Below are 271780 nucleotides of genomic sequence, written 5' to 3' on the forward strand. Positions count from 1 at the left end.
GCCATGTGTCAATGATATATGCGGGGTGCAGTGCTGGGGGGACTCTCAGGGACTTGGCTAACGGAGTCTTCTCTTGGACACTGCTCACAGTTGTCAGAGAAGTAGCCCTGGCTCCATCAGCAAACATCTGTGCCCCTTCCATGCAGGGCTTTGCACTGGCCACTGGGGGTATCATGGACTCAGTGATGACTCTGCCCTGGCTTGTCCTTTGGGAGTCCCAGTCTAATGGAGAAGGCAGTTCTTTTTTTTTTTTTTTTTGAGGAAGATTAGCCCTGAGCTAACTGCTGTCAATCCTCCTCTTTTTGCTGAGGAAGACCGGCCCTGAGCTAACATCCGTGCCTATCTTCCTCTACTTTATATGTGGGACGCCTACCACAGTATGGCTTGCCAAGTGGTGCCATGTCCGCACCCAGCATCCGAACTGGCTAACCCCGGGCTGCTGAAACAGAACGTGTGCACTTAACCACCGAGCCACCGGGCCAACCCCCCGAGAAGGCAGTTCTTGACCCAGCCACATGCAGCATGATGAGTTTGATGTGGATACCTGGGCAAAGGCCAGGGCAGAGTAGCTCTCTGAGTATAAGGACCTCCAGCCCACCAATGGGCAAACTGAGGTCAGGAATGGGTGAGGTAGGTCCTGGGTCACACAGGGACTTGGGGATGAGCAAGTCCAGAGCCACCTTCCCGCCTCCAGGCCAGGGCTTCTCACACCACACCCTAGCTCTTCATTCTGAGCTCTATTTTTGCTGGAAGGCACAGATGAAGATTTAAAAAAAAAAAAAAATTCCTCCATTTTGTTTTTGCTGAATCGGCACTTCTGTCATCCCAATCTGAGGGGCTTGGCTTGTCTGCTACGAGGGGGGGAAATGCCTCCATTTAAAAGCAGAACTAAAAGAAAAACATCCACAGGCCCCATTTCGCTGCAGCAGACATGATGAGCAAACCATGGTCGTTAACATGATAAAAGTCACTTTGTCTGGGTGTAAAATTCATTTTTCCCCATTTAGCACATGGTGCATTTGCGTCGTGCTGAGGTTCCTAGGCTGCAGTCTCCTCCCAAGGATGCCCTGAAATTGTTCCCATTCCCTAGGTAGTGTCCCCAAGATCTGGGCCCAGTGAGGCTGGGGCCATGGCGCTGGGAGGGGCCCGTCATGTGGGTGTTCCCTTGGCCCACAGAAGGCCACCCTGCCAGCAGCTTCCCACAGTGCCCCGTCACTCCTGCAGCTCTAGAAGTCCTGACCTCAGAGGCAAGGCCTCACGGGGCCCCTGACTCTCAGAGAGGGAAGGGAGTTTCCTATGATCACCTGAGCAACAGAGGCAGGGCTCATTCCATCCCACCACACCAGGGCCAAGAGTTCAAATCACATCATCACCTGTGCCAGGGCCCACAAAGGTCAAATGCCAAGGCTGATACAGACAGCTGATCCTGCCTCCCATCCTGTCTTAGAATTCAGCCTTGGAGCTTCCTCTCAGTTGGATTCTGTTTCCCCAACCACACAGTGACAGGTTCCATGGACCAGACTCTGAGGTCCCTTCTAAGTCTATCCTTCCCTGAAGAGTGTTCCAACATCTGCTGTTCAGCCTGAGCCTTGAGGGGGCCAGTGCCATGGGGCATCATCACTGTCGGATGAGGGGCAAGCAGACAGAGAAGGCAGGAAGGCAGAGCCTTCTGACCCTCTGCCCAGCAGGCCAAAGAGGACACAAGGCTTCCCCCAAAGCCCTGCCCCCAGCTCCTCCCCACAGAGACAGCGCTGGCCCCAGGGAGGAGGTGGCATTGGGCTGTTGCCCAAAGTGGTCCAGGTGAGGCTGACTGCTGATGCAGGGGGCTATGGAAAAGATATAGCCCCAGAGCTTTGGGAGGCAGGAGCTGAGAACCCCTTTCTACAGAGCGCTGCCAGCAAACATGGGAAGGGGGAGAAAGGACAGGATCCCCAGGAGATAACGGACAGGACCCCTGCCCTCAGCTCTGAGGTCTTAGACATTGTTACTGATAAAGCTGCCAGCTGTGATAAGCAAGGAAACAGAGAGAAGTTTCCTTCTAGAGAGAAGAAATGCAGGGGCCTGTGAGTGGGAGTGGAGGAAGCTCCAAAGAAGGGGTAGCAACTGGCCCCAAGAAGGAGGAAGGTGGAGCCCTTAGGTAAAATGCTCACTTGGCCCTGGGGCAGGCCTGGGCAGAGTGGACTCAGACACGGTAGTCATAACCAGGGCTGCAGTAACTCTGCCCTGCCCCCTTGACTGGAGAGACAGAGAGGCTGGGAAAGCCTGAGCAGTGGATGGGAGTCCTGTCAGTGGGGGATATGTCTGGGTCACAGGGCAACAACGGGGCTGGAGGCCCTTTAGAGATGACATTGGAGCGCCCACATAGGCTTTCCTGGGAAAGGCAGGACTCCAGCAAGGTCATGGTCCAGCTGCAGGGGGAGGTCTAAGCTGCCCCTCACCTCCAGCCTGGACAAGGGCGCTCTGTGCCCCACACCCCGCAGCTTACATCTTGTGCCGGAAGAGGGGTCCCTGACTGCCAGCCAGAATAGAGTTCTCAGGGACTCTGGGGTGCCTGGGGAGGGGAGAGAGGCCCCCACCTGGTGAGAGGGTGTGGGAGGCGCAGTGCGCATGGCGGGTGGAGCCCGGCAACAGCTGTTCACTTACTGAAGCTATTTTATAATATTGCCAGAGCTTTTAAAATAATCCCATTTCTGCAGAATATTCCCAGCTAATTGGAGCTGTCTCTTTCTTATTAAACAGAAAGGTTATAAAAATGTGTGTTGAGGGTTTAAGAGCAATACCTCTCGGCTGCTCTGATTGTTATGACAAGGATAACGTACCGGAAGCCTGTGCTTGGCGGGCTAGGCAGCAGGCTCTGGTGGCTGGGCAGGGGTGGAGCAGGAGCCAGGCCAGGCCAGGGCAGGGCTGGGCTCTCTCTCCCCCTGGCTCCTTGCACAGCACAGGCTTGAGGAATGGCAGCCTTCCCCAGAACAATTGCTCTCTAAACACTTAGGCTGCTGTGACAGGGCTGTCCATCACCCAGGCCTCTGACTGGGGGAATTCGCATAATTTACTGAGAGACAGAGGAGAAGGGGGGAAGAGATTCCAATTAGCTGGGCCAGGAGGCAAATGAGTTCGCCAAGACCTCAGCGCTTCAGGAGGATGAATAAATACCCCCATTCCTTGATGGGGGGCAGCCCAGGAGAGAAAAGTCTCTGCCCCTCTTCCAGCAACTGAGGGGCAAGCTGATCTGGGGTACCAAGAGCTCCCCATTCTGCAGATGTGGACATGAGTCCCACGGCTGTAAAAGGCCTTTCCCAAGGTCATCCAAGGAGGTCAGAAATGACAGTCGGACCCTGTTTGGAGCTGAGGTCTTGTGCCCAGCACCTGTTCCTCCCTGTGTCCACCTCTGGCATGGGGTGTGCACCCTAACTCTGTTCTGGGAGCCTCTGGACACCCCCGCCATCCTCCATCAGAGCAGCCTCCACTTAAATCTGTCATATATTGGGGATCTGCATCAAATTTGGTCTAAAGCGAACTCCCTGTTGCTTAAAAAGATAATTGGGGTTGGGGGCCAGCCCCGTGGCCGAGTGGTTAAGTTCACGTGCTCTGCTTCGGCGGCCCAGGCTTTCACTGGTTCAGATCCTAGGCACAGACATGGCACCACTCATCAAGCCATGCTGAGGCGGCATCCCACATGCCCCAACTAGAATAACCCAACTAAAAATACACAACTATGTACTGGGGGGCTTTGGGGAGAAAAAGGAAAAATAAAATCTTAAAAAAAAAAAAAAGACAGTTGGAAATCCAGTGTCCTGGACAAGGCTGACAGGACTTCCATGGACCCTCTCTGCTTGGTGGTTGCCCCCATCTCACCAATTTAATGGGCAAATCTGTTTAGTCCCTGGGATCCTTCCTGGGACCTCTCTAACAGAAGGTAAAATTTCAGATTGACCTGGGCCACCCACCTCCTGTCCTTACCTGTCACATTGCTCAGTGCCACCCCCGTGCACCTCAGCAGCTGCAAGGAGGCCTCTGCATGTTGCCCCAACCTCAGTGACCCATCACTCTGAAATGTGCTCCAGTCCCAGTCCTACCCCTGGCTTGGGGCTCAGTTCCAAGCTGTCTGCGGCAGTCCTGGTATGTGTTGGGCCTGGCTCATTGCCTCAGCTGGGTGGTGTGTAGGGGCAAGGGGGGCACTCTTGCCCCACCTCCCTCCATGGGCCTGGAGGGTACCACAGGTGCCCTTCAGCGAAGGCTTATGACTCAGCAATGGATCAAGCCCCCAGTGGCTTCCCAGCAGCTCTGAAAGGAAGACGAAGGGGCTTGTTGGACCCATTTTACCTTCAAGAAGACTGAGGTACAGTGACATTAGATAATGAACTCAATGTCACCTGGGCCCAGTGGATGTCTGCTGCCTCCCCAGCCGTGAATCAGGCTAAGGAGCTGGGATGACTGTCCTTTCCACCCTGTGCTCATGGGACATTTCTCCCATGATTTGTGGGCACAGCTTTATCTAGCCCTGCCGCCCGCCTCCTGGCCTCCTGGCCTGCCTACTCCAGTGCAGAACTAGGCTCTTCTATCATGGATAAGCCTCACTTCTCGCAAGAGAACAGACCTTAAATGCTTCACTGGCTTTCCCTGGAGCAGATCCTACCTTGACACCTTTTACTGGTTTTCCAATGTTTGCTTCGTCTGGAATGTCCTTTCCTCTACCTCTAGAAAGTCTTCCCATAATCACGCAGCAGAAAGCAGTCCCTGTCCTGGTGCATCCCAAAGGACCTCTGCTGGGCCTGGAGTCCATGGAGGGAATGGGAGAGGGTGGGGCAGGGAGCCCTTGCCTCACCTCTGAGATCTGAGGCCTGCTCACTGGCCACGGGGAGACAGATCTCCAACTGCTGCCTGCAAAGCCCTGCCTGGAGGTACCTTGGGTGGAGCAGGCAGAGCAGAGAGGTTCAGTCCAAGCAAGAGAGAGGAGGTCTGACTATTGGATGTTAGTCAAACCCAAACGCTGCACTGCCATCCTGGGAGCAGGCAGGAAGGGCTAATTTGCATTCCATGTGCATAGTTTTGCATATTGAGATAAGATGGGCTTATTAAATTTTTTTAAAAGATGACAATATGCTCCTCATGCCTCAACCCAGGAGGAGCTGGATTGAGAGTTGGATCCTATCTTCACTGCTTTCCACCCAATCGAACAACTCACTCGGAACTACTGGAGCCTCAGTTTCCTCATCCACCTAGTAGGGCTAATGCTATTTATTTGGAAGGCTACTGTGAGAAGTAGGCATCCTTCTGGCCCCTTGCCTGGCATGTAGAAGGGAAGGAGGGACTAGAGGGGAAGGGGAATGATGATGGGGGTTATGATTCTCACTCACTTTCAGGAGGAAACATCAAGAATTCTCGCTTGGAAATCACGGGGAGCAAGCCCTTTTCCTCTGGACAGTGAACATAATGTTCTGAGTCCCAGGGGAGGTTGGGATAGGGCCACTCCTGCGGGGAGGTCGAGCACCCTCAGAGCCCAGGGGGCATTTTACCTGCAGTTTACCAGGAAGCTGCAGCAAACTCTCAGTGAGGTCAAAATGTGGTCCCCAGGCTCTGCCAAGAGCAGGTATAGAGGGCTACGGGGTCACCAGAGCCTTGGGTGAGGAGATCCCAGACCTGTCCAGTTTTCTATAAGAGCAGCTAGGCTAAGCTTCTGCAGCGTGAATGAAGAGCAGCTGTCCTAGAGTGTCCAGCAGAATCACCACAATGTGTGTATAGGGAGGCGGTGAGTGGCTGGGGTTTATAGGGAGCCCTCAGTCCAATCAGAGCATGTGGCTGGCACAGAAGAGCACAGGAATCCCGGAGAAGGGGTTCTGAGGGCAGGGTCCATCTCACTCCCAGGGGTCTGACCTGCAGGACTGGCAGGTTCACATGGAGGCCCAACCACAGACCCCAGCATGATGGAGGTGGTATACCATTATACAGTCATTTCGTTATTCATCGACACTTGATAATGCCCTTCCCTCCGAGGGGCCTGAGCATGCCTGGCATACCTACTACCCCTGGGTTTGAGCACCATCCCCTCTCCTACCCCATGCCTGACTCACTGCCAGTCTTTCCTGTCCATGGCCTGCTCCCAGCCACTCGATGGCAGCTGGCTTGGATTTTAGGCAAGACCTGAGTGGCTTGTTGCAAACTGCTGAGTCCTCATCCTCCCCGAGATCTTTCTCTGTCTCTGTGTGTCTCTCCCTCCGCCTCTGCCTCTCCAAAGCTCCTCCTCACTCATTTAGAAATTAAGACCTCAGCAAGATGGTGCTCTGGAGCTGCCAGACCAGGCTCTGGGAGGCCTTGGTGTAGGTGTTGGGGAGAGCCCTTCCAGCTGGTAGGAACATAAGCAGAAGCCTCCTCACCCTCCTCCGGACTCTCATTGGCCTATCCAGATGCAGCTTCCCAAGCATCCCCTTCCGCCTGCCTTGAGCCCAGTGAAGCTCTCCAATGGCTCTACTCTACAGGGAGAGGGCTTGACTCTGCCTTGGGGGGTCCCCAGACCTCCAGGGTCTGTTTCTAGGCCACCGAGGGGTCCCCTGCTCTTTGCATTTGTCCTGGCACCTGCCTTGCTCTGCCAGCCACAGTACTGGCCCTTAATCAGCAAGTGGAAAACAGACACCCAAGATGAGGACATGGGCCAGTTCTGACCACAAGAGAGTGCCATGGATGGCCCCAAGCCAGGATCCAGAGGGCCTGGATTCTGGTCTCAGAGGTGCCACTGTTAATTAGGTGACTTTGGACCTGGCCCAGAGCATCTCTGAGGCTCAGTTTGCCATTTATGGAATAGAGTAATGGTCCACAGAGGTCCTGCTGTCTTTTGAAAGGGGCTCTGGGGCTCAATCATCTCCAGAACAACCAGGTTGTTTCCTACTTGCCTAGACCCTGGGCCCAGCTGGGAAGGGATCCAGAATCCCTGCCAGCCATGGTCAGCCGTGGCATTGGTTCTCTGGACAAAGGGGAAGCCTCCTCTTCCCACTCCACACCTTCTAGGCAGTGATGCCCCTCCCTTAGCTAGCCCCTCTGAGGGACAATGGTCCCAGGCCAGCCTCTGCCATGCCTGTCTCCCTGCCCTTGTGTCCTGCACACAGCACAGGTTGTGCCCTCCATCAAGACCAGATGCTCCCTTCATTTGCCTAGCCCAGTATGACTTCATGCTGGCAGAGGAGAAAGAGGAGCATGTTTCCACCCAGGCTAGGGAGAGAGACAACACTACCTGCTTTGCCCCTTTGTGTGGCCTGAGGAGCTGGAGCTCCCAGCCCTGCTGCCTGCCCACCTGGGCCCATCCCTAACATCCATTGTGCTCCCAGGCAGCAGAGTAGCCTCCAATCCAGCATGACCTTCCTTAGCAGATCCTAAGAGCTCACCCATTCCCCCTTGGTCAGTGCCATTGAAGATTTCATAGGGGACTTGTGGGGGGACATACCCTTCTCCCTCAAGGGCCTGGGTAGTGCTGAATCCTAAGTGCACTTGAATTAGGTTTGAGGCTAATAGCCTGGCATCTGGGACAACAGATCCAGGCTGAAAGGGGCTCCTCTGTGGTCTACATCCCCAGTCCACTCTATTCAGCGGGAAGGAGTCTATGCACCTTCCTCCAAGCTACCTGCCCCATCTTACCTCAGGCCCAGGAACAGGCAGAGACCTCCAAGGCCCTATACCAGGGAGAGTGGCAGGGTCACAGATGGGGCTGTGATTCAGGGAGTGAGAGATCTGAAAGCTGATTGGTTCTTGGCAGAAAGCCTCCCTTCCCTTCCCTGCCTGGTGTCCAAGGAACTTAGAGGGAGGGTCCCGGGTGCAAGCACCACCCCTCAGAAGGCAGAGGCCTCATGAAATGGGGCAGGGCAGCCTCTCTGGAGCTTTCCAGCCTCTCACCACACGGTGCTCCTACTGGCCCTGCTGCCACCTCACACAGCATCAACCTCTCAGTAATCGAAGAAGGCATAGTCTCATCCATCTTCCAGGCTCAACAAATGAAGTGCTAACTGCCCCTCAAAGGAATAGCAGCCATCAGTTAAATTAAGTGATGGTGGAGCCAGGTTCTGCTCTCCCCTCAACTGCTTAGCGGAGGCTAATCCACTAAAGGGTTGATGGGCAAAAGCCAAGAGATGCTTTTAGGAGAAACAGAAGAATATTCTAGCATGTTTCTACCCAGGCCGGGGAGAGGGACAGCCTGGGTGGAAACTCCTCTGGGAGTTTCCCCAGCCCATTGCTCAAGGAGGTGCTTCCTGGAGTCTAGCCTTGATCTCTCCCGTTACTAGAGCCGTCATTTAAGGGCCTTCTGCTGTTGCAGAGGGGAAGGTAGATGGCATGAGGTGGGGACAAGCCCTCTGAGGGCTTGCTCTCAGGAAAGGGATCTCTCACACCGCCCTTACATTGAACAGAGCTAACTCATTCAGGAGACACATCCCTGGCCTGCTAGTTTCATTCACCAAACAGCCAAAGCTCTCTGTGCCTCAGTTTCCTCCTTTGCAAAATGAGCAAGTTAGAGACAGGTTGTTTCCAGAATTACCGACAACTGGGTCCCAGCAATGGCAGAGAAGGGAACTGCCCTGGAAGCTCTCTGGTGGGGGAGGCCAGCACCGCGCCTCTCTCCTCTCTGAAGGCCTGGAGGGCGGCTATCAGGGGAAGCAATTTGCCGTGGCCATTCCGCGAGGTGCTGATGGGGCGTTAGGCAGTGATGGAAGGCCGCCTCCATCAGAGCCTGACTTAGCCCACCGCTGACACTCTTCACTTCCACCTGGAGGCAGAAAAACATGTCTCGTGGAGAGTTAGAGCCGCCGTCATGCTGGCTGGGGGCTCTGGGGAGACTTTTATTTATTTGGAAGGCATTCAGACACCTAATGCTCTTCTGAGGGGAGAATTTCTCTCTTTTACTTGTCCTCATTTTCTCTTGCCGCAGTGGGATGAAGGCTTCTGGGGAGGGGGCAAACCCAGCGTCTGGGACAATGTGCCACACACACCACTGTGCGTAGGACACAGCAGTGGCACCAAGGGGCTTCTCACTCCCCTGGGGCAGATGTTCAGGTCAGGATCCTCCCAACGTTCTGAGGACTCTGAAGGCCCCAGTGCCTGGGAGGGGGCACAGGGGGCACAGAGGACAGAACCTAGACCTTAGCCTGAAGCCTGAGTCTCTTCGTTCACCATAACCCTGAGACAAGCCCTGCCCCACCCTGGGTCTCCATTTCCTCATCTGTAAAATGAGCAGGTGGACCAGACCTCCCTGAGGAAACCTCCAGAATGTCCAGGACAGTTACTGGTGGGAATGGGGACCACCAAGACAGGGGCTACTGGTGGGAGAAGGCCCTCTGGTGGGGCATTCATGCCTGAGCTAGGAGGACTCGAGCTTTGTAGGGGCAGCCAAAGCAGGGAAGGTCATGCTGTGCTTCCCTGTACTCACACAACCGACGGTCCTTCTCCAGGGATGAGGCCACATGGGCTCCTAGAATCCTGGGTACAGGGGCAAACAGACTGTCCTGACATCCTGGCTCTTCATCACCTCTGAGCTGAGGTGCCTCATGCTGGCTGTGAGGCCACACCACCCATCTCCCTGCCTCTGCCAGGAGCTCCCCCAGGGGGCTGCGTTCCTCCTCTCCCGCCTAGTGAAGAGGTCCAGCGAGTAAGAGGCTGGGGCCTGGGCAGACAGTCTCCCACCGTTCCCTGCACAAATCCAGCTCAGGCTTGCCTCAGGCCTTTGCTCAGACCCTCTGCCAGAGACGACCTTTCCCCCTCCTCCTGCCATTCACTCATCTAAGCCTTCCCTGTCCTTCTGTGTCAGTTTCAAGGCCCTTTCCTCCAGCAGGCGTTCCCTGACCACCTAGGCCTCACAGCGCTGAGCGACCACCTGCTTTCTTTCACCCACACAATGTGATTATGCATGGTTTGAGGTATTCACTGTGCTTTTCCTGTGTGTCATATTCCCCCACTAAGTGGAGAATTCCCAGGAGCCAAGTATTGAGTCTCTTACACCTGCCAGAACCTACCAGATTAAACCAATGTCCTCACTCAGTCAAATAATCTGAGTTCACTGACCCTCATGGTGATGGAGGTCTAACCAGGAAGTTGCCACTGCAGTACAAGGAGGCCTGGTTTCCCCCAGAAGCCCCATGCTGAATTTTCGGCTTCTCTGATGTTGGAGGCCAGGATGGGGACACCAAGGCCCAAGGTCTGGGGGCTCTGACTAGCCTCAGTCTTGGTCATGGAGAGGCAGATCTGGGATAACAACCCAGGTCTCCAGACTCAAAGCTTCATGTCCTGCTCTGCACTGACCACTGGATGGCCTCGGGAAAGTCTCCTCCCCTCCCTGGGCCTCAGTTTCCCCTTCTAACTAACAAGGGGGTTCAACAGACCCCAACAGTCTATAGCCTAGGACTTGGCCTTAACTTTGGTGTGCCGGCAGTGACGACTTACCACCTGCCTGAAAGGGTTAAACTCCAGCTCCTCCAGTTTTTACAATAAATGGCACTAAACTGACTGTGGGTCAATTATTATGTGGAGGATCCTTGAAGGGTTCTTGATGCATTTGGAGGTGGGTTTCCTATCTGACTGTACCTGGACCCCATGCCTGGATCTGTGCCATTCTCAGACAGAGGCATTCGTAGGACTATCAGATCCCTGGATGTCCCCAAGAAACTAGTGGGTGAGCTGCAGGAGCCACTGGCAGGTGCAAGCACTGGCAGTCAGCCCATACCAGAGTGTGTCCTGGCTGGGGACCCTGGGGGACCACTGAGTCCAGCCTGAAAGGGGGAGAGAATAGGTACATCAGAGGGGGCTGGATGAGGCAGGGATGGCCCCCTGTTATAGAAGGACACTAGCCAAGGCTAGGGCCAGCTCGACTGACCCAAGTGGAGGCAGAGCTGGGTCAATGGGGCTTGGAAGGGCAGGTCCTAGCTCAGCTCGACACTTCCTGTGCCCTCCCAATGGCCAGGCTCTGTGTGGGGCCCTGAGGGGGTGACAGGGACAAGAAAGACTTGGGTTCCAGCTTGACAAGAGTCCAGGGTGCAGGCATTTTCCTGAACCAAAGGTAGAGTCTTGTGTGCATGGCAGGGGAGAGGGGGCAGGAGAGTGGGGACTGGGATGGGGACCTGTATAGTTGAGGGGGGATCCAAGAAGGTTTCCTGGCATAAGTGATATTTATGGATCCATAAATATCCTGGGTTCAAGTGGTTGAGATAAGAGAGGGTGATCCAGGCGGAAGGAACTACATGGGTAAAGCCCTAAGTAGACAGGGGACTGTCCAGCCCACTGAGCAGGCTGGAGTGAGGATCTTGCTTCCCAAGGTGTCCCAGATGTTCTTGATGTACTTCCTCTCTCGAGTGGCATAACTGAACTCAGGACTTGCTTGGCACATAATAGGTTTTCCATAAAGACCTCTCAGTCTTGTCTGATCTGCTCAGCTGACCTCCCCTTGGGTGACATGCAGAACTGGCACCTGCCACTCCCCCTACTAAGACAGGCCCCTCTCTGTGGGCTGCAGCTTGACTTGCCCCTGCCCAACCCCCATGAAGTCCAGTACAGGCACCTCTGGCCAGGTGGGTAGCCAGAGGCCTTTGCTGCCAAACCTGTCAATGTGCCTGCTGTGGAAGGCCCCTGCTCCCTGGGAAGGCTTGATTTTTTTCTCCCATAATCTTAACCTGTGGCTGGAGCCAGCCGTCAGAGATGGAGGATGTCGTTAGCCTATGAAGTTGGAATGCGTAAACTCTTACTACCCGTTTACTCTTAATTACCTCCCCTCCTTATTTGTCTTTCTTTAACAGCCTGTCAACCAAAATCTCCAGCCTTTCCCTCAGCGCCAGCGGCCTCAGTTCGGTGCACATCTGTGAAAGAAGGCTGGAACTGAAATGCCCAACTACCAATGTCCAATCGCTGCAGCCAGCCTGGACACAGGGGCCTGATGGCCCAGGGATTCTTCTGGGACAGTACTGCCATCCTGGTGTCCAAGGGCACGGAGGATGCTCCTGACATTTCTCACTCTGCCACTGTAGAGTCTGCCTTGGGAAGGTGCCCACCTAACCCCAGAGGGAACCCAGGAGGCGACACCCTATGTGCTGGTTCCCTGGGGCCATGAGCACAGACATTTGTTCAGCAAACAGATGGGAGAGAATACTGCCTGCCAGCCCTGCCCTGGGCATAGGGGAGACAAAGACGCTAGAGACAGGTGTCAGCAGGAGGGGCTGGGAGGCAACTGGTTAGCTCAGGCTTATTGACTCTTCTGTGCAGCAGCCCCCTCCATTCTGTCCTGCCTGGAGGGACTGCCCTGCTCAGGGGTGGGGGTGGGGACATCTGGACAGTCAGGTATCTGGCCCTGCTTGTCCCCCATAGAGCTGGCCTGGCTTGGCCTCCCAGAGTTCACCAGATTCCTTCTGGTTACCAGGCTCCAGGCCTGTCAGGTATTTGGGGCCCAGGGCACTGCCTTCCTCTGATAATGTTTTTGGGGTCTTATAGTTTGGGCCTATTGGCAAACCTCAGTCTGGCCCCTGAAGACTCGCTCAGGTCAGGGGAGGAGGAAGCTCGAGAGCTGTCCCCTTGTCAAGCCTTGGCTTATGAGGGTGGGGCAGGGGTGAGGACAGCCCAGGCAGGACTAAAGAGCAAGTGAAGGTTGTTCTGAGTCCTACTTCCAGCCCGTGACCTCTGCCCTTCTCACTCCAGGGGCCCCCACTCTTCCCTCCTCAACTGTAAATCCTCCTCCGGCTGACTTGTGAGTAGGTGATGGAAGATTCACTCAGACGTCATAAGGTGAGGGCTCTTGCCCAGGTGGTAACTGTCTCTTACTCCTCACATTAAGCACAGAGTCTGTGGGCAGTTACTGCTAAGGGAGGCCTGCATTCTTCCATCCTATCTGCACCAGGGGAAGAGCAGGGTTCCAGGGCAACTTCAGGAGAATCTCAGGGATGCTCTCCCCCAACCATGAATGGTTTGGTTTACCAAGCAATTCACTGCCCTTCTCACCTCAACCTGGAAATGGCAGTGGACATCCATATAAGTATCCACACAGGAGGAAACTGAGGCTCTGAGAGGCCCACAAGCTACAGAGTCAGAGTTGACATCAGCCCAGCCTTCTCCTGGCAGCAGAGGAGACTCAGGGGCCTCCAAGACAGAAAAGATTGGATTGTGCAGGAGTGAGTTTCCTGGCACTGGAGGAGTCTAAATAGATGCTGTGCAAGCCTTGGGAGCTGGGGCTTGGGGCTGGTCTGCACACAGTGCCTGCTTAGCCTAGGGAAGCGAAATGAATGGTTGCAGAGGGCTGCATCCTGCCCTTCTCTGCCCCTCACAACTGTACAACTGGATCCAGGTTCCTGCTCAGGGAGCTGGGAGACCCAAGCCCTTTCTTTCTGTCAGGGGCTGGGAATCCAAGTCCCCCCAGAGATAACTCTTGAAGGTAGCTGGAGCCACTGGAGATGTGAGTTCAGCACCGTTGCCCTCTACTGCGGTCTTGGCTGAAGCCTGCCATTCCACCATTAAACCTGTGACTCCAGTCTTAAGCCTGTTGAAGGTCGAGCCCCCAGAAGGGTCACATATGTGCCTGCCCTGGGCCTCGGGGCGGGACACTCTTCCCGCGCGCGCTGCAGAGAGGAGCATCAGGGTCTCAGGGTATGGGCAAGGGCGCACATTGGCAGCTCGGACCGCGACTGGGGCGCAGGACGAGCGCGCCCGGGCAGGCTCCGGGCTGCGCGGGGAGCTGGGGCGCGCAGGCACGAGCGGGCGCGTGGCCGTGGCGGGGGCGCGCGGGGGCGGGCCGGACAAGGAGGGAGGGAGGAGGGAGGAGGGCGGCGCCGGCAGGTTAGCGGCGGCCGCTATTTGAGCGCCGGTCCCGGGCCAGGCGCTCAGAGCGCTTCGAGCCAGCGCGGCGGAGAGATCGTAACGCGCAACCCGCAGAGGCGCTGCGGTCGGTGCAGCCCCGGAGGCCCCGTGCGAAAAAGGCGGCGGCGGAAGAGAGGCCGGATTGCCGCCCGCCGCCCGCGCCCCCCCCAACCCCCCCCCCCCCCCCCCCCCCCCCCCCCCCCCCCCCCCTCCCCGCGGCGCCGCATCTTGAATGGAAACATGGCGGTGCCGGCTCAGACCTGCGGCGCCTCTCGGCCCGGCCCGGCGCGGACCGCTCTCCCTTGGCCCGGCCGCAGCCCCCGGCCCGGCCCCGGCACCCGGCGCCCGGCGGCCCGGCCCCCGCGCCCACTGTTGCTGCTATTGCCGCCGCTGCTGCTTCTACCGCTGCTCGCCGCCCCCGGCGCCTCTGCCTACAGCTTCCCCCAGCAGCACACGTAAGTGGCCTCTGCCGGCTGCGGGACCCCGGCGGAGCCCTGCGCCCCCTTTTCGCCTCCAGCCTGCGCCGGTCCCTTCCCGCGCCCCGCACCAGTGAGGGGGCGCTGGGTCCCTCTGCCCGCTGCTCCCGGGGGCGACGGCCCCAAGCCCAGAAGGCGAGCAGACGTGGTCCCGGCGCTTCTGGCTGCGTCGCGAAACTTCCCCGCGGTGCCCCTTCTCTCCCCAACCCCTCAAACAGGGCAGAGCAAGATCTTCAATTCTCTGGGTGGGATGGGGTGGGGTGGGGGGTCCAAGCTTGCCAGCTGATTCCCTTGCCGCTCTCCCGGTGAGAGAGGGACCTGGGGTTCGGTGAGGGGGGCGGCCAGCGACCCCTTCCCGACGGAGTTGGAGCCGCGCCTCTGCCCCACGTTTCCTCCCTGGTGGGAACCTGGCGCTTTCCAGCCAGAGGTGGGGGGCACCTCCACCCTGTCTTCATTGGCCTTTTCCTTTGAGGGGGAGTGCTGGATGCAGAGGATGCTAGCACCTTCTTGTTGTGGCCAGTGCCACAGAGGGGATCATTGTCCCCTGTTCTTGCCCGCCCCCTCCATCTGGGAGGAGTCTGAGCCTTCTCTCCCTCTCCAGGAGCCCACAGACTCGGGCATCCTCCTCAGGGTGAGCTCGGCCAGATGTGTCTTGGGCTGAAAGTGCATGTGGCCTTTAGGATAGCAGCTATTTCTCTGGGCACCATGCCCCAGCTTTATGTCAGTGCCCAGAAACCCCTCCCCACTGTGGCTTTGGGGCATGGGGACCACCTTGCTCTCTGTTACCTGTCTCTGGGTCTGAGGAACCACCTGTCCCTGGACTCCTTCATCAGTGACCAAGCCAGGGATCTGGGAAATGAGTAGCTGGGCTGCTAGTGGCCAAGGGGAAGGGTCTGGTCTCAGGGAATGGGAGGGGCTGGCTCTGCGTCCTTAGACCAGTCCTGCTCAAGGGTAGGAGCCCCTGGTTCTGCCTCAAAACCTGCCAGCTCCAGCTTGTAGGTTCTCCCCGATGAGGGAAAAACAAACTCTGAACGGCACTGCTCTGAGTCTCTCTCCGTCTCGTCATCTCTCTCCTCTCACAGCCTGGCTGTGCTCAGGCGGGTGATCAGTTGGCAAATTACAGGTGCCGCACGGACGTGTCCTCTGTCAGCCGTCTGGATTTTTCGTGTGTGTATGTGAGGGGTGCGCAGGGAGAAGAGAGTCATATGGAAGTTCAGGGCTTGTGGGTGTGTTTTTTTTTTTTATTTGCTTTGGTGAAAATGGACTTAAGTCACAATGTTTAAAAAGAGCAAAAGCATTATTTTTTTGTTGTTCTTTTTTCCTCAAAGCCAAGCCACAGTTATTCTTGCCCTAGCCGTTTCATAGCTCCTTGAGTGCAGCTGTAAGGAACCGTTTCTTTTCACCACTTCCCACCGCACTACCTCTCCTTGCAGCCTGCAGGGGGTCAGATGGCTGTTGGGTCTACATGGGTCTCCTTTGAAAGGCCATTGTGAGACCCTGACCAGAGTGGACACCTGTCCCTCTGTCCCCAGCCAGAAGATAGTGAGGCGGGTGTGATGACAGCGGCACATTTCCAGCTGGACGCGCTTCTCTTGTCGATATAGTTGGAGCTAATTTGAGGGTTTGGGACATGTCTTGCAAACCGTAATTAGAGAATGAGAGTGGGGGCGGGGTGGGGGCTGCGCAGCTCTCAGGGTCTAGGGGGAGGTGACTAATGGTGCGACGACACGCAGGGTTTGCCATGACAGCCAGCGCCCTTCAGCTGCCCTGGTCCCGCAGATGCGGATGCCCGTTGATCCTTGGAGGGAGGAAGAGGAGGGAATCGACGGAGGGTCCCCTTGCAGGACCATGGCTAGTTGGGGTTTGGCTTTTGTTGAGCTGACATGAAAGGCTGAGGCTGCTGCCGCGGGGCTGCTCCGGGGTGAGCAGCCTCTCTGAACTCTCCTGGGTCAGCGTGGCCAGGCTAGCATGAGGCTTTGATACAGGTGGCTTTTTGAAGTGGGAAGTGGCACCCTCAGCCTCATGACACTGGCGTGACGACCCCTCGGTGGAGAGAGCCCTTGATGAGAAAGTCATTTCCTCGTTAGCGTCTAGCAGTGTGACAGGGCCCGGCTTTGCAAGCTGCTGGGTTTTAAGCAAGTGTGGGGTTGGGGTCCAGTGGCTGTTGTTTCTGTCATTGCTCTGGCAGCGTGGCTGTCTGTCCACCAGGTGAAGTGGACCAAGGCTGCCGCTGGATGGAGGAGGGCAGAGGAGTTACGGTTGGAGGGAGGACAGGGCTGTGGTTTGGGGGTGGGGGGCTCTCTCACCCCACCTGGACCTGGATCAGGGTTTCAAACAAGGAGGAGGCCACGTGTGTGCAAACGCATGTCTGTGCATACGTGTACTCATGTGTCTGGGGGTGAGTGGGGGAGATGGAGTCAGAGCATACACACTCCCTTTCACCTGCTTCCTCCTGTTCCTATTTCTGCTCATCTCAGGTTCCTGCTGCTGCTGGCTGAGGGGCAGCCCTCACTGCTTTGCCTGCTTGGTGTCTTTTCCTCTCTCAATCCTGTCATCTCCTTCCTCTCCTGCCCTCTTTCTCGGGTCTCTCATCTGTTCTCCCCCCATCACCTCCCCCACGCTTCCTCGCCCATCCCTCTCATCTCTCTGTGCCTACCCTGCCTGCCTCTTTTGTCATCTCTTGGACCTCTGTCCCCTGTTCTCTGGCATCCCTGGGTTTCTCTGTCCTCTGCTCTGGGGGTTCCTGGCTGAGTGCTGGGGGAGTGCCTGGCTGGCTGGACCTTCTTAGCCCGACTCTGCCCCAGTGATGATGCTGGCCAGCACCTCTCTTCCTCTGGGGGTGGGTGGGTAGGTGGAAAGCAGAGAGGGGCCTGAGGGGTCTGGAACCCCCAGCAGATTAATGACAGCCAGAGTACGTGCTCCTTTTCCTGAGTGCCCATGACAGGGCATGCATCAGTCTAGCTACGGTTAATGGTGGGTGACGTGTGTCTGTCTGGGCCTCCGAGCCTGCGTCTTCTCCTCTCTGTGACTCTCTCTGTTAGAGGGAGGCAACATCACACATCTGGGTCCCCCATCTCCCCAAGAACCTGCCGCAGCTTTTGCAGGAGGGAGGAGGGGTGAGACTTCTCAGCCTGCTGCTGCTGCTGGTGGCATATAGAGCTGCCAGGTGCCCCCATCCCTCCTAATGTTGAGGATTCGGGAGTGTGACCCTTGGCTGCTCTCCCCCTCAGGATCCACCATTATTGGGCCAGCTCTGTCAGGCTAGCCCTTGAGAAGAGTGGGAGCCTGTTTTAAGATGAGTCCCCTCACAGTCTGCTGGTGGGTCTTACTCTGGATTCTCAGTCACACTTGTGTCCCCAAAGGAGAAACTGACTCATGAGTGGAGCAAGCACTTCTGTACTCAGCGCCTCCTTCTCCCCTCTGCTGGTGTGCAGGTGGGCACAGCCAACTCTTGGCACCTCAGATGTGTATGGGTGGACCCTGCCATCTCCTGGGAGGAGGCAGTTTGGGGACATGCTGAGTGTCAGGTATAGGCCCTGCCAGCTCAAGCTTTGGTCTCCAGAGCTGATCCTCTCCATTGGGATGACCTTGCCTAAGTTTCCCTAACTAAGATAATAGAATCTGCTTAAGAGCCTGGTGGTGAAAATTAATGGGAGAGGGTGTACCTCTGGTGGGCAGGGAGGGTTCCATGGGTGGATGCCATGGCAGCTGTTATTAACATTAGCATCAGACCCTGATGGTGCAGCCTGATGGGCCCCCACTCCCATGGGCTGAGCACCTCCCTATCTCTCTGCTTTGTTTATGCTGTCCCCTCATCAATGCATACATTTCTCCAGGGTTTAGATCCTCTGTAAAGGTCTCATACCCTCACCGCCTGGAGGCCTCTGGGTTGTGCTGCTGGTTTAGGATGTACTCAACCACGTGGGATATCAGCTTCTTAAGGACAGACACTGGGCCACCTCCCTCCCTCACTTCCCGAGGCCCCACTTGACCATGGAGGGGAACATCACGAGGCTAATGATGGCCTCCCCTCACAGAGCTCAGGCCAGGCCTCTTACCCACATTACCGCCTTGACCTCAGAACCCATGGCCATGCCCATACCACAGATGGGGACACTGAGACTCAGAAAGATGAAGGGACCTGCCCAAAGCCCCACTACTGGAGGCAGGGCTGGGAGAGGACTGATCTGTCAGGTACTTAGCTGCCCTGCCAGGGGGCTGGCACATCTGGGCAGTGGGCCCAGGAAGTTGGGGGTGGGAACTCAAAACCTGGGTCTTTGGAAGAAAATGAAGAGGCCTAAGACATGTGAGGCACACCTGGGCCTCCTGGCTGTCACCTTTCCTGCTCTGTCCCTCTGTTTTCTTCTGGGTCTCAGGTAACCCTGAGAGGGCCTTTGTTGGCCCAAGGCTGTCCTGCCAGCCTCACTGCTCATGGCCCCCATGCCCACCTCCACCCCCTCCCACATGTACACAGGCCATCACAGAGCTCCTCTGCCCCCAGCCCCTGTTTTTCCTTTCTCTGAGGCTTTGAATCTTGGGTCAGGCCTGCCTGGAATGGAGGAATGGGTGGGAGGGACTGCATCTTGAGATGCCGAGATGCCGTCTCCCCCTCCAGATTCCAGTATGATTCCGGAGAGAAAGGTCATGGAGGTGGGGGTGAGTGTTGTTAATGGAAACCTGAGGCTGGATCCTATAGTCCCTCGGCAGCTGTGTCAGGCCAGAGAGGACTTCAGAGAACTCGGACGTTATGGATGCTTGGGTTTTCATGCTGTCTGGACAGGTGGGGCCTGGGGTGGGGGGTGGCAAATCAGGGCTCACATTCCTAGGGAGCTATTCAGGGAACAGCTAGAGGTTTGGAAGTCAACGCAGGTAGGAATGTGGCATGGGCCTATCTGGCAGTGTGGTGTTGTCTGTGGGTGGGGGATGGTCTCTTTCTTTCTCCTCCCCCTTCTTGTACCCCACCCCCTGCTGCTGTCCTCACAGGCTTCCAGATTTGAGATCTGCCTAGGGCACTGGGGACCCGTGTCTTTGAGTGAGTGGGCTCAGGGCCTCAGGCCTGGGGAGGGAGCCCCAGACCTAGGGTACTCTAAAGGCAAGGGTGGGGGGCTTCCCCATGCTGGCTGCATCCCTCCAGCCAACTGGGGAGCTTCTCTTCGTGTCAGGTTGGTTTTTTCCCCTTTCTTCTGGTGCTTACTGTCTAAACAAGCAGCTACAGAATCAATATTCGTATTCCCAGAGGGAGGTGTATGTGTGGTTTTTGCTTTTTTTCCTTTCCCTTCCTCTCTTGTCCTGCGTAACCTGAAGAGCCTCCTGAGCTGCCTGTGGCTGAGGGCGGGGGGAGTTGGCAGTACAGGTGACCACACAAATTGAGATGCCCCTGGGGGGCTTGCAAAGTCCCCACAGGGATCTCTTGGAGCCACCCTAAAGGAGTCAAGATGCTGTCATTCAGGCCTGCAGAGTCTGACACTGACCTTATGTGGGCAGGTCCCGGGGGCAACACTCAGCCAGGCCCTGCCCTGCCACCATGGGGCTTAGGCTATTGGTTTGGTGTCCCTGGACCTGGTCCTGTTCATGGACCACCTAGTGCCCCTCCCACCTTACCTGGGCCCCATCCCTCTGGGGCTGGTCTGGGCGGCTGGGCCCCTGGCCGCTGGGCTCCTGTCTAGCTGGGATTAAGTGGGGGAGAGTCTTCATCATGCCTCTGTCAAAGGCAGTCCCAGCCCAATTCTCTTAGCTGGGTAGCTTGCATGGTTGTGACCTTGGACAAGGCCCCTCTTCCCCCTGGGCCTCAGTTTCCTCTCTTCCAGGGCCCTTCTGACTCTGACATTGTGGTGTCCTAAGAAGACAGGTCCTGGGTCTTCCTGCTCCTCTCCACACTCTGCTCTAGCCGTAGGGGTGACTCCTGACCCCCAGCCCAGCTGGGCCTCATCCCCTACAGTGTGCAGAGTCTGCAGCCCCTGCTCTGGCCTCTGGCCTCTGGCCACACCTTGGGCTTCCCAAAGCTGCTTCTCAGACTGACCCACTTTGAGCTCTGATCAACCTAATTGTTTAGCAGACAGGGAGGGGCGTAGGAAGTCTTTCCTGCTGATCCTTAACCATCTCTCCCCACTCTGGACACAATTCTCGTTAAATGAAGGAGAAAGGAGTGGGTGAGAAGGTGAAGTGGCCCTCTCTACCCCTCTTCCCTGCCCCTCTTAGACCCTGGGCCCCTTGCTCCCACCTTGATGTCTTCCTTCCTGCTCGCCAGTCTTTCTGAATGAGTCCCCCGTCTTGATGCACACTGAGGCTCTGCTACACCTCTCACCAGCTGTGTGACCTTGGGAACTTCCTCAGCCTCTCTGGGTCTTGAGGCCTCATCTGTAAAACAGGGTTCCCTTGATTGTACTACCTCATAGGGTTGGGGTGTAAAAGATCAGGAGGCATGGGCCTGGCCCACAGGAATGCATGATAAGGGTCTGTGGATCGTAACTGGACCCATGATGGTTCTCAGCCCAGTGGGACCTGCACTCCAAGTGCCAAGCACCTGTCCCGTCATACATAGCACCCACTGCCCAGCCAGGCTGTACAAGCACCTGTGACTCAATGGTGGTTTCTGGGTCTTTCCTCTAATGCTTGGCCTTTGCCTTGGCCTGTGTGCACATGTAAGCTTGTGTGTGGAAGTGTCTACATGTGTGCTCTTATGTGTGTTTGTGCACATGTGTTGGGTATGTTCATGTGAGTGCACTATCGTATGAATGTCCATCTGTATATGAAGACACTTGCTTGTGTGGGTGTGTATGAATCTGTGTTCCCGTGTGTGTGCATGCTTGCATGTTGCTTGCATTCGCATGTGTGTACGTGTATGCTCATATGTATACATGAGTGTAGGTTGTGCAAGTGTGTACATATGAATGTGAATGTAGGTGTGTGTGCTTGTGCGTGTGTGCGCATATGTATGTGCAGACATGTCTATGGTTTATCTCTCTGCGCCCAGAATGCACTCCGGGTGCCCACCTTCTGCACCCGCCTTTGAGGTTAATGCCAGGGCTCCACTGGGAAAATGCTGGCAGTGGGAAATAAAGCCGCCTGGTTGTTAGGACCCGTGTTTTGCAAACTTTTATGTCGGCAACAGCCTGAGTTAAGGCTGAGCTGGAAAGTTTGATCATCTACCAATTGGCTCGATGACAGCCTGCAAAGGAAACACACAGAGGCTGCGTCCTTGTAATTCAAATTTTTGCAAATTGGATGGTATGTAGATGCACTGGAGGACTTGCGACTCAGAGAAGCTTGGTAAGTCCTTTGTAAAGCGAAGCATCTTCGCAAACAGCCCTTCCTGTGTGGAGAGTCCTAGGGTAGGTGTGGGGGTTGAGGCTCAGGCAAAGTGGAAACTCTTGCTGTGTGACCTTGGGCTGGCGTTTTCCCTTCTTGGAGTGAGTGCTTTTCATTTGCACACTGCAGGGAGGGAGACTGGCATCCCCTGAAGTGTCTGCTGTAGGTTTGGGGTTCTCGCTCCCAGCAAGACATTCATGCAGTCAGCTGTAGGCACGATTTGGGGTAAAAAAATCTTGGGTCGATGGTCCCCACAGGTTCCTCTGTTTGCGGCACCTCCAGCAAAGCCTTTTCTTTTCAAGGATGAATTTTTGTTTCCTGGGTCTTTATAAACAAAGCTATCTAGGTGCACAGTGCTGGCTGCCGGCCCCTTGGGGCTGTGTGGGCCCTGATCTGGTGGGTTCTGATGTCTGAGAGAACTGTAAATTTTGCTTTCCTGGCATTCTCTGGGCCTATGTGTTGTCAGTGCTGGGATGGCCTACATCCTCGGCGTTTCAGGAGGGGGCTTCTGCAAAGGGCAGAAATGTCTTCCTGTTGGGAACCTATAAGGCCGGTGAGGGTTCCTTTGGGGCAGAAAACCTGGGCAAGACCATCTCCTTGGGCAGTGTGGGCTTTGCATGGTTCCCAGACTTGCGAAGGACGCATCCTAGCCACAGAAGCCCCTGCGGACCCAGATACCTCCATTGTACAGACAGGGAAACTGATGCCTGAGGTGACGGAAAGGAGCCTCGGGCCCCACATTTCTACTGGCCGCACGCACTCTGTGGGCAAGGCCCAGTCCCCAGGGCTCAGTGCAGGCTGCTTGAAGAGTGCTCCCTGTTCGGCCATCCTTGCACTAGGACTTACAACAGGTTCTCATAAATAAACACATTCCTGACACGGGAAGCAAGAATGGTTTGAGGCCTCCTGTGGCAAACCCTGCAGAGCAAGATGCCTGTGAGGTGTGAGGCCAGCTCCTGGTGTTTCTCTGGGGCAGACGTCGATGCCCTGTGCCATTTTGGAGTCAGCGAGGCTTTCAGGGTGCCCTGAGAAAGGACAGCTCTGTCACCAGGTGGGCATGAAAGTGAATGGGCTGGCGTGTTCCTGAGATGGGTAGAATTTCCAGGCTGACGTGGCATTTTAGCCTTGATCACTTCCCTCGGCAGCCCGTGCTCTCCTCCTGCCGGTGCTGCCTGAAATGCTGCGTTTGAAGCCTTAAAGGTCAGGCCTGGTGCTGCCACCAGTTCCAACAAACAAACAGCAAAACAACCCACCTCAGCCCTGCCCCCCACTTCATTTCTTAGAAAAGAGAGATGAGTTGGTGCAACAGGCCTCTGCGCTGAGGGCTCTCACAGACGGATGTTTCTCCTTTCTCCCTGTGAGCTGAGGCTGGGGTGGGTGTGGTGAGAAGGTGGGAGTCTTCCTTTCCTTTCCTGGACCCCCAGGCGTGCTACACTGTCTCCCATTGAGGGTTAGCTATGACCTTGCACCCCAGAAGCCTGTTGTGAGCAGAGCCCCACTTGTCAGCCTAGCATTCAAGGCCCTGTCTGGGCTGGCTTTGGTCTCTGGCCACTAGCTCTGTGAGTATCCAGGCTCCATCCAGCCAGGGCAAGCCACTTGCAGGTCCTAGTAGGAGCTCTGGCCTCCCCACCTTCTGGCGTTTGCTCACTGTGTCTCTCTACCAGGCTGCCCTGCTGGGCCTGAGTACTGGGACAAAGAGCCTTCCCAACAGATGCCCTCCTCTGACTCCCTACCCCCTTTGGGCCTCTCCTTCAACCCTGTGTCCCCTCCCCCAGCTCTGTGCCCAGTTTGCAGGAGCCTTCTAGGAGTGGGCATTGACCTGACTACTGCCCCCTCCAAAGCTGAGTCCAAGGAGTATACTTGGCTACGAGGAAAAGATGTTGCTTCTGGTACATCTTGGCAACCCTGACATCATGATTTTTTTCTTCATGGTTAGGCCCTTTATTCTCTGACAGGGAGCCTAGAGGTGAGTGAGTGTAGGCTGTCATCGAGGACCAAGTCCTCACCTGCACTCTACCTGGCTGGCCTCACTTTTGGTGTGGCTAAATGTCCTTGGCTGACTTCCCTCATTGCAACAAGATGGCTGCCACAGCTCCAGGCATCACATGTACCAGACATTAGGAGTAAAAGAGATGTTTCCTCTGGGTTCGTCTTAAGAGGCTAGGAAACCTCTCCGAGAAGCCCCTAGCCAACTTCCCCTCATACCTCATTGGCTAGCACTGGGTCACATGGCCACTCTAAACCAATCACTGGTAATTGGAAAGGTGCATTGTGATTGGCTCAGGCTAATCAGTATTTACCCTTGAGCTGAGGATAGGGTCACCTTGAGGCTAGAGGTGGAAGAGATTCTTGCAGACTTGGGTTTTGTTAGCAAGGAGGCAGGGAGTGATGGAGAATGGAGAGGCAGTATCTGCTGCAGGCTCAAACAAGAGGCTTGAACGTAGTGGGGGGGGCTGAGGAAGAAAGTGGGAGAGAAGGCATGGGAGGGTGTCCATACTGGAGGAAACATTTGTAAAGGAAGTGTAGTTATTTTAACCACATCATCAGTCACTATGAGCTGGGCCCTGGGTTGCATATTTCACATATGCTGTCCGATGAGATCAGTCCATTTTCATTCCCGTTTCACAGACAAGAAAAATTGAGGCTCAGCACAGCTTAGTGATGCTGAAATCACAGAGATGGTGAGTGTTTGAGGCAGAATTCCCACCCTGGTGCTTGGGTCAGAGCACTCAGCTGTTGCCTCACGCAGCCCTTCTGCAGCTCCCCTCCTCCAGCCAGCTCCCTGACCACAGGACCCTTGGGGTGCCCCCATACTCCCACACTCTTGCATCATACCTGTCCCTCTGCAAGGGCTGCCTCTCTCATCAGGCTGAGGTCCTTGGAGCATGATTTCATGGGGGCCACTGGCTTTGTCACTGGGCCTGTCCACCGCCCCCTCCCCCCCCAGGGTTCTTTGGAGGGCATGGGTGGATTAAGAGGATGCTGGCAGAGAGGCATGTCCTGCTGCTGCAGAGCAGTGCAGCTGACTTGGCCTTCATGACCCACAGCTGGGGAAGTGACCCATGGACATGGCCAAGGGGAGGGCCTGAACTTGGCTGGGTGCTGCCTGTGAGGCTTCACTCTCATCTTGGGCAAGGGTGGCTGCAGAGTGGGTGTACTTGCGTCCACTCACTACAGAGAGGACTGGGGTGTCATTGGTTGGCTCCCCTGTAAGCTGGTACTATAGAGACCACAGCCAAGGGGGCTGCTTCTGGTGGGCACAGGGGTAGGCACAGGAAGGGATCTCTGCCATTAGGACTGAGGACCCACTGGGGCAGCACCCATCTCCTTCCAAGGGGGTATAACAAGCACATACTCTGCACTGACCATAGAGTAAGCAGGGGAGGCATTGGGCGGGTTGCAAAGGCCCTGCCAACCCCGAGCAGGACCTGCCTGTGGTCCAGCTGACCTCTGCCTGTCCCTTAGTTCTTGGCTGGGAGTTACTGTTCCCTGAAGCCTCCCCTCACTTCCCCATGTGGGTCAGGGCCTTCCTAGGCTCCCTGAAGTCTCCCCTATTCTTTTTTTTTCTTTTTCTTCTTCTCCCCAAAGCCTCCCAGTACATTGTTGTAGATACTAGTTGTAGGTCCTTCTAGTTCTGCTAAGTGGGACGCCACCTCAGCGTGGCCTGATGAGCAGTGCTAGGTCCGCGTCCAGAATCCGAACCTGTGAAACCCTGGGCCGCCCAAGCAGAGCATGCGAGCTTAACCACTCGGCCACGGGGCCGGCCCCAGCTCCCCGTTCTTGTCCTGCAATAAACCTTGCAGCCTCCCCTTCAGGGGTGTGTGCCTGGAAGGGTCAGGGGCAGTGGCCACTTGTCCTTGGCTGGAGCTCCAGGCTAGTGCACACCAAGTGCTCAAAAAAGTGTTTGCTGAGCAGAGAGTCTGCGCAGGTGTCTGCAGGCCAAGCTGGTTGCGCCTGTGGAAGCTAGAGCAGCTTTTCCATGGTCTTGTACAGGGCCCCATAGGGGCCTGGCTTCGCTGGTGCTGCAGGGCAAAGGCCCCCCACGTACCCTCCTGTAGCTCTCTTTTAAGGAGTGTAGCTCTCTGCCTTAAGGGCTGCCCCGGGGAGAGAGGTGAAGGTGGGGTCTAGGGCCCCTTAGGCTGTGTTATTTAATTGGGTGGGGGCAGGCCTGGGCATCAGCATTTTTCCAGAGCCACCCAGGTGAACTAAGGTAGAGAACCATGGCTGTTGGGAATAGGAAGTTAAACACAGGACTGTCCCCTCCCCTCGCTCTGCCAGCAAGAAGGACTGAGGCTCCTAGGGAAAGGGGGTGGGGGCCAGAGTACTGGTTCTGGGGAGTCTCCTGGCTGTGGTCCCTGTGGGAGCCAGCTGTTCCCAGATGCCTGTGCATGTGGCCAGTGGCCAGAGTCTACAGCCTGTCCCAAGGAGATCACCAGGCCTCCTTAGCTGCTTACCTGACCCCTTCCTGACTGCCCCTCCTCTTTGACATTTGCTCATGCCCTGTCCACCCTGCTGACTGCTCCGCAGCCTGCCCATGTTTCAGGACCAGCCTCCTGACTACCCCTTCCCTGACCGGGTCCACCCCACACCTTAGCTGTGTGCCAGGCCTGCTCTCAGGGAGCTCACAGTATGTGGAGGAGATGTCAGTGAAGAAGAAATGAAAGCAAGGCAGAAGAAATAATAACCATGCATGGTCAGTGCTCCAAGTGTCATCTGATGGGTGATAAGACGCTGCCCTGGTCAGGGTGGGGAAGATGGGGCAGGGTTCATACTCAGAGTTCTGACAGGCCCTCTCAGGGACCCGGCCATTCCCATGGCCCTGGGCCTGCCCCAGTTAGGGCTATGAAGGCCCTGGGGAGAGCACTGGACCCACCTTCCTCTGAGGGTAAGCCACTGATGGGGGGGGGACAAGGACAAGGGGCGAGGGTGGGGTTGGGGAGAGGCTCACTGATATCAGTCCAGCCCTAGTTCCCAAAGCTCCAGGTAGGCCCTATCCGCTTCCTGCTGACATGCTCCCCGAGGCCACTGCAGCTCTGGGCAGTGCCTCTAGCAACTGGGTTGCCTTGGGCTGCCCACAGCTCATGACGCGCCCCGCCTGCCTGGTGCCCCACAGCCCCAAGTTCCCTGGCACTGAGCAGCTGGGGAGGGTGGCGGGGAACAATCCCAGAGGCCATTAAGCTGGGTGATTTACATGGCTCCTGAGCCAGCGCCGGGGGAAATATATTTCACAGGTGATTTCCAGACTGGTGGCGTATGGAGGAGGCCATTACTCTAAAAGGGAGAGAGGTGGGGACTTAACGGGGCCGTCTAGAGGGACCTGGAACTGTGGGCTTTGTTGGCCTTGCTGTGTCTGCCTGCTGTCTGCCAGAAACCCTGGTCCAGGGGACAGAGGTGGAGGAGGGAGGAGCTGGGCGTCATAAAGAGAGCCCCAGAGGTGACCTTGTTTGAGTCATTTTGTACCTGTTTCCTAATCTTTAAAATGGGATTATATTTCCTATATTTTGTGATTGTGAGGATGGAGCACCAATCATTTTTGAACCCCTGCTGTGTGCCGGGCCCTGTGCTCAGGAGATGATGTTTTAGTGACAATATCTGTGTCAAAAAATACCAGGAGGGGCCGGCCCGGTGGCCCAGCACTTAAGTTCGCATGTTCTGCTTCGGCAGCCTGGGGTTTGCCACTTTGGATCCCGGGTGCCTACCTACGCACCGCTTGGCAAGCCATGCTGTGGCAGGTGTCCTACATATAAAGTTGAGGAAGATGGGCACGGATGTTAGCTCAGGGCCAGTCTTCCTCAGCAAAAAAGAGGAGGATTGGCAGTAGATGTTAGCTCAGGGCTAATCTTCCTAATAAATAAATAAATAAATAACCAGGAAAATGGTGAGTGCTTTGCACTTGCAGGTACCTCTGGCTCAAGCAGCAGCAGGAGGGTCTTCCTGCTGAAACCTGCATCTAGCTGGGGGGAATAATAGTAGTATCCTCAACCTCTGTTTTTGAGCTGAGGCTCAGTGTTCTCTGCTGCCGCCAGCCTTGGGGGTCAAGATCACAAGTTACAAACCACGGGGCAATGTCAGGATGCCCAGGCCAGGAGGCTCTGCACCAGGGCTCGGTTGGAATGGGCACCAATTAATGACTGTGGAGTGAATGAATGAGTGAATGAATGGAATCAGTTCCCAAGAGACTGAGCACCTCCCTGCCTGTCTGATTCCCCTTTCCCTCAGGTGGAGGGCCTACCTTCCCTGGGTGCTCCCACACTCTTGCAGCCCGGGGCCTCCTCTCCCCAGGTGGAGAGCTCCTGGAGCTAGGAGCCATGTGTTAAATTCATTTCCCAGCAAGACGAGCAGTTGGCAACCTTGTGTTATATAAAGTTTACAAAGTTGATGGCCAGCCATTCACAGCCTTGCTTTCCCCATCTGAGGAACTGGGAGAGGCAGCCTGTCCCATCGCCTTTCTCACAGACAGGGCTTGAGGACATGTGAGCTGGTCTGGTAAAGATAGGTCACATGCCATGGCAGGGGTGGCCTGCAGGTCATTGCAAGGCAGACAGAAGGGCCTGGAGAGGGCTGTCCTTGGGTGTCAGGCAGGGCTGTGGGGCAGCCCATGGGTTCGACCACAAAGGCTGTGCCCAGAGAAATCCTGGTACAGCCTGAGGCGCCCACCTAGTTCATCCTTTTCCAGTCGATGCCTCCCCCAGTGTGGACACATTCATTCCATCCATGGACACTCCCACAACCTGCTGCTCCTTCATTCTCTCAACACTCATGAGCATCTGCAGTGTGCCAGGTACTTGCAGGGGATAGGCAGACAGCAGTCCAGAGAGGCGACACTGACAGAGGACATGCTGTGTTGGAAGGTGATAAGTGCCATGAAGAAGAGACAGGATAAATTAGGGAAAGCGATTAGCTGGGGCTGGGGGGGATCAGAGTGGGCCTCACTAAAAAGGAGACATTTGCACAAAACCTGGAAGGAGGGGAGGGTGGGAACCATGTGGGTATCTGGGAGAAGAGTGTTCCAAGCAGAGGAATAGCCAGTGCCAAGGCCCTGAGATGGGATGTGGTTAGAACAGGAGAAGGAGAGAGTGGGAGAAGAGGAGATTAGAGGGCAGTGGGGGCCAGGTCAGGCAGGGCCATTAAGTTAGTGTGAGCCTGTGGCCATCACTTTGAGTGAGGTGGGAGCCGTGGGAGGGGTGTGAGCAGAATAGGATAAGGGTGGTGGCCATTGTAGTGGTGAGACATGCTGATGGTCTGGGTGTGAGAAAGGGAAAGATATTCTAGGTGACCCCAGGGTTTTGGCTTGAGCAGCTAGAAGGACTGAGTTGTCACCAGCTGAGCTGGAGGAGGCTGGGGAAAAGGGGGTCCAGGACACGATCAGGTGTGAGACACTTTGAGTTTGAGGTGCGGACTGGACATCTGAGTGGAGAACTGTCAGAGCTGGATGTGTGCCTCTGGAGAGGCGCTGGCTGAGCTGTGCCTGCCCAGGCTGGGGGCCGAGGGCTGAGCAGAGCACTCTGCTCTTCCAACCTTAGTTTACCATCCACTGCCTGTGCCCACTCTCATCTCCCCACTGTCGGGAGCCTACCACCCTCCACCAGCCAGTACATGGAGGTCCTTGCTTACTGTGTCCCTGAGGTTGGAACTCCACAGGCCTCAGTGTGGGAGCAGCATGCTTTGGTGCCCATGGTCTGTCTGTGGGTGCTCATAGGGCATCGCCGTGTGCAGAGCTCACTGCTGGGCCTTGCAAATGCTGTACCCTTTGTCTGGACTCCCTCCAGCTCTGCAGTGCCGCCTTCACCTGGCCAGACACCTAGGCTGGGTCAGTCCCCTTGCCATGCATCCTACCCCTGGGCTCGCTGGCCTCCTCTTCCCTCCACTCCTGGAGTCTGGATCAGATCAGATGTCTACTCTGGTTGAATTCCAAGCTCCCGAGGGCAAGCCTGCATCTGCGCTGCTCACTGCTGTATCCCTGCCCAGTGCCAGCCTGGAGCCTGGCTCAGTAACCGTCTGAATGAATGAATGAGTGAAGGAATGAGGGGTGAGTGGGCTCGTAGGGGATTTGCAGAAGGCTGGAAACATCTGTAGAGTGTTTTGTCTGCGATAAGCGCTGCTGGGTTTGGCAGACCTGCCTCTCCTCAGGCTAGCCCTGAGGGCAACACAGGCTCCCCAGGTGGTGGCTCTTCTTGGCCTGGCCACCACCTTGGGGCTCCTCAGAAGGAGGTGGGGCCACTGGGGTGGCACCTGAAGCCCCTCCTCGCTGCATAGCCTGCAGAGGGGATTTGCATTGCTAAAGGATTCGCCACAGAGCACCCAGAGTCAGCAGCCCACGGTGCATGTCGAGGCGGGCTGAGCACTCACATTCGATTTACATGCAGCTTTGGCTTGCTCTGAGGAGGCGGGCACTAGCTAGGAGCAAATCCCCGAGGAAGTGGGCATCTCCCCCTACCTGGGCCAGGCTCCCTAGTGGGAGGGATTCGAGGGAGCTCTGCATTGCTGAGACAACATTCTCACAGTAGGGCAGCTCTGGTCAGGTAGAAGGAAGGACTTCCTGATTGTAACTGGCTTTGCCTTGTCTGGGGAGGTACTGGGGGCCCTGACGTAGGGGTGGACCCCTCCTCAAACCGGGAAAAGGTCATAAATGAGGGATGGCCCTTATCTGCACCTTATTTTCTAAATCTTGGCCATCAGAGTCCACCTTGGGATTAAGGAGGCTTTATGGCCCGGGAGACAGGGCCTGGGCTCCGGAGCCATAGTTGTCTGAGTTCAAATTCTGGTTCAGCACACACTGGCTCTGTGGCCTTGGGTGCATTGCTTCACCTCCTAGGCCTCAGAGTCTTCATCCATGAAGTGGGCCTGAGTTGGTCCACACCTAACCAAGGGTGCTGTGTGACTTTGGTGGGATTCGCACAGAGTACCCAGCACACAGTAGGTGCTCTGAGTCATCGGTCCCTTTCGTTGGTGCTCTGCTGCCCGCTGAGGTTGGAGGCCCTTTCCCAGCCCTGTCCTCCAGCCCTCTCCCACTGCAGAGGGAGGTGGGCAGGGCAGGCACCAGTCTGATGAGGGGAGACTGTTCTGGTAAATCAATCCTCAGGTGTTTCCAGAAGACTTTTCTTTGCCGAGCTGCAAGCCAAATTCTGCAGGGAGCTTGGTGATGAGACCCTGCTGCAGCCCCAACCTAAGGCAAGGGTCAGTAAAGTGGGGTGAAGACCATGGGTTTGAGAGGGAGCATGGGGGAAATCCAGGAAGACTTCCTGGCAGAGTTGACTTGGTCAGGTAGAGGAGGAACAAGTCCAGAGAACAAAGCTGGCCTTGATGTGTTGAGTTCTTTTCTGGTCTTTGCTCCACCTCTCCTCTGTACCTGGGTGTCCTCTGGGGGCCTGCCAGATCCCATGGTGGGGGGGGTCTCTGCTCTGAGGAGGAATAGAGGACCCTGAGGGGGTCTCTATCCTCCTCAAAGCAGGAGGCCATAGTCAAGGACACACACAGAGGACAGCTATTTGTGGCTCAGCAAGGATTTGACTCATGCTGGGGGGTGGGGAGGATGAGTGGGAGGGGAGATGGGGACGTGTGAATCACAGTATCTGACCGGAATGGTTGGTGACACGTGGACAGGGTCTATCTTGCCACCTCCAGTCAGGCTTCAGCTACTGATGTGGGGCTGGAACAGGTGGCTGGAGCTTCTGGTTTCCTCCTGACACACCTGGTGACCTCTATGGTGCCTCAGCCCTGCCGTGCACTTCCTGAGACCAGGTTTGGACGTGACTTCCCCATCGCAGCACCTGGCTAGGTGCACAGGGGCTAGGTCAATATATCTACCTCCTGAGAGCCAGCCTTGCTGAACCTCAGTTTACCTGTTTGTTATTTAATGGGCCTGGGCAGGAGTTACGTTTGCATTGTGCCTGACTACCTGGGGAACATGCTGGGGGGAGAAGGAGGTGCTGCAGACCCCAAAATGCCCACGATCTATGTCAGTGACTGGGGCAGGTGGCTCTGGACCTGGGGATCAGATGGTGGATCCTGGGCATAGTGGCTGCAGATACCCTGTGTCCCTGGCCTGGACCTTTTGCTTTGCTCTGGGGAGGCCTCAGCTGGTTCATGAGCTCCTCTTGCTCATTGCAAAGTCTCAGTTCTGGATTGCTGGGAAGTTTACAAATAGTGACACATGGGTGTTGGCACCTTGGAGATCCATGAGCCTCAGTTACCAAGGGAGTGGAATAGGTGATTCTGCTGCCACTGCAGTTTGAAAACCAGCAACTCCATCAGTTCACAGACGGGAAACTGAGGCACAGAGAGGGAAGTGGGTGAGCCTGCACGAAGCCCATGTCCTCTGGCCCTGGGAACCAGAATCCCAGTGTGCAGGAGAAGGCATCATGGGGCAGGGGTGGGTGGAAGTGCTGTACTGTCTGAGATGGAGACAGGGTGACAGAGAGGGTGGAGGACAGCCTAGGTGTGGGTCACTCCTTCCCCGCACTTTCTTCTTGCTTCCTGGAAGAAGTGGCTGCTCCAGCACTCGGCTTTTCTGGGAGAGCCATGAATTATGCACGGAAGCCACAGGCCTGGGCAGGCCCATCATAAATGAGCTTTAATAATTCATACGGAGAAGAGCCAGGGAAAGGGAGGGCCTCCTGGGTTGGCCCTGGGGCAGCCACTGCACTTCCAGCCTGTCCGCAGACTTCCACTGCACACCCCACCTGCCTGTTCCTGTGGCTGGCCACAAGCAGGGTAGGGCAGGATGGTGGGGACATCAGCCTCCACTCTGGGGAGGTGCATTCACTCAGCAAAGGGCCTGCTCTTGCAGGCTGGAGAGAGGAGCCCCCCAGGGCAGAGGCAAACAGTAAATAGTAAAGAAGAATTCTAACGGATACCAGCTAAAACAACAACCCCCAGGGGGCACCTGGAGATTAGTTGCTGCTGTGGGGGTGCAACTTAAAATGGGGGGGGCAAGGTGGACTTCACTGAAGGAGGTGGGGGAGGGGCCCCGTGGACTCTGGAGGAGAGGCTGATCCAGGCAGAAGGAACGGCATGTGCAAAGGCTTATGCAGGGAGTGCAGTGGTGTGTTCAAGCCACAGTGAGGAGGCCAGTGTGGCCTGAGGAGCGAGGTCAAGGAGGCCATTGGGAGTACAGCCACTGGGCAGATTTTGCCTTTCCTCTGGTGCCATGGAGCTGCAGCGTGACTTTGACAGAGGAGGGACACGATTCCAACAGGATGCTTTGGCTGCATGTGGAGGTGAATAGGCCATGGGAGGTGGGTGCAAGGGCAGAAGCTAACAACCAGTGAGCTGGCGACTGCACTTGTCCTGGAGAGAGCTGGTGGTGGCCCAGGCCAGGCTGGGGGCCAGGGAAGTGGTAGGCAGTGGGCAGATTTGGGCACATTGTACAGGTGGAGCCAACAGGACTTACTGAGAGCTTGGATGTGGGTGTGAGAGAAAGCGGGTTCCAGGTCATCCTGAGGCTTTTGCCTGAAGAGAAGGAGCTGCCGTCAGCTGAGGTAGGGGAGACAAGGCGTCGGGTAGAGAAGGGGAGTGAGGATCCAGAGGGAGGTCAAGGTCTGGGTTTTGGATACATTCAGTTTAAGAGGCCTGTTGGACATCCAAGTGGCCATGCCACCCTGGCAGCTGGGCATTCAAGACTGGCATCCTGAGGAGAGGTGTGTGTCATCCTGATTGGTGTTCATTAGCTGTGTGACCTTGGGCACATCACTCAATTGCACTGTGCCTCAGTTTTCCCTTTGAGGACTGGGGATGATGATCTGACTGCTGTGAGGATGAATTAAGGCAGTACAGTGAGAGCCTTGGCCTGTCACTGCTATGATGCAGGCCCCAGGCAAGAAGGCCCCAATCAGACCCCTTGGGAAATAGACCCCCAAATGGTCTGTAGAGGCTTCAGGCCACCCTTCCTTGTGCAGAGAGGGAAACTGAGACCTGGAGAGACCAAACCACAGAGTTGGGTGTGGGCCACAGAGCAGGGCTGGGTATGTGGCAGGCACTGGAGGAGAGACAGCCCTGGGGCGCCTCCCCGCCCAGGGCGTCACCCTGGCCCAGCCCTCCAACCTGGGTCTGGGGTCTCCATCCTGACCTCTCCCACAGACCGGCGTTTTCCATCCTGCTCCACACCTCATTCTGTCTCCCTTGCCCCTTGGTGTCTTCTCTAGCCACTCTCCTAGTCCCACACAGGCTGCTGGGGCAGAATTCACTCCCACGGAAGAGCAGTCTCCCAGAGGGGCTTCTCCCTGCTGCTGGAGAACCCCAGGCCAGGCTCGGTGAGGAGGGTCGTGCTGAGGGGCTGCGCAGGAACCCTGTGGCTGTGGGTGTGACGTACCGACATACAGTCACCTTGTACTGCTTCGGTTCACTTTCTAGACAAGTTTCCTGAGGCCTACAAAGCTAACCATGGCAGAAACAGAAGTCAGGCTTAGGTGAGCCTTCCAAGCTGTCCTCCTAACCACCACTGGGAGACCTCCTTCCCCTTCTCAGCCCACGTGTCCCTGGCTTGCCTCATCTACGTCGTCCTCCCTGACTGCTGGTGCCTCTGTGCGCCTTCGATCCTGCCCTGATGGTGGTGAGTGAGGCAGAGTGCTGTGGCCTTTTCCTGTGTGAGCCTGGACACTCTCCATCCCTCTCTCGGCCAAATGGGCTGCCTGGCTCTCCCAGACCTGCGTGATGCAGCTCTCTGGCTCCAGGCCTTCTCCTCCCCTCCCCGCATCAGGCTATTAGGAGTAAATACTGGGCTGGACCTGGCGCCCTAATTAAAGCTGGATGACTGTTCACTGTTAGTCTGATGGGGGAGGCGCAGATTTGCTGCCTCCCAGCCGAAAGCCAACTAGAAGGAAAATCTTTTTCCCCGGCAAAGAAAGGGAAGAGACAGTCCCATCATTAATAACCTCATTAAGGAGCAGTATTTGGGCAGGGTCCCAAGACACACGGAGTCGAGGCTGATGGATTTGGACTAATTCAAGCTTCAGCAGCACCAGCCCCTCCCCAGCTCTGAGGATCCCCTGTGAAAAGTGGGCTGCCTTCATCCCTGTGTGCATGGGATGAGCGGGCAGGGGTGGGGACGGTGCTCCTGGGGGCACCATGTTGCTCACACTAGGAGTCCTTTTAGCTGAATCACAAATCCACTGAAGGTGAGCCAATCCCTCTGAGTCCTGCACCTCAGTATACGGCTTGTGAAGTGCTGGATCACCATGGATCACCATGAATCAGCTGAGCCAGCATGCTCCCCTCGCACCCTGGCCTCAGTTTTCCCTTTGTGGTTTATGCAGTGCGAGGCCAGTGCCGACTGGTCTCCACGCCTCCAGGCGCTCTATCTCCACAGCATGAAGTGGCTTGGCCAAGTTGGCCTCATGGGAGTAAGTGACCTTGGCTAGACTTGCCCTCTGCCAGGCCTGTTGTTCTTAGAAGGCTGTGATCAAATTGGGGTCGGGGGCCCTACCCTGGACTTTGAGCCCTGGAGGATGCTGGGGCCCAAGAGTTCGTCTCTCCTGAGTGGACAACCAGGAAGGATGCTTTGATTATGGGAGGTCCTGCCCTTCCTAAGGGGTCTCCCCTGTGTCGGGGTCTCTGAAGCACTGCATGGCGGGGCTGCAGCCCACCTCGAGGCCCCAGTCTAAGGAGGAGGCACAGACATCTCCTGCTTAGTGAGCTGCAGGTCTGAGGAAGGAGATGAGACTGTGGGGAGAGCAGCCCTGCTGTCTGGAAGGGTCTGTGTGCACACGAGTGTGTGGGGCAGTCATGATTGCTAGGACCCCTTCCGTGGAGCAGTGGTTTCCACCTGCCTCCTCTTTGGGTCCTGGGGGGTGGACAAGTGGTGAGCTTTATCTCTATTTTCCAGATTGGAAAACTGAGGCCTAAGAGGGTACATCTGGTACAAGGTCTCAGAAGAACCAGGGCTGTGTCTAGGCACTCAGTCTAGGTAGAGAGGGACATCCACCTGAGTGGTCAGGGTGGACCCCCCCGGGGGAGATGCCATGATCCTGGGTGCAGACTTCAGCTTCCTGCCATTTGCAATAGGGCTGTGGCCTAGGGGAGGGGCGGGCTATGTCCCAAACCCTGCTTCAGCAGAGGCCACAGCTGCTCTCTGAGCTTCCAGTGGCTGTTGGGGGAGGCACACCCTCTCCAGACTGGGATGGGGGAGTGGCCCCCTGGCCCACCCACCAGTTATGCTCCCTTGGGACAGGGTCAGCCTAACCTGGAGGCCCTCTAGCAGGGCTCTCTCGGGCTCTCTTCATGTCTGTGTCTCTCCACCTGTCTCTCCCATATCTGCCCCCTCCTGCCCTATCTTTTTTTCTTTCCTTTTCCGTAGACTGCGAAGGTACCAAGGTGGGAGGTGGCAGGCCAGCTGAAATATAATCAGAATAATTAAATAGCACTTTATTTTAAATTGTTGCCTCCCCCAGAGCTGGGAGAATAATTGGCCAGCCTGTCACGAGAGAAGCAGGAGACCCATGGGCTCCCACTATTGTCAAGTTTGGTTCACAGTGCCCTTGGCAGCAAGTGGCCTCTGCTGTGCCCGCTCTCCTACTCCCCTCACCTGCCCTAGCATAGTCCTGTCCTGCCATCCACCCCTCCTGCTTCACCTGCTGTTCCCCCCTCAGCATCCACCCCCCGACAATGGCTGCCTTGCTGAGCTGTGGGGAGGGCTGTAGACTGTGTGTAGGCCCCCAGTGGGATGAATGGGGTTTATCCAGGCAGTCTGCCTGGTGGAGGCAGCCTGCAGCAGGGCTTTGATGGCCAAAAATGCCTCCTTGGGAGTGGCGAGAAGGCCTGCAGAGGCAGAGTTTGGGGGTCCCGAGGCCCTCCCCACTCCTAGGCCTTGGCCTCCCCTGGGCCTGCCCCTTCTGCTCTTGAACAAAGCCCTCTCCTCCCCTTCCTGCCCCTCTGCAGAGTCCGGCTGCCCACAGCCACTCGTGCCCTCTGAGAGTGAACCTGCAGTGTCACCTGTCTCTGGTTTTTTGATTTGTTTAATTATAGATGAGTTTTCTGCATAATTTATTCCAAAAGCCTGGATTATACTGTACAATTAAATCACATTCTGATCAACAACTTCACGTATAAAATTAACAACTGGCAGCAGTTTAATCTATGCTGCTGCATCTGCACACAGGCTTTCTCCCTCCCCCACCCTTTCCCCTCCTCCTCTCTCCTATGCTGTCCTCCTGGTCCTGCCCCTCCCCTCCGGGGGAGCCTGTGCTGCTGACCTCAGAGCTGGAGGCCTCCACTTGAGTGCTCTGTAGTTTGACATGGGGCCGCCCCAGCCTTCTAGCTGGGGTCTCAATGGTTCTGTCTGCTAAAGGGGGTCCTCAGCCCCGGCTTCTCACCCCACACATGAATGGCTTTGCTCTCTTCCCTGATGGTGACAACCCTTCTTCCCTCACGTATACTGCTTGATTCTGAAACGTGCCCTGAAGACTAAGGCTGGCATCCCACAGCACCAGGTGGTCTTCTTCCTGCAGGGCTGCCCTCAGCCCGCCGGTCCTGGGACGCATGCATCTTTGCCCTGTGCCCAGTTCTGGCCTTTCTCAGCCTGGGGAGCAGGGGGTTGAAGAGAGCCATTAGGGGAATCCTTTCCCACAGCACCCTCCCTCCATATTTCCTCCCCCCAAGTGCCGGCATTCATAGGAGATTTCCTGAGTAGTGAGGGGCTTGATTGGATGTGCTTCTTGCACTCAGGGGACTGCTCAATAGTAATACTGCCCATCAAGGTTGCTACGCAGATTTGGCCATGAAAAATCTTTAGCCAGTGATCATTACCCCTGTTTACAGATGGGAAAGCTAAGGTTCTGAGGGGAACCTCTGAGGTCAGAACTCTCCGAGGTCACACAGCTGGCAGAGGTAGCCTCTCCCTGAGGCTTCCCAGAGGCTGTGTTGCCCTGGAAGGGTGGGATGCTGGAGCTGATGGAGCCAAGAGGGCAGGTCTGGCTTCTCTCTGTGGTATGTGGCCCCACACCCATCCTTGCCAGGGGCCTCAGTTTTCTTGTTTGTGAAGTTGGGGCACAGTGCCTGTACCCCCTACATTCGGGCACATTGGAGGACATGGTAGTGCGAGGCTCTCTCTGCCAGTCATCATCCCGGCTGCAGCCCCCGGCTGCACGTGCCTCCTCCCAGACACTCTCTCCTCACTGTCTTGCTAATTTGGCACTTAGAGACACTTGGAGATAAGCAGTGTCTTCTCAATGAAGAGCATGGAAAATCACAGGGATGTGGGGAGCCAGCAGGTGGATCTACTCCATTGGGAAGTTGACCTGTGGATCACACTATCTGACCAGGGAGGCACTGGCAGAGCCGGGCATATGGGCTCAGGCTGGTGGGAACCCAGGCAGGACTTGGTCGGTTTTCCTTTGACCCTTCAGGGCTGGGGATCCTGATGTGTAGCCATGTCCTTTCTCCCCATGCCCTTCTGCTGGAGTGATGATGACCGTGCCTGGCCAGGGTTATTCTTGGTTTAGTGGGTGGTTTCTCTGGCCTCGGGGCGGGAATGCTGCAGGTGCATAGTTGACTCCTGGCCTCCTCGGTCCCACGTGTCAACCCTGGGACTCAGCACTGGGACACCAGGCAAACCATGGAACCCACAACTTATGTGTCTGTGATGATGAAATGAATCATCTATCATGTTCTTTTAGACTCTCGGACACACATATTGCCTTCCTAATTGGGTTTGCTTTAGGTGAATAATCAGAATAACTTGTTTTCCAAGCGCTGTGCTGATGGGCGGTGCAGCTGGGGTCTACCCTCAGGCCCAGCGTGCCAGACCAAGGGCTAGAGCCATCCCTGGACCCCAGGAGGGTGTGTGTGTCCTGATGTGTCGTGGGTCAGCCAGTCCCTGTGGCCCATAGCAGAATCTAGAGCTGCTTGGCCTGGGGTGGGAGTGGGAGAGTGTGTGCACAGGCACACGTGCACATGTGCTTGTGTGTGTGAGAGAGAGAGCACGAGAAGTGGGGAAGGAGAGTGAGTGTGTGTCTTGCGAACAGTTGGACTCTATCCTGAGATTTGGCTCTTCTAAAACTTTTTTTAGTGTTGAAATAGCTTTTTTGGATGAAATGATGGTAATTATAATAATAATGTGTTGTCTGAGCAAAATAAAAATTTGGCATCCGTGTCTGTTCTTCCAATTAATTTTCTTTTACTTATGTGTGAAATCCTTGAACCCAAGACCTGTAGATACACTAGAAAAGAGTCAACAGCCTGGGGTCAAATCACTGCCGTGCTAGTAAATGTTTACAATTTGCTCTCCAGGCAAAAAACCGATTGGTGGCATTTGCCGATTTCTGTGGTATAAATATTCCCACTATGGAGGATTTCAAGCTCCTAAAGTGATGACTCTGAATGCAGAGTTGGTAAGAAGTGTACATTCTCGACTCTTGCTGACTTCAGCACACCCCTGGGCCAAGTTCTGTTTTCACTTCTCCCTGGGGGAGTGACCTTGGACAGGTCACTTAAAGCCTCTGTGCCTCAGTTCCCTCATCTGTAAATTGGGGATGATAATGTTTGCTTCTTTGTGAGGATCGAAGCCAGAGAGAAGGTGACATGCTGGCACCATACCTTGGGTGCCCTTGTACATGTTAGTCCCAGGAAGGATTACGAGTGGCATTCTGTCCCCTAGACCAGTGAATGGCTGGAGTAAGGGTCAGGGCCAGGGCAGAGCTAATGGTTCACCTTGGAGATCCGCTCCATGGCCTTACCCGTTCATGTGCCACCTGCCCCACTGGACACAGGACTGTGCAGCAGCCTATCTCAACATTAGTGCCCCCTGCCCAAGCTCTGTCTCAGGAGCACAAAACAGCCACCTGCCACACTGCCCCCCCACAGCCAGGGCCAAATGATCATTGCCTGGTGGATAGGAGCCGGGGGCCAAGTGGGCTCTCCATTCTCCTCTGGGCTCTGCCCTCCCCTGGCTGGCAGCTGAGGCCTGATTGCCTTTCATAGCCTGGCCTGCAGCCTGGCCTCTGCTGGGGCTCGGGGTTAGCTTTTTCCCTGTGGTGGGGAGCGGAGGTGGGCATCAGGCTGTGGCTCAGCCAGCAGCAAGCCAAAGCTAATACTTCTTTCTTTTGATGTTGACTTTTTTTTTTCCATCATGGTCCTGACATTCAGCTTGGCAAATTGCAATTAGTGATCTGCCCGCCTCCTGTTCTGAGTTCCCATGCCAACCGACCGGGGCGCACACAATGGCATAGGCCCAGCCCCCCAGCCACAAGCCTGAGGAGGGGCCTGGGGCAGGGGGCCAAGGCAGAGCCTCAAGCTCTTCTGATCCAGGGAACTAGAAGAATCCTGGCCCTGAGTGGTACTAGGGGAGGTAGGGGAGGTGGCAGGCCCAGAGCAGGTGTTGGGGCCAGGTGAAATCTCCCAGACCCCACGTCTCCTGGGGTACCCCTCTAGAGGCTGAGGGGCTGGCGTCACCCCACCCCTCCCTTGCTCTGTGGGGTATGCTTGACTCATGGCATATTTAAATCTTTGTGGTAATTCTGCTGTGAGCCCTCCCAGGAAAGGCCTCATTCTAGGTCTGGTGGGATGGGGAATTTGAGGTACCCTTCAGATGCAGTATGGTGGGGGCCTTGGTCACAGCAGAACGCCTTTGGCAGTATGGAGAATGTCTCTGTGGCCAGCCCCAGGCAAGGACTGGTGTGATTTTGCTTACCTGATCTGGCCCTTCCTGAAGCGGGGGTCACAGTTTAAGCCGGGTCAGGCCTCTCCCCAGATGCCATCCCTATTCATGGGTATGGGCTGAGAATACAGGGCTTTGTGACGACCTGTCCATCCTGTCTACTCACAAAGATCCCTGTACAGCCCCTTTGACCCATCTCTTCTCATGTGTCCTTCTCATACCCTATGAGGTGGTCCCAAATTATCCCCAGTTTCTGGAAGAGGAAACTAAGACACAGATGGGTTGAAATGAGCTCAGGTGGCACCAGCGCGAAGGAGACCTGCTCAGGCTAGTGGCTCAGGTGAAGGACTCGTGGGGCTTGCTGAGCCCCCGGAAAGGGGTAGAAGTTCTGAATTGGACCCATGGGTGGGCAGTTCATAAGCATCTGTTTACCGGATGCTGGAAAGGCGAGGGCCATCTAAGCCGGAAACTCTCCATGTTCACTGTCCAGATGAGATCCAGAGGGGCAGGGACCGCTCCAAATTGCACAATGACTTGGTGGTGGCAGCAGTGACTCATCTTCTCCCTCTTTCCCCAGGACCCACCCAGCCTTGGGGACAGGAGGCTCCGAGATGTAGCAGACACTGCCTGGCCCACTCACATCTCCATGCTCCCTGGTGTCCAGAGTCCCCATGTTTAAAGTAGCAGCATCAAGGCCTGGCTCTTCACAGTGAAAAATAGCCTCCCTGCAGGCTGCTGGCCTCCCTCAGTGCATTTAAACTCCAGTCCGCTCTCCTCCCTGGCTGTCCGACAGTACACGAGGAGAGCCGAGCCACTGGGTCTAGACTTCAAAGGAAGTCACAGGCGCACTCTGAGTCCTAGCCTCTCTTTCTCTTCTAGTGAAAATTGGACTCTGAAGGGGCAGTGGCTGCTGGTCAGCCCTAGGTGGCTGGGGTTAGGCTGTTCCAGCACCAGGCGGGTCCTCTGACATCTCTCTCCTCTCTGCACAGGATGCAGCACTGGGCCCGGCGCCTGGAGCAGGAGATCGATGGTGTGATGCGGATCTTTGGGGGCGTCCAGCAGCTCCGTGAGGTAAGCCTAGTGCCACTGGCTTTCCCTTTAGGGACCCTCTTCTAAGTGGGAGTGGGGAAGGGCTTCAAAAATAAGGAGTGAGGAAGGTTTGGTGTTGTTGAGGACCTGGTGTGGTGGGACACTGCTGGACCCATGGGGCAGGTGGGAAAATAACTAGAAAAACAGCACCTCCTTCAGGTCTTGGCCTGCTCTTCCCAAGGTGACTGTGGACCCAGTCAGCTCTGATGTCAGGGTGTTGAGCTTTTCAGATTTTCAGTTAGATGAGGTCTATGTTTGAGGCTGCGCCCAGGATGGGAGCCCAGGCCCTGGACGGTCCAGTGGATGCAGCTGTGCATGGATGCCGGAGGGAGTGTCCATGCACTGAGTCGGGTGGCCGGGCCAAACAACTCCAGAGAGCAGTGCTGCCCACTCAAGATGCTGCAGCACGAGACGAGTTGAAAGCCTGTGCTTGGCGAGATGAGGGATCAAGGGATGGGAGGGGTGATTGATTAGGTGCGAGCAACCACATTCATCCTGGGAGATTATGTTAATGTTTGAAATAGTGATGTGAAGAGCAGGCCATCCGTCACCCCCAGAAGGCTGCAAAATGTGTCGCTGTCAGGCCACGGGCTCCTGAGCTGTCGGTCGCTCTTTATGTGGAAATTCAGAGGCTCGGGGAGCTGAGCTCTTGGAGTGGTTGGGGTGAGACCCCTGGGTATGTGCAGGACTTCGAGGAGGTTGTTGCTAGGGGCTTGGACCAGGAGGTACAATCATAACTAGGCAGGGGATTAATGAGAACCTCTTGCCAATGGTGGCCTGGGAACGGCAGAATAAATGGAGTTACCGTTGGTGATTCAACCCAGAGTCCAGGCCCGGGGCTTGGTGAATAGATACTTCACTGGGTTCCTGCCGTCCCTCTTGGTCACAGCCAGGGTCAGCAGATGTAGCCTCCCTGGGGCAGCTACCATGGGGTGTTGTCCTTGGTCCTGCCCCCATGCTTAGCTTATAGCAGGGGCCCAGGAAATGGGGGTGGCAGGGAGTGTGTTGACATTGGCTGTGGATATAGGAGCTCTAATACAGGCTGGAGCTGATCAGAGGTGGCTAACGAGGTGGTGACATGGTGGGAAGGGAAAGTCCAGGTCCGGAGGTCTGAGCCATCACCTTGCTGAGTGTCCTCCCCCTGGTAGCCCAGCCTCTCTGAACCTCCCTTGCCTGGTTGCTGGGCTTGAATTGCAGTAACCCCCATCCCACTCTCTTCCTGTGAACTCTGAATGACTCAGCCGTGCTCGGAGGCCAGCAGAGCTTTCCAGAGAAGGCACTGTAGGAAAAGCTGTTCCGGAACAGAAGTCAATTTATGCTCAAGAATAGCACCCGGCACTAACTAGGTTCTAAGTGGGCACTGCCAAGTGCAGCCGTGTAGGTTACTGAAGAGATGATAGTTCCCTTGGAATGTGCGTCGTGTGTCTTTCCAAGTTTCGTATTGGGACATAAAATGTACCCCATATAAGGAGTTAACTGTGCACCTCCAGTCAAGAATCTTCCATGCTTTGAATCCTCAGCTCGAGGACATTGTCTCTTTTATAGTCATGGGCAACTCAGACCCTGAAAGTTTGCCAATGAGAAAATAATATACACGTTTCATGCCTGAGAGTCAGGTCTGTCTGAGCAACTGAGCTTCCTGCACGGTGAGGATCAGAGATGGAATCCTGGCTCAGTGTACGCACTGTGTGTTCCTGAGCAAGTCCTGGACCCTCTCTGGTCTTCATTCTTGGTCCATGGTGTGGCTAGGAGGTCTGGCTGGAGGATGAAGTGGTGAGAATGGCAGGGACAGTCTGATGCAGAAACACCCCCTTTTCTAGAAATCAAATTTGAGTTTTCCTCATTGATCATTTTCACTCCTAGGATGTGTTGTCCCCTTCCTTTCTGATGGGAGTTGAGCAATTCCAGATAGTTTCAGCAATGAGCAAATCTTCCCCTACCCCCACCCACCCAGAGGTAACCCAAGTCATGCAGCTGGCTTGTGGCAGAGCTGCTGGGGCTTGGACCCAGGGCTCCTGATTCCTGTTCCAGGGCGCTGCTCTTCCTCTGGCTTGCTTCCCAAGGGAAGGGTGGGCAGGATGAGCCTGGGAAAGTGGGGAGCTGGGCTGGAGCGGGGGCCATGCTTGGTGTGGCTGTGGCCAGCCTGGCAGGCAGGCGGAGGAGTGCTGACCTGGCATTCCTGGCTCCTCATGGCATCCTTCTGCCAGCGACGGCTGCTGGCTCTCTGTCCTGCTCCAGTTTTTTCTCACCTGCTTCCTCAGCCTCTTATTTCCCGCTGACAGCTCTGGGGCTGCTTCTTGGCACAGGGCACTCTGGCAAGGTGGGCAGCAGGGGAGCAAGTGAACACTTCTAGAAGAAAAGGACAACCTTGTGGGAGCAGGAGGGAGCCAACCAGTCGGTACCCCATCCCCCACAACCCACCCCCAACCCTGACTGCTACCTTGGCTCTGCTTCAAATACATGTGAGAGGGTCATGTGCTCGGCCTATGCCCCACTCTGACGGGTCAGGAAGATACTTGCAGCAGATCCAGCTGCCGCTGCTCCTATAGACCCTGGCACCAGCTCTGCCCAGCTCACAGCTTGGCCCCCTTTGGGGCCCACCCTCCCCAGGCCTCCGTGAGCTGATTCTGAGCTGCCCCCAAACACTTTGCACCTGGAGTGATCCTGGCATCTGGGTCCCCTTGGCCTTCTCGCCGTACATGGCCGCCCTCTCTGCCTGCCCCAGTCCTGGAGGGTGCCCCACCCCCAGAACCTGGGAGCCACAAGAACTGGCAGCTGCAAGAGTTCACAAACTGCAGACAGTGGCGTTCGGGAGCATTTTCCTCGCCTTGGCACTTTCCTCCTCCAGACCTCACCACAACCCCAGGGGGCATGGCTAGGTACAGAACGTGGCCCATTTATAGGTCAGAAACCACGGTATACCTCAGCAGGGTGTGTGGGCTGTCCACGAAGTCCTGATCACGTTTCCTCATCTAACCCCAGGGCCAGCACATAGTAGAAGCTCCCACTGTGGCCTGGTGCTCATGTGCCATCCCCACCCCATGCTTAGCCAGACAGTCCTGAGTCATGCCGCACTGGGTACCCTAGCCGCACCTCCCCCCCAACCCTGGCCTACTCCTGCTGTGAACCGGCCACAAAAGTGTGGACCTACTGTAGTCTGCCCCCTCCAGAGCTCCTGGAGGCTGAGCAAGGTCTCTGGAGCCTTCTCTACCCTCCCCCATCAGCACCATATTGTCCCCATCCTGGAGAGGGAGAGCAGAGAGCATATGCTTGGGCTCTGAGCTCATTTACATAATGAGACTGATCAGGATGAATAATTCATCAGGTGCCTGGGGGTGCATGGGGGGAAGATGTGGAGACGGCTGGTCTCCCCACTCTGAAGCCCAGGTCATTCTGATGGGTATAACAGGGCTCTACCTCCTTCTGACTAGGTGTCAAGGGTAGAAGGGGAACAACTCTGGGGACCTTGTGAGAAAGCAAAGCAGGAGAGATTATAGTCAGACGTGAGGAAGAACCAGTGGCTCATCAGGTGCACCAGCCCTGAGATGGGTTCCTGACCTGGTGAGACACCTTCTTTGGAAGGAAGTGAGAAGATCCTCTGTCTGGGGAGGGGGTCAAAGGTGAGACAAGGCTGCCTGGGATGGGCCTGCTGGTCTGGGCAGAAATGGCTTAGAGCCTTGTCCACTTCCCTGGCCACCTCAGCCGCTCTGATAGCCTTAGCCCAGCTGCATGCTGCTGGTTATGCCCGTGGTCCTATCATACAAATGGGGAAACCAAGGCCCCAGCCAACTGTCTCCACCAGCCAGTCCCATGCTGGAGCCCTAACAGGCCAGTCCTGAGTGGCGGTGGGGTTGAGAAGTCTCGAGGCAGAGGTGTAGGCCTGGGGCCTGCCTGGAGGAGCCATCCTGGGGCACCCCCTCCCCTGGACTGCTGAACTGGGTCTACAGAGACCAGGACCCCAGGGCTCAGAGATCCCTGACCCTAATCTCCCGCTCCCCTCCCTACTGCTGTGCTTCTCTGGACAGTCATGGTGGTTCAGACCGATAGCGTCTGTTTGTCCCTACTTCTATGGGTAGCCAGGAATGGCATTTCTGAACCAGTGACAGTGCCGCAGTCCCAGCCCATCTTATCTGCCCCTGGCCATTCCCACACCCCATCTGCTCAGTGCTCCTTGGGAATGTGTAATTAATATTTGCAGAGTGCCACATCTGGAGCTGGCTCCTTGCAAGGACCAAAGTCTGGCCATGTTGAGGGCCCTTCTCCTGAGAGGCTCAGGGAGGCGGGGACAGGGCCTCTGTAGGTGCCTCTGAGACGGGCCTCTCCCTATCCCCGCCCACCACTCCCCACAGCTGGTACCCCCAACTCCCAAAACACATACTACTCACACATTGGTTCACAGGGTGCTGGCCAAGGCTGTGGTTGGCCCTCATTTGGGGAGGGTCCTCTTCTGGGCGTCTGGTCATCTCAGGCGAGATTAGTATTGTCCAAGACAGCCAGAGAAGCTTAGAACCCTCAAGGGGCTGGGGAAGAGGAGGAGGAAGGAAGCTGGGGTGGGAAGAGGTGCCAGGGGACAGAAGCAGCCCTGGGAGGGCCAGGAAAGGGGATCTCAAGCAGTTGTGACCCCAAGACCCCACAGTGGGTCCTTCTGTTAGAGCACTGTGGTTCGCACGTGCCCCAAGTGGCAGGCCTGCAGCTCCTTGGCCAGGTAGACCCCCACTCACACAGAACCAGCACAGCTGTCCCAGCCGATGTGCTGAGTCAGGTGAGGGAGCCCACTCAGGCCTGTCCCAGCCCCTCCCCATGGTTCCTGGAGCCTCAGAACCATTGTCCTAGGGGCTCTGCATTTGCTTCTCGTGCAGCCCTGCCCTGCTCCAGCCACCTCCCAGTGAGGCTAAGCGGTGCCCTCTTCTCTCCTGGTGTAGATGATCAGGATGTGGGGCGTGTTGGAGTGTGTGTGTGGGGGGCACGGGTGTGAAATATGCCGCTGGGTAGGGAGTGCTGCCGCTTGCCTCCCTAAAAACCCACATATATTATTCTTTAATGGAAAGTTAATTGTCTTATTATTCCCTCCATATGGTCCTCTTGCTCGGCACCCAGCGGGGATGCATGGGGATGGGCGGGGTGGGGGGGTGCTCCTGAGAGGGCGTCTGAATATGATGAGGCCGCCGCTTGAGCGTAATTGGGTACACAGAGGTAGATGCGTGGGAGCACGGCTGAAGCCCTGCCCAGACCCCCTCTTTGTCCCCCCAGCCCAACCTGCTCCCTACCTCTTTCCTTCCCAGGCCCTGCCCTGGGGGTGGCCTCTTCTGGCACACCGCCTCCCGCCCCCCCGCCCTGCAGGGTCTGGAAGTGCTTTCTTCTGAGCGCTGTGTGGGGAGACATAGGGTTGGGGGGGGTTGTTCCCCTCCTGCTTGCCCCCTCCTCACACACACTCCATTGTCGCCTGCAGGAGAAAATTCCATTTTTGAGAAGCTTTTCAAAAGCTGTTTCATCTGTGGCAGGAGCTCCTGCCTGAGGGCCAGCTGACTGGCTTGGGTCTCCAGCACCCCTTCCACACACACCCCTACTAGAGAAGGGATATGGGGAGGTCAGTGTCAGGGGGAGGGCTGCCCCAGGACATCTGGCCCAGGGGCCCTGGCTCATGTTGGCCATGCCTACCATAGGCACTAGCCACCTGGAACTTCCCCCACACTTTCGGCTCCTTGGGAGCTGCTGAGGCTAAGCCAGTATCCATGCCGTTCTTAGCCCCTGCCCTTTCCCAGCCCTTCCCTCTTCCTGTTCCACGGGCCTCACAGCAGGTGGAGGATGCAGTGACAGGAAGGTCCCCAGAGGGGCATGAGTGAGTGGTCACATCTGTGGCTAATTTTCAGAGCCCCTTGCTCCTGGAGTCTGGTGGGGGAAGGCCGGGGCAGGGAGCCCACTAGGTGGCTCCTGGGGTTCGGGGAGAACCTCAGCAAGGAGTTGCTGCCCAGGTTCCTGTTGAGGTTGTGGGTGTGGAGGGGATGGATCTGTGGGAGAGGTATCTCTGGGTGGGATCAACAGACCCATGGCTGGTGGTACAGGCATGGGAGAGGGGCCACCAGCTTCCAGCTTGTGGGAAGAGGTCACCGTGGGGCCATATCCAAGGTCCGTTCCCAGGGAATAGGGAATGTCTCAGAGCAGGAGAGAAGACTGGGCCTTCTGAAGGCAGGACCTGCCTGAGGTCCCACAGCTGGTAGATGGCAGAGCTGGAATTTGAACCTGGAGCCTGTGCCATGGGCAGCAACTGAATGGTGGTTGGCAGTGGAAAGAATGAAATGGGCAAGAATGGCAAGGCTGGGCCTTCCCTCTCTGTAGGACCTAGGCCATGTTGTCCTGCCTCTCTGAGCCTTGGTTCCCCATCTGTGAAATGGGAATCTGAACAGCTCTATCCTCATGGGAGACGTGAGGATCTCAAGGAAGCAAGGGCAAGGAAAGGCTGCAGACAGAGCCCTGCAAATGTGGGGTGGCTTTGTGCCACCCCCACTATCAATTGCCTGCCCTTCCAGGAGTTGGTCACAGTTTTAGAAAGTTCAAATGCCCAAAGTGTCCCCTTTGCTTATCTCAGCTCAGGAGTTTGGAAATAGATTCCTCTTCCCTGCTGTCTTAGTCTGTTCAGGCTGCTATGACAGAATACCATAGACTGGATGGCTTATAAACAATAAAAATGTATTTCTTATGGCTCTGGAGGCTGGGAAGTCCGAGGTCAAGGTGTCAACAGATTCGGTGTCTAGTAAAGGGCCACTTGCTGGTTCATAGACGGCTGTCTTCTCGCTGTGTCCTCACAGGGTGGAAGGGGTGAAGGAGCTCTCCAGGGTCTCCTTTATAAGGGCACTAATCCCATTCACAGGGCTTCACCTTTATGACCTAATCATCTCCCAAAGGGCCCACCTCCAAATACTCTCACACTGGGGATTAGATTTCAGCATATGAATTTTAAAGGGACACAAACATTCAGTAGATAGCACCTGCTGACCATACATCTTTTGGGGACCTTGCTGGGAGAGGCACAAAGGCCACCAGGGCTTGAAGAAACAGAGCCTGTGGGCCAGCTGCAGAGGCTCTCCTGGGGAGGAGATGGGTGGAGGTGAAGGGAAGGGCCCCCACCCCCCAGAAGAGGCCTATCAAATCAGTCAACCAGTCGGCAGCTTGTCTCCCAGGCCCCATGGGCTCAGACAAGGGTGTGGGACTTGCTTGGCAGTGGAGTAGGGATGGTAGGAAGCCACTGAGCTCTGGGCCAGCCCCATGTATTGGCACTGGGCATGGGGAGGTTAATGGGTCAGAAAATGGAGTGGCCGAGGCCAGGGCTGAGGATCAGGGCTTCCTGAGGGATCTCTGGAAGGTTCTTTGACTGGGGTCCCTCGGTTTAAGAAAGAGACAATCTCACAGGAGTGGTTAGAACCTCGCCGGGGAGCAGGCAGCATCGCTGTCTGTGAAGTCTTGGTTAAGAACCTGTGGCTTTGCTGCAGACCCTTTCCCTGAAGTCAACACCCCTCAATCCTTCCATCTTGGGAATCTGGGATATTTGTCTGTCAAATTTTCCTAAGGCAAGACTCCCCTTAATCATGGCACGTGTTCTGATGAACGCCCTGGCTCTCCTTTAGGGTCCCCAGAGAGGCTAGCCTTTCAGCAGGATGGCTGGGGGTCAGCTCTGATGGGGACCTAGTGCTTGTTGAGGAGAGGCCAGAGTCTGCTCTGCTGTCCTCCCCCCTGGCCTCTGCATCCACCTCTGGAGAGCGATGGCCTGCATATCCAGACTGAGGGCTGGTCTGGATGATCAAGGGTGAGAGATGAGAGATGGAAGATGGGGGGTGGGGATAGAGGGCCGAATGGGTTTCCATGCTGGGCCCCTGGAGATGGCTGACCTGATCTGCATTCTTCCCCCCTCCTCCTCCCCCATCCATTGCTGGATCAGTGGCAGCCACAGGGACACTTCCCTGAAATTCATGGAGCCCCAAGCATTTGGCAGAGGCAGAGAAGTAATTGGTTCTGACAAACCACAGCCGGCCCCAGGGGCAGCATGAGCAGCGTTTACCACGACCAGGCAGAAGACGGAGGCTCAGCGTGGCCTTCCTCCACCTTCTCTGAGCATGGCTCCCCTCTCCTTGTGAGCTGAGATCTCACCTTTGGAGAAGGTTATAGGGTCCCAAATCGCCTGTCTTTCCCATACCTTTCTCTGAACCCTGAGACCTGGTGTCTCTGCAGGGGGCTGGCTGGCTACTTCGGATGGGGCTGGGGGGGAATGAGGCAGGCTGTGGATCCTGGGCAGACTCCCCAGGCCTTCTCCTCGTCCATCCTTCTCATGAATCAGGGAACCAAGTGATGGACCCCAGGGCTTGAGCACTCTGGCCTCATGGTGTGGGGTTGGGGGCTGGGCCCTCACCTGAACGGATGTGCAGTCTAGGTGGAGAAGCAGGCTACACACACACACAGGGGTGCACATATGCATGCATGCATGCGGTGTACAGTCATGCATATATGTGCCCACAAGGACAACATAGAGTAGATGCTTAGCTGGTAACTGTTGAGTGGATGGATAAGCAAAGGGGCAGGCCTGTAAGCACTGAGAAGGGAGAGATGGGGCTCTGACTCTGTCCCCCAGGACCACGGAAATCATCCGGCTTCACATGGGGAAAGTGAGACCCTGTACATCAAGATAGAGCTTTGGTGCCAGATGCCCCGGAGGAGGTAGGCTTGCATGGGGTCGGCCAGGATCGGCCCCACATAGAGGGTCCCTGATTGCTCTCTGTGAGGATATTGAGGGTGTGGGGGCCATGGAGCAGGGCCCAGGAGAAGAGCTGGCTGCGCAGTGTGCTGGCACCCAGATGTCAGGCTGGAGTGAGAGAGGCTGGGCTATTTCCAGAGTGACTCGAAGACCTGGCCAAGGTGTGTGGCCTAGGCAGGGGTGTGGGGAGCCTTTGGGCCTCTCAGCCATCTCTGTGCACTCCCTGCCCCTGCTAGACTTCCCAGCTTCTTCCTCCTAATCCACTTGCCACTCTCCTCACTCACCCCCATCTCCTCCAGGCTTCTCCCTGGTTTTAAACCCAGCCCATAGCTCCCCACCACAGGAAGTCCTCCAGATCAGTGCTGAGGCCAGTGGATTCTGATGCTCCCCACTCCCTTCTGCTTTTGCATCCTTTGGGTACACATAGAAGGCAGGAGCTGCCAGGAACCCCAGTCCAGTCTCCCCTTCATATGGGGTGGGGAGACCGTGACCAGAAGGGAACGTCATGCCCAGGCCTCCCGAGAGTCCACCTGAACACAGGCAGTCAGACCTAGAAGGCAACTAACCTCTGGTGATTCTTGGTCCTGTGACTCGCTGGGAGACAAAATCTCTGACCTGGAGGCTTGTATGAGGTGGACTGTGGCTGATCACGTGTGGGAGAGAGAAGAGAGAAGCATGATGTTGTGTGTGGGAATGTGAGCATGTGTGTGCATGTAGAGGAGAACATGTGAACCTCTGTGTGTGCGTCCTGCAGGTGGGGCAAGAACAGGTGAGCGTTTGTGTCTCTGCAGAAGGGAGCGGTTGAGCCTGTATGAAATACCGAGGGTGGGGGCATGACTAGGCACGCATGTGTGTGTGTTTGAGAGTGTGATCCCACATGCATGTGTGCTGTGTGTGTGTGTGTGGGTGGGGGTGACCAGGTGAACGTGAACATGCATGTGTGTGTGACTGAATGCACAGTTCTCTGTGCTCCATGAGGAGGTGTGAGCAGGCACGCTTCCGGGGCAGGGTGGGTCTTCGAGAAGGCAGGTGCCGGGAGCTCTGTGCCACCCGAGCAGGCGAGAACTGCTTCACTAATTAATTGGTGAAGCTGAGAAATCTCAGTTGTCGGGGAAGAGCTCACATTCACACATACATACACCATGTCCCCAAGCATGGTAAACATCCCCTAAAGTGACTCTGCCAGACGCTGTGCTCAGCAGCCCTGCAGGGGGTCAAGGTGCCAGTCAGTTATGAATCTGTGTCCTCACGCCCCTGTGTGTCTGCACCCTGGGATGCTTGTTGGACCCAGAGACTCTACTGTAAGAACATAGGCCTTGGGCAGGCAGTCTTCATTGTCCCCAATCCAGTGCTCACAGAGGCTGGGTGGTGAGGACACCCAGGACCTTGTCCCCATTTCGCAGATGAGAGAGCTGGAGCTGGTAAGGGGCACCAGGCAGGAGCTTCATTTCCAGGTTCTAGGCCTCCTTGTGAGGGGGAGCAGCCCTTCCTGCCCTGGGCTTGGGTCCACTGAAGTGTTACCTTCTGGAGGTAGGGGGAAACAGTTTGGATGCCTGCTGGCTCAGAGCAGAGGTAGAGTCCGTGGGGAGCTTCCTACAGTGCAGGACAGGCCGCTCCCACTTTACAACTCCCAAGTGCCTTGTCACCAGTCAGCTTCCTCCGCATGCCCTGCAGGCGGGCCTGGGGCCCTATCCCCCAGAATCCTGGTGAGTTCCTCCCCTCTCCTGCCCCTAGAAAGTGAGGGCCTCTGTGCTCCTCAGCTCCCGCAGCTCCAGGTGTCTCCCTCAGCATGATTGTAGCTGACCGTGTTCTGAATACTCCATTCGAATGCAGCTCCTGGGGTGCCAGTGGTGTTTGTCGGGCTTGGCCCTGAGGCCCAAAGTCTTGCTTGATGCTCACTCTTGGCAGGCAGACCTCCCATCCGCTCCTGCTGTCCCTCACAGACTCCTGGGCCCTGCTGCTGCTTGCATCATTGTGCAGGGAGACCCGGAAGCTAGGTCAAGTGGAAGCCACTTGCCTCTTGATCAGTTGTTGACAGAGGAGCCATCATTATGCTCCATCTACAGGCACAGAATAAATTGGTGTGCAGTGAATTTATTCTTTTTAAAGAGGGACTTTCACACTGGGGAAAACTTTTAAAAAGAACATTTATATAAAAAGCAATTACCGTACCAGTAATTTTTATGTATTCTCCCCCTTCCGTCGCTGCCTTTGTTTGAACGTGACCGCCTCCCAGGCAGCTGCAGCCTGGCTTCTGGGCCTCGGCTACAGCTTCCCGCTTGCTGGAGTACCTCCTTCTCCGAGAAGACTCTGGATGCAGGGCCCAGACCCAGCAGGGGTGCAGGCTCCAGGAACACGGCTGGGTGAATTTACGTTCAAAACTTGGGTGCTTTGGAAATTTCCTCCCTTGTGCATCTCTGTCCCAAGGTTGCTCCATTTCCAGGGCTGATGCGGCCCTTCCAGGCCTCTCTTGGCAGCAGCCAAGCACTTAAAGACACCTGCTTCCTGGCAGCCTCGCGGCCCCGTTCCATGATGGGGGAGGCAGTGGTGTGGGAGCAGGTATTTTCCTTCCCAAGAAGCCACTAACGGGCACCCTGCTTCCCCAGCCATTATTGCTCTCACATTCGATGCATTATGTAAATTGTCTCCGTTGCTAAGTGGTAGAGGAGCTGCTCAGGGGGAATGGAGGTCTGGAGCCTTCTTGGGAGGAGGCAGGAGACTGGCCCTGAAAACTCACTGCTCCGCATCAAGGAGGGTCTGGCAGCCTCCCGGCTCAGACTAGGACCCCCAGGGCTTTCCCACTGTCTCCCACTCAGACCACAGCTTTGTGAGGGTGGTCACTGCACCCCACAGCAGACTGGGAGCTCCCAGGAGGCTGGGTGGGCTTCCTGCCTCATTGCACAAGGCTGTCAGACTGGGCCATTGCCTCCCACCTCAGACTGGCTCCCAGGGTAGGACACATGCCCCTCTGCTGCCTGAGGAGGCATGCTTTTCCCATCTGCACGAGTTTCACCAGCAGGATTTTTGCCTACAGAGCCTCCTTGGAAACCCCTGACAAAGCTGGAAAAGGTCGTATCCATCCATGGAGTTGGGTGAAATGCCGCCCACCTCCCAGGGACCCTAAAGCTCCTTCTGCAGTGAGCACCCAGTGAACTTGGGATATAGAAGGGTGAATTTTGGAGCAGCACCATGCCCTGGGGCACCAGCAAGTTCTTGGGTCCCTTGGGGTCTGGGATCTTGATGAGGTATGTAGGAGCGTGAAGGTTCCTGGGCCTGGGCAAGGCCTGGGTGACAGAGGGGCCTCTCCTGGGTACTTGCCTGGCTTTCCATCTTCCCCCCTTGTTTTGTTTTTTGAGGAAGATTAGCCCTGAGCTAACTACTGCCAATCCTCCTCTTTTTGCTGAGGAAGACTGGCCCTGAGCTAACATCCGTGCCCATCTTCCTCTACTTTATATGTGGGATGCCTACCACATCATGGCTTTTTGCCAGGTGGTGCCATGTCCACACCCAGGATCCAAACCAGCAAACCCCAGGCTACCGAGAAGCAGAACGTGCGAACTTAACCACTGCACCACCAGGCCGGCCCCTCCATCTTCCCTTTTGAGACACAAGACCTACCAGGGGCACCCAGCCCACCCAGGGAGTCTGGGTCCAAAGGCTCATTCTCCAAGGAGCTGAGCGCTCTGGGCTTCTTCCAAACTGAGCCCAACTCCTCTCATCTGAGCTTGTATTTTGCATGAGGCTTGTCGGTGCAGGCCTCACACTTGTCCTCCCTCCCTCCCAGAGGGGCCTCCAGGACAGGATATTTATCCAGTGCAAGGAGGCCACTGGTTTGAGGAGTCGCAGGTTTGTGCGTTTCCTGGAAATTGCACGAGGAATTTGGGATTCTAGGGAGGATGTGAGAGTTGGCAAGACATTTGCCATGCACCCAGCCCTACTTCTGGGGCAGCCTCTTCCTGCCCCATCCCTCCCCAGGCATGGCCACCTGACCCTGACACAGGTTTAAACAGAGGTTGGTGCAAAGGCAGTGAGTGTGTCCAGGCTGTGCAGACATTGTGGAGGACTTGGAGCTTCCTCCTCCCCACCTGGCACTGTGCCCCATCGCCCCCAGGGTGGGCAGCATTATCTCTCAGACCCCTGTGGGCTGCTGTCCCTCAGCTTGCTTTCTGATTACCCCCAACTTTTGGGAGAGGTAGGTGTTGGGGTGAAGGGTCACCCAGAGCAGGAGTCACCAATACCAGATTGGTGTTTTGGTCTCAGGAGCCTAGACAGTGTGCTCAGCCGATCAGGAATTGAAACCTCAAACTGCCTTCCTTTGAGGCAGAGTAAACAGGCGATGGTGATGTCAACAGAGCATAATATGGGCTGCTGCCCTTTGGGGGTCCCTGTCTGAGGCCAGAGGCTGGAGTCAAAGCAGCAGTCCCCTGACCCTGACTCCTCTGCCTACATTATTCTTTCTCCTTCCTCCCCCACAACCCTGCTTTTCTCCCTTTCTTATTTTTTTTCCCCTCTCTCTTACATTTCTAGATGGATTTTTAAAGTTAGGGTTCTAGAATCAGTGTCACACACATACATGATGTAGATATAGTTTTACCAGGCGTGTTGTGTTAGGAGCACAGCAGCCCCCTCCTCTCCATTTCCAACTCCCCACAGGCTGTCACTTTCTAATCTCAGAGCTCCATATCTCTAAATGACATACTTGTGTCACTACGTCATGATTGTTCAGCTTTAGGCACTATCCATGGACATCCTCTGGGGGAGAGGAGGACTTAGCTCTCTCCGCGCTCCCTCATGCACAGTCCTATCCCTCCCCTCCCAGTGTCATCACATCGTGATATGGTTGGATCAGGACTCGGTATTGACATTGTCCTGACTGAGCAAATGCTATTCAGAACTGTAACTCATAGTATACACTTTTGGGTACAATTTTTACATTTTTTTCCTGCAGGTAACAACTGTCTGATGTTTGTTTGCTTAGTTTTTTGTGAACCTTTGCTAATTCTGCCCCAAGCCCCACCACTATTCTATCTGACTTCCTCTCATTCATGCAGATGCATCTGGGGTTCTGTCAAATTCACCTCCCAGGAAAGTCTTGCCGACCTGCTCCCGTGAACACAGCCTGCTCTCCCAGCCTGCGGCTCGGGTGCGTGCCTGGGATTTCCCTCACCTCTCCTCTGGGTTGGAGGTCCCTCTTTCCTGGATGCTGTGGGCTCCTCTTCCTCGGTTTCTGGTTTTCTCCCTTGGTTGGGTAGAGAACATTTTCAACTGGCTTCCTGAGAAAGGTACATGGGAGCCAGACTTTTCAGACTTACGTGTCTTAGAAAGCGTGCCATCTGCCCTACACTTGGCAGAGAGTTTAGGTGTGAAAGTCCAGGGTGGAAACTGTTTGCCTCAGGGTCTCTAAGGCCGCACTCCATTCCTCCCAGCTTCCTATGGGAGAGGTCCAGAGTCATTTGGATTCCCAATCCATTGTGCGTGACCTGATTTCCATCTCTAGAAACATGTAAATTTTTTCCTTGTGCCCAGTGTTCAGAAATTCCACACTGATATTCCTTAGTGGGGTTTATTTTCATTCCTTACCACTCAGTGGATGCTTTCAAACCTTCAGTTCTGGGAAGTTTTCTTAACTGATTTTTTGGACTATTTCCTCACTTCTCTTTTCTCTTTCTAGAACCTTTAACTCAGGTTCTTTTATTTTTTCTCTTTTCTCTCCAATTTTCCATTTCTGTGTCTTTTTATCAGGAAGTTTGTCAATTTTGTCCTCCAACTCTTTCTATTAAGTTTTACATTTTGTTACCATATTTTTAATTTCCAGGATTTCTTTTTGGTCTTTTTTAAAAATAACATCTTGCTCTTGTTTCATTGTTGCCATGATGTCTCTTAGCTCTCTGAGGATGATAATATTATAGCTTTTTTTAAAAAAAAAAAAACCTTTTCATTTTAAAATAATTTTAGACTTACAGAAAGGTTGCCAAAATAGTACAGAAATTCCCTAACCCAGTTTCCTCTCAAGTTATCATCTTGCATAACCGTAGTACAAATATTGAAACTAAGAAGAAATTGACATTGGTACCTTACCACTAACCAAAGTGAAGACTGTATTTGCATTTCACCAGTTTATGCACTAATGACCTTTTTCTATATCAGGATCCAGTCCAGGATCCCACATTGCATTTAGTTGTCATGTCTCCTTAGTCTCTAATCTGTCACAGTGTCTATGTCTTTCCTGACCTTGACACTTTTTAAAAAGTACTGGGTCAATTTATTTTGTTTAATGTTCCTCAGTTTGTGTTTGTCTGATGTTTTCCTCCGAATAGGTTGAGGTTATGCATTTTTAGGAAGAACACCATAGAAATGTGTCCTTCTCAGTGCATCGTATCAGGGAGTAGATGATGTCAGTATATCTTACTGTTGGTGATGTTAACTTTGATCATTTCGTTAAGGTGGTGTCTGCTTCGTTTCTCCACTGTAAAGTTGCTATTCTTCCCGTTGTAATTAACAAATTTCTTGAAGGATACTTTGAAGCTATGCAAATATCCTGTTTCTCTCAAACTTTTGCTCATTAATTTAGCATCCATTGGTGGATCTTGCCTGCAGCGATTATTACCGTGGTGTACTAATGGTGGACTTTTCTATTTCTCTCATTCCTTCTACATTTGTTAATTGGAATTCTTCTATAAGGAAGAACTGTTCCTTCTCCCCTGTTTGTTTGTTTATTCAATTATTTATTTGTATCAGTATGGGCTCATGAATACTTATTCTTTGAGTTATAATTCAATATTATCATTACTTATTTTTTTTTTTTTTTGAAAATTCCTGTTTTTTTTTTTTTTTTTTAAAGATTTCTTTATTTTTCCTTTTTCTCCCCAAAGCCCCCCGGCACACAGCTGTATACTCCTCGTTCTGGGTCCTTCCAGCTGTGGCACGTGGGACGCTGCCCCAGCGTGGCTTGATGAGCAGTGCCATGTCCGCACCCAGGATTCGAACCAACGAAACACTGGGCCACCTGCAGCGGAGCGCACGAACTCAACCACTCGACCACGGGGCCAGCCCCTCATTACTTATTTTCTTGCTCAAATTATTCCAGCTGTGGCCGTTAGGAGTTCTTCTAGGTTGGCTCCTATGCCCTTTTGATATGCCTCTGTCCTTATTTGAGCACTTCCTTACTTTCTGTTACCACAAGATACTCCAAGGTCATCTTGTATTTTCCCTGGAATCAGCCACTTCTCCAAGGAGTTCTGCTTCCATTTATTGGTGAAAGGTATTTAGAAATCAAGATGTGGGTGCTGAGTGTGCTCATTGCTACTGGGGTATTACTGCTTCTAGGCTCTCTCACATCAGAAGTAGGAAATATATGGATGTCTACTAACCCACCGATACACACATATCTATAGTTAAATCTTTATCTGTCTGTCCATATATATATTCAAAACTGTGAGTCCATAACACTGAAACCTCTGACTCCAGTCCAGCACGAAAGGGCTCATTCACTCTTCCTCCTTTCCTTTTTGGTGACTTCCTTCTCCAACAGTGAGAAATCCAGTTCTCATTATCTACAATATATTTACTTATTTCTTCAACCCTAGTATACACAATTTATAGCATTTTTTACATTTGCATCTCCCTGTGAAACTCAGGTTCCTACGGGTTCTCTTTGTTTGTTTTGGTCTCTGACTGCTGTGTGCCTGTATCCCCCGCAGTGTCTGGGGTTCCACACGGTCCGCTCATATTTAAGCAGACAGAGAAGATAATGCGCTGGAGTTGAGGAGTGGGACTAACAACCCGCTGGACCTCAAGTCAAAACACCACCAAAGAGCAGAGCACTGACTGTGGAGGTGGGGACTCTGGGCATGATGGAGGGAACTATGGAGTTCATTGTGGGTGACTTGGACAAATTGCCCCCCTAGGCTGCATGTTCCCCAGAGAAGTTTCTCCCAGTCTCCATTTGGGGTTTCAGGGTTTAGTCTTTGGTGTTCCCCAACATTCACCTACTGCCAGCAGAGGTGAGCCTTCCAGGGCCTGCTGAGTCAGTCTCCCACAGGTCATCTGCTTCCAGCTTCCAAAATGTTGTTCCTGCGGCCTCCTCCACATTTTCTTTGACCCTTGGGTTTTGCCATTTGGAATAGCCCTTTATTGTTGTTCCAGGGAGTTTTGAGAAAGAGTGAAAGTTCAGTCCATCAGGCATCACTGCTTTCACTCTCTTGTAGCAGCTGAGCCCTTACTACTTATTTTGTGAAACCCATGCAGGGCCCTGGTCAGTGAATGGATGAACAGGACGTTCTCTGACAGAGAGGCAGCAAGCCTGGGCTGGCCTCCTGACCTCCCTCTCACTACCCCTGACCCTCCACGTGAGCCCAGAGACCCCCCTACCTACTCCTAGGGCTCCAAAGAACACAGTTGGAGAATTGCTGCCCTGTGCCCAAGGGTGTGTCAGGCCCAGGGCTTTGCTTAGGGTTAGCAGCAGGGAGCCTCTGGGAACACTGGGGGTGGGGTTAGAGAGGAAGTAGAAAGGCAGGGGGCTCAACTGGCATCACAGGGAACTTGAACAGCCTGGTTCTCTCCCTGTGATCAGGTGCCCCTCATCCCGAGCCTCAGTTTCCCCTTCTGTGCAGTAGGCAGCCCTGGCTAGCCTGGCTTATACAGTCAACAGTCGGGGAACCTTTGCTGATAAAGTTCTGCCCTGGTTGACAACATGCCAGCTATTCCTGGGTGCCACCCCCACAATGCCTTTTTTGCACTCAGGTGGGGTTTCTCAGATGGAGGGTACCAGCAAGTAGGGTTACCAGGGCTCCCATGACCAGGGCAGGGCATCACCCTGCTCCTGGCTGGTGGCTGAAGGCTCCTCCCTCTGGGGCAGCTCCCAAAGACTCAGCCTGTTCTGAGTGAGTCAGGGTCCTATCTTCAGCTCAGCCCAGGTCTCTGAGCATCCCCAGGGCCATGCCCTTGCCCTAACTGTTCCATCTACTTGGGGTGCCTTCCTCAGTCCCCACCCACTTCAACTTGTTGAAATCAAGTTCCTTCTCTTGAAGCAGGGTGGTGGGGCCCAGGCAGGGCTTCAAGGGCAATCAGACCGAAAGAAGCCCCTCACAAATCTGGTGACGTGGGCCCCAGTTTCCTCATCTGTAAAAGAGGGAGGGTTGTCTCTGCCCTCAGGGTCATGTTGAGATGATAAAGAAAGTTAAGTTGCTGCAGGTGACAGAACAAAGCGCACATATGTTGAGGCAGTGATAGGGGATCATGGAGCTGCAGGGGCAAGAGCTGGATTAGGGAGCAAAGGCTGGTTGAGGGGAGGCAAAGACTGCACTGGGACGAGCAGCAAGGACTAGACTGGGGGCCAAAGGCAGGAGGAGGCAGGGACTGGGCCTGAGGGCACAGTTGGATGAGAGTACCAGGGGGTCAGGAGTGGCCCGGGGAACCAAAGCAGAGGGTCCCAGGGGCTGAAGGAAGATGGAGCCACATTCCTCACCCCTACAGATATGGCTGCACAGTGCAGTGCCTTCTAGAAGTAGGCCCACAGGCTATTTTTGAAAAGCTCAGACTGAGGTTATGGAGTAATTTTTTGCAGGCCACCGCTGGTTACCAAAAAAGATATTTACTAGGAAAGGAGGCCTCAATTCCAACTTCCCAGATGGCAGTTTGGGAGATTGGGCAAGCTGGACCACCTGCCAGAGCCCAATTTATTGTTTCATGTCTTGGCTTCATTCTACGAAGGATGGGGGGAATGGAGAGAAGGCACTTCTGAACTCTGAGGAGACTGCATCGTTCTTGGGAGGCCATGAAGAATATCGTGAAGGGCACAGGACTGGATTGGAGACTGGGTCCTAATCTTGCCTGTGCCTCCTCTGACCTCTGCAGGGTGGCCTTGGGCACATGACTTTACCTCCCTGTATTTGAATTTTCTTCTGTAAAACCAGATTGGGGGGACAGGACACTGTTTATGTTCCTCATTTGGGGCAGATAGGCACGGAGGAAGGGCAGGTGGACGTAGGGTGAGAGGTAGGACTGAGTGAGGAGGGGCGGAGTGTGTGGGGCAGGCCTGGGAGGGCAGCAGGGTTCCTGGCAGGTCCTCAGTCCCTCAGGTCATCTTGGCCACTCTATGGGGAAATCAAGGCCTACAGAGGGCAGGGACAGGCCCTCAGCCACAGAGCAAGATGGTGGCAGAGTTGGGGCCAGGACACAGGTGTTCAGACCAGATCCCAGTCCAGTGGGTGAAAATAGTGAAATCACATTGTTCTGACCACATAGACAACACATATCTATGTGACAGACCCACTCAGGCTTGCAGGAGCTAGGTCCATCCCCCAAATGTGTGAGCCTCTCCTGTCCCCCACCTTACCAACCTTTCCCCTTCTTGCCCTGGGCAGCTTTTGTTTCTTGGGAGCCAACCACAGAGACTCAGGTTAGGTGTTGATTAAAAGCCACCAGCCTCCTTTCTGCAGAGGCTGAGACTCCCTCCATTAGCACACAGCCCAGGCTAGCGACAAGACCTGGGACTGAGTCCTTCTCCATCATTCCTAGCCTTGGACAAATGACTCACTTTCACTGTGCCTCAGTTTCCTCATCTGTAAAGCAAGGATAAACCTCCCTATCCTGCCTCCCTCCTGGGGTGTCACGAGTTTTAAAGGACACATACCATGTATGTAACTTGGTCCGGGACTGCAGACACAGGGAGTCCTGGACCATGGGCAAGAGGTGCCTTCCTGGGAGGGTTGCAGGATGTTGCCCAGGGGTCAGTCAGGAGTTGATGCTGCTGGGCACTGGGGACAGGCATGGATGGATAAGGGCATAGGATGGTGAGGCTCGCAGGGGGAGCATGCGGCCCGCGTGTCTGTTTTGCTGATTGCTCCTTTTGCTTTCAAGGAGATTAAACTATTTTTAGTCTGCGCCACTGCTGGTGAGACGCCGGAGGAAGCCTTTCCATCGCCGAGATTTTCTGGAAGCTGCCAAGTGTGGTCTTCAGCTTGATTCTGGGAGGCTCCCCAGGCAGACAGGAGGGGACGTCACTGTCTGGGGGCTGTGGGGACAAGCTGGCGTGTGGTTGCTCTCCTAGGTCCTTGCTGCACTGGCTTCCGGAGCTCTGTGGCCCTGGACTACGGAGAGCAGTAATCTGATGCGCCCGATGTTTGTAGCACCGTGTTTAAAAAAAGTAATTTATTTTCTAATTATTCCTTGTCTTGCATAACCGTGCATCGCCAAAGTGTCGCTATTTAAAATATTTATCTCTCCACGCCGCAGGAGCAGCTCTGGAGCGTGGAGGGGGAAGAAATAAAAGTCCGCGTGCTGGTCGCAGGCATATTACTTTGACTCGTCCTGGCGGCTTTGACGTCTCCCTGTAAATACATTTATTTTTCATTAGGATGTTTCTGAGCTTGTGGCCCCTGGAGAACCAGCGTGATTACGCTGCTCATCTGTGAGAGATGCAGTACAGAGGTGCTTGAGGAATGAGCCCCGCCAAACGCATCAAGCGCTCTTCTGTGCTGGGGTGAGGGTCTGAGCGTGCGCATGTGGCCTGGGGTGTGCGTGTGCAGAGGGTGTACAGTGCTGGGCTGCATGATACTCAGGGGGCCAGGGGGCCAGGGGCTTTGGCCATTTGGTTTGATGGGGAAACTGAGGCCCAGAGAAAGTCTGCTTTGGAATGGAATCAGCCTCACAAAGTAGGCAGCACGCTGGTAGCCTGTATTATCCCAGGGGCCCAAGCCTTTCTCTACAGCTCGGCAGACTTTGAGGTTGGGGTCAAGGAAATCCTGGGTGGCTTCAAGGGATATGCATATTCCAGAGCCTTGAGCAGAGAGCCCATGGGTTCCCAGCACGCAGAACGGGGACCTGACTCTCCCCCTTTCTCTGCCCCTCTCTAGGCTGTAGGTTTGAGCCGTGTGCAGGGACCATAGGCATCTGGGGCCTGGAACGGCACCCCTCCGCCAGCTACCCGGTGAGCAGGGACCGGACCTGGCTCCTCCCTCACTAACAGGCTCTTTTCCAATCAAAAAAAATTTTTTTTTAGCTCACTGAGTCTAAGAGAGAGTTTTATGCTGAATTTTAAAATACCTTATTTTTTTCCAGTCTCTAAACTGCTAATCTCCCGGGCAGAGGGATTCTGGGACAAAGGCAAGGCCTCGAAGTGGAAATCTGTAAAATTAGCTTCAGCGGTATTAGTGTTTGCAGTTGGAGATTGAAAAATTGCTTTCCCGGGGTCTGATTGGAGGCTCTGCTCTCCTCAGGGAAGAGGCAAGAACTCGGCACACAGACACCCGGGGGGGGGCAGCTGGGGGTGGCTGAGGGACAAATGCTGTCAGGCTGTTGTGGGGTTCAGAAAAGCTTCTCCTAAGGGAGGCCCCCTCCTAGAGCCTGTGAGCTAGGCCTGTTCTGCAGAGCACGTGCTGGGGTGAGTGTGTCCTCTGCCTGAGCCTCCCCCCCACAACAGTGCATAGCTTCTCCAGAGCTCTGGGTACACAGCAGGTGCCAAGTAAATGCTATGGGGTACAGCTGGGTCTCTTCTCCTTCTCTTCCTGAGGCCTCCTGGTTCCCCGACCCCCACCCGAGTGCCTGTACCCGAGGAGGGGAGGGAGGCTTCCGGAACCTGACTGAGGGGCCAACTCTGGTGCCTGTGGATGCACCCGCCCGTGTGGCCCATCAGGCCTCTTGTGTGCTTGATTGCCTCTGATTGGCTGCAGCTGAATTCAGCAAAAGCTATTATTTGCCCTTGATGAGCCAATCAGATGGCCTCATTGGCCATTCAGAGCAGGCACCGGAACGTGGGGGGAGATGGGACACAGTGAGGCGGGGGCAGGGAAGAACAGACGCAGGCCCCAAGCCTGGTCTCTGTCCACCCTGACCTTCACACAGATCACACCTCCCTTCCCTGACTCATCACCCCAAAGCAGGGCTCCTCACCCCATTAGGCCTTCACCCTCACTGTTCCCCCTTCCTGCAGCACCTTTCCTTGCACATTTACCTGCCTGAACCCCTCAAGACCTCCTCCATGGAGTCTATTTCCACCTCTGCAGGCCAAGGTGAGCTGTCTCCTCCAAGCTCCCAGAGCCTGTTGCCTGCTCTTCTCTCTTGCTCTGCCAGGAATTACAGAAGCCGTGGGGATGGTGGTCAAGGAGATTCACACAGGCTGGGGTTCATCCTGGCCAGCCCCTTCCCAGCCCTAGGACCTTGGACAAGCTACTCCTCTAGAGCTTTGGTTTCTTTACCTGTAAAAGGACCTAATAATCATATCTCCTTGAAGGGAGTGGGGCCTGAACACAAGGAGTGAGGGGTGGGAAGGCAGGCCTGTGGGGCTGGAGGTCCAGCAGCTGCCATGGGAGGGCTTTCTTGAGCCTCTGTAGGCTGGCCTAAGGTTTGACATTGATGGGGGCAGACAGCCTAGGTCCCTCTCTTTTAGGTCATGTTCCTGGGAAACAGACTCCGAGATGCTAGGATTTGCACACAGAAGGTTTATTTGCGGGGAAGGGGATGCTCTGAGGAATAGTACTTCTACGGGGATGTATGGAGCTGGCTTGGACAAGGAGAGAAGCTGACCACAATGCAATTGAGTGGAGGTCTCAGCCAGGCCCATGGGGAGCTCTGGGGCTGGGGTGGCTCTTTAGAGATGTCCTAAATTGAGGTCAGGGGTGCTGGCCTTTGTACACTGTACTACCCAGTCACTGGATGCAGGCTGCTGCTGGGGAGGGGCATGACCGTGAGGTGGCTCCCTTCAGTCAGGGGAGAGTCCCAAATAGACTCAGCCAGGGACCATCAGCATCTTGGAATTGGGGAATGAGTGCAGATCCTGAAGGGGGACCTTCAGCAGTATCCACAACAGCCCACCTCCTGAGACCCTTGGACCTCTTGCTTCATATAGTAAGTTTTCTCCATGTGGGAACTCAGTTGCTCTAGAATTCTGGTTGGTCCCTTTGCCTGGGAAACTTGCAAGAGGAGGGATAGTGGGATGAGCTATGGCCTCCAACACAGAGGCCACAATTGGTACACATCCTCTCCTTCCTCTACCACCCATCCTACATTCCCCTCACCCTGACCCATATCCTCATCCCTGACAGGTCTGAGCCCCTGTGCACCGTGCCCTTCTCATGGCTTATGCACTTGTTCTAGACAGCGGAGTACCAAGAGATACCCAGTGTGTCACTTGGGTGTTTGACGTATTTTTCCCTGCCCCCGCATCTCCTGATAATGAGACGCAATTACTTTTCCCTGACTGCTGCTCTCTTGGCGTGAAGAGCCTGAAGTGAGCAGCCAGCAGCTGAAACCTCAGGTCCCGTGGGATTCTCACTGTGTCCCTTGTGAAAACAGTTCCTCTCTGGGAACCAGGACTTATAGATTCATAGAGCCTAAAATTGAGGGAATTGGAAACCAAAATTCCCCCAAGTGAAAGACTGGGAGTGATGGGGAGTGAAACCACTCTTACTTCTACCTCTTGGTCACTGGATCTATGTATTCTTGCCTGTTAGGGTCTCAGTACTGGTACTGGTAATGGTCATAGATTTAGGGTGTGTGCTGTGATCTAGAAGATGGCTCCCCAATCTTGCTGGATATCGTCTCCAACCTGGCTGTGCTTCAGAAAGACATTCCACCCAAGAGAATTGAAAGCGTATGTCCACACAGAACATTGTACACAAATGTTCATAGCAACATTATTTGTAATATTCTTTTAAAGTGGAAACAACCCAAATGTCCATCAACTGATGAATGAATAAAAAATGTGGTATATCCATATAATGGAATATTATTAAACAATAAAAAGGAATGAAGTTCTGATACGTGCTATAGTGTGGACAAACCTTGACAACATTATGCTAAGTGAAAGAAGCCAGTCACAAAAGGGCACATATTGTATGATTCAATTTGTATGAAATGTCCAGAATAGACAAATCCCTAGAAACAAAGTAGATTAGGGATTGCCAGAGACTTAAAAGCAGAAGAAATAAGGTGCAGGGTTTCTTTAGGGGTGATGAAAATGTTCTAAAATTAGAGTGTTGATGTTACACAACTTTGTGAATAGATGAAAAATCACTGAATTGCATACTTTAAAAAGGTGAATTTTATGGTACATGAAATATATCTCAATATAGTTATTATTAAGGAAAAAAGTCATTTCAACCCTCTGTCGGGCTGGTGGCTTCAGGGTGGTGAGGTAAGTGACAGGACCAGTGGATCCTATATTCATATGCCCACTGAAGCACCTCTTTTGCTGTAAAGTGGGTTCCTTGATCCAAGGATTCAAGGAACCCATGGGATGCCATGTCAATAGATCAAACACTTGTTAAGCTCTTGGATAGCCAACACTCTGCATGTGGGAGAGGAAAACTGTGCTTATATAACAGCATATGTGGCAGTCCCAGTCAAGATGAATCACTGCCCCTTCTAAGGTTGAAGAGGTCCAATGTAATCAACTTGCCACCAAGTGGGGTGGTTGATCTCCTCGAGAAATAGTGCCCTAGTAGGGGCTCAGGATTGGTCTCAGTTGCTGGCAGGTTGGGCATTCAGCTGCAGGAGTAGCTAGATCAACCTTGTTCTTGGGCCCATGCATAGTCTCTGTTCCTGCCATCATGGCTACTTTTTCATGCTTCCATTGTACGAACACTGGAGTAGCTGATGACACAGGCTGACTGATGGCAATTGGCCAAGTCATTTTGTCTGGTTTTTTGGTACCTCTTTCCTGGTGGTACTATCTGATAGGCATTAAATACACAGATCTTCACATTTTGTGCTCATGCCCATAGGACCATCGACATGCCTCTGTATCAGGCTTCCTTGTCCCTAATCTTCCAGACTTTCTTTATCCTGACAACCAGCCAAGCCATTTGTCACTTCCCATGAGTCTGTATATATTCTTGCCTCAGGCCCCTTCCCTTTCCATGCACAGTGGATGACCGAGTGTGCTTCCCAAAGCTTTGCTCTTTAGGAGGATTTCTCCTTAACGCTATCTTTCAGGGCCATCCTCGAGTGGGTCTGTAATGTAGCTGCCATCCGTTTTCAGCTCACATCAGCATATCAAGCTGACCCATTTGAGAATAAGCTCAGTGTTTTTCCTCCTCCATCAGCTGGTCATGAAGCACCCCACACACACTCCGTACAGTCTTAGTTGAGAGAGGAGCTCTCATGCAACAGTAGTGAATGAGTGGAGTCTGAACCATCTGCTCATGCAGCTTCTTGTGCCTCTGACCAGGCTCGTACTTAATCAAGGTTCATCCCTTCCTTCTTACAATGGATTGCTCTTGGGCTCACAAGACCTCATGACTTTGTGGGTCTGACAGAAGCCAGATCATTTAATATACCTTGGTTATTTAGTCAGCTGCCATGTGCAATCTCTACGAGGGCCCAGTCACAATCCAGGAGCTGCTTTTGAAACGGTGTATAGTTTTCTGTTGAAGATGGTCTGGACCCTAGAGCTGTACTGTGGTTCTCCTATTAGAACCAGCTATGAACTCCACACAGCATCTTTTCCCAAAGCAGATACCTCTGGTACCATTGAGCTTGCTGGATCATGTAACCAAAGCTGCAGGGCCACCTTCACCTCAGCCTGAACCTGCTGCAAAGCCCTTTCTTGCTCTGGGCCTCACTCAGAGCCGAGATCCTTCCTTGTCACCTGTTTATGAGATGGAGCAATATTCCCAGGTTGGCCTACAGAGGACAGCCCCCACTGAATTTCTGTCTGATGCTTGTGCCCTTCTCACCAACACATTCCTTCTCACTTTGGTAAACAATGTCCTCTGGGCCCTCCCATGGAACATGGTCATAGTGAGTTTTCTGGCCTTTTGTAGTAGAACCACTCTGATGTGTCCGCTTGCCTCAGCCTTTGATCCCTTTCTCAAGCGTTTGCTATGGGAGTTCTGGCATCTACTTCCCTTAGTGTGGGCCATTGCTTTTTCCAGGCTTCCAACATCTACTGGGGTCCTTGCTGAGGTGTTAGATCCCGTATCATGGGAAAGTGCTCCCATATCAATAACCTCTTCCATATCTGATCTTATCTTCTGCCATCTTCAATCCGTCATCCTCAAGGTCCCGTCCTAACTGTTGGCTAGATCCTATAGTCCCTTCAGGATATAGTCCTTTTTTCTCCCTTAGCAGGCCCAGCACTTCCTGGGGTTGGTTATGTTCTGACTTGACCCTAGTTTTTGGTTTGGTGGCTGGGAAGGAGGACTCCAGATCCTGAGGAGAATGTGTTGTTTTGTAGCATGGAGGCCTCTTTATCATATTTAAGCAAGGTAGGGTCCTAGCCTTTAACAAGCAGGAACAGCCAATTCTGCAGGCTCAGAGAGTTTAGGGGGTTCTGCGGTTTCAAGGTTCTTGAGTGCAGTGACTCAGATGTCCCCATCCCACAAGTCAGGGCCCCACTCCTTCCCAATCAGGGTCCTGACCTTGGGGAGCCAACCTGCTAGGATTGAGACTGTAGCTCCCTCGGTTGCCACTCTTTTGATTAAGTCCTATGCCTGACCCTCAGCTTTTTCTGCCTCTGGCTGTAGGAGATGAGAGTTTTTTTTATATCCTGCCAAGTGGGCTTCTGACTTTCACACTTCACCTTAAACTTGTGATTAATCACACACAGCCTTTCATTGTCTCTCTCCAAAGCATTGATAGCCTTCAGCAACAGCCATCCCATTCCATAGTCCTTATAATTACCCTTCCCTGAAACTCTCAAACACCTGAAATATTGCACCCATCCACAAGTATCCCATCTCAGTTTGTGATGGGTGAACATTTCATCAGTTGCACCTTTATCACATACCAGGATTGTCAGCGGTCCACTTACCACTGTGGTGAGGCCCTCAGTGCCAGCAGGACAGCACCCACTTTAGAGAGGCTTTCTGGGAGCACTCCCGGCACCAGCTGTGGCAGGGTCAGTTCCCTGGAATCAGACTCTGATGGAGGTTTGTGTGGAGGTGTTTACTGGGAGAGTACTCTTAGGGACCACACCTGTGAAGGGCGAAGGAGGCAGGATTGGGCAGCAGAAGTTTGGCTGTGATGCAGTCATAATAGAAGCCTCAACCAATTCCACAGAGAGCACTGAGATGACCTCGCCCCTCAGAGTTGTCTCTAGTTGAAGCTGGGCCTTTGTATTCCTCCAACCAAACTGGTGTCAACCAGAGCATAGGTGAGGCAGTTCCCTTCTGCTCAAGCCATAGCCAGGGCAGGGGCTCAGCCAACAGCAGCCAGCAGGCAGCGTCTTGGCAGCTGGAGGATTGAGGGCCTCGTTCTGAAGGGGGAGTCTGGGTGGCACACCACAGCATTCATGTTGTGATGCCACACAACTCAGATCCAGGTTCTAGTTGTGTCTCTTACCAGCTGAGACCTCGGGTGAGTGTCAAGAGCCCCCTGAGCCCAGTGTCCCACCTGGAAAATGAGGCATTGCCAAGCCCCCATGTCCCGGGACTGTGAGGGGTGGGATCTGAGGATGGCTCAGATCAGTGAGAATTCAAAGGCTACACACATGTGGGGCAAGGCCAGGTCATCATCCAGGTGGGGCCTCCAGGCTCAGGGGCCTCCAACCCCTAGAGCCAGCAGGCTCCCCATCCTTTCCTTCAACAAGAAAACCAAGACCTGCGCAGCCCAGGTTTGAAGAAATGGGAAACATGGGCTAAGTCTGCACTGTCGATAAAACTCCTTCAAGTCTGACTGGCTCCTGGTGATGAGTGAAATCAACCCAGGGCTTGATCAAGGGGTCAGGGGTGAAAATACTGTTTCTTCTGGAGGGGCAAGCAGAGGGTGTTTGTTCAGCCCATTCAATGGGTTAATAAATATTTGGCGCAAGGTGTCAGGCTGGGTTCCTTTGGCTGGACTTCAGGATGACTAGTGTCATTTGTTCAACAAAGTGACCAGCGAGGGGGGCCATCAGGCATCTATCCCCTAGCGGAAGGGGATAAACTGATGATGGGGATGAGCACAGGCAGCGTGGCTGTCCATGGCAGGGGCACTGAGGAGGTAGACAAGGAGCCCTTGCAGAAGCCGTGGGCTGTCACTTCTGTTGAGGCCTCTGTAGGCCAGGTGTTCTAGGCATGCCACAAATGACCCCTTATTTGCAAGGGCTCCATGCCAGTGGGTATGGCTCAGAGGCAGGTCCCGTGTCTAGGTCTGGCACCAGGTCAGAGACTCCGGGTCACGGTGGCCAAGAACACCCCTGATGTTAGCTGTGTAGCTGGTGTGGTGGGGGCAGACGCCTTGTGGGTGTGGCTGTGGGCAGGGAGGAGACAGCAAGCTTAGAGGAAGGGAAAGCTCTGAGATGGGCATGCGTGTGGCGGGCGTGCCTTTTAAAACGATCATCAGCCTTAGTGTTCCAACAGCCTCTTTCACTTTGTAAAAGCCTTTTCTTTCGAAAAATAAAAGAAGATTGGAGGCAAGTACAATATTTGGCTGTGGTGGCTGCTAATTTGGCACTGAATGTCACCTCCGCCTTTCTCTTCCCCGATGCCAAGTACTCCTTCCCTGGCTCTGGGTGGGCGGGCGGGGTGATGGGGCTGCAGGGCGAGCTCCCCGAGCCTCTTAAGATGCGAGATTCATTTCCTTAAACACACATTGTCTCACTCCAATTTCGCGTCCGAGCAGTTCTGGCAAGGAATTAGCAGCCCCTGGGAGACAGCAGGCGGGTTCTGTTTACACGGGGCGGGGGCGGGCTGGGGGGGTGGCAATGCAAGCAGCGGGGTTGGGGCTGTTGGGACAAGGAGCCGAGGACCTGGGTCAGGGGCTGCCTCACCTGGCCAGACAGCTCTCAAAGGGAGCCAGGCAGAGCCTTTGTCAAAAGAATGTGTAAATCCTGCCCCATTTTAGATGTCCTGAGTACATGGAGGATGGGGACTATACAATGATTTGGGGGGCAAATTGAAGATATTGGGCTCTCGAGTCAGAAAGGACACTTAAGATTGTTTGGCCCAACCCTCCACCAGAGAGGACTGGCTGAGGCCTGGGAACCAACTTTTGTCGACCCCCTCCTGTGATAGGGGCTCACTAACCCTGGAGGCCGCACTTTGCTTTGAGTCAGGATCCCTGGACCCGTCCTCGACATGGCCCTTCACCTCTGCGTGTGTGTCTCCTCTGTGGCCCTGTGAGCTTAGGAGGCTACAGTCCTGTTGTGTGGGAGAAGCAGCCCCGCTCTGGGAGTGGCCCCCCAGGACCCAGCCTCAGGTCTCTCCCTGTCCTGGTCAGTCCTCAGGGCACAGGCTCCCACGCCACAGGCCTCCTCACAGCCCAGCTGCCTTTCTCTTCAAGGTGTTCAGGCCATTGTGTGTGTGGTGGCGATGGTCTTAAAGAGGAGTCTGAGGAGGGTGACGGTTTTAACCCCTCCTCAATGGCGCCCTTCAGACAGCATGACATCAGCCCGGGGAATTCGGGCCTCCCAGCTTGGGCTTGTTCTAGAACGTTCTTTGTGGCTGGGGCTGCTGTTTTATGCCCTCTCTGCCCTCCCGCTGTCCATACCCTCAGCCCCCGCCCAGCCCCCATCCCCCACCCCTGCGGAGTCTCGGGCCTGGGCTGGACACCCCATAGATACCAAATCAGGGCGGAGCCTGAGGAGTACTGTGGGGGAGGTGGCCCGTCCCCCTGCTCTCCTACGCGGCTGCTCATTCATCACCTCTTAGAGGGGAGACCTGCTAATTTGTCAACCCATTAGCTGGGCACGAGCAGCATATGGAGCCAGTTCCTGCTGCCCTCTTCCCTCCTGCCTCGGATAGCATCATCTGGGCTCACTGCACAGCCCAGGTCTGGACTTGGGTCACGGGGGAAGGGGGGGCACCATCTTGCCCCAAGGCTAAGCCCCTTGGGAGGCAGCCGAGGGTTGAGCGCTCTCCGCTTCTCCACAAATCTACATTTGGACTTAGCAGCAAAGCCTCTCTAAGCCATGGGCTGAGCAGGGCCCTGCTTTTAGGAAATTGGGCTTTATTTTTAGTGTTCAGGGAAAGATAATTTTTTCTCACCCACTATCAGCAAGAAGATCAATTGTTTTCTTGGTATTTCTAGATCCTCTTGTCTGCAGGTGGGGGTGGGCAGGAAGGATCGCCTTGTCTGACAGTTCCATTGTGGCTCCCACACGCAGAGGAGGGAATTTGTGCCCTGGGACTCTCTCTGTTGCAGTCTGGCACTATTGAGAGGGATCTCCATGGCTGTGGGTCAGTGGCTAGAAGGAGACACTAGCCCAGTGTGACTGGCCCGAGACCAGTTCTGGGCTGCAGTCCCTCTGAGATGATGGGCAAGGTGGCAGGGAACTGGGTCTGCTTAAGGGCGCCCTGTGTCTGTCACATGCACATAGATGTTCCCTGAGGCCTGCCGTGTGCTGTACTTGAGCAGAGGGACCCAGGATTCCTCAGGCCTGTGCTCAGGAAAGGATGCACCCCACCTCATTCGAGCCTTCCCCCCACATGCACATGTGAGCCTAGACGAATGCACACTGGGATGTGTGTGCCTGGACATACACACCAGAACACACACATATGCAGGGATACACATACACCAGGACACGTGCGTGACTGTACATTGCACACTCACAGGAACACCATCACCCTTCCCATGTGCATGATGGTGAATATTTGTGTACACACACCCTGCTGTGCACTGCACACAGTGTCTCCCAACATACAGGTACAGACACACACTCAGGAACATATACTGGCTCCTGCATCTCCTGGATTTATGACAGGAGATAAATTTGCAGTTTAGCAACCCTAAACTGCTAGCACCATAAACTCGGAGAGCCTGATTGCTAGAGCTTCATGGTGTGTCGGCAGCCCAGCAAAGCATGATACCATATAGGAGGGGTTTCCCAGCCAGCTTTGCAGGCCAGCCCTCCAGGGCAGAGTATATCCAGGCCCAGCTGGTAGAGGAGCCTATGCAGGGACTGCTTCTGCCAGGGAGGGGCAGAGAGGGAGGGCACCACCTTGGGGCCTTGGCCTGGGGCATCTCCAGTGCTCCTCAGGGACCCTAGGTTGGGGGAAGGAGACAGCAACTCGGAGGGGTCCAAGCCCTGGGCTGAGGGTGGAAGCTAGCTGTGTACATGGCAGGGGCAGTCCAGAGACCATGCTGAGGATGTGGCTGATTTGGCATCTTAGCCTTGTTCTGGAACCTGAAGGAGGGGGCTTCCTGTTTGAACCCCTATGGGGCACCTTGAAGAGCAGACTGGAGCCATGTTCCAGTGATGGGATAGCAGGGCAGGAACTGTAGTTGGATTCTGGAGGAGCTCAGAGTTTCCCATGGCTCCCTGGCAGCCAGGCCAGGGGAAAGACCTGGGGTGTGGAGTTCTGCACACACAGGTAGGGAGGCTGCCAACCCCAGCGTACAGACGGGAAAGCTAGAGGGGTGAGGGTACATTCAGAGACCCTCAAGGAACAATGACTGAACAGGGTCAACTCAGCCCTCTTGCCCTTATTCCACCCTGCAGGCCCCGGGAAAGGGCCCAACTGGAGTTCATCCCCAAGATCCTTCCCCAGCACCCCAGGTGACCTGGGCCCCCAGACCCTGCCTGCGGAGCCCTCTGATTGGACCCCCTGTGAGGGGTCTCCCAGCAGGCCCAGTGATACGGGTGGGGGTGGGGGTGGGGAGGAACACAGCTTCCTGGCTCTCCTCTCCCTGCTAGGAGAAGTAGGGCCGCCTTACATAATTGGGGCAATTTGTTCCGCTCTTGTCCTCCTGGCGTTGTTGCCCTCACCGCCTCCTTGCTGAGGGAGCCCTTGACGGAGCTAGCAGCTCAGGCGTCCCTCCCTCCTGCTGGAGGTTGCTGAGCAGCGGACGCTGGAGCCCAGAGCATCATCACTGCTAAGACCTAATGGGTGTCTAGGCCTGAGGAGAGTCGGGGGCAGGGGGCACAAGGTCACACCATGTGCAGGGACCCAGGCCTCCTGCCCCCAGCCTGCCAGGTGACCCCACGGGTTCTCAGAAAGTTCATACCAGTAGACCATCCCCCAAGACCCCAGTGAGGGGTGGGGGACAAAGCTGCCTCTGCCCTGCTACTGGACGCCTCCCAATAGCTTTCGTCACAGGCCCTCGGGCCTAGCTGCCCATTCACCTCCACCTTGGCTTGCTGTTCCGCTGCCAGGTGGGCACTCTTTCTTGGCCCATCCATTCACACTCCCTTTCTGGAAAGTCTTCCCTGACCTCCCTGGGTCTTCCTGGCCCTGCCCTGCTGTTCACCCCTCCTTTTGGGGCCTCAGTTTACCCATCTGTATCCTGAAGTCCTGGACTTCCAGGCTTGCAAGGCCAGGATGGTTTCCTGCGGGTAGGAGGACTTCCTTGGGGCGTGCCCACCTGCTGGGCCCAGCTCAGATCTGTGCTTCCTCTCAACAATCGCCCTGGGCAGATGGGTTGGGCAATGACAGGTAGGCCTCAGGGCCAGGTGGGTTCGTTGGGCGCCAGTGAGGCCACTGAGCAGAGGGAAGATTCGATTGGCACCATGAGTCGATCTGAGTGGATGATCGCAGGCAGATGAATTAAGGTCTCGTTGTACAGAAGAGACTGCGCTTCCTGGGAGGATTCGGCCAGGTACCTTTGAGAGATTAGCTCTTCGGGGACATTCAAAACAGGATGAGGTTGGCAAACACCCAACTCAGCTGACCCCCAGTTAAACTTTCATAGCCCTGGGGGCAAGCAGCCCCATGGACATTGCTGAAGGGCCAGTCAGAGGGGCTTCCTGGAGGAGGGGGCCTGGGGCAGGGTTAGGGATCAGGAGAATCACAGGATCCTGTGGAATGGAGATCAGCTGCTAGGAGGTGGGGGTGGGGGTCTGGAATGTGGGGTCTGTGGTCAAGTGTGTGGTTAGTCTGTGTAGTCATTGAATCCCAGCTCCACTAATTACTGCTGCCTCAGTTGTGTCATCTGAGAAATAGAGAAAATAACTAGGGCTTCTGAGGGTTTGATTCAATGGATGACCAGCATGGAAGCTTGCTTGGGACCCACTGATATTGGCAGCTACTCCTGTGGCAACCATCACCCCATCAAGCAGCCCCCAAAGCTGGCCAATGAGGAGGTGGCCCACCTGGAATGGGAGCCCAGGCACAGCAGCTGCCTCCCCTGAGCACAGCACACTTACTTTGAAGTTCATGACTCTTCAGACCAAGGGCTCTTGCAGCGTTTGCTGCAAGGCAGTGGATCCTGTTTGCACAGTTCGTTTGCATGGCAAACACTGTACGCGGACACGGTGAAGGTAAACGTTGGCCCCAGTGGCCGCTGGGATTTTTCATTCATGGAAAGAGAACCTGGAGCTGGGAGTGCCAGGGATTGTCCCTCTCTCCCCACAGTGAAATGAGGGGAAACTGAGCCAGGGCCTATTCAGGAGCACCCAGCTGGGAATGGGCGTGGAGATCTGCGACCTCCCAGTTCTGGGAAACCCTTGGGTGGTGACCACCCTGATTTTTTCAGGCCCAAACATGAGTTTTCCCATGAGAACCCAGGAGAGCCTGTAAATGATGGGAGAGAGCAGGTCCCCTCTGGGCGTGTGTCCCCAGTATGTGCATATCCTTGGTGCACGCATGTCCCTCATGTGTACCTGTCCTCAGAGTATCTTTAGCATGTGCAAGGCCTCGTGTCTGTTTGTGTCTCAGTCCTGTTTGCTTATTTATTCATAATTCCAACTTAGTCTATGGAAGATTTAAGGGCACTTACAAGGATACATAAAATTTAAGAAGAGCCTATAAATTGAAAGTAGGAGAAAAATAAAAGAAAAACTAGAGGAAACCTGAGATGGAGCTGGAACGTGCTGACAGAGAATGTGGACAAGATGGCCCAGGTGTGGGTGTGCTCCTTCATACGCTCACTTGCACACTCACCTGGGCCTGCTGCAGCTTGGCTGTGGTGCCTACTGCCTTATCATCGCCCAACACTCGGGTCTTGTGATCAGAGGAGGGAGCCCAGTCCTCTGGGGACCCTAATCCAGAGGTCACTGTTGGTCAGGCCATGCCCTTGCCCCAACCAGGCCCACCACCCCTGCTGTTAGGAGCTTCTCCAGAGGCATGTCCAACAGGAGAATTTAGGGCCATGACCTTTAGGTAGCCCCAGCCATCTGGGGCCAGAAAAGTCCCACTGCTTAAAACATTTCAGATGGCCGCAGACCACCTTTTGAGGTGTAGATAGAGACCCACAGAGCCTCACCCAAGCCTGGGGCTGCTAGGCATCCAGTGACAGTGGACAGGTCTGTCTGGGCTGTGGTGCTTTCTCTGTGAGCCAAAGTGTGAAGCATGGGCAGGGTCTGCAAGCGGCTTCCAGGGCACAAAGTGTGACTGTGGTGAGGTCAGTGTGTGTGAGTTGGTATACAAGGTCAGGTGCGTGTGCTTGGAACTACAATGTGTACACAGGTATGGGAGAGGACCCTAAGGAACTTTGCCCTGAAGGGACCCTTGATACCAGGGGAGGCCACAGCCACCTCCTAGGCCTACTTCCATCTCTGTCTTTATCTCCTATACCTGACATGCCACCATCTCGTGTTTTCACGAGAGCACCCAGCCCAGGGGCCTCTCATTGTGATCAGTGCTGTCACTATTTGGCAACATTGTCAGCAGCAAGTCTCAGCAACAAAGGTCAGACTTCCAGCCTGCGAGGCCTGGAAAGTCGGACCCTGCAGGATAGCATAGGGCAGGGAAAGCTCTCGGCTTCAGGAGCAGCCCTGGAAGAAGACTCCATGGGAAGCCAGCAACACCTTGCATTTGACCTTTCGTCTTTGAGGAATGCTCCAGAAAGCCTGGCTGAGACAGCTCAGGGCTGTGTGGATGCCGAGTGTGAAAGTTCACGCCACACCATTCGGCTGGTGAAGAGCAGGGCAGGGATTCAGACCCATGGCTTTTTAGCCATTCTTGGCTGCAAGTGCATAGGACCCAGGGATGGGAAGCTCTCCCCTTTGGACAGATTCTGACCCTCTTGGCACTTCAATTTCCTCATCTGTGAGATAAGAAACCAGCCAGCTGCTGAGCTCCTCCTAGCTTTTGTCACAGGTCAGGGAGGGGATGGATAAAGAAAAATCAGGTCCACCCCCCCAAAAAAAGCCTGCCTGGGAACTTTCGGGGCAAGGTCGGTTTCTGGCCACTCTGGCATCCCTGGGAGATCTCCCCAGCCCCTGAAAAGGCTTGCCTGCCCTGGGCTATCAGTGCTGGGAGGGTTGGAATGGAGGTGGTGGGGGCAGAGGAAGCAGACTTTGTCCTTTGCTCCTTGGCCTTCAGAACTGTCTCAGGCCCAGCCTCAAATCCATCTCATGAGGGTCTTTATGGGGGTAAATTTCTGCTAGCTCTGGGCTGAGGGGCAGTCATCTTAGCTGAGGTCTCGATAACAACGCAAGCTGTGAAACGATTAGGAACCCTCCCTGGCCTGCCAAGGATCCACGGGAGCCGCTGCCCACCCTGCTCCCAGAGCCCCTCGCCTCACCCTGCCAGTGCTCTCGCTCCTCACAGAGCCAAAGACAGGCTCAGAGGGTGAAGGAGTTGAAGACGCCAGATGGCAGGCCAGTGACCAGACCCTGGGCCTGTTGTGTGAGGGACAGGGCCCTTGCTCTGAGGGCAGGGTCCACGTCCAAGGCCACACTGGGCCAGGGCTGCTCAAAGTGATGACCCAGGTAAAGGGCAGACTGGGCTTGTCTGGAGGACAGGGGTGCTGAGGGGCACTGAGGACTGGAACTGATGGCTGGGGTCTGGGAAGCCCAGAATCATGGGCTCCTCCACTCACTGCCTGTAGACTCCAGCCAGTTTCTCCACCTTCCAGAGCCTTGGTTTCTTTTTTTTTTTTTTAAAAGATTGGCACCTGAGCTAACAACTGTTGCCAATCTTCTTTTTTTTTTTTTTTCTGCTTTGTCTTCCCAAACCCCCCATACATAGTTGTATATCTTAGTTGCAGGTCCTTCTAGTTGTGGGATGTGGGACGCCGCCTCAACATGACCTGACGAGCGGTGCCATGTCCACGCCCAGGATCCGAACCCTGGGCTGCTGCAGCAGAGTGCACGAACTTAACCACTTGGCCACGGAGCCAGCCCCAGCCTTGGTTTCTTCAGCTGTAAAATGAGGACAATAACTAGACCTGCCTTTTTAGGATTGTTATGACGAGGACAACTCAGTGGGTTGTGTGCTGAGCCCTATCTGGCTGCAAGGAGGGGACACCCTGTCATCACTCTTGTTGTCCTTCTGCGGTTGAGAGGCTGGGGAGTCTTGAGGGAAAGAAGGCGGGGCCCACTGGGTGGGGAGGCAGCAGGAGAGAGCTGTGCCAGGCTGGGTGGTAAGGGGGCCCAGACGCTGGCACAAACAATCTGTTTCCCATAAACATGGGCACCCACACCAGCCGGCCGCCACCCGGCGACTTCTGCGAGTTGGGAAAGTGCGGGTATGTTTACTCACACTCCCCCGTGCCAGCTGGTATGCTGGGCACAGCTTCCCTCCCAGCTGCCTTGACAGCCGGCAGCTCCCAGCTCAGGGAGTGGGGAGAAAGCAGGGGCCCCTGGCTATTGCCTGTAGTTGGATTCACTTTGGGCTCAAATCCCCAGTTCCTGATGCTATTCTGGACCAAATCAAGAGGACAGGGAGCCCTGCGGGTCTCCACAGCTGGTGTCCACTTGGCTGGGCGATGACACAGCTCCCCTGCTCTCCAAGATCACCTGAGTAGCCAAAGGGCTGGAGGCCAGAACTGTCCAGAGACCCATGCCTTGAGTTTAAGCAACAGGTATCCCTCTGGTGGGGTCCAGGCCCACTCCCTCCCCACAATCCAGCTGCCTTTTCTGTAAGTGCTTCCCTTCACTGGGGTGTAGACAGTACCCAGACACCTCAGCACACCCAGAACTGATGGGTACACATTCCAGGTAGGTGCGGTTGCAGGGGCCCTGGTGCTCCAGGGGCCCTGGGATGCTGGAGGCTGCGAGTCTCAGGTTCTGTGCTCTGTGAACACCTTGTCTGAGCTCAGCCGTGGCAGCTGCAGGAGGTGCACATATCACCCCCATGAGGTCAGGGCAGATTCTTGGCTGGGAAGGAGTCTCTGTGGCACTGCACCACCCACCACCAGGCCTGGGTCAATCATCTTGAACTCAGGAGTGGTCAGAGCTTGGAGGCAGGGACTTGGAGAAGGGCTTCTTAGGCAGGCTCTGAACGGCCAATGCTAGAGCTTTAACGTGTGACCTGGGTCATGGGTGATGGAAACCTGGCCCTGAAGCATTTGCTTTTGAGGTACACAGGAATGTATCCAGTGCTGACGTGGGCAGTCAGGGATTCTGGAGTGTCTGCCCTCCCCAGCCCCCGTAGACTTGACCATTTGGCATTGTCACCTCTGTGACAGGAAGACACCCCCTCCATCAGATTCCTTTCTCATCTCCCACCTATCCCCAGAGTATCCCTTTGACCACCAAGGGAGCCAGAACTTGGGGAAACTAGAGTCACAGACTGCAAGCTTCATGATGATACACAGCCATGGGGATGCTGTTATCTAATGATGACAGCCCAGAGTCCAGCTACTGTGCAGAGTGACCATGAGTGAATCCCTCCTCAGCATCCCTGACAGCTGGGCTTGCGTTCTTCCTGTGACAGAGGCAATGCTCCCAGGGTTTGGGATCCTTGAGTGTAAGAAAGTTCTCCAGTTTCCCCTGAGCTGGAATATGCCCCTCTCCTCACAGGTGCTATCAGTAACCTCAGAGTTCTGCCCTCAGGAGCCTTGGAGAAAGTTCCTCTCACACTTGGGGCTGGGTGGAGGCCATGTCCCTCCCAGACTGCTCTCACCTGAAATATACAGGCCTTAATGCTGGAGGCCTCATTCCAAGTCAGGTCTGGAATAATGGATAGATAATCAGGATTGCCACGGTTTAGTCCGTTTAGAAATTCAGATCTGTTTCAGAAGAGCGAAGATGGCCACACCCAGCAATGGGCCATGTGATCAGTGCTCCTTTGTGGCAGGTCATGCGTCACCCCAGGGCGTGTGCGGGGCAGGCCTTGCAGAAGTGGGGGTCTGCATGGGAGCAAGTGCAGGGAGGTTGGCACAGACTGGCCCTAGCTCAACTGGGAGGATTTGGTTTATTGTTCTGTGTTTGGGTTTTGTGTCTTTTGAAAAACAAGAGATTGAGCCTTTTTATGACATGGGTTTTACAGCGTAACGAGGCAGCGTAATTTCCCATTCTCAGCAGCAAGTGCACTTTTTACACTAATTGCATAATTAGACATAATGTACTAATTGCGGTAATGGATGACAGTCAACTAAACTTTAACTTTAAAAACAGGGAGGCGTTGCTGGGGGTGGCGGCGGGCCTTTCTGCCCCTGTGAGTTATTGAAGGGAAATCTACTGGTGAGAGCTCCTGGCAGCTGCCTCTTGGGGGCCAAGGGGCCACAGAGCCACCAGGGTCTTCTCACCTTGTGGTCTAGGCCACGCCTCCTCCCCTGAGGACCTCCCTCCTGCTTCCTGGATATTTACCTCCCTTCCCCTCAGAACCTGTTCCCCAGCTTCCCTTCTGCCCCCCACAAGCTCCTGGGCTCCTGCCACTGAGCAATCCCATCAACTTTCCCTCCTCCCAGCCTTTGCACCTGCCGTTACTCCTGCCTAGAGTCCCTTATCCCCCGTCCACCTGTATGTTTGGCAGACTCCTCTCCAGCCTTTCAGACTCTGCTCAGATGGCCTCTCCCCTGAAAAGCCATCCCAATCTTTTCCTTGATGTCTCCTCCCAGCCATACCCAAGCAGGCCAGCCCAGGTGGTCCTGTACACCTCTCCCGGCTGTCACCCCTCTGCCATTTGCAGTCTGAATGGACATCTGTTCCCTCTGGGTGGCAAGTCCCAAGAGAGGAAGGACAAGGTCTGGTCCATCTCTGCTGCCCTAGGCTCAGGAGGGCCCCAGTAGGAGCCTGTGGCATGAGTGTGGAGTGCCCTAGTGGGAATGTAAGGACATGTGGATGGGGGTGGGGAGGGAATGGGGCTGTTAATGGGCCACCAACCCAGGAGGGCCACATCCTTACCAGGTCCTGGAAGCCAAGCCAGGAGCCCTCCTCCCTGCTCCCACACTGCCTTTGTGTCCTCCTTCGTAGCCCATGCAGGGCCAGGTTGTAATGGCCAGGATAGATGTTTGTGACCCCCTCTAAACAAAGAGTTCATGCCAGAAAATCCCTACTCGACATGAAGGTTAGTTATTAATAATGTGACAACCAGCATCACAGTGTACAAACGCTGCTTGCGACATGACACCACATATGGCTGACTAACTATGGAGCCACCCCACCACAGGATGGTGGCAGCATGGCATGGCTATATGGGAACCAAACGTGGCAGCTAGTGGATGTCGGCAGCTGATGAAGCTTGCAGCATCTGGCCCATATCTCCCTGCCTGTCCACCGACTGTGTGCTCTGAGGGCTCCAGGGCCCCTTGCCCTTGCCCTACTGTAAGTCCCGCACCAGGCAGGCCAAGGAGGGGCCAAAACCCCTGCCCTGGGGAGCTCTCAGCCACACACACAGTCCAGGGCCTAGTATGTCCCAGAGCAGCTGGGGTAGGGTTTTCAGGCACCCACTGTAGGGCAGTCTCTCAGTCCCGTCAGGAGCTGTGCTGCGGGGCTCAGGGCTGGTTGGGTGAGGGGAGAGCCCAGGAGGTGCAGCCTGTCCTGGATCTGTCCTGAGTGCTCTCAATGGGAGGTCCCCCAGGTACCCAGCTACTCCATTGATCCCATGGTTTTTAAGGGTAATTAGCAGCTACGTCAATACCTTCAGTTTTCCCTGCGAAGGCAGGAGACAGGGGCAGCAGCCTGGCAGGGGTGGGGCCCAGGCCCGGGACCCAGCTTTACTCTGACTGACTGGGGTCCCTGAGCTGATCGTTACCAGTCTCCTATCCCTCCATTTCCCTCCTGGCTCAGTTTAGGGTCCCTGAGCCACCATGAGCCCCCTATCCCTATCCTTCCACCCAAGGTTCCCCTGATCCCTGGCACAAGTGTACCCCATTCCAGCAGCTGACCCCCATCTCCAACCCCAGACTCTGTAGCCTTTCCAGTGCTGACCCATGCTGGCCAGCCTAGGGAGGCCCAGCTCACCATCTCTAGTCCATTTCTGCTCTCCTTTTAGGTGCCTGTTGGCATGAGGGCTGGGCAGGCAAGATCCCCACCGGCTATTCCTTTCAAGACCAGGGACCTGACACCAAGATGTGGCTAGTAGGGGTTGGAGAACAGCAAATCCCCCAGGGTCATGTCATGAAACTCAGCTCCCACCACCCGGCGTGTGTGCTGCCCAGCACACTGGGCAGGGGGAGGGGCTGGGATGCTGGAGCCCCTAACTGAACCCCCACCTGAGCCTGGGCCTTTGAGGAGACAACCAGCAGCAGGGCCAACCTGCGTCAAATCTTTCTCGTTCCATTTTCTTTCTGATTTAATTTTCCAGAGATTAGGACTCGTTCACCTTCGCTGCAGAGAGGAGCCTGGCACACACGCCTGTTTTTACTCCCAGGGTTGGGTGGGTGGTTAGTCGATCAGGCTGTTCTTCCAGTCCTCCCCTCTTCCCTTCCAGATCGGCATCACCCTGGATCCTGCCTTCAGCATCACCCTGGGTCCACCCCAGGCCCCTTTCAGGCCCACCAAACCCCAGCTTATCCCTGATGCCCCTTTACTGTTTGCCTCACCTTCAAACTTGGGGATAAATGCAGGGAACAGAACTACACAGAATGTGACCTAAAACAAGGGCTTTGGATCAGACAGACCCGGTTCGAATCTGGAGCGCTGCTATGTAACTTAACCTCTCTGGTCCTCAGTGTCCCATTGGCTAAATGGGCACGATCAGAATGATCCCTCCTCAGAGGTTGTCGGAGATCAGTGAAGTCAAGTGTGTAAAGCACCTGCCCCCGGGTGGCCAGAGCTGACACTCTGTGAATGGGGCTGTTCCTGCGGCTGGCCCCACTGCTGCTGGCTTTCTGGGACTTTGCAAAATGCTTCTCCAGTCTGACTGAGGCTTGTCCAGGTCACTGGTCCTGGGGCCTTTTATCTCATGTGGTAGCTGTCTCTGTGTTACAGACACCTCAGAGCTCGACACCCCTCCCAATCCGGACTGTTGGGAGCTGTGGGGATGAGGCTGGCTCCATCTGCCCCTGTGAGCATCCAGGCTTCCTGTCCAAGGTCACCATTTCTCCAAGCGTCCTTCAGGTCACCTCCCCTTTATGTGGAGCCACCTAGGGAAGCAGGAGGCTGGGCAGAGGGTCTGGGACCCCTGAGAAGGCCTTGGCCTCCATAGGCCCTGGAAATCCCCAGGCCAGAAGGCTGGCCAGACATACTGCATAACGAAAGAGTTACTAGAGCTGAGAGATGGTTGGGGTTGGGGCCAGCACTGGGGTTGAAGGTGGGGGAAGGAGGTAAGGAAATGAAGGGAGAGATGGAGGGACAGGTCTTGGTGGGGATTCCCTTAAGGGGAGGAGGACACCCGGGTAAGCAGTGGCCACAGGAACATGGTACAGGATGGGGGTGTCAGGGACTCCTGGGAACAAGGAGCTGCAAACTGTCTCCTGAATTGTCCCTCGGGGCCTCAGCCACCCCTCCTCTTCCTGTTCCTCAGCCCCTCTGTCACTGTGTCTCCTGCCCTCCCCGACATGCCCACTTGGCTCTAGCTAGCCTGTCCCCTAGTCTGCTGCTGTGGCCCACTACCATTCACCATCTCGTCTGTGGGATGAAGCCCCTGCCTCTTCCTCACACATCACAGCTGGCGTAGAGCTGCAACAGCCTGTAGATCTACTGGCCCCTGTCTCTCTCTTCAGTCCAACTGCCTGTGCAGAGCTGGGGGCCATGCAGGCTGTACTGCTGTGAGAGCTGTTGGGTTTTTCCAATTAACTCACTGGGCCAAGGACACCAGCGGGCATGCAATCATGCTGTGGTTGTTGAGGCCCTGCACCCGGTGTGCCCTAGCCTTTCTGTTGCTTCTGAGCTGGCCCCAGGGACCAGGGCTAGAGGCTAGGGTTCAAGGGGAACCAGTCCTGGGCATGTTCCAGAGCTGCCCCGGACTCTCCCGGGCTTCCTGCTAGGGCTGAGGGTGGAATGCACCTCTCAGACCACATCAGTGGAGAGATGACCTATCCCCCAGGGTGGGACCATCTGCTGGACTGTGTCACTTGGATCTCCCTGGGTCACAGAGCTCAGCTCAGGGCTCACCCCAGGGAACGGGGCAAGTGGAGCAGTTCTAGGGGAATGTCACGAGGGGTGAGGCATTTGGGATAGAAGGAACAAGGACTTTGCGATTGGGATTGGGGGATGGGCTTGGCTGGAAGCTCAACCAGCCCCTGCAGTTCTGGAATTCTGCCCTCATCTTTCCAGAAACCCTTTCTAGTCCATTTCCCCACCCTCACTCGGGAGGATTTACATAGGCAGGGAAAGGCGGTGGGGAAGCAGGCACAGCAGGAGCAAAGGTGTAGCAATGGGTATCAGAATGGACCAGGGACCCAGAGGTCTGCAGGTGCATGCCAGGTCATTGGGCTGGTGGGCCCTTGAGTGCTGGCATCAGGAGCCAGTGGGATGATATCATAGTGGGTCTTTGGGTAGAAGTGGGGCAGGAAAAAAGCATGGCAGATGCAGCCCCAGGCTCTACAAGGTAGCACAGCTGCAGGCAGAAGTGGAGGAGTCAGAGCAGGTCCAGCTGGCCCAGAGCTCCTCTTAACGTAGAATTGGGCACGTGCATTTGCTGAGGGTCTGTTACACACATGCCTGGTGCTTAGGGAGAGATGGAAGGGAGCTGGCTTTGGCTGTGCCCTAAGACTGGCGTCCCTGTGCTAGGTTCTCCTATTATCACCTCCTGGGCTAAGGCTGAGGTGTCGGAGACAAGGACAGGATGGCTGGGGAGGGGCTGCCCAGGAAGGCCTGGGAGGAGGGGTGGCACTGGAGGTGGGCAGACCCTGGGGAGACAGAGGCTGCCTGCTCAGGAATGGTGCCGATGGCTTTGTATCCTAAGTGTGTGGACCTAGCAGGGAGAGAGTGCAGGCAGGAAGGGGACTGTGATTCCTTCTGCAGAATTCTGGTCATCCTAAACAGTAGCAGTAGTGACAGTAATATAGGTTCCTCTTGAATGAACCTTTTGGTCCTTGGTCAGCCTGTGAGGTGGGGACTGCCATTCTCTCATTTAATAGATCAGACACTGAGGTTCAGAGATGGGGTAACTCTTGAGGTTCAGAATTAGCAGGGCGTTTGCTTTCAAGTCTTGTGTCACCTGTCAGGGCCCTGGGGTGTGACCCTGCCACCTGGAGATCCACTCCATCTGAGGCCCCCAAGCCCTGGCCCAGTCACGATGTAAGGCTGCAAAGGGCACCCTGGACCTGGCAGGGAAGGACTCCCTGGTTCCTCAAGGAGAGTTGTCAGGAAGCCTCATGTTCAAGCCTCCAATCCCTGGGCTGCCACTGCCATGGACAGCTCTGATTGGGGCACCTGGGAATGAGCTTGACCAGAGAGTCAGGTATGGTCACTTCATTCCTTGCCCTGAGAAGACAGGTAGCTGCACCCCCTGTTGGCACAAGTGTTCTGGGGGTATGCTTGGCCGAGGCTTCAGCCAGTGTAGCTCTGAGACATGGCCTCAGCACACCCAGGGGCCGTAGTCCAAGGTCTGGAAAGGGTGTATTTTTAGTGTCCTGAAACCTGGGAAGGAGGGGTCAGTGAGGATGGGGGACCTGGCTTTGCCATTCACAGTCATGTGGCCTTGACCTGTCCTCTCCTGTTTCTGAGCCTTAGTTTCCCCAACAGTGGGCACTGGGCTCCAGGCTCCCTGCATTTCCCAGTGACCCCCAGGCTCTGACCTCTCCTGGACCTCTGTCTCCATCACTGTCTTTCATCTGGGGGCCTCTGTCCTCAGGCAGGGCCCCAGGGGGGCCCAGGGAACAGCCTGGGCTGGTGCCCACTTGAGGCCTCCATCCTCCCCAGCCCTGCATCCAGGCCTCGTGAATCGCCCTCTAATCGCCACTGCTCTGTGGGAAGGAGTGACTTCACCACAAATTATTTTGTTCTAAGAGAAGGACAAAAAGAAAAGAGGCTGAGAAGCTGGGAGGGATGGGGGGCGGCGGGAGGAGGAGATTGCCTGAGCCAGCTTTGTGCCGTGCTTTAACCCTTGGACTGCCAGATGCTGGTTGAGCAGCAGGGCAGGGGCCCGGGAGGCACCAGGTCCCCCACCTCCTCCCCCTGTCAGATGCCTGAGGCCTTATCTCCCCACATCTCTTCTCACTGTCACTCTGCTGACCTTATCTCTGCTGCCTGTCTGTCTTTCATCAGCTGCCTCTCCCACCTCCTTATCTCCTCCTCATCACCTCCTCTCTCTGTCTCTCCACATCCCTCCGCTTCTGCACAGGCTGATGGCACAGCCTGGTGGTGGCAGCTCAGTCGTGGCAGCCCGACCTCTGACCTCTGGTGAAGGAGCCAGCTTGAGGCACGCATCTCCTGGGGTCACCTGGATAGACATATGAACCCAGTCAGGCTCAGAGACACACGCAGGAGTGTGTGATGCACACACACATGCACCTGCACACACCCAAGACTCTAGCCATGAACAAAGACACCCATAAAACCTTGCTTCTACTACTCACCTAGAACCCCCAGGCTTCATCTAGAGGCCTTAACCCTGCCCTACCCCCATCGTGGAGGCATGTACACACAGATGGATATGTGTTGAGCCGTAACACACACTCACACACACAGGTACAGACTGTCAGATTTATACCTCCCCCCCCCCCCCGCCACTGTACGCATGCGCACAGGCCCACCCCCAAGGAGAAGGGAGAGGCAGATTCATTCCCTCCACATGTCTCTTCTTTCCTGGTCCCTGCCCCCTCATTCTGTGCCCCAAATGACAGAGGAGTCCCTAGGGGCACCCAGAGCTCCCGCTACAGTTTCTGCCCTGGGGCAGCGCCAGCAAAAAAGGGTATGGATGCTTGAGCTCATGTGGAGGGTAGCTGTGTATGTGTGATGCACATGTGGGTGTGTAGGTGTCTGTACATGTGTGGGTGTGAGAGCATCTTCACGTTGTTGTGTGGTGTGCAGTGTTGCTTCCTGGCTCATCTCCTCCTGACACCCTGCCTCCTATCCAGCCCACCCTTTCCCCTCTGCTGCTGTCAGCCACTCTGAACTAGTCATCAGGGTGCTGCTTATGGTCCCTGGAGGGGGAACCCTGAGAGGGCAGTGACAATCCCATCTTACCAAACCATACACAATCAATGCAAGCAGGAGAACCCATGGCCTTGCTCTTCCTCCAAGTCTGTGAAAGCACTAGGGCCGACCCCTAGACTGCCATGCTCTCTTTCAGTGGCCAAAGCCAGGGTTGAGGTGCAGGTGAGAAGTGCACTGTGGTGAGCTGTACAGAAAGGGTATGCAGCACCATGGCATGGGAATGTGGGACCACCTGGCCTCACCCCAGGCTTCTGCTTCTTTCCAGATCTACAAGGACAACCGGAATCTGTTTGAGGTGCAGGAGAACGAGCCTCAGAAGTTGGTGGAGAAGGTGGCGGGAGATATTGAGAGCCTGCTGGACAGGAAGGTGCAGGCCCTAAAGGTAGGTGCCATTGTATGTGTTGAGGGAGAGCCAGGCAGATTGGTCTGCACTGCGAGTGCAATGTCCCAACCCACCAGGAAGGCACGGCCCTCCTGGCCCTCTGAATTCAGGCTGGACCATCATTGGCAGGGCTGTGCCCCTGTGGACTGTGGGCAGCTATGGCAGGAGCAGGATGGTTGTAGCTGGAGTAGGCAGCATGAGGGGTGACCTGGGGTCTCAGGGGCCCTGTGTGGGCATGAAGGTAGGACCAAGACAGGTCCCCCTCCCCCCCCCATTGGGCTTGGAGTCCTCCCAGTCCTCTGCTCTGTGAGTGTGCCCTGGGTGAGCACCTGGCCAGGATAGTGACCTATTGATGGCTGGGAGGGTGGGCTGCAGGCTCTGATGGGGAGGGAACATGGAAGGGCTCTGAATGCCCCACAGAGAAGGCTGTGGTCATGTGATGCTAGGGGTTGGAGCCCCTGCTCTGCCCATGACTTTGAGCATTTCTCTGCCTCCCTCTGGGCCTCAGTCTCTCCATCTATACTCAAAGAGGCTGCACCTGTCAACTCCAAGGCACTGCGGTTTTGTGAGGTGACAGAACCTGCTGGGCTGCCCTCACTGGTCTACAAAGCCAGCAGACCCCTGGTACTCTACCCAACCCAGAGAGAGCAATGGGGAGGGGCTTCTGGAGCTGCAGAGTAGCCTGGGCGAGTTGTGCAGTAAATGAGGAGGGGGTCCACGTTGCCCTCAGATCAGAGGCCCAACTGCAGCTGCCCCAGCCTGTGTCAGAGAGACGAGTCCAATAAAATGGCCTGAAGTACTAATCCATGTGATAACACGGATGAACTTGAAAACACTATAGTAAGTGAAAGAAGCCATTCACAAAAGACCACCTATTGTGTGATCCAATTTCTGTGAAATGTTCAGAATAGGCAAATCCATAGAAACGGAAAGTACATTAGTAGTTGCCTAGGGCTGGAAGTGTGGGGCTAGGGAGTGTCTGCTAATGGGTACAGGGTTCTTTCTGGGAGTGAAAATATTCTAAAATTAGATGGTAGTGATGGTTGCACAACTCTGACTATACTAAAAAACCATGGAATTGTCTACTTTATGTCAGTAAATTTTATGATATGTGAATTATATCTCAATAAAGCTATTAAAAAAAAAAAAAAAAGATGAGCAAGTCCATACAAGCCACGCCCAGGCTTAGGCCAGGGGCCTGGCAGGGTCAAGTTAGGGCTGCCACCGAGTTCAACCCCCACCTCCCCCATCCAGGCCCCGGGAGAGAACAAGGATCCCCTTCCCCAGGAGCTGGGTCTCCTGCCTGCCCCTGTGTGCCCTGAGGTCATGGAATAGGGAGAGACTGGTATCCTGGGACCAGAGATCCAGAGAAGGCAGAATCTGAGAACCTCCCACCCAATGTGGACCAGAGGACCCAGAGCTGGGCCCAGCTCAGCCTGACCTTCGGGATCTCCTAGTCACAGGTGGGGAGAGAAGTGGGGAAATGAACTGTCACAGGGAGGAGGCAAAGCTAAACCTTCAGCTGTGACAGCAGTCCCCATTGGACCCAATGGTGTCTCCCCTGATTGTGGGAAACATCCACTCACCTCCCCTAGCCAGCACATCATGTCCACCCCCTTGCCTTTTCTAGAACTGGGCCCAACCTGGACGCTCTCCCTCCTTTCTCTGATTCTCTGTCTCTCTCTCCCGTTCATTGCAGACCCCTCATTTGCCCACTGCTTCCTTGCTTTATTGCGCTGGCCCCCCATCCCATTTACAAAGTGCAGGCCACTAGTCCTGAACTTGTGTCAACTGTCTGATAAATCTGGGAAGGGGCACCCTTCAGGCCTTTAGACCTGCTACCCACCAGGCTTTAGGGCCAGTCGCCTCAGTGGAGGGTGCTGAGTGGTGGCAGTGACAGATGCTTGACCTGTACTCCACACATGGAGCCCAGGGCCCAGCCCCTGCCCATCCTTTCTGGACAGCATAGGGCTGGGGTCCCTCCCCAGGCTCCTTTCCTCACTCCTAGAGGAAGTACAAACCCTGACAGCTTGAGGGAGGAGGGAGCCCAAGACCTGATCCCAACCCTCTCCCTGCACCCTGCATGCCAGACCCTGCCCCATGAGGCAAAACAGATGTCTGTCTCCTGCTGCTGCATCTGCAGCCCAGCCCGTGGCCTGGTACACAGTTGGTGCTAAATACAATTATTTTCAATTGAAAAATGGTGGAAAAAGGCCCTCACTGTTTGGGACTCCCCATATGCTGAGTCTGTCACACATCACTCTCACAGCAACCCCATGATAGAGGCCCACTTCACAGAGGGGGACACTGAGACTCAGCTGTGCCATGCATAAGGCCGGGATGTGGCAGAGCCAGGATTTGAACCCAGGTCACTCTGACTCTGAGCCAGGCCCTTGACTCCCCACGTTATTCCTGAGGTGTGCATGGAGCCCAGCACTGTCCTCGCCAGTGAACTCCCCCTGCTGCAGTGTCCCCTGGCTCCAGGTCCTCAGGATGCTCCTGTCCATATCCCCAGAGGAAAGGGAGGACCATCCTTCCCCTGCTTTGGTCCTAATTTTTCAAGATGACCTTTGGTCTTAGTTATGTTTTTGGTTTTGTTTGTTTGTTTGTTTTTGAGGAAGATTAGCCCTGAGCTAACATCTGCTGCCAATCCTCTTTTTGCTGAGGAAGATTGGCCCTGAGCTAACATCTGTGCCCATCTTCCTCTATTTTATATGTGGGACGCCTGCCACAGCATGGCTTAATAAGCGTTGCACAGGCCCGTGCCTGGGATCCCAACTGGGGAACCCCGGGCCGCCAAAACAGAGCACACAAACTTAACCGCTATGCCACCAGGATGGCCCCTTAATTATGTTTTAAATTTGCTTTTAATCAAGTTTTGGCCCTTTTCTCCTTTTCTATATTTGTTTGTAGCCTGAATGCATATAGAGTGAGGGATGTTGAGGGGCTGGACCCTATCACCCACTACTCCAATAATCCCCTCTCTCCCTGGATCCCATCCAGTAATCCAACTTGATTTCCTTACTCTGGTCTGGAATTTTAATTTTGGGCTTGCAAAATGGGATCTGAACAATGCAGGACAGAGTTCATTGTCTCATTTAATCGGGGACAATCAGATGTTTGTAATAACTTGTAATAAGTTCCTCCAAGCTGTACAGGGTGATTTATGGGGCCAAAAGTCAGGCAGGAGCAGGCCAGCTCAGGGGCCATGCAGTACAAGCAACCAGAGTCCCCAACTCCAGGAAACCTCCTGGGGCCTCAGCTTCGGAGACATGGAGGGGACCTGACTTGGAAATTCTAGTACCCAGGGAGATGGGTCCTCTGAGCCAAGGCCCACTCTCTTAGGTCTTGAGTCTCAGGAGGGGTAAGGAGGTGCCTAAGTTCTTATAGCACATTGGAGGCCGAGTTGGAACTCTCCTGTCCTTCCAGCTGGGGCCTTGGCACACAGGTCCTCTCTCAGAAAGGTCATCTCTTCGTGGTTGTACTCCTTCCTTCATCTGTTCATTAACATTCATTAACATAAGGGCCTGTTGTGTGTCAGAGCAGTGCTGGGGTGCAGTGGGGAAGGATAGGCCCTGTTCCTGCCCTCTTGGAGCTCTTTGTCCAGTCTCATCCCAGGCCTTAGTTTCCCCCTCCATAAAATAGGGACAGGAGACCATCCTTGCTCAGTACATCTGCTTTCACAGCTCCAGGAGCCACCTTTTATAAAGGCCACAGTGAAAACAATGTCCCTGAAGTTATGCCACCTTCAGCACCATCCTTGGCACCTCTGCTGTGTGACTCAGAGGAGAGGTGGTGCCTTGGATAAGGAGAGGGGTGACCCCAGTGTGGGGGATTCCAGCTTTCTCTCAGGGACAAGGCCAAGGGCACTGTGGCTCAGTGGGCTTGGTTCCTGGAGAATGGGAAGCCCAGGGCCAGGGCAGCCAGGCCAGAGCAGGTTCTTGAGGGACATGACTGTGGTATCTAGAAGCCTGCTCTCGAGGTAGTCCTCTCACTTCCAACCCCGAACAAGCCAGAGGCAGTGGAGAAGCCTGGCTTGGGATCCTGGACCTAGAGACCTCAGCCCTCAAGCTCGGCCCTTCCTACTAGGCTCATGTTCCCCACACTCCACCTCAGGTATTTCCCATTGTCCCGTGGCCAAAACCTTTCCAGATGCTGCGCCTTCATACCTTTGCCTTCTTGGAGTGTTTTTAACCGTGTTTGCATCTTACTGTCACCTGAGGAGCTTTTAAGTCCTGATGCCCAGGCGCCACCCCAGACCAAATGCATCAGATTCTCCAGGGCTAGGCTGTGCTTCGGTATTTTTCAATAGACCACAGATGATTCCATGAAGATTCAGAGCTCAGGACGTTTCCCCTAAAATGGCAGAAATAATTCCTTCCCATGATTACTGGAGTCTTTCTGAGCACTTGCCAAGTGCCTGGCCTAAGATGAGCTGAACAGTCCAGATCTCTCCAAATCTTTGCTACAAGCCAGGGGTTACTTCTTGTATCCCCATTTTACATTTGAGAAAACTAAGCCCCAGAGAGGTTAAGCCACTCCCCGAGGTCTCACAGCAAAACCAGGCTTTAGATCCAGGCACTTGGGCTCCAGATCCCACAAACTGCCCCCCGACATTGCCCTCTGTGCTACCACTAGTGGTCACATGGTATTTGCTGTCTACAGGGACACAGGGCTGAGGGAAGAGGAGACAGGGCTCTGTTCTCCTCTGACAGGGTCTTGCTCTGGGATGACCTAGTGACCTTGGACAAATCCATACCCCTTCAGTTTCTTCCTTGGGCAGTGGAGATAAGAGGCTGAGCCCCCTGTCCCACCCCTCCTCCGTGAGGCCCAGATGGTTGGAACAGGAGGAGGTGCAGCTGCGGCCCTGGTTCTGGGGGCTCCAGTGGGCAGCATTCCCCCCATCAGTGGCCTCTCTGGGGAGCGAGCATCATTTAAAGAGTAAATTAAAAAGGCTTCTGCACATAGCCGTCCTGCTTTTGTCGCTAATGGCCACTTAACCCAATTAAACTGATGCGTAGTTGGCAGTGTGGCCGGGTCTGTTCAGGAACTGGGCTCTGGGCTGGGTGTTTAGAGGAGCAGGAGGAAGAGCCAGAGAAGGAGCCTGGGGGCTGGGGCCTGTGGGGCAGACCATCCTCTTTGTCAAGAAGGAGAACATTCTGCCTAGCTCCCACTTACTCGCTGCCTGCTTTCTTTCTCACGCTTCATCTGATGCAGGGTTTCTTCATGTCAGTACTATCAACATTTTGAGCAGGGGCAGCTCTGTGCATTGTAGGGTGTTGAGCAGCATCCTTGCCCTCTACCCACTAGATGCCAGTAGTACGCCACTCCCCAAGTTGTAACAACCAAAAATTTCTCCAAATATTGCCTAATGTCCCCTGGGGGCAAAGTTCCCCTGGTTGAGAACTACTGGTCTAATGAGACAGAGAGATGCAGCCATGGTGAATAGAAGCTCTGCTATCAGAAGGACACTGGGGACCTCAGAGAGGTGCAGATGGAATGGAGCAGCCCCAGCAGGAAGAAGATCTCTTCAGTTCAAGGGGGTAATAGTGAGCTTGGGGCTGCCTGCAGGAGGCAGCAAGGATTTGGGGGAAAAGTTTGGCACTGAGACAGCTGGAGGCCAGTTCAGAATTGGATCCCCTGATGCATTCATTGATGAGGGTTGGACAAACAGATCGACCCTGGGAACACAAGACCATGGGTGTCACTACTGCCGAGGCCTGGCCCAGAGTAGGAGCCTCATGAACGTTTGTAGAACAGATGCCAGGGCTATGACTCTGGTTTCTGCCTAGAGGTCAGCCTCTGGGGTCTGACTCTAGAACAAAGAAGCTCTAAAAGGAACACTAAGAGTGGACAGACAAGCAGGGGATTCTGTAGCATTGGCTGCCTCCACCCACTCTCCTCTGGGCAATTAAAAGGTGTTTATGTGGGGCTGGCAGTGGCTTCTGCCTCCCCTCCATTACAAACATTAAGAGATCTTGACCCTTCCACTTTCCCGCTCTTGAAAGGAGCCGCAGACCTGTGGAGCCAATTAGGCGCCTGCGTGGGCTCCAAGGGCCCGAGCAGCCTTTTCTCCCTGATTGCAGCGTTTATGGCTGATTATTCTCCCCTCACCCAAACAGTGCTGCTGCTTCCTGACAAGCTGTCACTGCCACCCAGAGGAGCCGACTGAGGCCCCCAGGGAGGGGAGAGTGTTGATTAGTGAATGGGCATTCAGTGAGTGCCTATGTGTGGGAGCCCTTGGGGACCTCTGCCTACAGAGGGAGGCCACTGGCCAGCAAGGAAACAAGAAAAGGGACTTGGGGGTGGTGAGCACTCAGGAGAGACCAGGTAGCATGCGGTGTTAGAGAGCAACCACACAGAACAGGGGTCAGAGGGAGCTCCTTGGAGGAGGTAGCCTTCTGTCCACTCCCCATGCACCCAAGGGTCCTGGGAGTCAGCGTGAACCTTGGGCAAATACACGCTGCTCCCAGCAACTGGTGGATATGTGTGTGGGGTCGGCCTCGATTGCCTGCATCCATACCAGGTGGACGAGAACCCAGAGACCCCTTGAAGACCTCCAGACTGAGCTGGTAGTGCAGGGAGCTGGCCTCCCTGGGAACAAAGAGAGAGACAATGCAAGTGGGATGTGGCCAGGGCATGGCCGAAGGATCCTCAGGGGAAACATATTATTCCCTCCTCTTTGCCCACCTGCCCGCGCTAGTGGTGGTCAGACAAGGGCCAAGTTTGGCCTGTCAGGCCTCAGGAAAGCAAGCTATGAACCCAGGGCCTGAGCTTCCCTGCTCCCTGGGATTGCCCCTGAGGAGGAGGCCCCTCTCCTGGCTCCTCCTCTAAGGTGCAGGGGCCTCATGAGGGGTCAGAAGAGCTGTGGTCATCCCTTAGCATCTGCTAGTCAAAGGAGAAGTCTAGGGCCCTGGGGCGTAATGTCCCTGAGGCCCACAGAGCTTGGTGGATCAGCCTTACACCTACTCCCCTACCGCTGAGTTCTCCCCAGTGGCTGAGGTCAGAGGGAAAGGGCTGAATGCAGCCACCTGTCAGGCCAGGAAGCTCAGCATCCTGCTTGCCATGACCAACTTCGCCCACCTCCTGTGGGGACACCTTGGCCAAGGTTCCCCAGGCCCATGTCTCGCCCCAAGAGGGGATGTCTGAGCCTCTCCTGCCTGATGGTCCTGCTCATGATGCCAGGCGCATCCCCTGGGAGTACCATTCAGTCTCCCTGTTGTTCACTTGCTCATTCAGTCTTTCAGCAAACCCTCTCTACTGTCCCCAGCCTGGCCCTACATGTGGTGCCAGTCTCCCCTCATTGGGGCAGAATTTCCATTTTACAAATGGGGAAACAGAGGCTCAGAGACAATGCCTGCCCAGCCACTGCCTGGCTGAGACAGGCTCACAATTCCCCCTGCTCACCCTGGCTCCTGAGCCTGTGTGTCTGCCCCTCCCAGAGCTCCCAGGGACTAGGGCAGAAAGGGAGCCCAGCGTTGGGGAGGGAAAAGCTGAGGGTCTGCCAGGCAGAGGGCAGCGCACAAACAAGGGCCCACAGGCAGGACCTTGATCACGGGACACGGGGGACAGCTGGAGAGGGAGGCTGGGTTGGAGAGGGCTACAGACGCAGACTGGCAGCCATGGCCCTGAGATCCCTACCCACCACAGGAGCGGGAATCTAGGGTGTGGGGGCGGTTGGCCAAATGGGGGAAATGAACCCTTGGCCGGAGGGAAACACACCGGATTCCACTCCCCAGAGAAGCCTGCGCTGAGGAAGGATCCTCTCCTGCATCAGCCCACCTCCGTGGGGGGTCCTAGCTGGCAATGGAGGGAAGATGCTAGGAGGCAGAGTAAGAGGACCTGCGGGTGCCACAGGGACAAACCAGTCTAATTCAGGATCAGAGAAGTGAGAAATTTAATTGAGTTTTAATAGCCTCTGGCCCTTTGTTCTGAAATCTTCATGTGCAAGGGCTGGGGGACGGGGGAGGTGCATCTAAGGCAGGGTGAGTCAGTGGCCCAGGTAGCCCCTGCCCTCCAGGACCCCAGATTTTGAGGAGACAGACAACAAGCTATGGGGTCCCAGCGTGCAGAACAGCTGACATGGGAGGGGCAAGTCTAAGAAAACAGCTTGGCAGAAGTGATGTTTGAGCTGAACCGTGGAAGGTGGGTACAATTTTCAAAGGTGGAGAAAGGGACGAAGGAACGCATTGAGCCCTGGCCTAGCAGGGAGTGTGAGCAGAAGGGACTCAGGCTGAGTCTACTGAGACTAGTCTTCTGGGCTGGGAAGGGAACCCAGTAGGTGCAGCCTGTGCATCAGTGTTTCCACTGGAGGGGAGAGGGGACGGGAGAGGTGACAAAAGCCGAGAGCAGAGCTCACTGCTCAAGTTCTGTGGTAGTAGCTGCACATCTTCAGGCATGGCCCCTTCGCAGTGCAGGCAACCCTGGGAGCAGCCAGTCACCTCTCTCCTCCATTTTCTGTGGCTTAAAATACATCGCGAGCAATGCCTCTGCTGTGGCAATGGGCACTGTGGGAGAAGTGAACGACGGCTCACAAGGGGTATGGGTGGGGAGGGTACAGGGCCGTGGAGCCAGCCCCAAGGGGAGGGGCTTAGGGTGATGAGAAGGCCCTGTGAGGCCCCTCATGGACCTCTCAGCTGTCTTCTCCAAGCCCACACCTGAAGGCTGGACCCCAGGCAGGGCCCCCAAGGTTTTCCTGGAGGAGGCCAGTTGACCTGGCTTGTCTCATCTTGGGATACCAGGTGCCTCAGATGCCCTTTGCTTCCCTCAGCTTCTGTTTACTGAGTGCTGAGTACCGGCTGGGTACAAGTGCTATACTAGATCTCCAGGTATAGGGACAGCAGGAATAGACCTGCGGGGCCCTGTCTCAAGAAGTGCAGTCTGCTCAAGGTGACAGTGATATGACCCGTGCCACAAAGTGTGGAGTCAGGGTGGTAAGCCTGTGGGTATTGACCAGGTGTAGTGGACCTTGGGATACAGGGAGGGTTTGCTGGGGATTTAGCCAGGCAGAAGAAAGTAAGAGAGGATGAGGGTCAAAGGCAGAGGGCACGGCAAAGTCTAAAGGCCAGAGGTAGAGAGAATGCATGCGTGTCTGCATGCATGTGGTGGTAGCAGGTCTTGCCTGCTACCTGGCTCTGCGGAGCATGTGTACAGACGCACTGTGAGGTGGGTCTTGAGCAGAGGTGTGCGTGGGCTGTGCCCAATGCAGATGCCATTCCTTGGAGTCTAGCTGAGACCTTGTCTAGTGACCACAACCCACACAGTCCTGACCTTGCACTGCTCTCAAAAAGAACCTTTGGCTATGAGTCCCCCTCAGACAGGTACAACATGGTACATGGTGCATGTGACCAGGCCCGGAGCAAGAAGGTGGCCAAGAATCGGGCCTCATCCACTGCTGTGCTGCAGCCCCAACTCTGCACTTGAGCAGCCCTGAGCCCTTGGAAAATCTTACATTCTCTGGGCCTCAGTTTCCCTACTTGTGCAGTAGGAACAAGTGTAGCCTCACAGATCTGTCATCAGAGTTTATGCCTGGGTCTCAGTGACACCAATTCAGCAAGGGATGCTCATGAGTCAGGTATCACATGAGTCAGGCCCCAGGAACTATACTGACCTGTGCCCCTTTAGCTCCACCCAGCCTGTGGAGCAACCTGGGCTGAAGGACCTTGTACCAGCCCGCCCCTCTCTAGATGCCTCTTTCAGGGCCCATCCCCAGCTCCCACCCCTGTGGGCCACGCTGTCCAGGCTGCTCGATGCCTCCTTCCTCCTGGCACAGGCCTTGGGGCCCTTGTTTGAGAGGCTGATCACGGCTGTTGGGCCGTTTGTTCCAGCCTTCCTGTGTTTGCCCACTCTGAGCCTTGGCGAATGGGAGTCGCGGCATGTTTGCTGTGTCAACACCAGCTGGAGCCCGGTTATCGAGATAGCTGAGGGTGTAAGGCCCCATCCGCCAGCTGCCCAAGTGCCTGGGGTCTAGCCCCTCCCTGGGCGGTTGGGGTGGGTGGGCAAGTGGGCAGCTCCCTACCTATGACTCACATATTCACCCACAGGTCTGCCAGGCCTGGGCTCGGCAGGTGTCCAGAACCAACAAGGGCAGCCCCAGACAGGAAGCAGGACTTAAGAGATCAGGGGGCCTTCCTGGCAGAGGTGGCCTTCCTGGCAGAGGCAGCCTTCCAGCCTTTGAAGGCCAAGTTTGGGGCTTCCCCACCCCCTATGCAGAATCCCTTTGACCTCCCCAGCCCCAGCCCTCTCGTCCCCTGTGTTCCCAGTCATCAGATTCAGCAGCATCCAAGGAGAGGATGCCTGAGCAGTCAAGCACATGGACAGATGGAGAGACAGGCAGCGAGACAGGATCAGAACAGGGAATCAGAACTCCAGAAGAGGGGCCGGCCCGGTGGCGCAACGGTTAAGTGCGCACATTCTGCTTCTCGGCGGCCCGGGGTTCGCCGGTTCGGATCCCGGGTGCAGACGTGGTACTGCTTGGCACACCATGCTGTGGTAGGCATCCCACGTATAAAGTAGAGGAAGATGGGCACGGATGTTAGCTCAGGGCCAGGCTTCCTCAGCAAAAAGAGGAGGACTGGCAGTAGTTAGCTCAGGGCTAATCTTCCTCAAAAAAAAAAGAACACCAGGAGAGGACTCGAGGGGACCTGACCCAGGCAAGCTGACATCCATGCGTGAGCTGTGCAGGCATGGGCTGGGTGGAGGAGCCACAGCCCTGGGGAGGGCAGATGTGGGTAGCTTCTGGCTGGCAGCTGGTACTGAGGGGCAACTGTCAGAGACACAGGGGAATAGAGGCTCAGAGAGGGGGAGCGACTTGTCCTGAGCCTGGAGAGAACCTGGGTCCCCACCCTTCAACCAAGGCTGTTCTACCACTTGGGGGCCGGGCAGTTGGCCACATGGCAGAGCCGTGCCTCTGAGTCCTATTTACTTCCAGAATGAGACCCCCACCCACTTCATCAGTATGTTTTCCAGAAATGAGCTTTTGAGGGTTACTCACCCAGGAGACAGAGGCCTCCAGGGCAGCTACAGCACTGATGCACCTGCTGCATGGCCTTTGCTGGTGATTTCTTTTCTCTGAGTCTCAGTTGCCCTGTCTATAAAATGTGGTGATGAGCGTCCACATGGCAGGATTGCCGAGAGCTTGGCCAGCTCATAGACATGCGTGTGCCATGTGGTTACCCCTGTTACAAAGCCGGCGGGGGGTAGCACACGGTTGAGCCACAGGGAAGATCCTCATTGCTTGACCTCACTTTGGGATTTCATGAAAAAGCATCCCAGTTACCTGGAAGCACAGAAAAGTAGCACTGAGACTGAGGCTGGAGGGAAGGAGGAGTTTGCCTCTCTGAGGGTGGGAAGAGCATTCTGAGAAAGAGAACAGCATGGAGGGGGAATCTGGGGGGGATCAGACAGAGTCCAGTGTAGCTGCTGGAGTAGATTGGAGGAGGAGAGCAAGACTGGACCCTCCGATTCTGGATTAGGGTGGGGAGTTATACTCCAGCCCACAGGGTGGTCAGGCTTAGTTGTGGTTGTCAGGAGAGGGGACAGCGGCCTGTACCAGGGGCTGGGAGCAGAGGGGAGAGTGACTCAGGATCAGACGAGGCAGCAAGGTAGGTTAGCTTTACCAGGCTAAGGGAGGAAGAGTCTGGGAGAACTCTTGCTGAAGAGGAAAGTTGGTGAAGGTGGCACTTACAGGGACAGGGGACCTTGGACCAGACAGGCTTCAGAGTAAGAAGGCTGAATTCTAGGAACCAATGGGGATTGTCAGCAAGTGGGCAACACTCCTGCCTGCCTCCTGCCTTCTATCCTCAGATGTTTGCTGACGCCTCCTCCAGAGGGAACCCAGGTGAGCTTGGGGTACAGCAGTGGGAGCTTGCAGTCACAGGGAGTGGCAAGTGTGGCCTTCCACCGAGACCCACTCACATCCCGGTGTCCCTGTGCAAGTTTAGCATCAGTTACTCCTTCCTGCCTGGAGTTCTGAGGGGTTTGAAGCTTTTCTGGGCTTGCATCTTGGACCCTTGGCTCTGGGCACTAGGGTTCTCAGGGCCCTGTTGGGAGCGCGATTTTGGACTACTTGGGCTTGAGGTCCCAGAGCATCTTTCTGTGCACCTGTAGTGCCAAGGGCCGAGGAGTTGGGGTAGGGCACCATGGAGTGGGAGGAGCACCCTGGGCTGATGCAAACCCACACCAGTCAGGTGAGAGGAGCCTGTCCCCAGAGTCAGCAGATAAGTAATGGTCATTTAAACAGAGAAATTGGACCTATCTGTGTTGAGCCAATGGACAGTAGTGACAGCCAGTTAATGACATGGCCTCAGCTACACTGTCCTCTGTCTCAGTTGTTTATGTGTGGGACCCCCACCATAAGCATAAGCCCCAACCCCAAGACACAAGCTTTTAGGGGACGAGGGTGTAGAGAGGAGCACACGAGAGTGTGAGTGTTCTTCCTTCTCCTGGGCACAACATGTACATGTATCTCGTGGAGGGGCGTCTGTGGACGTGAGTGTGTGTGTCCTCTCGCACATGCCCACGCCTGCTCCTTTCCCTGAGGTTGTGACTCCCACATGGTCCAGGACTGAGCTGTGTGACCTAAGTGAGTGAGGGGGCTGCTGTCCCCACTCCACAGGGCCTGGGCAGAAGCACCAGCTCCACAATCTCCCATTGGTGACACTGACCTTTCCCCACCACTCATGTGCATACCTAGGTCTCCTTTTATTAAAATATTCTTTTGCTAATCTCATCTCCCTGTGTGACTGCTGTGTAATTAGTTCATTTTGCAAAATATTTCATCTGTCATATTTTCCTCTTGCTTTTTCCTTTTCCCAGGAAAAGGTAGGAGGAGATGAGGTAGAGGAAGATTTCTGGTGTGGGGCCACCTCACACAGGCTCCCCCATGCACTGATACATGCCCCCTTGACACACATCCTGGACCCAGGGCCTCCTGAGCGGGTGGAGGTCAGTGGGCAGGGCCTGAGGCTATCAGAGCCCTCCTGGTCTCAGGAGGGAGGGACAGCGCATGCCTGACCAAACCCTGCCCCAGGAGCCCCTATGCACACCTGCTCAAACCCAGGAACTGCTCAGGCCCAAGCTGAGCTCAGACTAATGAGCAACTAAGTGGCATTGCCCATGGTGGGCATGTTTATGGCAGACAGGCTGGGGGTGAGTAGGCAGGGATGACAGGGCAAGACACCGGATGACCTCTGCTCAGCACACTTGACCGTGCATGGATGGGCTGAGCCCACAGCCAGGTGTGCAGCAAATGCTTGGTTAATAGGAACCCCAATGATCTTCATTATCATCTTTGTGCCCACCCCTACCCATTGGACACGGTCCCACAGTGAGTGAGCTGCTCTGAACACCACACCCTCCCTCTAACCCACCCCAAACAGGGTCTGGTCCAGCTGTGAGGTGGGGGCTGCTTGGGACAGTGGACTGTGGACAGGGCACATATGGAGCTCCCCAGTGGGTCACATGTGACCAAGGCCTTGGCCCTGACCAAGCATGACAGCTATAGCCAGGGGACATCAGGCCTCATCCTCCTCTTGGAGGGAGCAAGAATGTCTGTTCTCCTGGTCCCCAGAGGTGAGGCCAGGCGGAGGGAGCCATACTACTGAGTGCCCTACCTCCGCCTCCCCCACCCATTCCCCAGATGGAAAACCAGAGGCCACCAAGGCATCATCTGCACAGGGAGCCCTCAGTGGCCCAAAGCCTACTGCAGCAGTGGACCCTGGGTGGCTGGAAGGCTTGAGCTGGGAGCCTTCAGCTGGCATGGCCTACTTTCCCTCGCCCCATGACTGCCTCCTCGGTCTCCCCGCCTTCTCTTGCTTCGATTCCCTCGGGATGTGAATTCTGTTAAACTTTTAATTAAAAACATTCTCCTTTCTCCCCCTGAGGTTTTCTTCCCTGTGATTTTCCTCTTAGAAGGAGAGATGGAGGAAGGGTGAGGACACGCAAAGAGTGGAGGTCAGGCCTTCCTGGGTCTTCATGACGGACCCCGAGGAACCAGGGCCTGGCCCAGAGAAGGCTGCTGGATGCCCCTGCGCTGTGTCACCCTTCCTGGCTCTGTAGGGGAAGATTTCTGAGGGCTCCAACCCTGGGTGTCCAGATTTGAGGAATGGCGCCAGCTCCCAAGGGCCCTGCACGCACTCCCACAACATCCCACATAATCACTCAAGAGTACGGCAGCACATGCCCGTTTTCATCAAGTAGAAGGGGCCCCTGCTTTCCTGTGAGAGTGCTGTTAGCTCCACCAGCCTCGCGGTCACTCCTGAGCCATTGGTCACAGGTTGGGGAAGTGTCCCACAGGGTTACTTATCCGGCAAGATGCAGCCCAGGGTCGTGTTGTGGGCCTGAAGGTCACCAACTCGTTCTCTGAAGCCTCACATGTAGCATTCCCAATTCAGCTCAGGGCCACAAGGTCAGGTCCTGGCTCAAAAGATCAGGGCCCCAGGGATGCTGGGGACACAGGTCCTTGATGTCAGGGAACCAGAACAGCTTCTCTAATTATGGGGCTGGAGGGGGCCTGGCCCATCCCTCCTCCCCCAGGCAGTGGCCCATTTGCCTATCCCTGACTCTGGAGGGAGATGCCACCATGCCCTCAGGTTCCCATTTTAGAGTTGGAGCCCACTAAATTCTGGAAGTTCTTCCTGTGTTAGACTGTGATTCCTCTTGCTGAAGCCTAAGCCTCTTTCTTTGGCTCCACCTCTAGAGAACTTTGACTTACACTTCCTTGCCTATAACCCCTCCCTGGCCCAGGAGACAGGGACTGAATCACCACCTCCCCATGTTCCTGTCACCTCCCCCATTCCTCTACAGGCTAAGCACCTCCATCCCAGGGCTTTCGGGAAGCACCCCACAAACTCACAGACTCATCCAGACACATCCCTATGTCCCATCCTCAGATGCCCCCACCAGAGGTTGTGCCTCTCCCACCCCAAGGGGCCGGGCCCACTCCAAGCCCCCAAAGGCTCAGGGTCTCAAGACTCCAGCCAGGCCCGAGCCCAAGGGAGGAACAGGGACATCACTAGCAGGGCCCACGCCCCACAGAGCCACACCCCTTACCCCTCTGCTTCATCTCCCCCTCCAGCCTGCAGCAGTGGGCAGGGGACATAGCTGGCCCTTGTGGGAGCATCAGGATGCCCCAAAGAAGGCTCTATGATGGGGGCATTGGCCCTGAGGGGCTAGAACAAGGGTTCCCCCGGCACCCGTCTCCTGGGCTGCCCTCAGCACCTCTCCTGACGCTCCCTGCGTGTGTCTTGCTTCCTAGACCCAGAGGCCACCCTGACCGGCCCTGGGAATGCTCAGGGAGACATCTCCACAGAGGCAGGTGGGGTCATGGCAGGATTTGGGGAATTGGCCAGGAGGAGGGGCGGGCAGGCAGGCCAGATAGGGGCACAGCACAAGCAAAGACAGGAAGGGGCTCTGGACAGGGACTGGTGGAGGAAGGGACGGTGCAGGGCCAAGAAGGCAGAAATGGCGGTGGGAGACCTTGAACACCACACACATGGATTTAGACACCAGGTGTTGGAGGCCCTGTCAGCCTCTTGAGTAAGGCAGGGGTATTATTCATTTTACAGACACATGTTGAGCACCTGCTGTGTGCCAGTGCCTATGTCATGGCCTGGCCCCAGCCCCAAGGCAGTGCCCACCTCCCCAACAGGTGCTCTGTGGCTCTAGGGGCAGCAGGATGAGGATGATCCTAGGGCAGGAGCCTGTGCATCCCCCATAGGGCAGGAGGCTGCAGCCCCTTCGGGCTGATGAAGTGCAGGCACCCCTCTCCTAGCGCTGCTGTCTCCTGGTTGGCTCCTCCACAGGGCCCAGTAATTTCCAAAGCTGATAGGGGCAGTGATGAGGGGCTCTTCCTCCCACTGCAGCACATCTCGGTGCTCCCTGAACCCCTTTGTGCCAGGCCCCACCTATCCATTCATTCCCCAAGTACACACTGAGTGTCTGCTGTGTGCCAGGCCCTGTGTTGGTTGCTGGGGACTCTGCAGTGACAGAGGCAGACCTGGTCCAGCGCTTTGGGACCTTGTGTCCAGATGGGAGGCAGAGGGTAGACAAGAAATGTGAAGGTGTGTAATGGGGTATCAGAGAACAATCACAGCAGGGAGTCAAGGAGTGGGTGTCCATGCCCCCCACCCACCTCCACAGTGCCAACCGGGAGCCTGAGCAGGGGTGAAGGCAGTGAGTAGGAGGAGACAGCCCTTCCTCCTGCCTCAAGGTCGAGTCCCATCTCCCCACTGCCCAGCCCTCCCCCAAGCTCTGCAGACACCCACTGTGCCCAGCAGTGCCTGCTGAGTGGTGCCTCTGAGCAGATGGTGAGAGGCGCAGGGTGGGCAGAGTGGGCAGCACTGGATCTTCCTCTCTCAGAGCAAGGCCCATGTCTTTCTCAGGCCGGCAGGAGCAACTGGGCGTTTGGGGCATTTCACTGAGCCTCAGTTTCCCACCACAGAATGGGACCATGATTCCTGGCCTGCCTACCTCACTGGGCAGTTGTGAAAGTGAGGAGTGCTGGCTCCTGGTTCCAGAGCTCTCCAGGAGGCCTTTCTGCTGGGGGACGTAGGGCTGCCTGCCAGCACAGCAGCAGGGCCAGTGGCTGGCTTCCCCTCCTCCTCAGTGGCTCTCAAGCCATCCGTCACTTACGAATTCTCTTCATTTCTAAATAAAATGATTTGTTAATTTGAGTGAGTGATCACCACTCGTCCGAGCCTCTTTGCAGGCCTGGGAACAGCTTGTGGGCTCCCGGAGCCCTGCGCCGCCAGCCTGGCACAGACTTGGAGGGGTTGTTTTCGATTTAAATGTGAATTGAATGAGGAGAAAAATGTTTCTCTTGGCAATTCCATAGGAGCTCGCTCTTCTGACAGATGTTGGAGTTTATTATCCCATCGGGCCAGTGTTTTGTCGAGCAGAATTGCTAATTATTTCAGAGGCCCGGCCACAGCTGAGGAGGGGAGGGAGGTGGCATGCACGGCTTTGGGCGGCATCTGTCAACAGGCAGGCGGGCACTGGGATGCAAGGCCCAGCCCGCCACCTCTCCCCTCACCTCCCAGGATCTGCAGAAGTTTTGGGGCGGGGACTGCCCTGCCTCTTGGTTTCCGATTCTTCTGATTCGTGGAGTACCCTGGAGGAGGCAGCACCCTGGAGGAGGCAGGGGGCCTATTCTTGCCAACACTGCTCTGACCTCATAGTGAGGACTCTTGAAGGTCACTTTGGGGGTCTTGAATTGCTTGTGTGTGTGGTGGGTCCATGGGTGGTAGATGGGGGAGGCTCCAGAGAGGCCGGTGTCCTGTGCGTGGGCAGAAGTTGTTGATTGCTTAGGCAGGGGTTATGCTTACTCGGGCGTGTGCCTGGGTGTCTTCATAACCGTGGGCTCTGTGTGGGCACGTGGGGGTTTGGTGTGACCATGTGTGTGTTTTTGGGTCACGAGCTGCCTGGCGTGACTGCCTATATCTGCGAATGAGATGTCTGTGGCTGGGTTGCTCGAGCCTTCGAGGTATAGCTCTAATTCATTTCTGTCCCCAGTTCCTGCACTGCAAGGTGAGGAAGGCCTTGGAAGACAGATGACCAGAAGGGACTGGACCCCAGGAGAGGTGTGCCAAGCCTGGCCAGAATACCACTTAGCTACTGTGGAGGTGCCCTAGGTTCCAAGGGGCTCCATGGTGAATAGACTATGGGAGTGGGTTTCCTGGTGAAGATGTGGCCCTGGTAGCCAGACCCCTGGCTTCTTGGTCCATCTAGCCTGGGCATCTTAACCTCACTGAGGACAACTTAGAGCAGAGGGGCAGCATCAGTCCCCCTGACATCCAGCAGAGGACCCAAGATTCCTGTAGGACTGGGTCTGAAGGCCTCCTGACTCCACACAGCCTGGGTCTGACTCCAGTTCCTCCTCTGACACTGAGGGGACAATTTCTCCTGCGTTATCCCCTGAGAACCACCCCACTGAGAACCCCCACACACACACCTCTGCCCCTTTCCTCACCCCACCTCTCCTTCCTGAGCCCCTAGACAGGGGCTGGATGCCCTGACTGCCCCTAGTCCTGGCCAGCTCAGGATTCAGCATTTCTCTCTCCCCATCTTTGGACTCCCATCCCCTCCCCCTCTCTGCCTCCACCACCGTGCTCCGCCCCTACCAGCCAGGCCAGCCAAAGCTCAGCTCTCCAGGCTGAACACAAAAGCAGCAGCAGCAGCTGGGCAGGATTTTATAACCCTAATTAACACCAGATTCCCTGGGGGCTGGTGGTGCTAGAGTCCTGACGCAGGCTGAGGTCACCAGAGCACAAGGCAGGGAGGGTCTACCCTGGGGCTGGTCAGGGAAGATGGAATCTCAGTCCACAGCAGCTGCGCCCTGGAAGGTGACATGGAGCCCTATGGCCTCAGTCTTTCCCTGTCCCTGGCAGCCATCCTGATGGGGGACACTGGGAGGCTGGGGAGGGGGTGCCCATCCACCCCCAGGCTGAGATCCTGCCAGGCGTCTCTGATTGACCATGTGTCCCTGGGAACGAGACCCTTTCTCTCCTCTGGATAAAACTACACTGTGACATCCTTCCATTAAATAGGGCATGTTCAGAAGAGAAAATTGCTACTATTTTCCCCTTTTACTTCACTGTCATCAAAAATTGATCCCATATTGCATCCTTATTTCAAAGAATGAGCTAAAAAAATAAAAAATAAAAATTCCCACTCCTCAGAGCAGCAGCTGCATCAAGCTTCCCATTCCCCCCCCCCCCCCCCCCCCCCCTCCGAAAAAAGAAAAAAAAAGAAAATTGTGGCCATGGAGGGAGGGTGCAACTGCTGACCCTTCTGGAACTGTTGAACTGGCCAGGCCGTGGCTTTGGAAGTGAGAGGGGCGGGGCATATAAATGTCTGGGCAGAAGGGGATTTCGATCTGGTGAAATGTGGTAGAAAATGGGGTAATTGGGGGAAGTTAATTTGGATCTAAATGGAGCGATTCATTCTCTCAATAAGAAGCGTCTCATTTTCCAGGGAGATGGCTGTGCCTGCCAGATGCCGGCCTGCCCTCTGGCTGGCGGGGCAGTGGCTCAGCCAGGGCCCGGCCCCGCCGCACCCCAGTCAGTCTAGCCTCACAGAGTAACTGGCCCTGCCCAGTTTGTGGGGAGGGACGTGAAGACAGGGATACAGGACAAGGAAAACTGAAGCTGGGGAGAGCAACTGGCCTGACACCCCACAGAGCACTGGGGCCTTCTTACCCCTGTCCAGTGTTCCTCTCTGTGGGTCTAGCTGCATCCTGGAAGAGGAAAGAACGAGCAGGTGGGGAAGTACAGTTTAATTTGATTTACTCTCCAATTCATTCAGCAAAATATTGAGCAACTTTTCACAAAAGCTCATGTAGTAAAACACAGATTATGAGTAATAAGGATGAGAAAAAGAGCCAAGGTAAGCAATCTCAGGATCAGGCACTTGGTCTAGTTGAGCCCCTAGGTTGACCCTGAGCCTCCTGGTAGCCAAAGGAAAAAGGGAGACCCAGTGCTGTGTGTTCTAACCACAGTAGATGACATTTAGATCAACTCCACGTGGAAGCCAAGTCCAGCTTCCCATAGAATGGTGTTTGGGGGGACTTTCACAATGGTGCCCCTCAGCCCCTCTCGCCTTTAGGAGCTAGGAGCAGGGTTTGGGAGGTGGCACTTGGGCTCCAATCCTGAGCATGTCCCTCCTCCCCAGGCCTCAGATCTCCATTTGTTCTTTTCCGGGGGCTACAGGCAGGAACTTCCGGCAGTGCTAGGATCACTGGTCACACAGGTGTGGTCAACACGGGCTACAGTGCTGCAGGCCTGGGCTCAGCAGCTGAACACACTTAGGTTTGGCCCTGGTTCCTCCTTCTGCCAGTTTCCTGGCCTTGGAGTATTCAATCAACTACATTGTTCTGAGCCTCCTTCTTCTGAAAAGCGAGCCAGTAGCACCAGCTTACCCACCATGGTTGTGTTGGTCACAAGTGGACTGTAGGCCCCCATAAGTGGTAACTGTAATCATGAAGGCACCTGGCAGGCAGTTGGTTTAGAGCTGGTGCCCAAGATTTCCTTGGTCCAGATGTGTGTCTAGCCTGCTGTTGGCTGTACTGTGACGGCGGGTAGGGGGTTGGGGTAAGCATGGAGATGAGTGGAAGCCCCCTCCTCCACTGTGAGCTCCGTGAGAATAGGGTTGGATCCGATTCATCCTGTGTCTCTGGCACCCAGCAGAGGCCACAAACATGCTTGTTGAAAGAAGAAAGAAGAGGAACCCTAGGGGCCACCTTTTTATTTATTCCCTATTGAGGTGCTCGTTGGATAAGATCACATAACACAAAGTGAGCACAGACCGGGTGAGGGCTGAGAAGAAGATAGACCAGTGGACAGACTCAGGGTGTATTTGAGGAGGGGCCCATGGCATGAACAAGGCAGGTGGAAGCCAGAGGGGTCCGCTTGGCCAGGCATGTGTGGGGCCTGTGGATCCGGGAGCCATGGGCCCAGTGAGCCACCACACACCCAGCCACAGCAGGAAGCAGCCCTGCTCCATCTGTGCTTTAGGAGGTGAGTTCAGGACGTGAAGGTGAGGACCCACCCACCATATGTGAATGCACCTGAGCACATTAGCATAGTATGCATGCATATACACATGTGTGTTCCATGCTCACATGTGCACGTGTCTTCACATACACATGATTTCTTATTTCTGCCCTTGTGTACACATTCAAGTGCAAATGTTCACACATCCTCCTTCTCTAACTCCAAGCCCTCCATCCCCAGAATTGCAAAGCTGTTGACCACAGAGTCAGATGGAAGAGGCCTCCTCACTCACCCCCTGCTAAAGCTGAAGCCCCTACCTACCGAACTCCTGCTTGGCAGACCCCCCTCAGTGGAGGCCCAAGAGGCCCCAGTCACAGGGGTCCTCCTTACCCCCCTTTCCTGTTGGGGAGTGCTATGGGGGAGCTCTGGGGGCAGGGGAACAACGTATGCTGGGGAGGGAAAGCCACCATGGCCACAGCCCAACTCTGGGGACGTGAGCATAGGCCGGGAATCAGGTGGCCCAGAGGCCTTGAATACTTTGGTGGGCTGAGGCCAAACTGGCACTGGGGCACAAAGACCCTCACTGCCCCAGAAAGCACCCAGCTCTGTGGGCTCAGGGAAGGGAGCAGACCCAAGTTCTATGCTTAGCGTCACTGCTCACCCTCACCCTAGGGGAGCCCCACCTCTTGCTCTTGTTTTGCTACCTATGAAGTGGGATGAGGATGGCTCACAGGGGTTCTGTCTTGATGGATGTGGAAGGGTGGTCCTCAGGCCTATCCAGCTGGCCCAGGACTCTAGGTCTGCTCCTCTAGGGCATGGGCTGGGCCCTGACCTTCTGCCCTTCCGGGCCCTTATCTCAGACAAGTCTCAGATCTAGGCAGAGCCAAGCACAGCTGTCTGCTTAGGGTCACTAGGCTCAACACTGATGAACACAAACCCATAGCCCCATCCTTGATGCCGTGAGGGTCCCAGGCTGAGCCTGGCAGCAGTACGAGAGGCTCACCACGGGTGGAAGAGGGCTCCTGGGAGCCAGAGCCACTGGGTGACCTTGGGCAGAGCACACAACTCCCCACCTTCTTTGGCGACCCCTCCTGCCTCCTCCAGCTTAAGCCTGTGCCTTGGGAAAGGGGCAAGAACTCCAAGGCCACCCAGGATAATAAGTACAAGGCCATGCAGTAAAGCTGAGGCTGAGCTCAGGCCCACTCAGGTCTCTTCCTACCCCTTGGATCCCTTCCCAGCCCCATGGTGTCCCCCATCCCATGCTCTCTGATCCACAGCCAACTAGAGGCCCACTCCCTCCTCACAGGGGCCTGAGGGTCTTAGAGAGGGCTCAGGGTGCCTCATGGGTGGATCAATGAGTAACAGAGGGGGATTAGTTACACGGCCCCAGAGACAACCCTGCAACCTGCCCTCAGAGAGCCGTGACTGCAGACAAACTGAATAACCACCTTTGAGCCTCAGTTTCTTCATCTGCAAAATAGAATAGGAATGGGACCTGCTTTGTAGGGGCTGCTCTAGGGATTAATGAACAGTGCTGGGGCACAATGAACACTCAGTGATGCGGCCTGTGACAACAGGTTTGTGTGAAGCATAGACAGTGCTAGTGTCAGGTCCTATTAGTGTGCTTCCAGTTCCTGTATATTTCAGGGACACTTTTTACTCAAAGCCCTGCCTGATCACCTTGCCAGGGTATCTCTTCCCTGGAAAACCTCTGGCCCTTCACTGCAGTTTTCTCTGGCCCCTCCTCCAGGAGCTACCCCCTCTTTACGCAGCCCCGGAGCCCACACTCCCCCACTCCCTGGTGACATCTGACTCTCATACAGACCCTTCCTACTAAGCCCAAATGCCGCTGGGCTCCACATCGCCAGCATTTCAGTGTCCTCCTGTTTCATCAGTGATGTAGCCAGTCTGCCTGGGTGGGTGGTGCCATTCTCCCATTTCACAAGGAGGAAAACTGAGGCCAAGAGAGCTGAAATCACCCAGACAGGATGAGTCCATTGTGGGTCTATCACTGGAAGGGTCTCTCCCACACAGAGTCCAACCCAAAGGGCTGAGGAAATCAGGGACTGAGGAGGCCTTAGCCAGTTGGGATTTGGGAGTCCCTTTCCTGGTAGATGGCATGGTAGAGAACAGACTTCCAGACCCTTGTCCTAGGGGAGAAGGGCTGCAGCCTAAATGGAGGTGGGGGTGGCAGAGATGCCCCAAATAGGCAGGCACATGCTGCATGGCTGCAGCCCCACCCTCCCCAGCTGGCACCATGGCTCTGTGGCCGTTGCTAGGCATCAGATGGGCCCAGGTGGGCCCTACCTGTCGTGGAGCAGCCACACAGCGTGGGGTGGGCACAGGGCCCGGGCAGGAGCAAGGCCGCCTCCGCCTGCCCGCCCTCCTCTCACTTGGCAGCAGCAAGCAGAAGCCATTAGCGCCTGGCAGCCCGTGTCCCACGGCTCTGACAAACGCCTTAAATGTTGTCGCCAAGGCTCCAGCTGTCCCACCGGCCGCCTTTACTCCTCCTAATAACCAAGTGTCGACGCTGATTGCAGCAGCGGGATGCAGCCTGTATTCAGAGGAGCTTTTACCCTGGGCATTTCTACCAGGCAGCCAGGCTGTGCCCACCCCACCCTTCACCTCCAGCCCTTTGTCTGCCTGTCACCTCTTCCCAGGCCCCTAGCATTGCCCCTGGGCCAGCCAGTGCCAAGATTTGTGTCCCAGGTGGTGCCCATGCTGCTGCCGCTGAAGCTGGTGGGCAGCAATGGAGTGGAATCTCAGGCATCTGCACGCAGCAGAGTGTCAGCCCGAGTGCAAAGATCGGGCTCCTAGTCCCACTCTTCCAGGTGGCTTCTGTTGGGGAGCCCCTACTCCTTCTTGGTTCAGCTTCATCTCTCAGCCTCGATGTCCTTGTCAGTGGAGTGGAAATAACGATTGGGCGATTGGGCTTCATGGGACTTAGAGGGAACATCTGTGTGAAGCATGGTGTGAATCATGATGTCCTGTGGAAGAGGCTTGGCCACACTGTGAGCACAGACACCCTTCATGGAGGGAGGCCCAGGAGGGGTGAAGGCCTGCATCAGCTGCCCTGGCCATGAGTGCCTCCCTCTCTCCCCACAGAAAAGCCCGCTTGCCCCCACCTCCACAACTTTGCCTGGCTGAGACTCCCACTTGGAATCCCCTCCCTTTTCCCCTCCATCTGGCCTTGTCCTTCAAGTTTGGCCTGCTGTTCCCTCTTCCCAGAAGCCCCTCCAGCTTGATCGAATGGCGCTCCTCTCTCATAGGTTTTATATGACCTTCAAGTGGGTCCTAGATGCTCAACATTCTCCTCTCATTGTCTGCCTTCATCCTCACACAGCTTTTGTGAGGTTGGGACTATTAGAAACCTCATTTTAGAGATAAAGTAATCAAGATTCAGAGAGGGGCGAGCATCTGTCATCCATGTCACACATACAGCTCCTGGCTCTGCCCCATGGGGCACTGTGGCTGCTGATCAGGGGAGTAAACCAAGCCCCACTCTCCTGGGGGCTCTGCCAGAGTGGGCAAGGACCCCCACCCTACCCCCCGGCCTTGAGGGCTTCCTTCCTGAGACAGCCAGTTACCAGCACAAGTGTCCAGGCCAGATTTGGGTGGTTGGTTTATGAGATCTCTGATCACGGGATCATTTGTTCACAGGTTCCACAGCCTCCCGATGATGCTGGAGGGGGATGGGCAGAGAAAGGTAAAGAGTGAATGGTCTCTGCCTGTTCATCAGGCTTTCCTCAGGAATGTGGAGGTGATGGGGAAGGTGATGGTGAGGGCAGTGATGGTGGTGATGATCATGACAGATGTGAGGTGCTAGCAGAGGTGCCATAGTGGGCTAATGGTTGTAGTGGTGACGGTGGTGATCGTGATGGTGGAAATGACATTGATATTGAAGCTGATGGTGGATAGTGATGGTAGAGGTGATGGTAATGGTGTTAGTGACTGTGATGATGGGGATGAAGATAGCGATGGTAGAGCTGATGGTGATGGTGGTGATGGTGATGGAGGTGACTCTGGTGATTGGTGGTAGGAGTACCACTGGGGATAACAGTGGCAGTTGTGATGGGGATAACTTTGGCAATGATGCTGGGAGTAATGTTGACAGTGGTGACAGGGAATGTTAGTGGTGGCCATAGGAATGTTGATGATGGTTATGCAGGATCAGTGGTAATGATGGAGGGAACAGTGATGGTGGTGATGGGATTAACATTCTGGTGGTGGCAGGGGTAGTGGTGGTGGTGGCAATGGGGGTGATAGGGCTGGCAGGACTCCCTGTGGACTATAGCTCATGGGACAGTCCACTAGGCAGCCCTGTCCCACATGAGGGCTATGTCCTAGCTGGAGCCAGGACACAGTGGGGCTTGCTTGATTCTCTTTTTTCTTTTAACCTCCAATGAGCACAGCCTTCTGGGTAATGAGATGCAAATTGACAGAAAAGACAATGAGCCAGCCTGCGGCCAGTGGGGCAGCTTTTAAAGTCAGGCTGATTGCCTCCGTGCCAATTTGCATGGCATTAGTTGTGTACATCTCCTCCAACAGGCTCCTGCATTTCATCAGAGGTCACCTGGATGGTTGCATCTGACAAAGGATGGTGACCTGTGACCCAGACCAGGGTAGAGGCAGGGCTACTCTGACCCTGACCTGACCAGGGATCCAGGATGTGGCCCCAAAGAGTGTGGAGCTGTGGGGAAAGCCACTGGACGGGAGGGTTCCATGGTCACCCAGGGCCAGGGACAGGTCAGGGGTCAGGATTTATGCATGGCAAGCCTAGGAGGTCTGGTTTGGCCAGCACCATGGTTCCATCTGAGCATGTGATGCAAGATGACAAACAAGCCTCAGGCAGACGGGAGGCCTGGCCCTAGCCTGGGATACCTCAGTGCAGGTCCAGGCTCTGCCTCTAAGTGGCATCATCACCTACGTGGTCCCTCCAGGCCTTGTGCAGTGGCCCCCAGCCTCATTATCTCCACATTGAAGATAATGATCATCAAGCCTGGCCCTACCTATGTTGTGCTCAATGAGAGTGGCCTGGGCCAATTCTCCATGTCAAGGTCACATATTGCAGCCCTCTGAGCAGACCCATCCTGTCACTGTCCCCATCACTCAAGGTTATGCCAGAGATCATTCCTGGAGTGGGACCCAGAGGGGTAGGGTGGGACCCAAGTGTTTGCCCAAACCCTGTAGGCCACCTGCCCATCCCTTCCACTTCTATCCATGGTGCTGAAACTCTGGGCCCAACCTGCCCTGGGGTCCCTGTTGCCAAGTGGTTCAGGGGCTCCTTCCCTGCTGTCCTTGCTCTCTGACCCCTGCAACCCCTCTGACCCAGTGCAACCCAAGACTCCACCCCACACCCTCCCCCAGGACAGACAACAGTGGGGCTAGGGGCTCTTCCCCTCTGCCTGCCACCCCTAGCCCCGCCAGTGCCCCCTCAGGCACATTCTGGTGCCCCTCTGGCCCTGCCTCCCTCCTACTGTCCCACTCCCTCTCCCCCCCGAAGTTGGGCCTAATCAGAGCTAATCAGAAAATTATGAGCTGCCTGATTACTGATTAGATTCCTAATGTTAATAGAGTCGAGAAGGGCCCGCTCAGACTGTTTTTTAAGAAAAAGTATAAAAATAACATCATGGGAAGGGAGCACGGCGGCTGGGCAGGGGCTTGGGCTCTGCTGTCCTTGCAGGCAGGGGCTCAGGTTTTGCTGTTTTAGTTGGTAGGGGTCTCTCAGGCTCAGCTTTCAGGTGGAAATATATTTCATAGCAGAGGGGCCTTCTAGCACCTCTAAATTCTGCCAGTGAAGTTGCTACCTCAGGCAGCTCTTACTGCAAAGGCCTCTATCAAGTTCTGTACTCAGGACAGTGGGATTAAATTGCAGTGGGAAGATAAGTGGCATATAAAGAAGAACTTACACCACGTGCAAGCAGAGCCATGTCTGTACTGCTCCCTGACCTACTCAGGCCTACCACAGACCAGGCACACAGTAGGTGCTTAATAAGCATTTATTGACAGGAAAGAGGGAAGGTCATATCAACCCCTTCCCACTGGAACCACCACCCTCCCATGTTCTGTCCTTCAGCTGTGGTGGGATATAGTGACATCTGAGAAGGCTTCTTGGAGGAGGGTGTTTGAGCATGTCAGGAGAATGCACTGGTTTGGGGCCAGGGTAGGTGGTGCCACACTCCACAGGGATCCAACTCCTGGCTGACCTGGCCAGATGAGAGACCCATGTCCACCTCCTCAGCCTCTCCTTCCAGCAGGGCTCCAGTGGCTTTTTCTTCACTGACTTGGCACCAGCTGGGTGGGACTGGTAGAGGACATTGTTACGAGGTCCAGAGTGGGGTTGGGGTCCCAGTGAGAAGATGTCAGTGGTTCAGACCCCTGAGGCAACCTCTTAGACCCATCTGTGTGGGGTGCCCTGTGAGGCCCATTCTCAGACTCAGCCTTACCCTACCCACACCTTTACCTCTGTGCCATCTTGGATCCCTCTAAGCAGGCAGATCCCTAAGGACACTTCCTAATACCCCCACTCCCACCTCATGACCATGGTGGATGCCTGTGCCAGCACTGGGGCTGCCCAGATCCATAAATCAAGTCTCTGCTCTTAAGAGACCACATCTTGGAGAGAGTCAGACACAACAGTGATGGACACACCACAGGGGATTCTGGAAACGCAGCCTGGTAGGGGCACCAGGCTTCCTGAAGGAGGTTGGCTGGGCACTGACTCCTGAAGGATGAGGAGGAGCAGGGGGATGGGGGGAGAAGCAAGGAAGGTCAGTCCAGGCCTAGGGCACAGCACAAGCAAGTGTAGGGAACCTAAGCATGGCAGGAGGGAAGAGTTCAAGGTCAGCATGGGGGGAGAGTAACAAGATTAGCAGGGCCAGGCCACACAGGGCCCTTAAAGGATGGCAACAGGAAAAGGAGGAGTGGTCGGGGCATCTAGGAAGCACTGGACAAGGGGCACAGAGGCCTGTGTGGGAGGCCTGAAAGTGTGGGGGCCTGAGGCAGATGAACTCATGCTAAATGGCTTGGGTGGGAATCTGAAGTTGGGTTAGGAGGTTGCTCTGGAGGGGTCTGGTCTGGAGAGAAGGGGATCATGAGAGTAGGGGACTTTGGAGGGGAGCAGCTTCCCAAGGATGACCTTGGGGAAGTGATGGTCCAGTTTGGGTGGGGTTGGTTGAATAGGAGGACACCCAAATGGACCCTTGGTCCCTGCCTGGGGCAGGGCTGGACTTGAGGCCAGGCCAGAGTACTGGGGGCAGTGGACAAAGGTGATACTGAGAAGGACAACTCATTGGCATGAGCTTCATGACCTGCAGGTCCACATCAAGCCAAGGTCAGAAATCCTAAGAGAGGAGCCGAGTTTGGGGGCAGCAGTCAAGAGCTCCCTGAGGTGAGGCTGAGGGAAGGGGCGACCCAGGCCCTGGGGCTGTTTCTCCAGTTTCCAGAGTGAGACTGCATCCTGCTCCTTGTCCATACCTTGTTCTCTGTCCACATCCCCACAGCCGAGGGAGAGCCAAGGTGGGGTTCTTGTCCCCATTATACAGGTGAGAAACCAAGGACCAGAGAGATGAAAGCAATGCTTCCCAAATTACATGCTGGTCCAGTCACCAAGTCGTAGAGCTGAGGCCTCCCAGCCCCAAAGGCAAGGATATTGTCACAAACAAGCAACCACGACCACATGTGTGTGTCTCTAGAACATGGCCTGATCAGGGGAGAGGAGGCAGTGCGTGTTCCATGGTGCACTTGAGTGTATAACACGCAATCCTGTTCCCCTAGCTAGAGAGTGGCTGACAGCCCTGGACCTGATACCCTCACCTGATGCTATCTGTGTATTTTTTAAAAGGATGAAAGAAACTTTGATGAATTATACTGGGTCATCATTCAGAGGGAGGAAAACTGACAAAACTGGCAAATTTACGAGAAATTCCACCTGGCTCACCAGGGACTGATTCACCTGCAGAGATGTGCAGGTTTCATGCTGGGGACTGGGGGCAGTGCCAGCTAGGTCAGTGCATTTTCACCCATGTGAGCCCCCTCAGGGATTGTGCTGGGCAGGGCAGTACCTTGGAAGGAGCCCCAGCAGCCTCAGAGTCCACATGGCCCAGCCTTCGGCCACACTCTTAGGGGCTGGAGATGACTCCATGTGGTTGGGCTCTGAGGACACAGCCCAAATGCAGACCTGATGTTGTATGTTGGATTTATTGGCTTATTTCTCATCGGAGAACATCTCACAAGTCTGAAATTCAAGCCTCTGGGACACCAGGTTCCCCATCCCCATCTCCATCTTCATCACAACCACCCCTCACTTCTTCATATTTTTCCTGGGAAATTAAAACACAGGCTGCCCCTTGCAGGGAGGACCCAGGGGGCACAGGAATGAATCCATAACCAAGCCCGAGATGCCCACAGGGAGTGAGCAAGCCCAGGCCCAGAGGTGGAGAGGCGGGTGCCCCCTCCAGAAAGGAACCACAACTCAAATGAGTTTTTCCATGTTACATGTATTCTGACCTTTTTTTTTAAGTAAAAAATCCATTTTACTAATTTTTTTTTATCAGCTCATTGAGGGCATGTGCAGCTGGTGAGGGAAAAGGTCAGGGAGCCTGTCGCTGCCAACAACAGTGCGAGCCTCACGTGGTGGCTTTCCCCGCTGAGGTGCCCTTTGCGGCCAGGAGTGGTTGTTATTTTCCCTGTGGTTTTGGCTTCTGAAATTTTGGTCTGGGGTTTGGGTGTTTGTTTTTCATTATTCTGGTGGTTGTTTTGTGTTTAAGCTGGAAGCATGGTTAATACAGAAAGGGTGGGTCAGATGTGTCATAGGACAGGATCCAAGTATATCCAGTATGGATGCAGGAAGGGGTGAAAGGAGGGGCCTGGGAGAGAAGGGGTGGAAAGGGTGGGAGGGCCAGGCCTAGCTGGTCCTGCCCAAGAGGTGCTGGTGTCAGCAGTGCACCTGACCAGAAGGCCTCTCCATCACTTGCCATGCTTAAGTCATGAGTCCTGGTTAGCCCACTCTGCCCATGCTGGTGAACTTTTCTTCATCCCTCAGAACCCAGCTAAAGGGGATCGGGACAGGACCTGCCCTCAGGAGGTCATGGTGAGCAAGGTTGTGCCATAACTCTCTGAGTGCATCATGTGCCATGGATGGCAGCAATCAAAGAGTCGTGGAAGCAGCCGTCACTCATGAGCAGGCACTGTCCGTCCATGGGTGCATCTCCCCCGGGCCACAAGTTGTACAAAAACGGGTCCAAGTTGGGATTCTCCTGGTCCCTGACTGTGACTGTACCTGCTTGGAGCAGGCAGTGGACAGACAAATGCCCACTCAGGCCAAGGTGGCAGGAAGGAGAGACCTACAGAGCCAGGCCCACCCACCCTGCCTGCATTCTATCCCTATTGTCAGCCCTGGGGCTCTAGCTCACTCCTTGCTAAGATGCATCTTGCTTCATTATTATGCAGATATTTTAATTATGCAGATATGTTTTTAGACAGTTTTAAATATGTATATTATTTACTCATTAGACCATAACAGCTCTGGAAATTGGAAATCTGTATTTAGTATCTATCAGTGCACAATACAGAGCTATTCCAGGGCCGGAAGGTGGGGAGGGACACAGGGTGGTGATGGCAGCAGGGCTGGGCTGGGCAGGGGTGCTGGTCACCCTGGGGCTTACCCCCTCCCAGGTCTGAGCCCAGTGACACCAAGGTTGCGGGGGGGAGGGACTCAGAGCAGCACCTGGGAGGCCAATTACTGATCCCCTCTCCTGGGGTAAAGGCAAAGGAACCATTCTGGGGAACAGGTGGAGGGCACCTGAGCCCAACTAGCTGGGCCCCACCTGGCTAAACCTGGTCCTTCCCTGGGGCGTTCACTGTCCAACACCACTGGTAAACCTAGGTTTGATGCCCCTTCCACCACTTCCTCACTGGGGCCTGGGACGGTGGCACTAATGCTCTGAGCCTCAGTCCCCTCACCTGTAAAAGGAGGGGGAACAGAAGAATCCACCTCTCAGGTGTCTTGCTGGGGGTTGGGTGGGGAGGGCAAGAAAGAGACACAGTCTCCCACCAGTCGTTGAAGCCCTGGCCCAGGGGTGGTGCCAGGGGTGGTGTCTCGTGTCATCTTGTCATCACTGCCTTCCTTGCAACCCTCCAGCAGTGTTCTCAGGGCATCTCCTCGTGCTGGGACTTTGCTGCCCCCAGCCTCCAGCTCAGAGCCCCCCATCACAGCTTCTACTGGGCTCAGCCCCAGTGGCCCAGATCTCAATATCCTGTGCCCCATGGGCTCAGGGCCTCTTATCCTAAGCCTCTCATATCCTCTTGGAAGAGGGAGTAGCTGTAACTAATTAAGACCAAAAAACTCATACAATCTTTCCCTCTGGGCTGTACAAAACAAATCCTATTTGATGGGCAGCTGCTCCCCAGGCCTTTTTGGACTAGACCAGCACTGGGGGGAGGGGCTCCCAGGTGAAAGGGTGCGGGGAGGAGCCAAGGAGAAGTGGGGGCACCCAGCCTGTAGGGAGGAGCCTGAGGGCTCCAGCCCCACCTCACCCTCCCAGCATGCAGTAGGGCCTTACCCTCCAGGTGCTGGCCTCTGAGGGGCAACCATCATGGCCCCAGGTCCCTTATCTCAGGGCATCGTCCATCTCCACTCCACGGCAATTGAAAGACATTTAACTTAGTGAAATTTGAAGGTGTCTGTGGAGGGGCCTGCTCCCCAAGGGAGCTGTGTGCCCAGCCCAGCACATCACCTTCCTTCTCTTTCTTGCCTTTTCCTGTAAGAACAGTTTCCAGGGCTGAGGGAAATTGATTGTTAAGTGAAATTCTCTGATAATTGCCTTTGAAATGCCCGCTGTTATTGTGATGGACTTGGCCATGAGCAGCCCTGCTCAGCAATCCCACCAGGGTTCCCCCCAACACCTTGGCCTTGATGGGGACATCGCGTGCCAGGCAAGCCACCCTCAGCAACTTCATAGCAGTGTCACCCTCATAGGCAGCTCTAACCCTCCAGGATGTGATGAAGAAAAGAGGCTCAGAGACATTAAACCACACACATGGGGTCACACAGCTGGCTGACAGGGTCAGACTCAAGCCCAGGCCTCTGCCCAGGTTCAGAGACACTCTGACCTTGATTTAGCAGACATTCATTCTGCACCTACTGTGTGCCAGGAGCTGGGTTACTGTAAACTCCACAGCACCAGATATGGCCCCCACCAAGCTCAGAGCTCAAGGGAGAAAGCAGACAAGGCAGAGGGTTCTCTGAGTGCTGTGAAGGGGGCAGATGGGGCTTGTCAGGGCTCAGGGAGTGGTTGGGAAGAGAATGAGAACTAAACTAACCCCTCAGGGGTGAGGGAGTGAACCAGGCTAGAGGAGTCTGGGCAAGAGTGCACAAGAAGGGAGCAGGACGTGCAGGGAGCTGCAGAGCCAGAGACTCTCCAGGTGCCACTCAGGTGGCTCAGAGCCCAGAGCCCGAGCAGGGAGCTGGTCCTAGGGGAACAGGCACGCAGGTCTGGGGAGGGAGCATATCTCCCCCAGACAGGCAGGAGCCTGGAGATGGGACGGAACTGCGGCCCCACCTCTGTGCCTGCTCTGCTGGGACACTTGGTAGGTTATCCCTTCACTTCTGGGCCTCAGTTTCCTTCCCCATCCTGCTAGCCTCCATCCCATCAGGAGGGCCCAGGAGATGGGGGAGGGAAGCGCTAGGAGGGGAACCTTGGGGCAGGGTTGTGGCAGAGCTGTGAGCACATCTCCATCAGACCCCAAGCAGGCCTGACTGCTGTGGGCTCTGTGGAGGCAGGAGCCCCAGGCTCTGAGTGCTGACAGGGGACGGAGCCCGTGGACTGGACAAGGGCGAAAGGAGGCTTCCAGAGTAGGTAACACAGTCTGATAGGGCTGACTGAAATGAAGGGAGCCACGTTCCAGGCAGAAAGAGTGGATAACAGAGGAAGGCCCAGTGGGCAAGAGCCTTGCGTGCTTGGAACCAGTGAGAGAAACCCCAGGGGACTGGTCCCTATGGGCAACTTCTGGGGGTTGGAGCAAGAGGGCTGCCAAGAACCTACCCACCCTCTGAGTGAGTACAGTTACTATCTCCAGTTTACATGCTGGAAATTGAGGGCCCGGGGGCAAGTGACTTGGTCGAGGAAGTCAGGATTTGAACCCAAGGCTCCAGGGTCCAGGTCTGACCCACCTCATCAGGTCCCGGCCCTCCCACCTCTCATCCTCAGGCCTGACAGACCGCATGCAGCCACAGCCTGCCCTCTCCACCCCCCGTTCAGCTGCCTCGGCCCTTCCTCCCACACCTCCAAACCTGTGTTTTTAGCAGTTTCCACACGTCCAGCGCCCGGGGATGGACTGATTGATCTGTAACACCGAAAAAATAATAATGGCTTGATCGTTACTGAGGATTAAAAGTAATCCTTTCGCTGTGGCTGTTGCAACTCTGTTATTCACGAGTCAGCGGCTGACCTGGGTCCTGGAGCCTAAGGGACTCCCTGAGTTCAAGAAGGCTGGGGGCTGGGGCCCCACCCCGGGTCTCCCTCATGTTGGCTACTAGGCTAGGGCACTAGAGGGACTGCAGCCCCCGTGTCCCTGGGGCCTCTGAATCCCAGGTCAGAGCTGAGCTATGAGAGGGTAAAGGAGCTTGCTCTCCCAGCCAGCGGGGGACGGTGAGGGGGGAAGATGGCTCCTCTAGGCTGTGGCCCAGTTTGGAGACTTTAGCTACTGGCAGTTTGGTATTTGCAACTCCATCAACCCTGTGGCTTTTCTGCATCAAGAGAGCTGATGTAGTTGTTTCCACGCCCTGCCCCAGCCTCATCCCTGGTGAAGGAGCCCCACGTGAGCTCCAGGCCCACTCTGAGAAAGGTGGTGGGCCACCAGGTAAAGAAAAGGGGATGCAGTGACTGCCCAGGGCTCACCCCTCAAGCTGCAGCCCTGGGGGCTGCTCTCTAGGCTTCACTTCCTCATCCAGGCTAGATGCTGAGCTTGCATAGTAGGTGCTCAATTAACAGAGTGATAAGTGTTGTCAACCATACATGTCACATAGTACCGTCCTCTGCAGAAAGGCACGGCAAGCTCGTGAATCAGGGGCCTCACCCACTCTGGGAGTTGGGGTTGAGGTGGGGTATTTGTGGTTTAGGCCAAGAGGGGGCCCCAGGATGGAAAGAGAGGGACAGGAGTTGGGTGCAGGTGGGCCCCTCCGGGCCTCAAGAAAGCTTTGCTTTGTATATGCAGAGCCACAGGGAGGGGCCAGGGGCAGCCACATGATCACATCCACATTTTGAAGGCTCCAGGTGCTGTGCGGAGAATAGATGGCAAAATGCAAGAGAGGACATAGAAGCCTAGGGAGAATGGAGCCTGGCTGGGGATGAACAGTTGATAGTTTGAGTGATATCAAAGGTGAGATGGAGGAACAACTGTTCCAAGGTAGATGGACTTATTCCAAGAGGGCATGAGGTGAGCTGTGGCGGGCCTGAGGGCCACCCCAGCAGGGGTCTAGGAGCTCAAGAGGAGCCAGGATTGGAGGCAAGACATGGGAGGCGTCTGGTCCCTGGATTAGAGAGGCCTGTGGTCCCTGAAGCTGGATAAGGGGGTGGGGCCCACCAAGCAGGCACTGAAGTAACAGGTGGGCAGATGACAGAACCTACAGAAAAGACAGTTGGATATCAGGGAAGGGAAGCGGAGGCCAGGAGGAGCTCAGCATTGTGAAGTGAGGGGGTTTGACTTCCAGAGGGACTTTCCCGCCCTGCCCCCAGGACTCCCAGCCTCATAGCCTTCCCGGCATTCAGTGCTCTTGTCCTGAGGAGGAGGGGGAATGAGGCTCAGTGGGAGTAGGGGTGGCTCTGGACAGCCCAACTAACTGCCAGAGGTGGCATCCTGCCCCAGAGAGTGGAAGTCACAGCTCTGCAGGGAGTCCCACCATGCACCACCTCCCCCCCTCACTGTTCATGCTGAGAGGGAGGAAAAGCTGGTCTCCCATGTCCTGACTCTTTTCCCCCTAATGGGCAGCTGCCGGGCCTTGTTAGAACCTCCCCTCTGGGGCCCGTGTGCCACATCAGGCCTGGACTGATGGATGGGGGCATGTGTCCTGAATACCAGGAGGCCAGGGCCTTTGAGTAGGGGCTCGACCCAGGAGGCAGGATGGTGTGGAGCAGGGAGGGGACCAGAGCCCCTTCCCCACGAGAGCTGATCCGTCCCTCACTGGGCATAATGGGCCCTGTGGAGTGTGCCTTCAGACCCTGGTCATGGGCTGAGCAAGGCAAAAGCAGTGATGGGGGCCAGGCTCAGGGGTCTGGCCCAACTCAGACTCACCCTGTGACCTCGGGCAGACTGCTCACCATCTCCATGCCTGGGTATCCTCATCTGAAGAGGACATGTCAGGCACATCGTGAACGGTGACAGGTAAACATGATGTGTCGTTGGCCTGGGGCCAGCTCGGCATGCAGTAGGTGGCCGGTTCGTAGTGACAGTTGTCATAACGATTAACAGGACTTCACTGCACTCAGTTCTGCAAGAGGCCCCAGAGGGCCGTCTTTGGGAGCCCCAAGACTTCCTGGAGAGACAGATCCATGGAGGTGCAAAATGAGAATCTCTGGGCAGCCAGGGTTCAGACTCTGAGGGTGGCTGGGTACAAGCGCCTCCTCCAGGAAGCCTTCCCTGATGTCCCAAGTTCTCACAGCACTGAGCTTCCTCGAAGCACCTCAGCTACTCCTGCCTAGTTGTTCTGCCCAGTTATATGTCTGTTTCCCTCTCTGGACTGTGACAGGGCAGGGCTGGCTCTGCCACATCTCCACACATCAGCACAGTCAGGTGACAAGATGTGGGTTGGATGGACACACAACTGTGCTCACAGGGACAGGGGCCTCGATGGAGGAGGCTGCAGGAACCAGCCCCAAAGACAGGCCAGGCTTGTGTGGACGGAAGGCTTGGAGAGCCCCGCTGGGGAGAGGCTCAGGAAGCTGGGACAGGGACAGTGGTGGTGGGCCTGCATGGGCAGAGGTAGGCTGTGAGCGCCTCCTGCTGGGCCCTGAGCAAGCTGGGGGCAAAGGCATGTCAGCCAGCCTCTGTCACTTGTGGCAGCTCACCCTTGGCTGGGGAGGACCTTCTTCTTGGCGCTGGGGTGACACTGATTTGTGGAGGGTAGAGAGTGGCAGTGGGGCTTGGCTCCAGGGCCTGGGTCCTGCTATGTCCTGGGGTCCCCCTGCCATCCTGTGAGCAGGAGATGTGGCCAGGCTGAAGTACAAGGAGTCCCATGGAGATGCCACTCAGGTCACTTTGTGCAGGCTTCACCTTTCCACACCTGTGTGAACCCAGCTGTGGAGGTGGGAAACGTCCACACAGCAAGCTGGGGATTGTCTGGGCCAGGGAATCTCTGGGGTCTGGCAGGATGGGGGCAGGGAGTCCCTGAGTCAGCCTGGCCCCAGGGAGGGCTGGGGCTGGAGAAGGCTTTGGGCTGGGCAGGGGCAGGTGGCCTTCCCCAGCTTCTGAACTCCCTGTGCTCTGTCCCTCAGAAATTGGCCGATGCTGCAGAGAACTTCCAGAAAGCCCACCGCTGGCAGGACAACATCAAGGTAAGAATGGCAGTGCCCTCCCCAGCCCCTGGGACCTGCCCACCCCTAGCAAGGGTGGAGGTGGATGCAGGGGAGGGTGGAGGGGAGGCTGCCAGACCCACTGCAGGGGTACCAAGGGCTCTGCAGAGTGGAGCCAGGAACCTCTGTCCAACATTCAGTGAACATTTGAAGTCCCCCTGGTGCTGGGCACAGGGTGCAGATATGAGCCTCTCATTCCACCCCCAAGGGGCTATGGAGTGCCCTGTGAGCAGACAGTCTGCTCTTAAGTAATGCTCCCCAAAGTTGGTGTCACCTTGGTGGTTAAGAAGGTGCCCAGATTCCTTAGAGAACCCCTGGACAAAGAAGCCTCTTGACTCCAGGACTTTTCAGACTTTAATATGCTGACCTGGAAGAGACGTTGGGAGAAGAGGACTCTATCTGCTTCCTAGGACTTCCCTGAGCAGTAGCCTGTCTTCCAGGAGGCCCTCGGGCTGGGATCGGGGACCAGGCTTCCACAGCCACAAAAACCTCTCCTTCCACCAGCAGAGCTCAGAAGGAGCCCGGGTTCCAAAGGAGTGGAGGTGTGAGAAGCCGATATAGGACTCTTCTTGAGGGCAGAAGGGCCCAGAATGTGAGGGAGGGAAGGGAAGCCTCACTGACCCCCAGCCTCAAACCCGAGAGGCCTCACAACTTCAGGCAGCTGTGTTTGATTTGGGCTGGGTCTGGATACAGCTGCACCCTTTCTTTCAGGCTGATGTCTCAGAGGATCACAGTAAGCCAGAAGAGAGACTGAGGCAGGGTTCCTCTCAGACCTCAAGGAACCCCCAATACCAAGGGTGATGGAACCCTCAGGGACCAGACCAGTTGGCAGGGCCCACTGTGTCCTCTCCAGCTGCTCAGGTGTCTGGGCTATGCCTCCTGGTGGTCTCTGTGCTAAACACAGGGAGAGGCACCAAGAGCTGCCCGCTGTGACCCAGGGACCAATAAGGAGGGTGGAGGTGAGGCTTGATCACTCCCGCTCTGGGCCTGGCACATCTAGGAGGCAGGAGGGATCATTATCCCTATTTACCTGACGAGAACACTGAGGCACAGAGTGGTTAGAACTATCTGAGGTTACCTGTTGATGGTGGAGATCCACAGCTGGGCTGTCAGGTGCCAGGGGCTTCATGCCTATGATCCAGGCCCCGTAAATCTGTTCCCATCCCCCCAGGGCGCCTTGAGCCCTGCCCCACCTTGCCCACACGATGGCATTCTTCCTTTGCTGCCTAGTGGGTGCTGGGGGCTGCCCTCAGGGAGCTCACATGGGGTTAGGGGGAACATGATTTTTTACAGTGAACACATAAATGAGCAGTGACTCCCGAACCCATCCCCCTCCCCAGGAGCTCGGGACTGACCCTTTTTTCCCTCCTCATTCCAGCGCCACCACAGATCACTGGGCCCCATGCCTCCTTAGCTCCTTGATCAAAAATACAGCAGCAGCCACTTGCATTTACTCACCGCTCAGACCATGCCCCCACCTGCAGATAACCCCTGCCTGGCAACTCTCTTGCAAGGCCCAGCCCTGAGCCTGCACTCAGTACCCCAGGATCTGGCTCTTCCTGCCTCTCTTGTCAACCTCACACCTCCCTCCCCTCCTCCTGTCTCCAGCCACACTGAACACCTCACTCCAGGACCCTTCCTGATCTCTCCACCCCGAATGCCCTCTGTTCCTCCTGGAGGCCCAGCTTGTCTGTCCCTTCCCAGTGAGGCTGCTCCCACTCCCCAGCCCATCAGCCCCTCCACCTTCTGGGCATCCAGGACCCTCAGCTCCTGCTCTGGCCCTTCTTTTGTTCCTGACAAATCTGCTTCCTCCCCCTGCCTCCCCCCAGCCCGACCCCCCCACCCCAGGATAGGTGTGCAGAGCAGGCGCAGGAGAGCCAGCAAAGGAATCAGGGAATGAGGGAATAAAAAGACCTGCCCTCAGCTTGGCTTTCTCTCCCTTCCAGTCCAGGCCCCAAACAGGAAGATGAAGAGGCTGCCTTGGCCCCAGACTTGTTTTTTCTTCCTGGCTTTGCACAAAAACCAAGATTTCCAAGGGACATCCTGCCAGACCCCTGACTCCTGATTTTCAGCTACTCCCTGAGACAGGAACAGCTTATCCCAGGCCAGAGTGGGCACCACAGGGCCTGCCAGGAAGGAGGGCCAAGGTCTCAGAGGCCTCCAGTGGGTGCTGAGACAGGTGCTGCTGGAGGACCTGCTCCCTACACACTGGGTCACAGTCCCTGTGGGACCCAGCAAGGGCTTGTCCCTCTCTGGGCTTCAGTTTCCCCATTTGGCAAAGGACTGGCTGGCGTTGGTGCTACCTGTCAGCTCAGGTATGATGTGTGAGAGGGTTGGTCCACATGTCAGGCCACATAGGCACCAAGTCAGTTAGGATGTGGATGCATCTCTGGACACACCAGGCCGTGGCCCCCGGGTGCTCCTGTCCTGAGATGAGGTGGAGTGGGCTCTGGCTGGCCCCCTCCTCCTGGCTTGACTTCAGACGCCCCCAGCTTGCGTGTGACCACAGGGACAGCTAGGCAGCCTTGTTTGCCCTATGCTCACCACCCACACCCCCGTCCATCAGTCTGCCTGTCTGTCTGTCCCACTGGTATCTAGGGCAGGGTGGAGCTGTAGTGACGCCCTCCTTTCCAGCTGCAGGGTCAGGGCCCTACTCTTCCCCAGAAGCACTGCAGCTGCCCCCACCGCCAGGCTGAAAGGCGTTAGTGCTAATGGTGGCCCATTAGCTGACACACCAGCCAGCCCTGCCTGTGCTGCCAGGGAGAGCTGGCGGCGGCTCCAGGTGGGGACTGTCCATGCCAGGGGGGGGGGGGGGGGATGTGGGGACTTGAGGCCGGAGAATAGATGGTGTTTTTGTCCCTTGAAACCATGTCCTTCCCAATGACCTTCAGGAGGTGACCAATAAGGAGCCATGTTCCTCAGGAGAGGCACTCGGCCTGTGCCACAACCCCACCCTCGAACTCAGGCCCTTTACGCAAGGCAGGCCTTCTCCCAGGTCCTTACCTCCTTCTTCTGAAGGGTAGTGCCTCCCCATCTCCAGTTAATTCCCTAGGGCTCCTCTTTCTGGCCCCAACCCTCAGATTGACCCCCACTGCCCACAGCGCCCACCTTTGGTGCCTCCATCACAGGTAGTTCCCAGTGCAGGCTGCCCCAGGCCAGCGTCCCCAGTGGGCTCATCTGTCTGCTCCACTCATGGCTTCTCTAGACTAGAAGCAGTTGGGCCTGACTCAGTGCTGTACAGCCAGGTGCCCTATGAACAGAGTGACCAGGAGCTAATGGGCCTCCGTCTTCTTACCTCTGAGAGGGGGAGGGTGGCACCCAGCAGTTCTGGGCAGAGGAGACGCTTGGCCTGTGAGACCAGACTGGAAGCCACTGCATGATCAGTAGGGTGTGGCCCTCCCTGTGTCAACAGCACACAATAGGTCTGCATGCAGACCTCCGAGAAACAGACAATGGTGAACCCACATGCACACACACACACACACACCATCCACACTGGCCTGGGTACTTGGAGGATCCTGGAATCTGCAGGGTCAGAGCTAGGACAAGAGAGCAAAGAGGAGATGTCTGGGCATGAAGACCCCCTGCTCCCCTCCCTAGTCCCAGGCCATGACCCCACACACCTGGCCATGGCAGGAGCAGGGAACCTGTAGCCACAGCCTTGGCCGCAGCCCTTGGACACCAAGGAAACCATGGTCCTTGTTAGCAGGCAGCACCTCTCACAGCCCCTGCAGACAGGCAGCAGGTGCTCTGGTGCCCATAACACTTAGGGTAGATGAAGATGGCCTGCCTGCTGGACACTGTGCCTGGCGCCAGCACCTCAATGTGCCAGCATTATCTGCCATCTAAACTGCCACCAGGGAGGAGCTGGGCCAGGGCATGGGTGAGGGAGGCAGGAGAGGCCATTGGCCCCAAGACCTCAGTGCCAACCCCAGGGCCTGCAGGACACAGAGCCCTGCCCCGTGAATCTAATGGAGGAAGCAGCCCTACCTGGAAAGTCTGACAGGAGAGGTAGCTCTGCCTGGGAACCTAAAGGGAGGGCCATGAAAGCTGGTCCAGGCCAGAGGAGCTGGCTGGACGGACAGGTGGCCTCCTTGGCCTGAGAACTGCCCCAGCAATCAGGCTGGCTGCCTGCCTCTCTGCCAAGCCAGCGACAGACGGCTCTCTCAGAAACCAGTCCTCTTGGCTGAGCTGAGTTGGTGGTGAACCAGGGCAGGAAGGCCAAGCGTCCTCACTGGTGCAGCCGGGTAGCTGGCTTGGGCCCTGCACAGGGGCCTGGTGGTCAGGCGGCAGTCAGGACTTGCCAGGCCATGCTGCCACCTTTCACAGCACAAATGTAGATGCCAACAACCATTCCCCATGCTAACCCCATGCTCACTTCCTCACCCTCTTCCTCACCTGCCAACACCTCTTGTGCCCTCTCTTGGGCTCACTCCAGCTAAGGAGAGTATATACATCATCTATACAAGGACTGTGTGGCCTCCAGCCCCACCCCTCACATGTCATCTATGTCCAGAAATCCTCATGGGGGGAGGGGCAGGTGTGTGAGTTCAGAGGGGATGAATCCCCCTACTCCCTGCCCAGTTCAAGCAAAACGGCCCCTAAAATATCTGTAACAGAAGGGGGTGTTAGGGGTGTGGACCCCAGACTTTAAGGATGCCAATTTCACCCCAGCCATGGGGTTTCTTCCACATTCAGGCACCTCCCAGGACTGTGGAGTTATAGATAGAAGGGGGCCCACCTGTGGGTAGGATTGGCTCTGACCTCTGGGGAGTCCCAGCTCCCTGTCCTCAGAGCACCCTCAGAGGATGGAACATCACACTCTTTTATTTTATTGACTTTATAAGTAGGAAATTAAGACCCTGAGGTAAAGCCTCATTGAGGCTAAGGGATTTAACAGCCATCCTTGTCTTATCGGTGAGATGGGGGTGACCCCTGGGAGTCCTCATGGGGCCACTGAGGTCTCCACTTACTGCTCAGGAGTTCACGTGTTCAGGTCAGTATTTGAAGCCAGGATGCTTTGCCAAGGCCCCTGCATGTAATTGCTAAGGTGGTACTGCCTCCTTGTTGTGTAATGCAGAGGTGGGGCACTAACGATAGACACTAGGGAACTGTACAGGCCAAAGCAGACACACAGGCCTTTCCAGGGTCCCTCCCACCCTGAGCCTGATGGCCCCATCCTGCCCCACCCCCAGCTCCACATCACATCAAGCATAGCGACCATAGCCGTGTTTACAATGTATTTCCACACATGACCTTGCCCGCCGACATCCCATGCTACTCTCTACCCAGGATGGCACATGGCCTGGTCTCTCAAGGTGGGAGAGGCAGGAGGGTTCCTGCCCACATGCATCCCAGCCCCTGGGGTACAAGAACCGCATACAGATTCCTGAGCCTCACCCATAGTCTGCAGGGGGCTGGAATCCTGTATGACACATTCCCCCTGTTTCCCTGATGCCATCAACATCTGATCTTCTGCTGAGACCATGAAACAGCAAGACAAAGAGACAAAAGGAGCCATTGGAGCAGCTGGAGGTGTGGCCCACGTGAATGCCAGGGTGTCCCAGGGACGGCCTAGGTGTAGGCAGGACCCAGCCACAGCCTGTGAGGGGAGCCCAGGCTCCTGGAGGCCTGAGAGTGGCCATCCCCCACCCATGCCCTTTCCCGTCCTTGTAGAAGGTTTGCCTAAAAAGTTGGTGCTTGAAGCCCCATGTTCTAATCTGCAGTCCTCCCACCGCGCCCGCCTGTTTTCATTACGGAGGGAAAGAGCATCAGAGCCGTGTTTATAACCCCCTTTTAGATAACAAATCACATTTTCTTTTTGCCAGCGAGTGTGTTGAATTGATATTTTTTTCCCTCGGTTTAATGGGTTTGTGTGTTCAGGAATGATCTTCATCAACCGAAACTCCTTATTGTGTTTGATGTAATGTCAGCTTTCATTATGCGCTACGGTTGGAGCCAGGCGCAGGGAAAGGCCGAGCACCCTGGAGCCTGAGCCCCAGCCCCAACCCCTGCCCTGGGCCCACCTGGGCTCCCGTTTTCCTGGACTGGTGGGTGGGCAGGTGTGGGAGGGGTTGGAGGCGAGTCAGGAAAGCAGGTTGGAGCCCTGTCATAGTGTCCTCGTCTGCAGGATGGGGGTCACAGGGCTGGCGGGAGAACCCTGTAACAATATGTACGAAGCTCTAGCTATGGCAGATGACTCAGATGACTGAAACTATCAAGTCATCTTTGCTCTTACATTCATCAAGACGTTGTGGTCTTGCCCAAGCATGGTGCCGGGCATGTAGTCAGCGTTCCAGAATGCTTGGACTATGCCTACAGGTCCAGCCAGTGGCCTGCACCCCCGAGACCTCTGGTGGGAGACAACCCATGACTGTTCCCCAGGAACCCCAATACCGACCACTTCAAACCATGGCCTCAGACCCAGCACCTGGGCAGCCACCAAGGCCAAGCTCCTCCCTGAAGCATGAGGAACCTGAGCTCAGAGAGGGAACGTTGCAGACCTGAGGTCACACAGCAAACAGAGCCAGCCAGGCCCGGGCAAAGAGTGGCCAAGGTGACTTCTGCCCACACTAGAGTAAGTGCAGGCTCTGTGCTTGCTGTTTTACAGCCAGATCCCTGGGAGCACACTAGGTCATCACCCCCATTTGCAGACCACAAAGAAACAGGCCCCGGGGCCAGCCCAGTGGTGCAGCAGTTAAGTGTGCATGTTCCACTTCAGTGGCCCAGGGTTCACCAGTTTGGGTCCCAGTTGTGGACCTATGCACTGCCTATCAAGCCGTGCTGTGGTAGGCGTCCCACATAAGATAGAGGAAGATGGGCACAGATGTTAGCTCAGGGCCAGTCTTCCTCAGCAAAAAGAGGAAGATTGGCAGCAGATGTTAGCTCAGGGCTAATCTTCCTCAAAAAAAAAAAGAAAGAAACAGGCCCCCAAGCCTCACAGGCAGTGAACAAGGGACTGCCAGGGCCATGCTGCAGGTTTTACTGTACAACACAGGCCTGAAGCACACAGGGGGAGGGTAACTCAGACAGTGGTCCTGTCCCATGCCCTGGCCCTAGGGCCCATCAGGGCAGGGGTAGGGTGGCCCCTCCTGAGTAGGGGTCACTTGATGGCACCAGATTCACCTTCTGGCAGCCTCTGTTAGCCATGCTCAGTTCTGATTAAAGATCATTAAACATGAAATTAGCCCGTTTGTGTTATGGGTCCCTGGGGTGGCCGGTGATTATGACGTGCAGATGGCCAAGAACCCAGGTGGCGGGCAGGCGGGCGAGGCCAAGACAGGTGGGGCGGGCACAGGCAGGCAAGGGCTGGGAGGCAGGCACTGGGGCCGGCTTTGTTTTCTCCCGCTCCTGTTGTGTAAACCCCCTTGCATTTCACAACAAATCACAGATAATTAATAAGTACATGCCCGTAATGAGCAGGCTTTTTAATAGAAGAAATTGGAAGATGTGGTGTCGAGTCATTATTTCGCTCTAGCCCAGACTCGGCTCTATTTTCCCATCTTCCTCATTCCCCCCTGCTACTGCCTCAGCCGGAGGCTCTGCAGACAGGCTGGCTCTGACCCTACCTTGCAGCAGAGCTACAGTGAGACCCTGGTCCTGGAGTCAGGGGCCCCCGGGATCCAACCTGGGGTCCCACATCCCCCTGGAGCCTGTGAAGGCCCCTGAGTACGGCTGGCTGGGGGTGGGGCATTCCCAACCTGACTCATCCAGCCCTCCCTGGTGGCAGCTCTGGGTGGGGGAGGGGCTGTCTCTGCCTGGAGAAATCTGAGGGGACTGTTCCGGGCCTTGGGCTGGGGGTCCTCGCTGTACCTCAGGAGACCTTGAGCCGTGAGTGATGAGGCCTCTCTCCCCAACCAGGAGGAAGACATCATGTACTATGACGCCAAGGCCGACGCTGAGCTGGTAAGTGCCCCTGCCTACGTTGGGTCGGGGAGCTGCCAGAGCCACACCCACTCTCTGGGCCTAGTGGCCTCAGCTGTAAAATGAGCATTAGGACACAGTGCTATTCAGCAATCTGAGCTCCCCCCTGCAGAGTTGTGGTGGCACAGGTCCCCACCCTACACTTCCTACAACTCCTTAGAGGCCTTGACCCCTCGAGGGCTGTGTCTCTGTGGCACTAAGGGGCACAGCCTCACTGCACAGGGTGGGGTAGTCCCTGGGCAGGGTGTTGAAGTGCATGGACCTCCTCCCATAGGTCACTTCAGGTGCCAGCATCAAGATGGCTGCTGAGTGCCATGAGAGTAGGGGAGAGAGGGAGCAGAGGGGGAGGGCTTCCTGGAGGTGGGCAGGCATGGCCAGGATGCAGGGTAGTGCCGTCCAGATGTATTTCAGATCAGTGCACCCTTCCCTGACTCAGGGGAACAGCAGCTTCAGTGTGCTGAGCACCCCACAGCCTGGCCCCATACTCATCTTGGCCCTGAGCTCAGTCAGTCTCGCCCCAGCTGCAGAGGCAGCCCCGTTCCTGTGCCTGTTCTTCAGATGAAGGAGGGGGCTCCGGCTCAGCTGGGGTTACCACCTCGGAAATGGTGGTACTGGGACTGACTGGGGGACCCAGAGCTACACTGCGCTTCTGCCTCCATGTCACTGACCAGCTCACATCTATTTGGGCATCTGTTTGTGAGATAGAGGGGTCCCCATCACCAGGGGACTCACATGAAAGATGTATGACCATTTAGGTGGCAGGTGCCTACAGAGGAGACAAGAGTGTCCAAGGGTACAAGGCACATGGTATAAACAGTGTTTCATAAACCTGTCAAGGTCCAAGTCCATCTGCCTGCCTTTGAGGCAAAAGTAGTTGAACCAGGGGCCAGCCCCGTGGCCGAGTGGTTAAGTTCCTGTGCTCCACTTCGGCAGCCCAGGTTTCACTGGTTCGGATCCTGGGCACGGACATGGCACCACTTGTCCGGCCATGTTGAGGTGGTGTCCCACATGCCACAACTAGAAGGACCCACAACTAAGATATACAACTGTCTACTGGGGGGATTTGGGGAGAAAAGAAAAAAAAAAAGAATGCAGGTGAAATAAATAAATTAAAAAAAAAAAATAGTTGAACCCAACTGTCTCCTCTGTAAACAGGGGTGTCACAATTGCTCGGTCTCTAGGGTCCCCCCTGTGCTGGTTGGTGCAGGAGACCCCAAATCCCATCTTCCTCTCCCAGGCCTATTGGTCTGAGGGGTTTCTTGGCACAAGCAGGAGGTATCCAATGACACCATGAGGTGGGCAGGCAGGAAAGGATTCTGCAGAGGGTCTATGGTGCCAGGCTGGTCTGGGTAAGCCTTCAGGACGGCAGGCAAGCAGGGGGCCCAAGAAGGAGGCGACGGTGGGCTAAAGCAGGTGTGCCTCCCTCTTGGCTGGGCCTCCATGGCTCCCAGAGAAGTTACTAAAATTAAAGCTGGAATCTGAAATTCAAATGAAGAGTGAACCTTTAATTAGACCCTGAATCTAATTCCTTACCCCCCTTGGCAGCGGGCTATAATTTTAGCAATCAGTGCATTAAATATAAACCAGGAGACTGCAGTTGCCCACAGTACAAAGCCCCCAGGTGTGGGAGTGGCATTGAGGGTCTCCTTGGCCAGTCTGGTGCCAGGCCCCCTACCACAACACCCTGAACTCCCTACTCCTAGCGCCCCCCAACTGTATCCAGGACCCCCAATTCCTGGCTCTAAATCACTGATTCCCTGCTCTCGGCCCGGCGGATACCTGCTGGGGGGCTAGGGACAGCCCAAGGAGGGAGATTCACGGTGGCTGGGGCTGGGCTGGGTTCAGGTAGGCCAAAAGCCCAGCCCAGCCCCGGTGTAAATATCAGCACACACACATGTGCCGACTCCACTGCTTGTTGTGTTGTTTTGTTTTTTTAATCTTTGCCAGAGGTACAGTTAGAGATCTTTCTAGACCATTTACTTTTAAATTACCAGCCAGAAGGTGGGGGTGGGGGTGGGGGAAAGAAGGAAGGAAAAAGTTCGCCAGCTGATAGCTTATCAGAAGGGAATCCAAATGTCACATTAGTTGGGAAAGTTGGGAGATTAAAATTTCCAGTGCCCTTCATCTGCTGCTGACATTTCGGGGGCTTTCTTCTCCCGCGCCTCCCCCTCCTCCTAGCAGAACGTGAGTGGCTCACGCCTCAGAGGCGGCCGGCTTCCCACTCCGGCCTCCATGCTCGGCGCCTGCCTGCCCTGGCTTTACCCAGCATCCAGGAGCTTCTGAAGGTCCTCCTATGGCGTGCCGAGGTGGCCAGAGGGGTGGCACAGTGGGTGAGGGGGGATGGGTGGGCAGCAGGTGGCTTGGATCTTGCCATACAAAACCCTCCTTTGAAGAGAGGAAAAAGGGGTTTGCTGCAGGCCCTTCAGAGCCGTGCCAGCCCCAGCACAGGCCAGCCCCCTGCACCTCTCATCCAGGCAGTAATGCATTCCCCAGGCCTGAGGGTGGGCCCAGAGCACTCCCAGGGTGGGGAAAGCATATCTGGCTGGGTGAGGAGGCTCGAGCCCCCTCTCCCCAGACAAGAGATGGCCTGGGCAAATGCCGGAGGCAGGAACACGAGGGGTATGCCCAAGACCCAGTGAACAGTGGGGTGGGCTGTCACGTGAGATCCACAGGCGAGAGGAAATGAGCTGAGCCTGGTGCTAAGGGTGGTCACAGGGGTCTTGCGGGGCAGTGAGGGGGCATGTGGATGGTTCAGCTGCTTACTCTAGTTCCTCCCAGAGCACAAAGCCCCCCCAGCTCTGTCCCCTGCCCCACCTCCATCTTCCCTTGCCTTCCCTTCTGGCTTTTCCCTGTCTTCCCCTTCACTCTGTACCACTATCTTCCCTTCCCCCTTGCACACCTGCACCCGTGCCTGCCCACCCCTCCTCCCCTGCTGCATCAACACTGTAGTCGCAGACCCACTCCTGCCAGCCTGTGGTGGTGGGCGGGGGTGCACGGCACATGCCCTGCCTGCTCGGCCGAGAGCTACCATAATTGGCACCTGTCAGACGGCTGCAGCTCATTTTAGAAAGTCAGCGGGGGCCTTTACAGTCCTGCTGCTAGCAAGCGCCATAGACCCTCCCTCCGGAGGTCACCAGCTCTCAATGCTAGCTCCTACCCGAGGCCAGCTCTCCCCAGGGGTCTCCCGCAGCTCAGCCCCTAGAGCCACCCTGCTGAGGGGGTGATGCCCCTCCCCCAAGATAGGGCTATGGCCCTCTCCATGGTGCCAAAGGAACCCCATGCAGGGGAAGAGCAGGGCCCAGAGGCAGGTGTGGGTTGCAGAGCTCCTGGGAAGGGCTGTGGAGTCCTCCTTGTGATTGCACAAGGCATGTCCTGGTAAGCAGAGGGCTGCAGCCCGCTCCTCACTGGCTCTGAGATTTGCCTCCTTTGCTGATAATTGGTTTTCAAGGATGTGGGGAAGGGGAGAGTTTGGTTTTGGTTTTGAAATTTGGGTTTAGCAAACGTGGGGATGGTGGGTGGGGTGGGCAGAGGCAAGTGGGAGTCGCAGGCCTCCTGGGTGAGGAGTCCACACCCTGTGTCCATCTGTTCCTTTGTCTCCATCTTTCTCTTTGGCTCTCACTGCAGTAGTCTCTGATTCTGAGATGCCCTTATCTCCTAGACTCTGGCCCTCCCCTCCCTGCAGGCCTACCCCACTCCTCTCCACCATATTCCAGCCCTGACACTGCCATCTTTGGGGGTCCCCTTTCTGCAGGACGACCCTGAGAGCGAGGATGTGGAGAGGGGGTCCAAGGCCAGCAATCTAAGGCTGGACTTCGTTGAGGACTCAAACTTCAAGAACAAGGTCAACTATTCATACACGGCCGTGCAGATCCCCACGGATATCTACAAAGGCTGTGAGTGTGCAGAGCAATCGGGAACAGACCCCCAACCCACCATGGCGGCAAGACCCATTGCCCGGGAGTGCCAGGTCCCAGGTGCCCAGCTAGCACCATCCACCTTCAGCCCCCTGCCCCAAGGTCACCTCTCAGACTTGCCTACAGGCAGGCCTCAAGCCATTCTCAGGTGCAGCCTCCCCTTGACTCTTAGCAAACTACAAAACACCAAGCCTCTCCCCCCCATGCATGCACAGTCTTCTGCCTATGTGTACACACATGCCCACACAAATATGTGCACACAACTGTTTCCCCACATGCTGGGCCAAGTCCCCACCTGCTCCCAGAGCAGCTCCTCCCCACACTCCCCCTGGCCCCAGGTAGGAATGGTTGAAGAGCTACCACATCAGATGGACACAGGGGCTGGGGAACAGGGAGTAACTCCTTACTCACAGACACCAACCCTGTAACACCTCCCTTCGGGGGAGAGGGATGGTCAGCAGGGGGATGTGGGGAAGGGGGATTGGGTAGAGGATGGTTGAGATTCCAAGCTCCAGGGATGGGGCAGCTTTGCACAATGAGGAAACCAGGTCACTAAAGCTAGAAGGATTTGAGTCAGACATAAGGAGGAACTTCCTGAAGATCTTGGGAGGTAGAGGGGGAGGAGGCCAAGAGTTAGACACTGGATGGGGAGCTCTAACAGCAGGATTTAAGGCCTTGGGGTCTGTTGGTTCTAACATAATTTTGTTGGCACTTACCGTGTAGCCTCAGAATCTAAGGGGCCCACTGAATGGAGGGTCTTGGGCCAAACATCTCAGAGCTTCTGGGTAATCTCCAGAATGCATGGAATCCTCCAGGGTCCTCATGGAGGCCCCCTCCACCCTTAGGGCCAGCCAGGCCTCCTGAGCAGCCTTGGGGCAGTCGGGGGGAGATGAGAGTAGATGTTCTTCCCACGTTCCCCACAGGCCGCTGCAGGCCACCTGCCCAAGCCAGTCGAGGGGCACTATCACAGGCAGGCACGCTAATTAAAACAGGAGCCACACTGCCCTCCCCAGTCACCCCTCGCTACCCACACAAATTACATTTTATATGTTTTTTATTTACTGTGTCACTTTTAATTAAATCTGTAATCGCCTGCCTGAGGGGGCATGGTCCCCGTTTCCCAACTCAGTGTGATCTGAAAGTGTGTGCTTGTGGGCGCGGGTGCCTGTGCCTGGTGCTGAGTAGCAGGCCCTTTGCAGGCCGAGGTGGGGGGAGTCCTGCAGTATTTGCACAAGTGTGTCTTGCAGGGAATGCATGTATATGCATGTGGTCATGGATGCCTGCAGGGACCGCCCAGCCAGGGCAGAGGTCTTCTCTTGGCTCTTGACCTGAGTCAGGAACACCCCTCTGTCAGCAGCTAGAGGGCCTTCCAGGACAGTCTACTCTAAGCCTGTCAGTGTGCAGATGGGGAAACTGAGGCCCAGTGAGGGGTGAGACTTGCCAGATAGACCATCCCAGGACAGACAGTACTGTGTGAAACATTTGAGAGCTTGACTTTATTTTTTCCTTAAAAAGAAAAATAGAAATTTTTCAACTCACTAAGTTTCTAAATTAGGAACAGGACCATAACATACTGTTCAATAGGCACAACCAATGCTAGAATGTGTTTTGTTTTCACATTATGGTCAGTTAAGGGAAGCTGCAGGGACAGAGAGAAGGGAGTGAGAGCAGAAGGGGAGGGATTAGGTAGCAGATAAGATGCATCAGGGGCCCCATACTCTGGAAGGAGAGAGCAGAGGGAAGAGTGCCCAGGAATGTGTCGGCTCTCCCTAGGCTGTGGGCAGAGCCTTGAGCATTTCTATCTTTAAATCACAGCTCTTCGTCTGCTCTAAAGGTTGCAGTGTTCAGAGGCTCTGCTCTGAAGAAAAGAGCAGAGCCTTCAAAAAGCATTATCTGGTTCTCATTTGGGGTGGACCTTTGATAGGGTTCATGGGGGGTTGAGTAACGGTGTCAGGCTCCACCTGGGAAGAAAGGAGGAAAGAAACTGAAGGAAGACAGAGCCGCTAGGGGATAGGGTGAGGTACAGAGGCCTGGCAGCAGCAGGTGTCGAACTCCTGCTGGTTTTTTTTAGTGTCCCACATGCAGGGACAGGTACACTGCACATGTGAGAACATGTGCCACGCACACACGCAGGTCAGATTTAGGGCTGTTCTGCCTTGGGGTGTGGGGTACTGCTCAAGCCATCCTGAGTCTCCGCCCAGGTGGAGGGATCTGCAGGCTTCAGTCCATGCATCTGAGAGGAGCCTTGCTCTGTGAGTGTGCATAGGGGTGAGTCTGGCCACAAAGGTCGGGGGAAAGGGAAGGTGGGGGTAACTGGTCATGGGGGGTTGTGAGAGCAAGACCCATTGGTGTCCTCCTGCAGACTGGTGTGTAGGTATCAGCATGTGTGCCTCTGTGCCCATGGCAGCAATCAGGCTACTGGGCAGGTAGGTTTGGGGGCGAGGGAATCACACACCTGTTTGGAAACACAGAGGTTAGAGGCAGGTATACCTGTTGGGGAGTGCAGCCTGTGTGTGTGTGTGTGCACGTGCACGAACACACATGCAAGTGCATGTGCCTGTGTTGGAGCAGGATCACCACACAGCCCCTGCCCCTCCAAGAGCCCCTGCCCCCACCCCTGCCTGCTCCTGGCCCCAGTTGATTAATCATGGAGCTGAGTGGCTTCCAGCTTATCAAGTACCTTAATAGCTGAATAATTCCAGCCCCATAATCGGGCCCTTAATTGCTTTCTTGTGGCTGTGGCCTGGAGTGCATGCTGAGTGGGTGAGCTCCCCAGGGACCAGCCGCAGGCTCCAACTAAAGCATGCTGGATGGGCATCCCAGCTCACAGCTCTCTGCCACTTGGGTGGTCCCTCCGCAGGAGCCCCAGGCTACAGCTGCCCTGCTTGATCATGTGGGGCCTGCTGAAGGGTAGGTTGAGCTGTTTCTTTAATGACTTGGGAGAGGGTGAGGACCAGGAAGTCTTCCTGGAGGAGTTGGTAAAGCCTCAGCTGAGCCCTGGGGAATGAGGGAGGGCCTGGCAAGGCAGAGAGCAGGTGAGGCTTTTTAAGCAGGCGGCACACACATGGGTGTTGTTGTGGTGAGGTTCAGCAAGGGGCCAGCCCAGGCACCTCCCACCTCAGCCCCCTGCTTCCCCTTTAGCCACCGTCATCCTTAATGAGCTCAACTGGACAGAGGCCTTGGAGAATGTGTTCATCGAGAACCGCAGGCAGGACCCCACACTGCTGTGGCAGGTCTTCGGCAGTGCAACGGGAGTCACTCGCTACTATCCAGGTGGGTGCAGCCCATCTCCCCTGTCCCCTCAGTACCCTACCTTCTTCCATCTTCCAGCCAACTCATCCTGGGGTGTGTGGGGTGGGATGGTCACCGTGTACTCTGTGGCGTGGCCTGGCCACTCCTTCAAGGCCTGCCTGACTGGGCCAGGCCCAGGCTCTTCCCTGTCAGTTCCCCCTCACCTCTTTTCCTCCCACAGCCACCCCGTGGCGAGCCCCCAAGAAAATCGACCTGTACGATGTCCGAAGGAGACCCTGGTGAGTGAGAAAGGAGGGGCTGGGCAGGGACACCCTCTCAGCTCCCCTCCTCTCCTCTCCTGCCTGCTCCCCTCCCTCCTGCTATTCAGGCCTCCAAGCAGGGCGCAGCCAGCTCTATCCAATTTTCATTTCACACATCGTTGCCACTGGAAAATGGATCCCATCACCCCAGCAGGCCTCCCAGCTGCCTCTGCCCCCAGTCTACTGCCCAGCTCTCCACCCCCTCAGGCCCAAGGGATTGGGCCACTGGGGGTTCCCAAGGGTGGATGTATCCTGTGTGGGGTTGGACAGCCCCTGCACCACCCATCTGAGCCCTAGACACTGCTACCCTCTGCTCTGCCTCTCCTGCAATACCTTGTGACCTCCTCCCTGCCACCTGTTCAATCTCATACACAGGTAGGGCTCTGCCCTTGGGACCTCAGCCTGGGTCAGGAGACATGACAAGCCCCGGAGGCCAGGGAATATGCCTCCTGCCTCCGCTCTGGATCACTTGCTCACCCATTCTTGGGGTTGTTCATGTTCTGAGGGACCAGGTCACTCATGTCATAGGCAAGGACTGGCTGTTTTATTAAACACGGTATTGTCAGTGCCAGGAACCCTGCCTGGCCCATGCAGTGGATGCTCAATAGGAAAATGTTGAATCAATATGTGGGTGAAGGAAGGAAGGACATAAGGTCCCAGTGAGGCTAGCTCTAACTGATGCTTCTCCTGAGCAGGTATATCCAGGGGGCCTCGTCGCCCAAGGACATGGTCATCATTGTGGATGTGTGAGTGAGCAATGCTGGCAGGTGGGGTGGGGGTGGGGCAAGGGCTGGAATCTGCTGCCCAGGAACATCATGGGCGAACAGCAGGAGAACACCTGAGGCCTACCTGCTGCCTCCATGACTCCCCAGGAGTGGAAGCGTGAGCGGCCTGACCCTGAAGCTGATGAAGACATCTGTCTGTGAGATGCTGGACACGCTGTCCGACGATGACTACGTGAATGTGGCCTCAGTGAGTGCCAGGGGGGCAGGTGGGTGAGGAATGGGTTACCTCCATCTGCCCTGTGCAACAGCTGCCTGCCCTGGCCAGCCTGAAGCCACTCACTGCCCTCACTGTCACTGCAGTTCAACGAGAAGGCGCAGCCTGTGTCATGCTTCACACACCTCGTGCAGGCCAATGTGCGTAACAAGAAGGTGTTCAAGGAAGCTGTGCAGGGCATGGTGGCCAAGGGCACCACAGGCTACAAGGCCGGCTTTGAGTATGCCTTCGACCAGCTACAGAACGTGAGCCCCATGGGTGGGCAAGCAGGCGGCTGGGGGCGGACGAGGGCCAGGGCTTGGTGACACCAGGGAAATCAAGACGGATGGCCTTGTTAGCGCCCAACAGGCAGCTCAGGCAGATAGCACCATCTGCTGTTGGGGAGGAGGGCCAGAGGGCCAGGTCTGCCAGGGGGAAGGCCTGCCTGGACCAGGGAGGGGCCAAGAGCCGCCTGACCCCAGCCCTACTCCTGCCCAGTCCAACATCACTCGTGCCAACTGCAATAAGATGATCATGATGTTCACGGACGGCGGTGAGGACCGCGTGCAGGACGTCTTTGAGAAGTACAATTGGCCTAACCGGACGGTGAGGCTCAGCCCAGGTGGGGGCTGCCCTGACCTGGGCCCAGTACAGGGGAGGGTTGTCTTCTGGCAGCTGCAGCAGTAACCTCAAGCCCCAAACAGGTACGCGTGTTCACTTTTTCCGTGGGGCAGCACAACTACGATGTCACACCCCTGCAGTGGATGGCCTGCGCCAACAAAGGTACCTCATCCAGGCACCACTGCCACGGGGCCTGCCTGCCATGTCCTGCGGTCCATTGGGTTGGTTGTCCACCTGTCCTTCCTTATGTCCAGCTAGCCAGCTGCTTATTTATCCACTGTCTATCTTTCCATCTATGTGACTGCCCATCTGTCTATCTGGCTTCCTAACTTCTCCGTCTGACTGAGCATCTTTCTGCCCATTTGTCTGTCCATTGTCCATCCATCTCCCAGCTTGTCTGTTCCTGCATATGTTGGCTGGTCAGTTCATCTCTCTGTGCATTTGGGCCTGGCCCTGGGTGGACTCTTGAATGTCACTGCCATCCTAGAATAAGGAACTTCAGGCCTCAGGCTCCTCCCTTCCACCCAGCTCTGCTTCCTTATACATCTGCATTCATAGCCTCTTCCATAGCATCAGTCCCATTGACAGGCAATGGCAGAGAGCACTAAAGGGACATGAGTTTGGGGTGAGTGACACCAAAAAGAAAGGAAGCCTGAGCGACAAGTCAGGGCTGCAGACACAGCCTAGGGTATAGGGCTCCCAGTGCCATGGGTCCTGAGCACCACTCAGGCCTACCTCTGCCTCCCCTACCCTCACAGGTTACTATTTTGAGATCCCTTCCATCGGCGCCATCCGCATCAACACGCAGGTGAGACTGTGGGGGGGCCCCCATCCTCCTCCCAGCCTCTTGCTTCCACGGGATGGCGGGAAGGATGGGCTGCTGTGGGGTGAGTGCACCCCCTGGTGGCGTTCTGATGCAGAGGGAGGCAGAACAGGGAAGGTGCCACAGGAGGGGCAGGCCAACTCAGGACCCTTGCCTGCCACTCCCTCCCCAGGAATATCTAGACGTATTGGGCAGGCCCATGGTGCTGGCGGGCAAGGAGGCCAAGCAGGTGCAATGGACCAACGTGTATGAGGATGCACTGGTAAGGTCTCTGGGCAAGGAAGGGGTGGGGCTCATGACCTTCCCCCAGGGATGTACCCACAGTCAAGTCCTTTGAGGACTTACCTTATGGGGGTAAACCAAACAGAGGAGAAAGGGAAGTGGCCTATGCCTGAGCCCCTGGTCTGAACACAGGGTCGGGGCATGGCTGGCCACAGGAGACTGACCCCTCATCCTCCTCTCCCTTCAGGGACTGGGGTTGGTGGTAACAGGGACCCTCCCCGTTTTCAACCTGACGCAGGATGGTCCTGGAGAAAAGAAGGTGAGGACCCCCACTGGGGAAGGGCTAGGCATACCTGGGGAGGGTTGGCCGTGACCCTAGCAGGTCTGGGATGGAGGAGGTTATAGGCGGGCCTGCACACTGGACAGGGGCAGATGCTTGTGGGAGCACCTTGAGGCCTTGGGTGTGGAGGGTTAGATAGTGGGGCCCCACGGAATTGAGCCCATTGCAGATTCCCATGCCTCTGCTCCCAGAACCAGCTGATCCTGGGCGTGATGGGCATAGATGTGGCTCTGAATGACATTAAGAGGCTGACTCCCAACTACACGGTGAGTGTCCACTTGCCCATCAGCCCTGCTCTGCCTCCCACGTGGACACAAACCAGGCTCAGCAGAGGAGACTGATGGGGATTACATGGAGACCACTGAGCTTAGGCAGTCAGGGAAGGCTTCCAGAGGAGGCGACCTTGGGCCTCCAGCTGAGGTCAGCAAACTTTCTGTAAAGGGCTAGACTATGAATATTTTAGGCTTTGCCAGCCTAAATATTCATATTCATACTTAATTCTGCTGGGCTGTGAGAAAACAGCCAAAGACAAAACAAATAAATGGGTATGGCTGTGTTCCAACACAATTTTGTTTGTAGATACTGAAATTTGAATTTCAGATAATTTTCATGTCATGAAATATAATTCTTCTTTTGATCTTTTTCAACCATTTAAAAATATAAAAACCATTCTTACCTGACAGCTGTACAGTAACAGGTGGCAGGCCAGACATGGCCCATGGGCTGTAGTTTGCCAACCCCTGGACTATCTGTAGGCAGGAGTGTCCTAGGTAGAAAGGAGGGAAAAGCGTGCCTTGGAGGCAGAGCGAACTCCCTAGGCAAAGGCCTGAAGGTGAAAAACAGAATTATAAGCCAGGGAAGGGGCAACATCAGTGTGGCTGGCCCAGGGCCATGGCAGAGGGAGTTTGGGTCTTGGCTGTGAAAGGGGTGGGGGATGAGGCATGTGTGACAGCATGCTTAAACCTGAGCCACATGAAGGCCCCATGTCATTGGCCTCCATGTGCAGTGACAAAACCACCTCAGAGAGGTAAGGCTAAGTCCAGGGTCCCACCTAGTTTCCCTTCCGTTCCACTTGGAAGGGTCGCCCCAGGGGTTCCCAGAGTGTACTCCTCCCCCTGCACTCTACTGAGATGGGGAGCAAGAGGAGGCAGTAGTGTCGGGGGAGGGGATGGGAAGGACAACAGCAGCCTTGTGGGGCCAGTGGAGTGGAGCAGTCCAGCTGACTGACAGCTCCATGAGAACCAGGGAATGGGCAAGAACTGCAGAAGGTCAAATTGAATTGTGGTCTCGTGGAGTTGGTTGGCCTCAGCAAGGGCTGGTGCATGAGGGGTACCAGCCTGCTGGGCTTGGCTTGAGAGGCAGGTTTGGGGCGGTGTGGCATGTGGGGGCTCCTGGCCCAGGCAGGCAAACAGCACCCCTCAGCAGCATGGGAGGCAGGACGAGGAAGAGCTCCAGAGCCCGGGGAATCCCTGAACAGCCCTCCAGGCCCTGAGCCCCCAATCTACACCCCCAGCTTGGAGCCAACGGCTACGTGTTTGCCATTGACCTGAATGGCTATGTGTTGCTGCACCCCAACCTCAAGCCTCAGGTGAGCTAGATGGGTGGCCTGGAGTGGGGAGTAACCCTGCAAGATGGGGATTTCTGACTTCCTGCCCTGCCTCCTGCAGACCACCAACTTCCGGGAACCTGTGACTTTGGACTTCCTGGATGCAGAGCTGGAGGATGAGAACAAGGAGGAGGTAAGGAGAAGGAGGCGAGTATGGATGGGGTGTACCCAGAGCAGAGGAGGGTAGGGGCCCTGCCTCTCACCTCTCTGTCCCTTCCAGATACGTCGGAGTATGATCGATGGTAACAAGGGCCACAAGCAGATCAGAACACTGGTCAAGTCCCTGGACGAGGTGAGAATGTGGTAGAGGGAGGACAGAGAATCAAGTGGGCACCTGCCAGCTAGCCCAAGTACCTGACCCAGCCTCTTCTTTTAGAGGTACATAGACGAGGTGATGCGGAACTACACCTGGGTGCCCATAAGGAGCACCAACTACAGGTGAGTGGGGCCAGCACTGGGCCGACAAGGAGGGGCAGAGGTGGCCCCAGAGCCCAGAGTCTGAGCCCAGGTGCCCCCTTCCTTTCCCATCCCAGTTTGTCAAATCCCAGTGGGGCTGCTCACTACTCACCCCAGGACCCTCAGTCCCACCAGGGCCTCTCGCTAGCCCTTCAGGAACAAGCTCCATCTCCTGGGAGTGCAGAACAGAGACAAAACAGTACATCTGACATTTCCCCAAGGCCTGCTACCCTCTCATGTCCCTCTCGCCTGGATTGTATCCCTGGGTATCTGCACCCAGGATGTCATCCTCAACACATTCACAGGCCTGCTCTCAACAGGCACCACAGCCTTGGAGCGGGTCCCCTTGTAGGTTAGGCCCAGGCAGTGCAGGCCTGTGTTCCCTGGAGCTGTTCTCATTCACACCCCCGGGACTGCCCTTCTCCATGCTAGTGCCAGCCCTGCTTTCAGCTGGCTCTCATATGGCCTGAGTCTCTGGGGACTGTGGACCCCATTCCCATGGCTGCACGCCCCCATGGCCTAGCTCACTGACAGTGTTCTGCCCCTTGTGAGTTTGCTGCTGGTCAGATGGAGGAGGCTGGCTGGGCAGGTAGTGTGTTGGGGGAGGCTGCTGGGGGTGAGGGGGTGGGTGGATTTGCTTTGAGGCTGGGATTTTTGAGGCCTCCAGGAGAGTTTGGGGAGTGGAGGTCCAGGCCCCTAGACCATGAGTCTCCCACAGCTAACCAGGGAAAGCTGTCCCTGGTGGTCAGGGGAGAGGATGCCACACCCTAGGCCTCTCCACCCAGCTCCAAGGCCATGGGGAGGGGGGTGCCAGTGTGGCCCACTTCTCCCCAGCAGTGACCTGCACTCTTCCCCTCCCTTCCTCCCCAGCCTAGGGCTAGTGCTCCCGCCCTACAGCACCTTCTACCTCCAAGCCAACCTCAGCGACCAGATCCTGCAGGTTAAGTGTAAGTGGCCCAGCCCCTGCCTGTGCCCTGCACCCCTGCCTCTGCCCCACACCCTGGCCGGCCCCAGGCAGCATAGCCAGCCGCTTGCGGCAAGGTGTCCAGTCTGCCCACCCCCAGGCACCCGCAGGCTGGGGCACGGGCCATGGCCATCGGAAAGTCTGTGGAAATCTGCATGCTTGCCTTTTCTCAGATTTGGTTCCAAACCATTCTCTCATGGTTTCTGTTGAGGTTTTTGTTTTTGGTTTCTCCTACTCCGTGTCTTCCCTCCTTAGCCTGCCTCTCCTGCACACCCCTCGGGGCTGCATTCTTGGAAGACACCCCCTCCTCTCATCTATTCTTCCCCCTGCTCAGCTCTCTCCCCCATGGGGCCACCTCCCAGGGTCTCTCCCCTTTGTCCCCCTCACTCTTCCTCTCGCATTCCCTCCTCACCTCCTCCCTCATCTTGGACCTCCCACCTCCCTCCCACCCCACTCCTCCCTTACTCTCTTTTTGCCCCTCCTTCTTTCTCTCCCCACCCCTGCTTCTTCCTCCTCTCCCCACCCCTTTACCCTCTCTGCACCCCAGCCTCTCTCTCTCCCTCTTTTCCCTCTCCCTTCTGCTAACTCCCTCCATTTCTCTCTCCCACCCCTCCCTCCCTCTCCCCCTCTTGCCCTCCCTCCCTCCTTCTCCCTCTCCTCTGCCTGTGGCTCATCCCTGCATGTCCCCCTCACCCGGGCCTCCCCCAGGGCCTGCCCCGCCGAGGTCACTGGGAGGGAGGCCGGGCTCCGGCCCCACCGGGCGCCCCCCACATGCCTGGCTGGCTGGGGCTCATCTACTTTGAGTTTTCTTGCTCTCTCTTTCTCTCTCATGTCGTTTTCTTGCAAAAAGTTTCCTTTTGGTATGATGATGAGACACAATATTTTCATTCAAACAGCCATTGAATAAAATATTGTTTGTGCCCCCCCCCTCCCCCCCCCCCTTTCGTTTGTTTTTGTGTTTTTGTTGTTTCTGTTTTCCTCGCTTTCTCTCTTGGTGGACTGTCCCAGTGCCAATCAGCAAACTGAAGGGCAAGTATATTCAGAACCAGTGCACCCTCCTCTCCCCACCCCACCCACCCTCACGCCCCTGCTTGCCCCCCACCCTGCCCAGGACCAGCAAAACCCCTGCTCTCCAGGGTCCTCCCAGCATCCCCTTGGCTCCTCTAGTTCTTGCCTTCCCTCTGAACGTAAACCCCATTAAAGCCATTAGCCCTTCCCCTGGCCCTGCCCGCAGGGTGGTCTCCAGCGTGTTCTGAGAGCTCAGGCCCCCTCCTCATCCTCCTCGCTCCCTCTGGGGAGGCCCCTGCTCTACCCTTCTCTGTCTTTCCAAGACAACTCAACAGTGGGGACAGGGCTGGATGCCTCTCCACCACCTCCCACCCAGCAGGGGTAGATCAGTCCTCAGAAGGGCTTATGTGAGGCTTATGGGAAAGGGCCAGGCACACGAGGCTTCCTCTGGGATAGTTCTCCCTCCTCTCATCTCTGGCAGTGGCTCTAGAAGCTGGCAGCCCTCCCAAGGGGAGACAGAAGTCTTTGGAAGCCTCACACCCTGATCCTGGGGCAGGGGCAGGATAGGGGAGCAGCCAGGCCACTGGGAGAACAGGACAGACTGGACCATAATGGGCACTGGCCTAGATGTTGAAGTTCCTGTCCCCTGCTGCCTCCACTACTCCCAGAAACCATGCTAAGGTCCACTGGCCCAACCCTACCCTGGGGTGCTCACTACTCTTGGGGAGGGTAGTCAGGTATGCAGAAGGTCTTCCTCCAGGAAATAAAAGCAGACTTGGGGACCAGGACCCTGGCCGGGAATGGAAGTGGATCTGTCTGGACCCCAAGGGCCAGCAAAAGAGCTTGGAGGAAATCAGCTGGGTGTGAAAAAAAAGGTTCTAGCACTCAGAGATGCCCAAGCCAGAGACTTCCAGGAAAGGCAGGAAGTGAACTCAGACCCTGGCAGAGAACAAGGGGAGTGAGAGAGGACAGCCCACGAGGGTCTCTATCACTGGTGCACAGAGATGCCCCTCCTAAGGAATGCCTGGGCAGATGGAGCATGGAGAGCCATAAGGGAATGTCCTGTCCCCAGTCCCCATGGAGGCACGAGCTCCTCAGGAAGCCCTCGGGGCCCTGCCCAGCCTAGTCCAGTAAAGGGGATACAGCTTACCCCCACTAGCCGGGGTGGGGATGGGCCCTACTCCCACTGGCTTGAGTTGCCTTCTCTCCCCCTCCCACAGCCCTCCCAGTGACCCCAGAAATGCAGGGCCATGGTAACAATGACAACCATAGCATAATCTCCCTTCCTTCTCCCCATCTCCTTTTTCTTTCTCCTCATCCTCTTCCCCCCCTTCCCTGTCGGCTTGTGTCCAAACCCTGCCTCACAATCCTATCAGAAAGCAACAGTCCAACCAGTGACTGCCCAGCCCCCCCAGGCACCCCATGTCCCCCGTCCCTGGAATCTTGCAGTGCATTGTGGGAATATTTGGGAACAGGGGAGACCCCTCTTCTGCAAAAATAAAAGCCTAGGGTGACAGAGAGGTTAGAGTCTGGGTAAAGGATGAAAAGGTGGACTGCCCAGAGTGCGACAGGCTGAGAGCAGAGGGATACCTCCCAGATGCAGACCAGGGAGGTGGCTGGTCCAGCTGAGCAGGGAGAGGCCACAGAGGACTCCCCAGTGGCCACATCCCTGTGATGTGGCCACATCACTCACAGACGCACACAAAGACACTTGCACACACATACACACTCATGCAAACACACACACATGCTCTCACATGCACTACACACTCATGCATACGTGCTCACTCTCATACACATGCACAGGCCCAGTTGGTGGATCCCTCAGTAGCACCCCACACCTTCTCTGGAGGCCCAGCATTCCTCCCTGGCTGCTCTGAGCCCAAATGGGTCCTAGAAAGGGTGGAGACTCAGCCCTTCTTCCCCACCTCCTCTCATGCCCCAGGCCCAAGAGGGCAGGTATGCAGGTTCAAGCAGTGCTCTTGTCCCCTTCCAGCATCCAGGCTCTCCTCCCACAGTGTAGGAATATTCCCAAGCACCTCAAGGATCTCCCCTCACCCAGCCTCTTACCCTAGGGAGGACTGCTGAACTCCCACAATGCACTGCAGCCCACCCCCAGCTGCCCACACTGTCTCTGGTTGGACTGTCCATGCCCGTGAGAGACCCCTGCGGTTTGGCCATGTTGATGCCTGACACAGAATAAAAGCAAGACCTACCAAAATGCAAACAGCCGCAGCAAAGAAAGAGAGATAAAAATCCGCAGCCAAAAGCCAATTCCCTTCCTCAAAGTCTCTTTGGAGGCAAAGGAAGCTCAGCATGCGGTTTTTTTCCATTACGGATGTGATAAGAGTGAGACTGGCGCCTCCCCCAGACCATGCATATATATAGCAGTGTGTGTATATATATATGTGTGTGTGTGTGTCCGTGTATATGTGCTATACAGCCGTATGGAAGCATATACAGCTACGCCAAGGGACTCACTGCCGACAGAGGACCAGGCCCGGGCAACATATTGGCTATAACTGCCCTCCTCCTGCGATGCTGTAGTCTCCACAGGCCCTCCACCCCACCCCGCCCATCCCTTCTCTCTGGCTCGAACTTGAACGTGGAAGTGGCGGGTTCCCTCTTTGCTGGTGTCTCCCCTCCCTCAAGTCACCCTCTTCCCTGTCCCTCCAGCCCCATCAGCTCTGAGCCCCCTGGCCTCCCACCTCCCCAGCCCCCGCCGGATAACCCCCCGTTTCTGTTGCAGATTTTGAGTTCCTGCTCCCCAGCAGCTTTGAGTCTGAAGGACATGTTTTCATTGCTCCCAGGTAGCTTGCGTGTGGCCTTGCTGAGGTGTCCCCCCAACCCCGATCGCCCTGGCCCCGCCTCCTGCACTGCTGCCTGGAGCTCTGTGTGTCTGTGTCCTGTGCAGTGTCGCCCCCACCCCATGCATAGCCCTGTATGTGCGGCCGTGTGCATACCTGGGCCATGTAGCCACACCAGGCAGCAGTGGCCAGCTGCCCACAGCTCTAGCTCCCACCAAGCCTTAGAGGAGGGCTCTGGACTCTCTGCTGACCTTCTCTGCCCTCCCAGGCAACCAGGAAGAAGCCCTTTCTGCCCTGGGCTGTTTGACCACAGCACACCCCTCCCTGGGCAGCTGCTGCTCTGGTTTGTGGTGCCCTCCCCAACCCCCACCCCATCCTTGTCCTGTGTCAGTCAGTGTTTGTGTGGGTCTGGGAACCGAGCTAGCCAGAGCCCCTGTCGGCAGTGCCGAGTCTAGGTGTGGTGGCTCACTGAGGAGGGGGGTGGGGGAAAAGATGCGATGGGGGCTCTGAGGAGCTGCCCTGACAAGCAAGGGGTCAGGGCCCAGCACAGACCCAGGCCTGGACCATCCCTGGAGCGCATGCTCAGCATGCACACACACATCCTCATGTGCACACCCTCTGCCTGTTGTACCACATCTGAGGAGGCCAGCGGGCCCCCAGATGGTGAAGCCCTCCCCTGTGACCTGGGCTTTAGATGAGGGCAGGTGGGTGCAGCTGACAGAGACCCATGGGCACTCTCAGGCACCACACGGTGGCTCTGGACACACCTAACCTCCGTGTGTGCACGTGCGTGCATGTACCCACAAATTTCTCTGTGAATCTCTGTAGATGTGTGTTTGTATTTGTGAGTCATTGTGTACATTTGTATGAGTCTGAGTGTAAATGTGGGGTGCGCTTTGTGCATTAGTGACTGTGGAAATGTGTGAAAAGGCCTGTATGGCCCACATGACACTGAGGGAGCTTTCTGAGGGCAGGGACTGTATTCATTTTTGTCACCTCTGTATCTTTGACTCTGGAGAGTTTGACAAATACTGTTGGGTGAATGAATAAAGTAACCCATAAATGTAAATGTACACATTGTGGGTCGTGGGGGCTGCAGGTGACTTGTATCTCAAGCACAGCTGTGTGGGTGTCACTCTGGGTATATCAGGCTGTGGCCTCCACACACAGAAGTGCAGGCTGTACACTGCACAAAGGCCTTGGGGGCCAGGGAGCAAGTAAGGGCAGAGACCCAGTCCCAGGTGCCCTCACCAAGCGGTGGGCCTTAGCACAACCTGGGCAAGCAGTGCATTTAAAAAATTCCCACAAAGTTGCTGCCATACGGGCCAACGGGGAGGTCTCTGGTGGCAGGGGTGTGCATGAGGGATTGGGCAGGAGCAATAGCTCCATCTACCAGGGTAGAGGGACTGCTCAGTGAAGATTTTTGGAGAGCAGAGCCCCAAGCAGGCCTCCCTATACCCCGCAGCCCCCATCTTCTCTGGACCCAGAGCCTGAGCCCAGCAAGGGTTTGAGGAGGTGAGGGATTTGGCCTGTCCACCTCTGGGGGAAGAGCATTCTAGGCAGAGGGAATAGCCACTGTAAAGACCCATGTGTTCTCAGTGACTTCCTGACATAGTCTGTGGTATGATGAAAAAAACTGAGGCTCAGGAAGCTTGAGTGAGTTTCCCAAAGGTGCACAGCCAGGACGCAGCAGGATGAGGTGTTAGACACAGGCTGACTAAGCTGGTGCTGGTGCTACGCCCACCTTGTGCCCACGGGAACGCTACAGCATGCACATGGATGAGCTGGCCGGCCGTGAGGCAATTCCTGGAGCCTCCCAGGTGCACCCTCTGGGTCCAGCTGCACAGGAGAAGTGGGAGGCTCTGGAGGGAGAACCAGGGTAGAGGGAGCAGACCTTCATTCCCGTGTCAGCTCTGCCCCTACTCAGACCTGGGAGCCTGCCAGGCACATAGTGGCTGTAGCCTGTAGGGATACACCTGTCCCTCCCTGAGGCCTGGGCTTCTCAGCAAATGGCCAGGCAGGCCTGTTGGGAAGCCTCCACCCCACTGCCCTATCCAGCTCCCCAAGCCCACTCTTCTTGCCCCTCCTCACCCCCAGAGAGTATTGCAAGGACCTGAATGCCTCAGACAACAACACCGAGTTCCTGAAAAACTTCATTGAGCTCATGGAGAAAGTGACTCCAGACTCCAAGCAGTGTGAGTGCCTGGTGGGGCAGCCGGGTCTGGGCAGTGCCCAGGCAGCATGGGGGCAGCCCAGAGGAACCCAGAGACCAGGCAGGTGTGGAAATATGCAAGCCCAAGCCTCGGGCAGGGCTTGGGCCAGGTCATGGGGAAGGCTACTATTGGAGCCTTGGGGGTAGGGGAAGAGTGGGCAGGGAGCCGCATGAAGATGCCCCCTCCACCCCTGCTGTCCCGTTCCAGGCAACAACTTCCTTCTGCACAACCTGATCTTGGACACAGGAATCACACAGCAGCTGGTGGAGCGTGTGTGGCGGGACCAGGATCTCAACACGTAGGCACCACCCAGCCTGTGGGGGGCAGGAGGCTGGGATGGGTCCAGAGGCCCTGGCCCTGCCCTGCCAAAGGCAGGCCTGTGACTGCACCTTCCTGTTGCCCCCAGGTACAGCCTTCTGGCCGTGTTTGCCGCCACCGACGGTGGCATCACTCGCATATTCCCCAACAAGTAAGTGACCTACCCCCCACCTGACACCCTGCCCCTGCCCAGGACCCTGTTTCTGTCCTGCTGCCCAGAGGCCTCTTTGCACTTGCTGAGACCACTGTCTTCCACAAACCACCCCTTCCACAAACCTCTGCCTGTCTTGGGTGACCAGGGCAGCTGAGGACTGGACAGAGAACCCTGAGCCCTTCAATGCCAGCTTCTACCGCCGCAGCCTGGATAACCACGGCTATGTCTTCAAGCCCCCACACCAGGATGGTGAGTGTCCTCCCAGGTGCCCAGTAGCAGGTGGGAAACTGAGGCTTCCCTGTCTACTCAGCCAGGACTAGGCTCTGCTCTCTGAGGCCCCTCTCAAACACAAGGCTGGCTGAGACTGAGGCAGATGAGAAGAGAGAGCTAGGCTGTGCCAAATGCTATGCTGGGTGCTGGGTGCTTAGGCTGAGGTCAGCCTTGGCTTGGGCTCCTGGGTCTGCAGGGCCCAGCATAGAGTGGTCAGTGTGGCCACCAGCCCCCACTCCTGACCACCCTGCCCCACCCCACCCCCAGCTCTGTTAAGGCCACTGGAGCTGGAGAATGACACAGTGGGCATCCTCGTCAGCACGGCTGTGGAGCTCAGCCTGGGTGGACGCACACTGAGGCCAGCAGGTGAACACCCATGGCAGAGGCGGGGAAAACGATAATGGGCAGGGTGCTGCCCAGGCAGGCAGGCGTTGATGGCCCCCTGCTCTGCTCCATAGTGGTAGGCGTTAAGCTGGACCTAGAGGCCTGGGCTGAGAAGTTCAAGGTGCTAGCCAGCAACCGTACCCATCAGGACCAGCCTCAGAAGGTACTTGGGGTAGGGGCAGTAAGCCCAGCAGTACCCATTCTGGTGTCGCCCTACCAATCCTCCCACTCAGATTGGCTCTGGTACCTATGGGGAGGCAGGGGCTGTTGCACAAAGCTTGGGGACCCAGATGTATGAAGGGTGATGGGAGGGAGAAAACTGGTAGGCACCTTACAATCCTTGCTCTCTGCCCAGCAGTGCGGCCCCAGCAGCCACTGTGAGATGGACTGTGAGGTTAACAATGAGGTACGTTTGTCCTGAACCCTAGCTCACCCCCCTCCCAGATTTCTTATTCTCAACTGCAACTCCTAGCTCATCTCTTGGCCTCTGGGTCTCAACATCCCACCCTGACTTCACAACTTTACCAGAACTAGGGGGAATGGTGCTCCCTCCACTCAACCACTGGACTGCCAGGGTCTGGGGAGGACGGTCTGGGCCCAAGCCCCTCCCTATCTTCTTCCTCCTTCCCCACCTCTCAGGACCTGCTCTGTATCCTCATTGATGACGGGGGATTCCTGGTGCTGTCAAACCAGAACCATCAGTGGGACCAGGTGAGGGTTGGGAAGAGGGTGGAAGGAGGAGGTCTGGATTTGAGCTTTCTTGGGGTGTGGCACTGCCAGCCCTGTGACTACTGCTCCCTCCCGGCATCCCCAGGTGGGCAGGTTCTTCAGTGAGGTGGATGCCAACCTGATGATGGCACTCTACAATAATTCCTTCTACACCCGCAAGGAGTCCTATGATTATCAAGCAGCCTGTGCCCCCCAGCCCCAGGGCAATCTGGGTGCTGCACCCCGGGGGGTCTTTGTGGTGAGCCCCAGCCATGCCTGCCCTGGAGATGGGGGGTGCTGGGAGACCTACCCACAGATGACACCCTCCCCCACCTCTAACAAGAGAGCTGGGGGTGACGCGGGTCCACGGGCAGCAGTGGTAGCCCATGCCCCTCTCTCCCGTGCAGCCCACGGTTGCAGACTTCCTTAACCTGGCCTGGTGGACCTCAGCTGCTGCCTGGTGAGTCCTAGAGGGGAGAGGGGGAAGAGAGGGTGCTCCTTGGCCAGGAGGGCTCAAGAGAAGCGGCGCAGGGCACTGGCTTCTGCTGACCACTCTCACTCAGTGACCCATACCCTACAGGTCCTTGTTCCAGCAGCTTCTCTATGGCCTCATCTCCCACAGCTGGTTCCAGGCAGGTAGGCAGGGCTTTGGAGGCCCCTCCTCAAACCCCCTTCCCCAATCTAAGCAGAGACCGACTTCAAGGGTAGTGTGGGGCTTTGGGCTGGGCCAGGCTGAGGCCTAGGACCCTGCCAGGAGGTATGGGTGGGGCTGAGGCACTCTGGGCCCTCGCAGACCCCGCGGAGGCCGAGAGCAACCCCGAGGCGCGCGAGAGCAGCTGCGTCATGAAACAGACCCAGTACTACTTCGGTTCAGTGAACGCCTCCTACAACGCCATTATCGACTGCGGAAACTGCTCCAGGTGGCCGGGGTGGGGGTGGGGTATGGACCAGAGGGGCAGGGTGGGGCTGAGGGCGGGCCTGGCGGGGCCTGCCAGGAGGACGCGGCCGGGGGCGGGGCCGAGGCTGCAGGGGGCGGGGAAGGGACGGAGGGGAGGGGCGAATCTCAACGCCCCGCCTCTCCACGCCGCCTCCAGGCTATTCCACGCGCAGAGACTGACCAACACCAACCTTCTCTTCGTGGTGGCGGAGAAGCCACTGTGCAGTCAGTGTGAGGCAGGCCGGCTGCTGCAGAAGGAGACACACTGTATCCTGCCCCGGCCGCTCCCCGCCACCCGCGCCCCCTCCCGCCCCGTGCGCCCCCTCCGTGCCGCTGCTGCCTCCTTGACTCCCCACCCATGCCCAGCGGACGGCCCGGAGCAGTGTGAACTGGTACAGAGACCGCGATACCGGAGAGGTCCGCACATCTGCTTCGACTACAACGCAACGGTGAGGAAGGGGGTGACGGATTTGACATCCCGCTCCCCTCCCCAGAGCTGGTGAGGCCCTGCGCCCACCCATGCCCCAGGCCTACCAGGCCGACCAGCTCCTTCTGTCTTCCTGCAGGAAGATACCTCAGACTGTGGCCGTGGAGCCTCCTTCCCGCCGTCGCTGGGCGTCCTGGTCTCCCTGCAGCTGCTGCTCCTCCTGGGCCTGCCTCCCCGGCCACAGCCTCAAGTCTACGCCTACGCCTCTCGCCGCCTCTGAGCGCTCCCCAGGCCTCCCTGCCTCTTCCCCGCTCTCCCGCCCCACACTCCCCGCCTTAGAGCCTCGCCCCCTCCCTCACTCAAAGACCTGGGTGTGCCAGGCCCCGTGAGTCTGCGCCTTGGAGTGGAGGGTCCCAAAGGAGGGCGCCACAGGTCTTTGGCCCCCAAGCCACGTCTCGCTGCTGAACTGTCAAAGTGTCCTCAGACCCCTCATTCCCACTGGACTTACCCACCGCCGAGGGCTGGGACAGGGAAGCCACAGTACTGGTGTCAAACCAGGCCTCCACTACCTGCCCTGACCGGAGGCTCCCTTTGTGTGGGAGACCTAGCCCCTGCCCCAGCTGGACTCCTCTGACCAGGCCCTTCTGCCCCACTCAGGACCAAATCTGGGTTTCCTGGGAATAATGGAGGAAGTTGAGATGGGCAGTTTGAGGCCTGTGCATCCCAGCTTCAATCCTGGCAGGAGAGAGGTCCTGGGGCAGCCCCCAGTGGGCTCCTGTCCCTCTCAGGCCTACAGCCACGTCCCCCACCCCAAGCCCTACAGGTGTCAGGGCAGTGACAGTGACACCTGCTCAGACACAACCATATACATAATTGGAGTCCTGAGGGCAGAAACTGGACTCACATTAGACATATCCCGGAGGACACATACACAAACACATGCACACACCATGGGGTGGGGTGGGGTGGGGTAGGGGTGGGGGCTCACAAAGCCTTACACAGGGCGAGGGGTTGGTGGGAGGGTTGGCACATGCACACTCCATCTCCTGCTCACCACCCACCTCTGATCTGACCTGCAGCCCAGCTGGTCCTCTGTCTCTAAAGCTGAATGTCAAACAGTGCCAAATGCTGGGGCAGGGGATAAAAACCCCTGTCTCACCCTAGCCACCAGTGTCCCCTAAATGCCCTTCACCCCGCCAGGTGCTCATTGTAACCATTTCTCACTAGTGTCAGGCCCCCAGTGGGATCAAATGTTACTGCCTGCACCCCTCGGCAGAGGAACCCTCACCACACATTGCCCTTTGCCTTAGCGGGGGTGACTTAATCACTCCTGGCTGGACCATCCCATCCTCAATCTGGCCCTTACACACACAGGCCTATGCCACTCCCCATCTCCTTCCCACTTAGACACTCCCTGTCCCCAGGAGGCCAAACTGCTCCTCCCCGCTGAACACACACTTGCACACATACACACATATACACACTCTGTGCACACACACAGGCTGGGCCCAGGCATATCTCTTCACACCATTCATTGTGGTCATTTCCCTCAAAGGCATCCCAGCCTGGGGGCAAGTAGAGGACTGAGGGCAGGGGGATGTGGCCGTGGGGCTCAGATGGACTGGGAGGAGGGGGGAGGGTGATGCATTAATTAATGACTCCGTTAATTAATGTCATGTTGCTTGTCGCTTTCTCAGTGTGTGTATATGGTCCATGCCCGCTGCTGGTGCCAGGGTGGCCGCCCATGTTGTACACCCAGCCTAGATGCCAGCCATGTCTTGCGGGGGCGTGTGTATAACTGTAGTGTAGTCAGGTGCTCAATGGAGAATATAAAAATAAAGAATCAAACATATACAGAAAAATATATATTTTAAGTTTAAAAAACAGGCAAAATCCCCATCAGGTAGTTGTCCAACCCCCAGCTGGGTCTTATCCTTCTCATCACCCACCCGACCTGGCTGCCCCCTCACCTCGGGCTCGGGGGATCTGTGGGGGACTGGGGGGCCATTTCCTTTTCTCTGCCCTTTTTTTTGGTTGTTCTATTTTGTACAGACAAGTCAGAAAAACAACAGTGACAAAAAACTCAAGAAACTTTGTAAAATATCGTGTGTGTGATTCCTTGTAAAATATTTTCAAATGGTTTATTACAGAAGATCAGTTATTAAATAATGTTCATATTTTCACTTCAAATGGTTCCCATCCACTCTGTCTACCCAGGGGTGAGGATTGGGTAGCCTGAAGACAGGTGGCCATGATCTCAGAGTCCCACCTACCACTCTGCTGGGAATGAAGGCCATAGCGATCTAGGTTCCTGGTGGGTGTAGGGCCTGACACTTCCCAGGCCTCCTAAGTGCCAGATCTTTGACATCCTTTGTCTCTTATAATTGTTTCAAAAGCCTCTAGGAGAAACTATCCTTAAAGAAAGAGGTCTCCCAGAGGCTCAAGGCCAGGAGGATGGAGGAAAGAAGACAGAGATGAGAGGCAGGTTTAGGCAGGTGTGCAGCCACAAGGTCAGACCAACCAGGCCTAGCAGGCAGGTCCTCCAGCTGGGGTGAAGAGTGAGTACCTGGCCCAAGTCTAGGACCTGGTGCTTGAGGGCCCACTGCTGTTGTCCAGAGCAGGCCAGGGTCTGGCCCACCCACAAGCACAACCACTGCTCCTTCCCAGCCCAGGGGAAGCTGGAAGCCCCATGCTCTCTGTGGCCGCTGCTGCTCACACTGGAACCCAAAGCTGAGCTCAGTTTACAAGAATCCCCTCAGGCCTCCTTCTGGCCTGCCTTATGCCCATGTTCATTTTAATTCCAACTCTTAATAGTTCAAGTGACCTTCAAGTTCTTTTCAAGGGGGGAAAGACTCATAGTCACCAGTGCAGAGATTTCCCAGTGCTGCTGACACTCGCTCTCTTACAGTACACACTTGGCACTCACCCAGCGGCCAAGTCCTCACCACAACCTTAGAGTTGGGTACTAGTTTATCCCCACACTACAGATGAGTAAACTGAAACTTTGGAAAAATCCTTTTACTACAGATGAGCAAACTGAGACTTACAGAGGAGAAATCCTTTCTCCCCAGCTGAGAAGGGCAAGAAATCAGCCAAGGTTTCAGAGAGGAGATGGCCTGTGGCTGGGGGCCCTTAGATGCTAAATAAATGAAGGAGGGCATTCCAGGCCTTAGCGAGGACATCTTTCTTTCCTCACTCCTCTGCAGGGGTTGGCCACAGAGCAATGCCTTACTAGCAACCTGAGACAGCTCCCATGCCTGACAACAGTGACAGAGGTTGTAGGGTAGAGTTGCCAAATAAAATACAGAACATCCAGTGTCAAATTTGAGTTTCAGATAAATAACAAGTATTTTTTATTATGTTTCCAATATTGCACGACATATAACTAAAAAAATTTTGCTTACACTAAAAAATTATTTGTTGTTTATCTGAAATTCAAATTTGACTGAGCACCCCATATTTTAATTTGCTAAATCTGGCAACCCTACCCTGGGTGGCATCCAGTGGAATCCAGACCCCAGACAAAGATAAAGGGTGTCAACACCCTTTGTAACCTGGAAGGCTATGCACACATCGGCAGTTGTACTGAGATTAGTGGCTGAAAGGAAGGGATTCTGCATTTATAAACGTATTTTGTCACAGAATTATTTTAATTATATACATATTTTTAAAAAGCAACCCAATATACAAAAAAAAAAAAAATCAGTTTGCACAGGACACAACCTGCTGGGAGCCACTGTTGCAGTGAAGTAGGGGTCCAGGGCCAGCCTGGCCCAAGTGTTGGGGGAGATCTCTCTTCTTTGGGGCCAGCAAGGGAAGGAGAGTCACTGAGAACAGCCCAGCCTTGCTCCTTTAGGGACAGGAGACCTGAGTTCGAGTCGCGACTCCACCTCACTTGTAACAACGGCAGCCTGAGCACCCAGGTGGACTGGCATTTTACACCCAGTCCCCTTGGACCCTCACGGTAGGTCTTGTCATTTCCATGACATTGAGTTTCAACGAAGTTCAGGAACTTGGCCAATTTCACACAGCCGCCCAATGGCAGAACAAGAATTCCAACCTGGGTCAGGCCCACACCCCGCCCACACAACCGGGGTCAGCAGACACCAGATCGCGGAAGTTCCGGGAGTTCACGCACACCAAGACCATTCAACATTCTTACCCACACACTTGCTCACAAGGACACACCCACTCGGATATACAAACACAAACAGAGCCACAGTTACCGCGGAATTCAGCAAGTATTCGGCCTGCAGTTCTGCTGCCACCGGTACCCGCCGCTTTCCCGAAGTCAGCGATGCTTGTTCACCGTCCTCCCACCTCCTAGCGGGACCGTTTCAGAGAACTACAACTCCCAAGCAGAGCCTCTTCTCATCACCAACGGGAACGGCCCGTGCGCACAGCTTTCTGGGACTTATAGTTCTATCCAGAACGCTGATTGCCGCTTGTCCTCCGGCTTCCGCGGAAGACTCCGTGTCCCAGCATGCTGCAGAGCCGGAAGAACAACACTCGGAAGGCATCCCGCCGCCGCCTGGGGCGCGCAGGCGCAGCACAGCTGTTTGTCGGCGCCAGAGAAGGGAGGAGGTACGGTCGTGGCCAAGACCGGGGCAGCCGGAGCCGACCAGACCTGACTCGAGCCCAGAGTTAGGCTCCAGTCCCGCGCGGACCGTAGGGCCCCAGAGTGGATGGAGTAGGCCGAACCCTGAGATCAACCCCAGCTTGTTCGGCCTGGCGTGGGGCCGACAGAGCGGGCAGGCGTGCCGAAGCCTCCCAGGGCCTTTCCTTCAGGTCCCCGGCGAGGGGCCTAAGCCCCGGCCCCGCGACCAGGCCCGGTTTGGCCCTTTGGGACCAGAGCCGATCCGACCGGAAGTGGAGCCTTCACCGAGGCCATAGGCCAGTGACTAGGCCAGACCCGGGCCTCCCGTCGGGGCTGGACGGGGACGAGGCCCCGGGGAGGCCCCTAGCCCGCTAGACCTTTCCCTCAGGCTGACGCCCGCCAGGAAGATGCAGCGCGCCCTACCGGGCGCCCGCCAGCACTTGGGGGCCATCGTGGCCAGCGCCAGCGTGGTGGTGAAGGCCCTGTGCGCGGCGGTACTATTCCTCTACCTGCTGTCCTTCGCCGTGGACACGGGCTGCCTGGCGGTCACCCCAGGCTACCTCTTTCCTCCCAACTTCTGGATCTGGACCCTGGCTACCCATGGGCTAATGGAACAGCATGTGTGGGATGTGGCCATCAGCCTGGCCACAGTGGTGGTGGCTGGACGTTTGCTGGAGCCCCTCTGGGGGGCCTTGGAGCTGCTCATCTTTTTCTCAGTGGTGAACGTGTCTGTGGGGCTGCTGGGGGCATTCGCCTACCTCCTCACCTACATGGCTTCTTTCAACTTGGTCTACCTTTTCACTATCCGCATCCATGGCGCCCTGGGCTTCCTAGGTGGTGTCCTGGTGGCACTCAAGCAAACCATGGGGGACTGTGTGGTCCTGCGAGTGCCCCAGGTGCGCGTCAGCGTGGTGCCCATGCTGCTGTTGGGGCTGCTGCTACTGCTGCGGCTGGCCACGCTCCTCCAGAGCCCAGCTCTAGCCTCCTATGGCTTTGGGCTGCTCTCCAGCTGGGTGTATCTTCGCTTCTACCAGCGCCATAGCCGAGGCCGAGGGGACATGGCCGACCACTTTGCTTTCGCCACCTTCTTCCCTGAGATCCTGCAGCCTGTGGTGGGGCTGTTGGCGAACTTGGTACATGGCCTCCTGGTGAAGGTAAAGATATGCCAGAAGACAGTGAAGCGCTATGATGTGGGTGCCCCATCCTCCATCACCATCAGCCTCCCAGGCACAGATCCTCAAGACGCAGAGCGGAGAAGGTACTGTGGAATCTTCTGAAACCTTGTTGAGCTAGGAGAGTATTTCTTGATGGAGTCACGTCCCATTTGTTGAGGTGCTTGTTGTATGGAGGCGGGCAGCCTAGGGTCAGGCATTGGGGCAGATTCAGACAGAGGTAAAATCCAGTTTGTGGCCTTGAGGAACTCAGCATTTTTTATTTAGGTAGCTGGGCTCCAGTAGGTGTTTTCCAACATTAGGGGGTGAAACGTGCTTTTCTCACCAATCAGGCCACTTAACAAGTTTCAAGAAATGCCTAGTTTCTTTTGGTGCTGTATGAGGGCTAATGGAAAAACCGGGTACACATAACCTTGGCCATGTCTCAGAATCTCAGAATCCTGGATACTGGGCTTGTGGAAGCCAGAAACAGCTTGCTGGTTCTTTTTCCCCTGAGAGGGAGAGACAGAAAAGGCGATCTGGGATGCTTAAGAAGCAGTCTTAGGCCACCGCAATTTCCAGATGCTGAACCATGTCCTCTTCCTGGGCCTTAATTCAGGTGCTGTGCTTCTCTGCCACTTATTGAGAGGGAAGCTTGGGGTCTTACTAGACTTAACCCCGCCCCTCCGGCAGGAATGTGTCACCAAACCCAGGGGACATGCCACATGACCCAAGGGAGACTGCTGACCACACCAGCGAATGGAGACGACCTTATCATTATCTGTAAACCAAGCCATCTGCACCATCAGGAGTCCTGGCTGAATTATTCACTGGACACACCTTGGCCAGGGCAGGATAGATCTTTTTTAATCCAGCTCTTACTTTCCTCATGCCCCCCAGGTCTGTGGACTCACCAACGTAGCCTTTACAGCTCCGTTTCCAACATTATTCTTGAGGTTTTTTGAGGTAGTTACTTGACTGGTGAAATCGGGAGCAAGCTCTGTTCCTACTTCCTTCATTTGCCAAAGGCTCTTGCTTGTGTTAATCTGTGAAATGGGTTCTTGACGGGCAGCTTTATGAATTCAGCTGAGTTATGCCTGTGCTTACTCTCCATTAGAGCTGTGGAGTTGAGTGTAGGACACATGCTTTTCTTAAAGGAGTTTCCAGCTGGGAAAGGGCCACAGATTACTATGGTCCAAGGTGGCAGGTGTCTAAAAGTACACACAGCATGCTTCAGGCCATAATTCTGGGCTCTACAGTTTGTATCTCTATGGTTAAAGAGTCCTAAAGACGGAGGTCTGTCTTAACCTTAGCTGGTGGAGGAGATGGGGCCAGGACGTCTGGGACTGGTAGGAACTGAGCTGCTTTCAGAGTTATTCAGGTGGAGCCAGGCCACAGTGGTGGCCTTCCTCCAGTGAGAAGTTTTGCATTGTTAGAATTGGCTGAACATTCAAAAACATTTCTGCCCAGGGCCAAGAAAATGGATAGGTGGAGGGAGGATGGTGTGGGGGTGAGGGGGTATCAGGAGGTGGGTTCTTGGCATAGTCTTGTGGTTGTTAGCTTACTTGGGGGTGGGGGTTACTCCCCCAAACAGTTTGACATCTGGCTGCATGCCACTTCCAAACCCAAAGGGCTGCTAGTAGTGGGAGGCAGGGTTTCCTATTTTTGATCCTTGTGAGGAAGTGATTAGCATGCCACTGCCTCTCTGCCTTGGCAGGCTTTAGATAGGATTAACAAGGGAATCTCCAGGATGGGAGCCTGGAGAGCAGCAGGGAAGGACTGTCCCGTCTATGCCAACTTGCCATGTGCCAGGCTGGAGGATAGGGTGGAAGTGTAACAGGGTTTTCTGTGCCTGTGTCCTTGTTGCCTCTCCTGTCACGTTCCCTGGCGTGGTGGAGACTTTAGTTCTCTGCTGAACTTGGAAGGCTATATGGGCTACCCCCCAGACTGGTGGCACGGAGAGGTTGAGACATAAGGGGTCCACAGTGGCCATTATTGAAAGTGTTACTGGCAGCATGGGCATTCCACCTGTTGGTGGGCCAGGGTCCCAAGTGCATGTATATACCTGCTTCTAGTGCACTTTCCCACCTACCCCCAGAGTAGGGTGTCCAAGGATCTGCCTCCAAGGATATTGCCAACCAGTAGTTTCTAGCCTGCACCCCAACCACATGGCCTGTTTCTCCTTCCTCTCTTCCTGCAAGCGTTCAGTGTGTCCCTGCTGTAACACATGGCCTGGTGGCCTTGGAGATTCTTCTAGGAAGGAGAATATTAGAGTCAGTTAGGAGGGGTGGGCTGACCCAAGGTCGCCCTGCTTCCCACACTGAGAGCCAAGGCAGGTGCCTGAGTTCCAGCCTTCCCTACACAGCCTTGCCAGGAGGCTCAAGGCATCCCTAATAAGAAGAGGGGAAGTAATAACCCTCTCCTTGGATGTGATTTCAGTGCCCAGGCAGAAACTCACTTGCCCTTCCACCTGTCTGCACTTGGATACCAGCTCTGCTCACCTTTAAGCCTCAGAACCATTCCTGGGGCTGGCCTAGTGGGCAGTCTAGCAGACACCCAGCCAGCCTTCTCAGCCTGAAGGTGCTCCAGCTATGGAGGGAAGGTTCTATAGCCTTTGGTCCTTATTCTGATGGCCGAGTAGGCCCTAATCCAATCCCCGGGGAGCCCTGGGCCCTGCGTGGAGAAAGGGAACACATAGAAGTATGAGGGTAAGGGGAATCAGCTTCATGGGGCAACAATGCAGGGCATGAGCCAAGTCCAAGCCTAGAGTGACCTGTCATCTTTCCTCTGGCCCTAGGCAACTGGCCCTGAAGGCCCTCAATGAGCGGCTGAAGAGAGTAGAGGACCAGTCCATCTGGCCAAGCATGGACGACGATGAAGAGGAGGCTGGGGCCAAGGTGGACAGCCCCCTGCCCTCAGACAAGGCCCCCACACTCCCAGGGAAGGGGGCTGCCCCAGAATCCAGCCTGATCACCTTCGAGGCTGCTCCTCCAAAGCTGTAACTCCAAACCACCTTGAGTGTAGCACCTCCTCTCCCAAGCCCCCCTTGACATCCTCTCAGCTACTCCAGGGCACTGACTGCTCTGAGGAGAGGGAAGAAGGCATGCTAGGGGTTTCCACAGCCTTCTGCTATTTCTCGCCAACACTACCCAGGACTCTTGCTACCTGGTTCCAAGTCCAGACAACCACTATGCCAGGCATGAGGCCTCTGAGGCATCTGCCAGCCCAGGCCACCTGAGGTAAGACTGTATCTCAGCAGGCAGCCCCAAGCAAGTGGCTGCAGGGACACTGGTGCCACAGCTCCTGGGCCAGCCCTTATGCCTGAAATTGGTTGCCGAGAGCCCTGAGCCAAGGCAAGGGATTTGCCAAAAACATTCTGGGGGTCCAGCCAGTGCAGGGCTGCGCATCCCCCCCCACCCCCAGAAAGACTATGCTCATATCAAGATTCCTGAGTCCCTCTGCTGTGGCCATGGCTGCTTCTGAGCCAGAATAGCCACAGCTTCCAGGTATTTTCTACAGGACCACTTGAGTGGGCAGCCAAGCCCAGCCTCGCAGTATCAATAAAGCAGTTCTTTGAGGTACGGCTCCTGGGCTTTGTCAGACCACCTTGTGCAGCCCCCTCATCATGTTCAACTACAAAGTTAGGGACTTTACTCTAGGTTCAAAGACTCAGTCCCCATGGCAACTCCAGCTGGATAAGAAGCCCATTGCCCCCAGTCTTCCCTGCCCACCCTCCCACCCCCCGACCACATGCCCACTGTCAAGCAGCCTTCCCAGAGCTATCACCTCAGATCCTCACTTGTTTTCTCCCTCCAGTCCCCCAGTCAGGGAGGCCGTGCCCGGAAGATGTAACATTTGAAGGCCTCTGTCTCATAAGGAGTTGTTCTTATCCATGGCTCACCTTCAAGACAGTGCTCAGTGCTTGACACCTATGCAGACAACCCATCCCTGGTTCCCATCCTGTCATTCTCCAGATATAACCACCACAGACTAAGGTGGTGAGGCTCCAGCACAGTGAGCACCTGGGAGACTGAAAGGACACACAGCTGTACCATTCACAGCCCCTAGGGCCTGCCGAGGACGCACAGCAGCCAAATCCTGAGGGCTTGTGTGTTGGGAGAACTTCAGCCTCTCAGTGAGCAGCCAAGGAGAGGGGTCCCCATCTTGCCCAGCTGCCTGTTTCTTCATGCTGATCGCATTAGCAAGAACTATTCTCAACTCTGGGGTATTCTTGCCATCCAGTATTTTCAGTCACTTTTTTATTTTTTTCTTGTCCGTAATTTCTGGACATACCAGTACAAGTATGAGTTCAGTTGCTGGGGAGGCAGTCTTGCAACCCCAACTGCATCCAGTCACATGATCCATAGGCTTCTCTGGGATGATAGAGAAGGAAAGGGGAGGCACTCCAGTGTGAGGAGCAAGCAAAGATGTCACACACAGGGCCCCATCCCTGACTGCCCCAGTGCCTGAGGGCTACTTGTGACCTAGTCAGCTGAGAGAGTCCAGAAGGTCCCTGCCCCAGCTCCTACACTGAGGGGCAAATCCAGGCTTCCCCAAGGCTGGGAAGAGCTCACGGCTGGATCCTTTTGCGGTACAGGTAGGCGTTGCTCACCTGGTTCATGATGACCAAGCTGGTAATGACAGGGCATAGCACGGCCAGGTACCAGACCCCACCGGTGACTGTGGCAGTGAACCAGAGTGAGCACATGCCCAACAAGAGGCTGGCACTACCCAGAAGGTAGCCCACGAGCCCAGAAGTGGCATGGTACAGCTTGAGCTTTGCCAGGGGCCATCTGGGCAGCAGTTTGGGGTAGAGCAGCCCCACCCCGCCTAAGCACTGCAGCCCAGCCCACAGCACAGCTAGCAGCCCTGCTCGCCCATGCCATGTGGCCAGGTGGGCTTTGCCAAGCTGTTCCTTGTGGAGGATAACAAGGCCCAGGCCCAGCAGTGCACACAGCAGGGCCACCAACTGCAGTACCCAGTGGCAGCGTGCTCGGCCCTTCCGAGAGAGGGAGCGCAGCAGCGAACTCTCAGGAGAGAACACCAGCAGTGCCTCGGTCATCAGGAAAGAGAACTGGGGAGACAGGGACAGGAAACTAAATAAGGGCATTGCCCAGAAAAGGGCTTAAGATAACCTAAGCTGCCAGACAATCTGAGAAGATTCCCCTTCATTTTCTCTCCACTGACAAGGGTATCTATTTGGTGGGGCAAGATTAGAGAACTCCATCTAGGACCCTGAGTAACCAGCGAGAGGCACCTCTCCACACTTCTTCCTAGGTGCTATTCTGAAATGTCATCTCTGCTACATTACCCAGCAAACACAAAGTTTGAGAAGTTATAAATGATTATTCACAAGCTTTGTTTCCCTGACATGGGACTGAATACAATTTCCTGGCAAGAGCTGATCACGTGGGTGCACAGTTTCAGGGAAAATTAGATACATCACTATAAATTAAGGTAAAAGGGACACAGGTACACCCAAATGCATTTTCTAAGCTTCCTGCCTATATGTGGGTGAAGCCTCATTTTGTGCTTAGACAAACCCCACCCATTTGCCCTGGATCTTGAATACTCTGGTTCAAGTCTGGAATATATGCCATGGGCAGGAGTTGGAGCATGCAACTCCTCCAATCCATCCCGTCTCTCCAAATAGATATCAAGTGTCCATAAGGATTCAGAGGCTGCCAGGGCCACCACCCATACTTATGCTCCCTCCACCCCTAAGAGCTGGCCAGGCCCACTACTTACGGCCAGAGACATAAGCACAGGGTGCCAGGAGAACAGACCTAGAATGAGAAGAGGAGGCCTTGTGAGGCTGAGGCAAGGAGAACCCAGCCACACCAGTCCCTAAAGGCTGAAGAAAATGGGCAGCCCATTGTCCAAGGAAATGCTGGCAAAATGTGAGCCCCCTCTTGCTGCAACAAGCTGATCCCAAACCTGTCCTCTTCCTGGTCCCTCCCTAGATCAGAGGCCATGCTTTGCCACTCCTCCAGTAGTCCTTGTCCCTTCCCCTAACACTTTGCAAGAGGCAACCAAGTGCAGACCAAGACAAGGAAGGAGAAGCCAGGTACTCCGTAGAGACCTGGCCAAGCTGGCAGAGCCCCCACAACCATCTACTCCACCTTATCTCTCCAGCATAGCATGTCCCTCAGCCAGCCAGGCCTGTTTCCAAGACTCAGGCCCAAAGCTTCCTATTGCCCCTGCTTCCCAAGAAAAGTGGCACTTTCCTTCCCAGATGTCAGCTATGAATTCTACTTACTGGAGCCAGGCCTGGCAAGCACAGCCACGAAGATGGTGAAGCCCAGGGCCACAAGGTGGGCAGCAGCCCCAGAGGCAGTGCGCAGAGCTCGGTAGATGTGCGACTCGGTCTCCACAGAAAGGGCCATGGTCAACCAAGCCGGTGGCTGTAGCCTGAAAGCATAACAGAGTGGGCAAGGGTCTCAGGTGCCCACTGTCCCCTCCTCTCACTGGAACAAGGGTTGCAGGACAGGAATGCCACCCTCTTCCAAGAAGTTAAGGTAGGAAGGAACAGTACCAAGACAGGCACCAGGAATGCTCGAAGACCGGCGTCCTGTCAGCGTGTCCCCGCATCTGAACTGACACTGATCACTGGCCCACCTTCCAGGTAGGATGCACAAGACCATGTAATAGACTACAAATCCCAGCGTGCACCACGCCGTCGCCGGGCGGGAGAGCCAGCAGGAAGAGCGTGAAGTACTATGGGAATTGTAGTTCCCAACTGTGGCCGTATGACACCGTGAATCCCTTCGCGCACAGCCTCCCCACATGCCGCTGGCATGCTGCCCCTATACGATAGGGATTCGCGTGTCTCACCCGCAGCGCCAACCCGACGCAGTGGTTTCCTCCCGAGAAAACGGGATACTCAGGGCTTTGTTGCGCGCGCCACTGCTGCGTCGCGGAGCCGCTTCCCTTCCGGGTGCGACGTCTCCCCACCCGGACATCCTGGGACGAGCCCCCCCCCCCCCCCCCGCCACACCGCCGAGTCGCGCTGCGCAGGCGCTGTTGAGCATACGGCTTCACGAGTGTGAGAGTGCGCATGCGTGAGTGACCCGGCGGCCCAGACTTCTGGGCTGTTTCGGACAGGTGTTCCCAGGGGTCGGAGCGCCTGAAGCTACAGACCTGGGCCCCGCTAGCGCCATGGGCAGCGGCTGTCGCATCGAATGCATATTCTTCAGCGAGTTCCATCCCACGCTGGGACCCAAGATCACCTATCAGGTGCCATCTGGGCTCGCGGGACTGGGAAGGCTGGGAGAGGGTCGCTCTCGGGAGCTCAGTCGGCTGCCTGGAGGCGGTGGATCCCCTTGCTGCACGCGGGCACGCCACTCCTTCATTCACGGAGAATCGTGAACCAAGAAGATAGTCAGAACCAGGTCCCCGGCTCCCGGTGTGCCGGGGCAAACAACCATCACATGGCAGTGACTGTGGGAAATGAGGCTGTAGGGGAGAGGTGGGGATGGGTGGTCCACTAGTATCCCTGGACGCATAGGAATTTAGGTGAGAGTGTGTGCCAGGTAGAGGGAACAGCATATGCAAAAGCCAGGAGGCAGGTGAAAAGAGCATGTGTTTGGAAACACAAAGTAGCAGTAGCCTGGGTAGATGGGACAGAGGAGAAACGCCGGAGAAGAGGGCTTAGGCCTTGGGGGTCACCCTGTGTATTCTGCGTAGTCTCAAGGACCACTAAGGGACCTCTTGCCACTCCCCTCCCCAGGTCCCTGAGGACTTCATCTCCCGGGAGCTGTTTGACACAGTCCAGGTGTACATCATTACCAAACCAGAGCTGCAGAACAAGCTCATCACTGTGTGAGACTCTAGCTGGGGGGTGGGGGGGCCCCAGGAGGAGTGGACAGGCTTGGGGACAAGAAGAACCTGACTCTGTTCCCACCTCTTTTCCCCCATCCAGCACAGCTATGGAGAAAAAACTGATCGGCTGCCCTGTGTGCATCGAGCACAAGAAGTACAGCCGCAACGCCCTGCTCTTCAACTTAGGCTTCGTGTGTGATGCCCAGGCCAAGACGTGTGCCCTTGAGCCCATCGTCAAAAAGCTGGCTGGCTACCTGACCACACTGGAGGTCGGCAACACGATGGGCTTGGGGGAAGTGTTCTCATGTCCCAAAGTCCTCCAGACCTGCGAACCTACCAGAGCAAAATGCCAGCCAGGGGTACTGAGGTGTGCCCACCATGCTTTCCATCCTCTATCCAGCTAGAGAGCAGCTTTGTGTCCACGGAGGAGAGCAAGCAGAAGTTGGTGCCCATCATGACCATCTTGCTGGAGGAGCTAAACGCCTCAGGCCGGTGCACTCTGCCCATCGGTATGGCCCAGCCTCTGCAAGGACAGCAGAGGGGTAGAGGAGGGATGGGAAAGTGGCAGGGGAAGATGAGCCCAGCCAAGGACAAGACTCATGAACAGATTTCTGGCCAGGAAATAGCCATGAGCTGGGCTGATGATGTCCAGGATCCAGTGCATGATGGGGCTGGGATGGGGAGGCGAGCAGAGCTCTCCAACTCTGCTCCTTAGCCATATTTCTTCCCTTCTCTGGACCTCAGTCTCTTTCTGAATAAAAGGGGAAGATTGACCCTACCACCTGCCTGCCTGAAGGGTGCTGGGAGCGCTGGATGGTAATTGAGGGCCTCTTGGAAGAGATGGCACTGAGGATATGGGTGGGGCTCCCTGCAGATGAGTCCAACACCATCCACTTGAAAGTGATTGAGCAGCGGCCCGACCCTCCTGTGGCCCGGGAGTATGATGTGCCTGTCTTTACCAAGGACAAGGAGGATTTCTTCAACTCACAGTGGGACCTCACCACACAACAGGTATGCCAGCCCGCCTGGGTATCATCACTTGGGGCTGGCTACAGCCCTGGCATCATCCCACCCCTACTGACCCTGCCCTGCCCTGCCCAGATCCTGCCCTACATTGATGGATTCCGCCATGTCCAGAAGATCTCGGCTGAGGCAGATGTGGAGCTCAACCTGGTGCGCATTGCCATCCAGAACCTGCTGTGAGTGGGGCAACAGTCACGTCCAGAATAGGGTTGCCAGCCAGGGAAGAGCCCAGGAGCCCTGAGTGTGGGGGCTGGGAAAGCAATGGCTATCAGAAGCTGAGAACAACTGTGTCCCTCAGGTACTATGGCGTTGTGACACTGGTCTCCATCCTCCAGGTGGGTGAGTCTGGGGTCTGGTTAAGTGGAGAGTGGATCATGTGGCTGGGCCAGACTGGGGTTGTATCAGACTTCCAAGCCCCTCACTCTTACCACTGTGCCTCCTGCTACCCTCCAGTACTCCAATGTGTACTGCCCGACACCCAAGGTCCAAGACTTGGTAGATGACAAGTCCCTGCAGGAGGCGTGTCTGTCATACGTGACCAAGCAAGGTAGTGGTGGGGTCTGGGGGAGGCCATCTCAGGGAGGGCAGGGCCACCTGGAAAGCTGACCCCTGGTGCCTACAGGGCACAAGAGGGCCAGTCTCCGAGATGTGTTCCAGCTGTACTGCAGCCTGAGCCCCGGCACTACTGTGAGAGACCTCATTGGCCGCCACCCCCAGCAGCTGCAGCGTGTTGATGAACGGTCAGAGGGGGATCCCCTGGGGCATGACGGGTTTGCCTGAGGGCAGGTACACTCTCTATGTCTCCCCAGAGCCCTGGGTCAGAGAGGAAGCCCAAGATTCTCAGTGAGCAGAATCATGTGGCACTGCTAGTCCAGACAGGCTTCCTGGAGGTGACAGGTTTGGAGGCCAGTCTGGTCACTGAGACAAAATTGCAAGGGAGACTGCAGGAAAGGGTTGGCCTGGCTGGAAGGAGACCTGGCCAGGGCATCACCCCTCTCTCCCTTGACTGCCACCTCAGGAAGCTGATCCAGTTTGGGCTTATGAAGAACCTCATCCGGCGACTACAGAAGTATCCTGTGCGGGTGTCTCGGGAGGAGCGGAGCCACCCTGCCCGGCTTTACACAGGCTGCCACAGCTACGATGAGATCTGCTGCAAGACAGGTAGAGGCAGACAGGACAGCAGAGGTAGGTCAGGGCAGGGTGGCCAAACCAAGGTTACTGACCTCACCTCCGCCACCCCACCCAGGCATGAGCTACCATGAGCTGGATGAACGGCTGGAAAACGACCCGAACATCATCATCTGCTGGAAGTGAAGCTGGTTGGGGCTGGACCCGGCACACAGCTGTGGCTTCTCTCTCCTGCTAAGCTCTGCCTGGTGCGTGAGGGCTAGACCAGCAGACTAGTCCATATTGTCTCAAGGTTGACCCTCACCTCTGTAAATAAAGTCATCCATTTCAACCTACCTTTATCGAGTACCGCCTCTGAGCCAGCCACGGAGAACCATCAATGAATGAGATAGGTAGCCATGGTCCTGGCGCCTTGGAGCGCCATCTGGTGGGAAAGACTGACAATGGACAAGTAAATGTGCCTGCTAACTATAAACTGAAACAAACACCCAGAAAGAAACAATGAGGAAGCTGTGATGAAAAGTGAGTTGGAATGGGAGCTGGAGGTGCTCTGGATTAGATGGGTAAGGAAGGCCTCGCTAAGGTAACTTGAACTGAGCGCTGAAGGAGGAAGAGTATTCCAAACAAAGGAAATAGGTGCAGAAGCCTTGAAGCAAAAAACCGCTTTGGGATGTATGAGGAACCCAAGGGAGGCCCGTGGGTCTGGAACATAGGAGGCAAGGGGGAGAGAGGCAAGAAATGAACTCCTGAGGTAGGAGAGAGGGCAAGAGTCTGATGCTGCAGAGCTGCTGTTCACCTGCTTTGTACATAGTTTTTGAAGGCCAGAGGCAGCCATGGAGTCACCCTCATACTAGGGAGTGATATCTAATGCACATCTTTTAAAAACTCCTGGCTGTTTAGGAGGGTCAGAGAGAAAATGGGTCCAGTAAAAAGGCCACAGCAGTTAGCTCATGAGAGGTGATAGCAGCCTGAATTAAGAGGGAGAGTTGTGGGCCCTGTGCAGTATTTCGCGGGTAGAGCCAAGAGGTGGAGCTGGGCGCGAGAAACAGTGGAGCGAGGAAGCCACGGAGAGGAGCATCTGTTTGGGCCGAGCCGGAACAACTGCAGGAAGAGCTAGTCGGGGGCGGGATGACCCCATCCCTCTGCGGGACGATGTGACGTGCGTCCCAAGAAAGAGACTAGGCCACAGGCGTCTGGGACTCGGGAAGACCTTTGAGCCGCAGACAGTTGTGAGTTGTGAGGGAGAAAACTCCAGGAGTCCAAAAAGGGTTGCTACCCGCAGCCTGGCAGGAGCGGCAGACTGGGGCTGGCCCAGCCCCGCGCTCGCCGCGGGTGGGGGCGGGCCCAGGGCGTACTGCGCAGGCGCCCGCCGAGCTAACCGTTTCCATGGCGGCGAGGACCCACGCGCCCCAACCGCTCCTCAACCGTCGGGTCTCAGTCTTCGGCCCCGCAGGAGACGGTCGTGCCCGAGCGTGTCAACACCCTCACCGCAGCGCCGGCTGCTGCCCGGGGTCAGCCGAACCCCGCCTTCCCCCTCTCTGTCCTGGGCCTCGACATGGGCGACCTGGAGCTGCTGCTGCCCGGGGAGGCTGACGTGCTGGTTCGGGGACTGCGCAGCTTCCCGCTGCGCGAGATGGGCTCCGGAGGGTGAGGCAGCTGAGTCAGGGGTCTGGTGGAGTCATGGAGTCAGAGTCCTTGAGGTGGGCCTGACATTGGAGGGAGGGGTTGCCCAGTATGGAGGGGCCTCCAGGTGGGGAGTCAGAGCTCTCAGAGATAGGCGTATGTGGTCCTGAGCCCCCTCTGGCCGCTCAGGATCAGGTTAGGTTCAGTAGGACCCAGCTCCCCCTCCCGCTCCTACTGCACACATGTGCACCCAGATGCACACACACACACACCCCCTCTGGAGCAGGTGGAACCAGCAGCATGAGAACCTGGAGAAGCTGAACATGCAGGCCATTCTTGATGCCACGGCCAGCCAGGGCGAGCCGATCCAGGAGCTGCTGGTCACCCATGGGAAGGTACGCTGGGGTGACAGGCAGGATTTCTGCCTTCCCACACCACCCCCAGCCCCCACCCCACCACTCTACTCCTCAGGAGCACCTGGATGTGGGACATAGGTTGATTAGGGAGATAGTTGTGGATCCTAGAACAACCTAGGCTGCAGGGGGAGAGCCCAAGTTCTAAAGCCATTCTTGAATAGACTGTAAGGCCAGAGGGGCTCCACTGACGTGGGGGTAGGACTTTGGCATGAAAAAAGGCAGCTTTCCCAACACAAGAGAGAGGGAGTTAGAAATCAGGGATTGGCTTGGCTGGAACATGAGCCAAGATGCGGCACCAGCAGATGACCTGAGATATCACTTGACAAAAGTGTTCCTCTCCAAGGAAAAGGTGGAACTCCATACTGAAGGGTGGGGTAGGAATAGAGCACTATGGAGGGCCCTGAGAAAGGGTAAGGCCAAGGCACACAAGAGCCTTGGAAGGCCAGCGGACAGGGACAAGAGGGAGGACATGAGATAGCCAACCTGAGAGGGACACCTGGATGGCGGAAGAGGGGACAAGCGTGTAGGTGCAGGGGGAACAAGGCAGCCTGGGGAACAAGGCAAGGGTCAGTCACAGAAAGCATGAGGGATGTCCCCACAGAGATGTCGGGGGCAGCTGTAAATGAAGGTCTAAGATGCAGGAAAGAGGTTAGGAAGGTCCTCATGGGGTGTGGGAGAGTCTAGGGCCCCAGGGGAGTTTAGGGAGAGCTGGGTTGGGCTGAGCCAGAGATGGGAGGGTTGCCAGGCCAAGATAGGCCAACCTCATTCCTGTCCTTTCCCTCCCCCTCAAAGATCCCAGTGCTGGTGGAGGAGCTGATTGCAGTGGAGATGTGGAAGCAGAAAGTGTTCCCTGTGCTGTGCAGGCTGGAGGACTTCAAGCCCCTGAACACTTTTCCCATATACATGGTGGTGAGCTAGGCCCCTGGGTCACCCTCCCACCCACCACTTCAGAGAGCCCTGGACTGCAGAGGATAGCTGGTAGCCCCTATCCCTCCCTCAGCAGCCCTGGTCACTGTCCTCTATCTGACAGGTACACCATGAGGCCTCCATCATCAACCTCCTGGAGACAGTGTTCTTCCACAAGGTGAGGCACCAGCCCTGCCCACAGGCTACTGTCCCAGGCCAGGACATGGCAGCAAGGGGGGTTGTGTCTGTATGGGGAGGGCATCAGAGACAGAATGTTTCTCCTGCTCCTGCCTCCCAGGAGGTGTGTGAGTCAGCAGAGGACACTGTCTTGGACCTAGTGGACTACTGCCACCGCAAACTGACTCTGTTGGTGGCCCGGAGTGGCGACAGTGGCCCCCCTGAGGATGATGAGTCCCGATACAGCACTCCTATGCAGGTGGGCTGAGGTTCCCTGGGGTTGGCATGGGCTAGCCGTAGGCTCCCCGAGGCCTGAACAGGCAGGGGGTGGCCAACTTGAGCACCATGTGGCCCCCCAGGAGCTGCAGAAGCAGGCAGAGCTGATGGAATTTGAGATTGCACTGAAGGCCCTCTCAGTGCTACGCTACATCACAGACTGTGTGGACAGGTGGGCATCCCTGCTGGGCCTGGGGCCTGCAGTGGAGGGCTGGAAGCCTGGGCCTGTAGCCTTTGCTCACCTCTCTCCACCCCCATCCTCAGCCTTTCGTTGAGCACCTTGAGCCGCATGCTCAGCACCCACAACCTGCCTTGCCTCCTGGTAGAGCTGCTGGAGCACAGTCCCTGGAGCCGGCGGGAAGGAGGTAAGGTCCTCCCCCACCTGCTTCGAGGACATCTTCCAGGATTGATGGGGGTGGGCAGCTTACGCACAGGCAGACAAGCTCTGCCCGTAACCCACAGAGGATACCAGGATGCCTCACCCAAGGTGGGCCTAGGCCTGGGTTTGCAGCAGGCAAGGCCTTCGTGTCCACTACCAAGGACTCACCCTGCTATAGAGCAAGCAGCACTCCAACCTGGGCAAGTCCTGTGCCCAGGCAGTGGTCAGTCCTCCAGACCATGCAGCTGGTTCACTCAAAGTATATGCAATGCCTGCACCCAGTGTGCTGGTTCCTCTCCCCAGGCAAGCTGCAGCAATTTGAGGGCAGCCGTTGGCAGACAGTGGCCCCCTCAGAGCAGCAAAAGCTGAGCAAGTTGGACGGGCAGGTCTGGATTGCCCTGTACAACCTGCTGCTAAGCCCCGAGACCCGGGCCCGCTACTGCCTCACAAGCTTTGCCAAGGGACAGCTACTCAAGGTAGGAAACTCCTCCAACACCAGTCTCAGCACTGTCCCACCCCATCCCTGCTGTTTGTCTTTGCCCACTCTTCTCAGCCCCAGTCCTCTTTCCAGACCTTGAACCCTTGGGTGACACAACAGCTAGTGGGACATGGGCTCCTCAGGCACCCTCAGTCCAGCCTAGCCCAGGTCCTCTGTGTTCCTTGACCCTCTGGTCAGCACTGCTTCACACTGGCCTCCCCTGGACACCCTTGCAGCTTCGGGCCTTCCTCACAGACACGCTGCTCGACCAGCTGCCCAACCTAGCAGACCTGCAGAGTTTCCTGACCCAGCTGGCCCTGGCTGAACCCCAGCCCCCTAAGAAGGATCTGATATTGGAACAGGTCAGCAGTAGGAATTTAGTTGCTCAGAGGAAGTTAGTTGCCCACTTTGCCAGCTTCTCCCTGACACTCTCCAGTTCTTTCTCCCAGATCCCAGAAATCTGGGAGCGACTAGAGCGAGAGAATAGAGGCAAGTGGCAAGCTATTGCTAAGTACCAGCTGCGGCATGTATTCAGCCCCTCAGAGCAGGACCTGCGGCTGCAGGCACGAAGGTGAGGCCTGCTGAGCTGGCAGAAGGGGTGGAAGGGATGCAGAAGGCCTGGATGTGGGCAGGGGTGTTCCTGTGCTCCCACTGGCCAGGCCCAGCCAGGCTCTCCTGACCCCTTCCCCAGGTGGGCTGAGACCTACAGGCTGGATGTGCTAGAGGCAGTAGCTCCAGAACGGCCCCGCTGTGCCTACTGCAGTGCAGAGGCTTCCAAGCGCTGCTCACGATGCCAGAATGAGTGGTATTGCTGCAGGTGAGGGTATCCTAGGACGTTGGACCCCTAAGCCCCACTCCTATACCCCCTACAAGCACTGCATCCTCACCTGGCCACCTGCCTGCAGGGAGTGCCAAGTCAAGCACTGGGAGAAGCATGGAAAGGCTTGTGTCCTGGCAGCCCAGGGTGACAGAGCCAAGTGAAGGCTGCAGCTGCTGAGGGACGACCATCCATGCCATACAACCCACCCAGAGTGTGCCCCTGAACCTAGGGATCTCTGCCAGAGCCCTGGCCTCCCAGGTGGTGAACACACTGAGAGGGTAGAGCTGCTAACCTATCTCCCCCAGCAAAGCGCTCCCAGCTTCCTGCCCCACCCGGCGGGTAGGCTGAGGGCGCTGCCTCAGCAAGCTAGACAGGAGGCCTGGGTGGAGGGCGAGGGCGAGGGCCGGATGTGGGGACCCTCTTCCTCTAACACTGTAAAGCTGGCCTCCAGAAACATGCCTGTCTCCGCGTGGTCCTTTGCGGTCGTCGTCATTGTTAGGGGAGGGGAGGAAAGGGAGGGCGGGGACACCGCGCCCTAGCCCCCCAACTCCGCCCGCGGGCGCACACAGGTTTCCATTGCGCCGCTCTCTTCAGCTCTTTCCCGCCGCTCTGCCTGGACCCCGGGGGCGGCGCTGCATCGAGGCCGTCCCACAGCCCCGCCCGCTCCGCGCTTGCTCGCGCCCAGAGCCGGCCGGAGTCCGGGCTCGACTGGGCCATGTCCGCTGAGCCTGAGCTCATTGAGCTGCGAGAACTGACACCCGAGCGGCGCGCCGGCCCGGGCCGCACCCGGCTGGAGCGCGCCAACGCGCTGCGCATCGCGCCGGGCACCGCGCGCAACCCAGCGAGGCAGCTGGTCCCAGGCCGCGGCCACCGCTTCCAGCCTGCGGGGCCCACCACGCACACGTGGTGCGACCTCTGCGGCGACTTCATCTGGGGCGTCGTGCGCAAGGGCCTGCAGTGCGCGCGTGAGTAGCGGTCCCGCGCGCTGGCGAGAGCCAAACCGGCGGCCAAGGGGCAGCACTGTCGCTGCGGGTCAAGTTGCGACGGAGGGGGTAGAGTTAGGGATGGTCCCTGCTGACCAGGTCCGTTATCTTTGCCCCATCGCGGAGGAGAATTCGGGCAGATGGTTTTATATCCTTGCTGTGTTCTACCTGCGTCTGGGGCACAGTTGGGCAGAGGTTATTGCCTGTGAAAAACAAGGTACTGATTTCACATTTCTTTAAAGTGACTTGGCCCTTCTTGAGAAAGGCTTTATGCATACCAGTCTCAGAGTCCACATTCCCAGGCCTGCCCCTTCCTAAAGATTCACTCACCTGTGTCCCCTCCAGAATCGTTGGGGTGAAGGGAATTTGCCCACCTATGGGAGGGGGCCTGGAAAAAGTTAGAACCTTGGGTGGGCCCCCTGCAAGCAGGAATTTTGTTGTCTTTATTTAGCAAATACCTATTGCAGGCCCAGTCAACCAGGTGTTAAAATATGAAACACAGCCACACACTAGCAGCCCTTCTGCCCTCCCAGGAATCACCAGCAAGCAGAGGTTGTTCTCCCACTGAATCAGCTAGAATCAGTTGGGATGCTTTTACAGCCCTCCAAACCGCTGTGCCCGGACTCTACCTCAGACCTGTTGAATCAGTCACTGGGTATATGAGTGTATTAGTGATTTTTAAACACTGATCATTGTAGTGTACATCCTGGGTTGAGAATCATGCTCTGGCCCATTTAGGAATTTAGGGAAGGTGTCCCAGGCCTGTGTGGGTATGGAGACCCTCTCATCCAGTACAGGAGTCTGTCCTGAATTCTGCTGGGAGGAACGGGAGTTGTGACACAATACAAAGCACGAACAAGGTCTGGGACATTGCAGTGTTCCCAAAGAAAAATAAAGTGGCCATGGAAATGAAAAACAGGATAATTTGGGTGTGTGTCAGAGGCAAAGACAAGGGAGGAATCAAGGATGCGTTTTTTGCCTCAAACTGTGAAAATAGTAATGATTTTTGCTGAGATGAACTCTGGTGAGGGTAGGGTGAGGTGGAAGAAAAGTGAGTTAAATTGTGGCCATTTTGGGTTGAAATGTCTATTAGACATCAAAGTGAATATAGTGACACATAGATTTGATCTGAGGGGAGTCATGGAAGCCTTGGACCTGGGATAGGTTAGTGTACAGAGAGGAGGGCAGTGATCAGGACTGAGCCTCGGACACTCCACTTTTAAATCTGGAAGTTGAGACAGAACCAAAAGAACTGAGCAGGAGCTGCAGGGAGGTGGGAGGAAAACCGGGGTAGTGGGAGCCCCTGGGAACCAAGGGGAGCAAGCATCAAACGATGCTGAAGAGGTGAGGATGGAGAAGGGACTGCCGGATTCGGCAGTGCAGTAGGTTGCTGAGGACTCTGACCAGGGCAGCTTCCTGGAGGGAGGGGCAAGCCTGACTGGAATGGGTAGAGGTGAGAGTGAAGGCACGGAATTAAGAGTATACGTAGACCAGAGTTGATAAGTTTTGGTGTGAGGAGAATAAGACATGAGAACTAGAGGGGACATGGGTTAAAGATTTTTGGTTTTTTCCCTTCAAGTAAATGGGCGGAGGAAGGGGGGCTGACAATGCGGAAGAGGGAAGTTCTGCGCTAGGCGCTAGAGATCCAACTGTTGAGTAGGCCTAGATCCCTAACCGCCTGAAGCCTTCCCGCGAGGTTCCAGACGCAGGGCGACCAACACTAGAATCTGTGTGTAGCAGTGGGCGGTAAGTGGGCCTGAGATAAGGCCGGTCATGCAGAGCCTGGCAGGCAACGGCCTGCAGCCTGGGGATTCTCTTCCGTCCCCGGGACGCTTCTCTGAGCTGGAGCTGGGGCTCCTCCGCCTCACGGTCAGGCCTCTCTGCAGATTGCAAGTTCACCTGCCACTACCGATGCCGCGCGCTCGTCCGCCTGGACTGCTGCGGGCCCCGGGACCTGGGATGGGAACCGGCGCTGGAGCGGGACACAAACGTGGTGAGCCGGGGGGCCGGGGGACGTATGGGCGAGGCAGGGACGCGCAGACGAGCGGGACACATTGCTGACGTTCCTAGGACCGCCCGGCATTACACGCAATGCGCGTTCTAATAGCGGATTTCCTTGCGGCAGACAGTGGCTAATTCCGTGCGCGGGCTCGAATAGGTGCGGGGCGTGCCGACTCGGCGCGGACTGCTCGGAATCGTCCGGGCTCTCCGCGGGTGCAATTTCCGCACAGCTCCGCATCCGGTCTTGTGGCCACGCTGGAGCACATGCGCACACGCTCTCACTTGTGCCCAACTGGAGGCGGGTTAGCTCCTGTGAGGCTGAGCTGAGCTGAACTGCCTAGGCGATGAGATCATTCCTAGAGGCGAGGCGTGTGTGACCCCGCCCTCCGGCTTTCCTCCCCCAATGAGACGAGAGCTAGATCCTGGCTGTCTGCGTTTCAGTGTTAACGGTTGAGGCGCGGACACTGGTCCCGGCGCACGCGCACACTGACACGCGCGCGCACGCGCACACGCGCCTGGGGCGGTGGTTGGAGGCTACCGGCTCACACGACTCAGGGAGCTGGCGGGCGGGCGCGGCGATGGGCGAGGCGGACGCAGGGACGCCTTCTTTCGAGATGACCTGGAGCAGCACGACAAGCAGTGGCTACTGCAGCCAGGAGGACTCGGACTCGGAGCTCGAGCAGTACTTCACGGCGCGTACCTCGCTGGCGCGGAGGCCGCGCCGGGACCAGGTGGGAGCCGGGGGTGTGCGGGCGGCGGGCCGGGGGCAGTCGCTGGAACCCTGCCCCTCCCCGGTAAGTTGCCGTGTCCAGAGTTTGTGGGCAGTCCCGTCCTCCCGTCAGCGTAGATCCAGGACCGGCCTGGGGCCAGCACGCGGAACCGTGTATGGGGCTCCCAGCGCCTCGTACTGGGTGCCGAGGCCTCCCTGCTGTCTCTGTCACAGACCAGTTGAACCAGGGGAAGCAGCTACGTGCCTTGGGGTTGACCAGGGACGGGCATTATCCACCTATGACTAAAGCCTACTGCGCAGCCTGGACTAGCACTTCAATTTCCGCGTTCGGGCCGCTCCCACCGCCTCTCTGGGGGACCAGGAGGAGGAAGTGGAGGAGGAGGAGTCCTCGCCGGGAATTGAGAAGTGTGTTTAGGAGAAAGGCGAATGAAGGTCCGGGCTCCTGCATATACACTCCTAGATGGAGCCAGCTGAGTCCCCACTTCTTGCCCGTCCTGGCCTGTCACCAGCTGCTGGAATGTGAAGGATGCCGACCCCCTGTCTGGAGTGGACTAGAGTACTCGCTTCTGCAGCACTAAAATTGGAATGAACCTGGAGAAAGGGGATTTGGGACTGTATGGGAAGGAAGCCTTGTTTTGGATTGTAAGCATCCAGGAGCACTTTATTCACAAGAGGCAGGGAAGGCTAGATTGTAAAATGCCCTGAGAGGGGTCAAGAGAGATAGAGGTTACTAATCCAGACTATAAAGTGTGGTGCTGGAGTAGCTGTGCCTCTTGGAGTCTCCTAAGTGTCCCCATTATCAAAGACCCCTGTGCCGTGTGCCATGAGTGTGACCACTAGCCTCAGATAATTATTCTGGATGTGGTACACCTCAGGAGAGCACCCTGGCCAGGGCGTCAAGAAAAAGAGATGGGGACCGTGAAGCTCAGTATACCTGGCAGCAATGGGGCAGAATTCCTTGCATGGGCCAAGGAGAGGGAGTTGTGGGTGATTCTTTAGATGAAAATTTTATACCTCAAAAGCTGAACCCGTAGCTTGGGTGCAATGTTTGAATATGGATCCCTGGGACTCTCTCTGTGTCACTCAGACGGGAGCCTTTTTCCATTTTGGAAAGGTGGAGAAAACCACAAGACCCTAACCAATTGAAAAGGAGACTAGGGGGGCCGGCTCTGTGGCAAAGTGGTTAAGTTCACGTGTTCCACTTCCCTGGGCGCAGTTCGGATCCTGGGCGCAGACCTAGCACTGCTCATCAAGCCATGCTGAGGCAGCGTCCCGCATAGCAGAGCCAGAAGGACCTACAACTGGAATATACAACTATGTACTCAGGGGGCTTTGGGGAGAATAAGAAGAAAAAGATTGGCAACAGATGTTAGTTCAAGGCCAATCTTAAAAAAAAAGAGACTAGAGAGTCCCAAGGTATATGTAAAATAAAACCATCAGTCACTCTGGACAGTAGCAGAGTGGAGGGTGGGTTGCTTTGTTGCAGGAGGAGGGAAATTCCATGGTCCTGCTGTGCATCCCTTTGGGATGGCTGTTAGACTCCTCCTCCAGCAGGTAGCTTTGGAAATAGAAAAGGAAACTCTTCCTCCTCTAGAATCCTGGTAGGACAGTGCAGTGCCACCAGTCCAAGTCTCTTGTTTTATGAATAAAGATACTGAGGGAGGTGCACCTGGAGAAAGGAAGGGGCTGGAACCAAGGTCACTGCATCCCAGTCCAGGGCTCCTGGATAACCAGGGAAGGGAAGAGAGAGGAGCAAGTTTTCTCATTCCCAGGCTGGAGCTCAGAGTCATTACAAGGAAGGGGAATAAGTTACTGTCATCCCTGTACCCACCTGTTCTGTAAACAGAATTCTCTTCGTTCCTGCCCTGGCACTAGAGTCTGCTCAGCTTTCCTCCTGCCCCTAGCATCCCTCCCATCCTGGCACTCCTTCCCATTGAGGCACTCTTTCCTGTACCAAGCCCTCTCCTTGGGCCTGAACAAACACATCCACCCTTTATTCCCAGCCTCCAGCGCTCATTTTACCCCCGGGTCCCCTATTTTCCAGAGCCCACACTGTTTGTTCTTACCAGCCTTACAGGATTTCCCACTGTCCCCAACAAGGTTTCTGCTAGAGTTTTCACTTCTCAATGCTCTCCTCCATCCAGGAGGCCTTTGCAAACTTGAGGAAGTAAATAGACTTCCGTTACCACCCCTCCCCCATACCTTTTTCCTGTGAGGCCCCAGCCTCAGTCCTCAGTGCCATGTACTTGCTGGCTGCTGAACAGCAGCAGGTTCTAGGTGAAGACCATGCTGCTAAAAGGTCGTGAACTCCACCTTACTCCCTCATCTGTCCTCCTTGTTCCCCATCAGATGGTTTAAGCTTAGGGGGCTCCAAGGCAGCAGTCAGGGAGAAACTCGGGTTGTCCTGAGCTCAGAGCTGGGCACAAGGTTATTCTGCAGGAGACCTTCTGGTGAGAACTCCCCTGGGGCAAAGCATTGGTCAGCAATGATCTCAGCTGTGTCTGTGACACTCCCATTCCAACTAGGGCCTATCTGACGTCAACAGGAAGTAAGGCTGATGCAATGGGACCAAGGGAGTTTGGCAGAAAAAAGTTAATTCAGAGCCCTGGCTACCCTGGTCCATATCCCACCCTTCCAACAAGAATCCAGTCCCTGGAGGACTGGGGGAGGGGCTAAGTGGTGGAGCTAAAATCTTTGGGCTAAACCTCCAGACAGCAAGGGGGACGTGCAGAAGCCTACCTGCTTGGACCTTGTGGGACAGGCTCTACCAGGAGGCAGCCTGTGCAACTCTGCAGATTGGAGCCTGGCCTAACACTGCCTCTTGTGTAACTTGAGTCAAGATCAAATGGCATGTCACAGTGGCAGACACATGCCTCACTATGTCTGAGACATGCAGGGCTGGCCCCAAGTCCCCCACCAAGGGGTGTTGACATTGTAGAGGTGGCCCTTCTCCTCTTGCCCACTGGTGGCTGGGCTCCTGGTGTGCACCAGGTCTTACACCTCTCACCCTGCAGTGTGTCCTGGCCCTTTGCCAGGGCAGAGTGGCAAAGTAGCTGCCTTCTCCCGGACAGACCCTGGCCCCACCCAACTAGGGTGCTGGGATCAGGCTGTGCAGTTGAGAGGTGGTTTAACTGTAAACAAGAGCCGCTCCTCAGAGTCCCCCATCATTTCCTGGTCCCTGGCCTCATGCCTTCAGTTGCTTTGGTTTTAAGATATCTTTAGGGCCTCACCTGATGTTGAGGAGGACCCAGGCAGGTGGCAGAGAGAAGCCAAATGATTCTGCGTTTGCTGTCTTCACCCGTAGCATACAGAACCAGGAGCAGTGATGGGTTCTTCTCATCAGGCCTCGAGCTTTTTTGTCAGTTTCCAAAGGCTGCCCCAGAGGCCATTTTTTCAGAGTGGCTCACCCAGGGCTCACCTCCCTGCCTGTGACATGCATTGCAGCAGGATGGGTTCCTTAAGGGCCCTATGTCCATGCTGGCCCATCTTTCAGGACGAGCCTGTGGAGTGGGAGACACCTGACCTTTCTCAGGCTGAGATTGAGCAGAAGATCAAGGAGTACAATGGCCAGATCAACAGCAACCTCTTCATGAGCCTGGTGAGTTGACAGCTCAGGGAGGGGGTGGGGGGAGAGGCAGAAACCCAGCTGTGTGCCTGATACCCAAAGGTTGGGCCCAAGCAGTGATTTAGTCACACTCAGCCTAGCCTTAAGTGGACTGGCAGTGCCTGAATCTGTTCCATCTCACCTGGAACCTAGTCATGGTTTGGTTTCTCCTCTTCAGAACAAGGATGGCTCCTACACAGGCTTCATCAAGGTTCAACTGAAGCTAGTGCGCCCTGTCTCAGTGCCCTCCAGCAAGAAGCCACCCTCCTTGCAGGATGCCCGGCGGGGCCCAGGGCGTGGCACAGCTGTGAGGCGCCGCACTTCCTTCTACCTCCCCAAGGATGCTGTCAAGCACCTGCATGTGCTGTCACGCACACGGGCACGCGAGGTCATTGAGGCTCTGCTGCGCAAGTTCTTGGTGGTAGATGACCCCCGCAAGTTTGCACTCTTTGAGCGGGCTGAGCGCCATGGCCAAGGTGGGCTTTCTACCCCACCCCACCTGTGTGTGAGGGTATATATGCATGCACCTGTGCATGCAGGGGCTGAGGGGGTTGGGCCTGACTCCAATCAAATACTCTCTTCCCCCTGACTGGCCCTCAGTGTACCTCCGGAAGCTGTCTGATGATGAGCAGCCCCTGCGACTGCGGCTCCTTGCAGGGCCCAATGAGAAAGCCCTAAGCTTTGTCCTGAAGGAGAATGACTCTGGGGAGGTGAACGTGAGTACACAGCCTTCCTTAGTTTCTTGGTGGTCACTGGCCCAGGCTAGTGGGTTACAGCTACAGGAATACTTGGAGGAGGAATGGGGCTGGAGGACAAGCCTTGCAAAGCCTTTCCAGGACTATGTGAGCCTCGTAGCTAGAGTAAAGGCTTCACGGCTCTCATGCCAAGGTCTAGGACTTGCCCCAAGAAGCCAGGAAGAACTGTTTTGGTGCTCTGCTCTTTCCCATTGGGGAAAGTCCTCAGGAGATGCAGGAGTCCATCTGATAGCATGGTGATCCCAGGCTAGATCAAAGCCACACAGATAGGCCCAGGACATAATGGAGGCCCCCACTTCAGGCATTAGGACTTTTTATCTAGAAACTTTCCAGCTGCAAGGTACTGGGTCTGTAGAATAGGATTAGACTCAAGAGTGTGGGCATGACCTGTCCACAGGTCACTGGAGAATATCTGGCTTGGTTGCCTGTCTGCAAAGTGACTGCCCTACTTTGTGAGGCCCATCTTCTATATGGTCTGTCGTCAGGAAACCTAGCACAGACCATTCAGACAAGAAGCTAACATTAGAAAGTCCCATCCTAATTGTGTGACCATGATGTGCTGATCTTTTCTGGGGAGGGCCTGCTGGCTTGGCCATGACTGTGACAGCCTATGTCTTCCCTCTCCCCCTCCAGTGGGACGCCTTCAGCATGCCTGAACTACACAACTTCCTACGCATCCTGCAGCGGGAGGAAGAAGAACACCTCCGCCAGATCCTGCAGAAGTACTCCTATTGTCGCCAGAAGATCCAGGAGGCCCTGCATGCCTGCCCCCTGGGGTGACCTCTTATAACCCCTGGGTGGAAGGAGGAGAGTAGGCAGCGCCGAGGGCATGCCGTGTGAGTGTGACAGGGCCCGTGTGGCCTGAGGAATGAGTGTGCATGGAGGCCCTCTCTTGCTGAGGGAACGAGCCAGAGAACAGTGAAGGAGCTGGCCCCCTGTGTCCACCAGTGGGTGTAGCAGAGTATTGCTCTGGACCCTTCTGCGCTTCATGTACTGGGTCATGGTGGGCCAGGGTTGCCCTGGGAAGCTGCTCCAGGCTTGCAGCAGGGGTAGAGCAGACAGAGTCTCCTTAATTAGTGGTCTCAGGAGAATCTTGGAGATCTTACAAACGGAATAGGGTCATGTTTGCAGGGATGAGGGCCCTCATCTATGGGGAAAGGTTGTATGTTTTGAGACTTAGATGGGGTCTCAGGACACCCCTATCAGAGCTAAGGGTGGGTGTTCAAGATAAGGCAGGCATCAAGGAAGAGTCTAGGTTGCCCTCTACAGTGCCCTCAGACTCCTCACACACCTGGGATCAGGGAGTGCTGGCTCACAGTGCCTCAGTGCCTCCTCCAAGGAGGATGTCCCTGGGCTGGGGTTTGTGTGAGTGTGGGCACTGGCCCAGGTCCGTGCCTTGTTTGCCAATCAAAGACAGGGTCTTTCCCTTGGATATTTTTGATAATGTGTGTGAATGTATGTAATATTTTGTGGCCTCAGCTGAATGCCTCCTGTGGGGAAAGGGGTGGGTGTGACAGTCATCATCAGGGCCTGGGGCCTGCGAGAATTGGCTGAATAAAGATTTAAGAATTCTCTCTACTTTTGGACTCTTTATTATGGGCCCTCAGATGTAGTTGCCCCTCATGCCAGTGGCTGCCATGGGTGATGGACAAGCTCACAGAGCACCTTTTCGAAGTCACCATGAGACCAATTTCTGAAGGATGTGGAGTTATGGCTATGTAGTCAGTCATCACTCAGCACCCTGGGACTCAGGTCGTGGTGGGGGCAAGAATATCAGCTGCAGCTAGAGCTTAGGGAAACCAGACACCCCCAACACATACACACACTTACGCAGACGCACCCCCAAGCTGTGGAAGGCGCTTCACCAAATATCTATTGGGGTCCTACTGTGCACCAGACACTACTCATGGCACCGAAGGTATAGCTGTTAATTCTCTCTTCAGGAAGCGTGCATTTTGGTGGGTTTGGAAAGAACACTGAATTTGAAAGCCTTTCAGACCTGATTGTAGCTATACAACATTTGGCCAATTCCTTAATTTTCCTTCGGTTCCCTTTCTTCTCACATGTGACAATGATGATCGCAAAATCGGTGTAGGAACAGCACTAAGCTAAACAAGCATCGTGCGGCACGGCCTGTGGTCAGGCCCGCAAGTGCTAGTTTGGGGGGACCTAGTGGTTGGGCAGGCCCACTGGACCTGACCTCTGGGGTCGGGGACGTCGGAGCTGCCATACACGAAGAAAAAGCGAGGAGGACACAGCCACTACTTTCCTGGGTAGGAGGTGCCCCCGCTGGAGAGAGCGTGGCCTGCTGGGATCTGACTTTTCACAGTGCATGCTGGGATGTCTAGCATCCGAGGGCGGCTATTGGTCTCGCCCCACGGACCGACGAGAGAAGCAACCAATCAGAGGGAGCATCATGCGGAAGCGGAAGTGAGGTTTCCGTGGAGACGACCGAGCCTGCGGAAGGCGGCGGCGGCGGCATCTGCGAGCAGAGGCCGAGGCAGGGCATGGCGGCGCCGACAGCCTTGTGAGAGCGAAGCGGCCGCGGGGCCCGCCATGCGCCGGCGGCGCTGACATGGGCGCCAGCGGCTCCAAAGCTCGGGGCCTGTGGCCCTTCGCCTCGACGGCGGGGGGCGGCGGCCCGGAGGCGGCGGTCGCTGAGCAAGCTTTGGTGCGGCCGCGAGGCCGAGTCGTGCCCCCCTTCGTATTCACGCGCCGCGGGTAAGGGCGCGGGTTTCGCCCCGGGGAAGACAGGCAGGTACTGGGCGCCCCGCGTCATGGGGAGCTCCCGCCGCCGTACCCCTACACCCGAGCCAGGACGACTACCATATTTCGAGCCCCCACAGGAGCAAGGGGTGGGGGAAGCCGGGCAGTCGGTTCTTAGCTGTCTGGCTGCTCTGAAGCTCTCCCTAGGGGAAGAGTAGGCCTGAGACTTGTCCCTGGGTAGGCTGTCTGCACGGTAAAACTAAGATAGGGTCTCCTTGAGACTTCAGGACTTCTTCCTTTCATCTCTTCCAGTTCAACCTGCAAGTTGAAGGCTTCTAGCCTCCCCTTCCCCAGTTATTTTTAGGGGAGAATGACCCTCTGTTTTGGCTGTTTGCGTTCCCCATGGTGGCGGGGTGGGGACTTCTGAGGGTAGTGGCCCGGAAAGCAGGACTGGGCCCCAGTATTGGGGATGGAGCCTGGGAAGAAAGACCTTCACCCAGATATATTTTCCAGATGTGGAGCAGTGACCTCCCCTCTGTCCCCCAGGGGGCCAGACAGGAGCACTAAATTGGCCTGGCCCTACTGGGCCTCTGGGTACTGGCGCTCAGATGATGCTGGAGATTTGACTGTAGATACCACTGAGACCTAACAGTGACAGTTTGACTACACCAGCCACCTGGGGGTGGGTGAGGAGAATGCAGCTTTTTTCCTTTAGGCTCCCTCCTAGCTCAGGCATCTGCTATCTCAGGCTTTGGCAGCAGTGTCTTCTGGAGTGAGACCAACATGCCAGGCCACCACCCTGCCCACTCTAGAAGTCCTGGGTGAAGGCAAGGCCCCAAGTAGTTGGAATAGTTACTCTTGCTGAAGAAACCAGTGATGAGAACTGGTGTTGGCTGCCTGGACAGTGTGCTCTGGTATGGTCTCTCTTCTTGGGGTCTGACAGAGTAGCACTGGCCACCACCTGACTTCCCACTTCCTTCTAGTAGACCCCAGACCCTAAGCAAGGGACTCTCCAGGCTTATTTTCTTTCCTTTCTCTAGCCAAGGTTATTCCTTCCTTCCCATTTGGGGGTGGGCACACTTCCCTGTGGTCTGGCATTTGCCATGACCAGGTGTGGGGCTCCAGCCCAGCCTGTTCCCCTCTCCCTCTACACAGCTCCATGTTCTATGACGAGGATGGGGATCTGGCTCACGAGTTCTATGAGGAGACAATCGTCACCAAGAACGGGCAGAAGCGGGCCAAGCTGAGGCGGGTGCATAAGAACCTGATTCCTCAGGTGAGGGGCTGGGCAGTGGTCATAGAGCCTGTGCTGAGTGTGTGGAGGTAGACCCAGAATGGGGTCTGCTGTCATGGTGGGGGCTCTTCTGGGAGGAGCTGGGAGGAATAGGAAGGCTTCCTGGATTAGGGGCCCTGAGCTGACCCTCACTAGCCTCTGTTTCCATGGCAGGGCATCGTGAAGCTGGATCCCCCCCGCATCCACGTGGATTTTCCTGTGATCCTCTATGAGGTGTGAGCCTGGAGGGTGGCAGGCATAAGCACCCTCTGCCCCAGCAAGAAAACCCCAGGCTCAAGGTGTGGCTTCCACTGAGGAACCTAGGCTGGAGCCACAACCCTGAATAAACTCCACTGGCCTGGAATCTTCAGCTGTGAGCAGGGCAGTCCTGCAATGTTGGTCAGGTTTTGGTTTGTACGTGGACAAGAGGTGGCTGGTGGTTGGCGAGGGATAATGGCGGAGTTACCAGCCCACCTTCCCCAGCAATCTCTACAAGGAGCATGGCAGGGCATATACTGGTCAGGAATGTCTGGTTCCTGTGCCCTTGCCTGGCCTGCTTTCTTCCAAGCTTGCCTAGCGCCCAGCCCTGCTAGGAGCTACAGCACTTTACAAGCAAGGTCTGCCTTCTTCCAGCCCTTGGGCTGTGGGAGCGGTACACAAGTGGGAACTTCCTTTCCCTCACTTCCCTTACCCCCTTGTCGAAGCATTTCAGCCATTTGCTACCTCGATTCCTCCTGTGTTGGACAGAGGCTGGGGACAGCACAAGCCTGATTCTTCCTGCCCTCCTGGTCATCTGTTCCCACCCCCAGACAGATGGACAGTTTGCTGGCTGTTAATAGGAGCAGGGACTGGTGTGGAAGGCTTCTCCCTTCACCCAGGGCTGGGCTGATCCCTCCCCACTGCAACTAGGTGTTGTCCCCCACCCCACCCCCGCTTGAGAGGGCATAAGATGGGATCAGGAAGGGCTATGGATCGCTATGCCTATGGGGAGTGGACTCAACCCACCTACTCTGCCTAATCCCCTTTGCCTTTGCACCAGCCCCACCATGACCCCCACTGGGAGGAGACCATCTACCACCCTGTGGTGAGGAAGACCACGCTAGGGCTGGTGCCAGTAGCTCTGAGGAGACCCATCACACCCTCCCCTATAGTATACCCATCCCTTCAGGATCACTCAAGGGAAAGAACTGGAGACCCTGGGTAGGGACAGAAAGGAAAGAACAACCATAAAAGGAATACTTAAAATGTGAAAGTTTGTAAATAGTCTATTCCATGATGTTATTGGGGCAGAGTCTGATTTCTACATAGAAATGACTTGTTTTTTTAAATTCCTTACTGTGCAAGCTCTGTGCTAAAAGATTGTGGGAAATGGCTTGGGGAGGGTGGCCCCCAATCTAGGAAGGCTGTTGTGTTTTTTGTTCAGTTTCAATAAAATTATTTGTAGACCCCAAGAGTGGCAGTCTCTGGAGCTGTGACACCCAGCCCACCACCTAGGCTCAGTAGGTAGGCCTGGGCCCAGGATTCTGGTGGCCCCATCTCCAGCAAGGCCCAGGGTAAGCTTGAGCCCAGCCTCCAGCCATCTCAGCTATGACCAGCAGGTGGCAGTGTATTCACACAGACCTCAGGATAGAGGGCCACTCACTGGTCTATTGTGTTCAATAGTTGGGGACCCCTGGAATTGGAAGGCTTTGGGATACTTCACTAGGGATTGGCCCCACCTGTCTGAGCTGAGGTGAGAATGTAACCTCAGATAGGTCTGGAACAGTTTGCCTGCCCCCAGCAGTGCTAGCTGACCCCATATGAGGTCACAGCCTGAGCCCCGTGGACCTCCCAGGCCCAGTCTTAGGTGGACAGCAGCCAGATGGGTGCCACCACACCCTTGGCCTACTGCCAGCCTCTGCAGCCCAAACCCATCTGCCTCCTCCCAGGGCTACCTGTGGACACCAGCAGGAGAGTGGGCTTGGAGCTTCTGTTCCAGCAGGCAAAGCTCAGCCACTCAATACTTCCTTCTGTTCCCTGTTGCCCTTGTCTTCTCACCTGCAGCATGCCCTCTGTTGACTTCTAGCCTACACTTCTCAGGGCTCACTATGAGAATGGTTCTCTGCTGGGCCTAGCCCTTGGCCATCAGCCCAACTCCCAGTTAGGGAGGAGGGAGTTGAAGGACCCAGACTTCTGGGTCTGGTGAGTTGGCCTGCCAGTCTTTCGGAGGCTTAAACTTGTCAGGTCCAGAGCAGGATCATCCTGTGCAGCCTGGATTTGCAGTTCTTTGGGCACCTTTCCATTTTCCTGATAAGAGGCCAGGCGTAAGGCTCTGTCATCCTCCACTATCCCCCCCACTGACTGCCCCAGGGTCAGATGGCGTCCCATCTCCCATCTCCACTGTCCCAGTGTGAGGGAACTCCCTGTGCTGGGCCTGCCCCAGCTGACCCCAAAGCTGGAAACAATGGGGGTCAGGGCAGTGCTTCCCCACTCCCTCCCACTGGGCTGTGCTCACTTCCTTCCTGCTGGCTGCCTGAGGAAGTGTCCCTGCCCTGTGACAGTCTGGCCTGGCCTTTGTTTCCCCAGGGGCCCCCACCCTTAGAGCTTCTAAGGCCTGTGTGTCCCTTGTGGAGCCAGCACGGTGGTGCAGGGACACCACCCTCCCACGCCATCTCCTGGACTCCTTGGTCGTCAGGGACATGTTCCAGGGTATGTCCCCACCTCCCCCAGTCCCCCAATTTAACAAAGCCTGTTAAGAGAGAGGCCCTGGGCATCAGGGAGGTGGCCCAGTAGGGCGAGGGGGTAGGCTCAGGGTGATTTGAGGATGTGCAGGTTTGTCTGCACCTCTGGAGGGGTCGGCTGGGACCCTGCTGCAGCCCTCCCTGGGGCCAGGTGCATTATGGGCACCCCCTTTCCTCACTCATGTTGTAAGGAGACCCCTGCTGTGCAGTGTCGGAGAAATCCACCCAGGAACATCCTTCAGTAGGATAGCACCCTGCAGAACCCTTCTAGCCCCTGCGCCACCCCCCACCCTGCACAGTCACACACATTAACACATTGTCCACTCTGTCATACTTGGGACGTTTCCGCTCTTAGTGGAAAAAAATTGACTCAGCTCCTGGAAGTTCCCCCAGCCCCCCTCTAGGGCTGGTTCCCTTCACCACCTGCTTTGGGGGACCATCAGCTGAGCATCCCCCAAGTAGTTTGACTCCCCAAAGCACCACCACCGGAGCCCCTCCACTCACATGCTACTGGGTTTAAAGATGGGCCTCAATCCCAAGGGAAAGTTGGGGAGAAGAGCTTTCAGTATTAAGCTGACGGCATGGAGGAGGCTGGCACCTAAGCTGGGTCCCACAGCCTTCCTGTCACCTGGGGCAGTTTGCCAGGCCAGGGCCTACTCAGGGGAAGGGTGGGGAGGGCAGCCAGCCAGCAGGGCAAGCCAGCTGGAAACAGGGTCAAGGCAGTCCCCTCCCCCCCGTGCCTGTTCCTGGTCCTTTCCTCTTGGAGGGGCAGCAGGAAGTGAGGAGAAAGGGCTGGGGTGGGAGGCGGGAGCGGGTGGGAGGGGATGGGGTTTATCAAGTCGCCGGCGGGCTGCCCGGCGGGCAGCAGCTGGCGCGAGTAGCTTGGCTGGAGAGGCTCACTCCGGGAAGGAGGGAGGCCGGCGACTTACTGGACTGACAGACTCCCACACAGGTGAGCCCAGCACAGAGGACTGGTCTGCACTTCCACAAATGCGCTCCCAGCAGCGCTCCCTCCCTGGCGGTGCAGACAGACCTGGGCCCTTCGGGGAGCTAAACCCCACATGGGGGAGCAGATCTAGGAAGAGGCGAGGAGGTCTTGCTCCTGCCCAGCTCCAAGCCTGCACCCCAGCAGGAGGGGCTTGTGGGGTGAAAGGGCTCAGGATACCGGGTGGAGGTCCGAAGGAGCTGTCTTTTTCCGCTGTCCGGCCAGGAACTTCTGCAAGGTGGCAGCCTCCCAGAGTTGAAAGGTAGCCCTGGGGGCTCCCACAGGCCCCCCAGAGACTGAGCAGGAGGAGACCCGGGAGCCTAGGGATTGGCCTGTCCCTGATCCAGGTATCGGGCAAGGGGGCGCCCTACCCTCAGGCCTCGCTGGGCATACCGGCACCCTGCCCAGCTCGCCACGCTGCGATCCACAGCTCGTGTTGCCAGGACAACCACTCCCTCGCCCCAGCCAGGGGATGGCTGAGTCGGCTGCTCGGTCCCCCCTGCAATCTGGGAGGGGGCGGGGCTTCCCTTCAGTCCAGGGACGTGGGGAAGGGAGCCCTGATCCATAGGGGCCTGGGCATTACTGTCCCGGAAGGCCGGAGATCGGTTCTGGTCACCGTCCCCCTTTCCACACAAAGGGGCCCCAGGACTAAGGGCTACACTCGGGTGCAGAGCCAGATCCGCTGCTGCCCCCAGCCAAGGCCTTGGGGTCCCACAGCACCTCCTTATGGCCAGGCGGGGAAACGCCACCGCCTTTATTCCCTCCCTGACTCCCGTCCTTATGCTGTCCCTTTAAGCGGCTAGTCTCGCCGCGAATCCGGGAGGACTGTACCACCGGCCTCGGGCTGCGGGGGGGAAGAAAATCTCGGGCTGTCTGGTGTTCGCGGCTGGGAGTCCAGAAGGAAGCCCCTTTCGGAGGGGCCTCACGATCTTGGATGGGTGGCCACGTTCCTCGGCGGAGGACCTGGGGACCCTGGAGCCCGAAGCGCGGCACTGGCGGCGCGAAAGTCGGGGAAACCTTCCCGCCGCTGCCGCAAGTCCTGTCCCGAGCCCACCTCCGCGCTGGATTCTTAAGGGGCCCGCGGGCCGGGGGGCGGAGCCAGCAGAGGCGCCGAGCCGGGGCAGTCCCTGGGCAAAAGGCAGGAGCGTGCCGGGCTGGGCCGGGGATGGCGGTGGCCATGGCGCAGGTCCCGGCGGCGCCCCGCGCGAGGTGAGGGCGGGCAGTGCAAGCCTGACGGCTCTCTCTCCGTGGGCTAGGTTCTGAACTCCCGGGGATGCGCCCAGGGAGGCGGCCCAGAGGCCCCACCCCCCCACCCGGCCGGGCTCAGGCCCCACGTGTGGGGCGGGGGCGGAGTCCCGCACAAAGGCCCGGCGGAGTGAGCTCTACCCCGGACCCGCCGGGCGGGCGCGCGCATTCCCGGTGGCTGTGGAGGGAGTGAACCGTCTCCTGGCGCCGCCGTGGGAGGTCCGCTGCCCCTTTGTCCCCGCGGGGCCTCCATCAAACTTGGGAGAGTGTCTGCGCTGGCGACAAATTCCTGACAACTTCCCTCTTCTGCCGGGCGGGTGCTACACAGATACCAGCTCCGAGGCTATGTTCCAGATTCCTAGCCGCTGCATGAACTGTGCCTTGCCTTACTTAACCAAATGCTATCATTTCTCTGGATCAAGAGTTCTTCACGGGGTACAGAATGGGCTTCTGGTTCGCGGTTCTCCGAAACCATGTGCTGGGTGGTATACACGCATGTGTGTCTCTGGGCAGCGAGTCCACAGCTCAATTCGTCTGATTCTCAGAGAGGTCGCAGACCTAACAGGTCCTTGCCCAGGCGTAGGCCACCTTCTCCAGGAAGGAGCCTACGTTCCTGGCAGTGAGTTCCCAGGGTGTCTTGCCTGCCCCTCAGTGGCCTGTGGTCTCTCAGACTAGTTACAGCCATGTAATAGGGTCTGAACAGTCCTAGGCATGGTGCCCCACACAGCATGGGCTTTGGGAGTGCGGGTGGGTTTGGGGTGGGCACCTCCAGGATTCTCTAGACTGACTGGTTCTCTCTCACCCTTCCTGCAGTTCCTGAGCTGGTGCCAGGCAGGTGACACCGTCTGCCCGAAGCCCCCAGCATGTGGGCAGGCCCGGGCCCCGCCGTCACACTGGCCCTGGTGGTGGTGGTGGCATGGGCCACAGAGCTGAAGCCCACAGCGCCACCCATCTTCACGGGCCGGCCTTTTGTGGTAGCATGGGATGTGCCCACACAAGACTGCGGCCCACGCCTCAAGGTGCCCCTGGACCCAAAGAAGGACCTGACTGTGTTCGATGTGCAGGCCTCGCCTAATGAGGGTTTTGTGAACCAGAATATCACCATCTTCTACCGTGACCGGCTAGGCCTGTATCCACGCTTTGATTTGGCAGGGAGGTCTGTGCATGGTGGTGTGCCACAGAATGGCAGCCTCTGGGCACACCTGAAGATGCTGCGGGAACATGTGGAGCACTACATTCGTACAGAGGAGCCTGCAGGGCTGGCAGTCATTGACTGGGAGGACTGGCGGCCTGTGTGGGTTCGCAACTGGCAAGACAAGGACGTGTACCGCAGGTCATCACGCCAGTTAGTAGCCAGTTGCCATCCTGACTGGCCATCAGACCGTGTAGTCAAGCAGGCGCAATACGAGTTTGAGTTTGCTGCACGGCAGTTCATGCTGGAGACACTGCGCTTTGTCAAGGAAGTTCGGCCTCGGCACCTCTGGGGCTTCTACCTCTTCCCGGACTGTTATAACCACGATTATGTGCAGAACTGGGAGACCTATACAGGCCGCTGCCCTGATGTTGAGGTCTCCCGAAACGACCAGCTGGCCTGGCTGTGGGCCGAGAGCACGGCCCTCTTCCCCTCTGTCTACCTGCACGAGACACTCGCTTCCTCCACCCATGGCCGCAACTTTGTCAGCTTCCGTGTTCAGGAGGCCCTTCGAGTGGCTCACACCCACCACGCCAACTATGCACTCCCGGTCTATGTCTTCACACGGCCCACCTATAGCCGCAGGCTCACAGGGCTTAGCGAGGTATGTGCTTCTTAGGGCCCCTCAGGGAACCACTGCAGGTTTGGATTCCCAGGGAGCCTCTTGCCCCGTGGTTCACTGGCTGCTTTACATCGGCTCGCCTCATTCTCTCTGGAACCTTGTGAAAGGGAGACATCATTATCTCCATTTTGCAAATGAGAAAATTGAGGCCCAGAGATTATGAGAAATTTGCCCAAAGCTTCCCAGCAAATCCAGGGCAGAGTAGGGACTTGGGCCTTCTGACTTTGGAGTCCACCCTGATAGATACATCCTAGGCTCAAGTGGGCCTTTGACTTGGGAAGCAGAGGCCCATAGTGGGGGTAGAAGTGGCTTAAATATTTAACGAGAAAGTCAAACAGCCTCCATCTAGGAGTAAAAAGGGAGGACTGGGCTGAGGGGACAGCAAGGTGCAACAGGTTGGGGCCTGCCCACCCTGTCTGCTTTTCTCACTCTGTGGTCTCAGTCTTCCCCAGTGACCATCCCCTTCCCACACAGATGGATCTCATCTCCACCATTGGGGAGAGTGCAGCCCTGGGTGCAGCCGGTGTTATCCTCTGGGGCGATGCAGGGTACACCACCAGCACGGTAAGTAAGACCCACCCAGCCTACTGGAGCTCAATCTGCAAGCACAGGCCGAGAGTGTAGGCTTTTGGCTCCCAACCTCAAGGTGGGCAAACCTAGTCTGGCCCCCTTATCTATCTCCCATCCAAGGCATCCCTGATCCCAACAGGGCCCCTCCCCTGCCCCCAGGAAAGGGGACATGCTGTCCTGAACAGCTGTTGAGTTCCACCCTTCCCTGCCTGTCCTGCTGGGCTCCAAGATCTGCCCTCACTCCCTTCTCAGCAGGAACAGGCACAGTGAGGGCTCACGCACGCATGTGCATGTACACATGTGTGCACTGTTAAAAGAAGGTATGGTCACCGCAGTGTGGACAGAGTTTCTATCTGGGCCTGTGGGCTGAGGCAGCTGATCCTCATCCCTGGCCTCTGCCCCCAGGAGACCTGCCAGTACCTCAAGGATTACCTGATGCGGCTGCTGGTCCCCTATGTGGTCAACGTGTCCTGGGCCGCCCAGTATTGCAGCTGGGCCCAATGCCATGGCCACGGGCGCTGTGTGCGCCGCGACCCCAGCGCCAGTACCTTCCTGCACCTCAGTGCCAGCAGCTTCCGCCTAGTGCCTAGCCACACACCTGGTGAGCCCCAGCTACGACCAGAGGGGGAGCTCAGCTGGGCCGACCGCAGCTACCTGCAGACGCACTTTCGCTGCCAGTGCTACTTGGGCTGGGGCGGTGAACAATGCCAGTGGGACCGTAGGCAGGCAGCTGGGGGTGCCAGTGGGGCCTGCACAGGGTCCCACCTCACTAGCCTGCTGGCTCTGGCAGCTCTGGCCCTCACCTGGACTTGGTAAGAGTCTCTCACCTGGCTGCCAAGCAAGCTGACCTCTGCCACAAGGGCTCCGCCAGGCACATAGGATCCTGCAAGGGGTGGACGAACTGGAGTCCGGAGGGGGCAGAGCCCCTGGGATGCTCAGGAGGGCATCCATGCCAGGTCTCATCCCCCTGTTCTAAGGGGGAGGGGCAGTCCCCTGGGAAGCCCCTTCTCTCTCTGCCAGAGAAGAAGAGGGGCACAGCCGGGCCAGGGAGTACCTGATCCTACTCCCCTGCTTCTGGATAGTTTATTATTATTATTTTGGGATCTCTTTTGTAAATTAAATATAAAACAACCACTTCTGTGCTTGGACTGTCTACACCTGGGCCAGGGCATGTGAGAGAGATTCCAGAGTCTTCTATGAGATTTAAAGATTTTATTTTTTATTTTTCCTTCTCCCTGAAGCCCCTCCAGTACATAGTTGTATATTTTAGTTCTGGGTCCTTCTAGTTGTGGCATGTGGGACGCCGCCTCAGCATGGCCCGATGCGCGGTGCCATGTCTGTGCCCAGGATCCAAACTGGAGAAACCCTGGACCACCAAAGTGGAGTGCACAAACTTAACCACTTGGCATGGGGCCAGCCCCTTCCGTGAGGTTTAAACTCAGCTCTGTCTCTGTTAGACTCTGTGCTGGAGACTTCTTATCTGTAAAATGCATTTACTGAGACCTGGGGGCCCAGAGATGCCCACTCTGCAGCTGTCCTGCTGGGGCAGGAGCCACTGGGAGTACAAGGACTCACATTCCACCCCAACACCAAAGACCTTGCTCTCTCCATATTGATTAGAAAGCCTTTGGGCCCAACTTTCTGTGAGAGACGGGGCTCATTGTGCTTCTCCTACTTGCCCCTGTCTCCCTAGTTGGGCCAGTGCCAGTCACCTCGCCTTGCCCACCCAGGGAGAACAGCGGAAGTAGATGTTGATCTTCCCTGGCTGGGCAAGTAGCCAGACCACCTCTCCCTCCTGTTCCCAAAGACAAGGGCGTCTCCTCCACTCCTCACTCCCAAGGGTAGTAGACTCCAGCCATACATCCTCTCTCCATCTCGGTCACAGTCCTCCACTGGGTATAGTGGGGTGGGGGGCAAGCAGGAGATTGGGATCTGAATCCTGAGGTCCAGTCCCTGTCCCACTGCAAAGACACAGAATGGGGCAAGAGCCAGGCATCCTCAAAGGTCAGTGCTGTCCTGATCGTGGCAGAACATGGCTTGTCCCGAGCTGCCCCAGGGGAGAGCAGTAAGACCAGCTCTGACCTGCTTCATTCCCCTTGCTTCTGAAGGGAGTCACCCTAGGTGGGTCTCTGCCTTTCCTCTCAGCCATCAAACCCACCCCTGGGGACCCCTTGTCCATGTCAGTGAGGACTCAGCCCCCACTCTCAGGAAACGCTGGCTCTGGAGAGACAGACTCAAGAAACAGCTGAGTTGTGAGGAGGCCAGCTGAGCTGCAAGGACCCAGGGGAGGAAGTGATTTCTACATTGAGTTTTGAAAGGTGAGGGAGAAGCTTGATGCTGTGAACAAATCATGGGCAAGACTAGAGGAGGTCAGAGCACAGTTGGGGTCAGGGAGTTTGAGGCTGGGGTGTAGCTGGGGGTCTGCTGCAGGCAGAGGCAAGAAGGACAGCCCTCAAGTGGCATCACGCCTGACTTTGGTGGCAGAGACTGTTCAGTAAACACGCTGAGCACACACATGTCCCAGTGCTGGGCTGGGTGCTAGGGATGTGTTCATGAAGCACACCAACAAAGACCCCTGTCCTCCTGGGGATGACACTGTTGAGGGAGATGCATACAATTCGAAGAGCGAGTCATGCTAAAGACTGGAAAGTGCTCCCCAGAGCAGCATGTGAGTGAGGGGGTGGTGTGGTTAGGGGAGCAGAGCCTGGAGAAGCAAGCCCTGCCAAATCGCTGTCAACTCAGGTTGCAAAGTGATTCCTCATCCCTTTAGCTAGTGATGGCAGAGAATGGCTGGGTGGTTGCACTGGGAGGGCAACGTCAGTTCATGTGGTGGAGGAGGAGGCCGGGGTGGACCAGTTCCTTGGTGCTCTGGCCATAGTGGGGAGAGGCCTGCTAGAGAGAAGATTCAGATGTTGGTCAGTAAGTCCGTGAGATGATGGAGCCAACAGAGGGAGCACAAAGAAGGAGGAGCTATGACCTGTCTCTACCACACTTGTGACTTTCCCTACCCAGCTGTGACCCCACACACATCTGTGACCTCCCCACACAGATGTGACCCACGCACACCTGTGAGCTACCTCACCCACATCTATAACCTCCCAACACACAGGTGATCTAGGTACACCTGTGACCTCACCCACCCAGCTGTGACCTTTTCTACTACCTGTGACCCTTACATTCCTGTAACCCCCTATGTGCAAAGCTGCAATCACCCAATGTGTGACTTTACACAGCTGTTAGCTTCTCTGAACAGCTGTGACCTCCTGTACACAGCTGTGACCTGTACCCACCCAGCAGTGACACCTCCATACAAACCTGTGACCACCTCACATCAGTTGCCCCAGGAAGACCTGGAAGACAGCCCTGGGGAAGGTGCAACTTGGGGACAGTCAGAGCTGTAATGTGGGTGGATGGGTGATTGGGGGTAATGGGGAATGAGGTGGCTCAGGTGCCTGAGGTATATACAACCAGAGAGAGCAGGGCTGGACCATGGGGCTGGACTGACTCCAGACACATAACACTACTTGGACCAATCCGACTAGACCAGCCCAGCAGGAACAGGCCTATGGGCACGGCCCTGAAGTGGGAACAGCAGCTTATTCCCACTGTTCCATCATTAGAGTTTCTCCCTTAGACTGAGGTCAGCTGGAGAAGGCTGGCCTGCTGGTTGGCTGGATTATGCCAGTTGCAGAACTAGGTTTCTGGGGGCACCAGGAGGCAGCATGGAGCCTCAGGCAGAGGGGGTCAGGAGCTGCCTTACTGTTGTCCTGTCCCCTCAGCCCTTGCGAGTTGTGCCAGGCTCGCTGAGCCTAATGGTCATCATCTGGGACCCTACTTCCTGAACAGGATCAGCAGCTACCACCTCTGTGGCTAGATTCTGTTCTCAGGCCGTGGCTGATGTACCCACAGCCCCCAGGCTCTCCTGTCCTTTAGCCCTGCCGGCTCCTCCATCCTAGCCCACTTGGGGAACCAAGCCCAGATGGTAACCATCTGTGTCACCATTCCACTGACCGCCATGTCCGTGGGGGGTCACTGACTCAGGCTCAGATTGGGCTGTAAATCCAGGCAGTACTTTCACCTGGGCCAGGGATGTGTTTCCTTCACCCCACCCCGGTAGGCAAGCCTGGGCCTGAGCACCTAGCAGGTCTCAATAACCAGCTTCTGAATCAGAAACAAGTGAAACCACAAAGGAATGAGCAAGCATGTGGTCACTAGACACCCGTGCTTCTACCCGTGGTCACACAAACATGGTCTCATGGTCATGAGACAACAGGGTCTCTCACACACACCCAGTCCCAGGAACTGGGGGTCCCACACTTGCACATACACACTACTGGAGTTTGTGCAGAGGCCCAGATGGTAACTAACTGGGGCTTCACAAAGATACAATCACTGACCTGGCACCTATACAAAAGGTCATAACACAGCCCTGACTTCAAGAACACAGTACCTTTCAGACACAGTCCTTGAAACCCGGGTGACTTATCCAATAGGCACAGGGCCTAGGGCCGCAGTACTTCTAGGGGCCCACAAACATGTTTTAATTTTATTTTTAATCAGAAAAAACTAATATTAGTAATAAATATATAATAATGAATTCAGTCTGGATTATTCTGTCTTTATACCAACATATTTGTAAAATACATTTTAAAATATTTTTTTAAAGAAGGAGCCCACAAATGTCATAATGCAGCCATTCGAGGAGACGGTCCCGAGACACCAGACTCCAATACCACAGGCAGGCCTGCCCAGCTGTGTCTGCCACCCAGACTGCCGCCCCACACCCCACCCCAAATAAAGCACGGAGCCCTGCCCTAGTGCTGACGGGGTAGGAGAGGCCACTTCCGGCCCAGCCCCACCCCTTGCCAAGGGCACTTTGCTAGCGGTGCAGAGGTGGCTCTGCTGCCTGGCCCTGCCCTCTAGCCCACGGCCCGCCCCTCAGCCCGCCCCTAGACTGGGTGGGGTGACCCACTACAAAAGCTCAGAGTTTCCAGCAGCAGCTTTTTCCTCCAAGAGCATGGTGCAGCTGGAGCCAGAGTTGAGGAACAGAATCTTGCTGAGCCCTGCCTAGGCCCTCACCACGGGGTCAGGAAGTCTGGAGGATGAGGCCCTTCAGCCCTGAGGTCAGCAGGGACAAGTGGGCTGACTGGTAGGTGTACAGAAGGGCTGTGCTGACCTGTCCTTGGTCACTGAGCATCCTCCCTCCAATGGCTGGCCAGGATTCTTGGGGGAAGAGACAGGAAAGGCCCCTTGGTCAGTCTGGGGGCTGAGGGCCCGGCTTTCAGCTGTTCTGCTCAAAACAGGTGTCATGGCTTCTGGGGCCTTTGGGGAAGCGGGGTGGGTGAGCTTAGGCCAAGGCAAGGCCTGCTGGAGACAGAGGGCAGAGGCCTGGCCAGAGAGGCAACTCGGTTGTGTCCTCCAGTGGCAGTATTCCCCTCCATGCCTCTCCTTTGCCCTCTGACCTCCCTGAGCCATGCAGGCCAATCTTTACCTGAAGCCAGAACAGTGGTGGGTTAACGAGTGGGAGTCAGAGAGTTCCAGGCCTGCTCTCAGCTCTGCCTCCTCTGGCCAGGTTTCCCTAGACCTGCCCTGTGCCATGGCAGCCCACCTGCTTCCCATCTGCGCCCTCTTCCTGATCTTGCTCAGCATGGCCCAAGGCTCCAGAGGCCCTGTGGTACCCAACCAGCCCTTCACCACCATCTGGAACGCAGACACCGAGTACTGCCTGAAGAGGCACGGCGTGGATGTGAATGTCAGTGTCTTTGATGTGGTGGCCAACCCGGGGCAGACCTTTCGCGGCCCTAACATGACCATTTTCTACAGCTCCCAGCTGGGCACCTACCCCTACTACACGTCTACTGGGGAGCCGGTGTTTGGTGGCCTGCCCCAGAATGCCAGCCTGGTTGCCCACCTGGCCCGCACATCCCAGGACATCCAGGATGCCATGCCTACATCTGACTTTTCAGGGCTGGCAGTCATTGACTGGGAGGCATGGCGCCCACGCTGGGCCTTCAACTGGGACACCAAAGACATTTACCGGCAGCGCTCACGGGCACTAGTACAGGGGCAGCACCCTGACTGGCCGGCTCCTTGGGTGGAAGCAGCAGCTCAGGACCAATTCCAGAAGGCTGCTCAGGACTGGATGGCATATACTCTCAAGCTGGGATGGACACTGCGGCCTCATGGCCTCTGGGGCTTCTATGGCTTCCCTGACTGCTACAACTATGACTTTCTAAGCCCCAACTACACAGGCCAGTGCTCGCCAGACATCCGTGCCCAGAACGACCAGCTGGGGTGGCTGTGGGGCCTGAGCCATGCCCTCTACCCCAGCATTTACATGCCTGCAGTGCTGGAGGGCACAGGGAAGGCACTGATGTATGTGCGGCACCGTGTGGGTGAGGCATTCCGTGTGGCTGTGGGTGCTGGGGACCCCAATCTGCCCGTTCTGCCCTACGCCCAGATCTTCTACGACACAACAAACCGCTTTCTGCCCCTGGTGAGTCTCCTTGACCTTGTAACCTACCTTGTCAGGCAATAGGTCCTAAGCAACAGAGGCCACACAGCACTTTCATCCATTCATTCTCCCGCTCTTTGAGCACCTACTGTGTGCCAAGCTCTGCGCTAGGCACAGATGATCCAGCATTCATCAGAAAGATGTAGTCCCTGCCTGCATGGCACTCACAGGCTAAGGTGGGGACAGGCTTGCCTTTGGCCACCAGGGCCAGAGCAGCCCCAGGTGGGGGTTATGAATTATTGGTCCCATCTAATGATGGTACAAGAATCTGCTGTGGGGAGGGAGGGTGGCCCTATGAGCCAGAATGATGCTGTCCCTTTCCCCAGGATGAGCTGGAGCACAGCCTGGGGGAGAGTGCGGCCCAGGGAGCAGCAGGAGTGGTGCTCTGGGTGAGCTGGGAGAACACAAGAACCAAGGTGAGCTCAGGCCCAGGGTGGGGACAGGGGCAGGGGTGGTGCTGCCAGGCTGACTGGGGAGACCCTGGGCGGCCCTTTCTACCTCTGCAGTCCTGACTGGCCAGCGGGTGAGTGCCTCAATGCCCCAGGTGGGCCCATGTATGGCCGTGGTGTCCCTGACACTCCCCCTCCCACCCAGGAATCATGCCAGGCCATCAAGAAGTATGTGGACACCATGCTCGGGCCCTTCATCCTGAATGTGACCAGTGGGGCTCGTCTGTGCAGTCAAGCCCTGTGCTCAGGCCATGGCCGCTGTGTCCGACGCCCCAGCCACCCTGAAGCCCTCCTCATCCTCAACCCTGCCAGTTTCTCCATCAAGCTCACGCCTGGTGGTGGGCCCCTCACCCTACAGGGTGCCCTCTCTCTTGAGGATCAGGCCCAGATGGCTGTGGAGTTCAAATGCCGCTGCTACCCTGGCTGGAGGGGAGCATGGTGTAAGCAGCAGGCCGTGTGGTGATTGGCCACACACCAGATGCACACCCTGAGCACCTAATGCACTCTGGGCTTAGCCACAGCTTTCTAAGTGCAGCACAGTCACACAGGTCATGGTCAGTCAGGAGTACACTCAGCCGCCATCATGAGCATATGCCTATGCATGCACACATGCTTACAGACTGGGATAACTGCATATAGAGTTAGAGCCTCCGGCACCCACCCAGCAGGCTCATAAACATTTCCTCTAGAGACACTGAGCCAGTCTTTATCTTTTTCTTTTATTATTTTTGTGTGTGTGAGGAAGATTGTCGCTGAGCTAACATCTATACCAGTCTTCCTCTATTTTATGTGGGACGTCACTTCAGTGTGGCTTAACTAGCGGTGCTAGGTCGGTGCATGGTCAGAACCTGCGAACCCCCGGCCTCCAAAGTGGAACGCAGGAACTTAACCACTACGCCACTGGGCCGGCCCCTGAGCCAGTCTTTAAACTGCAGCAATCACAAGAACTGACATTCACTGAGCACCTATTCTTCGCCAAGTCCTGTGCTAAGCATTTTAAGTAGGCTAACTCATTCAATCCTAAAACCACGCTATGAGGAAATGGAGGCACACACGAGGAGGCTAAGCAGTTTGCCCAAGGTTGCACAGCCAGAAAATGGAGAAGCTGAGATTCGAACCCAGGCTGTCTGACTATAGAGGTAGAGCCCTTTGGCTCCTACTCTGTGTTGATGGTAACCAGCCATGCACACACCTGAATTCATTCAGAGGCAACAGCCACACAAATAAAGCAGACTTGATTCTCACTTCAACAGCTATTTATTGAGCGCCTAAAACGTGCAGGCGCCAGGATCCAGAGGGCACAGGAAAGGTTCCTCTCTCACTCAGATCTGATGTCTGTCCGAGGGTGGCTGTTTCCCAGGATGGGACCCAAACTCCACGCTGGACTGGGGCAGGAGGCCGGGGGAGCCGAGACTGAGCCGAGCGGGCGAGACCGGGGCGGGGCACTGTGAGGCGGAAGCGGAGCCAGCTGGAGGAGGGGCCTGCGCCCCGCCAGGTGGCTGTGGCACGGTGGGCCCTGGCAGGGCCTCGGCGGAGCCAAATCGAGGGGACCTAAGCGGTGACGCACGGAGCCAAAGGAGCAGCCCGTATGGGCGGGGCAGGTGGAGGCGGAGTCAACGGGAGACGGAGCCTGCGACAGGTCGGGGCTGTGACGCTCAGGGTGCAGGGGCAGGAGGGGCAGAAGCGGAACCAGAGCAGAGACCGAGTCTGCGTCCGGTCGGTGTTATGACGCATTGAGCGGGGGCGGGGACTGCGGACCAGGGGGTGAGTGGCGAGACGCGACGGCTGCAGTGCGTCCGCCGCACCGCTAGGGGACAGCGCGGGCGGTCCGAGGAGTCCGAGCCAGAGACAGCGAGATACCCATCCGTGCGGAGTGAGGACACGGAGCAACCCGGAGCCCGGCTTCAACATGTCAGTACCGCCTCCTCCCTACGCGTGGCTTGTTCGTCCTCGGTGTCCCCCCTGCTCCCCGTCCGCTCCGTGCGTGCAGTCCTCAAGTGGCTGTGCAGCCCCGCACGCCCGCCCTGCGTCTTTCGTTCCCTCTCAGAGCTTGCTGAACCACACTCACCCAGAGTCAAGCTCTCGAAGCCCCTACCGCCCAAAACTCCACGGTTTGTCACCTACTAGGAGGGAGGGGGAAACCGAGGCACCAGAGAGACTGCTGCCCCTCTCCGAGGACCCAGGAGCCCCGCCCAGAGTGGGTGGAGTCGGCACTGACAGGGTTAAGCACGCAGGGACGTCTGGGGCTCCAGGCCCGGGGGCGGATCCTGGGTCTTCCTCCCTCCCGGTGCGAGGTTGTGGGCGCGGTTGCTGCGGAGGTGGCTGATGCAGGTGAGGGGCTTATAGCCCTCTGAGTGGGATGTGGTGTGAGGGGAGGAGGCTACCTGTTAGTAACCAGTGTGTAATTGGCGTCAAGCTTCGGGGGCCTTCCTGAGGAGGTGGGGAAGGGGAGCCAGAAGTCCCCTCTGGAGCAGGTGAGTAGAAGGTGGGGCCCAGTAGGCCCCCCACCATCAGAAATCCCCCAGCACAGACCCTCCTGCCAGCAGGGCCTGGGGCAGGATGGGCAAACAATGGGATTTGGACGCAGCTGCTCTGGGTTCTCAACCTGATGGCCGTTGGACACCCCTGTAGACATAGGAAGGAAGCTGTGGTCCTTATCTAGAGTGGCTGCAAAACTCAGGCCAGTGGGGAACCAGGCCCACAGGAGCCACATTGTTGTGTGGCTGAGCTAGGCCCCTTGCTGGAGCTCCTGGGGCTGCATCTGAGGGGACATTTGGGTCCATGCCCAGTCAAAGTGTCAACTGAGCAAAGTTGAGGAGGAGTTCTGTGCCCCAGGCGGAGAAGGCAGTCCAGGGAGGGGAAAACAGCCTGATGGGTGGGTGAGTGTCACCCTACGATCAGTTAGGTGGCAGGTATGGCCCAGGTGGTCATAAAGGCTGGAGCCTGGAATGTAGGGAGAAGGGAGGGACAGGGAAACTCCTAGGGGCAGCTGTCTTTGCTCTTAAGAGAGCCTTGGGTGGGTTCAAGTTCTGATGACCAGCCAGCCACGGTGGTATGGTGCTGGATCAACTGTCCTGACAAAGTTGTAGCTAGAGCAGGCTAGGACCAGGGCTGTCGGGTTTTGCCCAAGCCTATAGCCCTCAGCCTCTGTCCGATATGGGGCAGGACACCCTGGACCCATTCCCTCTGCTCTTTACCTGAGTCAGCTCCCCCAGGTTTAGAAGATGGGTCTCCTCCAGGTCACCTGTGCCATCAGGTGAGTATGGGGACAAGGTGCAGCCCACCAGTTCCAGGATGCATGGCCCCCCCAGTATTGTGTCAGCCCCTCCCTGCCCCAACCCTATCCTTCCTCCTGGCACAGCCCAGCATGGCTGTTGTCCACAGGAGGCGCACCCTTGTGGTCTGAGGAGATACCACTACCTGGAGACTGTGGTCTTAACCCCCAACCTGGCACTGACTACCTGCAACCCAGCAGGAGATGACCTTGACTCCCAGCCTGACTCAGCTGAGCCTGGATCCTACATGTAGGCAAGAGCTGATTCTGAGCCCTGGCGCAGCCAAGCTGACCCCTACCCTAGACCCTACACACCGGATGGAGCTGATCCTGAGTACCAGCCCAGCTGAGCTGACTCTGGATCCTGCATGCCAGCCAGAGTTGACCCTGAAATCCAACCTGGCCAAGCTGACCCTGGATCCTGCACACCAGCCAGAGCTGACCCTGAGCCCCAGGCTAGCTGAGCTGACCCCAGGTTCCACATGCCATCCAGAGATGATCCTCAGTCCTGGCTCAACTGAGCTGACCCTGGAGCCTGTGCACTGCCGACCTGAGCTCCTGGATGCCTGTGCGGACCTCATCAATGAGCAGTGGCCCCGCAGCCGTGCCTCCCGTCTGCACTCCTTGGGCCAGTCCTCAGATGCTTTCCCCCTCTGCCTCATGCTGCTGAGCCCCAACCCCATGCCCGAGGCAGCCCCCATTGTGGTGGGCCATGCCCGCCTGTCACGGGTGCTAGACCGGCCCCAGAGCCTCCTAGTGGAGACAGTGGTGGTGGCCCGGGCCCTGCGGGGCCGTGGCTTTGGCCGCCGCCTCATGGAGGGCCTGGAGGTCTTTGCTCAGGCCCGGGGCTTCCGCCGGCTACACCTCACCACCCATGACCAGCTGCATTTCTATGCCCACCTGGGCTACCAGCTGGGTGAACCTGTGCAGGGCCTGGTCTTCACCAGCCGACGGCTGCCTGCCAACCTGCTCGGTGTCTTCCCCAGAGCCCCCTCCCCCCGGCCACACCGCAAGGCCCCTAGCCTGACTGCCCAAGCTGCCCCAAGAGCCCCCAAGGGACCATCATTACCACCACCTCCTCCCCTGCCTGAGCGCTTGACCACCTCACCCCCACCTCCAGCAGGGCCCCCTCCACAAAGTCTGCTGGAGACACAATACCAAGACCTGAGAGGATGCCCCATATTCTGGATGGAGAAAGACATCTGAGGGCTACCCAGGGCAAGGCACTGTCCTTCTGGATCAATTGACTGCCCAGGACAGTACTAGCCTCAGCCCACTGGCCGTACCTCAGCCCCTGGCCCCTGGGGGCAGCTTTAGCTTGGGTGTGTTTCCTGAGTGCCAGTGGGACCAGGAGATGGTTCCATGGCTCTGGCTCTGAGCTGTCAGTGTGGCTGAATAAAGGCTTCTGTCGGGTGTGGCTGTGACAGTTTATTTGTTAACCCCCACCCTCGCCTCTCAGCCTCATCGTAGGTCCCCTATCCCTGCAGGAGCCCCCAAATCTACTTTGGCCCTGGGACCATGGGTAGAGGGACACCTGCCCTCTGCCCCTTCTACTCTGCTAGACCCAGCGGACAGGGTGTCTGTTCCCTTCCATATTTACTCATTCATCACTACTCACTGACCGCCTACTGTGTGTCAGGCCCTGAAGTGGACAAGACAATGGGGAACTAGACAGACAGATAGGGTCTCAACCCAAGGGGACAAATAGACAGGGATACAGCACAGGATCAACTCTGGGACAGTGGGAGCCCAAGTACCCTCACTCTGTCTGGAAATCCAGGAGACCTCCTCGGGGAGGTGAGGTCACAGCAGACATCTGAGTGTTGAGTAGGAATTAGGCCAGGTAAGGTGGGGGCTGAGTGTTCCTGGGACAGGAAACAAGATGGGCAGAGGAAAGAAGGGAACTTGTAAGACCTGTGGTTGGGGGAGGTGTCAGGACACAGTGGTGCCATGACAGAAATGGACAACATGGGAGGGGAGCTGCCCAGGCCAGCTTGAGGTGTAGCTGCTCTGAGAGGCCTCTGGGAGCCCTTGGAGACCAGGCTTTCCCCATCCCCGATCCTTGTGGGGAGGAGCTAGGGGAGTTTTCCCAGCTTTCCCTGCTATATGGAAGGTGTGGCCATGGCCAGAGACTGTAAGCTCACACTACCTCTCTCCTGCAGGTTTCTGTCCCTGGGGCATGACCATGCAGCTAAGCTCAGCCCTGGTGCTAGGGGTAGTTCTGTGTCTGGGATGTGGCCAGCCCCTGCTGCAGGCCCCTGAATGCCCCTTCTCAGTACTGTGGAACGTACCCTCAGCACACTGTAAGGCCCGCTTCGGCGTGCACCTTCCACTAGAGGCCCTGGGCATCACCGCCAACCATGGCCAGCGTTTCCATGGCCAGAAGATCACCATCTTCTACAAGAACCAGCTTGGCCTCTATCCCTACCTTGGGCCCAGGGGCACAGCTCACAATGGGGGCATCCCCCAGGCTGTGCCCCTTGACCGCCATCTGGCACAGGCTGCCTACCAGATCCACCACAGCCTGAGACCTGGCTTCACTGGCCTGGCAGTGCTGGACTGGGAGGAATGGAGTCCACTCTGGGCTGGGAACTGGGGCCGCCGCCGAGCCTATCAGACAGCCTCTTGGGCTTGGGCACAGCGGGTATTCCCCTACCTGGACCCCCAGGAGCAGCTCCACAAGGCCCAAACTGGCTTTGAACAGGCAGCCCGTGCACTGATGGAGGAAACGCTGCGGCTCGGTCAGGCACTGCAGCCCTATGGGCTCTGGGGCTTCTATCGCTTCCCAGCTTGTGGCAATGGCTGGCGTGGTATGGCTTCCAATTACACAGGCCACTGCCATGCAGCCACCCTTGCCCGCAACACCCAACTGCATTGGCTCTGGGCTGCCTCCAGCGCCCTCTTCCCCAGCATCTACCTCCCACCCAGGCTGCCACCTGCTCACCACCAGGCATTTGTCCGATACCGCCTAGAGGAAGCCTTCCGTGTGGCTCTCACTGGGCACATACATCCCCTGCCTGTCTTGGCCTATGCCCGCCTCACACACCGGAGCTCTGGGAGGTTCTTGTCCCAGGTGAGTGAAAGTGATGTCTAGGGGTCTGAGTGGGGAGGCATGGCCCTATCCTGGGAAGATCTGCGAAGACCTTGTCCAGGAGAATTTGAGGGGGAGGCCCTGATTTAGTTATGAGAGGGGAGGTCTTGTCCTGGAGCATCTGACCAGGAGGTATGGGTCTGCCCTGGAAGATCTTGAGAGGGAAGGCAAGGCCCAGCCTTTGGAGCCCTAGTCTGAGGGGAGGCAGTCTCCAAGCAGAGGGCCTGAGAAGCCTCTCTAAGACTCAATGCCAAGGGGCCTACTCTAGAGGTGGAATCAGATCATGGCAATGAGCCAGGAAAGTTTCTTGAAGGTGGAGATAGGCCCAAATGGATCTGGCCAGCCCAGTTCTGGCTTAGCAGCTCTCTGCCTCCAGGATGACCTCGTGCAGACCATTGGTGTGAGTGCAGCACTGGGGGCAGCCGGCGTGGTGCTCTGGGGGGATCTGAGCTTCTCCAGCTCTGAGGTAATCATTGACCCTGCAGCCTGCCATGCAGCCCATGCTGGGGTCTCAGGGTTGGGGAGAGACCATGTCAGGGCCATGGAGCAGGGGAATTGATACATCCCTTCCCTCTCCTCAGGAGGAGTGCTGGCGTCTTCATGACTACCTGGTGGGCACCCTGGGCCCCTATGTGATCAACGTGACCAGGGCAGCCACGGCCTGCAGTCAGCAGCGGTGCCATGGCCATGGGCGCTGCGCCCGGCGAGACCCAGGACAGATGGAAGCCTTTCTGCACCTGCAGCCAGATGGCAGCCCTGGAGCTTGGGAGTTCTTCAGCTGCCGCTGTTACCAGGGCTGGGCTGGCCCTACTTGCCAGGATCCCAGGCCTGAAGAAGCAACATAAAGCCAGGAGTCATCTGCCCCTGACCTTCTTGTCCCTGTCCCACTCTTGTTCTATTTAGCTTACAGTCATTCTTCCAATACACACACCCCACTTCCCATGGGATCCCTGCGGATTGGAAGGGGCCAGAAAAATAACATACCATTTTAAAACCAGAAGCCCCCTGAGATCACCTGATCCCTCCTGACAAGGAAGCAGCCTTAGGGAGAGTCAGGGTTCCAGATGGTTAGCATTGCTAGCCCAGGACTCTGTTCCTACATCTCACTGGGTCCATGGAGAGGTTACAGGAGACCTGTCCAGGGGCAGGTGGGCCCCAAGAAGATCTTGGATGAAGTCTGTTAAGTGCTAAGTTGTCTGTACTCTGCTTTCATCATAAAGTCTTTTTCTTTCACTGCCTCTGGTTTGGCTGTTCCTCCTGTTCTACCAAGCCCCATGCTCTTCCTGTCGCTAGTGTCCAGCTGCAAGTCCTGCCATGAGATGCCGGTCCTGCCATAGTGGGCAGCTCCAAGGGGGCAGCTTTAGAGTTAACGACTGTGCACGTGTGCACGTGCTGGAGGGGACTCGGCATTGTGGGTGCATAGTTCAGCTAGAGCGTCGTGGGCTCATGGGTCCAAGGAGTAGACTACAATTCCCGAGGTGCTCTGCGCCCAGGGGCCCGCGCTAATCTACGCGCACAGCCCCCTGGGAATAGTAGTTTCAGCCACGTGGATAAGGGTCTGAACCGAATGGCCGGGAACTCGCCTTCCCGGCGACCCGTTTAACAGGGTGGGGCGCTTCGACCCGTTTGGCAGGGCGGGGCGCCTCGTGAAGATGGTGGCGCGCGAGGCGTGTGGCTCCCGTCGTCTGCCCAAGTTTCAGCTCAGTGCACCCGCCAGCGTCTCGCTGGTCTGGAGCCCCTGCCTGCCGGGCCTCTGACCCCGCGCCCCCACGCACGATTCCCGGCATGCCCCGCGCCCGTAAGGGCGGTGCGCCCCGCAAGGGCGGCCAGCGCCGCCGAGGGGGTAAGTAGGGGGCACTGGACAACTGATGATCGCTGAGCGGTAGCCCTGCGTGGGTCCCTGTCGGTGTCCCCGAGGGTCCTGGGTGGGGACTCCTGCCCCGACCAGTCTGGCGCCGGCCCCCCGAATTCCCCCGCGGCCGGCACGTGTCCCAGGAGGCAGGGGCCACGTGTGTGCCCAACTTGAGCGCGCAGATCGCTCGTCTGGAGCCCGCGCTCCCAGCCCCGGTTTCCCCACAGCCCCTCCACCCCAATTGCCTGCTGTGGTGGACAAACCTGCCGGAGGGAGCAGGAAGCCCGACCCCTGCTAATCCCTGATCGTTTCCTGGACTGGACTAGGAAGTTGCTGGGGCGGGGAGGGGGGGCGCTGGCTTGTCTGGGAGAACTGAGAGAGGGAGCTTTGGGGAAGCTGCAAGATTCAGGCCTTGGCGAGCCTGGCCCTAAAGGGTGGATGAGCGTCCTGGAGCCTGAGGCAGTCCTGAGAGGCTTATCAGCCTCAACCAGGAGAGTGTCCTAGTGCAGTAAACATGTATGTTTACTTTGCAGGGATGAGATGCCTGCTAGGCACAGCTTAAACTTGGCCACCGCCCTAATGGTCTTGGGTGGAGGGACATCTAAGAAAGTAGCAACATTCCAGAAGGACTAGTGCTGGGGAACAAGTTCACTGAGTGGTATAAGCCCAAGACTTAGCAACCAGGGAAGCCTCAAGGGAGGGGCTTCTCAGAGAGTCCTGAGCAAGTGAAGAAGAGAGTACCATGTGGAGGGAACAAATGATACATAGGCCTGGCATCTGGAGGGACCATGCCACAGTGGAGCGAATGAAGGAAGGCTGGGCTGCTTTGGCAGGTAGAGTAGTGAGAGAGGAGGTGAGCAAAGGCCTGCAAAGCACAAAGTCCAGCAAGCACACAGAGTATATAGTTCCTGAAAAGTAGGGCCAGCCTGGTGACCAGAACCCATCAAAGTCAGCCCGAGGCCCTGGGCAAAATCCACACACAGGAGTATTCCAGATCTGCTGACCCTAACAATCCCCTGTATATACCTATTTTCAGGGTCTCATGCGGTCAGAGGTAGCTCTGCTTTCTGCACTTTCCAGGGTCAGGAGGAGCCTGTGTGTCCATCCATCCAGGGCTGAAGGCCTGGGATGGACCAAGGGCAACTCAGAAGACAATATGCTTGAAGCCTCAGGCACCCCCGCACATCCACTAGGAGCTGGGCTTCTGCTCCCAGGGCTAATGGGTGACCTGGTGAGCTTGTTAGCTCACAGAAGAGCCATAACTAGTCACTTGTTTAGTCATCGTCTTCACTTGCCCTACCAAAAGAGGTGCTTTTGCATCTCTGATTTGCAGGTGGAGAAACTGAAGCTTTAAATGCTAGACACCTGACCTAGTTACACTTCTGTTAATATATGGAGCTGAGATTTGAATCCTGGATCTGTCTGAGCTTATAAGTCCCTGACCCTTGCCCTCGCCATTTTGGGGCATAATCTGGGTTGGTGACTGAAGTTCCCCAGGATCTTCCTGGATGTGCTCCCACTCCAGGCTGGGCCACTGGCCTAAGTGGGGCCAGTGCAGCACCTTCTACCTCTACCTGGCCAGCAGTCTCCTCCTTAAAGCAGACTCTGGTCTCATGAGGCTCTGCTCACCAAGCCTGCCAGGTTTTCCTAGGCTGGGCCTAGTGCCTGCTGCTCTCCGGCAGATAGACCTCATTCTCTTTCTCCTGCTTCCTGGTTCAGTGTCCCCTGCAGCCTCTGTGCCTCCTGCCTCAGCCTCGGTTTTCTCATCCCTGAGAGGGATAGCATTCTGTCTCGTGGGGTCATGAGGCTGAGTGAGGTACCCCCATCATCACTCATCAATGAAAGCAGGCCAAGTGCCCCGTTCCACCCTCCCCAGGTGCCTGCAGCAGTACCCAAGCTGACTCAGGTTCCAGTGAGGATGAGGCAGCCAGTGAGGCCCGCAGCACCACCAGTGAATGCCCCAGCCTTCTTAGCACCGCAGCAGAGGACAGCCTTGGTGAGAGTGGGTGGGACTTTGGCAGGGACTCAGAGGGGGCTCCGTGGGCTAGGGCAAGAAGCAGGGCTGACCAGCTGGCCTTGCAGGGGGGGATGCCATGGATGAGCAGGGCCAGCAGGAAGACCTTGAGGAGAAGTTGAAGGAGTATGTGGACTGCCTCACAGATAAGAGGTACCCCTCACTGCTGGCCAACCCCTCACCCATGTCCCTGCTCAGCCCATGCCAGATATGACGCAGGTAGGGCTGGCCCACAAGAACCCCCCTTCTTCATCCCCCAGTGCCAAGACCCGGCAAGGTGCTCTTGAGAGCCTGCGCCTGGCCCTGGCATCCCGCCTACTCCCCGACTTCTTGCTGGAGCGCCGCCTCACGCTGACTGATGCCTTGGAAAAATGCCTCAAGAAAGGTTAGGCCTCGGGGCAGAGGGGGGACCTGAATTGGCCAGGTGCTGACCTTTGCTGCGTGGGCTCACTGGAAGGCATTCCTGCAGGGAAGGGCGAGGAACAGGCCCTGGCTGCTGCTGTGCTGGGCCTGCTCTGCGTGCAGCTGGGCCCTGGACCCAAGGGCGAGGAGCTGTTCCACAGCCTGCAGCCCCTCCTATTCTCTGTGCTCAGTGATGGTACAGCCAGCCCTGCCACCCGGCTCCATGTGAGTGTTCCATGCTCCGTGACACCCTTCCCTCACGTAATCCGTAAGCAGAGAGATGGCTTCCACCTGCTTCTGGGCTCCCCTACTCTGAGGGTGAGCCCCATGACTGGGAACCCAGGCTCACCCTCTGACTATGGCCTGGCTTTGCCTTCTTCCCAACAGTGCGCTTCTGCTCTTGGCTTGGGCTGCTACGTGGCTGCCGCCGATGTCCAGGTAAGTGGCCTTTGGGCACAGGTAGTAGAGCACCTAGGCCCTAGCTCTGCCCCTGAGCCACTCCCCTGCCTCCCTGTGCCCCTAGGACCTGGTCTCTTGCCTCACCTGCCTGGAAGGCGTCTTCAGCCGGCCTTGTGGTGTGGGTGGCTCCACAGCCTCTGTATTCCCTGTCAGCCTGCATGGTCTGCTCTGTGCTGCCCTGCAGGCCTGGGCATTGCTACTCACCATCTGCCCCAGCACCCATATCAGCCACATCCTGGACAGGTAAGGCTGACTTCCCACTGGGAGTGGGAGGGAAAAGGTGAAGAGGCCTGAGCCCACACATGTAGCTCAGCCTGCCCCTTCCCCAGGCAGCTGCCCCGTCTGCCCCAGCTCTTGTCCAGTGAAAGTGTGAACCTGCGGATCGCTGCTGGCGAGACCATCGCACTGCTCTTTGAGCTTGCCCGGGACCTTGAGGTGTGAGGGAGGGTGGAGGCAGAGGGAGGTTGCCTGCTGACACTACCTGCCCATCCCAGGCTGGGTGCAGGGGATACCACAGGAGACAAGGCAGCCTTAGATCATTATGGAAGAGGATAGCCCCAAAACAAACTCAGATGCCAGGTGCTATGACGGGGGCCCTAAGTAAGGGTGTCCAGCCCAAGCAGGGGCCAAGAAGGGATTCAAGGGAGCCAGGCAGAGAAGAAAATGACTTCCTCAGTGAAAGGAAGGGTTTGGGCAGCCCCATGTTGGGAGCCAGCAGAGCTCAGGCTTCTGCTCACATGCCCTCCCTCACTCCTGCTGCAGGAGGACTTTATTTACGAGGACATGGGGGCCCTCTGCAGTACCCTGCGCACTCTGGCCACCGACAGCAACAAGTACCGTGCCAAGGCTGACCGGCGGCGTCAGCGCTCTATTTTCCGTGCTGTGCTGCACTTTGTTGAGGTGCGTATGAGAATGTATGTATCCTAGCCAGAATGCATCCCCAGGCACAGCCACCAGGCCCAGACATGTGGACCCCTATACCTTGCAGGGCGGCGAGTGTGAGGAGGAGACCATCCGATTTGGGCTCGAGGTGCTCTATGTAGACAGCTGGGCTCGGCGCCGGATCTATGCCGCCTTCAAGGATGTGCTGGGATCAGGCATGCACCACCACCTCCAGGTGGGGAGGTGGACAGGGAGGGGGCACGCAGGTTGGTTGCTTCAGACTGGCCCGAGCTCACTGCCCTCTTTGCCCCCAGAACAACGAGCTACTCCGTGACATCTTTGGCCTGGGCCCTGTGCTGGTGCTGGATGCCACTGCCCTGAAGGCCTGCAAGATCTCACGTTTTGAGAAGGTTTGCACCCTTGGGCACCTTTATCTTCCCTCCATTCCTGCGGCCCAGAGGCCTGGAGCTCTGCAGGGGTTGGAGGAGAAGCCCTGGGCCTCCCCGTCCACAGCTCACTAGATCATCACTCTTTGCCCCCACTCCAGCACCTATACAACGCTGCTGCCTTCAAAGCCCGGACCAAGGTGCGCAGCCGCTTGCGGGACAAGCGGGCAGACATCCTGTGAGGCAGGACCAGCTGAAGAGGAGAATGTCTGCACCCTTGCCCGCATTTTTAACAGAAGACAGTGCAACAGCTGGTCCCCGCCAAGAGTTGTTGCTTTATTTTTTTAATGACAAAACCAAAAACAGACATGGGGGTGGGTGGCTGGAAGCCAGGCCCTTTGCCCCTGCAGTCAGCCCTGTGGCCTCTTCCTGCCCTGTCTCAGGCCAGGCCAGGTGTGTGCCTGTCCCAGGGCTGTGGGGCAGCCAGTAGGAGGGCTTTCCCTTCCTTTCTCTCCTTTCTCAGGCCTTGCTCCCCTTCCTTGGGGTGGGGGTGGAATGGCATCTGGACAGATGCCACCTCATCAGGTGGGGAGGTAAGGCTACCTGGAATGGATTTATGTGCTGACTTTTAAAGATTATTAGAGATAATTAAACTGAATGCTCAGCCCTCTGTGGCCCTGGCTCCTAGGTGTTTCTGCCTGCCATCCCTCCCCATCCACCACCACAGGCTTGGGTCCAGCTAGGTCCCCCCCTCTCTATCTCACTTCTGCCCTCCCAAGACATTCTCTCCCCAGGTGGGCCTTCTCCCCATACTCAGAGCCCAGCCTGTCTTTTGACAGCTGAAGCTGGACCCCCACTGGGAGGCCTGGCAGAGTGACTGGGTGACTGGGTGGGGGCAGCTATTTCTAGACTTCTGAACCTGCTATCCGGGGGAGGCCACAGGGTGCTGACAGGCCACAGGAGGAGCCAAAGAGGCTGGTGTTGCTTCCTCTGACCTTGGGCCACCCAAAGCAGGGCCTTGGCACCAGAAGGCTTGGCTAGGCCTGGCCTGAAGAAGTCAGGAGAGGTGGGCAGGCAGCTATGGGGTCAGATCAGGCTCTTGTACAAAAACCTCACCAAGGAAGTAGTGTAGATCAGCAGTGGGAGAGGAGAAACCTGCCAATGGCCACTTTATTCCCCCCTACACACACCCCCAGGCCCCAGGTCCGAGCGGCATCTCAACTGGGTGCCCGGGCCTCACTGGAGTTGAGCCTCCGCAGCTGGCTGAGGCTGGCGAGCCGGAGTTTGAGTAGCATCTCCTCCTGTGTATGCAGTGTGTGCGCCAGCATACGTAGGGATTCACTCTGCAGCACTGTGGACAGGCAGATAGGAGTAGGGGATTATCAGACCTCATGCCACCCCACAACTCCTCACCCACTCAGCCTGGTGCCAGAGGGTGCTCAGACCCCCTACCCGACCCTTCACTGCCTCAACCTCTGCAGTTGCTCCCCCCTACCATGCAGAAAGGCCTTCCCTTTCTACTTCCTTGCCTTCAGTTCCTGCTGCCTTCCTGCACTGTCCTTACCGCTCAGGTAGACAGCCAGGACAGCAAGCGCCAGGCAGGTGAGCACCAGCAGTGCCAGCAGCAGCAGGAAGCCCCCACGGCAGTGCACAGGGCTGCAGCTGGCCTGGGCACACAGCGATGGTGGCAAGATGCTCAGCAGCTCATCCCATGGCTGTGCCTCCTCAGCTAGGTAGGGGCGCAGCGAACCTGTGGGGCAAACGGGGCATCAGGAGGGTGACGGATGTGCCTGCTTTCCTCCCCTCTCCCAGTGCCTCCACCCTGCACCTCTGCCCCGCCTCACCTCCACTATGTAGGTCGCTGATGGACTCCACGCGGTGCAGGCACACCTCCTGCACGTGATTGGAGGCCAGTGGTGCCCTGCTCCTGGAGCTCATCGTTGGTGCCATAGTGTCTGCAAGGGCAGCATGGAGCTGATTCACCCAGCGGGTCACCCTCTCCCTTCTCCTAGGTGGCTTCCAGCGATAGCAGGGACTCAGAAGATGGGGACAGGACAGAGGGGCATTTGGCTCCTAATCCCCTAAAACTAACTCAGGAATGACCCTTGATTTGGAGCCAGGACAACCCCAGAACCCCATAGGCCTGTTCCATCCTCAGCAGCTGGAGGTGTACCAGACTTGCTCATGTTGTTTCCTTCCAAGCACCTCAAGCACTGTCTGGCATTCCTCTGCCTGCTCACTTCTAGAGAAGAGTTTATCAGCCTTGCAGGACAAAACCCGCAGTGCATGAAATTCATTCCTGCCTCTTCTGTCAGTCTTCCCTGCAGACCCTGTGAGTTAGCCATCAAGCCAGACACAGTGCCTGGTGCCTTCTGGTCCCCAACAGCAGTGGTCCCATTCTAGCCAGCTAGCGCTGGTTCCTCCTGGCCTTGGCTCTGCTTCTTTAACATACTCAGGGGGATCCAGGTGTAATTCTGTGACCCCTGCTGCTTTCACTCAACATCAGAACAGGAGACCTGCCTTTGTTATCAAACTGTTTCTGAGCCTCTGAGGTCTCCCTTCAGGCATCCCTTTGAGGCTGCCTGGGCATTGGGTTCCAGTTCCCTTCCACAATTAATAACCCCTAGAAAAGGAGATGAATCATTGATTCTGAAGGTTTTCTCCAATTTCACAATAGTTATTTAGAACAGATTCCCGGAAGAAGAATTACTGGATCAAAGAGCAGGGACTTTTTTTTAAACGCTGTCATCAAATCGTCCTCTAGAATGGCTGTCCACAGCCCCCAAAAGAGTACAACATCACCACCATTAGGCATCTCCAATGAAAAAGAAAAAATTGACACATGTGCACACATGTATGTACTAAATTGGGAGATGAGAAATGGTCTTTCTTGACCCATTTGGTTGGATTTCTTTCCCTGGGCTCCCTGACCAATATGTGTGTGGCCTCCTAATTACCTATTCGCAGCCTCTGCCCATTTAGTCACTGGGGTCTCTATACTTTTCTTGTGATTTTAATTACTTATTTTTGGACCCATCAAAGTGTTTATTTTGTGATTTCTAAAACTTATATTTTCTTCAAGTTGTTCTTTGACTTGATTTTTAAAAAAAAATCTTGGCCCTTTAAGCCCTCCAGATACCCAACTGGAAGCTAGCTAACAAAGTCGGGGGCATAGAGGGGCCGCCACCTGATTGAGGCAGGACCATTGGACTCTCTGGGTCTGTCACTTTCAGAGCAGTCACACAGCCTTCCTGATTTGCTTGAAACTGGCCCTTGATATGCTCAAAAGTAAAACAAGCATGCTGCCAGTCGTTTCATCAGGCTGGTGTTGGGGGTCATATTAAACTCCCTCTTTGCACTTGGTTGTCCCTTTCCCACACTTTCTAAATTGAAAGTGAAAATCAGATTCTGTTTGTTACCAGGAAAAATACACAGTAAATGTCATTGTTGAGACCCCATGAGGAGGGAAACATCCCCCCCGCACCAGGCCCAGGCTCCTCCTACCTGGAGTAAAATGTTGAAAATGTGATGGGAGTTGACCAGCTGGGCCAAGCTGGAGCCCTGGAGCAGCTGGTCCTGCATCCCAGCCAGCACCAAACCTGAAGCTCCCTAGGTCCCCTGCTCTGGCCCCCTGAGCTTCTGCTTGCATGTGATGTGGCAGTTACCTGGGCAGCCACCAAAGTTGTAACTAGCAGTCAGTCTGGCCACGCTAAGGGACCTCAACTTTTAGCCAGTTGGGGCCACCTAGTCCCAAGTTGGAGGAGATCAGAAGCCTATCCATTCCCAGTCCCTGAGCCATGTGGCCAAATGCTTCCTGGAACCACTGCCTACCTCTAATCCCAGCTTCCTCCCTGAAGGGAGAGCAGAATTGGCCAGGCATCTGCCCCACCCACGCCCACTTGGGCACAGCTTATAGTTGACCCTCCCCCAACTGAGTGGCTCCCCCCAGTCCCTCCCTGCTATCCCTAGCAGGGGAAACAGGCAAGGCCTGAGGTGAGGAGGGGTTCCAGGCATGGTAAGCCCTATCTCCATGTACAAGGGGCAGGTCCCCATACTTGAGCTGGGACATGGTGACTGATATCTAGTCAAGGAAGCGAAGTCAGTGGGACAGGGGGCAGGTTTCTCCATGATCCATAGAGTCACAGGCCCAGGGCCTTGCCCTCCCTTACAGTCCTCTCCTACCTTCTCTGGTCTCCTCGGGCATAGCGGGTGGTGGGCAGTCAGGGGGCTGATGATAGCGAGCGTCCAGTAGCAGGACAGGATGGAGGCAGCAGTGGCTCTTCTGAGAGCCTGGGGAAGGCCTGGCCACCTCCTAGCCTGGGCCTAAAATAGGCCTGAGCTCAGCCCACTGGGCTATATTTAGAGGAGACAGCTCTCAGCCATGGGAAGGGGAGGAGTGACCCACATGAGCCAGCCTGGACTATCTACCTGGTGATGGAACCTAGGCAAGAGTGCACCTTCACTAGTGTGTGTGCCCAGGGAACCCTGCCACCCCCACATACGCACAGGCCTCGTCTTCCTCCAGACAAGCCACCTCAGGCATACCTCCAGCAATGCCTCACACAGCAGCTTTGCGTGGGACCCTGTGTATCTCCATTCCTAAAGACCCCACTCAGCTGGGTCATCTCTTCCAAGCAAATGTGGGACAAGCATCCACCACTGTGACCTGCTGGCTCCAGGGATTGGGGGATTGGGGGTGATGGACAACCGGAGCCGAGTGCCATGAGGGCTCTGGGAGCCGTGAAAGGGGGCAGGCCCCCCATACACGTAGGCATCCATGCTGGTCAGTGAGTGGACCCAAATTGAAGGCTGGCATTTACAATACTAAGCTTACAACCTTGAATAAAAGATTGCTCCATTTCTGACCTGCTTTCTCAACTGTAAAACAGGACCAAATGGTTCCTCCCCAGCACAATACATGTGAGAATGGAAATACAACCATGTGTCTGAAGTACTTGGCACAATGCAGTCTTGATCCTTCTCCCTTCACAAGTGTATAGAAGTTGTGTGAGGGTGCATGGCACCCCTTGCCCTTGAAGGAAGTGGTCCAGCTTAAGGCCCACCCTTTGCCCCTCTGCTGTTGGACCCCTGTGCCCCTCCTTCCCAAATGGGACAAAGCAAGACAGTGGGCTCTACCTCCTAAAACATCCCAAATCCATCACTCTACTGTATTACACTGGCCTCCTTGATGATTCCTCAAACACAGCAAGCTCGTTCCTACTGCAGGGTCTTTGCACTGGCTGGTCCCTCCTGGAATGCTCTGTCTCCAGATATTCCCATGGCTGGCTCCTTGCCATTTAGCTCAAATGTCACTCCCTCAGTGAGGCCTTCTCACATTCTTTTCCACATCATCCAATTTTATTTTCTTCATAGCACTTAGCCCAGAAACTATATTATTGAGAATATACTGGACATGTCAGTATCCCCAAAGGCCCTACAGAATCCACTCAGTCGAATGGAAACCACCTTTAATCCTCACCACAGCATCCTTGGACAGAAGACACTGAGGTCCTGAGACAGCTAGGAAGGTGCCCAAAGCCACAAAGCAAGATGTAGGACCAGCAGTTCTCTGCTAGAGCCATTCCAGCTTCTGCTGATAATGTGTTTATTGCATTAGTACAGTCGGCCTGCCCCACCCCCGCCAGCCCAGCCTGTTCACAGCTTTCTACTCATTGCCCAAGGAGGAGATCCTTCCCCCAGGGTGGGCACTCGGGGGCACCTCCCCTGCCCAGGTCGTGGCTCTGGAGCCTTGCTTCTCTGCCTCCTCCATGCCAGGCACCAGCTGCACCCTGTGCCCGGCCTGGGCCACCCCTCCCGGGGCTACATTCAAGGGTTATTTTCTGTTAATAAATAAGCCAGTGCGGCTGCCCCTCGGCCAGGGCCTGTCAGTCGGTGTCTCCGTAGGCCGGAGACGGCAGTGTGCCCGGCCCCTAACTGTCCCTGTCCCAGGATCTGTCCGCCCCCTCTCTCCCACCTGTCGTCACCTCCCCAGTCCCCGGCGTGGGGACGGCCGAGTCACTAGTGCGCTGCGCTGCGCGGACCCCGCTCAGAGCGGGTCTCTGTGGCATGCGTCCGCCGGTTGCGGCCCTTCTTCCGCAACTCGGGAGGCGGCGGGCGCGGCCCGGGCTGTGGACGACACATTCGCAGAGAGCTCGCGCCACCGCCGCCTGGCTCCACCAGCTGCAGGAAGTCCCGGTACCAGAGCTTGGGGCCCAGCGGCGCGACGGGCGCAGCATCCTCCGTCCGGGCCAGCCTTTCGGCCTGCGCAGCACTCAGCACGTGCAGCGCCAGGCGACGCAGCGGCTGCGAGAAGCCCTGCTCCACTGCTGCGCACAGGTACATGCCTGAGTCCCCGCGCCGCAGGCCGCGCAGCAGCAGCCCTCGCGTAGTGCGCTCGGCACGCTCCTCTGCAGGCACCTGCGAGCCGGGGCAGCGTGAGGGCGGGGCGTCAGGGTCCCGCACAGGGCTCCCCATCCCAGCGTCAGAACCGAGAAGCAAAGGGGCAAGGGCTGCCCAGAGGGAGCGGGGAAGAGGCGCCCACAGGTGTACATTTGAAGGTTGGGTGCATGGGGGCAAGGAGTCTTCAAGCGGAAACCCGAACGGGGGTAAGGGTTCACCTAAATGTGGGGGGCAGGTCAGGGACCTCAATAAGGGGGGCTAGGAGGAGGGTTTCTGTCGGATGCGTGTTGGGGGTGGGGGCGGGAGGTGGATCAGGAGCCTTGTTGGACAGAACGGGGCCTCACCAGGATGTGGAGTGCAGGTAAGGGACCAAACCGGACGAAAGGGGTCAGGTTGGGCAGAGCCTCACTGGGCGGAGCTGGACCTCATCTAGATGTGGGGAGCAGGCCAAGGGCCTCATTAGTCAGGGCTGGGTCTCTCCTGGATGTAGGGGGCAGAATAAGGGTCTGGTTGGGGCAGAGACGGGGACGGGGGAGGCTCACCTGGGTGCTGGCCGCCTCCCCTGCGCGCTGGAAGGTCCACTCCACGCGCGCCTGCAGTGAGCGGGGCTCACACTCCAGGAAGGCACTGCCGCCCTCCACACCGAACACCTTCTGCTCCAGCAGTGTGGGATGAGACGAGTCTAGGGGCAAGGGGAATGTCAGATTCAGGCAAGGCAGGTCGTGGTGGGGCGTCTTCGAGGGCTGAGAGGTGGGGACAGCTGGGGCACTCACCCCCCGAGCATAGCGTGCTGGGATCCCCGTTCCTTACATCTTGCCGCCGGAACCGCCTGGGGAGAACGTTGGAGCCTCTGTGAGCCCTTCTTCTTTTATCCAGGAGCCACGAAAGACTCCCTCCCAGCGCCTGCCCCTGACCCTGCCCACCTTTTGCCACTGGGCTGAAAGCGCGTGCACGCAGCCCCGTCCCAGGCGCAGTAGGGGTCACGCGCCAGGCAGCATTCGGCGCAGGCGTGGCCGTGGGCAGCACAGCGGTGCAACGGGATCTGGGCCACCGCGCTCCGCGAGGCTATGTACAGCTGGTGCTAGGGGGCACGAGGGGCTCCGGGCTGACCGAGATCGGCCCCATGCCCGCCTCCCATTGATCAGGGATCCCTTCCCCCACTTGACAGATGGAAGCACTGAAGTGTCAGATCACACATTCTAGCGAAGGTAGAGCCTATCACTCAAACCCCAGGGCTTTGAACTACCAAGGGAGGCATGAGGGTGGGGGTGCCCGGGAACGCCCTATGTCCATTCTGTCCCCAAGCCTTCTGGTCACTTACCCTCTTGGAGGAGATTTGCATGCTGGTAACAGCCGCTGAGTCCTGAGAGGGAGGAGCAGCGCTGGGATCAAGGCTCAGTGGGGTGGGGGTACCGCAAAAGACGAGGACTAGGCCTCACCTCAAACACGTGCAGCTCCTCCAGGAGCAGCCCCTCGGCGTTAGGCCAGCCGCCTTTGGGGACTGAGATCACCTTCAGCACTGTGCCAGCGTCTGCAGGGTGAGAAGGAGTGAGTGACTCCTTATATGCCCTGACAGGCAGGGCCAGGGGTCTCTTCACCTCTGAGGCCTAGGCCTCCACACTCAGCATGGTGGGGTCAGGGAATAATGTGCGTTGGAACAAGCAGACCATCACCCAGGAGAGGAGGGCACAGCCCAGGCAAAGATGTGGAGATGAGACTGAACAGGGGGAGCTTCCACTAACAGGCCAAAGAGCCTTGTGGATCTTGTGGGTGGTCATGACAGGACCCTGACCTGTGCCAATGAAGAGGACGTCATAATGTCCGTCAGCAGCAGCTACACGGTCCGCAGTGATCTGGGTGAAGGTATACCCGGCACCCACTTGTAGGAAGAGAGGGCGTCCCCCCATGGGCAGGACTGAATTGTACATGAGGGGGTGGTTCCGGGCAAACTTGATGACGTCATCAGGAAAGTCCTTGGTGGAACTGAAGGTGCCAAAGGTCTTGCTGGGGCACTGGGGGGTGGGGAGGAGGCACGACAGGGATGTGGGTATGAGGGCCTGGTGGGCGGCCCTCCACAAGAGACCTCCCGGAACCTGGACTGAGCAGGGAGAATATTGGACAGAGCCCTGCCCTGGGAATCTGAAAGAGGAGACCCAACCTCGCCCTTAGGAGTCTGAGGGGAGAAAACGTGGCCTTCCCCTGAGGAACCCTGTCTGAGGAAGGTGATGCTTTTCCACCCATAACTAAAGTAAGAAACCACATTCACCAAGAAGATCCAGGCCAAGTTCTCTACCCCTGAGGCTTTAAGTGGGTTGTAGTGAGAGTCCCCAGGCTACGCACCATGCCAGGCCGGGGGTAGGGGACACGGCCCTGGTAGGACACCCACTGGTGCATGGGCCCCTCCTTGTGTGCAAAGGGTCCCAGGAAGGCCCGGCGCACATCATTCATGCTGTACATGCACACTGCGGAGCCCTGGAAGATGCCGCTGCAGGCGAAGACATGAGCAGAGTGAGGCGCTCAATGGAGCCCAGCAGGCCCTGCCCTGCTACCTTCCACCCCTCACCTGGAAGTGGAGAAGACAGCATAGAGCAGCGGGGTCCAGCGGTCCCGTGAGGACAGCAGGAACACGTCCTCTGCAGAGACAGGGTCTAGTTGGGGGAGGGCGCACAGCCCTGCAAGCCAACCAGGCTCCAGGATCTGTGCCCCTGCACTGCCCCCCCACCGCCATCCTCCACTCTTGGCACTCACGGAGCTGGTCGAAGTGCGTGTCACCCTCAACACCAGGCACTGAGCACACCAGCCGTGCCTTCAGGAACGTTGTCCACTTGTTGACCAGGCTGCGCTGGCCACCCACGTCATTCTGTGGGGTCAATCAGAGGGGATGAGGGTGAGGCCCAGATGGGCAAAGGGGAGGGGGTGGGGTCACCAGAAGTGACCCAGGGATTCCTCACCCTGCAGATCTGGCCAACTCGGGAAACAGACAGGCGTCCTAGTGCCGGCGTGGCCTCCACTGCCAACTCACGGAAGAAGAAGTAGATCTTGTCATCATCTGGGTTTTCACTCTCCGGGATCCAAAACACCTTGACGAACTTGGGCTCTGGCCACAGCAGGAAGCATGGGGTCAGTGAGGTCCTGGCCCCAAACCCCACTCCGAGAACCTTGAGCTGCCTCCCCTCTAGCTACCTCCCCTTTCTCTTGTGCCTGTGGAAGCCCCGGGCCAGCATCTGATCATCCAGCCTCCAGACCAGGTTCAGATGGTGCTCCTGGGGCTGACCCTCTGGCCGAGTGGTTAAGTTCGCGCGCTCTGCTTCGGTGGCCCAGGCTTTGGCCGGTTTGGATCCTGGGCGCAGACATGGCACCGCTCGTCAGGCCATGCTGAGGCAGCAGCCCACATGCCACAACTGGAAGGACCCACAACTAAAAATATACAATTACGTACTAGGGGGCCTTGGGGAGAAAAAGGAAAAGTAAAAATCTTAAAAAAAAAAAAAAAAAAAAAAAAGATGGTGCTCTGCAGGGACAGAATCCAAAGGATCAGAGCCTGCGAGTCAAGAAGCAGCCATGAGAGGGCAGCAGAGACCATGGCTACCTGGGCACACAGGCTGGGGACCCTGGCCAGTGGAGGGCCTCTCACCTCACTCCTGACAGTTCTCCAGGCCAGTGAGCCAAGAAAGGAGGGAGATGGGTTATCGCCTATACCTTCACTCGTAAGTCTTCCTCTGTATCAGGAAGCGATGCCCTCACTCCTGCTTCAGATACTCTGCTGGGTCCCATCACGCTTGGAATAAACTACCCTGGCCCCTGACAATCCAGACCCCTTATCATTACTCCCTTCATGAATCTGTTCTTTGGCTTGTTCTTGCCCCAGGGCCTTTGCACCAGTTATTCTCTCTGCCTTTAATGATCTTCCCTCAGTCTTGCTGTGCTTTGGGAATTAGCTCACACTTCTCCTCAGCAGGGTGGCTTCCTTTCCCCAACCCTCCCACCACCACCTAATCTCCTTTTCCCTTCCTCTCTTTTCTCCCATTGGTCTCCTGGCCATTGGAACTGATCTTATCATGTATTTGTTCTGAGGTCTGTGAACTCAAAGAGGGCATGGGCCATACCTGCCTTGTCTGCCCTGTGACCCTAGTGCCTAGCTCGGGGCCTGATGCGTGGTGGGCACTTGGTGAGACTTGGCTGTGTCCATTGCTCACTTCTTTTATGGGCCTTGCTCAGCTCCTTCCCTGCTGGGGAGGAGGGCCCCTCTGGACAGCCCCATCAGCCTTTTACCGTTGAGCCAGCGGGAGTCGTGTGGCTCCGTTCGGAGACTCGGACGCTGACCCAGGCTGCGGAAGATGGTAAAGTCCCGTCCCATGAGGTCTGCGGCCACCCCTGAGTACAGCTCTTCCCCTGCAGACAGGGCAAGGGCTGCTTAGCCAAGCTGAAGGCTCTCAGGGTAGGGGGAGCCTGTGGAGCTCTGGGGGATCTTGGAGAGTCAAAGAGGCTAAGGGGAGGGTCCCCGAAGCTCTAGGGAGGGTCTTGGGACTTTAAGAGGTTCTAGAGTCTCTGAGGGGTTCCAGAAGTTCTGTTGGCATCCCAGACTTTGGACTCACCCACCAGCACGGAGGCAGCCCGATGCCTGGGGTCGTAAGGACTCTTGCCCTTGCCATCCTCAAGCCTTCGATGGTCCAGCCGGAGCATGGGCTCCTGGGAGGCAGCGGGGAGTTGTTCTAGCCAGGCCCTTCCTTACCCTCCCAACCCCCGTCTCTGCCGAGACCTGGCCTTACCTCCAGCCGGTGGCCCACCTCCACAAACCCACAGGTTGGGTGGAAGGCCCCTGTGCCACAGGCCAGCAGGTGGGTGCGGTTGTACGCATGCAGCAGCTTCACGAAGTTCATGCACTCAGTCTAGTGTGCAGGCAGGGGCAGGGACAATGAAGCTTCCCCCAGGGAGGCAGCCTTAAGGGGTCCCAGTTCACCAATGGCACCCCACCCCCTCTTCTCTTCCACATCAACCCAGACAAGTACCAACATGGGCTGCAGGGACCTGGGTGCCCTTGGTGACCAGCCCAGCCCACCTCTCACCAGAATGAGTGCATGGGGAGGCACATGCCTGCATTGCCCCCTATGACTCAGAGGCCCCCCAAGAAAAATCATGAGCCCCCACCCTGACTCACTACCTCCAGACTTCAGCCACCTCAACCCCTCTGCCCCCGTCCCAGCCAGAACAGGGAGGCCTCTGTTTTAGCACTGCCCTGTCTAGAGTGAGGGGCTGACCCTCCCCACTCCCACTCCGGGCAGCCAACACTCACACCAATGTCCTTCCCCGCCCAGTTGCACTCCTCTCGCCATTCCACAGGGGCCGGCCAGGCGAGCTATAGGGAGGGTGGGGGAGGGGGAACAAGGTCAGGGACTTAGGATGTTCTCCACGCTGAGGGTGTCCACTCAGGGGGCCCATCACCCTTGGTCTCTCCAGGCAGTCTGGAGTGGGGTCCCTGGGCTCTTTCCCTGGGCAGCACTGAGGCTGGGGGTCCCTGGCACCTTCTTGACCCGCTTGCTGATGTTGTCCAGGCTGAGGGAGGCCACATGGTTCTCGGCACCCACGAACAGGCGTCCACGCTCCTCATCCACCAGCAAAGCTTCATAGCAGCAGGTCCTCTCCAGCCTGAAGGTCTGGAGACCATGCCGGGCCTGGAGCTCTGCAGGGTGGGGATTCCACTGAGGATTTGCCAGCTAAGCTGGAGGCTTCCCCCAAGTCCTCCCTGTTGTCTTTCTCACAGGCCAAGGTTGTACATGTGACCTGGCCCACACACATGTGAATTTTCACGCATGTTGAGTTTACACTTATGAAGGCAGGCCCACCCAGGTGCAAAGCTTCCAAGGTGGGCAGTGCAGCACCCCCAAGGGGAAAGCAGGTTGAGTTCCTCAGGCGTGCTCAGACAAGCAGTGTCTCCAGGTGGGCACACTGGGAGGCCAGGGTTCTAGGGGAGGCTGGGCGTGTAGGGAAAGCCAGAACTCTAACCCCAAAGTCAGACTGAGGGTTCTCTGCCACCCTGCCACCAGCCTGAGCTCAGTGCTATTCCACTGCCTAGTAACCACCCTCCTGTGTAGAGGGTGTGGGAAGGGGGCTCTAATGGCCCCTACACCTCAACTTCCCTAGGGGTAAGGGATGGGACCAAGGCAGGCTCTGTTGCCATGGGAACAGGGGTCTTCCTGGGAAAGCATGAGGAGAATGTGGGCTGAGGCCAGGACAGGGTTAATTGGAGATGGCCTGAGAGTGCCCCCAATCCAACCCAGGTCTCATGGCACACACATGGAGCAACAGCAAACACAGTACCCCCTACCCACACTGGGCCCCTTTTCTGCCCACCCTGAGCTGGGCCCTTCTGCCTGCCAGGTGCACCTACCTTGGAAGGAGAGCCGAAGGCGTGGGGGGCTGGGGGTGGCACCCCCCAGTACTGCTGCCCAGAGCAGAGCCAGGCTCGGGATCATGGCGGCGGCCTCAGCCCGCCCCATCCCAGCGGCTCAGGGTGCTCAGGGTTCAGCGGGCGTGTGCGGAGGAGCCTTGAGCCGCCCTGGACTCTGCCCCGGGATCTGGAAGAGAAGGAGTTGCAGCCAGGGCGAGGGCGGGAGGCGGGGGGGGGGGGAGTCCCCAGGGATCAGATTACGGCCCCTAGGGGAAAGAGGTTGGGGGGTCGCATTTCACTTCCGAGCTCTCCCCTCCCCTCCCTCCGGAGGGTGCCCTGCCTGGCCACAATCACAGACACACCCACGCTGGGCACACCCTCAGGGTCACCCCCCCCCCATGCCCCGCACTGGCAGGCGCCCGCCCCACCACGTCACCCTCCCAAGGAACCCGCCCTCGCGTATCACGCTCAGAGATATTAATTCACAAACTCTGTGTGCCTACTTCATGCCAGCCTGGGACTGGGGCTGGGGACACTGGGGGACACAGACAAGGTCCCTACGGAGGAGGAAGCAGAGTGCCAATAAGGACTCAGATCTCAGATCGGAACAGTCATTTCAGAGGGCGGCAAGTGCCATGAGCAAAACAAGCCGGTCACGGGAATGGGACTAACTGGAGGGGTCAGGCCTCTGGAGGTAGTTGTGCACCCACAGGCCCAGACAAACAGAGGCACTTCTGGGACTGGAAGCAACGGTGTGGGCGCCTCTGTGAATGTGTTTCTGAGGGTCCCTTTGTGTATCTGTATTGCCTGTGTGTCTGTTGGTATGTATGTATTCACATGTGTACATGTCTACATGAGACCATGTGGCATGCATGTTGTGTTGCACATGTAGACATGTGGCTTGTGAACACACATGGCACTGTACACATGTCTATGCAGTGTGTACACATCTGTGTGTGCACTGTGTATACATATGTATATATGAATGTCATGCACATGTATGTGTGCGAATGTGTGCACATGCAAGTGTATGCATGTCTCTCTGGACATGCAGGTGAGCAAATACAACCACAGCATCAGTCATTGCCTTCAGCTCTGAGACAGTCCTAAAACCCTTTTCTCAGAGGGAGAAGTGCTGCTGCCCAGGAGACCCAGGGCCTGGGCCCCTCAGGCTGGGCAGAAGCCTCAGCTGCTGACTTGGGGGCTGCTCCCACTTGGATCCAGCAGCCCAGATTCGGGCTTGACCTCTGTCTACCCACCCCAGAGGGTGGAAGGGGCTGGTCACACATAGAAATTCTGTGAACTCAGACTTCAGACCCAAGAGGATTCAAGTGGGGAGAGCCAAGGGCCTGAGGCAGCCTTTCACCCCCATCTCGGGTGAGCTACCCTTCCGTCTCTGAGCCTCCAGTCTCCCTGAGCCTCTCCCTCTTCTGCCTTCACTCTCAGGGTTTTACCATCTTTGAGCCCCTTCACCTCTCAGAGCCAGAGCCCTTCCCTGGACCTCTTAGATGGGGCCAGGCTCTGGCTGCAAAGCCCACCGTCCTTCCAAGAGCTCGCTGGGCAGGTGCTGGGCACAGGACCCCTGGCATGGGGTGCGATCAAGTAAGAGGCACAGCTGCTGGGGCATGTTCCAGACCACCACCCCCATACCCCTGCCCAGCTCCGCAGCTCCCAGCCCTCCCGTGCTAGGACTCCCACCTCCCTCCTTCCCTCTGCTGACACTTGCCGCTCCCTCTTCTGGGCCAGTGAGGTCCGCGATGCCACAAAACACTCGGCTGCCTTCCCACACTCCACCAAGAACTCCAGCAGCAGTGCCTCTGCACCCTAGCCCCTTCTCGCCCTGGAGAAGGGGAGAAGCCTAGGGGCCGCTGGGCACCCTCTCACGGCTCCTTTAAGGAGCAGCCCCCGCCCCCACCAAGCCAGCCACCGCCCCACCCGCCGTCAAGTTTATGGGGCGGGCGGATCGGGTGACCGGGCAGGCAGCCTGACCGGCTGGAGGTGGTGTCCCGGCCAGAGTGGAGCGGGCACAAGGGAGGGGCAGGTAGGGAAGACCCCTCCCCTGTCGGGCCTCACAGCAACAGTATGCCCCAAGCAGCGGTCTTGGAAGTGGGGCGAGCAGTCAAAGCAAAGGAGGAAGAAGCAATAGAGACCCGCAGATGCAGACAGCACTATGCAGCAGGCAGAGGGAACAGCTGGGCAGGGCACTCCAGGAACTCACTTGTCCCTCCACAGCTGTGGAGCTGGAGGGGTTAACAAGGGGTTCAGCTGCCACCTCAGTTCCCCGGAGCAGGCTGGGATGGGAGGGGTTCTCAACTGGAGGTCTAATGGGCCCCCAGGACCCAGCCCGAGCCCTTCCTCACCACTTGGGCCACTTAGCACTTCTGCCCCCTGGCAGTGGCTATGATGACAGCTAGTCTGGGGCAGGAAAGGAGGTCCAGAGAGGGGCAGGCGGGGCAGTCTGACTTTTGCACTGTAGGGGGTTGGCCCATCCAGAGCCTGTCCTGAGAGGTGGTCCGGCGTTTCTGATGGGAGGTGAGAGGCATTCTTTGCAATCTTTGTGACTCCAGTCTTTCTTTCTAAGTTGAAAAGCATGAGGTACCTGAGGGGCTTCACAGACAGGAGGGAGTTCCTACACCTCGGAGCATTAGCTGGGAAGGGTCTGGGGTCTCGGCCTGAAGCTGGGTCTGGTGGACACACCCTATTGGTACTGTTAGGGGAACTTCTTTGGAGGGTCTGAATGTCGACAATGGAGGAGGGGGACCCTCAGGTCCACCTGGGTGAACATACCAGGGCTAGAGGGTGGGCTTTCACTCCAATCTCCCCAAAAGGCATTCTCCCGCAACCTCCTCAAGGCTGACCAGCGGCTCCTCAGGGGTCAGTGAGCAAGGCTGTATGGGCACTTCTAGTGCTGCCCATCTCCTGCCAAGTCCCCTGGAGTAGAAGTGTCTGTGCCCAGCCAGGGTGGGGCCATGCCCCTCTTTCCTGAGCCTCAGGACCTGGTGTTCCTGGACTGGCCTGGCTGGCTGGCAGGCGAAGGGTGTGGGTCAGTGGGAGGACCAGGGGCCTTCAGGAGGGGGAGTAGAGGGATTCACCCCTGCCTGAGCTCCTGGGCTTCTAGGATGTGGCCCCTCCCTCCTCCCAGGCTCTCCCACCTTGGACCTGGGCAGCTTCCCCTGGCCCCATGCAAGCAAACAAAATTCTTCAGCTGTTTACAATTTTCCACCCAAGCAGCCAAGATCAGCAAGTGCCTTTGAGGTCCCCACCCACCCCCGCTGTGCCCCCTACCTGCCCCCACTATTTTTAGTTCTTCAGACCCAGGGTCCCAGCCTGTTTCATTCCCCCAAAGCCCTGTGTCCATACTGGAAAATAGGACCAGAGTTCCCCACAGTCTTTCCAACATCCTGGAACTCAACCCCTAGCCAGAGGGACCAGGCTCTCCCTGGCCCGCTTGAGCCCTTTGATTGCCTTCCCTCCTCCAGATGTGTCCCCTCCCTGAAGCAGGAAGGGAGATCCGCAGGGGTGGGAGGTCAAGTTGTCCCTGTCCCACAAGGTCTCCTTTCCGCTCCTCAGCCCCAGGTCCAAGTGTACGCCAGGCCCTGGGTAGTGGCCTCCCTCATGAAGTCAGCACTCTAGAAGCAGAGTCATTGGCTGTGGTTCACATTGGGCACTGGAAGTCCCCAAGGATTCTAGAATCAAGTGTCCAGGGCCTGGGTCTCAAAAGAATGAGACAAACCAGGGGAGGTAGCTGGGGTCCTGGGGTCCCTACTCCTGCCTGCGCCTCTGCTCTAGGGCCACCCCAGGCTCCTGGGCCTCTACCCTTTGCCAGGGTATCCACGGGTTCTTGCCCTGCTGCTGCCTGTCAGCAGCACAGCCTGCCAAGGCCATGGTTTTTCCTTCTGGAAATAACTGGATTGTTATGCCAAGTTCCAGCACCTGCCTCCCCACCCCTCGTCACCACTGGACTCTGCCTGGACTCTGTGGTGTGGCTAGGGTAGGTCATCCATCTGAGAAGGCTACAGCCAACCCTCCTAATGCCCAGCCTGGGCTGGGTCAGACCTTGGCTCCCCACTCACACCTGCTTTAGCCATCAAGTCTGTGGCTCCAAAGTCACAACCTTTCCCTATTCTGGCCACGTAGGTACTAGGACGTGCCACCCTGAGGACTCAGGGGGAGGGGGGTGGTGGGAAGTGGGCCCTGGAGAGCCTGACTGAGGTCGAACTTCCCTGACAATCTACCACCCACCCCATGGGGATCTCCCCAGAGAAAGTCTGTCAGGCGCTTCCCCCAGCCACCCCCAACCTGGTCTCCATGCTCCCAGGGGACCCCTGGCCCACCTTTTTGGAAAGATCAGCTCCTCCCCTCCTTGCCTGTTCCCCTTCCCTTCTGAGGGCCCTGTCAGAGCTGAGATGGAGGGGCTGAGGGAGGGGCTACCAGGAACCCTGGGCCTCTGGCTGTGGCCCTACCCCCACCGGCTCCGCCCCTGCCCTCCGCCTCCTGCACATTCCTCCCTGGCTGAGGTCAGCCCCTCTGGGATGGGGGAGCCCCCCCCCCACCAGCCACATCACAGCTCTTCACTCACTCCTGTTTTCTTCATTGCCCAGCAGGGGAGGGGAGGGGGGGCTAGGAGTGGGGCCTCCCTCTCCCCTCCTTCTCCCTAGCCTGGGGGAGGGGGAGGGGAAAAGGGGAGGGCGGTACCAGGAATGCAGCGAAAGCAGACTCTGGTGGCACCCTACACTCATTAACATACATTAACATAAATGCTACATTCCCTCAATCGGCTCCAGGAGAGCCTCCCAGGAGTGCTGGCTGTGGGGCTCCGGATGCTCTCGAGGGGGTGGGCGGGAGCCTTCCCCAGGAATCAACCCCCTTAGTAGCCCAGGGAGGGGCGGGGTTGTATTCCGACTCTGCTGCCCACCGGCTGTGTGTCCCTAGGGAGAGACTGAACCTCTCAGCTCACTCTCTTTCCTTGTCCTGCAGTTGTTAATGGTGGGCCAGGAAGGTCTGGCACACTGGGGGGGTAGTACACAGGTGTGCACTCTTGTTGCCACCTCAGCACTATGCATCCTGTGGCATCCAGGCCTGAGGGCCTCGATCGAGCAAGATCCTTCACTGCTGCATCTTCCAGCCCAGCTTCATGGGGCCCTTTCTCAGGCTCTGATCCTCTCCTGTCCCCTTCCCTCCACCACACCCCTACCACCCTTCCTTCCTTGCCCCTACTGCCTCGGCCCGAAACACAATGACCTCCCCTACCCTCCACCTGAACCTCCTTCCCTCCCCAGCCCCTGGGGACTGCTCAGTCTTCTTACTCCTCCAGTAAGTTACTTCCTACCACCTCTACCTGTGCCTAAGCCCACCCACTTCCTCCCCAAGAGCCTCTATTTCAGGGAAGCCTTTTGGTTTTGTTCAAGACAGGACAAGGCCCCGCCTCCTCCCCTGTGGGGTGAAGACAGACCCCTTCCCCCGACCCCCAGGCCTTGTCCCTGCGGTGTTTCTGCCACTCCTCCTCCCAGTGCCTCCCCTCTGTAGGACCCTGCCCCCCCAGGCCCTGACTCAGCTCGTTGAAGCTATTGGCCTGGCATCCACACCACCCCTCCCTAGCTCAGCCCGGGCTGACTCTGCCAGTGCTCCAGCTACCCCATTTCTGGGAGGTGGCAGCTTTTTCTTCACCAGGATTTTGCTTGGACTGTGCCCTTCACCTGTCAGGCCCTCCCCTTTGCCACCTGCTGGACTCTTCCTCACCATTCCCTATCCACCTCTCCAGTATCACACTTCCTCAATGAAGCCCCAGTCATGTGACACCAGGTTCAAGCCTCTCTGCAGGGCTCTGGGTCCCCAGGGCTATCATCATTGGGGGCCCCAGGACCTGGCAGAAGATAGGCACAAGGAAGCAGGAGATAGAGCACTTCTAGGAAGCCGTTCCACCTTCCTGGGCCTGCTGAGCCTCGGTGGGGATGGGGGACTGATGAGAAGGGGCACTTCAGGCCCCTCCTTGACCCTGCATTAGCCCCCTAGGCAACTCCCTCCACCCACAATGAGGTCAGAAAGCAGTCAGTGGGAAGGGATGTCAAACTGATTCTTCTCCTAAATAAGAGCACTGCGGGGCTGCATCTCCTGCAAGGGAGAAACAAAGGCAAGGAGGAGAAATGGATCCATGGCCTTGACCCCTGCCCCCTTGGACACTGGTGCCCATCACTGTGTGATTAACTGAGGAGTTGAGTGGCTGGAAGGCATGGACAGACTTGTCACACAGCTGCACACATACCCTAGCTGGCTTGAGGCCCTCCTTGGGTGTGTGATGGGGGCTGGCTTCCCTTCCGGGTGTCCAAGGGGGACTTGGGGGAACGCACAGCCCCATGGCAGGGATGAGGGCCCCTAGGATCTTTCAGGGCAACAGACACAAGGAACACAAGGATTGGGGTCAGTTGTTTGGGAGTGGGCCTGGACCCAGAACTCAGTCAAGAGAAGCTGCAGTCCTGTCCCAGCCCTCTCCCTGACTCCCAGGGCAACTAGGACCTGGCTGGCCATTCCATAGGCCAGGTGGCTGGAGTCAGGGCTTGTATTCTCCAGCCTTGGGGGCTGGCTTGGCACTCTGGGTGTGTGTGTGTGTGGGGGGGGTGATTCTGAGGGGCTCTGAAGAGAATAGATTTTCCTGATGTAAGGAGGAGCCATGGGGCTGCCCTGGAACACAGTGAGGGGTTCCTCCAGACCTTGGCAGCTCCTGCAGCCTCAGAGACCCCAGTTCTAATGGGACCCCCTCTTCATTCTGCACCTGGCATCTGGGCTTACACCCACCTGCTGGGGGGAGCTGGGAGGTGGTCACCTGCCTGGCTCCTACCCCCTCCCCTCTTCAGGTCTCTCTGACTCTCAGAGCTTGCCTCTTTCACTCATCCTAGCTGTTTCCCTACCCCCCAAACAGGTTAAAAATACCAAGGCTGCCACCACCACATCAGTAGTCTGAGCCACTGTTTGGAGTGGGGTGGGCCCTCTGGGAGATGGGTCAGCCCCGTTGTGGTCCCCACTGGCTAGAGACAGCCCACTTCATACCATGACCTGCAGGCTTGATCTGGGAGCAGAAGCCTGGGTCCCTTGCCTGGCTCTGCCTGTCTAAGGATCCTAGGCCTCATAGCTGCAGTTGCCTGTCCATGGGTGGGCCAGGAGGATGGGCCTTCCTAGGCTGGGAAAGCTCTGGGGGACACAGGGCCAGGGAGCACTGAATCTCTGGCTCCCCTCACCCACCTGCTCCCAGGGATGAGGGATGGCTGAGATCCAGCCCTGGACAGCTCAAGGCAGTGGGGGATCAGCAAATCAGCAAGGAGTTAACTTCATAGAGTCCCTCCACTGGGGTACAGGACACCTGGGATGCCCCCCCTGCCTGCCACCCCCACATGGTTGGGAATTTCCCAATTTGCCAAGGACAAGGAGGAATTGAGAGGCTGCCCCCGCCAGTGCTGGGACAATGAAGCCTTATGCCCTAGAAATCAGAACAGGGGTAGGAGGGCCAAGGGCAGGTGGGGGCCTAGCTGTCTGCACTCAGGGAAGTCTTGCTTGCCAGGACCCCACCCAGACTCACTGCCAAGTCGGGCACAAGGGGATCCTGGCCAGAATCCTGCAAGGCCCACCCAGGGAGGGAGGCACTGGGTACGTCAGGCAGACAATGCCAGGCCCTCAATGGTCTCTCTGTGCAGGGTTCCCCTCAGGACGGAAGGAAGGAACTATCTGTGTGCCCTCTTCCTGCTGGGCGGGCATCACAGCACCGGCCCCGCCCGCATGTCTGGGGCTCAGCGGGGTCCAGTCCTGACCGCTGAAGGCAGGCGGGGATCCTGGGTTGGGTGCGCGGTCCTGTTCTTGTCGCTGGGGCCTCGGCTGGCCCTCGGAGGCAGAGGTAGCAGGAAAGGACCGCGGAACTGGGGCGGGGACGGGTGCTGGGGGCGTTGATCTCCTTCCGATGGCCCGGCCACAGCCTCTCATCTCCTGCCAGGACTCGGGGCCGGGCCGGAGGCCGCGGGGTACTGGCAGGTGTGCGGAGGCGGGGTCTCGGGTGCCCGGCTCCACCCTCCCTCCCCTCGCTCTCCCCTCGCCCTTCCCGCCTCCGCGGCGCCGACCCCAGCCCAGGCCGCTCGGTCCCGCGGCAGGCGCGGAGCCGCCGCCGCTCCACAAAGCTGCTTTTGTGCCCCGCGGCCTGCACAGGACCCGATGACGTCAGCCTCCATGACCAGCCCGGCGGGGCCGAGCACGGGCTGCGGCGCCCTCTGGCGGTCGTAGGCGGAGGCGCTCGCTCCGAGCCCAGCCGGGGAGACGCCGGCCTTCACCAAGCCGCTTCCCATAGGCTCAGCCTCAGCCGGCTGCGGTCCTTTCGCGAGACAAAGTGCAGGCACCTTGGCTGGCGCTCAGGCCCATCCCATAGGCACCCTGGCTTTGTCACCTGCCTGTCCCTTCTCCAGCAACGCACATGCACTTCCCACAGCCCCCTGGAAGCCTATGCATTCTTAGAGGTATAGTCCCGATGCAGCCCTCCAGGAACCCTGCCCATGGCTCCCGCCTTGCTGAAGTGTGGCTACTTGCCTGTCTCTCCTTCCCTCAGGTTTGGTGGGACCTCTGGGGCAGAAACCTTTTTGAACATGCCTCAAGGCGCCTACTGTTCCCAACTTTTTGTTTAGTCAAGCCCAAGGGCCTCAGTTCTGGGCAGGGCTCAGCAACATCTCAAATTGGGAGAAGGGAGGTTTATGTGAGGTGCTGCGGCCTCCTGGCTGTGTGACTTCAGCAACTCACACTGTCTCTGGGCCTTGGGCCTAGGAGGTCACAAGTCATATTTTTCTTCTGCACTAGACTCACTGGACACCCCTCCGGCTCCCAGTGTGGAAGAATCACTTAGGAGAACAGCTCCTTTAAGAAATCTGCCCTGCTGCTCCAGCAACGCTCTACCCCAGACCCAAGACTGCAGAGTCTGTTGGGAGGAGAGGGGCAGACATACAGGCCCGAGCATGGAAGATGACTAGTCTAAGTGGGAAAACTGAGGTGCTGAGTATGGGCCTGAACATGACCTGGAGAGTGAGCCCCCAGGGCCCTGCCACGACTAAGGATTCAGGTCCTGGATCACTACCACCTTGGCACATCTTAGCCTGTGTCTCTGCCCCCAGGAGAGAAAAATGTTGAGCAGTTCTTGGTATTTTTTCTTTCTACATTTTATTATTTCAAACCAGGTGAACAATTCCATAAAACATGTGAAAAAAGCAAGGAAGTGTTCAACGCTGAAGGACCCGGGCCTGGGGCGAGGGCATGAGGGGCATGGCCCCTCAGCAGGCAGCAGCGGTTCCTAGGTTAGCGCTAAGGAGCTACATGTGGGTTAATGGAGCCAGGGCCCAGGGCCGCTGGGGCGGGGCCCTCAGTGACGTTGGCAGTTGTCTGGAACAGCCCTTGGAGCCCAATTCTGTGGAGGGCAGGGCAGGGGTGCCACCCGCACAGGGGGCAGCCAGCGGAGGGATGGGTGTAAACACGCAGACACACTGAAGGCACGGAATCACTGGAAGGGGGTTGGGTGGGTGCTGGTCAGGATCTGACAGTTTTAAATAGATTTTCTCTAAAAAGTTTACTAGGTCTGCAGTTTTCTTTTTTTTTTTCCTTTACTTTCATTTTTTTAAAAAGCTACTAGAATGGACTGTGGTCTCCAGGAATGGTGGCGTCTCACGCTTCTTGTGCTTTTTCCTTTGGGGCCTCCAAGCGGCTGGGGAGGTGGGGTGGGCAGGAGGCTCCCTGTAAACATTTGGACTCGGGCTGGGTCAGGGGCTGGTGTTGGGTGAAGCCAGGGGTCCCAGGCTGGAGAAGTGGGTGCCCCTCCAGACGCAGGCCTTGGGAGACTCAGCATGTGCTCCCCTCCCCCATGAGAGAACAAGACAACAGTTAAAACCAGAACAGATGCCCAGGAGGGGGTACCGCAGCCATTCCTGGCACCTGGACAAGGGCAGGCTTCAAACAGGTATGCCTGTGGCAGCCCCTCCCCCAAGTCTCTGGAGGTGAGGGAGGGGATGGGGGAGCCAAGAACAGAGAGAGGAAAGAGGGGAAAAGCGGCCAAGGGGGGAAAGGTGGGGAGCGTAGTCCTCTTGCCCACATCTTCCTCAGGGGCTGGGGGGGAGCAGAGTCAGCGGTGGCCCTGGAGGTGGGGGACAGTGAGGGCATGGGTTGGGAGGTAGCCAGTGTGTGTCTCTCCTCCTGCCTCCCTAGACAATGACCCTCTCCTTTTTCCCACCCACTCGTTACCACGGACACAGTGGCCATCCAGGAGCCAGTGTCTGTTGCTGGGTTACGTGGGGGAGGGGAGTCTGTAGCACTGGCAGGGTCCTCCCCACCTCCCCCAGGGCCAGTGGGGCCAGCCTCAGCCTGGACTCTCAGATAGGTCCAAGGGAAAGACGACAGGGATGAGCGCAGAGCAGGTCACACTAAGTGGCAGGTGGTTGGGCCTCCCTCTATCATCCAGCTTCCTCAGGCTAGGCAAATGGCCTGGTGGGTGAGGAAGTGAGTTTTCTCCAAGTAAGGTTGGGACAACCCCTAGTTCTGTCCTAGCTCATGGCCAGGCCCTCCTGCTGTCTGTACCACTGGGCAGAAGGGAGCCCAGGTCAGCCTGCGCTACCTGCTCAGTGCCCTGCACTCAGTCGTCCTCTGATTCACCACCCTGTGCTTCCCTCCTGTCCTCTGGTCTCCTACAGGCCCAGGCTCATCACCACCACCTGGACCCTCCCCTGACCCAGCCCCGTCCCTTCTCAGGGCTCAGTGGCCCCACTTTGTTCCTCTCTAGCCCCCTCCCTGGGCCCCCTCTGGCTCACCATCCTGCCAGGCCCTGCTGCCCCTCAGAAGAGGCCGCAGTCCTTCAGGTTGTTCTTGATGATGACGTCGGTGACGGCGTCAAACACGAACTGCACGTTCTTGGTGTCGGTGGCGCACGTGAAGTGCGTGTAGATTTCCTTGGTGTCCTTGCGCTTGTTCAGGTCTTCAAACTTACTCTGGATGTAGCTGGCCGCTTCGTCGTACTTGTTGGCCCCTGTGGGAGACAAAGTGATGAGGGCTTGTGCTGCGTGTGCAGCAAGCAGGCCCGTCCCACAGTTCTGTGCACATGAACGGACAGGCATATAATGTGTGCATACGCATATGTACAAGATGACAATGTGTGTGAATGCACACGTACATCTAAGTGTGTAAAGATGGGCACCTGATTGTGTGAGGAGGAGGCCCACGTGACATGGAAGTGGTACTTCCCCAAGTGTGTTAAGAAGGCCCTGTGTGTGCAGGCAAAAGCATATAAGCCTGTGAGGCACCAGCCCCTGCATGAGGGTCCACAGTTACTCTCTGTCCAGCAGGGGGCGCCTGGGGGCCACCTGGTCTCCTCCACCAGCTCCTTCCCAGAGGCCCAGTCCCCACACCTGTGTACTCGGGGAAGCAGATGGTCAGGGGGCTGTGTGTGATCTTCTCCTCAAACAGGTCCTTCTTGTTGAGGAAGAGAATGATGGACGTGTCCGTGAACCACTTGTTGTTGCAGATACTGTCAAACAGCTTCATGCTCTCGTGCATGCGGTTCTGGGGGCGGGACAATGCAGTCAGCACCAGCCACAAACCCTCCACTCCCACCCCCCCGCCCCCAGTGGCCTCTTGGCCTCTTACCATCTCCTCATCCTCAGCTAGCACCAGGTCATAGGCGCTCAAGGCTACGCAGAAGATGATGGCTGTGACGCCCTCAAAGCAGTGTATCCATTTCTTCCGCTCAGACCGCTGACCACCAACATCAAACATCCTGCAGACAGAGTCGCTTGAACTCCAGAGAAGGGGATTCTGAGGGGTTCTCTGCCCCATTTCACAAGGTGGCTGACTGAGGACAGAGGCCTACTCAGAGTGGGGCAGCTGCCTTCATGGAATCAGCCACGTCTGCCCACCTTACCCCTGGTTCTACGCCAGGGCATGTCTGGACCGGCAGGGTTAGGACTGGTCAGCAAGGCAGGGTGTAGCCACATGTGTCAGGGTCCACAGACGCTGTGAGACACTGGCAACCACACAACCTTGAGAAACCTCAGAGTGGGGCTGGGGCACCTGGACCGGCCCCTCTCTCTGTCACTGCAAAGGCTGACAGGTGCTGCCCCTCCACCCTCCCACTCACTTGAAGTGTAGGTCCTTGAAGGTGAAGTGTGTCTCTACGATGCCTGTGGTCTTCACGCGGGTTCGTAGCACATCCTGCTGTGTGGGGATATAGTCACTCTGGGCGATGCGCTCCAGGTCGTTCAGGTAGCTGGAGGTGGGGGTGGGAGGGTCAGTGGAGGTCAACATGGGGCCTCTTTAGCTGGCCCTGGGCCATGTGGCCAAGGCCCCTTTCCTTCCTGTCCCCTCATCTCTCAGACGTAGTCCTTGCCTCTTGAACCCTTGCCTGCATGACATTCACTGCTCTGATGAAGAAACCTGGACTGGAATCCCTTGCCTCCTGTCTGCAGAATGGGCCTGGAAGGAGGTACAGCTCTGTGGCTGGCCAACCAAGCCCTAGCACCCAGGTCTGAGCCAGGCCTTGGACAGGATCCAGGGTGGTGGAGCTGCAGACAAGGCAGGTGAGAGGGGGCAAATTAGTCCTTCAGTGAGGGATTCAGGATGCTAATCGGTGCAATTATGGTACCCGGCAGAGCAGCCTGGCGTGTCCCTCGATGCAGGGCCAAACAGGTTGGGGCCTGCCAGGCCCAGTGGGCTCTTTGCCTAGTGCCCAGTAAAATCTGGGCTCCTCAGGGGGAGGGCATGGACACCTGATTGGCAGGGGTCCCAGGGGCTCCTCCTTACCAGCTTCCTTAAAAAGGATCAATGTCACCCCTGTTGGGCCCTGGGCTCAGCTCTGCTGCCTGCCTCAATATCCTTGCTGTGTCCTGGGAGCTGCGTCCACACCTCCAAACCACTGCCCAGTGCCAATGTCTTGCTCCTGGGGCAGGGCTACTAGGGCCAACCCTTGGCTTCTACCAGCAGCTGAACCAGAGGGAAATGACCTCAGAGACACAGGGGCAGAACAGAAAAACAGGAAGGGCCATAGGGGACCATGACGCATGTGCTGTGACCCGCATACTGTGCCCCGCCCCCTACTGAGAGCCTCAAGCCTAGAGGCTTCATGGTGGGTTCTACACCAGCTTCTCCCTTCTCTCCAACAGGTAGACTCACCCCAGGGACCTGCTGCCCCATGACAGCCTTGGAGGACTGCTGGAAGAGGGGTTGGCATAGCCCTTTCCCTGTAGTGCTCCAATCTGCTCCCCACCCCAGGGTGATCTGGTCATGGCACAAACCTGCCTCAGAGAGCAGTGCCCATGTCCACTGCTGAATCCCCAGACCCAGAACAGTGCTGGGCACACAGTGGTGCTTAATGTCTGGGGAATGAAGACCAGGATGATGGAGGAGTAGGAGATGGCCTGGAAGGTGGCTCTATCCCCACCCTCCTTAAGTATCCTGGGTGCTGAGGTGGCAGTGGTTGATAGGGCCCACCCCTCCCTGCCTCGGGACTTGCAAGCACCCCTGGCACTGCGTCTGTGACCTCTGGGAGGGGAAGCACTGAGGCCTGGAGGCCCCCAAGGTGTCTGGCTGTGATTCTACAGCTCCTGGGGGTGGGGGAAGCACACACAAGGGCATTCAGGCCACTGCAAGGAGGGTAGGGGGAGGCCATCCCTGTGACTGGGGGCCAGGCAAGACCCGTGTCCCACCCACCTCACCAAGGTCCAGCCCTCTCTGGGCCAGCTTAGGATTAGATGGGCAGTGGGAGCGGGAAAGCTGTTCCAGACAGGGTTAAGCAGAGATAGGAGAGGGCAGGTAAGAGGAGAGGGCAAGTAGGAGAGGGTAGGATGGGTGGCACCATCCAAAGCCTGTGGATGTCCCCTGCAGCCATCAGAGCTGGCCACTGGCCCATCTGGCCTGTTCCCCACGGGAAGCTCAGCGCCCTGCACCAGGCCTGGTACATGGAAGGTACTTTCAGGGAAGGGGTTCAGAGCATAACCCTGTGGGCTGAGCCTCTGGGACTCCTGGAACCCCCTGTGATTCCCCAGCTGAGGCCTGAGCTTAGCCTGGGGCCAGTAAAGGTCAGAGCTGAGGTCCAGGGCTCCAACCTACAAACATATGTCACCTCCCAGACAATCTCTTCCCCCTGTGTCTCCCTTTCCAGCCAGCCTGAACATCCTCCATGACCTCAAGCACAGCCAGCATGCTACTACCCCCAGGACTGTGCACATGCTGCCCTGCCTGAACCCTGCCCTATTCCTCCTGTAACTCTCATGCAAGGCTCAGCTGAGGCAGTCCCTCCTCTGGACCTATCCCACTCCCAGCATGACCCTAGGTTGTCACTGCTAGGGGACCTGTCTGCTCCACTCATCACTGTGTCCCTGAAGCCTTGCACAGGACCTGGCACAGAGCAGGTGGCAGCAAATGTTCTTCAGAATGATTGTGTCTAGGGGCCAGCCCCATGGCTGAGTGGTTAAGTTCGCACGCTCCACTTTGGCGGCCTAGGGTTTTGCCAGTTCGGATCCTGGGTGCCGACATGGCACCGCTCATCAAGCCACGCTGAGGCAGCATCTCACATGCCACAACTAGAAGGACTCACAACTAAAATACACAACTATGTACTGGCAGGCTTTGGGGAGAAGAAGGGAAAAAAAAAATTAAAAAAAAAAAAGAATGATCGTGTCTAATGATTGGGTTGATAGATTCAACTAGCCTAGAGGGGATGTGCTCTGCCAGCTGGCTGTCCTTCCTCTGGGCCTTTCAATACCATGCGCCCCCCATCCCAAACCAAAAATCACCAAGGCCTTGGTTGACAGACACCAGCTTCATAAACAGAGACTAGCAGTATCTTTCTGATAGTGCTCAAGCCCACCTGTAGTCCGCACCTCCCCCACCCCGCCCAGTCCCTTGGAGTACTCACTAGGCGGCGGAGTCGTTGAGCTGGTACTCCCGAGAGCGGCCAAAGCAGGCCTGCACACCATGGTCAGCCCAGAGCCTCCGGATGACGCCAGACAGGTCCTCAGGGAGCACGCCCTGCTCCTCGGCCGTGCAGGAGAGCGCAAACAGCTGCCTGGCATCGTCCTGGGCACAGCAGTGGGTGGTCAGGCAGTTGCAGGAGTACACCCCCACCCCATCTGTCAAAGGCAGGGAGGCCTCTCAAATGGGGCCCAGGCTGGGGTATTTTCAGATTCCCAAGAACAAGACTTGCCCGGAAGACTTTTGGGAGGCAGGCAGTGGGGGGAGTTCACATACCGCACGAGAGGGGTCGGCAAAGTCAATCTGCAGATTGCCCATGGCTTTGACAATGGCCATGATGGACTGGATGGTGTTGCTGTAGACGACTGCCCGGTACTGCCGGCATTCCTCCTCTGAGTAACCATCCTCATGGATGATCCTGGCAGCCAGAGGTCAGGGGTTAGGGTCCAAAGGGCACAGGGACCTCACATGGACACCTGGGGCTGGTGGGGCCAGCAGGGCCCTACTTCAGAGAGAAGGGAACTGCCCCAACCCACTTGGACCTGAGGATGGATGATTGCCTCTGAGAAGGTCCTGGGCCTGACTAAGGCTGGCTGGGCCTGTACTTGGAAGGCAGTACAGGCCGAGAGGAAGAAAAGGGAAAATCAAGGTTTGGAAAATCAAAATCCGCACACAGCACTTACTTCATCTGCTTGACAATGGTGCTCTTTCCTGACTCCCCAGCACCTGGAACAGAGGGCAGAGGCAATCAGGGAGCAGGCCCAGTGGGCGACACAGGCATCAACTAGCGGCCTAGCCCCCTGTAGCCCCAGAAGCAGAACTCACCCTCCCCATCAATCACATGCTGAGATGGAGGCAGTTGAGCCTGGTGGGCAGCAGAGCTACCAGGGGTGCAGCTGGCAGGGCCACAGTGATCAAGGCAACCTAGACCACCTGTGCCCCATGGTGGACTCACCCCAGGCCTTTGCTTCCCACAAGCTCCACTGCCCGCCCTGGCACTCCACTGCCCTGGCTGAGTTCAGGGGCTTTGGCTGGAGACTTGAGGCCAGCCCTGCAGGAGTCACCCTGTTATTCTCACACATGCAGGCTCAACACTCTGTGGCTGGCACTCACCAACATACCCAGGCGGAGCAGGTAGGAAGGAGCCCTGCAGACTCCAGCAGAGCTGCAGCCCCTCTTCCCCACAGTCTGAGCCACGGCTGCCAAAGGGCTGGGGCACAGCATCACACTATTGCCTCCCAGGCATGACCCATGGCCCAGCTCTCTGCCCACCGTGCTCAAGTCTGCCCTGAGCTGATGGAGACCAGGACCTGGGAGACACACAATGTCACACACACACACCCTCCCATAATGACTCAAGGTGCTGCCCTGGCCTGGCAGAGCCCCACCCTGTATTTCTCCTTGACCAGTGCTGAGGGACTTGCTGGTGCTTTTTCCTGTGACTGTCAAAGCAGCCCCACATAGGGGCAGGCCCCATGGCCGAGTGGTTAAGTTCCCGCATTCCGCTTCGGCGGCCCAGGGTTTCGCTGGTTTGAATCCTGGGCACGGACATGGTACCGCTCATCAAGCCATGATGAGGCGGCATCCCACATGCCACAACTAGAAGGACCCACAACTAAAAATACACAACTATGTAGCGGGGGGCTTTGGGGAGAAAAAAAAAAATTTTAAATCTTAAAAAAAAAAAAAGCAGACCCACCCACAAACACTGTTTCTGTTCCCATTTTACAGACGAGGACACTGAGGTTCAGAAAAGTAGTCTTGACACAAGGTCATGCAGCTAGGATTCAGAAGGGCAGGGAGATATGCAGGACCATGATGCCTGGTCTACCCAACCCTTCTCAAACTGTGGCTCAGACGCTGTGGGGTAATGCCCTGGGAGGGTGTTAAAGAAGAAAAGCAGATTCCCAGGTCCCATCTTAGACACACAGAGCCAGACCACAAGGGTGCAGCCCAGAATCTGCATTCCCCAGGGCGTCTATGCAAGGAAGTGTAAAGACCAGGAGGGCTTCTCCTGGCTGGGGGATGGATGGGGTGGGAGCAGAGCCTCACCTCTTCCCTTTGTCATTCCCCGTCCCAAGCTCCAGGCAGAATGCACCTCAGCTGGGCTGGGCTTTCCCTCCCAGCCTTTGCCCAGACTGCCCCCTCTGCTCCTGCCCCATCAGTGCCAGTCACACCTGCCCCTGCCAGGCACTGCCTCTTGCCAACTCCAGGCCTTTGTCCACGCAGTTCTTTTTGCTGGCCATACCTGCCCCTTGCTCCCTGTACATGTGTCCCAACACTCCTGACCACTGTGGCAGGTCTGTCTTTCTGAGCAGCTCAGCAGGATGGGTGGGGAGGTCTGTAGGGAGGTCACGCTTGGGGACTCTGGCCCCTACATCCCTCAGAGTTGGTCAAGACAACCTCAGAGGATGACAGGACTAATACACAAACTAACATGAGCAGCAAGAATAACGTCAGCAATAATAATAATGGCAAAGCCCTGAACAATGCCCACTACGTATCAGACGCTCTTCTACGCCTGTCACGTCCACTAAGTAATTCAATCGCAGAGCAATCCTAAGGTAGGTTCTATTCTCACCCCCATCTAATAAATGAGGTCACATGATTATAATCCCCTCTGTGGGTAGCCCGCCTTGCCGTCGTGCAGAGCCTCCTAGAACTGTCCTAAGTGTCCTGTACTGCAGCTGGGCTGCACTGTCCTCACGTCCCAGCTGCACTTGCCCCTGAGTTCACTCCCTGCCTCCCAGCAGATGCTGGTCCCAGTCTCTGCAGTGCCCTCCAGGCAGCAGCAGACCCTGCCAAGGCCCCTGGCCACTTGCCTCCACCCTGCTTCCCACCTTACCAGGGGAAACAGACCTAGCTGTGGCCCTCACAGGGGTGGGCCTGGGTATGTCCACAACCCAGAAGCCTCCCTGAAGAGGAGGGTCTGAGCTCTCTCCCGAATGCCACCAGCTGCCTGGAATCACTGGGGTTCCGAGTGTCCCAGGCCTGCTTCCCAGGATAGGGGAACGCTGGCAGTGGCACATATGTGCAGGCTCTGGACAGGCAGGGGGCGGGGGCAGCAATTCCCTCTACCGGGTCAGTTCCTGGGCACAAGAGGCACCAGTCCTGGTGCATTCCCCTGGGTGAGGGCTGTGGTCAAATGGCAGCACCCCTCCCTCTTCACTGCGCTGTGCATGGCAGAGGAGCAGCCAGGATCACTCACACTAACACTCCCCACTTGCTGAGTGGGGACATGAGGAGACAGCCTAGGAAGGCTAGATGGTGATGCCCAGTCACTGCGGTCAACCCCCGGGGCAGAGAGGGCAGCACTGGACTGGCTAACCACAAGGGCCAGGAAACTGCCTGGCTGTCCTTCCCACCTAGGCACTTATTCCCACAGAGCAGGAGGAAGGGAACATATCCTGGAGCAGAAGAAGTCCCAGGAGCCACGAGTCACAGCCATGACTGGGGGTCCAGCTGGGGGAGCAGAGGCCAAGGATGTAAACTGGTCAAATCAATCGTGCCATCCCCAGCCAGGTAAACTGAGAAACTCAGAATGGGTGGCTGTCCAACGCACAGGGGACTGGAGGTTAGGGTGAGGGTTGCACCCTCTTGTGTGACTTTGGGACCCCTGTCCAACTGAGGCACTAGTTTCCATCTGGCCCTTTGACCACTCTCTTGGTAAGTGATGTAAGCCACTCCGTGACCCTGCCCAGTGATGGAGATGACAGCACAAACTCGCTTTACATCTGATTTTCCTAGTAGCAGCAGGCGTGGCAAGACTGAGGCAGGCAGCCCCTGGGTAAGCTGGCTGGTGCTAATGCCTGCTCCCTGCCCCAGCAGGCTGAGGGCCCACTTCCCCGTCTCCTTCAAGCCACAGTCTCCCTTCCTCTCACATACTAAGAGTTAGGAGGACATTCTGTGCTCCCAGCAGGGGTCATTGCAGAAAGACTCCCATTTCACAGGTGGACAAACCAAGGTTCTGGAGCCCCCATCCCTGGACTCAGGGTGGTCCCTTTGTCCCTCTAGCAGCTGTGATTCAGGCGGGTAGGAGTGAGGGGCAGAACAAGGGCGTGGTGCTGGCAGCCAGGCAGGAAGCAGGGGAAACACTGGGACAGAACCAGAGGTAGGGCCCAGGAGCAGCTGGGGCAGATCAGGGAGCCAGGGTCAGAGGTGGATGCGAGCACAGCATGACAGCCAGGTGGAATGAACTGGGGGCCCTGGGAGCTGTGGGGAGCTGACTCTCTCTTCAGTCTTGCAGTGACTCCCTTCTCCATCAGGGCCTGATCGTGCACCCCTATCACATAAGCTGGTACTTGGCTCAGAGTCTGCTTGCACCTTGCTGATCCTGGGCACCAAGTTCCCCCACCAGCCCCTGCGCTTTCCCCTCAGAGGAGGGGGCTTCTTTAGCCAGCTCTGGATTGCCCCAAAGGTGCCAGGTGGGGAACTCAGCCAAGAGAAGGTGGCAGGAGCCTCCAGCCCACAGAGGGCCCCAGCAACTGCTCTATCTCCAGCTGAGTGAAACCAAAGGGGCCTATAGAGACTTCCTGGGGAGGCCTGTGTTCCCACTGGGCCATACCTCTTCCTGTGGAGGAAGAAACCTCTGCAGCCCTTGCCCTGGGGCGCAGCTGCTGGGCCCCCAGCAGGCAGGCAGTAATTGCTGTGATGTGCTGGGTAACAGCGGCTGCTCTGCATTAGAACATCTGCTTCCACTCTGGGAGCACAGGGCTCCAACAGAGAAGGGAACAGATAGGGGAAAGGAGACAGTACCACTCCACCTGCCCGAACAAGGCCAGCAGGAGCCCTGCAGTAGAGATGTGGCCACTGATCCGGTTGCTTGACGCTGGACCACTGCTGTCTGTCCATCTTAGACCCTCTACCTCCTAGATAAGGCTTTGCTCTGCTGGGAGGCGCTGACATGCTGCTGTCCTCTCTGGCCTCAGTTTCCCCTCTGCAGAGGCTGCCAAGGCTTGAATGGCCAGCTGGCCCATTCCTCACTCTCAGATCCTCTCCCAGAGGGAGGCCCAGATCTGCCACAGCCCTGGTGCCCACCCTGATCCTTCCTGAGGTCTCCAAGAGCTTTGGCCTCCTTCCTGCCCTTTCTCTGGCATCTCTTCTGTGAAGGAGGACACCACCATCTCCTCGGAGAGGGGTGAGGACCAACACAGCCAGGGGCAGAGGTGGATGCGAGCACAGCATGACAGCCAGGTGGAATGAGCTGGGGGCCCAGGGAGCTGTCTCACTCTTCAATCTTGCAGTGACTCCCTTCTCCATCAGGGCCTGATCATGCACCCCTATCACATAAGCTGGTACTTGGCTCGGAGTCTGCTTGCACCTTTCTGATCCTGGGCACCAAGTTCCCCCACCAGCCCCTGCACCTTCTCACAGTGCCTGGCACATGGTAAGCATTCAGATAAGTTATTACCATTATTTTTTTATCCTTTGGAAGACTACAGATTCCCCCCGCCTCTCATTTCCTGCAGCCCACAATGACCACACTGCATAGGTTACTGCAACTGCAACCTGCAGAGTGGCCTCCTGCGGCCATTTGAAGCAGAGTCTCTGAGGCTTTCAGACAAAGCGCAGTGGAGGGCAATGACCAGTGGCTAACAGGCTGACTCAGCAGTGGAAGTTCTCTGCTGGGACTTGTGTAACCTGGGACAGGAATCAGAGCTACTCACTCCTTTGCTAGCTTTTTGCTCTGAGTTCAGCACTTTCCTTCCACACAACCTGGCACTCCTCCACAGCTGGGGTCTCCTTCCCGCCCAGGAGCCTCAGGGCAGACACTGCTCACTGACTCCAGCACTCAGAAGGCTGGGCAGGGGTGAGCCCTGTGGCCGAGTGGTTGAGTTTGTGTGCTCCACTTCGGCAGCCCAGGGTTTTGCCGGTTCAGATCCTGGGCAGACCTAGCACTGCTCATCAGGCCATGCTGAGGTGGCGTCCCACATAGCCGGAAGAACCTACAACTAGAATATACAGCTATGTACTGGGGGACTTTGGGGAGAAGAAAAAGGAAAAAAAGAAGATTGGCAACAGATGTTAGCTCAGGTGCCAATCTTTAAGAAAAAAAAAAAAGAAGGCTGGACAGCCTGGGTAAAAGGCCCCCTGCAGAGGCTCCTGTGCTGGTGGGCTCCCCTGGAACATGTGGGATGAGGGAGAGCGGCCAGCTGACGTGGCAGGCCTGAGGGCAGAGATTCTCATAAGCAGCAGTGGCTGGGACCACAGGGTAGACTTGGGCAGCAGCCCAGCTCAAACCCACAGCAACAGGCCCGCCCCCACTGCCACCACGCCTGAATCTACCCAGTGGGGCACCGGGGGAAGGTGGGGGTGATCTCTGGGAACCCCAGCCCAAAGGCAGCCTGGGCACCACCTCCCACTCTCATCCCAGAAAGGTGCCACGTCTCCAGCCTAGCCCGTGGTTCCGGGCCCCATAGTTCCCGCCCCTCTCCTGCAGCCTCAGGGTCCCAGGGTCTGTCACCACCAGGGGGAGCCCAGCAGCCAGAGACCCAGCGGAGGAGGTGGGGGCTGGGCAGTGCTGGAGAGAATTTGTTTCTGAAAAAGCAGCCTCAGCGAGGGGCAGCTGGGGGAGGTGCATGGACCCCCACTCACAGCCCCCTCCTGAGTCTGGGAAGCTCTCTGCCAGCGGAGACGAGGCACACAAGGGAACAATGGGAATGGCAGGAAGGGGGAGAGGGCCCCGCCAGACAAAGGCCCTCCAAGCCCAGCCCCTGGCGTCTCTTCCTTCCTGCAGGTGCTACTCTTTGGTCCCCTCACTCCCTCCAAGGAGGCTCAGCTTGGGTCTGGCACTGTAGGGGGCAGGGACACGGGTCCTGGATGGGCCCTGTGACACCCCCATCTGCATGAATGGCCTAGCCTTCTCCCAGGTGCCCCAACGAACCCAGAACCTCCCTCCCTCCAGTCTTTGCCACTTGGGCAGCCTCCAGTGGCTTCGAAGGGTTCATGATGCCTATCAAGGAGGCAATGACAACCAGGGCCTGGCCTGCTACTGCCAAGTCAGAGCTCTCTGTGCAAGGGAAACAGGCCTGGGGCCTGCCAGACAAGGAGAGGGCTTTCCTTCTCCCTCAGTGGGGCCTTGCCCATGTACACAGGGGAACTGAGGCACTGGATAAGGAAGTGCAGCTGGAGGAGACGAGGCCCTGACAGCTGTTCATTGTTGGCCCTTCAGGCTACAGGTCTCACCCTCTACAGGAGCCAGGAGATGCTGGACAAGGGCCCAGGTGACACAAAGAGCCAGGCCATTTGGCACACCCTTCTTCCTGGATGCTTCTTCATTTAAGGAATCCCTTTGCTGTTTTCAAAGAATCTGAATAATCCCCATCTCTCCTCTTCTGATTCATTGTGGTGGACCCTGAGTGAGATGCCCAGCACCTGGGCCTCAGCGTCCCCATCGATGAAATGTTCCCTCAGGGGAGTGTGCCAAGCTCAAGGCCTGCCCTGAGCAGCCTCCCTCGGGTCCTCATACTCACACCAAAATACCCCATGGTCCAGCCCAAGCCAGCATCTTGTCTCTGTGCGCACAAGCCATCGGACCATGCTGAGAATCATGACAACACAGATCCCAACACTGGGCACACAGAAGGAAGAAGACAGCCTGAGGTCACACAGTGAGGAAGGCGGGGGAGTGGGTCCTCTGGGGCTCGATGTCTTGAGTGGCCACGAGGGTGCATGTTCTCTGCTTTGTGTGTTGCCTCATGGCCCACAGAGGCCTTGACCCTCTGCTCTGACTCTCCTAAGTCTCTCTCCAGCTCCTCAGCCCCTTAGGGCTTGGCCTGCCAACACAGAGCAGAACCCCTGGGAACCTCCGTGGGGGAGGGCAAGGCCACAAAACTCAGATCTGGAGGCCAAGGATCATGAGGACCAGCCTCACCACCCATCATGCTGTTGCCAGCCCACGCTGTGGACACATTCAGTCGCCATACAGTCCCATACATGAGCCCACCAGAGTTCACAGTGGGAGCCCTCTACAGAAACACCCTTTCCTGCTCCTCATCTGGACAACTCTCAGTCTTCAGACCAGGCTCAGGGGCCCCCACCCTGGACTTTGACAGTCTCTGAGCCTTCTTCAGGCCTGGTCTCAATCCTCCTAAGCCTAGGGGTTGCAGGAAGAACCATAATATTAGGGGAAAAGTGAAGTGCTAAGTTGCCTGACCATGACCTGAGTATTACTGTGAGGGGACATGGGCTGGGAGAGAAGGAGGGAAGCAGGTGCATAAAAACGGGGGCAGCTGCATTAGGATGAGGTCACCCCATGGGCACATGGCAGATAACTGGCTTTGAGCAGGGAAAAGATTCATGCACAGAGTCTTGGGTCCACCCTCCAGGGCAGACAGCCCACTTTCAACCTCCTAAAAGAGGAATTGAGGCCCCCAGAGACAGTTCCTCAGGCACATGCAGAACACATGCACACACAGCATCTGCCTGTTGTCCTGACTGATCAGTTTTTGCCAGCTGGGCACAGACTCCTGAGGGGCCACGGTGGTTGGGGTCAGATGCTCAGAGTCACTACCTGGTCATATCTTGGTGTCTCCATTTGTGGGTAAGTTATGTAAGGTCTCTGAGCCTCAGTTTCCCCATCAGTGAAATGGGTGTAACATCAGTCCCAGCCTAACAGGGTTAAATAAGACAAGAAAACCCAGAGTCCAGCCCCACAAAATAGTTAATGCTCAATCAGAGGCAGCTGCTGTTATCCCTAGAGGGAAACTGAGGCCCAGTGAATGTACCCCCAGGCTCAGTGTTTAGCAGCAGGGAGAATCCTGAGGTTGCACCAAGGGCTCCTCTGTCCACCCCCAGGCAGGGGAAATCCAGAGTGAGCTAATCCCAGGGCTGCTGCTCCATTTCCGGGCATTCATCTCAGCCTGCAGCCGGCCTTCCGGCTTTGGAGAGCAATGGCCGCTCGGGAACATAAGAGTAGCCCTCTGCTTTCCTGCTGGCCCTCCCACCAGCGTCCCTCTCCCAGCCACCACTTCCTGTGGTCAAAGGAGGGGCCTGGAATCCTTCTCAGAGGCGCCACCTTCTCTGGGATCCTGGGCCCAGCGATTGCTGGGGCAGGACAAGGGAAGGAGCTGCCTGGACAGACACCAACCCAGTGACTCCCAATAGGGTGGCCATGGGAGTATGCAGATGAGCCTAAGCAGGTGGGGCTCACCTTCTAGATCCCCCAGTTGACAGGGCTCACTGCCCCCCTACCAGTGCACAGCAGGAGCTGCCCTATGGCCTCTTCCTCTTTTGGGCTCCTCCTCCTCCAGCTGCTTCCTCCTTTTCCTCCGGTGTGGACACTTCCCCGAGAGGCCCAGCCCTGCCGTGCAGACTTCACTGCCCCTCCTCCTGCCTGGGGCACAGTCGGTGCTGCCAGTCTTGGCACCCTGGAATCCTCCATGCCATGAGGACACTCTCAACAAGTCTTCTACTAGCGCACCTTTAGGCTTTGGCTCAAACTGGCCTGGCAGTTGCTGCCAAGCCTTGGAAGTGCATGCAGGAGGCCAACACTGAAGGCCCAGCTTGGCCCTGCAAATGTTTGGTTATTCCAGAGTGATTATCCTCCCAAATCACCAAGATGGCCACAGCCCCAAGAAACAGGTGAGGGTGAGGGTGGGGTTGGGGTTTAGTAAGAACAAAAGCTCCAGGCTAGAGGGGCTGGGTGGGGCTGGGTGGAGGGAGCCCCACCCTGCACTTGTGGCTGAGGGAGGGGCTGCCTGAGAGCATCAGGTACCAGGGCCACTATCAAGGGGCCTAGTCCTCTGCTCTCCCCAGAGCACCCTGCAGGGCATTCTTAAGCAGGACACATGAGCTGCAGCCTGGCCAGAATCTGTTGACCCCTTCCCCCTCACTAAATTCCTAGATTGGGACTCCTGCCCAAAGATGTTGGGAAGATGAGACAGATGCTGTCCTGGGCCCTGCCCCTCTCTGTCTAGTCCTGCCTCCTGCACAGCACCAAGGGGTGTTGGGGAGGCAGCACTCAGGCTCTGTGTCAGACTGTCTCATTCTCTGCTGGGGGTGTGGTGGGATGACACCCTGGTCCCTCAGTGGTTAAGAGCTTATGTGAACAAAGTTTCCTCCATCCTGTTCCTGCCAAGAGAATGGGTGGCTTTTAGAGACAGAGGCCAAGAGAGAGACAGTCGGGGACTGAGATCAAGGGCAGAGTGGACAGGACCGGTGTGCCTGCCCCTGCAGTGCTGAAAGTCTAGGAATTTCACTGGGATCCAATCAGGCCCCACTCCCAGTACTACCTGCTGTCATTTGCTGGGCAACACTGCAGACCTAGGATACCAATGATGCTACCCAGGCCCTGAAGCTCAGGCCAGTCCAGGGCCAACCCCTGACAGGTTGCTCAGCCCAAAGGGGTCTCTGACCATGCCAGTCCCCACCTGGCAGCCTAGGCTCCAACTCAAGCACAGTGGGTGGCTCAGGGCCTGGCATGGAAGCCTGTACTCTCCAGCTGGCTCGACTTCCACCTCCAGCCACAGTGGCAGCTCATTCCCTCTGTCTTTACCACCTGCTCTGCCCTCTGTTTAGGATTCTCCACCCCCACCCCTCCTGGGATGCCCTCAGCTGAGCTCCAGTGTCATTTCCTTTGTAAAGCCACCCTGATTCACTCAGTCTCCCAGCTCAGGGGTATCCCTTGAACCTTGAAGGATCCAGTCTCACTCCTACCCTAGAGGTATGACTTCTCATGTTGGCTGCACCAACACTTGGGTCATGAGTGGGAGCTGAGCCCAGCGGGACTGGGCAGGATGCAGGCAGAGGGGGTTAGAAATGGCTTAGACCCCTGCTCATTCCCTAGTGTGGGAGCTCCAGCGCTGCCCGCTCTCGAAGACAAAGCCTTGCCGAGCCTGGGGGAGGGGTGGGAAGAAGAGACTTGGAGGCCCAAGCTGCCCCGCCCCCCATTCAAGTGCTAATGAGCTCCAGCCGGGATGGCGGGATGGCAAAGGCTGTGGAGAGAATGGGGAGGCTGGAGGCCAGCCTGGGTACCAGCCCACCTGGTGCCCAGGGCCCTGCCACACCCCCAACCCTAGACCCCCAGGAAGGCGCTCAGCCCTCAGAGGTTGGACCTACAGTCCCCAGGACAGTCTGTCACTCCAGCTGGCATCAGCTACATGACTTGGTCTCCCCACTTGCTGTGAGAAGCTGCTAGAGGACAAGGGAGGGGGTTCCCCAGTGCCTCCATACTGAGGCCAGGCAGCCACTAGGCTGGGGAGATCCCTCCCACCAAACTCTCAGCTCTGCAGGAGTCAGCAGGGGGTCCTCCATTTTCACAGCCTCTAAGCTTTGGTATACTGTCCCCACAACACCGGTGGCTGCAGGCAGGCACCCCTGGCCCCAGGTGATGGATGGAGATCAGGATCTCACCTGTTGCTGGGTTTCTCAGCCAGTGTACCAGGTGGAGCTGGGATTTGAACCCAGGGCTGTGTGACCCCAGGAGCTGGTCTAAGGAGGGTGAGCCCTCCTCCTCCAGGCCAGGAAACACCCACCCTAGGGCTTGGGAAGCTAGGCCAGGCCTTTCTACCTCATTGCCCTTGCTGAATTGGTCCCTCTGACCCCAATGTCCTAGCAACTGTTACTCATTTTTCGAGGTCACCCAGAGGACCCCTTCTCCAGGAAGCCCCCAGCCATTTACAGGCACCATTAGACTCTACCCATTACCCAGCCAGCCAGGATCTCAGGGTAGCCTTCCCCACTATCTCCAGCTAGACCAAGGCCCAAGCAGCAGACCCAGAATTACTTATCCCTGTTCATGGATGTGCTCAATAACTTCATTCTCTCCATACACTCTTAACAGGCACCCACAGTGTGCCAGGCCCTTTGCTAGAGACACAGATAGGAGAAAGGCCACCAAACTCTCTTTCCTTTTGGTAAACCTAACTGAGTCCTTGTATATGCAGTCTCTGTGCTAGCCAACAGCTCCCGCAGCACTGCTCCGGTCTGAGCCCTCTGGCTGTGGGGCAGCCCCAGCACCCAGAGCTAGACAGACTCTACTGTAGTGACAGAGACAGCAGGCCTGCAACAGTCCTCAAACAGCCTGAGCTGAAAGGAAGAATGCTAAGCCAGTCTCCCACATTAACAGTTTGAGTTGCTACTCAGTGCTGTGGCCTGTGACGGCCTACAGACTGCTCAACAAGAGTTCTGTACGGAGTAGCGCAAGGGCTGTCTCTGAGGAGCCAGCATAGCCTGTGGTGAGACCCGGGGGAAACAGCTGGAAGAACTTCTCTCTCTGTATCCCCCCTAATTCTGGTCATTGGTCCTACACTGAGTTCTTGTCACCTGCCCACAATATGCCAGGCTGTGGCTCAGTGACCATCATCTTACTCCTACATCTACCCATCCCCAAGAAGAGCACTTCATTCAATAAACAGACAAGAAGCACTCAATAGATGCCAGGCTCCATGCCTGGCATGGAAGGCTCAGAAATAAAGGGGACACAGCCCTGCCCCTGCAGTCTCAAGAGAGGGCAGCTGTGACCCAGGCAAATACCACACTCTACCAGGGAAAGTGGTAGCACTGGGAGCCAGAGGAGGTGTTTCACCAGCCTTGGTGAAGGGGGTTTGTCCAGGAAGGATCCTAGGTGGCGATTCCTGAGCAGAGAGAGTCTTGAAGATCAAGTAGGAGTGAGTGAGATGGAAACAGGGAAAGCACACCAAGCAAATGGATAGATGCAAAGTCCCAGGGGCAGAGAGAACTGCTGTATCTACACCCCAAAGCCTTCATGGAGCTAATGGTGGACGCTGCCTCTCCTTTCTCTGTAGGCTGCCCACAAGGCCCATCCCAAATCAGAGAAATCCCCCAAACACAAGCTTTGGCTTTCTTTCCCCCAAGTGCCAAGGCCAAGGCCCCAGATTCCACCTGGTAGCTGATGGAATATGACCACCAGTGGGAATGACCAGATACCTGGTCAGTCAAACAGAACTGCGTAGGTGTGGGGGGGTATCCCTAGAGCAGGGCTGGTATCAGCAACTCTGCTCCCCCCACCAAGCTGCTATGAAAAACCCTCTCACCAGCTTGTATCACATCTGCCTCTGCCCCAGTGACAGTGAGTGGGCCCGCCTGCTGGCAAGGCTACCCAGATGGGAAGGAGGCAGTATGCGGGTGGGGCAGCAGGCGTGGTTCTGGCTGGGAGAGAAGGCTGGCAATTGCCCAGCCCGAGTCCCGTTGCCTGGACAGAGTCCTTTCCGCTACATGGGACAGGCGCCCAGCATGCTGAAGCTGCCCCGGCTGGGCTCCCATCACCTCTTTGTACCTAGATGGGAAACGAATGGCCAGCCACAACTCCTCCCCAGGCAGCCACAGCAGGTTGGGTCCTGAATTTCAGGCACACTTGGTCTCCCAGCCCATTGCAGTGCACCCTCTGCAGGGTTTCAGCCCCCACTCCACACTCCCAACAGGAACCTCCATGAGGCCCCTATTCTTCCCATCCTGGACCCAGGCACTCCTCTGGCTCTAACCCAGGAAGCCCATTTCACAGAGGAAGCAAAGCCAGAGAAGCAGGATGCTGAGATGGACTCCCCAGCCTAGAAAATGCTGAGCCAGACCCTGCACCCCTGGTTGCTGCCAGCCCAGCATGGGAGGGGTTGCCAGGCTCAAAACCTGAGCTGGGCTCCAAGGAGCAAGACTGATGGGATAGGGTAGGGCCACAGAACAGGACAGGAGCCCTGTGCCCCCAAGCCCCATGGGCCATTCCCACATCTCCTCAGCCGTCACCATCGGCCTGAGGAGCGGCTGGCTAGAGTCCTCTGGCTGGGCGCGGGGAGCAGCAGTCCCGGAAGCACCTTCTCCAGGCCCAGCGGGAACAGCGACGGGCATTCCACCGCGGCGCGTCGACACCCACTCACCGCCGCTGCCGCACTCGCAGCAGAGACAGGAAGAGGCAAGCGCCCAACGCAAAACAGCCCAGGAGGCTGGGCCGCCGCCCCTTCCCGCCCCTTCGCTTCCTCCCCGCAGCGGCGGCGGAGCGGATGCCATTTTGAAACCTCCGGGGCTGTGCCCCCGAGGCCAGGCCCCCAGGGACGGTCAACAGATGGGCCCCATGATGGAAGCCATGCTGACCCTCAGCCATAGGCCCAGCATGAAAAGCTCTGCTTTTCACAGCCTGGGGACCCCATAGCAGCTCTGGGGCGAGGGGCCACACCCCCCCCAACATACGCTGTCCAGTCTTCCTACGCTGCTGCGAGGGCCACCCTCCCCCCAACCCTTAAACGTCTGCAAATCACGCTGCCACTGGGCACCACACTTGCTCCCAGTGGGAAACTGGAGGGGACAACTACGTGGCCCACAGTCTTTGCAAAAGTCCACCATAGATGCCCACCCCTAGCAGGCCCCCTCAACTCCTCATCCAGTTGGTCACTCCCCCTCACAGGGCCTCAAGATCCAATAGGCCCACACACTCCTAGAGGCCATGTCCCAGACTTTTCAGCCTAGAAGGGGTGCGGGAAGCCCAGCACTGCTCAGCGGATCTACTCTGCCTGCTGGGACAGCAATATGTCGGCTGTCTCACCACTTCCACTTCCCCCCACCCCTCAAGCAGCCACCATCTTCCCTGGCCTTGGACGCAAGGCAACCCAAACTCCTCCACACACTCTCCTACTCCCCAGACCACCCGCCCCTCACCGGGCCTAACAGGGCTTAGAAACTGAGAAACACAGAGCCAGTGGGATCTCCCTGGGAAGCTTAAGGCCTGGCCCCCTTCCCTAGCATGACCCGTGGAGCCTCAGTCCAGCCCCTTAGGGGTCTGGGCTCCCTCCTCCCAGCCCAGCCCAGCCCAGCCCACCCGGTGCAGGAGGGGTGGGGTAATCTGGGGAAGGCCAGAGCGTGGGAGAGGACTTAAGGGAGAGGGAGCAGAGGGTTTAAGGAGTGATGCCTGCAGAGAGGGACTTGGTGGGCCAGATGCAGGGAGCAGAGGTCTCTAAAGGTTTGGGGGTTCCAGCGGGAGGGGGTGCTCATGAGCAGTCATGGCTACCCACTTGAGAGGTCCTATGGAGTCAGGGCGCACAGGTGGAGGATACACGGTCCAGAGTAGGGATGGGCCACAGAGGGGGAAGGAAGGAGTGGGTGGGGGCCTGGCAGGGGCCCCCGGGGATACTCATGCCCAATAGGAATAGGGGGAGCAGGTGAGGGAAACAGGTGGTGCCTGAGGGTAGGGGCCGCGTGCGGTTCTGGGGCTTTGGGTAAAGTCTACGGAAGGATGGAAGGACAAGGCAGGGGCTCTGAGGGTCTGTGAGTTGATGAGCAAGGGTGGATGGTCAAGCAGGGTTCTGGGAAGCTAGTGTTGAGGCACTGGTGTCTGGGTTTGAGGGTTTGGGGTCTGGGATGAATTGAAAGTCTGATCTAGAGTCTGGGCTATGGATCAAAGGTCTAGGCCAACCCAGAGTTTTGAACCACTATTTGGGTGTCCTGGCCAGGTCAGATCCGGGGATTCACATCCAGGTGTGGGAGTTCAGACCGAGCCTTAGTCTGGAGGTCACAATCCTCATCTGGGGATTTAGGCTGGGAATGGGGGGGGGGGGGTCCCAGCGCTGGGCGTGGCCTCACCCAACAGCAGCAACTTCACCTCCCGCGCCGCTTTCTCGCCGTCTTCCCGCAGATTCTTGTCGATCATCTTGGAGCGCTCGGCCGCCGCCTTGTCCTCGGCGCTCACAGTGCAGCCCATCCCGCCGTCCGCCGGCCCGGCCGCCGCCCGGCCCCTACACGGCCCACGGCCCGGCTCGGCCCCGCCCGACCCACTCCGCTCCCGCCGCCGGCCCTCTACGGGTAGCTCTCGAGTCGGCAGTTCCGAGCGTCTGCGGGCGGTGCCTTCCAGGCCTCAGCGCACCGACGGCTGGGCGGGCCGGGGGTGGAGCCGGAGCGAGCCAGGCCGGCGACTGGGCTGGGGCGGGTCCAGAGGCGGGGATATAGGAGATCTGGGGACGGAGATTGGCTTGAGGGCGGAGCGAAGGAGCAGTAAGGCGCAGCTCAGGCTCGGGCCCGGGCTGGAGGCGGAGCCACGCGAGGGAGAGCTGTAGGGGTAGAGTCAAGCTCAGAGGGATAGGGCTTGGGGCGGGCCGCAGGCGGGACCGGGCTCCGATTGGGTGTGGAGCGCCACGGCGGGGGCGGGAGGATCTCGTAGCCCGAGGGTGGGGATCCGGTGCACCTCGCGGGCAGAGTAGGAACCAGCTCTCTGCGCTTCTGTGAGTTGGGCTAGCAGGGTGGAGAAGGCGTGCCTTCGTAACTTGTTAAAGTTAATGAACCTAATAAACTTATTTCGGGATCTACAGAGCCCCCAGAGCCTCTCTGGACTGGGGCTTTCTCCGTCTTAAGGCAGGTTTGGCCCCTTCTCTCTCTAGGTTGCAGTTTTGTTTTTTTTTTTAAAGTCTCTTACTACCTCTAAACCTTTGCCCAGTCTGTCTCCCTCAGCTGGGGTGCCTTCTCTAGTCATCGAAGGCTTATCCATCCTTCTCTGATCTTCTAGGAGGCAGCCCCATGCTGGTAGCCATCCTGGACTTCAGCCTGGGACCTGGCAACCAGGACAAGACAGAAGGAAATAGAAAGAAAGAGAGAGAGGGAAAGGGATATGCCACCTGACTTCTGGAAACATAAGTGGCCGTGATCTTATGGCTGTCCCCACTGGACAGTTGGCTGCAACCCTAAAGCTGGGCAAAGGTAAGGTGGAGGCAGCAGTGTTTCCAGCAGAACATTTTGTCTTTCCAATCCTGTTCTCTGGAAGGAGCCTACAGCCCCAACCTCTCATGGATATTTGAAGGGACTGCCAAGGGTTACCCAGGAAGGTGTCCTGCGTGGCCCCAGTGCCATGAGCCAGGGAGGCCCCAGCCCAAAGACAAGGAAGTTCCACAAAGCCAGGAGGGGAGCTGGCCACCAATGCTTGGTCACCAATGCTTGGCCATCCACAGCTCCCTGTTCAGCACAGACTCCCTCCTTACCACACTGGCATACATCTTGTTTCAGCTCCCAGTCCTCAGGCTGTCAGCTCTCCCTGCAGTGTCTGTGTATCCCTATCTGAATGGTTCCTTTGTTGAGGAGCCATTGCTCTGTAAGTCTTCCAGTGGTGCCCCTAGAGCTCCCTCCTGCTTAGAACCAAAGCTCAAGCAGGCCCTGCTACAAGCATGTAGCAATCGTGGTGAAAACACATACTGCCCGCCCAAGGACACAGACACTCAGAGATATGCTCTATCCATCCATACACAGGCCCAGCCTCCAACATGCCTCAAATCCACACTGTAAAAATGGGTGCACATAGCCAAGAACACAGCCTGTCCACACAGAGACTACAAACCCAGCTCCAAGACTGGCTTCTTCCCCCACCAGCCCCACCCGGTGCTTGATCCTCCCTTCTCAGGCCTCCCCAGCCTGCTCCTAGCAACAGCCAACAGCTCCTGCAGTTGCTGGGCAACAGGAGAACCTGTCAGCCCCTTGGAGGCCAGGCTCACCAGAGGTGGGTAGACACAAACCCCAATCAGTAGAGGCAGGGCAGGATGGGGCCACTGGGAAGCATGGCCTCCCCCAGCCGCAGGCCAGGTGGTGTGGTCCTTGCACCCTTCCCACCAGTTAGCCACTCCCTGCTAGTTATGAGTTCTTCCTAGAGAGTCCAGCTACCCCTGCTTCCACCCTCCAGCTGCTCCCTCTCCTCCATGGGGATCCCCAGGGCTATGGCTAGGCCTCTGCTTGCTACTCCAGTCACATACCTCCTATTCCAGGGGTTCAGAACCCCACATGGTCATCTCCAGCCCAACTTCTCCCCTGATCACCAGCCCCATGTCCACCACTACTCTGACGCTCCCCCAGACATTTCCAGTACCCCCAATGGCCTCTGCTCCTGAGCTCTCTACTTTGTGGCCTCTCACCAGCCAGAGCCATGACCCCCCACTTCCTATCCCTACATCCTATCAGTTTCTTCCCCTCCTCAACTCCCCCTCAAATACATCCCCATTCTCCAGCCCTATTGTTCCTTATTCTAGGCCTCCAGGCTTCTCCCTGGCTCTCCTGTTTTCCCTACAATCCATCCTCTACTGGGCAACCAAGGGGATCCTGCTGAAAGAAATCACATCACTCTCTTGCTCACAGACCTTCTGTGGCTCCCCAGTGCCCTGGGGATAAAGTCCATACACACTGGTTTGGACTGTGCAGGAGGCAAAAGTGGTTGAGTGGCAGTTGACGACAAGGACTCTGGGGAGCAGTCTGCAAACTTGCCTGCTGCGTGTTACTTTGAACAAGTACCAGAAACTCCTTGTGCTTCAGTTTTTTTTCTTTTTTTTTTTTTTGAGGAAGATCAGCCCTGAACTAACATCTGCTGCCAATCCTCCTCTTTTTGCTGAGGAAGACTGGCCCTGAGCTAACATTCGTGCCCATCTTCCTCTACTTTATATGTGGGATGCCTGCCACAGCATGGCTTGATAAGCAGTGCATATGTCCACACCCGGGATCCGAAGCAGCGAACCCTGGGCCGCCAAAGCAGAACATGCAAACTTAACCACTGCGCCACCAGGCTGGCCTCATGTGCCTCAGTCTTCTTTTGTTTTTTTTTCCTTTTCCTCCCTAAAGCTCCCCAGTACATAGTTGAATACTTTTAGTTGTGGGTCTTCTAGTTTTGGCATGTGGGATGCCGCCTCAACATGGCTCAATGAGTGGTGCCATGTCTGCGCCCAGGATTCGAACTGGCAAAACCCTGGGCCGCCATAGCGGAGCACGAACTTAACCACTTGGCCATGGGGCTGGCCCCTCAGTTTTCTTATCAGTAAAATAGGCCTCACGGTAATATCTAACCACTAATGCACTAGGTGAGGTCAAGACCAAGGGAGGAAATGTAGGTAAGATGTTCAGAATGTGCATGGCACATGGAAAGCCCTCAATAGGGGTGAGTTGTTATAATAGCGATTTCTGCAAGGCCCTGTAGGGGCTGTCCCTGCCCAAGATCCACCTCATCTCCCTCCACTTGCCACATACCAGCACTGCAGCCTTGACTTGCCTTGCTCTCCCCATCCTCTTGCTCCTCCTCCCCCCATTCCTCCTTCCCAGCTTTCATTCCCTGCTCTCTGACTGGGCCTCTCTGACTCCCATTGTCCTGGGGCTTTGCACTCCCCAGCCAGGTCCCACTATCCTGGTGATGAGTCTCTCCCCTCCTGGGTCTCTGATTCTAGACCTCTCTGCAGCATAATTCTTGAGGATGGCAGGTAAATATTTGTCAAGTTAAATGAATAAATCACACCAACTCTACCCCACCCTTCCAGAGGTGCCCCATTCTGGAGCTGGGAGAGGTGTAAACAACTAATCATGCTGCCACTATAAAAATATCCGCCATGGTAGTGTGTGCAGAGAAGGGAGAAACTAATGGTGACTGGGAAGGTCAGGGAGTCTTCCTGGTGGAGGTGATGTGGGGAGTGCTAGATGGGGAAAAGCACTGGAGCAGAAGGTTCCAGGAAGAGGGAACAGGGAGGTGGGACTGGGAGAGTGGGTTGGTGAAGGTCCAGAGAGAAAATCAAGCATCAGAGCTGGAGAAACCGCTTGCTCTGAGGCAACTGAGGCTCAGAGGGGCCAGGACCCATCCAGGTCATCCAGTGAGGGACATCACAGGCATCCTGCTTCCTTCACACTTGGGAACCCAGGAATCCTTTCGAGAGATGTAGTTTTTGGGGCAGAGGATGGCTACCTAGCTAGGGCCTCATGGGCACCAGAGGAGGCATGACTTGTCCTGTGCATGCTGGTCCAGTATCACCTGAACTAGACTATAACGGACAAAGAAATGACATCCAGCAGAATTGAGGGCTGCACCATGGCTGGAATGGAGAAATGGCAGCTGCCAGCTCACCCGGACAGCCAGAATAGCCTTGGGGCTCACTACAGGCCACAGGGCAGGTCCAGCTTATCCTGAGTTCCTATGTGCACCAGGCTGAACAGGGTGAGGAATGGAGACCCCCTCAGTGGACTGTGACACCTCAGCCCACAGGCTCCAGAAAGGGGAAGCTGCCAGTACTTCCCCAAAGGCAGTTTCGGGGTCGGTGTGTCTGCCCCCCCCCAGAGTTGAGGAACAGGCAGGACCCCACAGGGATACCCAAAGTCCAGGATCCTGACCACACCACCTCCATGCCTCCCAGGTGGCAGGGAATCCTTGGCAAGACCCTGTGACCACCAAATCACAGCCTTGCAGAGAGGGCCTCAGCAGCTTCTGCTTGCAGATCTCAGTGGCTCCCTCCCTGCAGCCCTGAGCCAGGCTCCACCTCCTGGTACATCCCCTGCACTTCCCCCTTCCTACTTCTAGCCCAGCAGCAGTTCTGAGAGTGGAGTCAGCTACCCTGCCCTCTCAGCTCCTTCCTCCCAAACCTCTCTTCCCAAGCTTCTCTTCCCCCTGGAAGGAACAGTTTCAAGCCTTGGAGGCCTTGAGGTCCAGGGTCTCCCTTCCTGTTCATCCACCTCCTTCAGAAATAATTGGCTTTGACCTGGAGAACTCAGGCCCCAGCACTCCTTGCTAGAAGTTTCTGGATGTGCTAGGGGGCTCTACGTGACACAGGGGCAGGTTGATCTAGGAGGAGGAGTCATCTGGTCAACTACTATTTGCTGTGAACCTACTGTGTGCCATTGTGCTGAGAACCGTAGGGTGAGGGAGGCAGCTGGGACCCTGCCCTCCAGGAGCACAGGCCAAACAAGTAAACAGGGAAATGAACTTTACAGTTTCAGAGGAACTCAACAGGGTGACATGAGAGCCACTGGGAGGTTGTATGCAGGAGGGAACAGTCTGAGGAGGGGACCTTTAAATGATGAGAAGGGACCAACCATGTGACGAGCCAAGAGAAGAGAGAGATTAGGCACAGGCAACAGTGAGTGCAAAGACCCTGGGGCTGGAAGGGGCTGGGAGTTCCTAGAACAGAAAAGAGGCCAGCCTGGTCAGAATAGCGAGAGCAAGAGGGACAGTGGTGTTAGTGAGGACTGCTATAGGGCATTACTGAGGAGTAGGGCAGGCAGAGGGTTCTCAAGGCTCTAAGAGATGCTGAGGTAGGGGTGCATATGAGCCTGCAGCAGGCAGCAGCATCTCCAAACCAGTGACCTATGTCTGGCCCTGCAAATCCAAGTGGTCCTGGCATTCAGGGTGCTACTGATATGATGGGCAGAGAACTGTCCAGTGCCTTGGCAGGGGACCCAGGGAGCCCTCAGGGCTTTGGGGCCAAGTCTGAGCTGAGCCCCCCTCCTTGTCCTTGAAGAGCCCATGGTCCAACCTGCTACTGTGTCTGCCACATACGCAGCCTCTAAAGGCCACCTCCCCTGGGAAACTCAGGGTCCTTAGAGGGCCTAGAAATAAAAATCAGCTCTATCCCCAGGAGCCACTCCTCTGCTCACCTCACTGCCCAGCCCTCCTGTCAGGCTATCTGAAGGCTGGGGCTTAGAGCCTCTCCTGCAACCCGTTAGGGCCTTCATTAGCACTGCTTCCTGGAATTTAATTGAATGAAGGAGCAAAAACAGCTCTAATGAAGGTGATGCAATAGCAAGCAGCCCATGAGATGCCTCCAAGGCCCAGCCACCTGGGGCTCAGGGGCTTCCTATAGATGGTGACTGGGACTAGAGGGGCAAGAGAAGGGGAACCTGTCCTGGGAGGGATGCTGGTCACTGAGCCCTGGGAGCATGGGACATTGCTCTGCCATACTGCAGGGAGCAACTGCTGGGAATGAAGCCAACTAGACAGAGTTAAGGGAGTTAGCCTGGTTGGGGGTGGCTTCAGGCTACTAGAGAAAAGCTGCTGAGATGCTACCAGCCAATGCAAAAACCCTGGGCCACATGGTATGTCATAGCTCAGGCCAGACTGTGGACTAGCACAGGGGATGGTCAGCAGGGGCCAGATCATCAGGGCCATTGGGCAGGGAAGAGTTTAAACTTTATTCCAAAAGTGATGGAGGGGCTGGCCCAGTGGCACAGCGGTTAAGTTTGCACCTTCCGCTTCGCAGCCAGGGGTCCGCTGGTTCAGATCCCGGGTGCGGACATGGTACTGCTTGGCAAGCCATGCTGTGGCTGGCATCCCACATATAAAAGTAGAGGAAGACGGGCACAAATGTTAGCTCAGGGACAGTCTTCCTCAGCAAAAAAGAAGAGGATTGGCAGCAGATGTTAGCTCAAGTCTAATCTTCCTTAAAAAAACCCAAATATGATAGAAATGATTGGAGGGTTTTTAAGGGAGGGTGACATGATCTGCTATTTTAAAGTTCCTTCTGGCTGCTATGAAGAGTATGGCCCCTGTGGATGAGAGATGAGAGACACAGCAGGGAGGGAGGCAGGGGGTGACCACCATGTGGTGCAGGAGGTGAGGGTGATGGTGTGAAGCATATGGAGACAGGGTTCTCCCACATCCCCTAGGAGAAACGAGCTGGGGGAGGGGGGAGGGGACGACGACTAACGACGACATACTGACGAGACGTACTGACGACACACCGACACACGTATAACTGGGCTGAGCTTGTTCTAGCAGGTTTGGGCTGGCTGGTCCTGTTTCAGCCTTCTGCACAAGCTTGGCCTCTCTTCCAAATGGACATTGCTCAAACATTTAAAGAAAATCAGTCTAAAGGGGTTCCCATACCTGCTTCCTCACTTTTGTGCACCTCTCCACCTCCACTGCTGGTGTTCCCTTCCCATTTCTCCATCGCTAGTAAGCCTTCCTTGCCCTGCCCTAAAGTCTTGGCCAGCGCCAGGCTCCGCAGGAACCCCAGGACTGTATTTCACAAGGGAAAAGGCCCGAAGGCTCAGGCGTGGGGCCCGTCCCTCACCCCAAACCCTGCCCTACGACCCTCCAACCCTGCGTGCGATCGGCCCGGACCACCGCAGTCCCCACTACCGCAACGTGCGGTACCCACACCCGGCCCACAGCGACCTCCCCCAATTCGGGCCTCTGGGCGGAGCCGAGGCCGGAAGCGGCCGCTGAGGGCGCCGCTCCGCCTCTTCCGGGGCCTCTCTAGGCGGGACTGCGGGGTTTCGGTGGCCGCCAGAGGCCGGGCGCGGCTTCGTGGAGTAGCGGCGCCTCCTGGCGGGCCTCTGGCGCAGCGCGGGAGCCGAGGCCGGCTCAGCCCCACCACCTCCTCTCCTCTCCTCTCCTCCCGACGACCCCTCGCGGTTACCCCCAGCTGGCCTGCCTCCCGCCTCGTTCTGATTCCAGTCCTGGTCCCCGCCTTGGCCGATCTGCCACTCTGTGGCCGGCTAGGCCCTCCCTCCACAGAGCAGTAGCCGTTCGGCGTCCTCTTCCTCAGAACCCTCTGTGGCGCCCCGTCGCCCTCGCCCTGTTCTGACCCTAGCCCGCCAGGCCCTCCTCCAGCCGTCGCCGCCCTCGGCTCATCCTCCGAACGTCCCATGACACCCGTCTTTTTGCTTCCTCTGGTCCTGGCATCTTCAGACCTTCCGTTCCAGGACGCTTTCTCCCCTCCACCTCCCCAAATTCACAGCGGCGATCGCACGCTGATTTGGGTGATTACCCTGTTTCCTGAGGTTCGGGTGGCTCCGTGCCCATCGCCTGCGCCCAGTCCAGGGCCCGGTGCGCAGTGGGGACTCCGGGTGCCAGGCTGAGTTTGACCCAAAAGACAGGGGCAGGATAAGGAGTGGAGCTGGGTAATACCTGGAGGGGCTCTCAGAATGCTTGGTCAAGAGTGGGTCCGGGAGTCTGGCCCCTTCCTCCGCTCCGGGAACCCTCCAAAGTCAGGCAGCCCGTGGGGGGGGGGGGGCGGGGGGGGGGGGGCCCTGGCTCCCTGAGGACCCGGCCAAGTCTGTGACTGGCAGTTCCTCACTCACCTACACAGGCTGAGGCCCCGGCCCCTCCCTGGCGACCTCTCCCCACCCTCCCCGCCCCCAACCTTCCTGCCTGCCTTCCTCTCATGCGCCAACCAGGAAGGCTTCCTGGACTGTCTTGGAACCTCAGGGCCCGGCTGCACAGTCATAACTGACCATCCCAGCCGCCTGGCCGGGGCATAGTGTCGGGTGGGTCACCGCGCAGCCCGGACTCCGGCCGTTGACCGCCAGGAGGCAGCAGAGGCCACCTTCTACAGATCTCAGGGAATTAGGCCGGTGTCTGATCCTGTACAAATCCCAGGGTGCGTAGTCTGACAGCTTTGCAGCCTTGTGTGGTTTTGAAAGCAATTTTGTTCTTTCAGACTTTTTCCAGGGCTACTCTTTCTTTCTAAGTAACTTCCAGTCAATTATTACTGTTCCAAGTTGTTTGAAAGTTAGTCAGTTGCTGGATGACTTTAAATTGAGGTCAAGGCAGACATCTGGATGAGTCCTCTGGGTCCCTCCACATGCTTCTTGCTGTTCCCTGGCTGCATCTTGGACCCAAGATGTTCCTAGCTACCAGCGCTTGGCCAGGCTGAGCAGTGGCCACCCTGCATACTCCCTGATGCCAACTGTCCAACCTCCATCTACTGTCTTCCAGCTCAGTCCCTCCAGGGCCCTGGCCCAGAAGTGCTTCACCTTCCTCCAACCCAAAATCCTACTAGCTTCTTCCAATCTCTTACCCTCAATAGCTTCTTCTTCCTGGTCTTCCTTAAAAGTCTCTGTTGGCCCTGCTCCTCTCACTTCACACAAGTTGTCTGTCCTTATCCTTTCCAGTTCTCTCTCTCTCTCCTCTACCCACTCCAGTCAGGCTCGCCTCTCCCTCCACAACACACCCCTGGTCAGGGTCCTCAGTGACCCACACGTTGCTGAACCCAGTGGTCTGTTCTCTACCCTCACCTCCTCAAGCAGTCGATGCTTGCCTGGCTCCCAGGTGCCTGCATTCTCTTGGGTTTCCTCCCACCTTCTGGCTGCTCCTGCTCAGCTCCTTTGCTGGTTCCACCTCATCTCTCTTACCTCCTGACAGAGGCCTGTTTCAGGGCTCAGTCCTGACTGCTGCCCTCCTCTGTCTAAACTCATCTCCTCTCATCTTATCCAGGCCCCTGGCCTTAGGTACCATCCACCTGCGTTGCCTCCTAGATCCAAAGCTCCAGTGTTGAACTCGAGTTACGCATACAGCAGCCAACTTGGCATCTCCACTTTGATGTCCAGTTAGTGTTTTAAACTTTTCCTTGGCAAAACTGATCTCCCTCCCAAGCCTGCTCCTCCCCCAGCCTCCCTCAGTGGATGCAGTGGCAGCTCGATCCCTAGATAGGCTTGGAGTCACTCTTGACTTGTCTCTGCCCCTCCCCTTTTACCCAATCCATCAGAGAACCCCACCATCTCACCTTCGGAACCAGCCCAGCATCTCACCCAACCGTGCCACCATCTGGGCTGAGCCGCTTGACATGTCTGTCAGGAACACCTGCAATAGCCCTCGTGTCAGTGTCAACCTTGGCTCCCCATCCCCCACCCTGGAGTCTAGTTTCAGTACAGCACCCAGAATAATCCATTTAAAATTTAGAGTTGCTGGGCCGGCCTGGTGGTGCAGCAGTTAAGTTCGCACATTCCGCTTCAGCGGCCTGGGGTTCGCTGGTTCGGATCCTGGGTGTGGACCTACACACCGTTTGTCAGGCTATGCTGTGGCAGGTATCCCACATATAAAGCAGAGAAAGATGGGCACGGATGTTAGCTCAGGGCCAGTCTTCCTCAGCAAAAAGAGGAAGATTGGCAGCAGATGTTAGCTCAGGGCTAATCTTCCTCAAAAAAAATAAAAAATTAAGAGTTGCAGTAGCAACTGAATCACATCCTGCACCCTCCTCAGTTCAAGACCCTGCATTGACTCTTAGCTTTCCCAGAGAAAAATCCAAAGTCTTTATGGTGGCTGACAACGCCCTACAACATCTGCTCCCCTCATTAGCCTCCACTCGCCCCTTCTACCATCTCCCGCCTCGCTCAGCGTCAGCCACAATGGCTTCCTGGTTGCTCCTCTCACATGCCAGGCATATTCTGCCTTAAGGTTTTGCACTGGCTGGTCCCTTTAGCTGAGTGTTCCCTGCAGGCATCCACATGGCTTCCTCCCTCTTTAAATCGCTGATCAAACGTCCCTTTCTCCGTGGGGCCCACCCTGACCCACCTCTCAACTCCCTGTTCTTCATCGCGCTTACCTTGACATTTTTACTTCCTATAGTACTGAGCGTCTTTTAACAAATGACATAACTTACTGATAATGTTTCATGTTTCTGGTCTGAATCCAAACCCCCACCTAGAATGTAAGTTCAAAGAAGGCAGGGTCTTCACTTTGTTCACTGCTGTATGCACCGGTGCTGGAAGAGTGCCTGGCATATAGGAAATTCTGGGAAATACTTGCTGAATGAATGAATTCCTTTTCAGTCGATATGCGAATGCATGTGTACACAGGTGAGGTGGGTGCAAGCAGGGCTGCTGCTGGGCAGGGAGACCAAGGCCCATGCTTTGTCCCCTTGTCCTGGTCTATATTATCTTGTTTTTCTGCTATAAGCAGAGAAAAGAAAAATAGAAGACCTCTGTGCTCAACTTTCTTTCTTTCTTTCTTTCTTTTTTTGAGGAAGATTAGCCCTGAGCTAACTACTGCCAATCCTCCTCTTTTTGCTGAGGAAGACTGGCCCTGAGCTAACATCCATGCCCACCTTCCTCCACTCTATACGTGAGATGCCCAACACAACATGGCTTTTGCCAAGCAGTGCCATGTCCACACCCGGGATCCAAACTGGTGGACCCCGGGCTGCTGAGAAGTGGAACGTGCAAACTTAACCACTGTGCCACCATGCTCAGCTTTCTGACTGCTTTATCTTGTCAATATTTCAAGCAGAGCAAATTTTTTTTCAGAGCAATTTTTAAAGAGCCAAAAACAAAAGGAAAAAACCTGGGAATTTTTCAAAACATATAAAAAGGTTAATGCTGACCAAGGGCCTGCACACTCATCCTCATAGAGGCTGAGTGGCTGGAATTTGACAGCCAGGGACAAGGGATACTCATTTTCAAACAGTCTCGTGGTCACTTGGTTTCTGGATATAGTATAGTGGCCACATCGCCTGGCCCCTTCCCCCAGGAGCCTGCTGCCCACTGGTCAGGCTGGAGGAGCCCTTGCTGGGCAGGGAGAGATGGGATGGCCTCTCGGGGTCAGCATCCTTCCTCCACCCCAGCTGAGGGGGCGGGGGGTAGGAGCTGCTCTCAGCACATCCCCCTGGTCTGAGAGGCCTGAAGCCAGGCCTGGGGACTGAAGAGACTCCAGGCAGCCCTGCTGCTGCTCTGACTTGCAGCTTTCTTTGGATAGAGGGAGTGTGGGAAAAGACCCCAGGGTCTGTCTGCAGGATGCACCCTGTCCTTTATTGCCTCACACTCCCCAGGAGCCAAGTGTCCCAGGCAGGGCTACAGTCTTTTCTGATGAGGAATAAGCCAGAGATCCCCAGAGCACAGCCCCTCATACCAGGGCACTCTGGGCAGTAGCCCCCTCTAGGCCAGGATCCAGCTCTTTCCTGGGGCTACAGGGCTCCTGGGTGAGACCCCAGGCTTGAGTCAGGCACCTGGAGCTGATGGGAACTGGACTCAGGAAGACCCTCTCTGACCAGCTGGCACTGTCATGGGCCTAGTGGCTACCAGCTTGAGGAAATTCTTTCTTCAGGGGTTTCCCAAGCTGGCAGCCTCCTTGCCAGTTCAAACTGGATTTTTCCTGCTGCCCTTTCCCCGGCGGCCCAGCCGGGTGCAGGGTCTCTCCTAATGAGGTTTTGGTGCCAAGGCCTGTGCAGCTCCACCCTGCTGGGTCCCAGCTGATGCAGGCCTGCCCCAGGCAATGGGCAGCTTCCAAGTCCCACCCAGGCCAGGGCACCTGGGGCTGCCCTGCATCCTTGTAGCCCCTGCCCAGCTTTGGACTCCCCAACTCAAACTCAGCCCCCACATACAGCAACTCACAGACCCACCTTTATTCATAGTGGGTTTTACTGTTAATAAAAGATCAGCCTGACAGGGCACAGGATCCTTGGATTTTTGTCCCCAGACTCAAGGCATTGACAGAGGGTTGACATGGCAGCAAGGGGAGGGCAGGGGGCCCTTCTGCAGGGCTTCCGCAGAGCTCTGCTGCCCCCTGCTCAGACCCTCCCTGAAGCTGCTGGGGATGCATCTCACGTTGCCTCCTTCCGGAGGCCTCTCTCTGTCCCATTTCCTGAGGCCTCATTAATTCCTCCCCACCTCACCCCGTGAGAAAGCAGGTCTGTGTTGAGCCTGGCCCGGGCCCAGAACCCGGTCTGAGCATACCACTCATTGGTTTGGGAGGCAGGGGGCGGGGTGGGTTAGGGGACTCGCCCTGTCCCCACCTTCATCCCAGGGAGAGGCAGGAGGGGCCTCCATCACCATCCATGTCCTGGCTCCCACCCCACTTTCCAGGAACCCAGGGACCATGGAGATCAAGAATATAAAACACAGCTGATCTTATGTATAATATTTATAAAAGGGGGCTGCCAGCCTCTCCATCCCTGCCCCAGATTGGCCCCTGGGGTCTTTGACTCCTAGAGGCAGAGGCGCTCTGGGCCCCAGGCTTGCTCTTCTCCCAGCAGTGAAATGTGAGCAATGGGCCAGGCTTGACGTGGGGGGAGTCCCAGCCTCCCCGGGACTGTTGAAAGTTCAGGGCAGGGGTCCCTTGGGTGTACCCACATCAGCCTCACCCTCAGAAGAGCCTGCTGGCTCCAGGTATAGGGTGGAGGGGCCTGCTCCCAGTGGAGGGGACGGGAGAAGGGGACAAGAGTATCCAAGGGCCTGAGCCCAAGTGCCTGAAAGGGACCTCGAGGACAGAAGGAGGGAAGGCAAGAGGGCTGAGGGAGGTGAGGCCCTAGGGTGCAAGTGATGGCCCAGCAGCAGGGTGGGGGGATGGCTGTAGACCTGGGTCCCAGCTCTATGTGCCCCTACAGTCTGTGTGACCTCAGAGGCAGCTGCTAGGCCTCAGTGTATGCATCTGTATAAGGGATAAGGGGCTTGGGTAGGATCTGAGGCAACAGGAAGGAAGCAGGGGTACAGCCTCGCCCTGCCCCCAGCTCAGGAAGCCCCTAGAGCCTGGGAGCCCAGCAGGGTAGTGGCCCAAGGGCCTTGGTCCTGGCTTTTTAACAAAAATCTTCCACAGAGAAGATGTGGGGCAGGGCCAAATGCCACAGCGTTAGCCACGTCTTCCTCCTCCCCCCTGACTGGCCACTGGGTGGGAGCAGGGGCTGAAGAGTCTGGGTGGGGGTACTAGGACAGGCAGACAGAATAGGATGGGGGTCATCCTAGTGGCTTCCTCCATGATGGCCAGTCCCCGAGACCCAATCAATGATGATGAAGCTCAAGCTCATGGTCATCAGCAAGAGGCCAAGCACAGCGAAACAAAGGGCCTGTGGGGTCAGAAGTCAGGGTCAGGTCTGAGGTCAGGGCAGCCTCCTCAGTCCCACACCAGCCCACTGACCTCCAGGCCCTTCGCACCAGGATTTTGGGGGTAGACCTTGCCGGTTCCTTCTCAGTGGGCACGATGCGGAAGTAGAAGATGGCAGGGAAGATGAAGATGAGGCATGGGGCAGATGTGGCACCTGCAAAGTACAAGGCATGGCCACTGCTGGCTCATGTCCACCTATTGGCTAAGGTTCGGGGGTGGACCCTTCTATGAGATCAAATATTCCTTGTTGGAGGTGTCTCATCACAAGACTCCACTTGAGAGCTCTGCCTGATTCTGGAGAGCCCACCAGCCCCTTCCCGTGTTCACTGTCCACCAGGATGGAAGATAGTGTTGTTGGTGTCAGAAGAATCTGTCAGTGAACGAAGCTAGCAAAGAGGAAAGGCAAGCCAAGAGATAGAGACAAAGCCTTGAGGATACTGGGCTCCTGGATATAACTATTCCTGAAGGCTTTTCCATTATTTCAGCCAGTACATTCCTTTCTGCTTAATTCATTTTGAGTTGGATTTCAGACGTACAGAAGCAAGAGTCCTGTCTATGATAGCCATGATACTCAGTCCCCAGGTCTGTGTGTCAGCCCCTGCAGACTTGGGTTGGAGAGTCAGTCTCCTGAGTTGGGTCGCCCCAAAGATATCTCAGAATTTCTGATCTTCCAACTCAGAGCCCCAGCTGGGATGGGACAAGGGACAGAGCACCAAACCTGTAGTCCTATGATCCTGGGCTGAATCAAGGCTCCCCACTTACCAACTGTATGGCCCTGCTACTCCGTTAATCACTCTGAACTTTAGTTTTCTTGTATATGAAATGGGGACAAGACCCAGCGAGACCCTTTGTGGAAGCCCCTGACCCCTGGGCTCCATCCTGTCCCCCAGTGAGGAGGACAGTGGTTCCAAGTCTTCAAAAGCAATTAGAATAGCCTTAAAGATAAAATCTCAGATGAGAGGCCAAGCAGTCATCACTTAAATGTAGGGCATGAGCTCAGGAATCTGCCAGGATTTGCATAAGGGAAATTCTCTGGGGCAATACCCTGCCTCCATACATAGCAGGGCCAGACCCTTACCAATGATCCCGAAGATGCCCAGGATGGTGGGGGCAAAGATGACCAGCAGGTTGATACCAATGAGTAGGCTAGTGGCAATGAGCGTGTGCCGCAGCCAACTGAACTCCTGGCTCTGAAAGAGCATCTGCTGGATGGCGCGGCGCACCTGGGGGCCAGGAGGTGAGAGTCATCAATCTGTCAACCCTATCAGTCCCACCCACCCTTAGTCTGGCCACCAGGCCATCTGCCTACCAGCTCACCGGAAACAGAACAATTGGCACTGTGAGCGTGACTGCTGTCAGCACAGCCACACGCACACACAGGATCAGCACATCAAATGGGTCCACCTTGTTGTAGGTGTGCAGCAGCTCTGACTCCACCCCGTCTGTGGCAGGCAGGGAGGGTGGTCAGCAGGTGGCCCAGGGAGGAGGTTGGACTCTGAGCCTGGGTTGACCCTGATGCTGTGGGGAGTGGCAATAGACTCACCTCCACAGCTGCAGGGCACAGTTAGGCATCACACACCTACTGAGTGCCTATAGTATGCAGGGTGCCATGGCCATCAGCCAGTCCCCTGCCCCCCAGCCTGGCCTCTGCCTCTGACCCCATGGTCCAGCCATACCGTAGAAGGTGAGGTAGCCGAAGAGGGCAGCCAGGAAGTACATGACATACATGACGGCGATGGACAGGTTGGAGATGTGCTGCATCTTCCTCTTGGAGGGGCTATGGGGCAGCAGGGAAGGGGATTGGTGCCAAGCTGGGTCACACTGGGAGACCCCCATATGCCCCAGGGTCCCTCTGGCACCACACTCTCACCATCTGGCATCTGAGGAAGCCTCCTTCTTGCCCCCTGTCAGCCCTCACGGCAGCCATAGAGATCTTTGATAAAATGACTTGGCTCTTGTCACTGTCTTCCTCCCTTTCAGGACCACATCCATTCTCCACAAACAAGCTCAAGGCACCCGCTACTCCCTCTCCCAGCCAGGGACACCTACTCTTTGAGTTCTGTATAGATGGGCAGCACCTCGGGGTGGCAGACAAAGGCGAAGGCCATGATGGGGATAGTGTATGCCGTCTGGGGAGACATGGGAACTTTGTTAAGGCAGCCCCTCATACTCTC

The 271780-nt window shown here is 56.5% G+C and overlaps 14 protein-coding genes across 41 annotated transcripts in view; 9 read left to right on the forward strand and 5 right to left on the reverse strand.

Annotated features, from left to right (window-relative positions):
* Nucleotides 1-14046: 14046 nt before the first annotated feature.
* On the forward strand, nucleotides 14047-155281 carry CACNA2D2 (calcium voltage-gated channel auxiliary subunit alpha2delta 2). The gene is made up of 42 exons (XM_046686268.1): nucleotides 14047-14261; nucleotides 41169-41250; nucleotides 44318-44459; nucleotides 61867-61940; nucleotides 62943-63021; nucleotides 86164-86189; nucleotides 86293-86409; nucleotides 122390-122449; nucleotides 130328-130372; nucleotides 134142-134283; nucleotides 137446-137577; nucleotides 137777-137834; nucleotides 138551-138601; nucleotides 138728-138827; nucleotides 138941-139099; nucleotides 139332-139439; nucleotides 139538-139616; nucleotides 140213-140262; nucleotides 140450-140539; nucleotides 140747-140818; nucleotides 141031-141105; nucleotides 142353-142427; nucleotides 142507-142578; nucleotides 142666-142737; nucleotides 142822-142883; nucleotides 143772-143848; nucleotides 147623-147683; nucleotides 149778-149875; nucleotides 150101-150191; nucleotides 150300-150362; nucleotides 150511-150614; nucleotides 150903-151001; nucleotides 151094-151182; nucleotides 151378-151425; nucleotides 151659-151730; nucleotides 151834-151986; nucleotides 152135-152187; nucleotides 152308-152363; nucleotides 152521-152647; nucleotides 152822-152931; nucleotides 153031-153113; nucleotides 153231-155281. The coding sequence occupies exons 1-42, from the start codon at nucleotides 14047-14049 to the stop codon at nucleotides 153369-153371; spliced, it is 3762 nt and encodes a 1253-aa protein (XP_046542224.1). The 3' UTR covers nucleotides 153372-155281.
* A 1687-nt stretch (nucleotides 155282-156968) lies between these two features.
* On the forward strand, nucleotides 156969-162420 carry TMEM115 (transmembrane protein 115). Its single transcript, XM_046674086.1, has 2 exons — nucleotides 156969-158946; nucleotides 161637-162420. Exons 1-2 carry the CDS (start codon nucleotides 158096-158098, stop codon nucleotides 161839-161841), a joined length of 1056 nt encoding a protein of 351 aa, XP_046530042.1. The 5' UTR covers nucleotides 156969-158095; the 3' UTR covers nucleotides 161842-162420.
* Nucleotides 162421-163065: 645 nt separating this feature from the next.
* On the reverse strand, nucleotides 163066-165801 carry LOC124246136 (transmembrane reductase CYB561D2). Of its 2 annotated transcripts, none has more exons than XM_046674098.1 (4): nucleotides 165674-165801; nucleotides 165099-165250; nucleotides 164588-164625; nucleotides 163066-163913 (listed from the first exon to the last, which is right to left on the reverse strand). In XM_046674098.1, exons 1-4 carry the CDS (start codon nucleotides 165799-165801, stop codon nucleotides 163410-163412), a joined length of 822 nt encoding a protein of 273 aa, XP_046530054.1. In that variant the 3' UTR covers nucleotides 163066-163409. The 2 variants fall into 2 exon arrangements, with proteins under 2 accessions (XP_046530054.1, XP_046530063.1); XM_046674107.1 differs by lacking the exon at nucleotides 165674-165801 and adding an exon at nucleotides 165375-165658.
* A 98-nt stretch (nucleotides 165802-165899) lies between these two features.
* On the forward strand, nucleotides 165900-169146 carry NPRL2 (NPR2 like, GATOR1 complex subunit). Its single transcript, XM_046642316.1, has 11 exons — nucleotides 165900-166075; nucleotides 166569-166660; nucleotides 166761-166929; nucleotides 167061-167169; nucleotides 167535-167671; nucleotides 167762-167859; nucleotides 167982-168018; nucleotides 168137-168230; nucleotides 168306-168423; nucleotides 168702-168844; nucleotides 168930-169146. Exons 1-11 carry the CDS (start codon nucleotides 165998-166000, stop codon nucleotides 168995-168997), a joined length of 1143 nt encoding a protein of 380 aa, XP_046498272.1. The 5' UTR covers nucleotides 165900-165997; the 3' UTR covers nucleotides 168998-169146.
* Nucleotides 169147-169286: 140 nt separating this feature from the next.
* On the forward strand, nucleotides 169287-174331 carry ZMYND10 (zinc finger MYND-type containing 10). 3 transcript variants are annotated; one of them, XM_046642305.1, is made up of 12 exons: nucleotides 169287-170511; nucleotides 170721-170829; nucleotides 171643-171759; nucleotides 171881-171934; nucleotides 172055-172192; nucleotides 172293-172381; nucleotides 172474-172574; nucleotides 172871-173064; nucleotides 173303-173428; nucleotides 173516-173637; nucleotides 173758-173883; nucleotides 173972-174331. In XM_046642305.1, the coding sequence occupies exons 1-12, from the start codon at nucleotides 170492-170494 to the stop codon at nucleotides 174045-174047; spliced, it is 1272 nt and encodes a 423-aa protein (XP_046498261.1). In that variant the 5' UTR covers nucleotides 169287-170491; the 3' UTR covers nucleotides 174048-174331. The 3 variants fall into 3 exon arrangements, with proteins under 3 accessions (XP_046498261.1, XP_046498245.1, XP_046498255.1); XM_046642289.1 differs by having other exon boundaries at nucleotides 169287-170458; XM_046642299.1 differs by having other exon boundaries at nucleotides 169287-170458; nucleotides 172892-173064.
* A 255-nt stretch (nucleotides 174332-174586) lies between these two features.
* Nucleotides 174587-183537, forward strand: RASSF1 (Ras association domain family member 1). 3 transcript variants are annotated; one of them, XM_046682563.1, is made up of 7 exons: nucleotides 174731-174851; nucleotides 176756-176862; nucleotides 177312-177601; nucleotides 181094-181198; nucleotides 181383-181680; nucleotides 181805-181920; nucleotides 182593-183537. In XM_046682563.1, exons 2-7 carry the CDS (start codon nucleotides 176781-176783, stop codon nucleotides 182737-182739), a joined length of 1038 nt encoding a protein of 345 aa, XP_046538519.1. In that variant the 5' UTR covers nucleotides 174731-174851; nucleotides 176756-176780; the 3' UTR covers nucleotides 182740-183537. The 3 variants fall into 3 exon arrangements, with proteins under 3 accessions (XP_046538527.1, XP_046538519.1, XP_046538535.1); XM_046682571.1 differs by lacking the exon at nucleotides 177312-177601 and having other exon boundaries at nucleotides 174587-174851; XM_046682579.1 differs by lacking the exons at nucleotides 174731-174851; nucleotides 176756-176862 and having other exon boundaries at nucleotides 177310-177601.
* Nucleotides 183538-184415: 878 nt separating this feature from the next.
* Nucleotides 184416-187389, forward strand: TUSC2 (tumor suppressor 2, mitochondrial calcium regulator). Its single transcript, XM_046671076.1, has 3 exons — nucleotides 184416-184680; nucleotides 185821-185941; nucleotides 186113-187389. The coding sequence occupies exons 1-3, from the start codon at nucleotides 184535-184537 to the stop codon at nucleotides 186176-186178; spliced, it is 333 nt and encodes a 110-aa protein (XP_046527032.1). The 5' UTR covers nucleotides 184416-184534; the 3' UTR covers nucleotides 186179-187389.
* Nucleotides 187390-189491: 2102 nt separating this feature from the next.
* HYAL1 (hyaluronidase 1) lies at nucleotides 189492-201479 on the forward strand. Of its 3 annotated transcripts, none has more exons than XM_046660654.1 (6): nucleotides 189492-189610; nucleotides 191702-192684; nucleotides 193177-193266; nucleotides 198845-199768; nucleotides 200113-200202; nucleotides 200381-201479. In XM_046660654.1, exons 2-6 carry the CDS (start codon nucleotides 191752-191754, stop codon nucleotides 200696-200698), a joined length of 2355 nt encoding a protein of 784 aa, XP_046516610.1. In that variant the 5' UTR covers nucleotides 189492-189610; nucleotides 191702-191751; the 3' UTR covers nucleotides 200699-201479. The 3 variants fall into 3 exon arrangements, with proteins under 3 accessions (XP_046516610.1, XP_046516602.1, XP_046516618.1); XM_046660646.1 differs by lacking the exon at nucleotides 189492-189610 and adding an exon at nucleotides 190722-190852; XM_046660662.1 differs by lacking the exon at nucleotides 189492-189610 and adding an exon at nucleotides 190870-191323.
* Nucleotides 201480-201618: 139 nt separating this feature from the next.
* HYAL3 (hyaluronidase 3) lies at nucleotides 201619-207838 on the forward strand. 6 transcript variants are annotated; one of them, XM_046660676.1, is made up of 4 exons: nucleotides 201619-202709; nucleotides 205672-206582; nucleotides 206977-207066; nucleotides 207182-207838. In XM_046660676.1, exons 2-4 carry the CDS (start codon nucleotides 205689-205691, stop codon nucleotides 207443-207445), a joined length of 1248 nt encoding a protein of 415 aa, XP_046516632.1. In that variant the 5' UTR covers nucleotides 201619-202709; nucleotides 205672-205688; the 3' UTR covers nucleotides 207446-207838. The 6 variants fall into 6 exon arrangements, with proteins under 6 accessions (XP_046516632.1, XP_046516640.1, XP_046516648.1 ...); XM_046660714.1 differs by lacking the exons at nucleotides 205672-206582; nucleotides 206977-207066; nucleotides 207182-207838 and adding an exon at nucleotides 203711-204926 and having other exon boundaries at nucleotides 202004-202146; nucleotides 202652-202709; XM_046660684.1 differs by lacking the exons at nucleotides 205672-206582; nucleotides 206977-207066; nucleotides 207182-207838 and adding an exon at nucleotides 203620-204926.
* Nucleotides 207839-208231: 393 nt separating this feature from the next.
* Nucleotides 208232-213269, forward strand: IFRD2 (interferon related developmental regulator 2). Its single transcript, XM_046645164.1, has 12 exons — nucleotides 208232-208443; nucleotides 210329-210448; nucleotides 210535-210619; nucleotides 210727-210851; nucleotides 210936-211093; nucleotides 211256-211306; nucleotides 211392-211570; nucleotides 211657-211762; nucleotides 212090-212227; nucleotides 212316-212444; nucleotides 212524-212619; nucleotides 212757-213269. Exons 1-12 carry the CDS (start codon nucleotides 208386-208388, stop codon nucleotides 212835-212837), a joined length of 1326 nt encoding a protein of 441 aa, XP_046501120.1. The 5' UTR covers nucleotides 208232-208385; the 3' UTR covers nucleotides 212838-213269.
* Nucleotides 213270-213735: 466 nt separating this feature from the next.
* LSMEM2 (leucine rich single-pass membrane protein 2) lies at nucleotides 213736-217604 on the reverse strand. Of its 2 annotated transcripts, XM_046645173.1 has the most exons (4): nucleotides 216778-217597; nucleotides 214440-214550; nucleotides 214160-214345; nucleotides 213736-213946 (listed from the first exon to the last, which is right to left on the reverse strand). In XM_046645173.1, exons 1-4 carry the CDS (start codon nucleotides 216797-216799, stop codon nucleotides 213813-213815), a joined length of 453 nt encoding a protein of 150 aa, XP_046501129.1. In that variant the 5' UTR covers nucleotides 216800-217597; the 3' UTR covers nucleotides 213736-213812. The 2 variants fall into 2 exon arrangements, with proteins under 2 accessions (XP_046501129.1, XP_046501137.1); XM_046645181.1 differs by lacking the exon at nucleotides 214440-214550 and having other exon boundaries at nucleotides 216778-217604.
* A 317-nt stretch (nucleotides 217605-217921) lies between these two features.
* SEMA3B (semaphorin 3B) lies at nucleotides 217922-229794 on the reverse strand. 5 transcript variants are annotated; one of them, XM_046647199.1, is made up of 18 exons: nucleotides 229717-229794; nucleotides 225383-225569; nucleotides 224517-224674; nucleotides 224288-224350; nucleotides 223764-223883; nucleotides 223590-223683; nucleotides 223267-223386; nucleotides 221946-222091; nucleotides 221743-221854; nucleotides 221558-221627; nucleotides 221335-221479; nucleotides 220787-221006; nucleotides 220434-220525; nucleotides 220316-220357; nucleotides 219918-220075; nucleotides 219768-219823; nucleotides 219537-219676; nucleotides 217925-219012 (listed from the first exon to the last, which is right to left on the reverse strand). In XM_046647199.1, the coding sequence occupies exons 2-18, from the start codon at nucleotides 225489-225491 to the stop codon at nucleotides 218614-218616; spliced, it is 2244 nt and encodes a 747-aa protein (XP_046503155.1). In that variant the 5' UTR covers nucleotides 225492-225569; nucleotides 229717-229794; the 3' UTR covers nucleotides 217925-218613. The 5 variants fall into 5 exon arrangements, 4 of the variants coding, with proteins under 4 accessions (XP_046503170.1, XP_046503155.1, XP_046503162.1 ...); XM_046647206.1 differs by lacking the exon at nucleotides 229717-229794 and adding an exon at nucleotides 228170-228598; XM_046647192.1 differs by lacking the exon at nucleotides 229717-229794 and adding an exon at nucleotides 227109-227277.
* Nucleotides 229795-234546: 4752 nt separating this feature from the next.
* On the reverse strand, nucleotides 234547-256131 carry GNAI2 (G protein subunit alpha i2). Its single transcript, XM_046684838.1, has 9 exons — nucleotides 255878-256131; nucleotides 241036-241078; nucleotides 240629-240770; nucleotides 240297-240457; nucleotides 237522-237650; nucleotides 237032-237161; nucleotides 236794-236947; nucleotides 236200-236414; nucleotides 234547-235529 (listed from the first exon to the last, which is right to left on the reverse strand). The coding sequence occupies exons 1-8, from the start codon at nucleotides 255993-255995 to the stop codon at nucleotides 236224-236226; spliced, it is 1068 nt and encodes a 355-aa protein (XP_046540794.1). The 5' UTR covers nucleotides 255996-256131; the 3' UTR covers nucleotides 234547-235529; nucleotides 236200-236223.
* A 9393-nt stretch (nucleotides 256132-265524) lies between these two features.
* Nucleotides 265525-271780, reverse strand: part of SLC38A3 (solute carrier family 38 member 3) — a 19346-nt gene continuing 13090 nt past the window's right edge. For 6 of the 11 annotated variants that reach the window (XM_046684809.1, XM_046684800.1, XM_046684794.1 and 3 more), the window contains 6 exons: nucleotides 271656-271735; nucleotides 271283-271383; nucleotides 270924-271048; nucleotides 270685-270829; nucleotides 269657-269760; nucleotides 268635-269568 (listed from right to left, as the gene is read on the reverse strand). In XM_046684809.1, coding sequence (XP_046540765.1) covers nucleotides 269464-269568; nucleotides 269657-269760; nucleotides 270685-270829; nucleotides 270924-271048; nucleotides 271283-271383; nucleotides 271656-271735 — 660 coding nt within the window. In that variant the 3' untranslated portion in view covers nucleotides 268635-269463. Of the gene's footprint in view, nucleotides 265596-268634; nucleotides 269569-269639; nucleotides 269761-270684; nucleotides 270830-270915; nucleotides 271049-271282; nucleotides 271384-271655; nucleotides 271736-271780 lie in introns of those variants that run through there. The other 5 variants (XM_046684760.1, XM_046684785.1, XM_046684752.1 and 2 more) reach the window with 5 other exon arrangements.

This window comes from Equus quagga, chromosome 1 (assembly GCF_021613505.1).
Source record: "Equus quagga isolate Etosha38 chromosome 1, UCLA_HA_Equagga_1.0, whole genome shotgun sequence".
NCBI classification, from domain to species: Eukaryota; Metazoa; Chordata; class Mammalia; order Perissodactyla; family Equidae; genus Equus; species Equus quagga.

What these genes read in the sequence shown, in the direction of transcription:
- LOC124246136 (XM_046674098.1), bottom strand. Translation starts at nt 165,801, where the DNA reads ATGTCCGGGTGGGGAGACGTCGCACCCGGAAGGGAAGCGGCTCCGCGA. An exon ending in GCGTCGGGTTGGCGCTGCGG is followed by an intron (nt 165,251 to 165,673) that starts GTGAGACACGCG and finishes TTATGCTTTCAG; the next exon opens with GCTACAGCCACCGGCTTGGT. An exon ending in CTGTGCTTATGTCTCTGGCC is followed by an intron (nt 163,914 to 164,587) that starts GTAAGTAGTGGG and finishes CTGTCTCCCCAG; the next exon opens with TTCTCTTTCCTGATGACCGA.
- CACNA2D2 (XM_046686268.1), top strand. Translation starts at nt 14,047, where the DNA reads ATGGCGGTGCCGGCTCAGACCTGCGGCGCCTCTCGGCCCGGCCCGGCG. An exon ending in ACTACGTGAATGTGGCCTCA is followed by an intron (nt 138,828 to 138,940) that starts GTGAGTGCCAGG and finishes CTGTCACTGCAG; the next exon opens with TTCAACGAGAAGGCGCAGCC. An exon ending in ACTGTGAGGTTAACAATGAG is followed by an intron (nt 151,426 to 151,658) that starts GTACGTTTGTCC and finishes CCCACCTCTCAG; the next exon opens with GACCTGCTCTGTATCCTCAT.
- HYAL1 (XM_046660654.1), top strand. Translation starts at nt 191,752, where the DNA reads ATGTGGGCAGGCCCGGGCCCCGCCGTCACACTGGCCCTGGTGGTGGTG. An exon ending in CAGGGTACACCACCAGCACG is followed by an intron (nt 193,267 to 198,844) that starts GTAAGTAAGACC and finishes TCCTCTGGCCAG; the next exon opens with GTTTCCCTAGACCTGCCCTG. An exon ending in CAAACCGCTTTCTGCCCCTG is followed by an intron (nt 199,769 to 200,112) that starts GTGAGTCTCCTT and finishes CCCTTTCCCCAG; the next exon opens with GATGAGCTGGAGCACAGCCT.
- NPRL2 (XM_046642316.1), top strand. Translation starts at nt 165,998, where the DNA reads ATGGGCAGCGGCTGTCGCATCGAATGCATATTCTTCAGCGAGTTCCAT. An exon ending in CAGAACAAGCTCATCACTGT is followed by an intron (nt 166,661 to 166,760) that starts GTGAGACTCTAG and finishes TCCCCCATCCAG; the next exon opens with CACAGCTATGGAGAAAAAAC. An exon ending in GTCATACGTGACCAAGCAAG is followed by an intron (nt 168,231 to 168,305) that starts GTAGTGGTGGGG and finishes TGGTGCCTACAG; the next exon opens with GGCACAAGAGGGCCAGTCTC.
- TMEM115 (XM_046674086.1), top strand. Translation starts at nt 158,096, where the DNA reads ATGCAGCGCGCCCTACCGGGCGCCCGCCAGCACTTGGGGGCCATCGTG. An exon ending in CAAGACGCAGAGCGGAGAAG is followed by an intron (nt 158,947 to 161,636) that starts GTACTGTGGAAT and finishes CTCTGGCCCTAG; the next exon opens with GCAACTGGCCCTGAAGGCCC.
- SEMA3B (XM_046647199.1), bottom strand. Translation starts at nt 225,491, where the DNA reads ATGGGGCGGGCTGAGGCCGCCGCCATGATCCCGAGCCTGGCTCTGCTC. An exon ending in AGGAGCTGCACGTGTTTGAG is followed by an intron (nt 220,358 to 220,433) that starts GTGAGGCCTAGT and finishes CCTCCCTCTCAG; the next exon opens with GACTCAGCGGCTGTTACCAG. An exon ending in GGGAGGCGGCCAGCACCCAG is followed by an intron (nt 219,013 to 219,536) that starts GTGAGCCTCCCC and finishes CCCGGCTCGCAG; the next exon opens with GTGCCTGCAGAGGAGCGTGC.
- GNAI2 (XM_046684838.1), bottom strand. Translation starts at nt 255,995, where the DNA reads ATGGGCTGCACTGTGAGCGCCGAGGACAAGGCGGCGGCCGAGCGCTCC. An exon ending in GGTGAAGTTGCTGCTGTTGG is followed by an intron (nt 241,079 to 255,877) that starts GTGAGGCCACGC and finishes CCTCTGTTCCAG; the next exon opens with GTGCTGGGGAGTCAGGAAAG. An exon ending in TTGCCGACCCCTCTCGTGCG is followed by an intron (nt 240,458 to 240,628) that starts GTATGTGAACTC and finishes TGCTGTGCCCAG; the next exon opens with GACGATGCCAGGCAGCTGTT.
- RASSF1 (XM_046682563.1), top strand. Translation starts at nt 176,781, where the DNA reads ATGCCGCGCGCTCGTCCGCCTGGACTGCTGCGGGCCCCGGGACCTGGG. An exon ending in GCAACCTCTTCATGAGCCTG is followed by an intron (nt 181,199 to 181,382) that starts GTGAGTTGACAG and finishes TCTCCTCTTCAG; the next exon opens with AACAAGGATGGCTCCTACAC. An exon ending in GGCTGAGCGCCATGGCCAAG is followed by an intron (nt 181,681 to 181,804) that starts GTGGGCTTTCTA and finishes ACTGGCCCTCAG; the next exon opens with TGTACCTCCGGAAGCTGTCT.
- HYAL3 (XM_046660676.1), top strand. Translation starts at nt 205,689, where the DNA reads ATGACCATGCAGCTAAGCTCAGCCCTGGTGCTAGGGGTAGTTCTGTGT. An exon ending in CTGGGAGGTTCTTGTCCCAG is followed by an intron (nt 206,583 to 206,976) that starts GTGAGTGAAAGT and finishes CTCTGCCTCCAG; the next exon opens with GATGACCTCGTGCAGACCAT. An exon ending in TGAGCTTCTCCAGCTCTGAG is followed by an intron (nt 207,067 to 207,181) that starts GTAATCATTGAC and finishes CCCTCTCCTCAG; the next exon opens with GAGGAGTGCTGGCGTCTTCA.
- ZMYND10 (XM_046642289.1), top strand. Translation starts at nt 170,367, where the DNA reads ATGGGCGACCTGGAGCTGCTGCTGCCCGGGGAGGCTGACGTGCTGGTT. An exon ending in AGACAGTGTTCTTCCACAAG is followed by an intron (nt 171,935 to 172,054) that starts GTGAGGCACCAG and finishes CCTGCCTCCCAG; the next exon opens with GAGGTGTGTGAGTCAGCAGA. An exon ending in CCAAGGGACAGCTACTCAAG is followed by an intron (nt 173,065 to 173,302) that starts GTAGGAAACTCC and finishes ACACCCTTGCAG; the next exon opens with CTTCGGGCCTTCCTCACAGA.
- IFRD2 (XM_046645164.1), top strand. Translation starts at nt 208,386, where the DNA reads ATGCCCCGCGCCCGTAAGGGCGGTGCGCCCCGCAAGGGCGGCCAGCGC. An exon ending in CGCAGCAGAGGACAGCCTTG is followed by an intron (nt 210,449 to 210,534) that starts GTGAGAGTGGGT and finishes CTGGCCTTGCAG; the next exon opens with GGGGGGATGCCATGGATGAG. An exon ending in GGAAAAATGCCTCAAGAAAG is followed by an intron (nt 210,852 to 210,935) that starts GTTAGGCCTCGG and finishes GCATTCCTGCAG; the next exon opens with GGAAGGGCGAGGAACAGGCC.
- LSMEM2 (XM_046645173.1), bottom strand. Translation starts at nt 216,799, where the DNA reads ATGCCCGAGGAGACCAGAGAAG. An exon ending in CAGCGACCTACATAGTGGAG is followed by an intron (nt 214,346 to 214,439) that starts GTGAGGCGGGGC and finishes TTTGCCCCACAG; the next exon opens with GTTCGCTGCGCCCCTACCTA. An exon ending in CCTGGCTGTCTACCTGAGCG is followed by an intron (nt 213,947 to 214,159) that starts GTAAGGACAGTG and finishes GCCTGTCCACAG; the next exon opens with TGCTGCAGAGTGAATCCCTA.
- TUSC2 (XM_046671076.1), top strand. Translation starts at nt 184,535, where the DNA reads ATGGGCGCCAGCGGCTCCAAAGCTCGGGGCCTGTGGCCCTTCGCCTCG. An exon ending in TTCGTATTCACGCGCCGCGG is followed by an intron (nt 184,681 to 185,820) that starts GTAAGGGCGCGG and finishes CCCTCTACACAG; the next exon opens with CTCCATGTTCTATGACGAGG. An exon ending in ATAAGAACCTGATTCCTCAG is followed by an intron (nt 185,942 to 186,112) that starts GTGAGGGGCTGG and finishes TTTCCATGGCAG; the next exon opens with GGCATCGTGAAGCTGGATCC.